Source organism: Chiloscyllium plagiosum, unplaced genomic scaffold (genome assembly GCF_037043375.1).
Source record: "Chiloscyllium plagiosum isolate Xiang-an unplaced genomic scaffold, Cpla_swu_hap1 HiC_scaffold_25, whole genome shotgun sequence".
NCBI lineage: Eukaryota > Metazoa > Chordata > Chondrichthyes > Orectolobiformes > Hemiscylliidae > Chiloscyllium > Chiloscyllium plagiosum.
This window is the reverse complement of record NW_028270163.1, coordinates 12,133,950-12,422,307: the sequence shown is the minus strand read 5'-3', so window position 1 is coordinate 12,422,307 and position 288,358 is coordinate 12,133,950. Positions and strand designations below refer to the sequence as shown.

At 42.5% G+C, this 288,358-nt stretch overlaps 1 protein-coding gene across 2 annotated transcripts; it reads left to right on the top strand.

The window, feature by feature from the left end:
• The first annotated feature begins 119,977 nt into the window (after window positions 1-119,977).
• Window positions 119,978-274,844, top strand: gsg1l2b (gsg1-like 2b). Of its 2 annotated transcripts, XM_043714421.2 has the most exons (6): window positions 119,978-120,697; window positions 122,843-122,890; window positions 142,432-142,584; window positions 259,531-259,642; window positions 265,888-266,174; window positions 266,279-274,844. In XM_043714421.2, exons 1-6 carry the CDS (start codon window positions 120,343-120,345, stop codon window positions 266,284-266,286), a joined length of 963 nt encoding a protein of 320 aa, XP_043570356.2. In that variant the 5' UTR covers window positions 119,978-120,342; the 3' UTR covers window positions 266,287-274,844. The 2 variants fall into 2 exon arrangements, with proteins under 2 accessions (XP_043570356.2, XP_043570355.2); XM_043714420.2 differs by having other exon boundaries at window positions 119,979-120,697; window positions 265,888-274,844.
• The last annotated feature ends 13,514 nt before the right edge of the window (window positions 274,845-288,358 follow it).

The following is a 288,358-nucleotide window of genomic DNA, read 5'->3' as shown; positions in this document are numbered from 1 at the left end:
CTGCTGTATCAATCACATGTCTAAACCCTCTCGGTCAATGACCACGGGCAGCTGCACATGATGCCAGGGTGACCTTTGGCCATTCGCCCACTCCATTTGAAGTCTAGTTTGGGTCACTTCGAGAAGCAAAACCTTCTTCTTGTAACACGCCTATTGCCCGTGGCTGGTCACCTTGAGAACCTAACAACTGTTTGTTCAGCTGGGTGGCTCATTAAACCACTTCAGAGGACACTGAGAATCAAGTGCATTGTCTGCCACTGAAGTCATCCAACAGCCTTCTGGCAGAAAGATCAGAGAACTGGCTGTGTGCTACAGCTGGCAGCCAACACACCACCAGATGTATTGACTGTCGAAATGTCATTTTAATTTTCACATTTCATGATCAATGGCATCTGAGCAAAAAGCTAACTGTTGTAGTCTACCAATGGTGAAGCCAGTTTGCACGAGTAAAGGGAATTGAATTTAAAGGTGTGGTTGACTTAGTAGGAAAGCAGCCATGATGGAATCTGGGAAATATCTTGAAATGCATGGACACGTAGGCTGAAAGTGGGGATGAATTCAGTAGTCACAGAGTTATACAGCATGGAAACAGACCATTCAATCCAAACAGTCCATGCCAAACATAATCCCAAACTAAACCAGTCCCATCTGCCTGCTCCTGGCCCATTTCTCTCCAAACTTTTTCCATTCATGCACTCATCCGTTAAATGGTGTAACTTTGCCTGCATCCATCACTTCCTCAGAAGGTTATTTCCATATGTGAACCGTCCTCTGTGTAAAACATTTGTCCCTCATGTCTTTTTTAAATCTCTCCCTTCACACCTTAAAAAAATGTCCCCAGTCTTGAAATTCCCCCACCCTAGGCTGTTGGATATGAAATGATGGGAGTCTTCCTGAAAGTTAGTGGCTGATGTGAAAGTATAATTTCTGGATGGTTCTATAATTGCAATTGAGACAGGTGGTATTGGACAAAAGATAATTCACCGAAAGTAAAATGCTTAACTTATTTATCCTTTAGTCAATGCATTCATATCCGTACTACAGGAAATTTTATGACAGTGTGTCCACATTCCCAATCAGTGCATTATGCATTTGTGCTGCTCCTTGGTCATTGATATTGTCCAATGTGTACCAGATGGAATACAGAAATTTGCCATCACATGTTCCTTTCAACTTACCAGCGATCCATCCCTACAGAGAAAAAGCTTTATATAAAAGGTAAATCCCATGAAGAGACATGTTTACTCACGTGAGTGTGCATTCCCTATGACTCTACACATGGAAGGCTGCTTTCTCTCCTCTGAAGTTGTTTTAAGTGTTTCCCAAAAATGGACTTTGGAGTCAAAACCAGAGAAAGGTCACTTGGACCAGAAAAAGATCACATGGCCGGGCAATAATCTATTGAGGCGAGGTCTCTGAGAAGTTTATTCCGAAATTAATCCCATTAATTTGCATCAATGTTTGAAGCAAAGCTGAACCATAATTTGATATTCATGGTTCGGTTAAAGCTGAATTACTGTGAGGCCACTGAGCTGTCTTTACAACCTGTGTCATTGAACTCATTAGTCAACCACATTTCTTTATTTGCATACTCAGTGCTTAATGCTAATCCTGATTTTCAAGTTGTCATAAAGTTATACTCCTTTCTATTTTGAAGAAAGAATTTTGAAAAAACTTTCAACTGGTTGGACCTATTGCAAATTGGATGGCAGGTCCATGTGGACTTGTTGTGCCGAAGGGCCGGTTTTCATACTGCAGGGAATCTAATCTAAAAAAAAATGCTTGGCCTGAAAAATGCTCAGTTTTGTCTGATCTCGGAAGTTAAGCAGTCTGAGTTACCTGGACTCTTCATCCTCACACCCTGCTTCCAGTAAAAACGCCATCCTATTCTCCCAATTTCTCTGTCTCCATCATATCTGTTCTGATGATGTCATCTTCCACAGAGGGACCTCAGAGATGTCTGAAATATTCCATAACCCACCACCATGACTGACAGGACTCTCAGGTGCATCTAACCCATTTCCTGTACTTCTGCTTCCACTCGCTTTCTTCCCTCCTACAACAGACGTAGAATCTCCCGATCCTCAATTTCTATCCCAGCAGCATTTGCATCCAAAGGATCATTAGCCCCCATTTCTGCCACCTCCAGACACATAATCCCTTCCCCTCCCTTGGGACCTTATACAGGTTTTTAAAATCATGAGGGGCACGGATAGGAATAATAGACAAAGTCTTTTCCCTGGGGTGAGGGAGTCCAGAACTAGAGGGCATAGGTTTAAGGTGAGAGGGGAAAGATATAAAAGAGACCTAAGGGCAACATTTTCACATAGAGGGTGGTGTATGTATGGAATGAGCTGCCAGAGGAAGTGGTGGAGGCTGGTCCAACTACAACATTTATAAAGCATCCGGGTAGGTATATGAATAGGAAGCATTTAGAGAAATATGGGCCAAGTGCTGGCAAATTAGACTAGATTAGATTATATATCTGGTTGACATGGACGAGTTGGACCGAAGGGTCTGTTTCCATGCTGTACATCTCTAAAACTCTACGACTGCTCCATTTAGTGTACAGATTGTAACAAGGTCAGCCAGGTGGACCTCCTAGAATCTGAGTTTCCCTGAGTGTATCATATTAACAGGTCCCATCAGGGAGCCCTGGCTGACTGATAAGGAGTTTTTGGATTAGTGGTGCTGAAAGAGCACAGCAGTTCAGGCAGCATCCGAGTTTACCTACCTGACTGATAAGGAGTGTCAGAGATTCTGTTCACTCTGAGAGCTGGATCAGTGTCAAGGTTCTCCACATGTAAATAAAGGGTGACTAGGTGATGGGAATCTGCCCTCTGTGGAGTTATTTCACTTGGACACCCTGGAGCATTCATCCTTTACTCCCCTACATCCCCACAGCACCTTCACGTGCAAGCACAGAAGGCATATCACTTGCCCGTTTACTTCCTCCCTCCTTACCTTTCAAGGCCACACATACACCGTCCAGATGAAGCAGTGATTAACCTGCAATTCACACAATCTAGTCTACTGTTTTGGCTGCTCACAATGTGGTCTCCTCAACACTGAGGAGATGATATGCAGACTGGGTGACCACTTTGCAGAACACCCATATTCGGTCTGCAAAAATGACCCCAAGCATCCAGTTATCTGCCACTTGAACACATCACCATGTTCCCTTGGCTAACATCTCTGTCGAGGGCTTGTTGCAGTCTTCCAGCGAGGCTCAGTGCAAGCCAAATCTGCAGCACCTTGCTTTCCCCTTGGGGAGCCTACAGCTTTCAGTTCTTAATATTGAGTTCAATAATTTTAGAGCCTGAATATCATCCTCTGTCTTTTACCTACAACACGTATACACCCCCATCCCTACATCCCAGACCCTGTCACGACATGGGCTGCTTTAATCACTGTCTACCCATTTGTACCTACTCATTGTCTACATTATCAGCTTTTATTCTTCCCTGATTACTATCAACCACTCCTTTGCCTGTCTAATTTCCTGCCTGTTTCTCTGGGCTCTGTCTCCAGCTATCAGCTCACTCCTTCCCCACACTGCCTGTCATCAGCATAAACACCACCTTTTCCTTGCTACTATCAGTTCTGAAGAAGGGTCACTGGGCTCAAAATATTAACTCTGCATTCTCCCCACAGATTTTTCCATACCTACTGAGTTTTTTCCCAGAAATTTCTATTTTTGTTAAGGACTCTCTCCCTCTCTTATGGAAATGGTGTCTGGTTCTGCAAAACCTGATCAGCACAAAGAGGAAACCAATTGGGAACTGAGATCTTTTCAATAACTGCAACATTCTGCGTGACTGGCTGTATCCAAGAAACCAGATGCACAGATTTGGCCTCAGGTTAAAAGTTTATGTCTGAAATAAAATCATGAACTTTAAACTGTGTATCCTTTCATCTTCTTTCGTATTGGACACATTTCCCGTGTGCATGTGTATATGGATGTGTGAGTGTGCATAAAGGCCATATGCTTGGCATTATGTTGGTATTATTTTGCTTGTGTTTGAAAGGGGATGGGATGGCCTAATGGTATGATCACTGGACCATTAATCCTGAGACTCAGGTAATAATCTGGGGACCTGGATCCTGTAACGGCAGATGGTGGAATTTGAATTCAGTGTAAATCTGGACTGAAGAGTCTAATGACAACCAATAATCCATTGTCAATTGTTGGAAAAACACATTTTGTTCACTATGTCCTTTAGGGAAGGACATCGCCATCTTTACTTGCTCTGGCCTACATGTGACCCCAGACCCACAGCAGTGTGGTTGACTCTTAACTGCCCTTTGGGCAGTTAGAGATGGGGAATAAATGCTGTCTTAGACAGTGATGCTCTTAATCTGTGAATTAATAAAAATAGTAACAAATTTGATTCAAGGAAACCTTATTTATTTACTCCTTATTGATAGCAGCAACACGTACTAACTAAATTTTAATTGAAAAAAGTATAGCCACATTTTCAAAATAACAAACATTTGTTTTGACCAATTATGAGCATAGCCAGAGGGGATCCAGCTATATTCCTCAGCTGCAATCCTCTTGCAATAAAGCTCAACATGCCATTTGCCTCCTGAATTCCATTGGTACACCTGAACGCTGAGTTTTTGCAGTCTATGTGTGAGCAATCCCAAGGTTATTTGAACATCAACATCTACACATTTCATGTTTTTAAAAAAAGTCTAGTTTGTTTATTCTTAGGCGAACGTGACATCTGCAGGTGCTGGAGAGTGGAATCAAGAGAGTGGTGCTAGAAAAGCACAGCAGATCAGGCAGCATCCGAGGAGCAGGAAAGTCGACATTTCGGGCAAAAGCCCTTCATCAGGAATGAGGCTGTTCACTCTTAACTAACTTCACACTTACTTACATTATATCCCATTACCCAATCAGTTGAGCAGTCCATATTTCTTCACAGAATCTCTGGCTTACATTTCCATGTGATTTTTTATCATCAGCAAACATAGATACATTACTGTCCCTTCAGTCATAGCATTAAAAATGGGCTGAATTTTTAAGATTTTGTAGCTAAATGTGAGTTGCGATGAGATTTTTGTGGGTTATTTACTGAGAGCTCCAATGAGAATTCTCACTGCACTTTGCCACAGCTCGATGGTGTTCCTCCTGTCTGATTCTAGCCCCATCTTACCATTTGCCATTCCCAGAACAACCAGCAACTCACTAGATACGGGTGAAAAGAAAATTGGCATTCCTTTGTTCCCATTCCATCTTTAAGAGCCTTTGTGCATCCAAACAAGCACCTCGAGTCTGGAGTTGCATTGCATGTATCTTTGTCCTGGACATGGCGGACAGAGGGTATTAGCCTTGTAGCCAATGACCCAGAGATCCTGCTGAATGGATCATGTAGATGTCCTTTGCCCCCAGGACCAGCAGCAGAGCCAATGGGACCAGACCACACTGGCTTGGTTACACTGACTCTATCTCTGCTTGCTGTACCCTCCTTCTATCAAGGTTCCTGCTTTACCTCTCTTGTTATTACCTGCAATGGCTTCTCTGATCGCTCTCGCCCACCTCACTCTGAACAAGAACCCGACATGCTGTCTGTGCTGCTTACTCGTTTGCTAAGGGCACCTTACAACTTGAAGGAGAGATAATAGCTAGGCCATCCACTTTCATCTCCTGAAGCATCAGCCTCTCTGTCAACCCACAATAGGTCAGAAAGACTCAAGAAAAGGCAGTGGCATTCCCAACCTTTGGCTCCTCATGTGGAGATAACCCTAACTCTGACTGTCCCAAGCAGCTAGTTGACTGAGTCCCTGGAATGATATCGGAGGCTGCCCTTAACTTACACTGCCAAGGGAACCAGGGCGATATTGCCAGTAACATAACTGAGGCCTACTGACAATCATGACAACCTTATTTTTTTGTGCATCTGCACACAACAGCAATGTAAGACAGGAGGAATATGGGCCCGGTATATCTGACTGAGGTGCAGAGAACCAAAAACCAGTGTAATGCACAACAGGGATGTTGCAAGCATCCAAATTCATACAGGGTAAGTGAGCACTGAGACAGCAAGTGAACAGCCCAGAGATGCAGCCTGGTCCAGTCAATGAGCTGGGTGCATGTCCCAGAGCCCACGGAGCAGCAGCATTACAATGAGAGATACTGGTGGAGGATCAACATTGATATGCAGAAGTATATTTTAAATGGACCTTTCTTGTTGTGCATCTTTTAATGGAATATATTTTAACTGATTATTTGAAATGCTTCTTCTTTAACTATTTCCAATTGTTTATTTAACATCATAACTTTTAATCTACTGACCCCCATTAACCTTTAATCTCATGCCTATTCAATTAGGTTTGTGCACATTTAAGAATCAATAAAGTAATTAACTTCAAACTTAACATTAAATTCAATCATGTTAGGATCACAATTTCCCAGATCTTCTTACTGTATTATTACTAAACAACCATATTTAATTAAACAATGCTAGACCTAAGTTAGTTGAACTTAAGTTTAATTAAATTTGGAGTTAAAAAGCTAGTCTCCATAAAGAGGAATATGAAACTTGCATCAATTTTTGTAAAACTCCATCTGTTTCACCGATGTCCTTTAGGGAAGAAATTCTGCCATCTTTTATAAGCCAGACAGTACCAGGCCCACAGAAATGTTGTTGACTATTAACTGCCCTCTGAAATGCTTTATCACTAAGTGAGTTAGCCACTCAGATCAAGGCCAATAGGGATACGCATCACTGCAGTGACACCCACATCTCATGGAAGGATAATAAACTAAAAAAGCTCAATTCCTAATCAGTTCCACAATGTCGTGCTCCAAGAAACTGTGCCAAAAATATTCAACAAGCTATCTTTGAGCCCACCCTTGCCAACTTAACTGTCCAAGAACTTATGAGGATTAAAGTCTCTCATAATCATTGCATAAACATTTGTTGGTGTAAGTTGAGAGGGTGTTGCTGGAAAAGCACAGGTGAGGCAGCATCCTAGGAGCAGGAGAATTGACGTTTCAGGCAGGAGCCCTTCATCACTCCTTCCTGATGAAGGGCTTTTGTCCAAAACATCAATTCTCCTGCTATTTGGATGCTGCCTCACCTGCTGTGCTTTTCCAGCACTACACTCTTGACTCTAATCTCCAGCATCTGCAGTCCTCACTTTCACCCATTTGCGGTGTATGTCTTATATGAATTCTTTTTTGCTGATTTGAAAATAAACGGTTAAGTCAGTGTCTTGTGTATGTGCTCATTCAGATTAAATGAAATAAACTTGCAAAAATCTGTAAGCTTCTTGACTGACTTGATAATTCTGCAAGTTAAAATTTGTGGGTAGAGATTTCTGAGGTATTCATATTGGGATGTGGCATTGTCTGAAGGAGAATACGCCTCAGACTTCTTGGCTTATCCAGCTGTCAGATTGCTTGTTTGCTCAGATAAAGGAAGTCATTGATCCGTAATGAAAAGCAACACCTTAAAAGCCGCGGAATATTTAGCAAGAGGTGAAAGGTTGTGAAATAGATTTGGAAACAGGCAGCCAAGCATCACAGCTGTTACTTGCTCCAGTGCAAAGTTAAACTGTTCAAGAAACCTTATGTTTTGCAAAGGTCTGGCAAGATATAAAACTGCAAACAAAGAACATAAACCACATTTGAGGATTATAAGTCAAAATTATCGATACTTTGCTAACTTAAATACTGTGACATTTACTCAGCAACTGCAAACAATAATGACAAAAGCTGCTATGAATTGCTGATGTTTCTCTTCTTTTTAAATTACAAGAAAACCCAGTTAAATGGCTACTTTCCATGTGTGTCCTGGAGAAATGGAATCCATGGCTTCAAACTTGATATTTCTTTGGTCAGACCCAAACTGAAAAGCACAGTCTCTAACGAAACTAAAACAAAAATGGAAACAGAAACGTTTGCTTTCTTGGGAAACAGAAACTACTTGAAAACAGATGAAATGACACACATGCAATCAAGCTCAGATCACCCAGTACTGCAGCTGGAAGAGGAAAGCTTGATCTGAGAGTGAAGAAAATGGAAAGTATGGTTATCACAGTGTTGTCAGCACGTTATATCATGTACAGGGCAATTACTGAAGCTTTTATCGAGATACATAGAGGGTGGTTCACATGTGGAATGAACTTCCTGAGGAAGTAGTGGATGTAAGTACAATTACAACATTTAAAAGATACTTAGCGAAGTATATGAATAGGAAAGGTTTGGGGGGAGATGAGCCAGGAGCAGGCAGGTGGGACCAGTTGGGATTATGTTTGGCATGGACCGATTGGACCAAAGGGTCTGTTTTTGTGCTGTATGACTCTATGACTCGATGATTCTAGAGGAGTTGTGCATTCTTGACTACCTTGCAGAACTCAGGAGAATCTGGAGCAATGCATCTTCTACTGAAGGCCATGCCTATGAACTCACGCTAATTGGGAGTTGTAGCGAGTTTTGAGCAGATTTGTAGCTCAGGTTGAGGTTCTGGATGTTGGTTTGCTCACTGATCTGGAAGGTTCATTTCCAGACATTTTATCACCCTACCAGGTAACATCTTCAGTGGGCCTCCAGGTGAAGCACTGTTGATAATTCCTGCTTTCTATTTATATGTTTGGATTTATTTGGGTTGGTGATGTCATTTCGTGTGGTGACATCATTTGCTGTGGTGATGTAATTTCCGGTTCTTTTTCTCAGGGGGTGGTAGATGTGTTTGTTGGTAGAGTTCCAGTTGGAATGCCATGCTTCTAGGAATTCTCGTGCATGGCTCTGTTTGGTTTGTTCTAGGATAGTGTTGTCCCAGTCAAAGTGATGTGCATACAGATGAGGAAGGACACCACTATGTACACCACTTCGACTAGGACAACACATCCATCCTAGGACAAGCCAAACAGAGACATGCACGAGAATTCCTAGAAGCATGGTATTCCAACCGGAACTCTATCAACAAACTCATCGAGTTGGACCCCATCCATCATCCTCATCTAGTAGGGTGATGAAACGTCTGGAAATGAACCTTCCAGCTCAGTGAGCAAACCTACATCCAGAATTGGGAGTGGTTATCAAATGAGAATTGAGCCGCTAAATCCACGAAGAAAGAAGCAGACATTTTAACTGGGGATTTTCAGAGCACTAAAGGGCAACTAGGTAGCTGAAACTGGTGTCATATATACCACGTGGACGGCTGGGAAAACCCAGTATATCTATCATTATTAAATCTGTGACTAAATGTATAAATCACGTGGTTAGATTTAACGGAGCCCAACAGGCGAGTTGGTGGGTGGGTAGGTCTGCATAATCATAGGGAGAGATTGTATGTTCCAGTCTTACTGGCTGGAAAACTGACCCCACAATGAGTAGGAGACAGGAAATGGGCTGATATGAAGGAACCACTGATTAAGCTCCTAGATTCAATGCAGAAAAGTTCTTGGTACCTCATAAACACTTGAAGCTGCCTGGGTTATGTAGGGACAGATAAATAGACACAAATATTGTAGGAGCATACTGGCAGATCATGAGTATTAAATTAATCACAGGGTGTTTATATATTTGTCATTAAGCAAGTATTTTCCAGGATATTCTGCATCAAAATCCTCAATCATTATTCTCCTGCATTCAGAGTGATGTTTATGCCATACTCAGAAAAAACGACACTGGCCTAGAGCACTTTTCTCAAGGCAGCATATAACAGGATCTTGATCAGATGGGCCAACGGGCTGAGGAGTGGCAGATGGAGTTTAGTTTAGATAAATATGAAATGTTGTATTTTGGTAAGGCAAACTAGGGCAGGACTTACATAGTTAATGGCAGAGCCCTGGGGATTGATGCTGAACAAAGACATCCATGGGTGCAGATGCACAATTCTGGTCACTCTTCGATAGGAAGGATTTTGTTAAACTTGAAAGGGTGCAGAAAAGATTTATAAGGATGTTGCCGGGAGTGGAGGGTTTGAGCTACAGGGAGAGGCTGAATAGGATGGGGCTTTTTTTCCATGGAACATGGGAGGCTGAAGGGTGACCTTATGGAGATTTGTAAAACATTCAGGGGCATGGATAGGTAAATAGCCAAGGTATTTTTCTAAAGTTGGTTGCAGACCTAAATGAGAGGGCATAGGCTTAAGGTGTGAAGGGAAAGATTTGAAATGGACCGGTGGGGTAACGTTTTCATGCAGAGGGTGGCGCGTGTGTGGAATGAGCTGCCAGAGGAAATGGTGGAGGCTGGTACAATTACGACATTTAGAAGGCATCTGGATATGTGTATGAATAGGAAGGGTTGAAACGGATATGGGCTAAATGCTAGCAAATGGGATTAGGTCAGATTGAAATGTCTGGTCAGTGTAGATGAGTTGGACTGAAGGGTCTGTTTCCATGCCATATGACTCAATCAATCAGTCTATAAAAGCTCAGAAGGCTTTACAAAAATACAGAAATTTACAGAAATTTTTGGAAGAGAGGTATTGTACTCAACCTTTGTATCTGTTGATATTTGAATTCCCAATTAATGTTAAATGGCCCACTTCTTTTCCTCAGAAGGCAGTATCTTTCTCAGAAAGTGTCTTCTTTTGTCAGGGTCCAGAACCTGGTGACAGCAGGTGAGTCCGGATCCGAGATTCTGAAACTGGCTTGCGGGGGGCTGAGAACGGCAAACTGGTGTTGGCTGCTAGGTCAGTTGAGGCCAGTGGTGGCTTCGGCGTTCAGGTGGTTTTGGCTCAATATCCTGCCATTGGGGATTCCTTTGGATGGCTTCGGCAACATTTTCCTTCAGGCTAGGCAACGGGATTGGCCCTTGGGGAATCTCCTATGGATTGGGCACCTCCTGGGCTTCTTGCAGCCCAGGATTCCAGTGGCCCGGCGTGGGTGGCCTTCTTTGATGCCAGCTTCCAGCCTGGGATTCCAGCACATCAATATGGTGGCCTTCCAGTGATATTGTCTTTTCCCAAAACCCAGGAGCCGAGAATTGAACTAAGGTCGTCTTAATTTTTTTTAAAATTATCTTATCTATGCATTCTTTTATTAATGCAGGTGCCGTGGTATGGTGACTTAAACACTTTACACTGCTGTTTTTTTGTAAAAAGTACAAGTAACAGTAAATAACTATTCTATTCTATTCACTGCACAAAGGCATCCAGTTTCAATGAGTGAGTGTGCATGAACTTTGGTTAAACTACTAACATGAATAATGATATATCATTAATTTTTAATTAGCTACCTTGTGCTTTTTACCCTCCCTGTACAGCCAGTTTCAATATAGAGGGATTTTTTCTTTAGCAGCAAGTTATAGACAAGGCCATAAAAGAAGACAACAGGTGAGCTAGTATTGATGAAGAGAATATAAAGACATATGATAAGTCACCACATCAGTGATAATCCTTAGTAATTAAATTACGAGGGTAATTACATAAATGCACTGTTGAAGTGTTTCACATTTGTTTCACAGTGGCACAGTGGTTAGCACTGCTGCCTCACAGCGCCAGAGACCCGGGTTCAATTCCCGCCTCAGGCGACTGACTGTGTGGAGTTTGCACATTTGCCCCGTGTCTGTGTGGGTTTCCTCCAGGTGCTCCGGTTTCCTCCCACAGTCCAAAGATGTGCAGGTCAGGTGAATTGGCCATGCTAAATTGCCTGTAGTGTTAGATAAGGGGTAAATGTAGGTGTACGGGTGGGTTGCGCTTCGTCGGGTCGGTGTGGACTTGTTGGGCCGAAGGGCCTGTTTCCACACTGTAAGTAATCTAATCTAAAGAAATCTAAACTCAGTTTGCTTTTAGTGAGATGCAGGAAATTACAGGGAGGCTTTGTGGCTGCTATACTTGTTACCTGTCCCTAGTTATCTACAGTACATTAAGTGTCAACCACATGACACAGAAATAAAGTATCATTAGTGAGGTAGGTAAGGTTTTATGAAAATTCAGAAGCTTTGAGGATGCTTTTTTTGAAGACCACAGACTTATCGAATTGGACTTCATGATCAACCTCAATGAGATTTGAACACAACCTCGAGCATCAGAACTCTAAGCTGTTGTATCGGCACATAGAACGCTACTCTAATTACTATGGTTGTACTGAAGGTTTCTTTGGGGTGACAGAATGCTGAAAGAGATGTACGGCTGATGTTTTTCATCCTGCACTTATCAGAGTAAATACACCCATTTCAAGTGATCTCAGCAACTCAGGCTGCAAGAGAAAAGACCATAAGGACTAAGAATTTTTTCACTCGAGGTTGAGAGGTGGCCTTATAGAAGTTTATAAAATAATGAGAAGTATAGACAGGATTAATGGTAGTTATCATTCCCCTGGGTTTGGGAGATTTCAAGACTAAGAGGCACATTTTTAAGGTGAGAGGAGAGAGATTTTAAAAAGACACGAGGGACAAGTTTTTACTCAGAGTGGTTCGCGTGTGGAATGAATTTCCTGAAGAAGTGGTGGATGTGGATACAATTGCAACATTTAAAAGACATCTGAATAATTACATGAATAGGAACAGTTTGGAGGGGGGGGGATCTGCACCAGGAATAGGCAGGTGGGACTAGTTTAGTTTGGGAGTATGAAGAGCATGGACTGGATGGATCGAAGGGTCTGGTTCCGTGCAGCATGACTCTATGACTCAGAAATAGGCCTACTTTTCAGGAATACGTTTGGGGATCTTAATGTTTAACTTTCAGATTAATTAATTAACACCATATATGTCTTTCATCACTTTGTATTCTTGGTTTGAACAATAACTGAATAATATATTCACTATTGATCCTTGGTGACACCGTTGGCAAGGCAACAGCAGCAAGTGCAAAAATATCTTTTAAAATAATCAAACAATATTTAGCTGTAAAATGTGTTTTATTCGATCTATTGGTGCCAGTTTTAACAAATGAATCTTGTTAATGTATAAGTTGACAATTGCTATAAATACTTTAGCACTAAGTTGCACTTTGAGTTTAATCAGTGATCAGAGCACATATGGTGAGTCAAAATTTCTCTCGGTTTAAGAAGTAGGTTTTGCTCATTTCCACTCAAGAGAACACATAACAAACAGATCTGGAAGCACTGATCATCTTAATCACTAGTATCAAGATTTCAGTCATGCTCAGTTGATGCTGCAAAGGTTTGGAGAGGAGCTGGCCAATGAAGATTCACATGGTCTTCTGCCAGTGAAACCCAGTGCAAAACAACTGAAGCCCAACAACAGATTATTGCCATTTCTATGACATTCTGAGATGTTTACAAAGGGAAGAAAATTGTGCTACTTTGAACAAAGCATATCACAGGATCACAAAAGTTTTACCATGCAGAGGAAGGCCATTCGGCCCATTGTTAAATGACTATCATTACCCAGTGCCAATATCCTTCTTTTGCCCCATGTCCTTGAACAATATTTTTCTCCAAATAACCATCCAATACTCTTTCAAATGCCTCAATTGCACCTGCCAACACCACACCACCCATCAGGGTACCCCAAACACCGACTACTTGCTGTGTAAAATGGTTTCTCTTCACTTCATCCTTGCTTCTTTTGCAGATCACTTTATGTCAGTGGCAGAGCTAAAAGGGAGGCCTCTTTACTTCAGCAATTCCCATTTTGCTATTTCATTCGGGTTCTACTGTTCAAAATTTGTGAGAAGATTTGTAGCTCGGATGCTCGTTGTTGTGGTTCTGTTCACCGAGCTGGGAATTTGTGTTGCAGACGTTTCGTCCCCTGTCTAGGTGACATCCTCAGTGCTTGGGAGCCTCCTGTGAAGCACTTCTGTGATCTTTCCTCCGGCATTTATAGTGGTTTGAATCTGCCACTTCCGGTTGTCTGTTCCAGCTGTCCGTTGCAGTGGTCGGTATATTGGGTCCAGATCGATGTGCTTATTGATTGAATCTGTGGATGAGTGCTATGCCTCTAGGAATTCCCTGGCTGTTCTCCGTTTGGCTTGTCCTATAATAGTAGTGTTGTCCCAGTCAAACTCATATTGCTTGTCATCTGCGTGTGTGGCTACTAAGGATAGTTGGTCATGTCGTTCGTGGCTAGTTGGTGTTCATGGCTGCGGATCGTTAGCTGTCTTCCTGTTTGTCCTAAATAGTATTTTGTGCAGTCCTTGCATGGGATTTTGTACACTACATTGGTTTTGCTCGTGCTGGACATCGGGTCCTTCATTCTGGTGAGTTGTTGTCTGAGAGTGGCTGTTGGTTTGTGTGCTGTTATGAGTCCTAGTGGTCACAGTAGTCTGGCTGTCAGTTTGGAAATGCTCTTAATGTATGGTAGTGTGGCTAGTCCTTTGGGTTCTACTGTATTTTCACACGGGGTGGGACATATTGGATTCCAAGTAGGTTCTTTGCAGTATGAATAGAGCATGGAAGATATGGGGACTCTGGCCCTGAAGAGCAACTTGGGAAATCTCTTCCAAAGGTATTTGTGGATATGAAGCTTGTGTAAACCTGGGATCATTTCCTGAGGATCTACAAAGGTTTAGAGTTTAACTAACTGAATGGCTCAATTTGCTGCTTGACAATTGGCATCTTCCAATCGAATTAAGCCATACCGCTGAACTTTCCAAACAAAATTTTCATTGTACAGGAGGTGATGTTTAGCGGTATTGTCACTAGGCTTTGAATCTGGAAACTTAGGTCATGTTCTGGGAATTGGGGTTCACAACCCATTATAGCAGATGATGGAAATTGAATTTAGTTAAAGATCTGGGATTAAAAATCTAATAATGACCATGAAACAGTTGTCAATTATCAGGAAAAAAACCCATTTGGCTAATTAATATCCTGTGCGGAACGAAACTGTCTGGTCTGGTATACATGTGACTCCAGACCCCCAGCAAGGTAATCGACTCTCAGTCATGGGCAATGAATCATGGCCTAGCCAGTAATATCCTCAACCAATAAATGAATTTTTTAAAAAGTCGACCAACAATGCTTTTAGGGAAAGGAAATTTTGACTGAATGATACTGAAGGAATGACAAAATATCTCCAAGCCAAGATGATGAGAGGCTTGGAGGGTAATTTGCAAATGTAATGATACTCATTGCGCGTGCGAACACACATACACACACACACACACACCAATTGGGCAAGTGCAATAAATTGATGGCTTAATTACCAGCACTCCTGCGGGAGTATGAAATCCCCCTCAATTCAAACTGTGCACTAGATACTAATGATATCATGGCTTTGGACACACTGTTCTTTGAAGATAAGAGCTCACATAAATCCATCTTATATCAGCACAACGATCAGCATTTCAAACATCAACATTGTCAGCCATGGCCAATTCAACATTCAGTGGGCTCCCTGAATTTAGTTCAAACCGATACTGCTGTACAAACAGTACATAACATTTGTTACCCTTATTATTCGGTGATTCTTTGCTGAAAGCATGTGAATGTGTTCTTGATATAAGATGAGAGGGATCAATCTCAAGAAACATTGGAATAAAAGGCAAAATATAAGATCAATAGTCACTATGCATGGTGCACGTTCAGGGCACTATTATTCTGGCTTCTTTAATAACAGTGAGCATATGATTTCAAATGCACTTTGCCTGCCACATATGTGCCAACAGCAAATGGACTGCAGCAGTTCAGGAAGGCAGCTCACCACCACCTTCTCAAGGGCAACTAGGGATGGGTAATAGATGCTGGCCCACATGATGCCCATGCACTATGAGTGAATTTTAAAAAAGCCTTTTGATGTAACAGAAAGATTTTAAATAAAAACACTGTTGGAATCCTTATCCACAACCTTTCCACTTTCAGCTTTGGAAAGTCATAATTTGGACATCTGCATTGCATTGGCAAATGTTAATGCTGTTTGCCCAACAATGGTAGTGCCAAAGTAATGATAGGTCATGGAAATAATGGGCACTTTTTACTTTACCCTTTCATGGGATGTGTGCTTTGTTGGTGAGGCCAGCACTTTTTCTCCATCCTTTATTGCCCTTGAACTGATCTAGGTCATTTCAGAGTCTGGCATGTGCGGGCAAATGTCAGGAACTTAGCAGGGCAGTTCCGGATTGATAGTGAATAGGAGTACCACAGGGTCAGTAGTGAGTTGTTCCGGGAACAGTGCATCGTAAGATGGGGCAGAATTCAGACAGGAGGGATGATAGAGGGGAGTTGAAGATAATTAATAGGATGAGCTTGGTAAGACACAGTGAATGAACCTGGTTAGACTTGAGACAACAATCCCTCAAAAACACACTACTCAAACCAAGCAAATAAAATGTAAGGTTAAATGCTGTGTGTAGAAACGTTCACTGGAACACCCTGTATCAGTTTTACATAAAGTTGATTTCCCCCTGGACAGTGAGAGGTAAGCAGACATCATGGAACTCATGGATTCTGAACTTAGTGACAATTGCTTAGTAACAATGTTTTGACTGGCTCTTGAGTAGGTGACTGTGGCTTGTGTGAGGTGGGTCTGCGCAGCAGAGATCCACTTAGCCTGCCAAAAGCAATCATCAGAAAATCTCTATCTCTAGTGGAGGTAATAGGAAGTCTCCAGTAACTATCTTCCACTCACCTCTGCAAATCCCCTGTGTAAAGTGGAAGGAAACAACTTCAAAAGGTAATGAAAAGACAGGTTCTCAACCGTGAATGAAAATAGCATCGGTGTGCCGACAACAGCTTGGCAAAGAAACGTTCTGGAGCACAAATCTTCAGTATATTGTTGGAATTTCATGGAGTAAATTAAATTGGCTGAAGACTCATATCTCTGATGCTTGGGGCCTCTGAAGGAAGCTGAGATGGATCATTCATTTGACACTTCTGGCTGAAGGTTATTGCAAATGCCTCATTCTTCCCCCATTACTGAGGATGGGGTTATGTGTGGAGCCTCATCCTCCTCCAGCAAGGTGTTTAATTCACAACAACTGACAATGGATCACTTAGCGATGTGTATCATTTTCTGCTTATGCTGTTTGGAACGCATGTAGTTCTATTTGGTAGCTTCACCAGGTTGGCACCTAATGTTTGGATATGCCTGGTGCTGCGCATGGCATGCCCTCCTGCACTTTACTGAACCAGAGCTGATCCCCTGGCTTGATGGTAATGGTTGAGTGGAGAATATGCTGGGCCATAACGTTGCAGATTGTGTTACGGTATAATATTTTTCTGCTGCTGATGGTCCATAGCACCTCGTGGATTTCCAGTCTCGAGTCAGAGCTATGTTCAAACATTTACCCCATTTAGCATGATGATAATGCCATGCAAAAGTCTTCCCAGCGTGAATACAGGAATTTGTCTCCACAAAGACTGCACATTGGTAACTCTTACTTTGTCAATAACAGACAGATACATCAACAGCAGACAGATTGGTAAGGATGAGTTTGTGTTTGTTCTGCCTTCTTGCTAGTTCCCTCACCACCTGCCATGGACCCTATCAGCTATAATTTTTAAGACTCTACCTGTATAATCAGTCATAGTTCCGCTAAGTAATTCTTGGCGATTGACATTGAAGTCTCTCACTCAGAGTATATTCTGTGCCCTTCCCACCCCCCTCCCTCCACCCACTTCCTTAAAGTGGTGTTGGCCATGAAAGAACATTGGTTAATCAGTCAGGAGAAGCTATATACGGTAATCAATAGGGAGTTACCTTCCCCGCGTTTGACCTAAAGCCATGAGGCTTCATGAGGTCCTGTGCCAACACCTCTCCTGGACACGGCAACAGGACATACCCAGGGATGTTGATGGTTATGTCTGGGAGCTGGTCATGTTCACAGAAACATACCTTACAGACAATGTCAGGCTGTTGCTGTGAGACAGCTATCCCAATTTTGGACCAAATCCCAGATGTTAGTAAAGGGAACTTTGTCAGAGTCGTCAGTACTGTGTTTGTCATTTTTATTTCCAGTGCCTTAATCAATTCCAGATGGTCCTCCCAGTTTCATTCCTTTGTTGAGAGTTCCCAGTGGTTGTTACAAACTGAATGGCTTGCGAGTCAACTTCAGAGGGCAGTGAAGAGCCACCACATTTCTGCAGGTTCTGGAGTCACATGTAGGCCAGGTAAGGATTGCAGTTTTTCCTTCACTTAAAGGCAGTAGAGAATAAGGTGGGTTCTTACAACAACTGACAATGGTTTTATCATTAGGCTTTTATTTCAAGACATTTATATGAATTTAAGTTCAAACAATGGGATTTGAACACGGATTTCAGAACATTACCCCGGGTTTACTAATCTGGTGACAGAACCACTAGACCATCGTCTCCATAGTACACTATCCTAGTGAGTCATGACATATCATTACTGTACTGTCATCTCCCTCCTGGACTGCATTTAAGCCTACAGCATCACAGAGAAATTTGTTCAGTCCTGACCTTCTATGAAGTATAATGGGTGAACTAACAAAATAGCCAATATTTTAACAGTGAAGAGAGTTATTTCATCTATTGTCTCTCTGCTGCTATGATAGTTATCCACACAAAAATAAGCAGTTCTCTATCTGCATCACTGTGCATCAATAATTGTTTCTTGAAAACTTAATTCCATGATTGCATTCCAACTCAGGTTTTCCTCACACTGACAAAGATTCTGTAATCCCCTCTGGAGTGCTATGATGTCATTGACTCCTCTTTTAAAACCTACTCTGTTGTGAAGGAGCACCTGGATTCTAAGCTTGTATTTTCTTGAGACAAGACTCCAACTGAAAAGGAAAACTGACCAATCTCAGCTTCTAAGGAAATGTAGACTAAAACAGAGACGGGGAATCAAAACTTCTGGGGAGACTGAAATGGAAAGTGACAAAGCCATCATTTCCCAGTGTTGTAGTGCAAGGTAGTTGAAGATGACAGAGGCTCAATCCAGAAGCTGAGGATTAGCAACGCTGCAGCTGCTAGAGCTGTTCAATGACTTGAAGACAACATTGCTGGATCTATGCCCATCCAGACCACTGTCAGCAGAATTGAGGAGGTGCTGCATGAATGTTATTTTGATAAAAATAATGCATGTGCAACACAGGTTGGTTGAACCCTGCTGTTGGCTGAGAATGAGATTAAATCAGAGAAGAAGAGAAGCTAAACTTTTTCGTGAATAAGACAGAGTTCTGAAGGACTTTGCGTCATGATATTGATAACATATATACAAGATGGACTGCTAGTCTTCGAGTCACAGAGCTGTACAGCATGGAAACAGATTCTTCGGTCCGACTTGTCCATGCCGACTGGATATCCTAAATTAATCTAGTCCCATTTGCCAGCATTTGGCCTATATACCTCTAAACCCCTCCTATTCAGACATGCATCCAATTGCCTTTTTAATGTTGTAATTGTACCAGTGTCCACCACGTCCTCTGGCAGCTCATTCCACACACACACACACCACTATCTATATGAAAAATTTGCCACTTAGGTCTCTTTTAAATCTTTCCCCTCTCACTTTAAACCTACACCATTTAGTTTTGGACTCCTCCACCCCAGGGAAAAGACATTGTCGATTTACCCTATCCATGCCCCTCATGATTTTATAAACTTCTATAAGGTCACCCCTCAGCCTCTCCTTCTCCAGGGAAAACAGCCCCAGCCTATTCAGTCTCTCCCTTTAGCTCAAACCCTCCAACCCGAGCAACACCCTTGTAAATCTTTTTTGAACCTTTCAAATTTCTCAACATCCACCCTATGGCAGGGAGACCAAAACTGCTGAGCTAATTTGTAAGATGTGTCTTACACACAGTTGTATCTGCCACATACTGTGTAATTTATAGCTTATAATCAATCACAATTTGCCTGTTAATTCATGTTTAAATTATACTCTAAAACCCAGAATCAGCACAAAGGGTTAGGGAAGACATTATTTCAAACATTCACCACATGATAAGTTTCAATTCCTCCACCAGTGACATTTAGTAACAGCAGGGTTTACCATCTACACGAAGCAAGCAGAAATTCACCAAGGCTCCCGAGACAACATCTTCCAAATTCATGATCTCTACCAACAGAAAGACAAGGGCAGCAGATAGATGGGAACACTATCCTATACAACTTCCCCTCCAAGCCACTCACAATCCTGTCATGAAAATATATCGTGGATCCTTCAGTGTCACTGGATTAAATTCTTGCAACTCCCTCCCTCATGCCATTAATCTACACCACGTAGACTGCAGCAGTTCAAGAACACAGCCCATAACCACCTTATCAAGGGCAAAGAGGGATGCACAATTAATGCAGGCCCAGCCAGCGATGTCCACCTCCCATGAAGAAATAAAATGTTTGTGTTTGCTTCAGTTGATTCTTGCAATGTAAAGAAATCTTTCATTTAAACAGTGGAATCCCCTGGCCTCATTCTTTCAGTAAATAACTAGGTTTTGGATTTCTCCCTTTCACTTCAAAAAACAAGCTATTAGCCTCAGCTGAGATCATAACAACATCCTTCAGGTGAGAACGATATTCCCTGACACTACTTTCAAGTATTAAAGCACTTTCTTCCTCCGTTAATGTTAGTTGTGACTGCTGTTCGATTATGCTCTATGACTGGCTGCTGCAGACTCACACCATTTTTGCATGTTCCTGAAAATCCCTCCCTAAATCTCCAGCACATATAATGGTATGTGCCCAGCTTGCGCTGCTCAGGCATATTCCATGAGAGCTGTAATTACATTTGTAGATCCGCCCATCGCCAAATTGAAGTTTTCCTCGTTACCCAATGGCTGAGCACAGTAATTTTCCATAAAGGACAAGGGAACACAGCAATTCCCAGACTCTGAATCCAGCTTCAAATGGATGGCTCATAAACGTCTCCACTCTAATTGCCGTTAAGGAGAATAAAACGAATTTTCAAGTCCACACAGAACACACATAAATCTGTGACAGAAAAATGACCTAATTAAAACCAGGCAGCATGTAAAAGGAAAGTAACTACATGGACCTGTAGCAGAGACTACTGACTTTACATTCTTGCTCATGTATCTGAGGCTGGGAGAGGGGGAAGGGTGGTTAGGGTTGGGAAAGTATAACTACATGTGCATTAAATGTCGAAAGAACAAAATTGCATTTTTCACATATGCCCCAAGGGTATGCTTTGGTACATTTTGCATTTTCACATTAAAAGTGATATCTTCTGATTTATTTTTAGCACCTTTCCACTTCACTGTTGAAATACGTTTAACAAGAAAAAGTAACACAAAGTAACATTTGAATTTTTTATGGTCAACTAAACCATTATATCCCAGCATTCATAAATTCCACTGCCAAATTCACCTCCAGCTATCCACCCTTGTATATGTGAGAAACAAAGCTCACTCACTTCAATAATTTCAGTCCGAGACAAGATCTGAATCAGTAGTGTCATTTATTTCACACTTGCAAGTGGGTGTGATGTCCAGTGCCTATAAGGCAGAGGACATACACACCAAATTCAATTCATACACAATATTTATATAATTTGGTTTCTTTTGTTTTACATTACTCCTCCCCTGTTTACATCCTCCACTTCCCTACTCCTGTTTATCTCTTGCCTTATCCGGCCTGGTCTGTGACAAAATGCTTATTTCTGGCCTCACAAGGCCGTTTGACTCCATCCCGCTGCAGGTCATTGTTAGGCATATTCTTTCTTCATCAGTATCTACTCTCTCCATCTGGGCCTCTCCCGAGGCCATTCTGATCCCTATGACCTCTTTAATTAGGGTTTGTTCCTGTGTCTCTGTAAAAATGGGAAACAGATGTTCATACCTACTGTTTGTACAGGTGTGTATCTAGCCTAACTTCATCCCCTCACGACATCTTATCTATTTGCCCATAATATCTACCATTGTTTTGCAATCACGTTTCATGCTGACATACAATTTTAGCTAATACAAAAACAATTATATATTTCCTCCACATAGTTTCCATTCTTGTTGACTCAGCTCCCGGCCGAAACAACCACACACTGGGGTGAGTTCATTTAGTTTTATATAATCAATTATAATTGCAGAAGTAACATTAATTTACCTATATCCCACATATAGCTGTTCTTTCCTACATCAACCAGCTTCTGCTTCAATTGTTCCACCATTCCCTCTTACCTCTTGGAATATTTTTAAACAAATATCCACACTTCTTTTTTAGGTTAGATTAGGTTCCCTACCATGTGGAAATAGGCCCTTCAGCCCAACAAGTCCACACTGACTCTCCAAAGAGTAACCCACCCAGACCCATTTCCCTCTGATGAATGCACCCAATTTAGCATGGCCAATTCACCTGACCGGTACATGTTTGGACTGTGGGAGGAAACCAGAGCACCCGGAGGAAACCCACGCAAACACGGGAAGAATGTGCAAACTCCACACAGACAGTCGCCCGAGGCTGGAGTCGATTCTGGGTCCCTGGTGCTGTGAGGCAGGAGTGCTAACCACTGAGCCACCCTGCCGCCCACTTGTCCCACTTCAACACAAATTGGCAATACATTCTCACTTCAACCCTGTTCAACCTGGAACTCTCCATTCGTTATGGCTCCCTACCTTTCCTCCTTCAATGTGCTGCTCATTTTACAGTTCACATCTCTCCCAAACTCGAGTTAGCCTCCATTTCTCATCCAATCCTAAACTTAGTTAGCATTATTTCAAATTTAAGCTGTCATTCTCAGGAATTATACTCAAGTGTATCTTCTCTCACCCCTATTGCCTTCCTCAATTTAAATGCTTACTCTCCCTAACCCTTAGTGGGCGGCACGGTGGCACAGTGGTTAGCACTGCTGCCTCACAGTTCCAGGGACAGGTTCAATTCCCGCCTCAGGCGACTGACTGTGTGGAGTTTGCATGTTCTCCCCGTGTCTGCATGGGTTTCCTCCGGGTGCTCCGGTTTCCTCCCACAATCCAAAAGATGTGCAGGTCAGGTGAATTGGCCATGCTAAATTGCCTGTAGTGTTAGGTAAGGGGTAAATGTAGGGGTATGGGTGGGTTGCGCTTCGGCGGGGCGGTGTGGACTTGTTGGGCCGAAGGGCCTGTTTCCACACTGTAAGTAATCTAAAAAAAAAATCTAAAAAAAAAATTCTAAAACAAAAATCTAATTTCTTCTCCATTAATATAAATATGAACTCACCCCACAACCTCTCACTTAAGCTGGTATTAATTCTGCCCACTCTTGGCTAACATTGCTGCTCTCCCTACTATTTAATATCGTCTTTCACCAGAATGTACTAGTCCCAGTTTCTGCCCTCTTTCTTCATCTTTTGATAGCCTTTCCCTCCTTCCTTCAGGGTCAACAACTTCTTTCTTACTTTCCTGTACTCCTTCCATCGTCACAACCATCTATTATTATCCTTTCCTTCTCCTTATGATTGTCATTGATTTCCACATTCTCTTTCATAGTCCAGTCATATCATCCAACTCTTTTGACACGATCATCCCATTCCCTGTTCCTTTCCATCTCCCTTAAGCAGCACATTCCCCGGAGTGTAGGAGACTGAGGGGTGATCTTAAAGAAGTCTATAAAACCATGAGAGGTACAGATAAGGTAGATAGCCAACAGCTTTTCCCCATGGGAGGGAAGTCTAAAACTAGAGAGTGGCATGGTGGCTCAGTGGTTAGCACTGCTGCCTCACAGCACCAAGGACTCGGGTTCAATTCTTGGGCCTTGGGCGAGTGTCTGTGTGAAGTTTGCACATTCTCCCTGTGTCTGCGTGGGTTTCCTCCGGGTGCTCCGGTTTCCTCCCACAGTCCAAAGTTGTGCAGGTTAGGTGGATTGGCCATGCTAAATTGCCCATAGTGTTAGGTGCATTAGTCAGAGGGGAAATGGGTCTGCATGGGTTACTCTTTGAAGGGTCGGTGTGGACTTGTTGGGCTGAAGGGCCTTTTTCTACACTGTAGGGAATCTCATCTCTCAATCTAGACGGCATAGGTTTGAGGTGAAAGGGGTGATATACAATACAGTCCAGAGAGGCTGGTTTTTCACACATTGGGTGGGCAGTGTCTGAACTGGGCTGCCAGAGATAGTGGTGAGAGTGAGTACAATTTTCCGCTTAAGAAACAGTTGGACAGGTTACAGGGATAGGAAAGGTATGGAGGAATATGGATCAAACATAGGCAAATGGGTCTAGATTAGTTGTGAAAACTGGGTGGCAGGGGTGAGTTGGGCCAAAGGGCCTCTTTCTGTGCTATAAACCTCTATGACTCCATGACCTACAATGCTTAATTAAATTCCAGCTGTCATATATTGTCAAGAAGGACAACAGTGCTAATGGCAATTGCCGCTCACAGTGTACAGCTTTGGGAATCTATTTCATTTGTAAATGGTCACTAAGAAAATGGGTCCCAAACCAGACCATTTTAATCTGAAAACTTGTTTACACATGGAGCAAAACACTGACAATTGACTTGTAATTGCAAAGTACCTAAAAATGTTTGACACAATTGATACATAAAGTCTATGATATTCACTTGCTTCACTTGCAAAGTCTTTTAGTACATAGAACATTGTGTGAGGAAAGGCATACACACAATTTCAAAGATTGACAAATATAGCTTTGAGGTCAATCTCACTTTACTTTGACTAATGCATAAAAGCAGCCATCAGAAATATACATGAAAGCATTGCATGACGATCGAACATTCTCAAGTTGGACAAACAGAGCAGAAATAGCTTTGCTTCCCTTGGTTTCAAGGGTTCCTCCCTCTTAACATCAGAACATATTGGAGCAAAAGGGACAGCATGTAATGAAGACACTGAGCCATCTATGATAGAACCATCTTTGTTCCACTGAGTTCCATGGATAGTATTAGATAGAATGGCTATCGCAGCTAAGGAGGACATGTGTCCATCTTGAATCTCTGCAAGAAATTGATACATTGCTTTACGTGACCATTTGGATTGCCAGATTATATCCTGGCCTGAGATAGTACTCTGCTTTTGGAATAATGCAGTTTACACATCAAATTATTACTTCAGAAATAGGTAGCTTGCCAAGCATGTCTATACTTGAAGCAAAATGTTGATAATTGACATGTTTTGAGAGAGCTCTGTATTAAACTAGTTATCATGTGCCTGAAAATGTTTGATGTTATTAATAAATAAATCCAAGTATTTTCTCACATTCTTGTCCCTCATTTCAGTATGTGGAATATTGTGCAATTAAACGTCTACACAATCTAGATTCCCTGCAAATATATTTTTGAGGATAAACTCACTTTGACTAATGTGCAAACGCAGATATCAGAATTATGCTTAAAAGCAGTCCACAAAGCAAATTCTCATTCCCTGTAAGTGGGGATCTTTATCAGGAGAGCTTAATCATTCTAAACCAACAGTATAATAACTTCAGTCACTGTCACTACATTTATTGTAAGCTTAAATGTGTCATTACTGGGCCAGTTGTAGGCTAATTGTTTTAGATTAACTGCTATGATTTGGTAATGACTCCATTACCATTCTTCATGTACTGAGGGAAGTTGCACTGTCAAGAGGTGCCTTCGCTGGGATGAAACGTGAAATTGAAGATGGGGCTGTCATCTCAGTAAATGATCCAACTCTGTTATTCTTTATTGCGTGATGATCAGAATGGCAGAAGGTAAAAGAAAGGCTTTCATTTATATAGCAGTTATGATCACTTGACATGTCAAGGTATTTTGCATCAAAGGAAGTAATCACTACTGTAACGTCAGAATCATGAGGCAATCTCTCCCAAAGGGCAAAGTCTTAATGACAAAATAACAAAGGTCAGATAATTAAGCTTTGTGAGGTTGATTGTGCGATAAATATTGGCCAGGACACTGTAGGTAAGTTCCATATTCTTTTTTGAAATAGTGTATGGGATCTTATATCTAATCAAATAGGACCTTGGTGTAACATATCATCTGAAAGGCAGCATTCTGACAATGAAGCACTCCTTTGCTACTGCACCAGAAAGCCAGCTTTGAGGTTTGTGCTCAATCCTGGGGACAGCCAGGAAAAAAGTAACATGGATATAAAAATGTTGCCATGGGTACATGGGGAACAATGATTAAGGTTGATTGAATAACTAAACTGTAAGGCATGATGCTTAGGAGGCAGTGGGAATTATTGAAAGCAATGTTCCATTAGAAATGAAAGCATCTAGAAAAATCCATCTATGGCTCACTAGAGATGGTAAGGATTGAGATAAACCATGCTCAATATAGCCAAGTCATATTATAAGCTTTCAATCAATGCTTTTAAAATTTCCTTCCAAATTTGCTGTATCATAAAATCCCTATATCATATAAGTCTGGAAGTTGGCCACTCAGTCCATCGATTCTATACCAATGCTCTGAAGAGCATCCCAACCCCTTTCCTATCCCTACATTCCCCGTGGCCAATCCACCTGACCTACACATCTTTGGACAGCAGGAGGAAACCAGAGCATCCGGAGGAAACCCATGCAGACACGGGGAGAACATGCAAACTCCACACAGACAGTCGCCCGAGGCCGAAATCGAAAATGGGTCCCTGGTGCTGTGAGGGAGCAGTGCTGATCACTGAGCCACCATGTCATCCTTTACAAATGGTTTCCAATGCATTTACAAGTTTCTTAGAATAAAGTAACCAATATTGCACACACCACTACAGACTTGGTCACAGCATATATTCTATATAACCAATAATACTATATACTATACATACTATATAACTAAGACACAACTTCCCAACTTACATATTGATATTCAATTTCCATTGCAATAAATGATAACATTCTATTGGCATTCTGAATAACTTGCTGTAACTGCATGCTTAACTTTTGTGATTCATACGCAAGGATATTCAAATCCCTTTGCATCTCAGAGCTCTGCAATCTCGCACTGTTGAGATATTGTGCTTCTTTTTTATTCTCCCAGTCAAAAATGGACTATTTTCCATTTTCCCAAAAATACCCCATTTGACAGATTTTTGCTGACTAACATAAACCACCTCTATCCCTTTGTATCACTATGATGTCCACTCCATCATCACTTTCCTACTTATGTGTAGGAATCAATAAATTTAGCTGCAGCACCTTCATCCATGTCATTTGTTTAAATTGTAAAAGTTGAAGTGCGGTGCTTGTTGTCTGTGGTATAGTACTTGTTACATCTGGAACCCAGAGTGTGGAAATTAAACTGGGTAAGAGCAGGGCCATTCTGAGTCCACTTCTTTTGATAGCAAGAGTACTCCTTTGGAGAGCAGAGGTGCCACTGTGGATATGGTACCAGCAGTGGTGGGAGCTAGGAATCCTTTGGAATAGCAGGATGGGGCCACAGAAGTCTTTTGAGATGGTTAATTGTACATAAATGGTGTGTAAGCCCTTTAGAACTGCCTGACTTGTGAAGACCTATCAACATTTGTCAACTAGCATGAACAAGTATTGACCGACAATGTAATGTCAAGAAGTAACAACCTGTTATAATATGTGTACAAGAGTCAAAATGTACAGTTATAAATAAGTGTGTTTTTCTCAATACAATGTAGTCTGCAGCAAATTGAAACAAATGTAATAACTCAGGAAGCCCGAATGGAAAGGACCATCATTTATTGTTGAACACCCAAAATAGAGCCATTACTCATAGCACACATGGGCTAGTCCCAGCCTGGGGCAGAGAGTTCTGAAGACCTAGGTGATGAGCTCCTTTTGAAGTGGTGAGATAGCATTGAAAAGAAATGCACTGAGAATGGTCCCAGGACCACTTTGGTCGAGGTAAGGCAGCCTTTTGAATGGTGTGAAGGCATGCTTATGCACAAAAAATGCATAATGTCGTACGATCCTGGCAAAGTCGTCCAAAAATATGTGAAATTTAAAAACAATGATCAGTATTTCACAGTGCCTGTTCTGATAAAACCACCATGAGATTTGTGCTGCACGGCTGATTTCCCAAACTATCATTTTCACACTGGTATGTCTGTTGCTGGGTAACTCCAATTGTATAATGAATGGAAATAGTGTTTCGTTTTAAAATCAATGTGTTGGGGAACACCGTCACTGCACCACAAGACCCCCAGATATATGTGGGAGGGTTTGAACTTATACCTTTCTGATTTTTTTACAACTAAATTACTCATGTTTGTTGACATATTGGATTAAGCTGTTAAGTGAGATTTGTTCACACAGGAATTTGAGCACTAAGTAAAATGCTTGGCTTCATAAAGGACTGGTTGAAGCATTTTCAACATATTGGGCATTTATTTGCTTTCAATGAATTTTTTTGTCAATAGTGACATTTTCAATTGACTGGAAATCAGGTGTGCTAGCATGTAAAGAAAAGGGGAAAGGAGTAGTATGTGTGCATATGAGTTGGCATTAGGGTTGTACAGGATTATGGTTGGTGGTAAATGGTGTATGAAGAGCCACTGAAGATGGGTACAAGAGCATAGAGGCTGTAAGGAAGGTATAGATTTACATTGGTTGGCACAAGGGAGGCCATTGGGTATGGGGAAAAGTGTATAGAGTGGCATGGATGGAAAATGGAGATTGAGGAGAACAGAAGGTATGTTTTCTATTTGAATCTTTATTTTTAAACTTTGGACACATTGCTAGAGCCATGTGGCAGGTTTTCTACTCAATCTGCTTGGGGAATGGGAAGCCTGTTCAGCTTGTCACAGTTTTCCTGTTCTGACTTCCATTCCAGACTGCCATGCTCCCAGACTAATCAGAAGTGTAGCCAAGTAATTTTCCCCACACATGGCCAGGAAGAAAAATTGGGCCTACAACTCTGTATTAATTTGTATTACTCTTCAAGAAACATTTACTTGAATATATCATCCTTATAAATCCTTATTATCCTTAATATCCTAACCTTACCTTTGGGTTAAAAGTCCTATTTTGAGCCAGAGAATCAAAAGCAATGTCAGGTCAGTTGGAGTAATTCCAATTGGGAGTACGTTCAAAACAATGTGGACACATTCATGTTGAGCAGACCCTCCTCAGTTATCACAATGTTCCACTGAACACAAATTTGGACGTGTTGCCCTGGCATTTAGCTCATTGCGACTTTACTGAATGAAGGATGTGACATGAGTAGGCAATAGGGTGGCAGATGGATGTGCAGAAATGTAAGCTTATCCACTTTGGTAGTAAGAATAGAAAAACAGAATGCCTTTTCTAAAAAAGCTGGGAACAATTTGAATGTTGAAGTTCAGACATACGTGGGCGTATTTATAGCAGGAACACAAAGTTAGCATACAGTTCTAGCAAGCAATTAAAAAAGACAAACAATATATTGATATCTATTGCAAAGAGTATTGGAACACAGGAATAAGGGAATCTTACTATAATGGAATGGAGGTTTGGCAAAATCACATACTTTCTGCAGTTTTGATCTTTATGTCACTGAAATAATATACTTCCCTTGGAAATGGGACATTAATGGTTCATCAGATTGATTCCTGAAATGTTACATGATGAGAAGTCACATAAAGTGAGTCTGTCTCTCAAAAATGTAGAAAAGCTGACCCTGTAGAAGCATTCAATATTCTCGTTGGGTGGGGGTGGGGGGGGGGTGGCGGATTTTGACAAGATATAGACAGTGAGAGACTTGTTCCCCTGGCTGGGGAATCAATCATTTCTTCATTCTGAATGTTCCAAGTCTTCGGAAGGTTCATAAGTGGGTTATGGAGGCTCCATCATTGAATGTTTTCAAGGGTGGGATAAAGAGAATGATGGTCTCTTAAAGAACCAAAGGATTTGGATTGTAGCTTGGAAAAAAGAGTTGATGGATGCAGATCAGGCTCAGAATTCCATATGGGCTACTCCTGCTGTTACTTGCCATATTCTTATATTCAAATGAGATGGACTTTGGTCTCATTTGTCTGACAATTTGTCCAATTCCATGTCATTGTGTAACTTTAAACATTGGTGTCACTGGCAAGGCCAACATTTGTTGTCCATCCCAAACTGCCCTTCGCCTGAATGCTGAGAGTCTGGAGCAGACCCAGATTGGAATGGCAGATTGCCTTCTCTGAAGGATAATAGAGAATCATATGCATTTTAAGACAATCAATGGTGGTTTCATGGTCATGACTATCGAGACAAGGAGTGGAACCTTATCATGCACTGAAAGACATGGGCGATGGTGAGAAAGTTGGAGAATCACATTGAGGAGCTTCCTGACATCAAGGATGAACTGTCCTATTTTCCAATCAAATGGCAAAACAGGATTCTCAATGGTGAGAGGTATTAACATCCTCGTTATGATGCCATTTCATCTCATTGATATGCAGTTTCCCACCATTGGATAGAAACAAGATTGCATCAGTTTCCAGAGTGAATGTCATAGGGGCATCTGGTGACTCCAGCTCACCCCTTACACCTCTGGCCCTCTATTAGTCACCAATGTCTTAGGGCTGTGACAGCCTGCACCCTCCATTCATCAGAACCTCCAGGTCCCTGTTGGCAAAGCGGGGTACCAATTCATCTCTGCCTGATAAGTCTGGGGCAATTGATGGTAACCGTGCAGGGCAGCTGCAGACTGTCAGGACTTGACTGGGTGCATGACAGGCCTTTAAAACTGATGCCAGAACCAGGAATCCTGAGAAGCTTGGCAATTACCAATATCTCTGGCTGCAGCGTGTGCAAGAACATAACAAGTGGGGCACCAAAGAGAAATAATGCGAAATAAAGGGTGAAATGTCCTATTTCACCCTTTATTTCACAGAGGTGAGTATGGGAAGATAGCATGAGAAAGCCCCACTAAACCTTGTGAAGAGAAACCCTTCATGGAACTGACACATAGCCAATGTTTGATAAAATTGAGCCTTTCCTTTCAAATCCAGGTTTGGTGAAATGAAATGAAATTCTAATGGTTTGCATTACGGGATTTGAATGGTATGTCCCCAGAGAATTAAATTAGAACTTGGGGTTGCTAGTCTCATGACAGTGCCATGACATCACAATTTAACTCAATCAGCACAAAACAATAAAGCAAATCAGTTATCCTCTATTGTAATATTTTGAAATTATCAGCTGGTACAAGGGTTAAATGGTAATAACAGCATGGTACAATATAATAAGATTATAACAAGAGTCAGTATTGGACAACAACTCATGCAGGTGTCATGTATCCTTTTAAAGGTGGATGGACAGTGTATATGCAATAATACATAAAGATGTCACATTTGAATGGAACAGATAAGAGAGGGGCAGATAATGGTATTGCTGCCTGTCACTTTAAATCCTCTGTATCATCCTAGAAACAGTGCTGAATGAGGTCATTCAATCAACAGTGCTCTTGTCATCTCTTTGTAAGTGCTACCCAGTCAGTTCCTCCCACTACTTTCACCCCAAATCCATGCACATTTTTCCATTTCACATATCTAATTCCTGTTTGGAGGTCACTATGATTCTGCTTTCGCCAATTTGGCCAACAGTTCATATAAAATCGTCAAAATATTGTTTGTATCATATAGAATATACATATCCTATTTCCCATTCCCTCCCAGTTCTCTAATTAAATGTTTGCTCAATTTTCTATTAAAGGAGGCAATGATTTCTGCCTTAACTACTTGCTGTGACAAAAGAATTCATTGCCACTACATGCTACATTGAAATAAATTTCTCCTGGTGAAAAATTGATTTGAAGATCATGCATCACTGATTCTTCAAATCAAAGAAATTGATTTCCAGTATCTTTTACATCATAGCCTATTTTATTTTATTTGAAAAAATCTGATAAATATCTCCTCCACTATCTTTACACCTTTAGAAATACTTCCTGTATCTCTTTTCAAATCATTTGAATGTCAGTAACCAGGCCCTATTTCTGCATATCATCTGGAAGTGACCTATAGTTTTACAGATGTAGCATTCTTTCTTTTAATAGTTGAGCACTGTGCATGCTGATGAGACCTCCTTATTCTGTAACATGGATGCTGACACTTTGTATCTGCTGACTGGCCCATTGATTGTGTTGGCTGTCAGGTGTGTCTTCACACTGTCAATACTCAGTAAACTGAATGAGTTCCGTTGGTACAAGTATTCCTTTTTAATGTCAAGCCTTGTCAGACTGTTTTGCATTATTGCTGTGAAGGTCATCCATTAATCAAAATGGATGACCATCTAACCTCACTTTCTGGTGGGATCTGTAACTGCCAGGTGTGACCAGCTTCCAAGGGCCAAAGTAAAAGGCTTTACCATTAACTGTTGTTTCTCTCTTGGCGATTATTTAATGAGTTTCTCTGCAGACTGTTTAGTGCTACAGCTGATATCTGATAATATGGGTAGTTCTGAAATGCATAAAGGTTTTAAAGCTATAGATTTCCAGTAATTCTCCTGGATTCACTGGAATTCTGTGCTATTGCATCCATTAGAATTCTCAGCATTGTTACCTTGTGGTATTTAGTAATGTTGTCCAATGTTGTCTAATGTTTCACAATATCAACTATTATGTTGATAGGTGGGTTAGTAGCTTTACAGATGATACAAAGATCAGTGGAGTTGTGGATAGTGCAGAATATCAAAGGATACAGCAGGATATAGATCAGTTGCAGATATGGGCAGAGAAATGGTAAACGGAGTTTAAGCTGGGCAAACATGAGGTGTTGCAATTTGGCAGATCAAATGTCAAGGGAAAGTATTCAGTTAATGGCAGGACCCTCAACAGTGTTGATGTACAGAGGGATCTTGGGGTCCTAGTCCATTATTCCCAGAAAGTGGCCACACAAATTGGTAAAAAAGGAATAAAAGCATGCTTGCCTTTATTGGTTGGGGCATTGAATACAAGAGTCAGGAGGTCATGTTGCAACTTTATAAAAGCTTGGTTAGGCAGCACTGAGCATATTGCATTTAATTCTGGTCACCACATTACAGGAAGGATGTGGGGGCTTTGGAGAGGGTACAGAAGAGGATGTTGTCTGGATTAGAGGATATGCGCTATAAGGAGACACTGGACAAACTAGGGTTGTTTTCTCTCGAGTGGCAGAGGCTGAGGGGAGACCTGATAGAAGTTTATAAAATTATGAGATGCATAGATAGGGTTGACAGTCAGAATCTTTTTCCCGAGAGTTGAAATGTTTAATACGACAGGGCATGCACTTGAGGTGAGACGGAGAAAGTTCAAAGGACCCTTGAAGGACAAGTTTATTTTACACAGAGTGACAGGTGCCTGGGATGTGCTGCTAGACATAGTGGTGGAGGCAGGTACAATAGGGGCATTTAAGGGGATAAGCCCGTGAATAAGCAAGGAATGGAGGGATATGGACAATCGGCAGGCTGAAACGATTAGTTTAACTTGGTGTCATGTTTGGCACAACATTGTGGGCTGAAGGGCCTGTTCCTGTGTTGTACTGTTCTATTTTCTATGTTCTACTACCATCTTATGTTTGATATAGCTTGTTGCCACCAAGTGAGTTTTAAATGAGAAGAGGTTCTTGCCTTAAGCAAGATACATTTTATTTCACAACAACACTCGGGTGAAAGTTAAATGTTGCTACCAAGCCAATTAGGAGACCTGTGGATATTAGTCTTCCATCAACAAAACCCTAAGCAATTCTGTGTTGTCCCGACCAAGTTGGTGTACAATATCATCACAGCATGTGGAAGCTAATGCAGTCACCAACATTAACTCTTTCAGAGCTATTACTTTATACAACACTGGTTTGTGCTGTGATCCAGGAAATTTCATCAAACCTGTTTCAAATTTCCTCCAATTTCCATTCACAAGGTCCAACTCTAACCTTTCCTTCCCTTTCTGTTCTGTTGAAGGGACTCGAAACATAAACACTGTTTCTCTCTCCACAAGTGCTGCCAGACGTGCTGCGATATCTAGCATTCCTTGTATGTGTTTCAGATTTCCAACTTCTGCTGTTCTCTAGTTTCATTATCTTCCCTTCCCTTAATTTTACTACCTCAATGCCCAGATATCAATCAATGTCTACTATTTAAGCCCACTGACTTCCAGCGTTAGTGTGGTTCTTCCATTCCACTTTTTGGAAGATGCTGTATTTCTCCATCACATCTTCCACAGCAGTTCTTCCAATTCCTCTTTTATTTCTCTTCAACTGAGGATTATCCTGCACCATAATTAATCGCCCGTGATCATGTTTGTCCAATTTCCCACGTTTCTGCTTTGGACCTTTCTTCTCCCTTCCAGGTCACCGTTTAAAAATAAGGGCTCTCCCATCTAAAACAGAGATGAGGCAAAATTTCTCAGAGGATTGCATGGTGGCACAGTGGTTAGCACTGCTGCCTCACAGTGCCAGAGACCTGGGTTCAATTCCCGCCTCAGGCAACTGTCTGTGGAGTTTGCACATTCTCCCCGTGTCTGCGTGGGTTTCCTCCGGGTGCTCCGGTTTCCTCCCACAGTCCAAAAAATGTGCAGGTTAGGTGAATTGGCCATGCTAAATTGCCCGTAGGTTAGGTGAAGTGGTAAATATAGGGGAATGGGTCAGGGTGGGTTGCTCTTCGGTGGGTCAGTGTGGACTTGTTGCTCCGAAGGGCCTGTTTCCGCACTGTAAGTAATCTAATCTTTGTCAAAATCTTCCTGAAAAGGTGATGAAAGCAGATATGTTTAAAGCGGAGGTAAGTAGGTTCTTGCTAAGCAAGAGAATGAAAGGTTATTGGAGGTGCTTGGAAATATAGGTTTGAGATTACAATCTGAACAGAGTCATTCAGCACGGAAACAGACCCTTCAGTCCAACCCATTTTCTTATTGAATTGCAAAGCCTTACTGGACTGACTGGCCTACTCCTGGACCTGATTCAGATGGCCATATGTTTGGAGAACATATGGTATCCTGCCCTCACTGTTCAGCTCACCAGCCTTCATAGTCTATAATCATCTGCCTCCATTTACACCCCTCTAAATGCTACCACCATCAAATACTGCTCCTTCAGCATTATAAGATGGTTTTCTTAGTAACATGCTGGCCCACTTCCCAACACTTTCTTCCTTTCCCACAACCTTATTACAATGTCTCACCATTTCTATCATACTCCTTCTTAATGAAACAGGCATTCATTGCTACTTCTATCATTTTACTATCGTTTTCACCATCCATGATACATTGAGGAGGCTGTTAGCACTTTTCTTAAAAGTCACTATTGCAACAAAGATTTGTCAGTTTGACACAATACTTCTGATTATAAATCAAACATGCATTTTATACAACAAGCCTCTTTCCAGTGTCAATGTTGCTCATGACCCACAGGGACTCGTTGACATTAAAAGTGATCCATTTTCTAATATAACATTATAACATAAGTCTGGACTGTGTTTAAATTATATGGACAGATTATAACTTATGCATCTTTTGTCACTGTACTACAACATTTGTTGATGAGATGCCTGTGCACTATCTATATGACTTAGGACTGTAATGAAATATTCCCCACATGCCTCCAACAAAACTCAAGAAACTCAATATCACTGACACCACATCCACCACCTTTAAAATTCACTCCACTCATTACTGATGCACAGTGACAGAATTGTGTATCATCTACAAGATACAGTGCGCTGACTCGCTAAGGCACATCCAACGGCACCTTACAGACCGGTGACGACTACAAACTAGAAGGACAAGAACACCACCACCTGCAAGTTCCCCTCTGAATCACACACCATCCTGACTTGGAAATATATTGCTGTTCTTCGCTGTTACAGAATCATAGAACTGTACAGCATGGAAACAGATCCTTCAGAAACTGGTCCATGCTGACCAGATATCCTAAAGTAATCTAGTCCCATTGCCAGCATTTGGCCCATGTCCCTCTCAACCATTCCTACTTATGTACCTATCCAGATGCCTTTGAAGTTCTGTAATTATACCAGCCTCCACCACATCCTCCAACAGCTCATTCCATACATGCAACACCCTCTGCATGAAAAAGTTGCCCCTTAGGTCCATTTTATATCTTTCCTCTCTCATCTTAAAATATATGCCCTCTAGTTTTGGATTCCCCTACCCTGGGGAAAAGACCTTGGCTATTCACCCTATCCACGCCCCTCATAAACTTTGCATTTACTTTTATGAACCTCTGTAAGGTCGCCCCTCAATCTCCAACGCGCCAGGGAAAATAGCCCCAGTCTATTCAGACTCTCCCTATAGCTCAAATTCTCCAACCCCAAGGCAACATCTTTGTAAAACTTTTCTGCATTCTTTCAAGTTTCACAACATCTTTCCTATAGCAGGCAGACCAGAATGTTGCTGGGTCAAATTTCTGGAACATATTTCCGAACAGTTCTAAGGAGGCTGTGGTTTGAGGTGGCACCTTTCCAGGGCAATTATGGATGGGCCAGAAATGTTGACCTAACCAGTAATGCCTACATCCCATGAATGAATAAGAATGTGTTCTTTCACGAAAAATTTATCCAATTCCCTGGATCCACTGGTCATGCTTAATGACCAGGTTAAGTCCTATACTATCTCACATACTTTAGTAAAAATATTAAAATTAGCTTATCAGTGCTGGGATAGACGGACTTTTTAAATTATCTTGTAACAATCCAACAAAGACCAAATTCCAGTTGGGTGATTGTATTGTGGAACAGCTATTGTGGAAGTAGACTTGGAGGAGGTTTGATGATCTTTATTACAGTAAAGATGTTCCTGAAACCTAAAATTTTGTGAAGATAAATGTTTATAAATTTTTTTGTGAACTGCATGTACTCTTCGACTTACTGTGAGGCCTACAAAATAGAATCTCTTTCAATAGTCTCTTTATCATGTGAACTTTTACATCACCGCTGAAGATTATTATTTACATCTCTAATCATTAACTGTTTAAAAACCGAAAGAACGGGGCAGATGCTGTAAATCAAAATAGAATCAGAATATGAGGAAGGGTCACTCCACCTGAAATGATTTCTCTCCACAAATGCTGCCAGCCCTGCTGAGCTTTTCCAGCAATTTCTTTTTATTAACCATTTACTCTGCACAGGTTTGACCAACAACTTCCGTATTAATTTTTCATCTCACTCCCACTAGACTTGCTTGTCTTCAACCTGTGACTCTATTCCAATCAAGCCTGACACAGCATTAAAGAACAGTCACTGATGGTTGAATTAAGCATTTTGCAGCCTTTCAGACTCAACAATCAGTGTAACAATTTCAGACCATAACCAATACTTTGATAGTTTTGAACAGGAAGTGCAGTCACATCGCTTCTAGACTCAAAGTCATTTCTCTACCTTTTCCATTACCATGCCCCATTCAGCTTGCACCATTATAGGACCATAAGATGTTGGATTAGAAGTAAGCCATTCATCCTCAGACATTCAACGAGAACACAGCTGATCATCCCTTGAATTTCAGCCATGCTACCTTCTACCCACCACACACTTTCTCCCTTGTTTCTTGCTCCATGAAACAATCCTTTCCACCCCCCTTTCCCTTCCTTAAAACCTGTTTTAGCTCCTGTCTAGACTGGAATTACCCAGCGCTTTCTGCTCCTATTTTAAACAATAGATGGAACTGATTTGTGTCATTTGTGTCTGGTGCCTGACTGTGAAAACCACAGATTATCTTGAACTTTCCCACACAGTGCAAGAACAGGAGGCTGAATGTTCACATAGTTCACTCAATGTTTCAAGCACTCTTCTGATGACTGTTATTTTGCTTGCAGCTGTTTTAGTAATAATGGGGGAGGAAAAACTGCTCCACATAAATCTAGCCAACAATATGACATATGAAAACCCCATGTACCATTTTCCACTGTTGTTTTCAATGGTCTTAAATGTCAGATTACACTAAGACATGTTCTTAGCCTGTCCACCTGTCGACATCCCACCACCCCCATCCCTCCTCCTGCTGAAGAAGATTATCTGTACTTGGAAGTTTCACACTGTTCCGCCCTTATATTACTGATACCATGAGGCAGTCCCGGGTCAAAACCAATATTGGCTCGATGGAGGAGAAAGTGCCACAGTGGCTCAGTGGTTAGCGCTACTGCCTCACAGCGCCAGGGACCTGGGCTCAATTCCAGCCTTGGCTGACTGTCTGTGTGGAGTTTGCACATTCTCCCCGTTTCTGCGTGGGTTTCCTCCGGGTAATCCGGTTTCCTCCCACAGTCCAAAGATATGCTGGTTCGGGGGATTGACCATGTTAAACGTAGGGTTACACGGAGAGGATAAGGGTCTGGATTCTGGGGTGTTGGTACCAACTCGACAGGCCGAATGGCCTCTTTCTGCCCTGTAGAGATTTTATGATATTCCTGAAATTCTTTCATTATCCTGGGCACTAAAAGCAACATTGGGAAAAAAAAAGGATTGAAGATGCTGGAAACCAGAGTCGAGATTAGAGTGGTGCTGGAGAAGCACAACAGGTCAGGCAGCATCCGAGGATCAGGAAAATCAACATTTCGGGCAAAAGCCCTTCATCAGGAATAGAGGCAGGAAGCCTGCAGGGTGGAGAGATAAATGAGAGGAGGGTGGGGGTGGGGAGAAAGTGGCATGGAGTACAATAGGTGATTGGGGGTGGGGATGGAGGTGATAGGTCAGAGAGGAGGGTGGAGGAAGGTAGCAAAGAGTACAATGGGTGAATGGAGGTGGGGATGAAGATGATAGGTCAGAGAGGAGGATGGAGTGGATAGGTGGAAAGGAAGATAGGCAGGTAGGACAAGTCATGAGAGCAGTGCAGAGCTGGAAGGCTAGGGCTGGGGTGAGGTGGGGAAGGGGAAATGAGGAAACTGGTGAAATCCACATTGATGCCTTGGGGTTGAAGTGTTCTGAGGTGGAAATTGAGGTGTTCTTCCTCCAGGCATCGGGTGGTGAGGGAATGGCGATGGAGGAGGCCCAGGACTTGCATGTCCTCAGCAGAGTGGGAAGGGGAGTTGAAATGTTGGTCCACAGGGTGGTGTGGTTGATTGGTGTGGGTGTCCCGGAGATGTTCCCTAAAGCGGTCTGCGAGTAGGCATCCAGTCTCCCCAATGAAGAGGAGACTGTATTGGGAGCAACGGATACAATAAATGAAATTGGTGAATGTGCAGGTGAAACTTTGATGGATGTGGAAGGTTCTTTTGGGGCATTGGATGGAGGTGAGGGAGGAGGTGTGGGCGCAGGTTTTGCAATTCCTGCAGTGACAGGGGAGGGTGCCAGGAAGGGAGGGTGGGTTGTTGGGGGGTGTGGATCTGACCAGGTAGTCACGGAGGGAACGGTCTTTGCGGAAGGCAGAAATGGATGGGGAGGGAAATATATCCCTGGTGGTGGGGTCTGTTTGGAGGTGGCGGAAATGTCGTCTGATGATGTGGTTTATGCAAAGGTCGGTAGGGTGGAAGGTGAGCACCAGGGGGGTTCTGTCCTTGTTACGGTTAGAGGGGTGAGGTTTGAGGGCGGAGGGGCAGGATGTGGATGAGATGCATTGGAGGCCATCTTCAACCACGTGGGAAAGGAAATTGTGGTCTCTGAAAGCAACATTGGCTAACTGAATAGCATGCTTGAAAAACTGGCCAACTGAACAGCATGCTGAGAATTGGATCAGGCCAGGCACATATGTAAGCCATTTACTTTGACAGACTATACTGGACAAATGTTGATGGAACGTTGCTGCAAGGTTTCAGGTTGAGCAATAGATCAGAGTTTCAGTGGAACTGTTTTGAGACAGCTTTTCTCCTAAGGCCAGTTCAATCAACAGGAACTTACAATAATCAATATTGTCTTTTGTAACAACCTTCCTGGACTGAAACCCAATTTACATGAAGTAACTAAATTATATTAATTATATTGTTATACCCCCAAACTGCTGTTGTTAAATGACAGTAAGCAACTGAACTTGGGGATGACTTGGAGGACTGTATTTTAAAGATGCAGGTCAAATCAAAGGGGCCTGACACTCCATAGACACCATTGAAGGAGCTGGTGGACTTAAGGAAGTGGAATGGAGGACACACCCCTGTCCACATCAATGGTGCTGAGGTAGCAGTAGTCAAGAGGTTCACGTTCCTAGGAGTAAACATCACCAAGAATCTATCCTGGTCCATCCACGTCGATCCTCCAGTTAAGAAAGCATACCAGCTCTTCTATCTCCTCTGGAAGCTAGGGAAATTCAGTATATCCACAATGATACTTACCAATATTTATAGATGCACCATTGAAAGCATCAGTTTAACACGGCAATTGTTACACCCAAGACTACAAGTACCTACAGACAATTCTGGCCACAGCTCAGTCTATCACGCAAACCAGCCTTCTATTCATTGACTCCATCCATAATTCCTGCTACCTCAGGAAGTATCATCAACGACCCCTCCCCCCTAGTTATACACTCTTCCATCCTGCTGTGAATGCAGAAGATACCAAAGTTTGAAAACACTTATCAACAGATTCAAGAACAGCTTCTTCCCTGCTGTTCTCAGACTTATGAATGGACCTCTCATATATTAGAATTGATTTTGCTCTGCACCTTCTCTGTAGCTGTAATACTGCTTTCTGCTTTCTGTCAATTACCCTGATGTACTTATGTAAGGTATGATTAGTCTGGTTAGCATGCAATACAATACTTTTCGCTGTATCTCGGTACATGTGACAATAATAAACCAAATCACATCAGCACCAAGAAACAGGAACCTTGGGAGGAGGAGGAAGAGCCTCAACATCAATTCAACAAGCTGGAATCAGAGGAGGACAAACTTTTTCATTTACCAACTTCCACTTCCAAAGCAGGCTTTAAAGCAGAGTGAGAACATAGTCATTTAAGAACCAGTAGGTAACTCTGGAAATTGGAGGGAAAGATGGGTTTCATAGAATTGCATATATGGATCATGTTTCAAGGATAATAAACCATGTCTCGTTATTAGTGCAAAACGAGTCCCACTAAGTAAACAAATAAATCACACACTCAAAAACAACACAGAGCATCTTAGTCCTAAACGGCCAACCTCATATCCTTAGACTTGTTACCCCTGGTTCTGGACTCCTCAGTCATCGAGGACAGCCCTCCTGAGTTTATTCTGTCTACTCCTGTTAGAATTGTACAGGTTTTCTAGGAGATCACCCTTTATTCTTCTAACCTCTGATGAATATAGTTCTAACCGACCCATGTGGAGAGACGATGGAAGAGGAAGAAACAGAGGGCTTGGAGGCCTTCATCATGGCGGATAGATGTGTATAGGGATTGGATGTCCACGGTGAAGATGAGGTGCCCCCTCCCCCTCAGGCTTACTTCTTCAATCAGGACTCCCACCCACCCTCCAATCCCTTCTCCTGACTCCACACACCCCATCCACTTGGGCACTCTGTGCTGGTCTGCTACCCATCCTCGATCTCATTACTTCCAACTGCTGCCAGAACATGGACCACCTCAATCTGTCCTCCCCCCTCACCCACTCCAACCTCGCACCTTCACAAAGCGCAGCCCTTCACTCCCTCCCCTCCAACCCCAACAGCACTATCGAACCAGCAGACAAAGAAGGGGGTGCAGTAGTGGTTTGGCATACCAACCTCTACACTGCTGAAGCCAGGCGCCAGCTCATGGACACCTGCTCCTACTGCCTCCTCGACCATGACCTCACGTCCCATCACCAAACCATCATCTCCCAGACCATCATCTCTCAGGGCATGTCCCACCAACAGCCTCCAACCTCATCGTCCGGGAAACCCACACCACCCGGTTCTGCTTCTGACCCAAGATTCACAAACCTGACTGCCCCAGTCAACCCATTGTCTCAGCCAGCTCCTGCCCTACCAAACTTATCTCTGCATACCTTGACACCGTCCTGTCCCCTTGGTCCAGGATCTCCCCACTTACATTCAGAACACTACCCTCACCCTTCACCCCCTCCATGGCTTTTGTTTCCTTGGTGCCCAATGCCTCATCTTCACCAAGGACACATCTATCTGCCGTAACAAAAGCCTCCAACCCCTCTGTTTCTTCCTCCTTCAAACCCACTGATTCCCACAGCTACCTGAACTACACCTCCTCTCACGCAAACTCCTATAAAAATGCTATCCCTTATTCCCAATTCCTCCACCCCCACCACATCTGCTCCCTGGAGGACCAATTCCACCACAGAACACACCAGATGGCTTCCTCTTCAAAGACTGCAATTTCCTCTCCCACATGGTCAATGATGCCCTCCAGTCCATCTCATCCATGTACCACACCTCTGCCCTCGAACTCCACCCCTCCAACCACAAGGAGGACAGAATCCCCCCCGGTCCTCACCTTCCACACCTCCAACCTTCGGATACACCACATCATCCTCCACTATTTCTGCCATTTACAAAAAGACCCCACCATGAGGGATATATTTACCTCCCCACCACAATCAATATTTCATAAAGATCATTTCCTCCACGACTCTCTCAACCCACCCTTCGCTTCCAGCACCTTCCCCTGTTACTGCAAAACCTACACCTGCACGTCCCCCTCACCTCCATCCAAGGCCCCAAAGGATCCTTCCCCATCTGACAGAGATTTACCTGCACTTCCACACACGTCATTTAGTGTATCCATTGCTCCCGATGTGGTCTCCTCTACATTGGGGAGACAGGACTTCTACTTGCGGAATGCTTCAGAGAACATCTCCGGGATGCACGCACGAAACAAACCCACTGACCCGTGGCTGAACACTTTAACTCCCCCTCCCACTCCGCCAAGGACTTGCAGGTCCTGGGCCTCCTTCATTGCCAAACTGTCACCAACCAACGCCTGGAGGAAGAATGCCTCATCTTCCACCTTGGGACCCAACCACATGGGATCAATGCGGATTTCACCAGTTTCCTCATTTCCCCTCCCCCCACACTATCCCAGATCCCACCTTCCAATTCAACCTCGCCCTCTTGACCTGTCCATCTTCCTTCCCACCTATCCGTTCCACCTTCCTCCCCAACTTATCACCTTCACCCCACCTCCATCTACCTATTGCATTCCCAGCTACCTTCCCTGCATGCTAACCTCCCCCTTCCCATTTATCTCCCAGCCCTGGACCCACAAGCCTCATTCCTGATGAAAGGCTTATGCTCGAATTGTCGATTCTCCTGCTCCTCAGATGCTGCCTGACTGGCTGTACTTTTCAGGCACCACACTCTCCAATTTCTCTTCATACATCAGTCCTATCACCTCAGGAATCAGTCTGGTAAACCTTCATTGATAGAGCAACCTTCCTCAGATAAGGAGACCAAAATTGCACAAAATACTCTAGATGTGGTCTCACTAAAGCCTGGTTCAACTGTAATAATACATTGCTGCTCCTGTACTCAAATCCACTCATTTAGACTTCTGTTGAAGTCTCAGAGAAAGTGAGGACTGCAGATGCTGGGGATCAGAGTCAAGAGTGTGGTGCTGGAAAAGCACAGCAGGTCAGGCAGCATCCAAGGAGCAGGAGAATCGACATTTGGGGCATAAATCCTTCATCAGGATGAAGGGCACCACACTCTCGACTTCTGTTGAAGTCTGTGTATTATATTATATTATATTATATGTCAATACAATACACAAATATAGATCGCAATCTGAGATACATTCCCAAATCTGCTGGTGAATGAACTTACTGTAAATAAAAAAATGACAAAAATGTTGCAGCTGTTAGATTAAATTTCAACAGTTAACCTGTTGATTCCAGCAACAAGGAACTCAAACAATGGGCCTCAATAGTGTATCACAGACTTTCTCCTTGTCAGTATTCTTTTGACTTACTTATACTTGTTTCAATCTTGATGTCTGTAGTTTCTTCCTAACTTTGCCTCTATATTGTGAAGGAAACCTATGTAATAATTTGAAACAAGCTAACTTTTAACCTGTTTAAATAAAAGATTGATTGCTGGTCTACCTTAACTTGAATCATTACAAATTAAAAGGGAACTACATGAGTTATATGAGTTTACAGTTCATTGACTAAATGTTGCACTTGTCTAGTGGTTGTGATAAACCTTTCCAGCCAGGATCTTCTTACTGCTCCATACTGATATTTTTATCTCTCACATGGGTATATTAATCTCATAATTTTCTCTGTCCATTTCAGTCTCGGTTGAAAATTCCCAGACACATTTCAATTAAACCAACAATGTGACAAATTCTTCCCACCAGCCTCCACTGGGTTCTAGGGATTCTACTGTATGTCTTCTTCTTGCCTGAAAAACGGTTCCATGCTCCTCTATTTTTTGTTACTCAGACAATTTCATGTCAATGCATCCACTGCCCTTTCTATTCCATTAGTTTCAAATCTGCTGACAAACCCATAAGTGGTACTTCACAAATGCCTGATGGAACACATCAACTGAAGGCTCTTGTGGTGCAGTGGTAGTGTCCCAATCTCTGAGCAATGTTGCCTAGGTTCAAGTGCCACTTGCTTCAAAGACATTCAAAGGCTTCCCTGCATAGATGGATTCGTAACTACCTAGAACACATTCACTTTGTTACCCTAATCCACATTAGTTCAATTTACTTCAGTTTGTCTAACATGATCAATTGTAAAAGCTTTCCCTAATGCAGGTCAAATGAACTGACCTGCACTTGTTGGAAATATCCTTGCACCCTTTCACGAATAAGGATGTAACAGTAGCAGTTTTCCCGTTCTTATGCCTCACACCCATAGAGGGAGGATTGAGAAACTATGACCAGCATTTCTGCAGTATCTACCCTTACTTCTCTGAGCATTCTTGAATCCTGGTAAATTATCAATGTTACCACTGCAAATGTCAGGTCAGACTTCCTGACAATTAATCTGAGAAAAATATCTGACCCAGACTGAGTCCCTGGCCGTGCGATTAGATCCTGTGTGGACCAGCTGGCAGAGGTATTCTCTGACATCTTTAAACGCTCTTTGCTACAATCTGAAGTCCCCAGCTGCTTTAAGACCACCATCATCCCAAAGAAAACCCATGCAACATGCCTTTATGACTATTGCCCAGTGGTTCTGATCTCCAAAATCATGAAGTGCTTCAAAAGGTTGGTCATGGCCCCATCAACTCGAGACTCCCATCCTGCCTTGATCCCCTGCAATTTGCCTACCAGCAAAACAAGTCCACAGCAGATACCATTTCCCTCGGCCCACAGTCATCCCTGGAATATCTGGATAACAAGGACACTACCCAAAGCTCCTACTCATCAATTACAGCTCCATCTTCAACTCTATAATCCCTACCAAACTAATCTCAAAACTCCGAGACCTAAGTCGCTGCTCCACCCGCTGCAACGGGATCCTCAGCTTTCTGACCCTCAGACCTCAATCAGTGAAGATAGATGACTGCACGTCCTCCACGATGACCCTCAACACTGGCACCCCGCAAAGATATGTTCTCAGCCCCCTACGTACTCGCTGTACACCCATGATTGTGGTAAAATTCCAGACAAAAACCACCTGCAGATTTTTTGATGACACCACTGTGGTAGACCGGATATCAAACAACGATGAGTCAGAATACAGGAAGGAGACAGAGGGCTTGGTGTTGTGGTGTAATTATAACAATCTCTCTTTCTCTCTCTCTCTCTCTCTCACACAATGTCGGCAAAACAAAAGAATTGATCATTGACTTCAGAAAGAAAGGAGGAGGACATGCCCCTATCTACACCAACAAAACTGAGGTGGAGAGGGCTGAGAGCATCAAATTCTTAGAAGCAACAATAACCAATCTGTCCTGGACTTTCCACATAGATCTGACAGTCAAGAAGGCACAGTAGTACCTCTTCTTCCTCATGCAGCTTAGGAAATTCAGCAAGTTTATAAGGACCCTAACCAACTTTTACACATGCACCACAGAAAGTATATTATTCAGGTGCATAACAGCCTGGTACGGCAATTACACTGCCTAGGACTGTAAAAAATTACAGAACATTGTACGCACAGCCCAGACCATAATGGAAGCCAACCTCCCATCAATGGACCCCATTTACAGCTCTTGTTGCCATAGTAAAGCTGCCAACATCATCAAAGACCTTCCCACGTCAGTCATGCTTTCTTCCAACCTTTTCCGTCAGGCAGAAGATACAGAAGCTTGAACACGCAAAAACAAATTCAAGAACAGCTTCTTCCTTGCTGTTATTAGACACATGAATGGACCTCTCTAACATCAAATCTAGTGTTAATCTTGCTTTTGTGCAACTCCTGTGCAACCATGACATGTACGCCTCACTCTGTCTAAGCACTCTAGGATCTGTATGTCCTTTTTTGTTATGACCTGCCTGTACTGCTCACAAAACAAAACTTTTCACTGTATTCAGGTACATGTCAGAACAATTAATCAAATCAAGTAGAGGCAGCCTTTCTAATATTTCCTCTGTATAAATTTTAAGCAAATTAACAGTGAGAGTCTCACTGATGATGTTACCCAATCATGGTGATGAAACATCTGAAAACAAACCTTCCAGCTCAGCGAGCTAACATACATACTTAGAATCAAACTGAGCTACAAATCTTCTCAAAAAGTGCTAACATATTAACTATCTTAACCATGTCCTCTTTCACTATGGCTTGAGTAGCAAAGCACTCATCCAACACCTCAGCCCTGCCCCCTGCCTGTATGTACTCGTCTGATGTTTGGTTCCAAATTAACCCCACTATTTCTCTTGCTATCCTTTTCCTATTTATATGTTGATAGTAAACCTTTGTTCTCCATTTTAACATAACTGCCATTCCCTGCCCAGATTCTGTTTTTCTGTCAGTTCGCTTTTCACTCTAAACTTTCTGTTATCAATCCTATTTTCACATGTATCATCATCCTGAAGAGGTCCCACCAAGGATTAGAGCTGAGCTTTGGCCCAGGTAGGAACGGGATGATGAGGTGGGAGGAGGGATATTACCATGGGTATGTCTACTTCTAGTTGCATTTCAAGGAGTCTGTGTTTGTTAGTACAACTGGACTCTTTCAGATCGGAATCTCCAAGACAGGCTTCAGGCATACTGAAGACACCAAAAAGGGTAAATGGCTGACTTTTGTCTTTGAGGATCGGAGACTATCTAGCTACTATTTCCAAAGCCTGCACTGTGTGCTCCTGTTTCTGCACACTCTTCTGCAGACAAGGCTCACAAGTGATATGAACCATTGCATCGATTTGTGATTGGGCTGTATTCCTGCCTTCCTTCACTAACCTTGAGTACACAACACAGGCTCAATGCCTGGCAAGGTAGAGGAGTAATGCAAAGACCAGGGTGTTAATTGGAAGCTTCGTAAACCAACATAGAATCATACTGCACAGAAACAGACCCTTCGGTCCAACCAGGCCAGGGTGAACCTAATCTCAAACTAAACTGGCCCTACCTGCCTCTCCTGACCCATAGCCCTCATTACCTTTCCTATTCATATACTTACCTAAGTGTCGTTTAAACACTGTAACTGTGTCAACAGCCACCACTTCCTCAGGAAGTTCATTCCACACGCGAACCACCCTCTGTTTAAAAACTTCGTCCCTCACGTCTTTATTTTTTAAATCTCTCTCCTCACACCTTAAAATATGCCCCCTAGTCTTGAAATCCCCATCCTAGGGAAAAGACATCTACCATTAACCCTATCTATATCCCTCGTGATTTTATAAACCTCGATGAGGTGACCTCTCAACCTCCTACGTTCCAGTGAAAGAAGTCCCAGCCTACTCAGCCTTTCTTTCTGACTCACACATTCCATACCCAGCAACATCCTGGTAAATCTCTTCCTGACCCTCTCTTGCTTAACAATATCCTTCCTATAACTGGGCGACCAGATCTGGACACAGTGTTCCAGAAGAGGCCTCACCAATGGCCTGTACAACCTCAACATGATGTCCCAAATCCTTTGCTCAAAGGACTGAACAGTGAAGGTAAGCGATCATTTTAAATCAGCACAACATTATCCTCTCAACTCAGAACAATATTCAGGGAAGAGTTCCCAAACACCTCAGCGAAAGAGCAAGATGCTGCCTTCACAACGTCGTGAAGTTAATGCACTCAGCGCCAATTGACCTTTGTTATCAGTGAACCTCAATCCTCAGTTGTCATGGGGTTGCACTTCTTTTGTCTAATATATCACCTCTAAACTTTGCTTCTTTAGAAACCATCTGAAAATTCCTTATGAATTGTCAACTGCCTATATATTTGGTAACAGGCCATGAATCCCCAAAATCTAACATTTTGACCACTAGATTCAATCCAACTCAAAATTCTCTGAGTATGTCAGTGTCAGAAGGATCTTTAAAGTAACTGGATTACATTTAGTATCATTTTTAGTTAGTTTTGGTACTTCTTGCATACAGCTGAATTCAGCAACTCCAGCCTTGCTCTAATGATGTTCAAGACATGCAAGAGCGAATACCATGAAACCCTTGTGTAGAGCTGGCTAGTAAAGGGATTTTTTCTTCTATTCTAAATATTGCTGCTTAACATGAGCAAGAGGTCAACAGATTAATCAGATGGCATTGAACTGGAACTTGGGTCGAGTATGCTCAATAAATCTTCTTGCTGTTCACTCACGTTGAAGATCTCATATTCATCACAAATCTCCAAAGTGATAAATTACCTGGTACTGCAGTGTTTTCATGACACTAATGCTGGCATATTTGCTTTGTGGGTGAAGGTCTTTTGGTAGCATTCCTGATCAGGGTCAGAAACTTCAGGTTTGAGTTCCACGTCTGGACTTAACGGCACAGAACGTATGTCATAATGCAACCAAACTGATTGGAAGGATTTGTAGATTGATAACCAATGCAGCTATAGCCGGCAGTAAGAAATTGATAGGTACCTGGTTAGACAGAACCAGATGGTGACTGCAGCACATTAAAATACTTCATATGCAGGTCCTTGACATGAGCAGGTATCATCCTTGCTCTAAGGGAGTTTTACAGACACACAATATTTACTAAATGGGACGTGAGTCATATCAGGTCATTGCTATTTACAGTTTATAAAGTTTTAACACGCTTGGCCTCAAAACCAATAATTTATCGTTCCATTAAGAAGCACTAGCGGATTATTTGTGTGTTGCAGTTAACTATAATTTGAATCAAAACTAATTACAGTACAACTTATAAATCTCAACTACCTTTGAAGTTTTTCAGAGCAAACTGATCCCATTATGGAAACAGATAAATGAAGGAGATCATTCTTCTCCAAACAAACCACAGGCAGTAGATAGTTTGATAGATTGGTCTGAACAGCAGTGTTTTGTTCAGCTTTACAAATGGAGGCCTTATGGCCTCATTACAATACATGAAGAACATTGTGCCTCAACGTTCATTGAATTATTCTCTGCGACTGCTGAAGGTGACTTCAGTGCCATTTCATTGGGATGTTTCAGAACCCCAGGCAAGGAATCAATCAGGTAGTGATGACAAAATTGGTTTACAGTCGCGATTCCTTCCCATTCTCATGCTTCCTCTCCTGAAAGCAGTGTCTCTTTTTGGAATAGTTTCCTCTGACACCTTAATGAACTGACTATTCTTCTCATGTGAACTTTGATGGTGAAAATCAGCACTATTTTGATCCATGGACTCAGATACCTGCACTTTATGATGGGAATTTGGATCTTGGGCAACTGAGTGGGAATGATATTCAACTATGAGACAGTGAGGCCTGCAGATGCTGGAGATCAGAGTTGAGAGTGTGTTGCTGGAAAAGCACAACAGGTCAGGCAGCATCTGAGGAGCAGGAAAATCAACTTTGCGGGCCAGAGCCATTCATCAGGAATGAGGCTGGGAGCCTCAGGTGTGGAAAGGGAATGATATTCACCTTCATGTCAGCTTTGGGGCCAATTATGTCAAGGCCACTGCCCTGGTCAAGATCAACTGGATAAGGACAGACAACAGATTCAATATAGGAATTGACCAATCGTGTGTCATGCTCAATACATCACTAAATTTTTAAATAAAAAACGGCCTCCATGTAGTGAAATCAGTTGCCTAAACTATTTTGTCTTCACCAGTTAAGAAAATTACAAGTTATTGTAACAGTTACCAGCATTTCTTTTCTCCACTTGTTGAGAATGTTCAAAGCAGGAGCCAGTAGGTTTTTGGATATTGAGGAAATTGGCAGCTACGTGGACAGTGCAGAATGACAGGGCTAACATTACAGTTCATCCACAGTCTTATCAAAATATAGTGCAGGTTTGATGGATTCTATAGCCTATTCACACTGCTGTTTCTCATTTTAGGACTACTTAAAATCTTCTAATTAAAGATAACGTAGTCAATCTCCGAAACAAAAGAAGAGGCATTTTTATTCTGATGTAAGGGACCGCTGAATAAAGGCAAAAATAGCAATACACGAACAAAAACTGCATTGCACTTCAGAACATCACTATGGTACAGTTTCCCACAAATATATTGTTGCGAGCAGGATAATGAATAGTTAGGGTGGAGCATAAAAGTTAAACATTTAATGTTGTCTTTCTAAGTGCTACCCCAATAATGGTGACAACAGAGCTGGGAGAGGAGAAGTTTATTCTCTCAAATCTATGCTCAATTTTCTAAAAGGTCTGATCATGGGAAGAGATGAAAATGGAATTGTAGCTCGAATTACACACGAGATTGTTTAAGATGATAGACAGACAAGCATATTTATAAATTACGTCATCACACTGTATAGGTGGTCACTTGACCAATTGTACCTGATATCATAATCGAGACCATCAAACAATCTCACTACAAAATTCAACACAAGATCGTAATACAAGAAAAAAGAAGCCAAGAGTTTGCTCCTTTGACCCTCACAATCAAAGACTAATATAACTTGCTCACAAGTTAACAGACGAATTACAGTCAATTTATGATAAATTTCACTGTAATCACAGATACAAAGACATATCTCATCCAGTTACTAGATGGTACACTTAGTATTAATGGTTTCAATTTCAACCATCCACATGCAGGCTTCCACCTTCTGTTTTTACAAGGAACTGGCTTTGCTCTGACAGCTACTCCCATCCAGCCCAATATCTTCAGAAAACGACCAGCTCTGGTTAATTGGTTCTTTTCAAACTAACTGAAGCAGTGACAATTGTACCGTTGCACAGATCTCAGAAAGGCACTACACCTTTAGAACAGCTAGGTCACAGTGGAATGTGTGACGGTCGAGTGTAGGAGTTCTTCATCTTACTCTATGTGTATTCCATTAGTTGGCAGTTGATCTGTTAGCAATCAAACAACTATGTGTAATGTAATAGCAATCAAGCTATGCCTATGTTAATCTGTGATATCAAACCAATGAAAGTAATTAGGTGTTCATTAACTTCCAGATTTATGACTCTATTCCCAGCTCTTTATGATATGTGCTGCATTGGCTAAGTTGTAGAAAAACATGTCACAATTCATGCTGGTACTGAATATATGATGGTGACATTGCAAGTCAGTAGCAGTTAGTACTAAAAGCTAGTCACAGCAACTTGGGACTGAAGTTGCAGTTGCAAAGACTTACTTTCCTAACAATCACTCATCATTTTTCTGAGTTCAGAGGCGATGTTATGACAATAACCAAGACTGAAGTCTAAAACAGGAAACAGTGTGAACATCTCAATGTCAAATGGTATTAATGCCACTGAATCGCACATTAATCAACATCCTGGGGTTACTACTAAACAGAAACTGAACTGGATGGACATAGAAATATTATGGCTATACAAGGAAGTCAGAGGCAACAATTCCATGGTGTGCAGCTATTTTCTATCTCCCCAAAGTACATCTACAATCTACAAGTCAGGAGTGTGATGGAAAACTCTCCACTTGCCTGGATGAGTTCAGTTCTGAAAATACTCAAGAAGCTTGACACCATCCTGGACAAAGCAGCCTGCTTGATTGGCACCAATATCAACATGCACTCATTTCACCGGCATAGTGGCAGTAATGTATACCATCTACAAGATGCACTTGCAGTAACTCACCAAGCCTCCTGCACCTTCAAAACCTACAGCCTCTACCATCATGGGGGAACAAGGGCAGGAGATGATGGCTACATCACCACCTGCAAACTCCCTTCCAAGCCACTCATCACACTGACTTGTAAATATAACACTATTCTTTCATTGTTGTTGGGTCAAAATCTTGAAACTCTCTTCTGAACAGCACTGTGGATGCATCTACACCCCAGGGTACGACAATAATTCAAGAGGTTGTTCAGTATCTCCTGTAGGTAATGAGAGACAGGTAATAATTACTGGTCTATCAGTGATACTCACATCCCTGGAACAAATAAAAACAAACTCTCTCATTTAAAAAAAAACAGGCCACAACTGAATCAATTTAAAAAACACAATTTCTATAATTGGGACTTCTAGAAGTTGCTGAAAGAACAGCTCCAAGTTGCTGCGGCAATCTGGCAAATAAATACAGCAAAATAAAAAAAGAATACACTGAAAAAAATAATCTTGATATTAAGGAGATCTGACCTGTGCTCAGAGGTCAGTCCATTCCACCATTTTGTCTTTGCAAAGTCAGCTGCTCCCTCTTTTTAGGTGCAAATGCCACCTACAGGCAGAAACTTGCAACACCAAAAGCAACAAGCTTGAAAGCAGCAAAGCATGAAGACTAACAGAAAAAAAAGAGAAGCCAACAAAGGCAAAGATAATGAAGATTTTGACTTGTGACATAAAAGAGCACAAAATAACACAACAATGGAAAGCAAACATCCAAATATGAAGGAGAACTTCTCAAAAGGGACGGATCTAGTTGTTATGGTCCACATGGTAACGACAAACAGAGAAGTCTAGGAAAGAGGTTCTCCTGAGGGATTACAGGCAGCTCGGAGCTACATTAAAAAGCAGAATCAAACCTTTAGGTTCTTTATCTGAACATGTGCAGCGTTTGTAACATAAGATAGAGAAGTTCTTAATTCTGATACAATAATTGCAGACTTCAACAAGAGCAACAAAACATCCAAGGTGTGTATGAGATGTGTCAAGCATTATGTGGCAAACGTAACCTATGTTCAACACGTGAACACAGGACTAAAATATGCAAGAAATTCAAGTGCTCGAGAAGCATACAATGTAACAGTATGGACCCCAGCAGCATGTGAGGGAGAACCAACCATGCGGCAATGCTGAATTAAGTTTCTAAATTCCCACTAACACTAAGTCCAAAGGTCACTGTAACATGAAAGCTTGCAGGCTTCAATCAGAGAACATGTGCTAGACTTGACCCACCACACAGATGCCATCAGAAAATCAGAAGATTCACTACCACCGAAGTAATGTCCCTAGAAAGGAATGGGCAATATGCCACGGTTGACATGGTGCCAGGTAAAAACAATGACTGCAGATGCTGGAAACCAGATTCTGGATTAGTGGTGCTGGAAGAGCACAGCAGTTCAGGCAGCATCTAAGGAGCAGCGAAATCGACGTTTCGGGCAAAAGCCATGGTGCCAGAGCAAGTGTCATCGTTTTATGCATGCTGCTGGAGATGTACTCTGGAAACTGGAACAATGTGATGCAGTCCACATGTTAAGCTAACTACTTAGGTTTAGTCTGACATCCCTTACAATGTTATTATCCATCTTCAACAACAATGCGGCTCCTCAGGATGGGCACCTGAAAACTATGGACTGAAAATTGTGGACACAGTGGGTCCTTCTATCATAGCACTACCAGCCTGCACCAATCTATGTTTCATCACGACCCACGATGCAACTAATATGTCAACTCCAGAACCAAAGACTAAATTCACAACCTGGCTGGTTCTTACCCTGACTGGTTGAATTCTATTGGCAAATGTAGACGAGATGCAGTGTTACATCTGAAAGATGATGCCCAAACCAACATTGACTGTCCTTGTAAATGTAGCAATCACATTCAGGATAAGCTCAAACTAGAATTGCATTCCGTGGTTCAAATCAAATTTGACAAGATTGCACATCACAACAATTGGTGTTTCGAAGAAAGACAAAACTCTGTGTATGTTTCCCACTGCTGACTCCTTCTTGGAAGAACTTAGTCTCAGATTTTCAGTTGCCAAACATTTTTCTACAAGTAATGCCAATAATGGATAAGGAACCATAGATCTGCCCCCCCAGATTCACAGCAATCATCAACTTTCAGAACATTTTTCAGTTAGCACTGTCTACTCGGACTACCATTTGGATTATCAATTAGTGAATAGTGAAAATATATTGGTCATAACCCAGAGAATCCACCAATTTGTTTCTGTATTGTGGATGATGTCATAGTTCTTGAGAGAAGTAAACACAAGCATGATGTAAACTTCCAACAACTAATGAAAGCAAGAGGAAGCTAAAGTTTAGTTCTCAACTGCAAAATATGTAAAAACAACATGAGCCAAATTAACTTCTTTCGATCAATGGAATATTGCACCCGATCCTACCAAAATAGTAAAAATACAAAATATGTCTTAATCCCAAGACAAAAGTGACACTATAAAGGTGTCTTAGTTTCTTCAAATGTATCCTGTGCAATTAGAATCTTGTGACCAATCATATCTCTGTCTTGGGATTTTCTCCCACAGATACAGCAAGCAAGTGAGAAGAAGATCACCAACACATTTTTTAAGCTCTCAAGTATGCTTTATCCAACAAGTGTGTACTTGAACATTAAGGCAAAGGTATATTATGATCCTTCATGACACACCATATTGGAACTAGATAAATCCCAGAGAGGCCTCGATATATGTCAATTACAGGAAGAGAAGTCAGTTGTATTTGTTCAGAAATCCTTAAGATAGTTCTAGAAAACTACTTAAACTGATTACTTTCTCTCCCTAGATGACAATACTCACACTTGAAAATTATGTCATTGGCTGCTGAGATATCCTCAGGTCATGAGAGGCACAATGTAGATAAAATTCTTTCTTTCATTCTAACTTTCCAGTTGTGGATTTCAGGTTAAGTTTATTCAGGTAGAAATACCATAATGCAGTTTGTCTCGTTTATGAAGCATTGGATCATACACTTCAAGCAGTAGCAATGAGTATGAGGGACCTGAGTTGAATCTTTAAATGCTTATATCCTTCCCATTGTCAAAGATAGAAATGCAGGTCCTTTTAAAGGTCAAATGGAAAGCTTCACAGTTGACTGAGAGCAATTGATGCTCATATATTTTTAAGACCTGGATTCATTCTGGTGGTGGTGAGTGTGCAGTCAGAGGACCTCCTGATGGGCCTGCTCCTGGGCTTGGCTACAGTAACCATTAATAAGAGCAGGGACTAGGCCATGGAGTGGGACAAATTGCCTGCCTGTTTTTTATGGAGGAAGTGAGGACTGCAGATGCTGGAGATCAGAGCTGAAAAATGTGTTGCTGAAAAAGCCCAGCAGGTCAGGCAGCATCCAAGGAGCAGGAGAATCGACGTTTCGGGCATAAGCCCTTCTTCAGGAAACCTGAAGAAGGGCTTATGCCTGAAACGTCGATTCTCCTGCTCCTTGGATCCTGCCTGTTTTTTATGGTTACATCCGTGCCTGCGTGTCCTTGGAAATGGAGAACAACTGGCACCAATGTAGAATTTGGGTCGGTGGGCTAGATGGTATTTTGACTTATTTTCCCAAGTTTCAGGTTTTGATTAACATTGCAATGCTACTAGTGGGTTTTTTTTTTCTAAAGAATAAACTAAATTAAGAAAAAGATTTGAGCTCTTGTCCAGCGTAGGAAGGAGATCCTTCCGAAAAGGGAAAGGGTCCAGAAGGGAAAGGTGGAAACTAAATGTGTGCAAAAATGATGGATTTACAGCAACACTCCTGTAAATCTTTGATTGGGGACGTGATTGGGATCAACTACTTCTCCAACTTCTATTAAGATTAAATTCTGCTTGTGAGGCCGAACTGCATGCTGCAGGGAACTGCAGCACACTTCAATTACCACTCCATATTGTTAGTACAGATGTGAATGCCTATACTCAAAGGAAGATGAGCAGCATAGCTGTGAAAATCATTTGGGGACAGAGTCAAATACGGTGGCTCAGTGGGTGGCACTGCTGCCTCACAGTGTCAGCGACCTGGGTTTGATTCCAGCCTCAGGAGACCATCTGTGTCTGTGAAGATTTCTTCCGGGTGCTCCAGTTCTTCCCATAGTCCAAAGATGTGCAGGTTAGGTCGATTAGCCATGGTAAATTTCTCATAGTGTCCGGGGTATACAGGCTAGGTAGATTAGCAGTGGGAAATGTGGGATTACTAGGGTGGATCTGGGTAGGATGCTCTTCAACGGGACTGTGTGGACTCAATGGGCCAAATAGCCCGCTTCCACACTGTAAGGATTCTCAATAAAGTCATTTAATGGGACTGTGTCCTTTAAACATGGAACTAAAATGTAGAAATATGATAGCTTTTTCAGTTATCCGAAAGGATAGTGGGATTCAGGATAGAATGTGACTTTAGGAAAATTACCATTGTGCTTACAGTTTATACCATAGTGGATTGACTTTTTTTGTGTAAACTTTGAAGACTTTGAAGTGAATTTTAATCTGCCATCATCTCGGAAACTGATGAGTATGGTTATCGTCATTACTTATCCTTTAAGACAACTGAAGGAACTAACAATGTCCATAATCATCAGTTCCCAAGATGATGGCAGATTAAGGTTCGTTTCAAAGTCTTCAAATTTTACACAAAAAAATGTCCAACATGGTCATCACTAGACCCTTAATTCTGGGTTTAAAATTTATAATCTGCTATGATGGGATTCAAGTGCTAATCTCCAGTACACTACCTTGATCTCTGGATTAATGGTCTAGCAAGAAGACCACGAGGAGTCATCAACTCCTCTTCATTCAATCCAAAGTACATGTGACATTGTAAGGTTATGAAAGGCACTACATAAATGTAAGTTTTTCTTTCTGATTTCCATCTCGTGGGAATTCCTGGTTAAGATTTTTCAGGTAGATGTACAAGCCTGGAATTTAGCGTACCTGCTGAGGATGTAAAGGAGGCTGTATGAATGTAAGCTTTTTTCCAGATTTCTAACATGAGCATTGGACAAGTCATCACATTGTGAACGATATTGAAACTGAATACAAATCATTGATATTTTAAAACAATGGTTAAAAGAATCAGCAGTCTGTGACTTGAAATTGTAATGATAACAATGCTGGCTGTGATCCATTTATACTCACTGCAGCTTCTGATGCAAAAAAAAACCAGAAGTGACTCTGTCATTAGATTAGGTTCACTACAGTGTGGAAACAGGCCCTTTGGCCCAACAAGTCCACACTGACTCTCCGAAGAACAACCCACCCAGACCCATTTCCCTACACACATCCCTGACTAATGCACCTAACACTACGAGCAATTTATCATGGCCAATTCACCTGACCTGCACATCTTTGGACTGTGGGAGGAAACCGGAGCACCCGGAGGAAACCCACAGGGAGAACGTGCAAACTCCACACAGACAGTTGCCCGAGGCAGGAATTGAACTTGGGTCCTGGCGCTGTGAGGCAGCAGTGCTAACCACTGAGCCACCGTGCCTTGACAACCACGTTTCAGTTTTGATCTGACAATGGTCACTTACGAGGCATATTCTTGCCTCAACAGCATCAGTACGAGTACGTTGGGATATGTGCTGCATCTGAGAAAATGAATCTTTTCAATCACTGAGCTAAAACAAAAGTTAATTTTCTATTGCTGTCAGTGAGTCCTGAGCTCACAATCATGCCGATGAAGAGGACAGGGACGGCTTGGCATCAAATGAAATTGGTAGCTGGCTGTTGTAACCACAAGAACTACTAAAGAAGATATCACATTGTACATCTGCTCAGTAACGTCAAGTTCCACTTCACTCACTGACCTGTGACTGGCGTCTTAGTTTTATTAAACCCACTGATGCCAGTGAAACTATTTGGGTCTCAGTAGTGTCATCGGCAAATAGTGTCTCACTTCCTCCTGGATACCTTCCCCTCCCTGCAAACAAAAAAAAAGAGTTTTTTTAAGCTTCAGATTTCTATCCTAGATTGTGTCGGCACACTTGTCAGACCCTCTCACAGACTGAACGATGTACCTTTACCAATGCGAGTCGGATCAGCTGTGTCAATTACAGTTCATTCGGAAAGTGTGTTTGCTCTGCAATACCATTGTTCACGTTCAATTTCCAAAGCACGCAGATAGCACTATTTCAGCTAGAGCTCCTCAACAAATAAGCTAAGAAAAAACAAACAGATAAATAAAAGTGTTTGATCCACCTACGCAATCATTTTGTCACAGCGTTAATAGAACCTGTTTTACTCTGATCCTTCTGTTGTGTTACATGTGGGAAGAATTATCAAAGAGCTGAAGGGGAGTTATTTTTTAGCAGTTTGGAAACCAAAAAGGAATCACGAGGGTGGATCCAGAAGTAACATTATGGGGTGCGGACAGAGTGGGCAAATTATCCATCCATCTCCAACAGTGGATATTACCAAGGCATTTGGTCAGGCTTGTTCAGAAACTAAGGAGGCATGGGATGCAGGGGGATTTGCCTGTGTGGATACAGAATTGGCTGGCCATAGAAGACAAAGGATGGTAGTAGATGGAAAGTATTCAGCCTAAAGCTCAGTGACAGTGGTGTTGCGCAGGGGTCTGTTCTGGGACCTCTGCTCAATGTGATTTTTATAAGTGACTTGGATGACAAAGTGGGTTAGTAAGTTTGCAGATGACACAAAGGTCGGTGGAGTTTAAGAGCTGCGAAGTTATGCTGCAGCTCTACAGAGCTGAAAATGTGTTGCTGGAAAAGCGCAGCAGGTCAGGCAGCATCCAAGGAGCAGGAGAATCGACGTTTCGGGCATGAGCCCTTCTTCCTGAAGAAGGGCTCATGCCCAAAACATCGATTCTCCTGCTCCTTGGATGCTGCCTGACCTGCTGCGCTTTTCCAGCAACACATTTTCAGCTCTGATCTCCAGCATCTGCAGTCCTCACTTTCTCCTGCAGCTCGATAGAGCCCTGGTTAGACCACACCTGGAATATCGTGTTCAGTTCTGGTTGTCTCATTAAAGGAAGGATGTGGACTCTTTAGAGAGGATGCTGCCTGGGCTGGAGGGCATGTCTTATGGAGAAAGGTTGAGGGAGCAAAGGCTTTTCGCATTGGAGCAAAGAAGGGTGAGAGGTGACTTGATAGAAGTGTACAAGATGATGCGAGGCATTGACAGCGTGAATAGTCAGAGACTTTTCCCCAGGGCAGAAATGGCTATCACAAGGGGCATAATTTGAAGGTGATTGGAGGAAGGTTTAGGGAAGATGTCAGAAGTAGGTTCTTTACACAGAGAGTGGTGGGGCTGCCAGTGATGGGAGCAGAGTCAGATATATGAGGGACATTTAAGTGACTCTTGGATAGGCACATGGATGATAGTAAAATGTAGGGTATGTAGGTTAATTTGATCTTAGATAAGGATAAAAGGTCAGCACAACATCAAGGGTTGAAGGGCCTGTACTGTGCTGTATATGCTCCACCTTGAATATTTCAATGTGTCATTGACACAGTGGCACAATGGTTCGCACTGTTGCCTCACAGTGCTAGAGACCCAGGTTTGATTCTAGGCTTGGGTGACCAACTGTGTGGATTTCTCCCTGTGTCTGTGTGGGCTTTTGCCAGGTGCTCTGCTTTCCTCCCACATTCCAAAGGTGTGCAGGTTAGATGGAGTGGCCATGCTAAATTACCCCATAAAGTCCTGGAGTATGCAGGCTAGGTAGGTTGACCATGGTAATTATGAACTTATGGGAATATGATGGGATGGTTGGTGCTGAATCATCTCTACCTGTCCTATTGGGATTTTATGATTTCTCTCACGTCCAGTTTTTCACGCCATTCACATCTATCTCTTCCCCCTCCTGCATTTTTCATAACTTCTCGTCTAGAAATACCTCTTTTAGAGGTCATTTCCTTTCGTTGATGCAAATTTACATATTTTTCGGAGACAGTCGGTTTAAATTTAAAAAGAGTTATCTGATCCAATCAGGCTTGTGTAGATTTTCCAATTCACAGAGGCATTAGTGAAGGTGTACTAATCTGGGTTTGTCACCATTCTCATTGAAAATTCATCACAGGCCTGTGACGTACAACATCTGAAAGGCAACCTTTCAGACCAGTTTGTCATGTTCTTCCACAAAAATTGCAAAAGCCAATTTCAGTCACTAAATGAAGACTTGACGCCGATGTTGAAATTGGCACAGGCCTGTTCAAATAGGTGAACCAAAAGATTAGCTTTCACACTGAGACGGGTGATCAACAGTAACTTCATAGCACTCTTATTGTGATTTCATCAATACTAGAATACTAGAATCAATATTAGAAGAAACAGTCGTTGCATAATAATTACTCATCAAGTACACATAAGTGTAATGAAAATAATTTGCTCAATAGAAGGTTTGATTTTCATTGCAGGATTTGTACACTAAAACTGGAAAAGTTTGACAGCATGTCTAGACCAACATACACTTCCCACAGCCAACATGATCAAAGATCCTTCCCACTCCGGTTATACTCTCTTGCACCTTCTTCTATCAGGCAGAAAATACAAGAGTTTGAGCACACACCAACAGACTTAAGAACAGTTGCGTCCCCACTGTTATCAGATTTATGAATGGACCTCTCATACATTAGAGTTGATCTTTCTCTGCATCTTCTCTGTGGCTGTAATACTATATTCTGCATTCTGTTCTATGACCCTGATGTCCTCATGTAAGGTTTATATGATTTATCTGATTAGCCTGCAGTGATACTTTTCACTGTATCTCGATACATGTGACAACAATAAACCAAACATACTATCTGCAGTCACTCAGATGACTCAATCTTGACACGCCATACATGACTTCTTTTCATTCATTCATAGGATGAGGGAGTCACTGACTAGGCCAGCATTTATTGCCCATCTCTTGTTACACAGAGGGCAGTTAAGAGTCAACCACATTGCTGTGGGTCTCAAGTCACGTGTGGGCCAAACCAGGTAAGGGTGGCTGTTTTCTTCCCTAAAGCACATCACTAAACCAGATAGAGTTTCCTGACAACTGATTCTTGGTCATCATTAGACTCTTTAATACCAGATTTTTTTAAAAATTGAATATTACCTGGGTCTCTGGATTAACAGTTCAGCGATAATACCACCACTCCATCACTTCCCCCGATCCAGATGATTGCAGAATTGCCACTCTCAGATTATTCTGTCAGGTAGGACCAAGTCAGCCACTTGTTGCCTGGTGGTAGTGGAGCTTCTCTTGCACATACAATTTAGTTAAAGCCCAGCTTAAACTGGAATCATATATCACAATGATTCCGAGATTACAAACTGCTCCTCTTCATTTTAAATGTGCTTTGTATTTTTAATCATATAGCTAATTATTCCACAACTTGCAATTTCTCTCACAGGCTATTTGTGCTAGTTTACTTATTCATCACCCTTCTGCATTTTGTATGTTTTTTACTAATGCATTTTTGTATTAATAGGTCTGAATTCTTTTATATGGATTAATGCATGAACCATCTATTTCTTTTCTGGGTCAGCACACAGACTATTGGCAACAGTTTTGAAAATCTTACTGAAAAGAGATGCAGCCACTGAAAAATAAGCATTACTGTGTCATATCTATTTCTGTCCTGTGATATTTATTCTGCAAGTTAAGTTAAAACTATTTTATTTTGAAATATCTTTCAAACTCTGCTCAAGTTTGGGATGAAAAATACGACCTCATTGTTGTCCTCTTCGAGTAATTGTATTTAAATAAAAAGATATTACTCCTTTAAATCAAAACTGAGGAAAGGTCAGCAATCTGAAATGTTAACTCTGTTTCCCAGATGCTTCCAGGCTTGCTGAGGACTTGCAGCTTTTTTGGGGGGTGGGGGTGGGGGGGGGGGGGGGGGGGGTATTCAGTTCTCTAGGTACTAAATTATTTTCATTTTGCACGAGTTTGAACTTTTGGCCAGTGTCAATGTACAAGTGTTTATTTTTGTTCAATCTTGGTGTGACAACATCAAAAGAGAGACAACCCAATAATAACTGTCATAAGCAAAAAGGCTTCACGTTTGTTAGAGGGAAGATAATTGGTTATTCCCAATCCACTTGCTGAGGCCAGGTACTTTGAAGTCCTGATGACGTTACATTGATGAGACTGCATCTTTTTGTTACTTGAACATATGGGTTCCGAAAACTGCTGACCCACTGTCTGATTTTACACAGTGGACAAAGTTATTGTTGTATATGGTATTGATTCTGCAAGGAGACTGCATTAAACTTCACCAAATCTGCTGAATTTGTGAAACATTCAAACTGTCTCAATTTGTGAAGTCAGAGATGTTGATGTAGATGTGCTAGTGGTAAATATAATTATATTCATGACTATCAGATTGGAGACTTGGCAAAGTCAGCCTGCCATTACCTGGAAAGAGCCTCCAGGTTGGTCTCCACACAGCCAGCATCTCAGGGCATGACACATGGGGACCAGCTGCATGCATCTGGACTCTGGATCTATACTCAATGGAATTTAGAAGGATGGGGGGGGATCAAACTGAAACTTACAGAATACTGAACCATCTGGACAATGTGGATATTGGGAAGATATTTCCATTGGCAGGAGAGACTAGGACCCGAGGGCACACCCTCAGAGTAAAGGAAGACCCCTTAGAACCGAGAGAAGGAGAAACTTCTTTTAAGAGTGGTGAATCTATGGAATTCATTACCTCAGAAGTCTGTGGAGGCCAGGTCATTGTGTATATTTAAAACAGAGATAGACTGCTTCTTGATTGTGAAGAGGGTCAAGGGTTATGGGGAGAAAGCGTTTGAGAAATTTATCAGTAGTGATTGAATGGTGGAGCAGATTCGATGGGCCGAATGGTCTAATTTGTAGTCTTATGGTCATCCGTCACCCACCAACTTTGGTGTCTACTAATTGCCAACCATTCAGGATCTTTATGGTATCTCCCCAGTTCAATTGTACAGAACTAAAGAAATGTTTTAATCATTGATTGGATGAGGGCATCACTAGCTAGGCCAGTATTTATTGAACTTTCTTAATTACACAAAAGACAGTTAAGAATCAAGTACATTTCTGTGTATCTGGAGACACATTTAGGTCAGACCAGGAAAGCAATTTTCTTCCCTCAAGGATATTAATGCACAGGATGTGTTTTTCTGACAACCAACAATGGATTTGTGGACATCATTAGATTCTTAATTCAAGACTTTTTCATTGAATTCATCTGCCATGTTGGGATTCGTTCCTGGGTCCCAGAACTTTACCTAAATCACTAGACTAACAGTCCAGCGATAAAACTGCCGGGCAGTTTCCTCCCCTTGTGTTTAGAGTAAGAGTTAGGGTTAGGAGCTGGGTTAGGTTTAGTGTTAGGATTAGAATTAGTGTTAGGGCTAATGCTCAGGTTAGGATTAGGGTTTAGGGTGGAGTGGAAACCTTTTGCTGAACAAGATATTCATCTAATACCTACCGCATGTGTCAGCTGCCTGCACAACAAACTGTACATTTATTAAACATGGGAGCGATAGGCACAGGGCAGGCTATTCAGTTCATGATGCATTTTAACGTGTTAAATAAATTAACTCATGCAGTTAATCAAATCCTAATAAGCCAATGATGATTAGAACATTATCATTAATCTGAAAACATTTTCCTGTTATAAAGTATCTGCCAAATGTTTGAATGACGTTACATTGATGAGACTGCATCTTTTTGTTACTTGAACATATGGGTTCCGAAAACTGCTGACCCACTGTCTGATTTTACACAGTGGACAAAGTTATTGTTGTATATGGTATTGATTCTGCAAGGAGACTGCATTAAACTTCACCAAATCTGCTGAATTTGTGAAACATTCAAACTGTCTCAATTTGTGAAGTCAGAGATGTTGATGTAGATGTGCTAGTGGTAAATATAATTATATTCATGACTATCAGATTGGAGACCTGGCAAAGTCAGCCTGCCATTACCTGGAAAGAGCCTCCAGGTTGGTCTCCACACAGCCAGCATCTCAGGGCATGACACATGGGGACCAGCTGCATGCATCTGGACTCTGGATCTATACTCAATGGAATTTAGAAGGATGGGGGGGATCAAACTGAAACTTACAGAATACTGAACCATCTGGACAATGTGGATATTGGGAAGATATTTCCATTGGCAGGAGAGACTAGGACCCGAGGGCACACCCTCAGAGTAAAGGAAGACCCCTTAGAACCGAGAGAAGGAGAAACTTCTTTTAAGAGTGGTGAATCTATGAGGAAGGGCATGTGCCCGAAACGTCGAATCTTCTGTTCCCTAGATGCTGCCTGACCTGCTGTGCTGTTCCAGCAATAAAGTTTCAGCTTTGATCTCCAGCGTCTGCAGACCTCACTTTCTCCTCAAATGTTTGCCCAGTCACTTAAGCTATCTTTGTTCACCAAACTGCTTATATCCTCATCACAACTTTGTTGCTTGCCTGTCTTTGTATAATCAGAATATGTACCTATTGTCTTTCTCCATAATTTTGAAATACTTTTACAATTTTCAAATATTTGTCCAATTTGCTTTCGGAAGTTATTATTAAATTTACTTTCACTCCCCTTTTGAGCAGTGTAATCCATATCATTGCAATTTCTTTGTGTAGAAAAAGTTTTCCCAAACTTACTGTTGGTTCTTTAGTTATTCATTTAACATTTGTTCCTTTCGTTACTAACCCATATAGCCTTGGAAATAATATCTCTTCAGCTATTCTAACAAAACTCTTCATCACCTTGAGCACCTCCTCCATGAATCTTTTGTTCACCTCCTCTTCTGTAAGAAGAATGCCCTATGCTGCAAAACTCACTGGGGCAGAACCCCAGATAGATGGGGTATTGGGGGAACTGTTTTTGGACTGTTGGACCAGAAAGGAAGTTTGAGTAGTGAGGTTCAGTAAAGGGAGCAAATGAGGGGGCCTTTTGTCAGGTGATAAAAGATGGTATATGATTAGATTTTAGATTAGATTACATTACAGCGTGGAAACAGGCCCTTCGGCCCAACAAGTCCACACCGACCTGCCGAAGCACAACCCAGCCATACCCCTACATTTACCCCTTACCTAACACTACGGGCAATTTAGCATGGCCAATTCACCTGACCCGCACATCTTTGGACTGTGGGAGAAACCGGAGCACCTGGAGGAAACCCACGCAGACACGGGGAGAACATGCAAACTCCACACAGACAGTCGCCTGAGGCAGGAATTGAACCCAGGTCCCTGGCGCTGTGAGGCAGCAGTGCTAACCACTGTGCCACTGTGCCACCCATGACTGGGTAAATCCCAAGAAAAAGCTGGCATACAGCAATTTATCCCATCATGAGATGCAGATTCGAAGAATCCTACAGTGTGGAAGCAGGCCATTCAGCCCATTGAGTCCACACCAACTCTCTGAAGATATCCCATCCAGACCCAGACCCTATCCTGTAACCCTGCATTTCCCATGGCAAATCCACCTAGCCTGGACATTTCTGGACACTATGGGCAATTTAACATGACTAATCCACCTAACCTGCACATCAGTGCTAACCTGAATCACCATGCCACCCTGTGTGGGTGTCGCTGGCAAGGTCAGCATTTGGTCAATCCATTTCCTGTTACCCCTGAGTAACCCACTACACCATTTCAAAGGACGGTTAAAAACCAAACACATCGCTTGGTCTCACACATAACCAGTCAAAGATTTACTTCTCAAAAGAATATCAGTTAACTAATGCAGTAGGCTTTTTATTAACCAACATCTATGGGACCAGAAGTGGGCTGGTTGATCAAACATCCCGGTTGACCAAGAGGTCCACATAATTAATGGAAAAACACATACTAAGTAATAGAAACATAATGCAGGGAGTTTACATGTCACTGTTACACTTCATTTACAGCATCATTCATTGTAAAAAATGCAACTTTGCCTTAAATAAAACTTGCCGGCAGAAAGCCTTCTCACACGCATCTTCAACTGACGACTTGGACATTGCGGCATTTGAAGAGAAATTGACTCGAAATTAAATCAGCTGTTGATGTTTCATCTGGTCATTCGATTGCTGAGTATATTTACATTGAGGGAAATACATTTTTACAAAACGATAATAATTGGACTGAATTACACATTAAGCTCTGCAGTTTTGAGGTATATATTTTCTGTCAGTTTATCGAAAATTCATAAGGTGTTGGTTCTAACAAAGTTTGCTGTAGTTTCATGGTTATCATTGGAGTAACTTTTGATTCCAGAATTATAAATTAAACTCAAGCTTGACTTGTTGTCAAGCATACTTGAACTCAGCCTCAAAACGTTAAGCTGGATCTTAGGAGTATTTGCTAATATAACACAAAGCCACCATCTTTCCCTCAACTCATAGCTGTTCCTTCATACCTGTTGAGTAGGGCGGCTGAGGCAGAATATGTAGAAACTTGCAGAAGACAGTTGAAGTAGATGACGTCCTTTATTCATATCTATTTTTCATAGCAGCGACAGCTAAAGACCATGAGAAAGAAATTGGCCTTTAAATATAAAGATCTCGGGGAAAAATTATAACCTTTCTTAATTAACTTGTGAAAGGAGCACGTAATTGATACATTAATATCAAGGTGTGTAAAAACAAGGTGTTTTGTTGGAAGAGGAAGGAGGTCATGTACTAGTTGAATGACTAAAATCTAAATTAGTTTTGAGAAGAGATAGGAATGAGCAGACCAGAGACACAACTTACTGAAAATAGCAGCTCACATTAATGTTTGGAATCATATATCTAGTTCGGATGTTCACTTTAAGTTTTTGTTTCAGAATCCCTACAGTGTGGAATCAGGCCATTCGGCCCATCGAGTCCACACCGATGCTGTAAAGAGCATTCCACCCAGACCCACACTCCCCCTCACCTTATCACTGTGACCCTACATTTCCCATTGCTCATGCAACTAGCCTGCACACCCCTGAACACTATGGGCAATTTAGCATGGCCAATCCACCTAACCTGCACATCTTTGGACAGTGGGATGAAACCGCAGCACTTGGAGGAAACACACGCATACAAGGGGAGAATGTGCAAACTCCACACAGACAGTTGCCGGAGACTGGAATCAAACCTGAGTCCCTGGCGCTGTGAGGCAGCAGTGCTAACCACTGAGCAACCATGAAATAAATGCTGGAGAAAGTGCAAAATAATTCATAAAGGTGATGTCAGTACCTTTCTCCTAAAGAAGAGAAGGCTAAAGAGTGAACTGACACTGATTAAAATTAAATAAGGTTTTAGTAAGGCTAATATCCAGATGTTCCCATTTGTGGCGAGACCACAAAGGATTGCCATCAATAAATTTGATCAAAAATTCAGAAGAAATCTCTTTAAACCAAGTTGTAAGAAGATGAAACTTGCTGCGACAAGCAGGAATAGTGACTATTAGCATAGAAACAGTCAGATGGAGGCAGAGGGAAAAACTGCATGAAGCAGCATTCCACAACCATCAAGGAAGCAAATAGGGACATCATCTATGGTAGATACTGATTGAGGGATGATGTTAACCACGGTCTTGGGGACAACTTTCCTGATCATTTTCAAAACAATGTCAGGGAATCTATCATATGTACCTGACGGGGCAGTCAGGGCCACTGTTTACCAATTATCTGGCAGATAACATCTCTGACAAGGCAGCTCATTGTCAATATTGCACAACAATGAGAAATATGTAAAACAAAGGGCTAATTGTACCTTTAAGGAAAAACAACTGGGATCTATAGACCATTAGGCTTAACATCTGTGGTCAGTAAGTTACTTGAGAAGATTCTAAGAGGTAAGATATACATGTATTTGGAAGGATAGGGTTTGATTAGGAGTAGTCAGCATGGCTTTGTGAGTGGGAGATCATGCCTTACAAATTTATTCGAGCTCTTTGATGAACTGACCAGGCAGGTTGATGAGGGCAGGGCTGTGGTCGTAGTTTATATGGATTTCAGGAAGGCCTTTGATTAGGTTCTACATGGTAGGCTGCTTTGGAAGGTTAGATTGCATGGAATTCAGGGAAGCTGGCAAATTGGGTACACAATTGTTTTGATGGTCAGAAGCAGAAGGTAATAATGGAAGGATGCTTGTCAGACTGGAGGCCTGTGACTAGTGGAGTGCCTCAGGGGTCGGTGCTGGGCCCATTACTGTTTGTTACCTATATCAATGATTTGGATGAAAATGTATAAGGCATGATTAATAAGTTTGCAGATGATACTAAACTAGGCGGTATCATGGACAGTGAACAAGGTTATTAGAAATTGCAGCAGGACCTCGATCAGCTGGGGAAGTGGGCCGAGTAATGGCACATGAAGTTTAATAGATAAGAGTGAGGTCTTGCATTTTGGAAAGTCATATCAAGGTAGGAGTTTCATGGTGAATGGTAGGGCCTTAAGGAGTGTAGTGGAACAGAGGGACCTTGGAGTTCAGGTGCAAGGAGCAACAGATAGACAGGGCAGTGAAGAAGGCTTTTGGCACACTGGCCTTCATCAGTCACGGCACTGAGTATAGAAGTTGGGAAGTTATGTTGCAGTTGTACTCAACATTGGTGAGGCCATATTTGGTGTATTGTGTTTAGTTTTGGTCACCTTGAAATAGGAAGGATGTTATTAAACTGGAAAGAGTGCAGAAAAAAATTTACAAATATGTTGTCTGGACTCAAGGGTCTGAGTTATAGGGAGAGGTTGAACAAGCTAGGACTTTTTTCTTTAGGGTGTAGGAGATTGAGGAAGGATCTTATAAAAGTGTGTAAGATCATGAGAGGCATGGATAAGGTGAATGCACTCCATCTTTTTCCCAGGGTTGGGGAATCAGTTTAAGGTTAAAGGGGAAAGAATAAAAGGGAACCTGAGGGGCAACTTTTTTGCACAAAGGGTGGTATGCATATGGAATGAGTGATGATGTCACTTCCGCCCCCACTATTGGTCACTCCCACAGCCACTTCCGCCCCTCACAATTCCTCATGCATCACACGTGCCATCACTTCTGCCCCTCACATCATCGCTGATGTCACACGCTCAGTGACTTCTGCCACCCCTACTGCCGTGGTCACCACCGCTTCCGCCCCCACCAATGCCACTCACCTGCATTCTGCTGACACACCCCCCACAGGTCCCACTGTCACCATTCCCGGACCCCAGAACCCTGAGGGGAACACCACCCGTGCTCATGACTCCACCCCCATTCCCCCCACCATCACACCCACTCCAGTAATGGGCTCCGCCCCCACTCCCAGCTCCACACCCACACCAGATCCCAGCTCCCAGCCCTGCCGAGTTTTCACCATCCCTCCAGGCCTCCCCCTCACTGAGGACGGACGATCAGTCCTCAGCAAAGGACTCACCTTCATCCCCTCTGTCCACGCATCAACGAATTTAACACACGCCGTGACGTCGAACACTTCTTCCGCCGCCTCCCCCTCCGAGCTTACTTTCACAATCAGGACTCCCACCCACCTTCCGAGGACCCCTTTGCCCACCTCCAACACACTGCATTCACCTGGACACCCTTCGCTGGCCTAATACCTGCCCTCGACCTCTTCATTTCCAACTGCCGCTGGGACATTAACCGCCTCAACCTGTCTACCCCCCTCCCCCACTCCAACCTCTCACCCTCAAAACGCGCAGCCCTCCAATCCCTCTGCTCCAATCCCAAACTCACCATCAAGCCAGCGGATAAAGGGGGCACAGTGGTAGTCTGGCGCACTGACCTCTACATCGCTGAAGCCAAACGCCAACTCGAGGACACCTCTTCCTACCGCCACCTTGACCATGACCCCACCACCAGCAAACCATCATCTCTCAGACCATACAGAACCTCGTCACCTCAGGAGATCTCCCACCCACAGCTTCCAACCTCATAGTCCGGAAACCCCGCACTGCCCGGTTCTACCTCCTTCCCAAGATCCACAAGCCTGACCACCCTGGCCGACCCATTGTCTTAGCATGCTCTTGCCCCACTGAACTCATCTCTATCTACCTCAACACTGTCCTATCCCCCCTAGTCCAGGAACTCCCCACATACGTTCGAGACACCACCCACACCCTCCACCTCCTCCAAGACTTCCGTTTCCCTGGCCCCCAATGCCTCATCTTCACTATGGATATCCAATCCCTCTACACCTCCATCCGCCATGACCAGGGCCTCCAAGCCCTCTTTTTTCTTCTCCAGACGTCCCCAACAGTACCCTTCCACCGACACTCTCATTTATTTGGCTGAACTGGTCCTCACCATTAACAATTTCTCCTTTGAATCCTCCCACTTCCTCCAGACCAAAGGGGTAGCCATGGGCACACATATGGGCCCCAGCTATGCCTGTCTCTTTGTTGGCTACGAAGAGCAGTTGATCTTCCGTAATTACACCGGCACCACTCCCCACCTCTTCCTCCGCTACATTGATGACTGCATTGGCGCCACCTCGTGCTCCCGCGAGGAGGTTGAGCAATTCATCAACTTCACCAACACATTCCACCCTGACCTTAAATTTACCTGGACCATCTCTGACACCTCCCTCCCCTTCCTGGACCTCTCCATCTCCATTAGTGACGACCAACTTGACACTGACATTTTTTATAAACCCACCAACACCCACAGCTACCTGGATTACACCTCTTCCCACCCTACCTCTTGCAAAAATGCCATCCCGTATTCCCAATTCCTCTGCCTCCGCCGTATCTGCTCCCAGGAGGACCAGTTCCACCACAGAACACACCAGATGGCCTCCTTCTTTAGAGACTGCAATTTCCCTTCCCACGTGGTTAAAGATGCCCTCCAACGCATCTCATCCACATCCCACACCTCCGCCCTCAGACCCCACCCCTCCAACCGTAACAAGGGCAGAATGCCCCTGGTGCTCACCTTCCACCCTACTAACCTTCGCAGAAACCAAATCATCCGTCAACATTTCCGCCACCTCCAAAAAGACCCCACCACCAGGGATATATTTCCCTCCCCACTACTTTCCACCTTCCGCAAAGACCGTTCCCTCCGTGACTACCTGGTCAGGTCCACGCCCCCCCCCCTACAACATACCCTCCCATCCTGGCACCTTCCCCTGCCACCGCAGGAACTGTAAAATCTGCACCCACACTTTCCCCGTCACCTCCATCCAAGTCCCTAAAGGAGCCTTCCACATCCATCAAAGTTTTACCTGCACATCCACTAATATCATTCATTGTATCTGTTGCTCCCGATGTGGTCTCCTCTACATTGGGGAGACTGGACGCCTCCTAGCAGAGCGCTTTAGGAAACATCTCCAGGACATCTGCACCAATCAACCACACCGCCCTGTGGCCCAACATTTCAACTCCCCCTCCCACTCTGCCGAGGACCTGGAGGTCCTGGGCCTCCTTCACAGCTGCGCCCTAACCACCAGATGCCTGGAGGAAGAACGCCTCATCTTCCGCCTCGGAACACTTCAACCCCAGGGCATCAATGTGGACTTCATCAGTTTCCTCGTTTCCCCTTCCCCCACCTCACCCCAGTTCCAAACTTCCAGCTCAGCACTGTCCCCATGACTTGTCCTACCTGCCTATCTTCTTTTCCACCTATCCACTCCACCCTCCCCTCGCTCCCGACCTATCACCTGCATCCCCTCCCCCAGTCACCTATTGTACTCTATGCTACTTTCTCCCCACCCCCACCCTCCTCGAGCTTATCTCTCCACTCTTCAGGCTCTCTGCCTTTATTCCTGATGAAGGGCTTTTGCCCGAAACGTCGATTTTACTGTTCCTCAGAGGCTGCCTGAACTGCTGTGCTCTTCCAGCACCACTAATCCAGAATATGGAATGAGTTGCCAATGGAAGTGGCTGAGGTGGGTACATTAACAACATTTCAAAAGCATTTGGAAAACGACATGGAGAGGAAATGATTTGAAGGATATGGGCCAAGTACAGAGAAATAGGGTTAGCATGGATGGACATTTTGGTCAGCGATGACCAGTTTGGGCCAAAGGGCCTCTCTCTGTCCTGTTGGATTCTGTGACTCTCTATGACTCTAATAGCTACAGAGCATGTACGATAGGAGTAAATAGCATTGTGTTCATAAAACTGGAGCCTGAGTTTGCAGGGTCCCTGGTGTTGTGCAATTAACGTTCATAAAACCTCTTAATATTCACAAACAAGAATGTACACCTGATCATACTACAAAGTGAAACAGAATTGTGTGCTCAAAGCTCTGGAGTATGAAAATATTAAATCAATTGTTTTTTTTAGGCAAAGGCTCAATCTCTGAATTGTTATGGTGCAGAAGGAGACCATTTGACCATTGTCTGGCACCGGTTTTATTCCCAAGCAACAATCTCTTACCTTCTCCCCTTACTTTCCTCCATTCCTCCCAGTATTATTGTGTGCAAATGATCATCCACCAAATGAGGATGTTTAGAACTCAGAGAAGCATAACATATTTTAGTCAGCCAGAGGTCATGCTGAGCGTCCTGTAATTTAGAATTATCGCTTTTCATTCTTGATGGGCTGCTTACTGTGGGCCCTTTGTTCTCTGTCCTGAGGATAGCCTCAACTCAGTGCCTCATTTCCTTTTGCAGAATTTTGATCAACCCGTTGGATAATTGAAAGGTTTTCTGTGCTATTTAACTGATTCCAGTTATGTTTGTTTGGTTTTTCAGTGGCTAGGCAGCAACTATCTCCCACCCCTAATAGCCCTGAGAAAAGCAGCTCCAGAATTTTGACTCAGTGATAATGAAGGAACAGTGATACAGTTACCAGTCAGGATGGTGGGTGATGCTATTTCCATGGATCAGCTTCCAGAGCTTGTGTCTCTGGAAGGTGCTGCTGAAGAAACCTTGGTGAATATTCAAAGCCAATTGCCTTATTAGCAAGAGGTCTGGTAGGAAGAACAATACAGTCTTCCTGCAATTATTCAGGACTTTGATGTGATCATACCTGGATTGGTGTGTGCAGCTTTGATCTCAAGAAGGACATACTTGCTTTCGACTGTACAGGGAAGGATCGTTCGGTTGGTTCTCAGAATGAGTGGGTTGTTTTATGAGGACATGTTAAGTAAATTGGTCCTATACACTGTGGAGTTTTTAAAAATTAGAGGTGACCAGGTCAAAGCAAATAGGATTCCCAATGGGCAAAATAGGGCTGACACTGAAAGGTTCTTTCCCTTGAATGGAGAATGTAGAAAATGGGACAGAGTCACAGGATAAGGCAATAATAGACACCTGAAAACAGGAGACATTTCTTTACTCAGAAGGGTGTGGATCTTTGGAATTCTCCACCTCAAATAATCGTGAATGCTCCTTCATTAAATATATTCAAGGTCGAGATGATTAGAATTTTAGTATTTTAGGAAACCAAGTGTGGGGAACAAGGAGAAGGAGTTTCAATGGACTGAGGAAATCATTGTATATTTGTTCCCCCTTCTATTCAGCCTTCCTTCTGCAAAAGAAAGACATCATTTTTTTTATCAACAAGAAGCTGTTTCACTGCGCCAGCTGCCCTCCCTCACTAATGCCCCCTGCTGCTGAAGGGTCCATTACAGTATGATATTGTAGTAATCCTGTTCTACATACAGGAGGAAAAACCCTTAAATTTTTGCCTTTGTTTTGTCACCTATTTTAACGTGTTAAATTATAACAAAAATCTTGTGTTTGCATAGCACCTTTCACAAGCTCAGTACACCCTTATTTTACAGTTGAAGCAATGCTTATTTTTAAAGTAAAGCCATTGACGTAACTATGAAACACTGCAGGCAATTAATGCTTCACAGGCTGACACAAACAGGTTAGCACTGCTGCCTCACAGCGCCAGGGACCCAGGTTCGATTGCACCCATGGGCGACTGTCTGTGAAGAGATTGCATGTTCTCCCTGCGTCTTGATTTGGAGATGCCAATGTTGGACTGGAATGGACAAAGTTAAAAATCATACAACACCAGGTTATAGTCCAACAGGTTTAATTGGAAGCACTAGTTTTCGGAGCATCGCTCCTTCATCAGGTAGTTGTGGAGTATAAAATTGTAAGACACAGAATTTATAGCAAAAGTTTACAGTGTGATGTAACTGAAATTATATATTGAAAAAGACCTGGATGGTTTGTTATGTGTCTCATCTTTTAGAATGAACATGTTGATTTCAGTTCTTTCATATGTAAATCGCAGAACACTTTTAAAGTTACATTCTCAAGTGAACTTTAACAATTGATGTCATGTCAGCCCAGATAATGGATTTAAGATGTGCATTTAAAATGCATTTAACCTCACACCTTAAATGCATTATCTGGGCTGACATGACACTAATTGTTAAAGTTCACTTGAGAATGTAACTTTAAAAAATGTTTTGCAATTTACATTTGCAAGAACTGAAACCAACATGTTCATTCTAAAAGATGAGAGACATAACAAACCATCCAGGTCTTTTTCAATATATAATTTCAGTTACGTCACACTGTAAACTTTTGCTATAAATTCTGTGTCTTAAAATCTTATTCACCACAACCACCTGATGAAGGAGCAGTGCACTGAAAGCTAGTGCTTCCAAATAAACCTGTTGGACTATACCCTGGTGTTGTGTGATTTTTAACTTTGTATTCCCTGTGTTTTTGTGGGCTTCCTCTGGATGCTCTGGTTTCCTCCCACAGTCCAAAGATGTGCATGTTAAGTGGATTGCTAAATTGCCCATAGTGTCTACGAATGTGTAGGTTAAATGAATTAGCCATGGGAAATGTGGGTTACAGGAATCGGTAGGAGTGTGGGTCTGGTTGGGTTGCTTGGTGTGGATTCAATGGGCTAAATGGGCTGCTTCCAAGCTGTAGGGACTCTATGATTCTAGGATTTTATGAAATAAATGACCAGGGGATCATTATTTCTGATTGGACATTTTACAGATAAGTGTTGGCGATGACTCTGGGCAAGTTTGTACACTTAGCCAGGAATTATGTCATAGGAGTTCTTATATACATAACTAAGTGGGGAAAGTAGGTGCTTGCAATTTAGTATCATAACCAGCAAATCTGTCCCCAACTTTTAATTGGCCAACAGCCCTCTTTCAGATCATTGCAGTCAATCTGCTGAATTCAACAAGCCGAAGTTGATAGTGGAAGTGACCTAATACTATCAGGAGGATGGTTAATAAAACTGTACAGTAATGAATGTGAAGACTAGGACAAGGAAGGCACTGGTCCCTCAGTTGGCATGGATGGATATTGATGATGGGGGAGAGAGAGAGGGCAGGAGATACACTGATGGGTTCCAAACAAACATGATTTCTAAAACAATGGAAGAGTAATTTGCAACAACCAGTGGGTTAAATCAGCCCAGACTGTAGCTATTATATACGATTGTCACCAGCAGCTTCTGGCACAGTTTAATAGTTACATGCAGGAACTGGGAATCTGATATTCTGAGTGGCTGGTACTATTTAAAAGCAACCTCCATCCTTAAAAGGGAAGGGTATGTGGGTGCAGCGTTTTTCTTTTTGAAAATTATGAAACAGTGAGTAGCAGTGAGATTTGATGATGGGAGCATAATCCAAACAGATGAATTCAGTGCAGGAAAGATTAAACAATCAAACATGACTTGTCAAGGTGAGTTCATCTTTAATTGCTGTATCCCACCAACTGCACTAGCCCAGACACTGATTAACTCATTATACCCCCATATTCATTATTCACCTGCCAGTAATCTCCACTAATCAGTGGTCCATCAAAACTCATGTGCTTTAGTTAAAAATCACACAACATCAAGTTATAATCCAGCAGGTTTAATTGGAAGCACACTAGCTTTGCTCCTTCATCAGGTGGTAGGAAGCTAGTGTGCTTCCAATTAAACCTGTTGGACTATAACCTGGTGTTGTGTGATTTTTAACTTTGTACACCCCAGTCCAACACCGGCATCTCCAAATCATGTGCTTTACACATTGTGCTGAAAGGTGCGTGATATGGATCTGAAAAGTTAACACTGTTTCTCTCACCACAGATTCTGCCAGACCTGTGAATTATCTCCCGCATTTGTCTGTCTTTATTTCACATTTCCAGTTGCTACATGTTTTCTTCCTGCCTCAGTATTTTGTTTGCATTTTTATTTTGCTGAAAAGAAGTTAATTTGAGGGCAGGAGTAGAGGGCCTGCTTAATAACTAATAGCCCTCATTAATTATTTGTACACAAAGGACACAGGGCAAGTGTAGATCCCTGTGCGAGAAGTCAGAGTTTAAGCTTCACTTGCCCAGGAGGTGTGTCATAGGATATTCAAAAAGACTGATTAAAAATTTAGAAATAGAATAATTTTTTAATTAATTGGTGATTACCTCTCTGGATTCTAGTGATTAATTAAAGAACATGTCTTCGGTGATAAGACAAGAAAATGTTTCTAACCAATCCTGTATGGGCAAATTTCTTTTGTGTTAACAATAAACAGTCCTCTTATGCCAACATTGGTATTCTCAATAGATTTCTTTTTCTGCAATCTACCATGGGTTAAGGAAACTCAATTAAGCGTTCGACTCATTGCCCCGGTGGGTGTATTTTCTTTGAGTGGTCATTGCATACTTTGGTTTCTCTTGATCTGCACACTAGCTTTTCAACAACTTTATTTTTCTGATCAAGTCCCTATCCATAACTTTCATCCTTGACCCAACAATAATATTCATGAATATTGATGCCTAGTATAGTGGGTAACATGCTGCTCCAGGTAGTGCTGTTCCTTCTTTAAAATATTCGTATTATTCCATGGAATGCAGAGCCAGCTTCTTTGACAGGAGAGAGAAGTCATTCTTCTCCCAATCAGTAATGTTGATGATGATAAGCCACATTGGGATTGGATGAGCTGGTAGTTGAACAAGCCTGTATAAAACGCTGTAATTTTCTTCAAAACAGACTTCACTGTCTGAAACCAATCCTCAGTTCCCTATTGAATTACAAATATCTCAGTGAACTTGTTAAAAGCTCAAATCTGAAACTGGCTAGAAGATTCATTTGCAGACTGTGGTCCCTTGTCAGACATGACCACATTAGAGATCCCATGTGTAGCAAACATTACTGCAAGACCCTGCTAACTGTCTCTTCAATGATGGTATGTAGCTGTTTTATCTTAATTCACCAAGGTGAACAGACAACAGTAATAAAGTAAGACCATTTGTCAAACATAAGTAAGTCCATTCCCATTTGTTTCCACAGAGTCTTGGGGAAGGTATTGACAATCTGTGGCTCTTGCCTCTTAGACCTGTAAGTAGCAAAAATTTCAGTCAGCTGTGAGGTCCTCAATCCCCATTGAGATCCCTGACCTCCAAACAGATGGCTGGGTAAGGTCCTGGGAGTGTTGCTGAACAAACACCTTAGAATACAGTATCATAGTTCCTTGAATGTAGAGTCACAGGTAGATAGGATAGTGAAGAAAGCATTTGATATGCTTTTCTTTATTGGTCAGAGCACTGAGTATAGGAGTTCAGAGGTCATGTTGTGGCTGTACAGGACATTGGTTAGGCAACTATTGGAATACTGCATGCAGTTCTGGTTTCACTGCTATAGGAAGGATGTTGTGAAACGTGAAAGGGTTCACAAAAGTTGCCAGAGTTGGAAGGTTTGAGCTATAGGGAGAGGTTGAATGGTGGGTGGGGGGTGGGGGGGTGGGGTGCTATTTTCCCTGGAGCATTGGAGGCTGAGGGTTGACCTTATAGGGTTTTATAAAATCATGTGGGGCTTTGATAGGGTAAATAATCAAGGTCTTTTCCCTGGGTTGATGGTGTCCAAAACTAGATGGCATAGGTTTAAGGTGAGAGGGGAAAAATTGAAAAGAGATCCAAGAGGCAATCTTTTCACATAGAGGCTGGTGCATGTATGAAATGAGCTGCCAGAAGAAATGGTGGAGGCTGGTACAATTACAGCATATAAAATGCATCTTCATTGATATATGAATATGAAGAGTTTTGAGGGATGTGGGCCAAATGCTGGCAAATGAGATTAGATTTATTTAGGATATCTGGATGGCATGGACAAGTTGGACCAAAGGGTCTGTTTCCATGCTGTTTTACTCTATGACTGAGCCTGGACTCTGCACTTGATAATTCCAAGAGGGCCTGTGTATAATGTCTAAGATTCCAAATTGGAGGAAGGTCAATTTTGACATTATTAGGCAAAACTTTCAAAAGTTGATTGGATGTGGATGTTCACAAATAAAAGGATGGCTGGAAAATGTGAAGTCATCAGAAATGAGGTAACAGTATGTTCCTGTTAGGATGAAAGGAAAGGCTGGTACATGTAGAGAAAGCTGGATGATGAGAGAAATTGAGTGTTTGGATAAGAAAAAGGAGGAAGCATGTGTCAGGTATAAACAGGATTGATCGAGTGAATCCTTCGAGTTTAAAGGCAGTAGGGGTAGACTGAAGAGGGAAATCAGGAGGACAAAAAGGGGACATGAGATAGCTTTGGCTAATATGGTTAAGGAGAATCTAAAAGGATATTATAAATACATTAAGGACCAAAGGATAACTAGGAAGAGAATAGGACCACTCAAAGATCAGCAAAGCAGCCTCTGTGTGGAACTGTAGGAGATGGGGGAGATACTAAACAAGTATTTTACATCAGTGTTTACTGTGGAGAAGGGCATGTAGGATACAGAATGTAGAGAAATAGCTGGTGACATCTTGAAAAATGTCCATATTACAGAGAAGGTGATGTTGGATGTCTTAAAACACATAAAGGTAGAAAGATCCCCAGGACCTGATCAGGTGTACCCTAAAACTCGGTAGGAAGCTGGGGAAGTGATTGCTGGGCCCTTTACTGAGATATTTGTATCATCGACAGTCACAGGTGAGGTGCTGGAAGACTGGAGGTTGGCAAACGTGGTGCAACTATTTCAGAAGGGTGGTAAGGACAAGCCAGGGAACTATAGACCAGTGAGCCTGACCTCAGTGGTGGGCAAGCTGTTGGAGGGAATCCTGAGGGACAGGATTGACATGTATTTGGAAAGGCATGGACTGAGTGGGGATAGTCAACATGGCTTTGTGTGTGGGAAACCATGTCTCATGAACTTGATTGAGTTTTTTGAAGATGTAACAAAGAGGATTGACAGAAGAGTGGTGGACATGATCCATATGGACTTCAGTAAGGCGTTTAACAAGGTTCCTCAAGGGAGACTGCTCAGCAAGGTTAGATCACATGGAATGCAGGGAGCACAGGCCATTTGCATACAGAACTGGCTTGAAGGTAGGAGACAGAAAATGGTGGCACAGGGTTCCTTTTCAGACTGAAGGCCTGTGGCCAGTGGTGTGCCACAAGGATTGACAGGGTCCATTGCTTTTCATCATTTATATAAATGATTTGGATGTGGACATAGGAGGTATCATTAGTAAGTTTGCAGATGACACCAAAATTGGAGGTGTAGTGGACAGTGAAGAAGGTTACTTCAGATTACAACAGGATCTGGACCAGATAGGCCAATGGACTGAGGAGTGGCAGATGGAGTTTAAATGTGAGGTACTGCATCTTGGAAAGACAAATCAGAGCAGGACTTAATGGTAAGGTCCTGGAGAACGTTGCTAAACAAAGACACCTTAGAGTACAGGTTCATAGTTCCTTGAAAGTAATGTCACAGGTAGGTAAGATAGTGAAAAAAGCATTTGGTATGCTTTCCTTTATCTGTCAAAATATTGAATACAGCAGTTGTGAAGTCATGTTGGTTGTACAGGACATTGTTTATGCCACTTTTGTGTGCAATTCTGATCTCCCTCCTATCAGAAGGATGTTCTGAAACTTGAAAGAGTTCAGAAAAGATTTATAAGGATGTCGCCAGGATGGAGGGTTTGAGGTATATAGAGGGGCGGAATAGGTTGGGGTTATTTTCCCCTTTGGAAGCTGAGGGGTGACCTTATGGAGATTTATAAAATCATGAGGGGCATGGATAGGGTAAATAGACAAGGTTTTTTTCCCTGGAGTGGGAGAGTCCAGAACTCGAGGGCATAGGTTTAGGGTGAGAGGGGAAAGATATAAAAGAGACCTAAGGGGCAATTTTTTTCATGCAGAGAGTGGTGTGTGTATGGAATGAGCTGCCAGAGGAAGTGGTGGAGGCTGGGACAATTGCAACATTTAAAAAACATCTGGATGGGTATATGAATAGGAAGGGTTTAGAGGGATATGGGCCGGCTGCTGGCAAGTGGGACCAGATTAAGTTTGTATATCTGGTCGGCATGGACAAGTTGGATTGAAGAGTCTATTGCCGTGCTGTGCATCCCTATGACTCCATCACTTCCTACAGTGAAGTTGGAGCAACCAGTCTTTCATCAACTGCCAGTGAGTCATCTGCAATTGTGACATGCTGTTCAAAATGCCACTCAATAACCCACTGGGCCATTGGTCTGGTCATTCTTCAACAAAACACGAGCAACACACTCAACCCTGTTTTTATTTTTGTCATATTTGAATGATCTGTTTTGGATTGCTGGCCAGTCTATCACTGTAAACTGCCTGCACATTTCAATCTCACCAACAAATATCTTGTTCAGTGTAAGGCTGTTATTTTGTCATTTTGGACAGCACAATCACCATTATTTTTTCAGAGTCTGTGTTGTCTCAGAGCCAAACCTGTGACAGAGTCACAATCGCTGTATCTGTGGAGATATTCTTGCCAACTCTTTCTCATCTAACAAGGAGATTAATGGTTTACGGTCTATCTTTGAGTACTTTTGAGCAAAAAATATAGTCTTTAATCTGTCACACACACAAGACTAAAAGAAGTGTTTCTGTATCTGACATCACACACCAGTTTTTGACATCCATCTAGTTGCTCCTGAATGATGACCACTCCTATGCCTGTAACTGTAGCATCTGTGGCTGGATAGTCAGAAAGGATGGATTCTTCTGATGTCCACATGCTTGATCTTCTGAGTGCCATCTCCTGATGCGAGTCCCAACACATTCCTTGTGATTTATTTTAGAAGATATTGCCTCAGCAGTTCAATTGTACCCAACAAGTGAGGCAAATGCTTGCCATACTTAGAAATCTTTGCAGGTCAGCAACAGATCGGAGTGGGAAACTCCTGGGCGGACTTGGCTTTAGACCATCCTTGTCAACAATGTATCCCAACAAGCAAATACACATCCTCATATTTGTTGAGGATGAGCCCTTCAGCCTGTTGACATGTTAGACCTTCATGGACCCTCTGGTCATGCTCCTTGGCCATTTCCCCATTTAGTATCTAATCCATTTCAGCATATATCACCTTCTAAAGCTTGCAGTGAACATAGATCACTGAGAAATCTCTGCAGTTGAGCCAATCCTGGCTGTCTGTCTGTTGAAGTAAACACTCCCAAATGAAGAGATGAATGTTGAAAATAGACTTGTTTGATCATCTAATGGTATGATTAAAAGCTCTACTTTCAGACAATTTGGCTAAACTTTCATGTACTATAGACAACAGTCACTAATGAGTCTTAACTCATCAGAAGCAGCTTTTGTCTTGGAAAAGATATGTCACCCTTCTGTAGGAAGGATGCTGTTAAACTTGAGAATGATTTACAAGGATGTTGCCAGGACTGGAGTGTTTGAGCTACAGGGAGAGGCTGAATAGCTTTTTTTTTAATCCCTTGAAGCATTGGAGAGTGAGGGGTGACCTTTATAGAGGTTTATAAAATCATGAGGGGCAAGGATTGGATGAATAGCTAAGGTCTTTGTCCTTGTGTGACAAAGTCCAAAACTAGGGGGAGGATTTAAAAAGGACATGAGGGATAACTTTTTCAGGCAGAGGGTAGTGTATGTATAGAATGAGCTGCCAGAGGAAGTGATGGAAGCAGGTACAATTACAACAGTTAAAAGACACTTGGATGGGTACATGAACAGAAAGGTTTTAGAGGGAAATAGACCCAACGCTAGTAAATGGAACTAGGTCAGTCTGGGATGTCTGATTGGCCTGGGTGAGTTGGACCGAAGAGTGCTGTATGACTCAATGTAGTATATTACATGATAGCAGTTAGATATGTTAGTTTAGTAAGATAAATATTTATACTGAGACCAAAAGAAGGCTTGCACTCCTACACTCCCACCCTACCACGCCTCCCCTACCCCCAAGCTGACATGACATTGTCAGATTTGGCAGAGTTTATTGTACTTGCCCGTATTAACCCCTTCAGAACCATTCCCTTATACAAAAGCTTTTCTTGCCATTAACATTTTCATTCAGCATTACTGATCCATAGCAACATCACTTAATGGCCATCCTGACATCATGTCAGACGAGTCAAATAAACCTTTGTTTACATAATGAGGACATCAAATGAAATAAAATAATAGAATCAATGTTTTCACTGTGGAGTTTGCTACACACATTACAGCTTTAAATTAAAATTAATTTAATTCACAAGGAAAATAATATGTCAGAGTGTCTGGCATAACACATCTGGGTTCTGGAAAGTGTCCATTAGATCAGCAAACAAGACTGTTTTTGACAAATATCTCTTCATTTGGGAGTGCTTACTTTAGCAGGCAGCCATTCTGGATTGGCTCAACCCCAGAAATTCCTCAGTGGCCTATGTCCAATATCTTGCATGGTACACATGCCTCTCTGTAGCTGGCTAAAATGCAAAGTGAGGTGGAACACGAAGTGCAACTGATCACTGAGGTTTCAGCCAAACTCTCTACATTCCTCAGTGAAATAATATGCAGCTAAAATAATAATGTAAACTAATTCTTCTGTTGAGTGTAATGCCTCACCAGACAGAATCAGTATCTTCAATGTAAAATCACTAGCTATTGAATTATATGTGGCAAACTTTAGTCAAGCTTGCCTTGCAGGATACAGTGTGTGGACATCCTTCCCCACTTGGTATCAGTTGCTCCACCAATACCAATAAGAAGACTTGGCGGGAGCAAACCTACCCACAATATTTTAGAATTACTGGCAACCAACATCATAAGGTTTATGACCATAATTGGGTTTTGGAGCCATTGCTTTATTAAGTGGTGTTGACATACAAGCTTGGGGTCCTTCATTCATGTAGCCTGTGGTGAACTGGGCAAGGCAAATAGAAGGTGCAGGCTGGGGCACCTGAGTTTCAACAAAGCGGTGTGGGCATCAAATCAGTGTGACACAACAACTGGCATTGCAATCAAAGCAGCTGCATTTACTGCCAGCGATCAATGAGTGTTCAATGGTACAAAGATTCACAAATGAGTGCACAAATCTTTAACCCAGTTTTCAAGCACCAGGAGATCACATAATGCATTTTAAAAAGACACTATATAATGTAATTTCTCCTCAAATTTGCACAGAGGATGTTTTTAATTTCAACTAAATGAGAAAGAATCATTATGGTAAATTTCTCATCTGTGGCTTGTATTTGAATCAAACCTACATGAACGCATCTACCGCTGAGAACTACAGGCCTCTACTTATATTGGTTCCAACACCATATCAAGTAAACACTAGATTTAGAAATGCAAAATTGCACACAATTATTCATTTCAGAATTAGAAGATTACGTTCCAATCTCTTCCAGAAAGATTTGATGGCAAAGATTCAGAATTGGGCAGAAAAGAGCATGTTTCATTCCTGATAATTTCACTCTCTGCATAAAGTCCTGTTGGACTATGGAAGGATTCAAGTTGCCTAAAGCATTTGTTCTCCCACACAGTCATCCTTCATCTTGATGAGAAAAAAAATTAATTCTCAACAAGAATATAACTTGCAAACAATTGTGCATTAATCACTCTCAACTAATTCTGATCCCTATTACAATACAATTATTACTTTGCCCTGAATGACTTCTATAATCATAAAATTGTCTTGTTGTTTTGCTTTGCAATAAGCTAGAATGGATGCATTATAGACTTACGGTGAATTTAAGGACTTAATAACTCTCAAGAGGAGACAGATGCTTCTATTTCCATATTTAACACCATTGTGAAAGGCGTAAGTTGTCATTGTGAAATTGAATAGTAAAAATAAATCACAAACTAGACAAGTTGTAGCACCTAAATCAAAATAATTGTTTCAACCATTGCCACTCATTTATTCAGGGGTCGACCAATAAGTTCCAATCCTACCATGGCATCTGGGAAATTTCAATACAAGGGATTTACTGGATCATTAAGAAAGTCCATTAACCTATATTGTCATAAAACCCCACCAGGTTCACTAATGTTCTTTATGAAGGAAAATCTGCCTTCCCTTCCTCATCTGATCTACATTCAACTACAGGCCTACCCAAAGCTATGCAAAGTTCTCCACGTTAAAATTTGATGATTAGGCCGCCAATTGACATTTGCTCCCACAGCAAAGTCAAACAATCATTACCACTGTTCTGGTAATTTTAATTTTCCTGAGTTCCTCCTTCCTTTATATTTCCTAATGTATTTCTGAGTTCGGGATATTACTTGTATCCTTTAAAGTGAAGACCAATGCAAAGTATCGGTTCAATTCAGCTGTCATATTCTAATATTCCGTTATTGATTAGGCATTCTTACTTTCCAGAGGGCTAGTTTTCATTTTGTTAACTTCTTTCTCTTTTTGGAAACTTATAGAAGCTTTTTCCATCTGTTTTTACTTTTCTGGCTTACTTTCTCTCAAATTCTAATTTATCCTTCCTTGTTAATTTTGCAGTTATTCCTTCCTTTTCTTGTATTCAATTCAGTTTTCTGACCTTCATTTGTCTTTATACAATTATTTGCTTTTCCTAAGTTTGATGTTATCTTTAACCTTTCTCTTTACTCATGGATAGTGGATCCATTGGTTGAAATTTTTCTTACTCTTTGGAATGTATTTATTCTGTATATTATGAAATAGCCCATTAAATTTCAGCCACCACATTTCCATTGACTTATCAATAAGAACAGTAATTTAGACAATTCTGCTTTTATGCCTCATAATTGTCCTTAATTTATTTTTAAAAACTGACTCATTCTGCTCACCCTCATATTGAATATAAAATTAACTCATATTACATGACTTTTACCTAGGGGCATACTCATTTTTAGATCATTAATTAATGCTATCTTATCGCATGATACCAGGTCTAGTGTCTGGATTAGTGGTGCTGGAAGAGCACAGCAGTTCAGGCAGCATCCAAGGAGCTTCGAAATCAACGTTTCGGGCAAAAGCCCTTCATCAGGAATAAAGGCAGTGAGCCTGGAGCGTGGAGAGATAAGCTAGAGAAGGGTGGGGGTGGGGAGAAAGTAGCATAGAGTACAATAGGTGAGTGGGGGAGGGGATGAAGGTGATAGGTCAGGGAGGAGACGGTGGAGTGGCTATTTTCTAGTTGGCTCATCCCTCTCTATTGTACTCATATAATTATTATCCAACAGAGCCACTTCACAACCCTTACCTAGTTCTGGTCCTTTCAAAGTATCTCTACTATTCAAGATTCAGGTCTCAATCCATGATAGGCCAAAGGGGGTACTGCAAATGCTGGAGATTAGAGTCAAGATTACAATGGATTATTAGGGTGTGTGGACATGACCAGGTAGTCGCAGAGGGGACAGTCTTTGTGGAAAGTGAATAGGAGTGGGGAAGGAAATATTAAAGATCGCAATTTCCCCTCTCAAGTGGTTGAAGACGCCCTCCAACACATCTCATCCATGTCCTGCACCTCTGCTCTCAAGCCCCACCCCTCCAACCGCAAAAAGGACAGAACACCCCTGGTCCTCACCTTCCACCCTATCAACCTCCACATAAACCGTATTATCTGCCAACATTTCTGCCACCTCCAAACGGACCCCACCACCAGGAATATATTTCCCTCCGCACTCCTATCTGCTTTCTTGGTCAGGTCCACGTCCCCAAACAACCCATCCTCCCATCCTGGCACCTTCCCCTCCCACCGCACAAATTGTAAAATCTGCGCTTACACCTCCTCCCTCACCTCCATCCAAGGCCCCAAAGGAGCCTTCCACATCCATCAAAGTTTCACCTGCACTTCCACACATATCATTTATTGCATCTGTTGCTCCCGATGCAGTCTTCTCTACACTGGGGAGACCGGACGCCTTCTCGCAGAGTGCTTCAGAGAACATCTCCAGGACACCCGCACCAATTAACCCCACTGCCCCGTGTCCAAATATTTCAACTTCCCCTCCCACTCTGCTGAGGACATGCAGGTCCTGGGCCTCCTCCATCACCACTCCCTCACCACCCGATGCCTGAAGGAAGAACGTCTCATCTTCCGCCTCGGAACACTTCAACCCCAGGGCATCAATGTGGACTTCACCAGTTTCCTTATTTCTCCTCCCCCCACCTTACCCCAGTTCCAACCTGCCAGCTCAGCACCATCTTCATGACCTGTCCCACCTGTGAATCTTCCTTCCCACCTATCCATTCTACCCTCCTCTCCAACCTATCACCTCTATCCCCACCTCCATCCACTTATTGCACTCTTAGCTACCTTCTCCCCAGCCCCACCCTCCTTCCATTTATCTCTCCACTCCCGAGGCTCCCAGCCTTATTCCTGATGAAGGGCTTTTGCCCGAAATGTTGCTTCTCCTGCTCCTCAGATGCTGCCTAACCTGTTGTGCTTTCCAGCACCTCTCAATACATGATGTCCCTTTTAGTGGTCACTAGATTAGTCATAGAGGTTTACAGCAGGATATAGGCCAATCAGCCCAACTTGTCCACGCCGCTCAGTTTTCACAATTAATTTAGTCCCACTTGTCTGCATTCTGTACATTTCTTTCCATACCTATCCCATCTATGTACCTATCCAAATGTCTCTTCAATAATAAAATTGTATTCACCTCCACCATTACCTCTGGCAGCCTATTCCAGACACTCACCACCCTCTGTAAGAAAGAACTGTCCCTCTGAACCCTTTTGTATCTCTTCCCACTCACCTTAAACTTCGGCACTCTAGTTTTAGACTCCCCTACCATAGCGAAAAGCAGTGGACTATCGACTTTATCTATGCCTGGCATGATTTCATAGACCTCTATAATGTCACCCCTATACTTGTACTTATGGATTTCTATTTACAATCTCAGTTCATCTAATTTGTTTCAACAGTTTTGTGCTCTCAGGTGCAGGGTCACTAGTTTTATTCTTTTTAATCATTTTGTAACTTTAGTCTTACCTATTGGTATACTATTTAATTTCTACTTTCTACTCCTTCCTGTCATGGTCTGTTTACCATTTAACTGTTAAGGCCTTCCTTTTTGGCCCTGTCTCTACTATTTTATTGACCACTTGTTCCTAAGTTTGATCACTTGATCCCATCAATTAGCTTAAAATTCTCTCTACGCCCTTAGCTATGCAGCTTGCTGCAACATAGTACAGTGCCATTGGTATATATTCCACTCTCTCTAATACTAGTGTCAGTGCTCCAAGCACACTTCTCCCATACCAGTCTTCAGGCCACACATTCGTCTCTCTAATCTGGTTTGCCCTGTGCCAATTTGCACATGACTCAGGTAATAATTCGGAAATTATGATCTTTGGCCCCTACTTCTTCATACTGACTACAACCTCCTTCTTTGGTCTGCCTTTGTCCTTGGTACCTACATAGATCACCCATGAGTTGATCCTCCATCTTCCCAGTGCAAGTTCCTCTCCAACCCTGAGTAGTTATCCTGAACCTTGGTAACAGGCCGGAAACACAACCATCTGAACTCATGCTCTTTTCTGCAGAGAACCATGTCAATCCCACTGACTAAATAGTCCTCTGCTATCACTGCACTCCTTTTTACCTACCCTTTCTTGAATGACTTCCTGCACCATGGTGCCATGACCAATTTGTCCCTCCACTCTACAATTTCCCTCTTGCCTAGTCAAAATGAAAGGACCTCTCACAGATGGAGGACGGGAAAAATTTCTGACTGTAACAGCTGCTCCTTTTTTGAGGTATTTTAGGTGTTGGAGGTGATTTCCTCGAATTCCAGGAGCAGCAATTACTGTTTTATATGCTGTTGCATTGTTTTGGAACTTTAGAGAAAAACAAGTCAAAACAACAGCACTTATAAAAAGGGAGAGGTACAGACATAGGAAGCACATGGTGAGGTCTGTGCAGGAGAGAGAGAGGGAAAGAAACTGACACCACAGTGAACCTGCGCAGTTACTGCCTTTGCAGTTTGAATTTGCTGGACATCGAAGTGCGTCTGGGAAAATCAGCAAACAGTAAAATTCACAACTGATCTTGGAGGAACCTGTTTGGGCGAAGTCACAGCACAGAAACGGATAAGTGAATAGTTTTAAGCTGGAGCAGGGTTTTGTAGAGGAATAAGACGGTGCTATTTTCTGGGTCTGTAGATTGTGAAGGAGCAAAAATGGCCTTTAGTAGAGTGATATGCGCTTCTTGTCAGTTGAGGGAGTTTAAGGAGAGTTTACGGGTTACTGTGGATTATATCTACAATAAATCCTGTTGGTTGTGAATCCGATCAGATCGAATGGATCGGTTGGAGAGACAGAGGCAATGTGGAATTTGCAACAGCAATGGTATGTGATGGATGGCAGTTATAGGAAAAGTCGCAGATACCGTCAGATAGATGGGTTAAATCCAGGAAAGGTAAGAGAGATAGGCAATTACTGCAGGAGTCTTCTGTGGCTATCCCCATTTCAAACATGTATGCTGTTTTGGAAAATGTAGGGGGTGATAGATTCTCAGGGGAACATAGCAGGAACAGCCAAGTTTCTGGTATTGAAAGGAACAAAGGTACAAAGGAACTGCAATATTCAAGTTCAAATCGGGTTGCCATACAAAATGGAGGTGATGACAATTCCTTGAAGTTATGATTTTGGCCTTCTGAGTCACAGCAATCTTGAGACTGGCAAATTCTGGTAGTCTAATCTGCAACCGTAGTACACATCACAGTGTGAAGGAAGTGAATCCTGAGTTGACAATTTAATTCTTGACTACCTTGCCAAAGGTATGGTATCAAGCCTTTGCTGTGGGTGTGAGTGCAATAATTCAATTGCACACCAGATTTGAGTCTTGTTGATGGTGGAGAGTTTCAGTTTAATGTTCTATGTATACAAAGGTTATGGTGAGGTGAGGAACAGAATTATAATGACTGTTACAATTATAGTGATAGATCTTTTAGCACGTGGTTTGATACCACGATATGAGTTTGGGTGTGTGATTGACTGTTTGAGGGGAAGATAAAGTCAAAACATGGCTTCAAGCTTAAGTTTGCAAGTGACACTATTTATTACACATTAATGACAAATACTGTTCTACCTGGCAGTCATAGAAAACCAGGCGCTGATTTTATATGAGGAAAGGACTCATCTATTTTCTTGACATATACATGTGCTCTCAAGAGTGTGTTTTAACTCCACCCACTCTGTGGCATTTATACCCAATGATTTGAAGTTCTGTGACATGTTTGCAAGGTTGCTCTGGGATGTTGAAGCTCTTGCATGGCATTTTAGAGAAAAGGGACATTGTATATTGCTGCAACACCTATAAAGAGCTAGGAATTAATTAACCAGGAGCTAATTGTATGTGGGTCAAGCATTCTAGTGAGGCCAATGAGTACACATGAGTGTCAGGTTTGTTTGCAATGTGGCATTGGTCTAAAGCACCTTCCACTCAGAAAGGATGACCAAAATAAATATGGAAGTGCAGTTAGGAAGGAAAATGCCATTGATAAAGAGAACAGGAAAGAAAGTGAAAAGTTGGCAGAGCACACATCTCCCACAGAAAGGCAGAAATCTAACAACTAAACATGAATGGGAAGCATATAAATTAACTAACAAAGACATGAATTATGTTGTAGAATAATAAAGGCGTATTTTCCATTTTCTACTATGTCTGAACATAAAGAAAATTCCTCAACTGAAAGGTAATTGTAAGCACACCAAAGTTTTATAAAATTTCATAAAATTAAAAGTGCATTATGGTGAAGAAAATCATTCATTCAGTCAATCTATATTTATCTATCCAGTAAGACCCTATAGCTCATGCAAATGCTGTTCTTCAAAGGTTTCAAGTTTTCAGCTTCATTACTATATCTGGAATTTGATTTGTACGTCATTTTTTGTGAGGATAAAAATCATTTGCTGCCAGTCCCAGAAGCATTTATTATTGATTTGAACCTGTCTCCCTTATCCTGTATTCTGTCCATTATCAGCATTGTTCAGTGTGGAATCAGCGCATTCCTATCTATGCACTAATACCTTGCTCATCAACTTTTTCTTATTTCAAAAATACACTTTATTCATAAAATATTTTGATGATCTGTACAATTGGTCATGCCATACATACATAAACATTCCATTTCTTTGCATACAGCAATCGAGTAATCATTCGTATATATAGGTCTGTATGTTTGCTATGTATATATTTAGCTGAGGTGTCAACGGAGCCCACTTACTGCATGGGCCCCCTGTTCTTAGGCAAGCAGACCTTACACGGTGGTCTTTCCCCACCATGCTTTGGCAGCAGCTGCCCCAAGCTTCAGCACGTCCCTCAACACCTAGTCCTGGACCTTGGAATGTGCCAGTCCGCAACACTCAATCGGGGTCAGCTTCTTCAGCTGGAAGATCAACAGGTTTCGGACCGCCCAGAGAGCGTCCTTCACCGAAGTGATGGTCCTCCAGGCACAGTTGATGTTCGTCTCGGTGTGCGAACCGGGGAACAGACCGTAAAGCACGGAGTCCCACGTCACGATGCTGCTTGGGACGAACCTCAACAAACACCACTGCATTCCTCTCCAGACTTCCTTTGCGTAGGCACATTCCAGAAGGAGGTGTGTGACAGTTTTGTCCCCTCTGCAGCCGCTTCGAGGGCAGCATGTGGTGCGGCAGAGAGTCCAGGCGTGCATAAAGGATCTCACAGACAGAGCCCTTCTCACCACCATGTCTTGGTGCTTGTTGGGAAGTTCTGGCGATGAGGCATTCTGCCAAATGACTTTGACAGTCTGCCCAGGGAACCGCTCGATAGGATCCGCCCTCTCCTTTTCCCGAAGGGTCTCAAGGACACTATGTGCTGACCACTTCCTGATGGACTTATTGTCAAAAGTGTTTATCTTCATAAATTTCTTCACAAAGGACAGGTGATACAGAACGGTCCAACTACTTGAAGTGTTCCACGGCAGCGAGGCCAGGCCCATCCTTCGCAACACTGGGACAGGTAGAACCTCAGTACGTAGTGACACTTTGTGTTTGCGTACCGGGGATCCACGCACAGCTTGATGCAGGCACTCACAAAGATGTCCATCAGGGTGAGGGTGGCATTTGGTGTGTTTTTTCCCCCATTGCCCAGAGCTTTGTACAGCGAGTCCCTTCGGACATTGGCCATCTTTGATCTCCATTAAAAAATGGAAGATAGCCTGGGTAACTGTGACAGCACAGGTTCTGGGAATAGGCCAGACCTGTGCCACATATAACAACAATGACAATGTCTCACAACTGATGACCAGGTTTTTACCCATGATGGAGAGCGACCGTAGCTTCCATCTGCCCAGTTTCTGCCTCACTTTGCTGATACGCTCCTCCCAAGACTTGGTGCACGCCCCAGCCCCTCCGAACCAAATACCCAGCACCTTCAGGTGGTCAGTCCTGACGGTGAAGGGGATCGAGGACTGGTCGGCCCAATTCCCGAAGAGCATGGCCTCGCTCTTGCCTCGGTTTACATTGGCTCCCGAGGCCCACTCGAACTGGTCACATATGCACATGAGTCTGTCTGTGCATGGACAACGGATCTGAGCAGAAAACGGTGATGTCATCCATGTACAGGGAGGCCTTAACCTGTAGGCCCCCGCTGCCAGGAATAGTCGCCCCTCTCAGGCTCGGCAAATGGCTCTATGCAGCATGCAAACAAGGCAGGAGAGAGAAGGCAGCCCTGCCTGACTCCAGATCTGACTGGGAAGCTATCTGATTCCCACCCATTGATTGAGACTGCACTAACAATACTGGTGTAGAGCAGTCTGATCCAATTGCAGATTCCCTCCCCAAAGCCCATTTTGGAGAGAACATTTCTCATATATGTGTGTGATATCCTGTCAAAGGCTTTCTCCTGGTCCAGGCTGATCAGGCAGGTGTCCAACCCTCTGTCCTGCATGTAGGCGATCATATCCCTGAGGAATGCGAGACTCTCAGCGATCTTCCTGCCTGGTACAGCACAGGTTTGGTCAGGGTGGATCACTGATCCCACAGCAGACCTGACCTGGTTGGCGATGACCTTTGCAAAGATTTTGTAATCTGCATTTAATAGTGAGATTGGTCTCCAATTTCTGATTTCCTCCCTCTCCCCCTTCCGCTTGTAGATGAGGGTGATGATGCCTTTCCTCATGGATTCACTCATGGTTCCTGCCCGAAGCATACTGACATACACCTCCAGCAGGTCCTGGCCAATCATGTCCCACAGAGCGGAATAGAGCTCGACCGGTAAGCCGTCGCTTCCAGGAGTTTTATTCTTTTCGAAAGACTCGAGGGCCTTGGTCAGCTCGTCCAGAGATAGCGGCTGGTCCAGCATCTCCCATGTTCTGTCGTCTAAGACCTCCGTGATAGAGGACAGGAACGACTGGGAGGCCGTGCTGTCAGTTGGCTTTGAGTCATCCAGTCAGGCATAGAAGGATTTACTGATCATCATGACGTCAGCCTGAGATGACGTTATCCAGCCATCTTCTTCCTTCAGGCTGCTGAGCATGGAGCTCTCTTTGTGCACCTTCTGGAAGAAGAAACGTGAGCATGTCTCATCCTGCTCCACCGAGCGGACCCTGGACTGGAAGATTATCTTGGAGGCCTCCGAGGCAAAGAGCGAGGCTGGCTGGCCCTTCACCTCCTTGAGGTCCTCCATGACATCGACCTCCATCGTCTGCAGCAGGAGCAGGTTCTGCATACTTTCCTGGAGCTGGGACAGTTTTCCCCACCTCTCTCTCGCCTCTTGAACAACTTTGAGGATGAAGAACCTCTTGATGTTCCCTTTTACTGTTTCCCACCAGTCCACTGGAGACTCAAACAGGGGCTTCACGGTTCTCCAACCTGCGTAATCCCTCTTGAGCTCCTCAGTGTTTCCCGAGGTCAACAGCTTGGTGTTCAGCTTCCACATTCCCTTATCAGCCCATTGCTCATCCTGTAGGTGACAGTCGGCCAGCAGGAGGCAGTGGTCAGAGAAGCACACCGGCTTGACGTCGGTGGATCTGATCAAAAACGTTTGGGACACAAACATGTAACCTATCCTTCCTTGCCAAAATCAGAAATCATACGACACCAGGCTATAATCCAACGGGTTTATTTGAAATCACAAGCTTTCGGAGAGCTGCTTCTTTGTCAGGTGATGCTCATGTCACCTGATGAAGGAGCGGTGCTCCAAAAGCTTGTAATTTCAAATAAACCTATTGGACTATAACCAGGTGTCATGAGATTTCTGATTTTGTCCACTCCAGTCCAACACCAGAACATCCACATCATGATTACCTTGCCAAGTTCTGTGACCCGAAACGTCGATTCTCCTGTTCCTTGGATGCTGCCTGACCTGCTGCGCTTTTCCAGCAACACATTTTCAGCTCTGATCTCCAGCATCTGCAGTCCTCACTTTCTCCTGTGACATGATTGCAACGTTGCTCTCGGATGCTGGAACTCTTGCATGTAATCCCTTGTTTAGCAAGGTGGCTCAGTGGTTAGCACTGCTGCCTCACAGTGCCAGGGACCCAGATTCAATTCCAGCCTTGGGTGACTGTCTGTGTGGAGTTTGCATACTCTCCCTGTGTCTACATGGGTTTCCTCCCACAGTCCAAAGATGTGCAGGTTGGTGAATTTGCCATGCTAAATTGCTCATAAAGTATGTTATTAGTTAGGGGTAAATAATAGGGTCGGGGAATGGGTTGGCGTAGACTTGTTGGGCCAAAGGGCCTGTTTCCACATGTAGTAATTATAATTCAAAAAACACTTGTACTTCTGAGTTTATTGTTATGGTTCTCAAGCCTTTTTATATTTGAAACAAAAGGGAATGGTGAGTAATAGTCTGTGATTATGATCTTTTTAAAAATTGACTCACAGGATGTGGGTGTCTCTAGTTCAGCCAGCATTTATTGCTCATCCCTAATTGCCCAGAGGGGCAGTTAGAGTCAACCACACTGCTATGGATCTGGAGTTGTCTGTAAGCCGGATCAGGTAAGGATGGCAGATTTCCTTTCTTAAAGGGCATTAATGAACCTGATGTCTTTTTTTCCCAATATGCAACAATGGCTTCTTAATTCCAGATTTTATTGATCTGCCACAGCAGAATGGGTTCCCAATCATTAATAGAGTTTCTGGATTAATAGTCTGATGATAATATCACTAAGCCATTACCTCCATTGAAGATCATTCTTAATGGTGTGTGAATAAATCGGCTCTGACCAGTATACCACAGTCTGGGTGGTCCTTCAATCATGATCACCCTCTCTTTCTGTTCTGTCTTTCTGTAAATCATACACTGCATGAGGCACCATGTTTACAATTTCTATTTGAATGCTTATCTCGTACCCACCTGATCTGGCTACGAAGCTTTTACTTCTCTGTTCCCATGCGGCCTTTATGTATCTTCTGAAAAATTCCTTCTTTACAATTAGATCTTCCATTCTTTGCTTCTGTGGTGTACCACATACAAAGGTGACACTCCAGTGCATCTGTGAATGTGAGCCCTGGAACATTCGTCCCACATATAGTTGATTCCTGGCTAACCATTTCTATAGCACTTCCAAACAAAATGCAACCACCTGAAGAAGGAGCAGTGCTCCGAAAGCTACTGCCTCCAAATAAACCTGTTGGACTATAACCTGGTGTTGTGTGATTTTCAACAAACAAAATAATAATACATCACTATGCTTCTTTATATTCCTGGGAGGATGTGGTTGTAAAACGGTAATATTACAGGACTACTTACTTAGACTTCCAAGATAATATTCTGAGACATGAGTTAGGAGAAAGTGAGGACTGCAGATGCTGGAGAGTCAGAGTCAAAGAGTGTGGTGCTGGAAAAGCACAGCAGGTTAGACAGCATCTGAGGAGCAGGAGAATCGTCATTTCGGGCATAAGCCATCCCTGATGGCTTGGATGCTGCCTGACCTGCTGTGCTTTTCCAGCACCACACTCTTTGACTGAGACATGAGTTCAAATGCCACCATGGCAGATTGATCAAATTTGAATCCAATGGAAAGCTAACCTAATGGAGACCATGTTAAGGTCATCTCATTTATTAATGTCCTTTAAGAAAAGAAATCTCCATCCTTATCTGACTTGGCCCTCATGTGACTATAAAGCTGCAGCACTGTGGTTAACTCTGAACTGGCCTCTGACAGTTGGGATAGGCAATAAGTGCTGTCTAGCCAGTGAAGTCCATCTCCCATATTCAAGTAAAATAAAACTTAACATCTTGAATAAGCTTTTGACCATGCCCCAATTACTCCTTCTGTGGTTGGGTGTTTAGATTTTGTTTGATAACTGTTCTGTGAACAGCCTTTTATGTTAAAACTATTAACTAAATGTAAATAGCTGGTTACCAATGTCAAGGAAGATATTGCTCATGTCTGATTCTGAGATAACCCTCGCTGGTTTTATTTTTGCGCTCGAGTTTCGATATTTCTGCTTGGATTGTACCGTAGAGTTGTAGAGTGTACAATATGGAAACACTCGACAGTCCAACTTGTCCTTGCCCACCAGATATCCTAAATTAATCTAATTCCATTTGCCAGCATTTGGTCCATATCCCTTGAAACCCTTCCTATTCAAATAGATATCCAGATGCCTTTTAAATGTTGCAATTGTGCCAGACTGCACCACTTCCCCTGGCAGCTCATTCCATCCCACATTCTGTGTATCAATGAAATATATTGGGTCTTTGGATGAATAGATTGGCAGGAGAGAACAATCAAAGATGGAGGATGCTAAATCTCCTTTGCTGTGACCAAAATATTGGTGATCCAATGGAGATCGAGGAATGATCTGATCATTTCTGTTTCCCTTGGTGTGTTTAGTGGGGAGCTGAGGATGATACATTATAATCCTACAGTGATTCCTGTCATTATAGAATCTGAAGTATTACATTGAAATAAACCTCGTTAGTCGTTTCAAATATTCGTGAGCCTCTCAATCAAGCAGGCTTATATAAATCCTCAGCAATGCTTAGTACAGTTTATGGGTTTGGGAGTATAAAAGTAGCATTTTTATGATGCACTGCAGTACTTGCAGCCACAGCTGGCTACATTGTGTAGAAAAGGTCTTGAAATTCTGCTATGTGAATATTAAGATTCTATTGTATCTGAGCAGCTTGGGAAGAATGGGCCATATTCAGGTTGTTATCTACTTTAGACCTTGTCTCATTTTACTGTCGATTTACTTTAATTCCCATTTACCGAATCAGAGTCATACAGCACGGAACCACCCCCTTCGGTCCAACCAGTCCACGCTGAACATAATCCCTAACCAAACTAGTCCCACCTGGCTGCTCCTGGCCCATTTCCCTCCAAACCTTTCCTACTCGTGTACTTATCCAAATTTTACTTATCCTTTAAACGTTGTAATTGTACCCACATCCACCACTTCCTCAGCAAGTTTGTTCCACACGTGAATACCTTCTGCGTATAAAATTTGACCCCCATAACTTTAAAATCTCTCTCCTCTCACCTTGAAAATTTGCCTCCTAGTCTTAGCATCTCCCATCCTAGGTGAAAGACAACTATTGTTAGCTCTATCTATATCTATCATTATTTTGTGACTTCTATATGGTCACCTCTCAACCTCTTAAGCTCCAGTGAAAAAAGTCCCAACCTATTTGACCTTTCTTTCTAACTCAAACCTTCCATACCCGGCAACATCCTGGTAAATCTCTTCCGAACCTCTTCCAGCTTAAAACTATTGTTCCTATAACTGTGCGACATGACGGTTACTTGCATGGGAGAAAGGTGCACAGTTTTGTTTATCCCTTCTTCTATATGTACTGCTTTTCTCTTTATTTTTTTATTTTTTTTTCTGTTTTGAAATTGGCTGCAGATGTTTCCCCAAACCCCTGTTTGTGAAATCTAACTTAAGGATGACCTGCAGCAAACACCTTGGGCTTAAATCTTCACTCATGCATTCAAACTCTTTGAACACATATCCTCATGGACATAGACAGACGCACACATGCACAAAAGAAAGGGAAGAAGCTGTAATTTAAGAATAACTGAGAAATTGAAGGTACAGACATTAATTCACATTAGTTTTATCAGTCCAGAAAGTCAACGTCCAGTGGAGGATCTTTTCCACTGGAATACAGATGCAATGGATTAAAAGCAGGATTTTATGACAACATTCTTTATTGTAGTTGTTAGAGGTGTAACAACATGAGGTTGCTGCATTTTTCAGGAGAACGTGAGCTTTTAATCAAGAAACCAGGTTTTGAAGAATTTTAGACTTCAGGCAAGTTTAGTTCAGCCTGGAGCCTATTTCTCCTTGGAGGGCAAACTGCGGGTAAAGTCAATGTTATCGATAACTAGACTGGACTGATATACACTGCAGTTATGGTGTGCAACTGGTGGAAGACAGTGAATGCTTCAAGATGATGGATACTGATCAAATGGGTTGCTTTGCTCTGGATGTTGTTGAGCGTGATTGGAGCTGCACACATCCTGGCAAGTGGAGAGTATTCCATCACAATCCTGACTTGTGCTTTGCATGTAGTGAGGAGGGTTTGAAGATTGGTTATAGACCACAAAGTACAGAGGAACCTTGATTGTCCAACTGGCATGGGCAAGGACCATTTTGTTTGGATAATCAAATGTTTGGATAATCAAATATTTGGAAAATTGAATGTCCGATAACACAGGTTAGCCAGGCATCGGGACCTTGCCATCTGGTTTGGCTAATCTGAAATTCTGATAATCGAATGCCGGATATTTGAGGTTCCTCTGTACCTGGCTTCTAACGTGCTCTTGTTTCTGGTTAATAGCAACCCCAGGAACAAGATTAGAGTGGTGCTGGAAAAGCACAGCAGGTCAGGCAACATCCGAGGAGCAGGAAAATCGGCGATTCGGGCAAAAGCCTTTCACCAGGAAGGGAGCAGGAAAATGGACGCTTCGGGCAAAAGCCCTTCATCGGCTTTTGACTGAAACATCGATTTTCCTGCTCCTTGGATGTTGCCTGACCTGCTGTGCTTTTCCAGCGCCACTCTAATCTTGACTCTAATCTCCAGCATCTGCAGTACCCACTTCCACCTAGTAACCCCAGGATGTTAATGGTAAGACATTCAGTGAGGGCCATATCCTTGATTGTCAAGGGGGGATAGTTAATGTTCACACAGGAGAGTATGACTGTGTGTCAGGCAGACATAGGGAATCAGAAGCCTTTGCAATTATCCAACATAGAGTCATAGAGATGTACAGAATGGAAACAGACCCTTTGGTCCAACCCGTCCATGCCGACCAGATATCCCAACCCAATCTAGTCCCACCTGCCAGCACCCGGCCCATATCCCTCTAACCCCTTCCTATTCATGTACCCATCCAAATGCCTTTTAAATGTTGCAATTTTACCAGCCTCCACCAATCCCTCTGGCAGCTCATTCCACACACGTACCACCGTCTGTATGAAAAAGTTGCCCCTTAGGTCTCTTTTATATCTTTCCCCTCTCACCCTAAACCTATGCCCTCTAGTTCTGGACTCCCCCACCTCAGGGAAAAGACTTTGCCTATTTACCCTATCCAGGCCCCTCACAATTTTGTAAACCTCTATAAGGTCACCCCTCAGCCTCCGATGCTCCAGGGAAAACAGCCCCAGCCTGTTCAGCCTCTCCCTATAACTCAAGTCCTCCAACCCTGGCAACATCCTTGTAAATCTTTTCTGAACCCTTTCAAGTTTCACAACATCTTTCCGATAGGAAGGAGACCAGAATTGCATGCAATATTCCAACAGTGGCCTGACCAATGTCCTGTACAGCTGCAACATGACCTCCCAACTCCTGTACTCAATACTCTGACCAATAAAGGAAAGCATAACAAATGCCTTCTTCACTATCCTATCTATCTGCGACTCCACTTTCAAGGAGCTATAAACCTGCACTCCAAGGTCTCTTTGTTCAGCAACACTCCCTAGGATCTTACCATTAAGACCTGCTAAGATTTGCTTTTCCAAAATGCAGCACCTCGCATTTATCTGAATTAAACTCCATCTGCCACTTCTGAGCACATTGGCCCATCTGATCAAGATCCTGTTGTAATCTGAGGTAACCTTCTTCGCTGTCCACTACACCACTAATTTTGGTGTCATCTGCAAACTTACTAACTGTACCTCTTATGCTCACATCCAAATCATTTATATAAATGACGAAAAGTAGTGGACCCAGCACCGATCCTTGTGGCACTCCACTGGACACAGGCCTCCAGTCTGAAAAACAACCTTCCACCACCGCCCTCTGTCTTCTACCTTCAAGCCAGTTCTGTATCCAAATGGCTAGTTCTTCCTGTATTCCATGAGTTCTCACCTTGCTCACCAGTCTCCCATGGGGAAACCTGTGAAAAGCCTTACTGAAGTCCACATAGATCTCATCTATCACTCTGCCCTCATCAATCCTCTTTGTTACTTCTTCAAAAAACTCAATCAACTTTGTGAGACATGATTTCCCACACACAAAGCCATGTTGACTATCCCTAATCAGTCCTTGAGATTCCAAATACATGTACATCCTGTCCCTCAGTATTCCCTCCAACAACTTGCCCCCACTACCGATGTCAGGCTCACTCGTCTATAGTTCCCAGGCTTGTCCTTACCACCTTTCTTTAACAGTGGCACCACATTAGCCAACCTCCAGTCTTCTGGCACCTCATCTTTGGCTATCGATGAAACAAATATCTCAGCAAGAGACCCAGCAATCACTTCCCTAGCTGCCCACAGAGTTCTGGGGTACACCTGATCAGGTCCTGGGGATTTATCCACCTTCATGTGTTTCAAGACATCCAGCACTACCTCCTCTGTAATATGGACATTTTTCAAGATGTCACCATCTATTTCCCTACATTCTCTATCTTCCATGTCCTTTTCCACAGTAAATACTGATGCAAAATGCACGTTCAGTATCACACCCATTTTCTACATCTCCCCACAAAGGCCGCGTTGCTGATCTTTGAGGGGCCTTATTGTCTCCCTCGTTACCCTTTTATCCTTAATGTGTTTGTAAAAACCCTTTGGATTCTCATAAATGTTATTTGCTAAAGCTATCTCAAGTCCCTTTGTTGCCCTCCTGATTTCCCTCTTAAGTATACTCCTACTGCCTTTATATTCTAAGGATTCACTCGATCTATCCTGTCTATACCTGACATATAGTTCCTTCTTTTTCTTAACCAAACCCTCAATGTCTTTAGTCATCCAGCATTCCCTATACCTACCAGCCTTTCCTTTCACCCTGACAGGAATATACTTTCTCTGGACTCTCGATATCTCATTTCTAAAGGCTTCCCATTTTCCAGCCGTCCCTTCACCTGCGAACATTTGCCCCCAACCAGCTTTTGAAAGTTCTTGCTTAATACTGTCAAAATTAGCCTTTCTCCGATTTAGAACTTCAACTTTTAGATCTGGTCTATCCCTTTCCATCACTATTTTAAAACGAATAGAATTATGGTGGCTGGCCCCAAAGTGCTCTCCCACTGACACCTCAGTCACCTGCCCTGCCTTATTTCCCAAGGGTAGGTTAAGTTTTGCAACTTCTCTAGTAGGTACATCCACATACTGAATCAGAAAATTGTCATGCACACACTTAACAAATTCCTCTCCATCTAAACCCTTTACACCATGACAGTTCCAGTCTATATTTGGAAAATCAAAATCCCCTCCCATAACTACTCTATTACTCTTACAGATAGCTGAGATCTCCTTACAAGTTTGTTTCTCAATTTCCCTCTGACTATTAGGGGGTCTATAATACAAGCCAAATAAAGTGATCATCCCTTTCTTAATTCTCAATTCCACCCAAATAACTTCCCTGGATGTATTTCTGGGAAGATCCTCCCTCAGTACAGCTGTAATGCTATCTCTTATCAAAAATGCCACTTCCCCTCCTCTCTTGCCTCCTTTCTATCCTTCCTGTAGCATTTGTATCCTGGAACATTAAGCAACACACCATTCTGATTTTTTCGCTGCTGGCCTCAGAAACGGAAAAATTTCGAAATGAACTTGGGCAAAGGGAATACCAGCAACAACCATTATCAGCTTAGAAAAGAGCCCTTTTCCAGGAAGATAGAGTTGGTCTGTAAGTGCAACATAGCCAGCAGCCTAGCTTGAAACTGAGTGCAATAACATGTCAGATTAAGATGGCACATTTAAAGTACACTGCAAAACAAGATTTGGGATTCACATAATGGCGTTACCTGGCTATGGCCAGATTGTAAATAATCACGAGGAATGCATCACATTCATGAACAGCTGTTGCTTTGTAGGAATGCAGATCAATCTTTTTAAATGCATAGAAAGATCCCACAGACCACAAGAAATTAAAATGACACAAAATCTTAAGGCAGTGTCACCTATATAGACCAGAGATCATGAAACATTTTTAGTAAGCTATGACCCTGGGAATGAAGTCACCCTAATTAAATCTCACTCTCAGCTGCAACATTGTGCCCTACATTGGATATCAGTCCTTAAGAAAGATGTCAAGGCTTTGGGGGCAGAGGAGATTTTCACCAATGTTGCCAGGGATGAGGGTCTTCATTAAATCATAGGAATATAACTGAAGCTATGCGGAGTGTCTGGAGCTAAGACCAGTGTTGAAAAGATTGAGAAGGCTTTTTTAAAAAGAGGTTTTGATAGAATTTATAAAGAGAAACAGCTTACACAGGCAGAAGGACACAGATAGATTGTTACACGCAAATAAATCTGAATTTCTTTTACCCATTGAGTTATAACACTCTGAAATGTATTGCCACAAACCAATTGTGGAAGCAGATTCAATTGTGACTTTAAATTGCGGGACGATGAGGAAAGAGAAAAGTAGGACAACTTGAAGAGATCTTTCAAAGAGCAAGTACAGGTATGATGGGCTGAATAGCCTTCATCTATGCTGCAAGATTTGATGATCCCATACTGTGAGTGTCTGGGACACCAACTTCAACTTCACAAAGACTGAGTGTATTTGCAATGGCGCAAACTAAAACAAACTGAATAGTGTTAACAGCAATTAGGCATCTGAGAAACATCTTAAATAGCTAGTTTGTGCCTTAAATAGAAATTGTTATGCTAAAATGTGATGGATTTCAATGAGCCGAGTTGTTTTGATCTTCAGCTTATAGAGCAATGTAGCATTGGCAGCGTAATTTAGGTCAGACTGGTACTGTCGGTAAAGATGCTCAAATGATTCAGGGGAAATGAGTTGGATTGGAAAAGTTCATTTCATGATGCAACAACTGCAATTTATTCCATAATAAAGAAGGAAGGTTTCACTGTAATATATGAGTTTATGAGAAAAGAGAAATAATATTCACGAGAGACTGACTTGTCATTGGGCTGAACTTTGCAATTACTATTATTTTTAGAGTTTCCCTTTCGCAAGACAGCATATTAATAAATTTGCTGTTTGTTTAACATTTTGCACATCTCTCTGAAATTCTTAGGTGTAAAGGTAACATCTGCCACAGGAGTAGCTTCAGATTGCAATCTGGCTAGTTTTAAATGTGATCACAGCAACTAATTTAGACGCCGTGAACATAGTTGTCATCACAAGAACTGCCACACCATGGGCTCCAGTCAACATCATTAGAAGGGTTGCTGCCTTCTGAAAGATTGTGTTGGCACTCAGAAATTGTACTTGATTTTTCTGCTCAGACTGGCATGGGATTGAGTGTGAGAATGTGCCAGATTAAGGTAGTACATGCCAAGTACACTGCGAAACAAGAATAGGGATTGAGATAATGGCTGAACCTAGCCCTGACCAGAATGTAAATAATCGCTGGAATGCATCGTGTTAATGGACAGCTGCTGTTTTGTTGGAATACAGATCATGTTTTTTGTTTAAGTGCAAACCAAGACTCCTCTAACTTCTGTTTCATAACTTGTAATGGGTTTTTTTCCTGCTGTCGGTCAACTTTCATGTTGTACATAATTGATGGAGCAATTGATCATTAGACTACTATTAAAAAAAAACAGAAGAACTGCAGATGCTGGCAATCAGAAACAAAAACAGAAATTGCTGGAAATACTCAGCAGGTCTGGTAGCTTCTATGGAGAGAAATCCAAGTTAATTTTTCCAGTCCAGTGACCCCTCTTCAGATTCTTCTTCACTCAGCTCATTGTGATCGTATGCACCCTCCCTTCCTTATTGCATGCTTAGATGTCATTTTGGTGCCCGTGAACTGGAGAAAGTGAGGATTGCAGATGCTGGAGAGTCAGAGTCAGAAGTGTCGTGTTGGAAAAGCACAGCAGGTTAGGTAGCATCTGAGGAGCAGGAGAGTTGACATTTTGGGCATAAGCCCTTCATCAGGAATGTGGAAGGGGAAGGAGGCTGAGAGATAAATAGGGGTGTGGGGATGGGGCTGGGGGGAAGGTAGGTAGGTAGGAAGGTGATAGGTGGGTGCAGGTGGGGGGTGATTGTGAAAGATTGGTGGGGAGGTTGGAGCGGGTTGGTGGGAAGGAAGTTTGCCCAGGTAGGACAGGTCAAGAGGGCGGTGCCAAGTTAGAGGGTTGGTTTGGAGATAAGGTGGAGAGGAGGGGAGATGAGGAAACTGGTGGAATCGGCATTGATTCCATGTGGTTGGAGGGTCCCAAGGCGGAAGATGGGGTATTCTTCTTCCAGTCGGCGGTTGAGTTGGATTTGATGGTGAAGAAGGCCCAGGACTTGTATTTCCTTGGGGAAGTGGGAGGGAGAGTTGAAGTGTGTCCCAGAGATGTTCCTTGAAATGCTCCGCAATTTGGTGTCCTTTCTCCCCGATGTAGATATCATATCAAGAGCTACGGACACAATTGATGTGGTGGGTGGATGTGAAGGAAAATCTCTGCCGAATGTGAAAAGATGTTTTGGGGACTTGGGTAGAGGTGAGGGAGGAGGTCTGGGTGCAGGTTTTACACCTCGTGCAGCAGCAATTGCAAGTTCCGGGAGGGGAGGGTGGGCTGGTGGAGGGACGTGAAGCTAACAAAGGAGTCGCGGTGGGAATGGTCTCTGGGAATAGTTCCATTAATGTCCTAGGCCATGTGCAAAACACCAATTACACGCAATTCTGCAGAGCATTGATAACAATCTTTCACATTTGCTATTAATCACATTTATCAGCCATCAGTGTTTTCAAATTGGCCACTTCCTCTGGCAGACAGACTGTGTATGGCCTTCCATCACGGTGAACCTCCTGACGTGACTATTGATTTTTATCTCCCGCTCCCGCCTGCCATGTGCACAACCCTCTTTACAACCTTCTGTACTCAAGAATGTAGGGGAAGCAGATTTAAAGGTAATACTGAAAATACAATTGAACTAATACTTGAAGGAAATAAAGTCACAGAGTTGTAGGGAAAGAACCGATCAATGGGACTGATTTGATATCTCTAGCCAAGTCAAACAGATACAATGAAGGAAGTGACTACCTGCTGTGATATATTTTTCTGATATTTTGACAATAACTGAACACTTCTTGTTGTCTGAAAGGGAGATATATTCTTTGGAACGGACAATGTGCACTGCTAAGGTGCCAACACTTTGATTAAGGTCCTCAACAAAATGGAACAGCATATGAAGTGGCTTGGCAACAGAAAGCCTAGGGACTGACTGATTTTCTATTGTGATGGAATGAATGCTTAGTATATTGAATCACCGATGTTTGTCCCTTGAAGATGTTTATATTACTTGTAATCCGGGCTGTGGTAACATTTCTTGATGATTATTTGTTTTCTTCACTCCATGCTGCCATCTGAGATAATATATACTGGGCCTCAAATATTTACAGGAAGACTGGGCAGTGTATGTTCACCAGGGGAGTGGTGGCATCCTCGTATAAGTAGGCATCAACCTCTGAAATGCCCCAAAGTTTGACCAAAAATACCTACTCTACACGGCAAAGGAAGTACAGTGTATAACCTTCCTTCTCCCTTAAAGGAGGTACAGACCAGTGTGGCCAGAAATGCAGCAGAAGACTTGAGTATAAGAACAGGGATATACTTCTAAAGCTCTGGCCAGAGGGTCTGGCCAGACCACATTTGGAATATTGTGTGCAGTTTTGGGCCCCATATCTTAGGAAGGATGTACTGGCCCTGGAGTGTGTTCAGAGGAGGATGATGAGAATGGTCACAGGAATGAAAAGCTTAACATGTGAGGAACGTTTGAGGACTCTGAGTTTATACTCGATTGAGTTCAAAAAGATGAGGGGGAATCTAACTGAACCATACAGAATACTGAATGGCCTTGACAGATTTGATGCTGGGAAGATGTTTCCATTGGTAGAAGAGACTAGGACCCAAGGGCACAGCATTAGAGTAAAGGGAAGGCCTTTTCAAACAGAGATAAGGAGAAACTTCTTCAGCCAGAAACTTCTTCAGTAGTGAATGCATGAAATTCATGGCCACAGATTCTCAGATTCTGTGGAGACTGTGAAGGGCAGGATATCGAATGTAGTTAAGACTGAGATAAATAGATTCTTGAATATCAAGGGGATCAAGAGTTATGGGGAGAAAGCAGGAGAACGGGGTTGAGAAACTTATCAACCACGATTGAATGGTGGAGCTGACTCGATGGGCTGAATGGCCTAATTTCTGCTCCTATGCCTTATGGTCTTATGTCATGATTGGCCATAGCCACTCCTTGGTCTGTTACCGTTCTGTTGGTTGATTGCTGCTTGAGGAACGAAACCGTGTTGGTATGAGGGCTAACTAAAATTTATCGAAGAGGTTGGCAAATGTCTGAGTGTTCAAGATGAACTCGACAAAAAAGCCTGGTATCCCATTGGAAAACAAACACAAATGTAAAATGGCAGATGATCTAGACACCCCATCTCCTCACCTCTCATTCTGCTATGGATAAGTCTGTCAGTGCCAATACAGAGCAGCAGAATACTGACATAAATGTCCCAAGTTCACATTGCTCCACTTTCACAGCATTCAAATTGCCTTTTCTGCCCTTTCATTTGAAGAGACATGATTCCAAATATTACTTTTAAAAAGATTAGGTGGACCAATACTAATACATCTTGATCTTTAAATGAGAACACATTTCTAAGAGAAAAACGTTGTTGCAGAAGCAGCAATGTTGCACCTACAAGGGACTCAATGGAGCCACATAATCTAGAGAACATTCATTGAGAGGTTACATCGTCCAGTTTGTGAGTGAGATTATTCAGAGAAAGGTCAATACCTGCCTGAGAAGCAATAACCAATTACTCTCTTTCTCCCTCTTTCTTTGCAATGCCTGTCAGCAAAGTATGCGAGCTGCAAGTCCACCAGACATATTCTTTACCACTTGCAGAGGATTCTTGGAGAGAATTTGTTGGAATCTACCTCACTGTCTGAAGCAATGGGAATTCAGCCAAATTCAGCTGCTCCAGGAAGTAACCCTAGTGCCAGCAAGTTGTCAGTCTGCACGATAACTTCACAATCAGAACATCGATTGGGGCAATCTGTGACTTATTCTTTTATCATGAGTTTGACTATAAAGTTACCACTCTGCAAATATTCTTTTGTTTCTCCTCAGATTTCTGTTTTTGTGTGTATTCTAGTTATTTATATATACTTGTACCCCTATTTTAGACATGTTATGACACATCTGAAGCAGCTGGAACTTGAAGCAGGAACACACCTACACTGTGCCATAAGACCTCAAGGGTAGATATGTATAACTCCATAATTAAACTGTTTCTCAATTATACTAATATATTTTTGTTTGTTTTTAGTAAGAAACCATTTATTTGTGTTGAATAAAGAAACCTAGCTGATTTGTTCTTAATATGGAACCTGACATATTCTGATACCCATGTAATTGGCCATAATTTACCAACCTGGTTAAATTTAAAATATGTTGTGACCAGTGTAGGAGTGGAAAAGGAGACTGTGCAACACTCTAACCTCTGTCATAACACCCTCTGTCAAAATCTTGGAACTTCAAGCTTTTTGTAAATCTCTGTGGGTGTTACAAGATTAAAACGAAAAAACAGAAATTGCTGGAAAAACTCAGCAGCTCTGGCAGCATCTGTGGAGAGAAAGTACAGCTAACATTTTGGGTCCGGTGACCTTTCTTCAGGCTTCCTGCTGAGTTCTGAGCTGCTGAGTTTTTCCAGCAATTTCTGTTTTTGCTTTAGCTTAAAATTTATTCTTGTTTAGTTTGCTCTGTTGATTTCAGGCAGCTGGAACTTGAAACAGGAACACACCTACACTGTGCCATAAGACCTCAAGGGTAGATATGTATAATTCCATCATTAACTGTTTCTCAGTTATACTAATATATTTTTGTTTGTTTTTAGTAAGAAACCATTTATTTGTGTTGAATAAAGAAACCTAGCTGATTTGTTCTTAATATGGAACCTGACATATTCTGCTTGGGTGGTGGAATTGTGCGCTTTACAATTTGCAACTCTGATTTTTTTTTTTCTCCACTAATCAGTAAATAGTGGCCCTATGCCTGTGCTGCTAAAGCTGGTGTTAAGATGAGGTATCTCATTTGTCCTGGTGGAGCTGCATTACAGAATTGGTATTACATTAACATTGCTTCATCATGCAATTTCAAAACACAGATGAAAGTAGATGAGTTAAAATGATAATAGATGCCCTCTGGCTGTTCATCATAAAACCTCAATTTTAGCCGAAGAGAGACCAGATTAATTTAGATATTTATGGCCACTTTCACTTGTTCAAGTAGGTGTGATTTATTGAGCACACTAATGCACTTTTTTGTTCAGTTTTATGCTTGAACATAGTTCACAATGTCCCTAGAGTCAATCATTTACACACCATTTGTTTTGAATGCCTCAGGGTATATTACAAAATGTTTACTTGCAAAATTTCAATTATATTCCATTAGAAAGTGTGTTTTTGAAGAGACTGTTATGGATAGGAAAAAGTGACAATACAACTGCTTGGTTGAATGCATCCAGTTTATGATTTCCTTCCATATCTCACAAAGGTCACAACCTTCAGGCAGTATCAAGCCTGAGTTAATTTCCTTGCTCATTAGCTTGAACCGAGGCATTAATTGCTTTATTTCAAATATTGAAAGCTGCAGTTATAGCATGTTTACCCTTTTTGAGTCAAAGATTGTGGGATCATGCCCCACTTCAAAGACTTCATCCAATAGCCTAAGCTGACATGATGAGTGCATTGCTAAGAGAGTGCTGCAATGCCAGAGATATCATTTTCTGGCTGAAAGGTTTAAGAAAGGTCTAATCTGCACTGTCAGGAAGATATAAAAGATCCCATGGCAATCACTTGACACTGTCATAGTAACTGCAGTCACCACGATGAAGTCACCATCTTTAACACCATACTATCTTAGTACCCTCTTTTTCTCTACAGCCTATGTAGCACACCATCTTGTAATTGTTCAATCTGGGGTAACATAGTGAAACGTTCTCAATAAATAATGTTAACCTCTCTTGAGCAAAAACAAAAGTGAAGGAACAGTAAACAGATAAATTGTACTTGCTTCTGTTTGTCTTTCCAACACCAACAGGAAATGATGACTTCACCCAATTCAACATTGGTTGGAATTGGATGTTGTTTAAGTCCTGTCTTATTAGTTGAACCCAATGCTGCAGTGCTCTATCATGATGAAGGTGTTCATCTTCAGTAATGTCTCAGAAGACTTCGGCAGCTCACCCAGCTCTTTAGCCTCCATCACATTCCCTTCCTTGCCTTTTAATATAGGTTAATGTGCTTTGAAAATCCCCATAGGAATTGTGTAGGGACAAATACTCACATGACAGTAATTATTGTTAAAAGTATATCTTCTATAACTCTAAATCGCTCATCATTTGTGGTATTTTGTCTCATTTTTCCTCAAAACTGATAGCTGATTGTGACTTAATAATTTAATATGGAAGTCAGACGTTGTTCCAGAATTTTCTATGCTTCTCTTCTGAATGTTAAATCATTTCTAACATAGGTATCATGAAGTGATGATCTGCCTGGTGTTAGTCAAATTAAAAATGTTCCACGGTGTGAAAATTCAATATAAGTTAAATTTCTCAAGAAGTATTTGAAATTAAGTTTTATGAAGTGTTGAAAACATACTTCATGGTTTTAAAATTTCAGATCACTTGGATGCTTATAAAGCATCAGGTATTGCATTGAGATGAAGAATAAGGATGTCCTGTAGTTATATGACTCAGAAGACTCACATTTCACAGGAAATAAAATCTATGTCTGTGTGAAAGAAGAGATGTATTTTAGACAACTTTAATTTAACTTAAAGGGCATGATTTCAAGTGACTTAAAAAATTACGACGTGTCACAGTAGATCAATGACTGCTTGGAGGCATTCTGCTCCTCCCTGGGCATGCACAAGTCAGATTTTCAATTGCTAAAGATGCTAATAATCAGGAGCCTTTACGAGTTTGACTTAATATGGAGTTGAAGGTCAACAGGATAATGGAGGTCCTGGGTGGGAAGGGACTGTGCCTGATGTATGTACTGTGGGAAGCAACTGATCGACAGACAGTTGTAAATGGTCAGATTAGAATTTGAGTATGTAATCTAAGGTGAATGGGAAATGAGAATTTGTGTTTTTTTTGTTAGAATTTAGTCTTAGAGTGTTGAAACGGATACTCCTTATGTATGCATAATTAAACAATCATAACTTCTACTTGAGTCTTCTGGTGATTTAACAAGGTGAGCAACAACAGAACTGAAAGTTTTGTGGGGGTTTCAAGTTACTGTTGGCATGTAAAATCAAGTGTGCAGTGCTTGACTCTCTTGCAAAAGTGTTGCTATTTTTCCCAGCATTAATCCCCTTGCTTGGGACTCAAGAAGCAGAACTGAGAAGTCAGTTCAGATACAATAGGGGATCACAGTTGAACCTGCGAAGTCCGCCTTGTGTTATCCCAGAAGGAGAGAAAATAGACCAAGAGTCAGAGTGACCACGATGGTTCCACTCCAAGTCCAAAGGAGGTAAAGCCTCCTCTCTTATTGTGAGCACTGCCAGCCCTGGATAGATTGAGCAAAATGTAAACCTACACAGAGAGTGGTGGGTGCGTGGAATGCACTGCCAGCAGTGAACGTAGACTCAGATTAGGGATAATTAAGTGACTTTTGGATAGGCACATGGATGATAGTAAAAGGAAGGGTATGTAGGTTAGTTTGATCTTAGAGTTGGATAAAAGAGGCCTGGAAGGATGAATGGGTGGAATCTGTGATTGGAGGGGCAGTTCCTCACACATTCTATCTCCCAAATTCTCTTTCCTCCTCCTAATACATTCCCAAAACATCAGTTACTTCTTTGAACTTACCCCTCTCAGCTCAGTATCTTTTCTCATATCCATCTGAGAAGTATCTTGTGATGAACTTTTGAAAAAAGGTATTATATGAATACAGACAGTTGTTGGTGCTGTCAGGATAATGTTTGCAATTATTAACTAGGTGATTTTCCAGTGACCTAATCCGACTAAGTTTCTTCTCATAACTGCCTTTTATTTCTCTCAGTGAAATAACATTCTTCTATTCTGTTCGCTGTCTTCACACTTTAAAATCAAATCATTGCCTATTTGAAGAGCTTTGGGATAACTGGAGGATGAATCAATTGCATGTGCTTTTTTCTGTCTTTTAGTTCCATCTCTGAGATTTGAAATCATTGTGTTATCTGAAGTAATCATAAGGTTGGTTTAGAGCCCCTGCAAGACTGAGAGATGTATGCCTCCCAGTAACTCTTCCAAATCCATTTTAATTCTCACGCTGAAAGCAAGAATGGGCTGAAAACCTGAACAGCTTTCTTCAGAGAGTCAGTCTGCTCAAATCATTCAGATACTGTCTCAGGCTGCAGGATTATGCACTCTTGGCCAAATTCAAAATTATTCGCATCATCATCTCGTGTATAATACCAATCTCAATGACCAGAAATCATGGTCAATATTTAATCAACTCAGTGCATGATACTGCCAGATTTATTCCAGTTCCAAGGATCATCTCTTTGCATATACTCCACTTATCAGTCAATCCCTTTTCAGTCACAGTAACTGATACTCACCTCAATTTCTAACACCACAAATGGATCTTTTATTGAACCAATGCTGGTAACTGGGTGCAAGGGATCACATGCTCATAGTCATTGTGTCATTTAGGATGGAAGCAGACTGCAAGCGGGCATCAGAGCCGCCCCGCATTTGCCACGGGACTATGCCTACATCGGTAAAACTATAAGAATTCACTTTGTGTTTTAAAAACGGCAGCCGCAGCTTAAACCCACAGAACTCAGCAGCTGCCGGTCCGCCCACGTGACCGGGAGATGGGAGCCAGAGGACAGATCAAGTCCACACTAGGCCAGACACTAACCATGAGTCATAGACCGAAACTCCGGAGCTAATTAATATGGAAACCCATCTCCTAATCAAATCAAGAGACTGAAACACACCCATATTCATCAATACAGAACCATCCTGATACAAAGGACAGGCATCCACCAAACAGGAACGAACAGACTAATACACACCAACACCCCAAGGGAACAAAGGGGGGTGCTAGCCCCCAGCCCTCACAGAGAGAGACAACCGGACCCGTTTACATAATCCAATTAGCACCCTATTGTGTGTGCACTGCAACTCTCCTGGGATGGCAGGAAACCCACCATTTGCACCTACTCCAGCGATGATGGGGAACTATCACCCCATTCATACTCAAAATCCTCACATCCTGACAAAGAAAGGTATATAATGTGTAGCAGCGCGCGGGAACAGCAGAACAGCCGAGATTCGGACCTCGGTTGGTCGCCGCCGGTGTTACTGTATCAATAAACGTTACCGATTGTTGAACCGCACTCTGGGCTCGGACTGATATCATTTCATCCGCGCTAACAATTGGGGGCTCGTCCGGGATAACGACGGCTGTTGGATCCCTGCGACGGCACTGGGTGAGTATCTTTGCTCTTTTACTTCTCGCGTAAAAGTCTCCCAGTGCCCCGCAAGGGACTTCACTGCCGGCCGTTATCTGAACCTGTGAACAGAGGGAGTCTGGCAGTCGTGTAACGGGAGAGTACTCTTTAAAAGTGTGTGTGTGTGTGTGAGTGATCCTTCGCGGGTGGGCGAATGGGGTCGCGGAACACTAGTAAATGTGTGCGTGATTATTATTCTTGTCGTTTATTGTTAATGTGCTACTGTGACTGACGGACTATCCTTGGACCGACGAATTTAGGTACGAGACCCCGACAGATTGACCCCCCCTGTTTAAAAACCGACCAAACAAGCCTTCCTGGTTGACCTCTGCAGTGGGAGTTAGGGGACCCCATTGTACGTTGAGCCCGGTTTTAGCGCCTTCCTTGCGTACGCGGTAGAGGCTGGGAGGTCTATGCGCGCTACAAGAAGGGAAGTCCTCCAAACCAGCCCGAGACGCGGAGCCTCTGGGCCAAGCGACGGTTACGCGCTCTGCCCATTGACTTCGCGGTCCCGAGGTGTTGGCCTCTGCAGGATCAGGCGCGGTTAGGTCTGAGTTCACGCCCCCCCCCCCCCCCCCTTGCACTCGGGCCCCTGGTTCACGCCCAGTGTTTGTGGGGTACACACGGCCACTGAACGTCAGGCGGTGAGAGAGAGACTCACGGAAACCCGGGGTTGCGCGCTCAGGAATCGACATGCGCCCCGTGTGTAACTATCCCCACCCCTGCCCAGGTTGACCCGCGGGGCTAGGGTTCGACTTACAGGGAGTGGGCTCCCCGACTGGGAGATTAATAAGCTAGTGCCAGCGACATCCCTTAGCATGCCTGCTAGCTTTACTTTAGTTTAGCTTCTGTCAAGTTACACCTGCTGCGCCCCTACTATGGGTCAAAGCGCGGCCGAAGACCTAGATTGGGGGCCAGAGGGTGCCCTTAGCCGTTTTATAACCGACGAGAATAAAAAAGTTATTAAGGCTATGCTTCACTCAGGCTGGCGACCCGCTGACCGGCTGGATGTACAGTGCGAGTGGTGGGCCCGCCAGAAGAAAGATAGGTACGAGAAAGCTTGCGTCCTGGTGCTGCAGGCACACGTCAGGCTTGCTGGCAAGGTTCAGCTTTATGTCCAAGACAAGAAGCAGCAGGCCACGGAGCATCTAGAAGCCCAGGCGCTTGCTGCCCGTACGGTTTTACCGACCTTATCCGATGAGCCCAGTGCCCCGCCGTCCCCCACCTGGAGGGGCTCACGGACAATCAGGACCCCCGGGAATCGCGTACGGGCTATGCCCGTGCAGCCCCAGTGAAAGTTGAATATACCCCCGGGGGAGGGGAGAGGGGACGGGCCACGACCCTTGCCCATAATCCCCACCTTAAGATGACCTACGTCTCCCTGACCCTGGGCGACACCATGAAACTTCTGGACAGGCTCCCCGCCCTTAAGCCCTGGCACAATAACGCTGAATTTTAGAAGAGGCTTAGGGAGATGCAGATCTGCCACAACCTTCACAATAGGGACGTGGCCGGCCTGGTCCGGACCAAACTCCTGGAGAACCTGTGGTCCAGGCTCCGGCCTGCACACCAGAATGGGTCCTGGTGCGCTGACCTCAGCAACAGCCATCACGAACAGGAGGTTGCCCTCGCCGACTTCAAGGCTGATGTCAGCGAGGCGCTCAGCCATACATCGGTCGACTGGAACGCCATTGTGGGTATCACTCAGAAACCTGGGGAGGTCGCCCAGGAATATGGGGTCCGCCAGTTTGAGACATTCCGAGCACACAGCGGGGTTCCCGACGCTGATAGGCAGAACCCCGCATTCGTCCAATTATACAAAGACGGCCTGAGCCCCGCACACCAGGCAGTCCTACGGACGGTGCCCTATGTCACCTTTGCGGAGCTTGAGAACTGGGCCATGTCCCTTGACAACCGAGCGGCGCCCGCCGTTGTGGCAGTTTCGATGGATGAACCAGACGTTTGCTTCAGCTCTCTTTCCGACGCCCCTGGGGTCAGGGTCCGAAGGGGGGCCAGCCACCTTCACAGCCGCACTCCTCGCGCCCCCACGACCAGGATCGCCCAAGACAATGAGTCAACAGCGACCCCAGCCCCCACAAACCCCACAAACTCAACAAACCCCGCAGCCCAAGCCCGAAACCCACCGCCCCCGACTGGGATCAACTCAGTTGGGACCAGCTGCTCGAGCTTTTACAGCTGCTTGCCCGACGCAAAGACTGAGTAGCGTCGGCCCCCGTCCGGGAAGCCGACTCCCGTATCTGGGTTTCCGCATCGCTAGGGGGCTGCCGATGCAAGATTTTGATTGATACGGAGGCGTTGGTCTCCCCCACTGACCTCGACCTTCCCTCAACCCACCACTCCATTTCCATTAAAGGGGTTGGGGGGAGCTCGGTTATTGCACGTCGAAGCGAGGCCGTCCTCCTAGAGGTAGACAACATTTTACTCCCCGTGCATTTCTGGGTTTGCCCAAACTCGGAGGGGACGATTATGGGTATCGACCTTCTGGGCGACCTGGGGGCGGTGGTGGACGCGTTACACCGCCGCCTCCTGTGGATATCCCGCAAATATCACAAGAGCGCCCACGAGGGTAGATGGGTGCCCACTAAATCCGTCGCTGCGCTTGCCCCCAGTGTGCCCATTGCCCAGGACTGGGCCAAGGACGGTGCCTTCGGGGCCGTCTGCCAACTAGTCCTGGAGGTGTGGGCCACGAGCAAGCAGGACTGCGGCCTCGTCCGCTCCCCTCCTGAGCGGATACCCGGTCCCATACACGCCCCGCACCGACAATACCGGATTAAACCTGAGGCGCTGCGCGCCACTGAGGCAATTGTTGCCGAGCTCACCCAGCACGGCGTCCTGCGCCCCACGGTGTCGACCACCAACTCCCCTATATGGCCAGTCCGGAAGCCGGATGGGAGCTACAGACTCACCATCGACTACATGGCACTCAATAGGGTCACCCCCAAAGAGCACCCTATCGTAGCCAGCCCAACCACCATCTTCAACAGCCTCGAACCCTCACATCGGATATTTACGGTCCTGGACGTGGCAAATGGCTTTTGGTCCATTCCCCTGCACCATGACTCACAGGACAAGTTTGCCTTCACGCTGCGGGACAGACAGTATACATGGACCCGCCTGCCACAGGGCTTCCACAACAGCCCTAACATTTTCCACAGGGTCATGAGCCAGACCCTGGAGGGGTGCGACTTCTTCCCCTTCTCGAGCACCCTCCTGCAGTATGTAGACAACCTTTTGATCGCGTCCACCACCTGGGTGCCCTGGCCACCGTCCTGCGGACCCTCGGCCGGGCAGGATTCAAAATAAGCCCCATGAAGGCCCAAGTCGGACTGGCTAAAGTCCGGTACCTGGGACACGACATCAGCTAGGGAAGCAAGACCCTACCCCCCGACCGCAAGTCGGCCATTGCCGACATGCCGCGGCCGGACACAGTCAGGGGAATCCGCCGCGTCTTGGGGCTTTTTAACTACTGCCGCTCTTTCATTGCACATTTCGCCATTATCGCCGAACCCATTCAGCGCCTCGTGAAGTGGGGGCAGGCCAGGAGCCGAGAGGGTGGTATGGGGACCCGAACAGGACGACGCTTATTCTAAGTTAAAGTCCCATCTCCTCAGCGCCCCGGCCCTGCGCCTCCCCGACCTATCAAAGCCCTTCCACAACTTATACGGCCTCGAAGGGGGGTTTTACAGCCACCCAAACCTCATGCGACCACATGAGACCAGTGGGTTACTACTCCACAAAGGAGTCCCCGGTCGTGAAGGGCATGCACCGCTGCGTGGCGCCGCATGGGTGCTAACAAGACCCTTCGGTCTAACCAGTCCATGCCAACCAGATTTCCTAAATTAAACTAGTCCCATTTGCCTGAGTTCAGTCCATATCTCTCTAAACCTTTCCTATTTATGTACCTGTCCAAAAGTCTTTTAAATGTTGTAACTGTGCCTGCATCTACCACTTCCTCTGGCAGTTCATTTCACACACAAGTCACCCTCTGTGTGAAAAGGTTGCCCCCTGAGTCTCTTTTAAATTTTTCTCCGTAATAACATACCCTCTAGTTTTGAACTTCCCTGTCCTAGCATAAAGACCTTTGCTATTCACCTTATCTATATCTTTTATGATCTTATAACTCTCCATAAATCAGCTATCAACCTCCCAGCTCCAGTTAAAAAAAAATTCAGCCTTTCGAACCTCTCTTTATAACTCAAACCCTCCAGTCCAAGTAACATCCTTGTTGGTCTTTTCTGCACCTTCTCCAATTTCATAATACTCTTCCTATAGCAGGATGACCAAAACTATACAGTGTTCCAAAAGTGGACTCACCAATGTCCTGTACAGCTGCACCATGACTTCCCAATTCCTATACTCAATGCTCTGAGCAATAAAGGCAAGCATATCAAACACCTTCTTAACCATTCTCTGTGATGAACAATGGACCGTTTATATGGATTGCGTTGTGAAGATGCGATGGACCTGCTCACTCTTTATGTTGGATGCAGATGATATTTCAAAATTGCTGCAAACCACAACCACGGTGTATCTTTAAACTCGGTGTATCCTTGTCTTCCTGGAGGGAATCTTCTTCAAGGCTCCACAAGGGATCCAGTCACTGGATAGGTTATTCTGACAGGATCTAAGTGCAGGAGATCTACTTTGATATTATCAATCACTTCTTGAGGAAAGTAAGAGGAAATGAAATGAAAAGGAGAGCACCCCCATCAATGATGAGGGTGAAGAATATTCAGAGCAGGCAGCTCTGACACAGATCAATATGAGGACTGCTGCCTTTTCTCACCGATATTAATGACCTGGATTTGGCACAGAGTGCCCAATTTCACAAATTTACAGGTTGCGCATGCCTTTACTGTGTATTTGTGTATTGTGTACAGGGCTTTATGAAAGTATTGTGATCTGTAGAAAGGACATAAGCTGATGAAATTGACAAACTGGTGGCAGAGGACATTGAATGCAGAGACATGAAGTGATGTACTTTGGTAGGACTAATGAGGGGAGCCAATATAAAAGTAAGAGTGCAATTCTAAAGCAGCTGCTGGGACAGAGAAGCCTGGAGGTACTGTTCGTGCACACTCTCTGATGTTGGGAAGTTCAGGCTTAAACTGGATATGTCAGCATTAAATTTGATTTTCAAAGCTAATCCTGCAAAATAGTTCCCACAGTCTTAAATCTTTTCTGTTACCCAGGAACACATCTTATTACAATTCTTTCTATTCCTTCAAAATTGCTGTCCAGTCTGACATGTGTTACTATATCAAGTGCCTTTTTGGTAGTCGATGTACACCACATCAACCACATTACCCGTATGCACTTTCTTTATTATTTCAGTAAACAGCTAATCAATTCAACTGAACTTGATTTGCTATGAACAAATCCATGCTTACTTGCCTGAATGAATCCACATTTATCCATGTGACTGTAAACTTTAACTTTGATAGTGAGAAAGTGTTTAGGCAGGATAATTTGTGACAAAGTTTACAAAGTGACTGGCATGTAGTTGCTGAGTTTACTCTTACATATTTTTTGAACAAATGTGTACAATTTGCAACTCTCCCGTGCTCTGGCACTGACCTTGAATTCAAAAATGATCAAATGATTTTGACCAGTGCTTCTGCAGTTTCTTCCCATACCTCATTAAACATTCTCAAGTGCATTCCATCAAGTCCTGGTAATTTGTCAATCTCTAGATCAACCAATCTTTCTAATACCTCCTGCTTATCATCAGTTGGCTGGACCACCTACTCTTTCAATATGACTTTGTCATCTCCCAAGAAGAAGGTGCAACAAATGACTGATTTAATATTTCAGCCAATGCATCTTCCTTGATTTGTAGTTCCCATTGTTCCCTAATCAGCTCCCATTTCCCTCTTGCTTCTCCTTTACTATTTCTATGCCCATAGATGAGTTAGGAATTCTGTTTAATGTTAGCTGTCAGTCTCTTCTCATCTCCTCTCCTTGTCACTCTAATTTCCTTTTCCACTTCCACGCTGAGCATTCCCTATTCAGTTTGTTTCTCACGTGCATTATGAATCCTGACATTTACCACAAGCACCCTTTTACTGCTTCATCTTACTATCTAACTCTTATACCATCTAGGGAGCTCCAATTTTGCTTGTCTCAGCTGTTCATCACCAGTCGAGGAGCTTTGCCTGCTCGATGGCTGACAGGAATTGCAGTTGAAGTGCAGTTGGAAGGACACAGTGTATATCCTTAGTTGTCACGATCCTGAAGGCTTGTTCCTAATCCAGCCATGACACGTCCACAGCTACACTTGGCAGCCCAGCCTGACCAACCTAATCCTTTCCGCCAATCCTTATCCCAATGCCACTAATGAATCCAATAAGGAATCCAGGAGGAATTTCTTTGACTAGCAGTTAAATGGAGGAGGTGCAATGGTACCATTCCTCTACCTGTGGGAGAGATGCTCCAGGCTAAAAGTGGTTGGCCAAAGACTGGGTGTTTGCAACATGAGAAAATGGGTTGTTTATCAGTCCTTAAATCTCACCAATCTGCCTGTTAAAAGGTGGTAAGAGTGGGTCTGTGTCCTAATCAGCCATCCTGCAGTAGGCAATGGCAAGTCACTATTGTAATTTGCCCATAGGTGTGAAACAATCCATTGCAAATCCATGGCCCAGTCTTGGAAGTGAGGATGGTACACAGGGCATATTTAGAATGGAGAACTCATTACCTTTGGGTGGACATGAGACAAATACTTTCGACCCTCTGTTTAAGGAAGGTGGGAAAGTGATACTACAGGACACTACAGACCTGTTAGTCAGTGCGGGGAAAATATTAGAATCAACTATAAATTATGAGATTACTGGATAATTAGGAATTAATTTTCTGATTGAACAGAGTCACCGTGGATGTATGTGAGGGAAATCACATTTGTCAAAGCAGATGGGGAGTGTTTGAGGATGTTACTAGCAGCATCAATAAGGGGTACCGTGAATGTGTTGCATACAAATGTCCATAAAGCTTTTGATAAAGGAGATTTGTAAACCAAATTAAAGTGTATAGGAAATAAAGGTAAAGTCATTGTAATCCTACTGGCTGTTCTTTCATTAAACAGTGAGAGGTGACTAGTGGTGGTTTAATCTGAGGTCACCATACCTCAGGTGAGGGGTGAGGTTGCAAAGCAGAGTCCTGCATGGTAACTTCAGCCAGTGTGGGAATTGAACCCATGCTATTAGTCCCCCTCGACAGCTGCTGAGCCAACTGACCACCATGGAAGGTGCTAGACTGGCATGGATTAATGATCAGTACACAGGCAGAAGTAGAGAGTATGTATTAATAGTCATGATAAAATGGTGAAAAGGAATCATATTGTTTAAAAGACAGGAAAATATGGATAGCTCAGTGGTTAGCACTACTCCCTCACAGTACTCGGGACCAGGGTTTGATTCCAGCCCCAGGCAGCTGGCTGTGTGGAGTCTGCACATTCTCCCTGTGTCTGCGTGGGTTTCCTCTGGATGCTCTGGTTTCTTCCCACAGCCCAAAGATGTGCAGGTTAGATGGATTGGCCATGCTACATTATCTCAAGGTGTCCAGGGATGTGCAGGCGAGATGGATTAGAGATGGAAAATGTAGGGATAGGGTAGAGGGTCTGGTGGATGGGATTTCCTTTGCAGGGTTGGTGTGGATTCGATGGGCTGAATGGCCTGCTCCATGCACTGTGGGGATTCTATGATCGAAGGAAGAACTGATGAGATCATTTCAGCAAAAATGTGATGGCATCATCCAGTCTGGAAAGTAATTTGAAGGGCCCTTGAAAAAGCAATGAAACTAATTGATAACGGTGAAGCAAAATCAATGGTCACTCTCAGGTTGGCAGGTTGTGACTAGTGCAGTAACACAGGAATCCGTGCACGGATGGACTGAATAGCTTGCTCCTGGGTTTCAGAGTTCAGGGAGTGCTGGATAAGTGAGGGAGAATGGCACAAGCGCTGACACAGTGAAGTGCAGCAGTGTGTGGGGGAGATATATGGCGATCATAAACACGGTTGAGCTTATTTCAGGAAGTTCCTTTATGATGCATCTGGCAGGAAACTTTCAAAGCAGGAGAGCTGGTGGATGGGAATTACTGCAGTCGCTGAAATCTGAACTGAGAACAAAATGTGCTGGAGATGACAGCAGGTCGGTCAGCATCCATCCAGATTCTAAAACATTAGCTTGCTTTCCTCTTGTCTTTACTTTCTGGAAAGGTAATCTTCCTTCTTGGTGAATAGCACTACCCAGTGTCCAATCTTCAGCTCGTCATACTGCCGGGTTGTACACGCACTCTCCGCAGATGCAACACTGCACTGAACACACTGTTGATCCCAGCCCCATTCTATTGAAGCAAAGCTTAATATGTGCCAAGCCAAATATGAGGCCCGGTAGCATTATCTATCCAGACCTGCTAATTTCTACACAAATCTTCACCAGCTAAACTCGACCATTGTAAATGTGTTTTATTACTTAAAGTTGGGGGGGGGGGGGGATTTTATTTTGTTGTTGCTGTTGTCCGGAGGATCTGTGTGATTCCCTTTGCATACGGTTTGATTTCATGAGCAGAGGCGATCAGATGGAGGGGACCTGTTGCACAGAGCAGGATTCCAGTCTCTGCAGGGTTCACTTTCACCGTGGGATGAATGGACCACGCGTGGTTGGCTCAGCCCTCCAGAAGATGTGAGCTGGAGAGAGAGAGAGAGAGAGAGCTTTGCTGGAGTTCTGGGAGAATTGCTGCCTCCTATCTGTGAGTCAGTTCCATTGTCCGCGCTCTCTCTCTCTCTAACACACACAGACAAGACAGCATGGACCTGGCAGCGTCCAGACCTCAAGGCGGGCACACAGGAGGACTAGCAAACCAGTTTGGGGCATCTAAAGAGCGCGGTACGGATTGATGCCCGTGCCCTGTCGCTCACTCAAACCTCTCTCCGTCCCTCTCTCTGTCAAAATGGGCATCGACCGAAGGCACAGGGCGTCCCTGGCTCTCACTCTCAACTTTATAGCGCTGGTTTTCTGTGTCACCGCCTTCAGCACCAGCTACTGGTGCGAGGGCACCAGGAAAGTGGTGAAACCTTTTTGCAAAACTAACGTGAAGGAAAAACAGAGCAACTGCATCGAGTACACCAGCCCGGACAGTAACGACAGCAGCGTGGTCCGGTACAGCTGGGAGGCGGGCGATGATAAGTATGTGATTTGCTATTTCCATGCTGGTATTTGGTTCTCTTGTGAAGAAAACATCAGCGGAGAAGGTAAGGAAACCTTTCCACACTTAAGGCTTTTTATTATAGAAATAAAAGCGAAAATCGACTTATCTATGTATGTATACGTTGGATGTATATATATATATATACAGGATGTATGTGTGCCTACATGGTATATGTGTAGATACATTATATGAGTCCCTGCGCTATATATAAACTGTCTATATACATTGTATGTGTGCGTACGTTGTGTAGATGTGTGTATATTATTACCTATGTGTACATTTGTTATTGCAAAATATACACTTTGTACACAGAAAATCTGTTGGTGCACATACACAATTACGAAGCAGTTCTGTACCGTCTTTGCACGTGAAAAACAAACTAATATTGGCATTTTCTACAATTACAAAAAAAGCCCCACTGCTTTTCCTACCTATACAGGACAATATTTCCACACATTTGAGGTCCCAAGGTCTGATACCTTATATATGCGCAAATATTCTTTTTCTCCCTCTATCCATTTGCCTCCCTAACCCCCTCCAAACTATCTATTTACCCATATGACCATGTCCCTCTGCAGACGGGCAGTGAGATGGAAGGAAACGTGTTCACCTTTTGATCCAACACTACTGCAGGAAACCGTACCCGTGCGTAAAGTCAACAATGATTATTCTCTCGTCACCCCTGAAGTATGTCCCTCACCCACCTACACCCCCATAGTTGTCTGCTGGTGTGAAGACGGATTCCTGAGACTGACTGTTTGCATCCAACATATACAGTACATACATCGACGTCCCAGAGACAGGTCTACGAGTCGGCCAGGAAAGCGCGACTTTACCCGGTTTTCCGAACTAGCGAACACGCAAGACAGAGCTCCGAACCCGAAGTGTCTCTAGAAAGTTGTCTCTCTTCTTTCCCCTTGCTATTTTACTCACTGCCTCTCTACATTTCAATTCCCTTTATAAGTGAACACAGGAATGGTTTGCCCGCCCTCACACCATCCACAAGGTAAATAAATGCAGCTGGTCTTTTCTATCACGTTGTGTTGGAGAGAGCCACAGGTGACTGACAATATCGCTCCAACCTCCTAACCAGAGGGGTACAGCCGAGCCCAAAAGCAGAGAAAAAGGCATTGGAAGGGGTGGCTGTTGTCTGAGGGTGTTCAACTTTGTGTGGGTGTGTATGTGTATCTGTGCCTATGTGTGTATTTTTGAGTATGCATCCCTGTCTATATTTGTGCCTGTGTGTGTCTGTGTGTTTGTCTCATGGTGCCTGTATCTATGTGTCTGTAAGGACGTAACGTCCATGAGTGTGTTTGTGTCTGTGGTTTTATCTGTGGGTGTGTGGTTTGCTGTCTGTGTGTTTATGTGTCTGAGTTTGTCTGTTTTTCTCTGTGTCTACGTGCGTTTGTGTGTGCGTGTTTGTGTTTATGTTTTAGGCTGAGTGTCTGTGTGTGTTTTTCTGTCTCTGTGCCTGTGTATGCGTGTGTGAGAGAGAGAGCGAGAGAGAAGGGGTGTACTCGGTATGGACGAGAGGACTGCTCCCCTCTTCAGTCTCTACCTCTCCGGCCGTGTCTTTCAGGGTAATTCAGAGCTGTCACCTCAGCCACGTAGGCAAAAATGGGGTCCTGCAGATTAGAGTCAAGATTAGTGTGATGCTGGAAAAGCACAGCAGGTCAGGCAGCATCCCAGGAGCAGGAAAATCGACATTTCCGGCAAGAGCCCGTCATTAGGACTGAGCACTGTCCCAAGTAGCAACGGGGGGGAAGGGAGTGGGAATCCGACCTGACCTGATCCTGGCTCGATTTAGTCATGGGATGGGGGGAGTGCGAGGGGAACATAACTGAGGCGAAAAGGCACAGCATTTATTTAGAGAGAACGAGCACTTCCCTGCATTCACACACCGGCTGCTTGCACAGTTATTGAGGTGCATGTGGTGGGAGTTGGTGAAATTGCTTTTGCCAGCCTGTTGCTAACTTCTGCTTCTGTTAATAGTGTCGGGTTTAGCTCGCAGTGATATTTGTTTTGATGCAGCAGTGTCTCTGGGATGAGGTTACTGTCCATTACACATCACTGCTGTTGTCTCCTTCCTGTGAGGTGATGTGTTACTAGCTGTAGGAGCCTGTTCCACAGCGCAGCGCTTCAGGTGTCTGTTATTGTTCACTGCTCCCTGTTTCCTGTTGTTTTCCAGGGGAAAAATGCAGAAGTTTTATTCATCTGACACCTCCTGCTGAACGAGGTCAGTTTGAAATGAATCAATTACCTTTTTTTTAACCTGAAGTTACAGTTTTCAATTTCCAGTTGCCACGCTTATTAGCTTTCTAATAATTGTGACCCATTTGCATACTCTCCAGACTCAGAGGTGTCCAATCATTGATTGTAAAATTACAGTAAGGTATTCCTACACTTGCAGACTCTATTAGTCAGGCGGACAAGGGCAACCAGGCAACAAGAGCACAATCATCTTCCATAGGTGGCTCAGTGGTTAATGTTGCTGCCTCACAGCACCAGGGACCCAGGTTTGATTCCACCCTTTAGATGATTGACTGTGTGGAGTTTGCACATTCTCCCTGTGCTCAGGTTTCCTCCCACAGTCGAAAGATGTGCAGGTCAGGTGGATTGGTCATGCTAAATTGCCCATAGTGTCTAGAGATGTGCAGGCTGGGTGGATAAGCAATGGGAAATGCAGGATTACAGGAATAGACTAGGAAGGTGGGATGCTCTTTGGAGGGTCAATGTGGACTCAATGGGCCCAATGGGCTGCTTCCAAATGCTCGGGATTCTATTGAGGTGCATGTGGTGTGTGTTGGTGAAATTGTCAATTCCAACACCACCCCGACATGGACACCTATCACCATCCCTTCGTCTTTGTTGGGTCAAAATCCTGGAAGCTCCTGCCTCAGCTGACCATGGGTGCACCTTCACCAAATGAATAGTGCCAGTGGGTTCAAATAGAATGTCCACTGCCACCTTCTTGAGGGCAAATGGAGAAGGGCACAATAACTACCTGACTTTGACAGGGGTGCCAGCTTTCAAACAAATCCACAGCTCACTGGGAGTGGCACTCAGGGGTGATTCAGGGATACCAGTCACGAATTGGCTCCTCAAGCCCCTCGATGATTTTTTTTTTCCGTACTCCTAAAGTGCTTCCAATTGTCAAAGCTCCAGACTCAGAAAAGTTGCAGACATTTGATGTGTTTGCGAGTTTTGTTTTGTATTCGTTCACGGGATGTGAGCATTGCTGGCCAGGCCAGCATTTATCACCCACCCCTATTTGCCAAGAGGCAAGTTAAGAGTAATCATATTGCTGTAGGTCTGCATTCACATGTAGGCCAAACTGGGCAGGAATGATAGATGTCCATCCCCAAAGGAAGTGAACCAGATGGTTTTATTCTGACAAACAGCAATAGTGTTATGATAATCATTCAACTGTTAATTCCAGATTTTTTTAAAATTCAAATTCCACCTTCTGCCATTGGTGAGATTTGAACCTGGGTCCCAAAACATTATCTAGGGCTCTAGTGATACTACCACTAAGCCATTGCCTCCCCCCACCCAAGGCGGCATTACTTTTGTCTTCATGGACACAGTAATCTGTTCACTTCATGCATTGCCCTAACCATTGCACAGGAAGATGGTAAGTATCTGTAGACTAATACTTAGGCAGCATAATGCTTAATGGGTTACTCTGGGGTAGCACATCTGTGTCTCAGTTATAGAGACTTAGAGTCATAGAGATGTACAGCATGGAGACAGACCCTTTGGTCCAACTCATCCATACTGACCAAGTATCCTAAATTAAACTAGTCCCACTTGGCCCATATCCCTCTAAACCATTCCTATTCATATATCCATCCAGATGCCTTTTAAATGATGTAATTGTTCCAGCCTCCACCACTTCCTCTGGCAGCTCATTCCATATTTGCACCACCCCCTACATGAAAAAAATTGTCCCTTAGCTCCTTTAGTATGTTTTCCCCTCACCCTCAACCTATGCCCTCTCGTTCTGGACTCCCCCACCCCAGGAAAAAACTTTTTCTGTTTATCCTCTCCATGCCCCTCATGATTTTACAAACCTTTATAAGGTCACCCCTCAGCCTCCGACACCCCAGGGAAAACAGCTCCAGCCTATTCAGCCTCTCCCTATAGCTCAAACCCTCCAACTCTAGCAAACATCCTTGTAAACATTTTCTGAAACCTTTCAAGTTTCAAAACATCCTTCAGGTAGAAGAGAGACCAGAATGGCACACAATGTTCCAAAAGTGGCCTAACCAATGTTCTGTTCGGCTGCAATATGACCTCCCAACTCCTGTACTCAATGCTCTCAGAAAGTCATGGAACACTGATCCACTACAGAGACCTGAGTGTTAACTGCAGCCTAACATTTTAGTGCAGTGTTGAGCACAGCAGTTTCCTTCTTTAGGAACGTTCAACTGAGACACAGCCTACCTTCTCAATATGCAAGAGATGCTATGGCAGAAAAGCAAATGAGTTTCTCCTGGTGTCCTGGCCAACATCAGTTATTTTATCATCCCAAGATTAACATTTGTGGAAGCTCATTGTGTGGAAATTGGTCATTATTTTTGCTAGCATTACAAAGATTTCAATAGTCCTTAAGTTTTCAGCTGAGGGGGAGAATATAGAACTTCAGAGTTCCAATCATTTCTTATCCAGTAAGTTTCATTTCAGACAGGAATAAAATATTGTATCCTCCACCATTTCTTAAGGTTTACACTGCCATAACATACAGTGTAAACCTTAAGAAAAATGCTGGCAATGTTCTACTTAAAAAGATGTTGTTGAATGTTTTTGTTGAAAGTGGATAATTTGCTTATGGGAAAAGTGACTGCGGGGAATGATGAGCTGCTGCTTTTATCTTAAAGTAGACCAACAAATGGGTTTGTTAAAAAAAATTGAAAAGGCAGGTCAACAATGATGCTGAGTCACTGCATTTCTCTGCTGTGTTCAGGAAAGACAATGTTTCTTTGACAAAGCTCTTTGAGGCCACAGAGTTCTCATAATCTTCTGTGTGGCTGGGAGAGGTTATAATCAGCAATAGATTCTCTCTATGTGTCATGATTTAGGAAAATCACACTAACTAACACCAGTGTCTCGGACAATACATTTATTTTAACAGATGTCAGATCAGTCTTTAATAGTCTAATTGTTCACTTGTATACTGATAATTTTGCAAATGGTGCAGTATAAATTCAAAGTAGATTTACCCATGTGGGTTGAGACCAGTCACATGATTCATGATTGATGATTCATGTCAGATTGGGATTATTGGTTGCCATCAATGCTTGCAATTCACCTTTTGATGTTCATCTATCCAATTCTTCTTTTGCCCTATTATTTGACGGTTGTGGAAATCCCCACTCTAATCTCTCTCTGCCGAAAGAAAGAAAACATACAATGTGACAAAGATTAGAGGTAAATCAGAAGATCAGGAAAGTTTTAAAAGTCAACAAAGGAGAGAGGCCAAAATGAACATTGAACTCTTGGAGAATGAGGCTGAGGACATAATAATTGCAGAGAGTTGAACAAAATCATTGCATTAGGCTTCAGTGTAGATGATATTTTGTCTTCCAAACATGCTAGATAGTGAAGAGACTAAAGGCAGTGAAAATAAACACAGCACTATATTGGATGGCATGGTGGCACAGTGGTTAGCACTGCTGCCTCACAGTACCAGAGACTCTGGTTTGATTCTGGCCATGGACGATTGTCTTTGTGGAGTTCACAAGTTGTCTGCATGGTTTTCCTCCAGATACTTTGGTTTCCTCCCACAATCCAAAGATGTGCAAGTTCGGCGGATTGGCCAGGTTAAATTGCCCCATAGTATCCAGAGATGTATAGGCTAGGTGGATTAGCCGTGCGAAATGCACGGTTATAGGGATAGGGATAGGGTGGCATCCTCTTAAAAGGGTTGGTGCTGACTGGATAAGCTGAATAGCCTTTTTCGATACTGTAGGGATTCTATGATTGTATTCTACGATTCGAGCATTAAAGGAATGTGTCCAAAGGTTGATAAGCCCCTAGCTCTGACACCTTGCAACATAATACAGTATTACATAATGCATTCTAGCATTAAAGGGTATAGCTACAAAGATAGCTTAATCACTTAGAGACTTGAAATACTGACAGTGTAATATCCTTATTCAAAAATGGAGGGAAAGAAAAAAGGAAAGTATAGTCTGTTAACTTACCATCTGCTGTTAGGAAACTCTTAAAGTCTACTAAAAAAGACGTGATAGCAGAACATTTAGAAACAAATAGTATAATTTAGCAGAGTCAGCATGGGTTCATGAAGAGGAGATCATGCTTGACAAATTTAAGGTTATTTCGGGGGTAACAAGCAGGGTAGATAAAGGAGAATCAATAGATCTACTGTATTTGAATTTCCAAAAGACATGTGATAAGCTACCCACATAAGGCTACTTAATAAGATAAGGACCCATGATGTTGGAGATAGTATATTCACATGGATAGAGGATTGGCTAATTAACAGAAGACAGAGAGTTGGGATAAAGGAGGTATTTTCAGGATGGTGACCTGTAACTAGTGGGGTCCCACAAGGATCAGTGCCGGGGCCACATTCTACAAGAAGTATTGATGATTTGGATACTGGACATGACTGCACTATTGCCAGGTTTGCAGGTGACACAAAAATAGGCGGGAAGACGAGTGGTGAGGATGATACAAAGAGGGATATTGTTTTAAAAAATTCTCAAGGTCAGGTTCGTAGGAGAGTAGTCTGACACAGAACAAACGACCAAGAGGCGAGTCTGCTAGAATATGAGCATTTTATTCCCCGCAGCGTCGCCACAACCAGGTCTCATACTTACAACGGGTCTGGCTTATACTCACTCTACATGTTACCGGAACTGGGAGCCGTCAGTTCTCGTAGAGCGGTTGCCAACAACCCACGCTCGGCGGTTAAACGTAACCCCGGAGCAGACTCCCGGGTCTGGCTTATACTCACTCTACATGTTTTCAGTTCCACTCAGTTCAGTTCAGTTACCGGAACTGGGAGCCGTCAGTTCTCGTAGAGCGGTTGCCAACAACCCACGCTCGGCGGTTAAACGTAACCCCGGAGCAGACTCACCGAACTGGAGACTTTTCCAGCTGATATACTCTTTTCCAGATATAAACATTCATGTGAACAGCAGAGCAAGGCTAAAAAACACATTCCATTCTGGTTACATACAGATAAGAAGATTCACACGGGGAGGTGTGTAATAAGATTCACACGGGACTAAGCGACACCTTCCATTTTCGGTTAGATTCACACATGTATTGGGACACAATTTTAACCCTTTCACCACAGATATAGACTAGTTCAATGAGTAGGTAGAAAGTGGGTAAGTGAATTATAAAGTGGGGGGAAATGTGAGATTATGTACTTTGGAAAAAAAAATAAAAGAGCTGAATATTATTTGAATGGGGGAAGACTGAAGAAAGCTGCAGCTCTGAGGGACTTTGGGGTCTTTGTGCATGAATCACAAATAGCAAGGATCAGCAGGTAATAGGGAAGGCAAATGGAATATTTAATGGAATAGGGAATGGAGTATAAAAATAGGAAGGTCTTTCTGAAACTGTACAGGGCATTGGTCAGACCTCAGCTGGAATGCTGTGAACAGTTCTAGTCTGCTTACCTTAGGAAAGGTATCCTGGCATTGGAGGCAGTCCAGAGAACATTCACTAGGTTGATCCTGGGTTTGGAGGGAGGGTTTTATGATGAAAGTTTGAGTAGGTTGGACCTCTACTCATTAGAATTTAGGAGAATGATAGGTGACCTTACTGAAACACACAAGATTCTTAGGGAACTTGATGGGACAGATACAGAGAGGTAACTTCCCCTTGTGGGAGAGTCTGGCATCAGACGGTGTATACTTGGAGCAAGGAATCACCATTTAAGACAGAGATGAGGAGGAAGTTCTTTCCTCAAGGTGCTGAATCTATGAAATTCTTTCCTGCAGAGGACTGTCAAGTTAAGTACAGGATATATTCAGGGCTGAACTATACAGATTTTTAATCAGGAAGTGAATCAAGAATTATGGGAAAAAGGCTGGAAAATGAGATTGAGGATTATCAGATCAGCCATGGTCTCATGGAATGACAGACCTTCATACTGAGTCAAATGGCCTACCCCTGCTAGTATAGCTCCTTTTGGTCTGAAGCCTTGCTTCTCTTTCTCTCTTTCTTCCTTTAAGTCTACTAATTTGACCAAACTCCTGGTCTCCTCTTTCATGTCATCTTTTTTGGCGCTATATCAGATTTCATACAGTAATGCTCCTGCAAACAGTTTGGATATCTTACACATCCTAGGCTCTATATAGATGCAAACTATTCTTATCAATTAACTATTCTCTTCAGTGTTTTTCTTCATTTCCCATAAAAAGGCAGACCTATAAATTCTTCAGCCCTGACAACTGTAAGCGAGTTACAGTAAAATCAAGCATTGCCTTCCCTTTTCTCCCTTTTTTTGTGCAGTTCAGTCAAGATTTAAATAGTCTTTTACTGAAACATTGATCATCCTTAAGTTACAAACACCTTGTCACAAAGTTGACATTCTTTCCACGCAAGTCCAAAGTTTTTATTTTGTGGATTATATTTGAGTACATACTTTGGACGTTTATGGTTATGTAATTGCAGTACAATATAGTTAACTGTAATAACCTGTGAATGTTATTGGAAGAAGTGATATACACTCGTATGATCTGAGAGGCTAAGATAAAGCAGCTAGTGTAGTGGTTGTTCTCATAAATGTTCTAACAAAAATAGAGTGTTTTATAGTCAGCAACCTTCCAGACGTTTTGAAGTTACTCTAATCCAACAACACAATAATATATGTATAATAATATTTTAAATATAGCTCAAGTTGCAGTTGAGGTGTTGATTTTGAAGAGATTACTGGAAAGTCCCTTTTCCAAAACTGTCACAAAATTGCAATATTTAAACAAGGGATACAAACAAATAAGAAATGTGTGTGTGAGAGACCTGAGCATCGAAGGCCAAGCTAAGAGTCTAAGGACTGCATGTGTTTTTATGCTTCTTGTGAGATGTGGTGATCGCTGGTTGGGCCAGCATTTATTACCCATTCCTAATTGCCCTTGAGAAGATGTTGATGAGTCACCTTCTTGAGCTGCTGTAGTCCACATGCTTTATAACACTCATAGTGCTATGAGGAAGGGACTTCCAGCATTTTGACGAACAACAGTGAAGGAAAAGCAATGTATTTCCAAGTCAGGCTTGGAAGAAAACTTGCAAATGATGGTGTTTCCATGCATCTGTTTCCCTTGTCATTCTAGGTGGTAGAGGTCATGGGTTAGAAGGTGATGTAAGAGGAGCATTCAACGTTGTTGCACTGCAGATCTTAGATGGTACAGATTGCTGCTATTGTGCTGTTGTTGTGATGGAGGGAGTGAATGTCAAGGGTGCCTACCAAATGGGCTGCTTTGTCCTGATTGGCATTAAGCTTCTCATGTTTTGTTGGAGTTGCACTCATCCAGTGACATGCAGACTGTTCTATCACACTCCTGATTTATAGATGGTGGACAGCTTTGTAGAGTTAGAAAGTGAGTTAGTTGCCACCAAATTCCTAGTCTCTGACTTGTTTTTGTAGTCATGGTATCTAAATGGTTGGGTGAGTTCAGTTTCTGGTCAATGGTAAACCCTAGGACATTGAGAGCGGGGAATTCAGCAATACCAATATCATTGAATGTTAAGAGACGGTGGTTAGGATCTTGTTTATTGCTGTTACTAAGGTAAAAATCCAGCTGGCAAAAGGAGGTCAGTCTATCTACTACACAGGTTGAGTCACCAAACCTGGTACAACATAAATCCAACTATTTTTAACCTCCAGACCAGGCATCACCAGATGTAAATTAGTTACAGAGTCATAGAGTCAGAGAGCTGTACAGCATGGAAACAGACCCTTCGGTCCATCTTGTCCATGCCAACTAGATATCCTAACCTAATCTAGTCCCATTTTCCAGCACTTGGCCCATATCCCTCTAAACCCCCTCCTATTCATATACCCATCCAGATGCCTTTTAAATGCTGTAATTGTACCATCCTCCGCCTCTTCCTCTGGTAGCTCATTCCACCACCCTCTGCATGAAAACATTGACCGTTAGGTCTATTTTATATCTTTTCCCTCTCACACTAAACTAAGTCCTCTAGTTCTGGACTCCCCCCCCCACACAGGGAAAAGACTTTGTCTATTTATCCTATCCATGCCCCTCATGATTTTATAAACCTCTATAAGGTCACCCCTCAGCTGCTGAAACTCCAGGAAAAACAGCCCCAGCCTGTTCAGAATCTTCCTGTTGCACAAAACCTCCAACCCTGTCAACACCTTTGTAAATCTTTTCTGAACCCTTTCAAGTTTCACAACATCCTTCTGATAGGAAGGAGGTCAGAATTTCACGCAATATTCTAAAAGTGGCTGAATCAACAAACTGTCCAGCTGCTGCATGACCTTCCAACTCCTGTACTCAATACTCTGACCAATAACGGAAAGCATGCCAAACACCTTCTTCACTGTCCTATCTACCCGCAATTTTACTTTCAAGGAGCTATGAGCCTGCACTCCAATGTCTCTTTGTTCAGCAACACTCCACAGGACTTTACCATGAAGTGTAAAACTCCTGCTCTGATTTGCTTTTGCAAAATGTAGCACCTCGCATTTATCTAAATTAGACTCCATCTGCCACTCCTCAGCCCATTGGCCCATCTGATCAAGATCCTAATGTACGCTGAGGTAACCTTCTCCACTGTCCACGACATCTCCAATCTTGGTGTCATCTGCAAGCGTACTAATTATACCTCCTATGTTCACATCCAAATCATTTTTTATAAATGACAAAAAGTAATGGACCAAGCACCGATCCTTGTGTCACACCACTGGTCACAGGCCTCCAGTCTGAAAAGCAACCCTCCACCACCACCCTCTTTCTTTTACCTTTGAGCCAGTTCTGTATCCAAATGGTCAGTTCTCCCTGTATTCCATGATCTCTAACCTTGCTAACCAATGTCCCATCAGGAACCTTGTCGAACATTTTACTGAAGTCCATATCGATCATGTCCACCACTCTGCCCTCATCAATCCTCTTCATTATTTCTTCAAAAACCGAAATCAAGTTCATGAGACAATATTCCCCACGTACAAAGCCATGTTGGCTATCTCTAATCAGTCGTTGCCTTTCCAAATACAGTGTTACAAAATACTCGTTTAGTATCTCGCTCATCTCCTGCGGCTCCACACATAGGCTGCCTTGCTGATCTTTGAGGGGCCCTATTCTCTCCCTAGTTACCTTTTTGTCATTAATGTATTTGTAAAAAACCTTTGGACTCTCCTTAACTCCAATTGCCAAAGCTATCTCATGTCCCCTTTTTGCCCTCCTGATTTCCCTCTCAAGTCTCCTCCTACTGCTTCACTCGATAAACAGGATTCACTCAATCTATCCTGTTTATACCTGACATATACTTCCTTTTTTTTCTTAACCAAAACCTCAATTCCTCGTGTCACCCAGCATTCACTATACCTACCAGCTTTTCCTTTCACCCTGACAGGAATATACTGTCTCTGGACTCTTATTATCTCATTTCTGAAAGCTTCTCATTTTCCAGCCATCCCTTTACCTGTGAATGTCTGCGCCCAATCAGTTTTTGAAGTTCTTGCCTCGTACTGTCAAAATTAGCCTTCCTCCAATTTAGAACTTGAACTTTTAAATCCGGTTTATCCTTTTCCATCACTATTTCAAAACTAATAGAATTATGGTCGCTGGCTCCAAAGTGCTCCCCCACAGATACCTACCCTGCTTTATTTCCCAAAAGTAGGTCAGGTTTTGCACCTTCTCTAGTAGGTACATCCACATACTGAATCAGAAAATTTCTTGCACACACTTAACAAATTCCTCTCCATCTAAACCTTAACACTATGGAAGTCCCAGTCTGGAAAGTTAAAACCCCCTACCATAACCACCCTATTATTCTTTCAGATAACTGAGACCTCCTTACAAATTTGTCTCTCAATTTCTCTCTGACTATTGGGGATCTATGATACAATCCCAATAAGGTAATCATCCCTTTCTTATTTCTCAGTTCTATCCAAATAACTTCCCTGTGTGCATTCCCAGGAATATCATCCCTAAGTACAGCCATTATGCTATCCCTTATCAAAAATGCCACTCCCCCTCCTCTCTTGCCTCCTTTTCTATCCTTCTGTAGCATTTGTGTCCTGGAACATTAAGCTGCCAGTCCTGTCCATCCCTGAGCCACATCTCTGTAATTGCTATGATATCCCAGTCCCATGCTCTGAACTATGCCCTGAGTTCATCTGCCTTCTCTGTTAGGCCTCTTGCATTGAAATAAATGTAGTTAAATTTGTCAGTCCAACCTTGTTCTCTGCTTTGTCCCTGCCTGCCCTGACTGTTTGACTCACTCACATTTCCAACTGTACCAGTCTCAGACTGATCTCTTTCCTCACTATTTCCCTGAGTCCCAACCTGCCAGCAACCCCCCTTCCCCCCACACCCCAACACACACACCTGACTAGCTTAAATCCTCTCAAACCAACTCTAGCAAATCTCCCTGCCAGTAAATTAGTCCCTATCCAATCTGTCCTTCTTGTACAGGTCACTTCTACCCCAGAAGAGATTCCAATGATCCAGAAGTGTGAAACCTTTTCCCCTGCACCAGCTCCTCAGCCACACATTCATCTCCTCTATCCTCCTATTCCTACTCTCACAACTTGTAGCACCGGGAGGAATCCAGATATTACTACCCTCGAGGACCTCCTTTTTCAATTCTTGCCTAACTTTCCATATTTTCACTTCAGAATCCCATCCTTTTCCTTCTCTATGTCGTTAGCTCCAATGTGTACAATGACCTCCTGCTGGTTCCCCTCCCCTTTGAGAACATTCTGCACCCTCTCTGAGATATCCTCAATCCTGGCACCAGGGGGGCAACACACCATGCTGATTTTTCACTGATGTCCGCAGAAACATCTGTTCGTGCCTCGGACTAGAGAGTTCTCTAACACAATCGATCGCTTGGAAACTGGCATACCCCTCATTACATTAGAGCCAGTCTCGATGTGAAAGTGCATGTTGTCAGAGCAAAACAGACGTGTTGAGTGACTGTAACACACCACGAGCAACTTGTACAATGGATGGAGGAATGTGAGGTGAAGAACACTCCAATAATGGAATACATGAGGTTCAACAAAAAAGGGACTTCATCTAGTCTCACTTATAGTTGACAGTGAATAGAGCAGATTCAGTACGCAAACTGAGAAATAACTATTTTAGAGGAAACTTCTATTCTGATTCTCTGAAATTGCTGCTAAGTGATTGCTGCTTGGTTAAACCACTCGTTTATTTTGGATGACGTACTAGAATCTAACCTATATGGCACAGGTCTCTTGCTTGTTTTGCAAAAATAAAACATAATTTTAAGGGAGATACACTAATATTCCCATTTTAGGTTTTGTGCATCGTGCTATCCTCAAATATGTTTTGACTTTGCTTCAAATATAAACAATCTCACTTGTCTACATAATTCAAATATATTTCTACAAAGCATGAATTCTAACCCAACTGCTAACTTTGTGACAAACTCAATGTGTCTGCCTCTTCTTCCATAAGATCCTCTCCCTATAAAGGCATAAACTGCACCAACAGGCTGAACACCATTTACCTCCTTTGCTGATTTTGACTGAATGTCAGATACTCATCAACAGTGATTGCACTGCAGAATTTGACAACAGTGTAAATGTATTTAACACTATCTCCAACATTATTAATGACTCCAGTTCCATTTACCTTGCTAGTTGTACCACTGAGTCAGTGAAGGTTATAAATACTTGTGCAGATCTTGTTGCATTAATAACAATTCAGGTGACTGAAATCAGAACTTGTTAAATCCTTTCAAACTCACTCCTGTAGCACTCTGATTAATGCTTCATTTGATGGAAGACAGGAGTGGAAGTCAGATGTAACTCGCCTGATTGAGACAGTTTCCACCCCAGTTTTCTTTTTAACAGGTTAGGATGGAGATAAGAGGACCTGCCTTAATCTTCCGAGAGACAGGGGCATTGAGATGTAGCAACTGGGATCCCTTTGTAGAAGAAACTGTGGAAGGACATCCCTGGTAATGATTGGGTAGTTAGTTTAACATCAGCGGTGGGTAAGATTTCAGAAACAATGATCAATGGGTCAAAATGACCAGCAGTTCCTTCTCTGGCCTACTATTTATTAAAATTTTGCAGACCTGTCATTACAGCTACGTTTATCTTGTCTTTTACTTTCGCATAAAGCTAATCGAGTCTTAAGAGAAAAATAAAGTGGAATTGTAAGCATAATTGACTTCTAAAAGAAAAGGAGAAAAGAGAGGCATAATTTTTAATTTTATGGCCTAAGGATTTGCAAATACTTAAATGTTACAAATACTAACTATGTTGGAATATTGCATTCAATTCAGGTCTCCCTGCTTTTGGAAAGAAGTTGTTAAACTTGAAAGGGTGTAGAAAAGATTTACAAGGATGTTGCCAGAGTTGGGGGGTTTGAGATAAATTGATAGGCAGAAGAGGTTGGGGCTATTTTCCCTGGAGCATCGGAGGTTGAGGGGTGATCTTATAGAAGTTTACAAAATCAGAGGGGCATAGATGGGGTGAATAGCCAAGGTCTTTTTCTCAGGGTAGAGGAGCCCACAACTAGAGGGCATAGGTATAAGGTGAGAGGGGAAAGATATAAAAGGGACCTAAGGGGCAACTTTTTCACACAGAAGGTGATATCTGTATGGAATGGGCTGCCAAAGGAAGTGGTGGAGGCTCGTACAATTACAATATTCAAAAGGCATTTGAATGGGTAAGTGAATAGGAAAGGTTTAGGGGGATATGGACCAAATCTGGGCAAATGGAACAAGATTAATTTAGGATATCTGGTCAGCCTGGATGAGTTGGACTGAAAGGTCTGTTTCCATGCTGTACAACCCAATGACTTTATGAGGGGAAACTGCCCTACTCTTCTTTTAACACTGCTGCAGCATATTTAATGGAAAGCTGAGAAACAGAAGGGTCTCTGTTTGTTGCCTCATTCAAAAGACACCTCCTCCAATTGTGCAGAGTGTCACATTGATTATGTATGCTGGATTCAGAGATGAACATGCTATCAGTGAACCATGAATAACATTTATAAGGGGTAGAAATGATCAGATTATCCTGAACAGGGCTGAAGTCCATTACTCTTTCAGACTTATATTCAGACAAATTTTAATCATTTCTGCCATTGACTACATTTGCTGAGAGAGGAAAATAAGAAATACATTCAAATTGCCCCACATAATTCAACTAAAGAAAAACAAAACACAACTTGTTTTAACACAAAATATATGAACTAAATGTTTACAATGATTACTGTACAATGACACAAAGTTTCTGCACACCATTCATTACAGATTGCTGATAGCTGATTGAGTTAAATTAATTAGCCAAGAATTAATTATTCCAATATTAAGATTTGTTGATTCACAAAATATGTTGAGCTTGAGCAATTGTCAATAGACTAAAAAGCAAAAGCAGACAATAGCTTTGAAATAAACTCAAAATGGTCAACAGCTGAGAAAAAGAGATTGTGTTTTGCAGAGAGACTAAAAATTAGGTCATCTCGAAGCATTTATTTATGACAGTGGTGCACGATTCAGGATTATTGTAAAGAAGGTGGAGACCTCATAATAAGCAAAGCACTCTCTCTGTTGAAATGATCTCTCAGTCTTTATTACTTGCTGCATCATCCCTCGCCACATTGTTCTTAACTCACTCCCGTGGAGAATTAAACCCCTCACTGTAATTTGCACCTGTGAGCAAGACCACTCATTGAAGGGAGCCTGCTGAGTCTGATAATCAGTCCTGTTCAAAAACCTAATAATTTAAAACCCAGTCAGTTCTTCACAGATGGAGTTGGTAGAAGATAGTTAATATCTTTTCTCATAATTTCAGCCACATATTGCAAATGTGTGTGAAGCTGGTACAGATTGTGTGAACTGCAATGCCATTTCTCCCTGGGAGACGAGGTATTTTCTCAATCACTCCTAATCAAAATGCTTTCTCTCTATTTTTCCATATTCCTCTATTGTAGAAATCACTTGTTTTCCATGTGTATAGTTTAGCAGCTTCACATTTGACTGTACCGAGCTGCTAATGTTACTGAAGCTGGGTTATTCCAAGGCTCAGTGAATATACAATATTTAAACATATTTACATAACATTACAAAGTGACAAGAAATGAATGACTGAGGGAGCCATGAGCTCCTCTCATCAGTTGAACAGTGGTTGAGATGTTGGTGCAAGTTGGTAAAGCTACAATACAAGGTATAGATGAGTAGCAACCAGCAGTTGAGTCACTATCAGAGAACACAAAATTGTTACATCCTAGATCATGCTCAGTCAAGTCTGCAAGCCCAATATTAAAGCTATATGTGTTTCTAAAGTTCTCAGACATTATTGGTGCATTTATTTGATCACTATCTTGTAAATTAATGAATTCCATTGTATCATGTGACATGAAGGTTGTCATTTACAGCAATTACGATCCCATGTATCAATATCTAATGATAGTAGGTGTGCTGAACTAGAATGTGTAACATCAAATGCTGTATAACTTTTACATTGGACAGATTCAACTGTACTTTGTCTCCTCTGCATGAGTCACTTGCACTAACCAAGAATTCCATTGCAAAGGTGGATAGAGTCACAGTTAAGAAAAAAAATACATTGAAACTCCTCCCAGTGACTCACTGTTTAAGAGCATCTTGTGTCTTGAGGTCAGGTCAGCCACTGGTCTGACTGTCACTGATGGAACTAGACCAGGAAAGGGTCTGGGAGAGTGTGAATGATCAGAATCTGCCGTGGTTCCCAGTTTTCAGAAAATCACTGGCAGCATATTATCAGCCTTTTGCTGAGGTAAACCCATCACCAGTGGCCTTTGAGAATCACACAATGATATGGTGCAGAAGGAGGTCATTTGGCCCATCATTCCCATGATGGCTCTTTGCTCAAGCAATCTTTTTAATTCCATTCTTCTGTTCTTTCCTAATGTTCCTGTGATATATGAGGGTTCTAACCTTTATCTAATTAACTTTAAAACATTACTATTGAATGTGCTTCCATCACTTCAGATAGCACATTCCTGATCCTAAAACTGCATCTTATCATGAAAACGTTTTTTCGTGTTAACTCTGGTTCAAAGGTCAATGGTTTTCAATTCTTTCTGATTCTTGACTTTTAAATTTAGTTCATGATATTGAATGCCTGTACTAAATCTTCTACCAGTCTTCTCTGCTGTCGGGTAAATAAGCCACTTGTTTAGTTTCTCCACGTAACTGAAGTCCCTCAGCCCTGGTGCAACCCAGCATAGTCCCACTGCACTGTCTCTCATCCTTTCCAAAGTATGCTGCTAGAATTGAACTTTTATTTAGGGTTTATGACCCTGGAGTAGAGATTGAGGTGAAAAGTTAAGTGCATTAGGAACAAGGTGTAGAAATGAAAAATAACACTGACAATACCTAGCAACAAAGTGTCCAAAACATAAAGAGAAAGAAAGACTGAACCACTGACAGACAAACTGTGTTGGTTCCTGTCAGAAGCAGATCATTCAGAGCGAAAAGGCCAATAATAACTGCAATCACCAAAATAGTCAGGCTGGAATAAAATGAGTCTTAAGTGGCTTAATGTTAAGAAGAGAAAGGCTCCAGAACAGAAGGCTATGGAAGAGGAGTTTAAGGAACCACTTAAGGAAATAATTGAGCTGTGTTTACGGTTTGTTGACAGTTTTCAGAAAGTTAAAAATCACATGACACCAGGTTATAGTCCAACAGGTTTATTTGGAAACACTAGCTTTAGAAGCGTTGCTTCTTCTTCAGGTGGTTGTGGAGAATAAGATCATAAGACACAGACTTTATGGCCAAATGAGTACTGTGTCACTTGGGTTCATGTCACACGATAGATGATCCCATTACACACGCACACACACATGCTAACACAGACTTTCTCTCAAACACATACAACCCCCACTCACACACCCACACACGCACCCTCTCACAGACATATATCCCATCACACACACATACACTCTTAACCAAGCCTACACGCACACATTTACACACACGCACTCTATCACATGCACTCACACCCACATGCAGTCACACACACTCACTCTCTCTCCTATACGTGCACACATATAAGTTTATGGGGTGAATTTGCTTTTGCAGAATTACATTTTATTTTGCTCAAAAGCTGCATGAATCCATATTAAACTCTGTAAATCCCACTTTAAAAATAGAACCAGTCAAACTCAACACTGGGGCAAAGACAGACCTCACATTTTAATGCATTGTCTGATCTGAGATGGCATCTATTGTTAGAAAAGATAGACCTTTCTTGAGAATGTAACTTAAAAGAAGTTCTGGGATTTACATATCAAAGAACAGAAACTAGCACATCCCATTCTAAAAGATAAAAGACTTAACCTAAAATTGTTTAATGTATCATCACATCTCCATGACACTGTACTCATTTTACAATAAATTCTGTCTTATTATCGTACTCTCCACAACCACCTGATGAAGAAGCAGTGCTTTGAAAGCTAGTGTTTCTAAATAAACCTGTTGAATTATAACCTGGTGTTATGTGATTTTTAACTTTATCCACCCCAGTCCAACACGGGCACCTCCAAGTCAGTTCCAGAAAGAGGAATTTAACTAAACAAACAGAAATCAAATGAGTGAATTGAATAGGATGCTTTAAATTGGGGCAAGGATGACCTTTCACTGGGGAATGAGCTCTATAAAGTTATTCCTGAGATTGAAAAGACTGAATTCTTCTTTCTAATGCTTGCAATCAGAGCATTTCAGATAGTTCTTACACACAGTGCCAAACAGTTTGTATTTTTTTTCTTTCTTTTGAGTGTAATTAACTTTGATTTCATTTATTAAAAGTATATTGACAGTCTGTTGTGAATATATTCAGTGTGTGACTGCAGGGTAAATAAATAGCAAAAATAATATCTATTGTTGAACAAGACACTCACTCTGGAATCTGATTTGTTGAGTACACTCATCATAGCAAAGAATTATCTTGACAGCGAGTGTTGGGGTTAGTTCACGGTGCATGTAATCAAAGACCATCTCTTTTCTGTCTTTATTTAAACATACAGGTATCTGCATCAAAGAGTGTGGTGCTGGAAAAGCACAGCCGAGTAGGCAGCTTCCGAGGAGCAGGACAATTGATGTTTCCAGCATAAGCTCTTCATCAGGAATGAGCTCTTCATCATTCCTGATGAAGGGCTTATGCTTGAAACATCGATTCTCCTCGGATGCTGTGTGACTGGCTGTGCTTTTCCAGCACCACAGTCTTGACTCTGATCTCCAGCATCTGCAGTCCTCACTTTCTTCATACAGATATCTGCACCTTGAGCAGAAAACTAGCTAATTACCGAAGGAACAAGAACCCTGGCCGTTTTTCTGTTCCCTTGCCCAGGCCACTGAATAACATTTCTGTCAGTGGCATAGCTGATAATGATCTAACTCCGTATGCAGTGATCAAACCTGGGATGCCATTGGCTTGTACTCAATTGCCTCAGCTACTCAAATGGATTAATTGGCTGGACTGATCAAGGCAGCTTCTTAATGACATGGAAGCTTCTCACAAACACTTTGCTATCCCCAGTATATACAGGAATGCCCCAAGACACCAATATATTCTCACATGCCAACACTGAACAGCATGTTTTATCTTTTATGAATGAAAATCTATGAATCAAAATTAAAGGAATATATATGACTGAACATTAGCCGTGAGCAATCAGGTTAATACATCATTCAGAATGAATCAGCAAATCTTGGATATCGAAAATTACAAGTAATTCTGATAGAAGCTGGCATTCTATCTTTCTGTCGTATTTGCCTCTGACAAAATTATCAGAGGATCCAGTACTGAGGGGGCAGAATGATGACAATTGCATTGAAAAGCTGAATTAATGAACACAATCAAAGCTGAAGCACTCTGGGTTAAATTATCTAATTCGTTAATGTCAATTCAGCTTCTCAAAACAGCTGACCTCTGGAAATCTGTCCAAAACCAGGTTTTCTGATAATGTCAATGTATTCAATGTTCAGATATCTGTGCCCTCAAAATGCTAAAATGCTGATAGGATTGATTGCGAGCAATAGTTATTTGGTGTTATTTGTAAATGACATTTGACCTGGATCAGATTTGGAAACTGAATGAAAACTAAGGTAATTTCACTTTCTTACTCAATCCTTAACTGTTTACAGTGCGGTCACATTGTTCAAAGCTGATTGGGATCCACTGAAGTAATTTTAACTCAAACTAACATCTTAGTCCATTCTAGGAGCTAGAGAGAGTGGGTGGCTGATCTAGTGCCAAGACATTGAATGGCATTTCTACCGTCAACTTCACCATGAGCTTAAAGCCAAATCTCTATTTGGACTAAAGCTGCAAACCAGCACTGAGCATGAATATGTCCTTCTATCTGGTCCTATTTTCCTTAGTCAATGCATTTCCTCTAAACACAGTTCAAAGTGTGGAAACTAGATATGCTTGACTTACAAAGCTCAGAACCTCACCTTAGTCTATCTATAATGAAAGTTACCTTGTTCCTCTCCAGCCTTTAGCTCAGGATTTAACAGAAACTGATGTGCACATTCAGTTGATTGTTTAACACTTGTTGGCAGGTGAACTGGTATTGTGTATAAGTGCACGTAAATGCTTGAAAATCCCACTGTGTCACTGGAGCAAGTGGACTGCAGCCTGATTACACAATGGAGCTGGTAATACTCTCTCTGATAATAATCACTTACTTTCCAAGTGAAAGGAAAAGTGATAAAATTGGGGTGGAGAGGTGGGTCAGTGGTTAGCATTGCTGCCTGACAGTGTTAGGGGCATGCATTCAATTCTAGCCTCGGGCAAGTGTCTGTGTGGAGTCTGCACATGCTCCTTCTGTCTGCATGGGTTTCCTCCAGATGCGCCAGTTTCCTCCCACAGTCCAAAGATGTACAGGTTAGGTGGATAGGTCATGCGAAATGCAGGGTTACAAGGATAGGGTAAGGGTGTGGGTCTGGGTGGGATGCTTTTTGGAGGGTTGGTGTGGATTGAAAGGCCAAATGGCCTTCCCTCCACACTGTTTGAGTTCTATGACTGATTATTTATGTGTAATCTGCTAATCAAAATAAACAATAATAAGCAACAGACCAGTTTCTAATTTAGTCCAGGGACTGCATCTCCATGTCTCCTTTTGACAAGCTCACTAAAAGCGCTATAATTATTGTTTTAAAAATTGCAAGGAGTAGGTAGCATTCCAAAACAGTCACCTTTTACAAACATTATAGCTTGTGTCCATTTCTGCGTCCAAATCACAATAATGTATTATAATTGGAGTGCACACATGTATTTTTCATTATGTACTAAAATTTTATTTGCAAACCCATGCTGTGGTATATTTGGACCATCACATCTTTTAAGTAGCCAACAATTAGGGTGTAACTCTAGGTAGTCAGTGTCCACGGTCTATAGAGGGGCCCTTGAAAGTAAGGTCAGTCCCACAGTTAACAATTTCTGTGATTGAAAAATAAAAATCAAACTTAACGCCTAGATGGTTATTCTGCTTTGGTTAGAATCTTAAATCATACACAATTAAATATAACTGTTATTCAGATAATACTCAATTTATTTGTTTAATTTATCTTTCCTTCTAGGTGTCCTTTGGCTGTCTATTGTAGCAGAGATTCTTTACATCCTTTTACTGATTGTGGGTCTCAGCCTCATGTGTGTAGAGATCTGTCACTACACAAATGTGATCGATGGCTTGAAACTGAATGCCTTTGCTGCCATCTTCACTGTCCTTTCAGGTAATTACTCCAATATTTAGTATCTATCTCTTGTGAAATGCTGAGTTCCAATTTATCTGTGATCCGAGTCTGAGGGAGTGATGAAGCTTTGCAGAGCTTAAAGCGATATGGTTAAGTGGTTGTACTGAATGTGCTGTTCCTAGGTTTTAGTCTTTAGCAGCGAGTATAACCACTCCACAGACAATTAGATAATGAAGGCCGAATATCAAAGCTAATGGTGTCACTGGGACTAACATGCAATTAACGAGAAAGACAATGGGGGAGACATATAACTGGTTAGTGATTAACACAAGATGGTTAATAGGAACACAGGAACAACAGAGTTAACCAAGATTTATAATCGATATGTCCTTTTAACTGGGCCATTGACAACCTCCATTTAACAGTGTATGAGACAGATAGTTCAATAGCTCACCTGAGGACTTGAGAATATTTTTTGAAATTTGGAATGACAACAGGTCAGAACTTAAAAAGCACTATGGACATTTTAAACTTATATTTCCATGAGTAAGCAGGAAATAACAAATTCTACAATTTTTAAATAGTGCAGTCACTTTGCAAATGACAATGTTATTCGACACAACTGGGTGTCTCTGTCCATTTTATTCCTCAGTATAACTCATCAAAACTGGGTTGGAGGAGTGACTGGTGCCAAAATTTGTGAGAAATATATACCCACAATGGGGAGAACAAAAACCATTGTGTCCTAGATAATGACACTTTCAATGACAGGAGCTATACTGAAATTTTACAACAATCTGCTCAGATAATCTCAGGAGTCCGATATAAATTGTTGGTTGTCACTGCTATGACATTTCAACTCCAACAGTAATGTCATAGAAGCAGAGTTTTAGGATTAATTGATGGTGGAAAAAAAAACCTATAGTATTACTTTTAAACCTGTCAAGACCACTGAGTCAGAAATCTCATTTTAAGGGTCAATATTTGGAAGCTCCTTCACATGGAAGGTAATCAGTAGGTTCATAGGAATGGTCTTTGAATCAATGGAACTGGACTTCTGTTGTATCATACATTAGATGTCCCAGAAGGTCGTCTGGAAGGAGGAGATCAATTGTGAGAGGAACACTTTGCCCTGAACTGGTGTAGTGGCGTCAACTTGTTGCATCTGGGTTGATTGTTGGGACAGTCTGCGGATGTAGTGACTGAAGTGGCAAGCCTAGCATTGGTATTAGAGCATCCTCTCATTATAGTTTGATACCAGAAGTTAAAATCAGCAGCTTCAGGGCAGGCAAATAACCTGTCCTGTTTTAAATATCCACTCTCATGCTTGTGGGGTGGCATGGTGACTCAGTGGTTAGCACTGCTGTCTCACAGCATCAGGGACCCGGGTTCGATTTCAGCCTGGGACGACTGTCCGTGTAGAGTTTACACAGTCTCTCCATGTCTGTGAAAGTTTCCTCCCACAGTACCAAGATGTGTATCTTAAATGGATTGGCCATGTTAAATCGCCAATAGTGCCCAGAGATGTGTGAACTAGAGGTGGGAAATGCAGGGTCTGGGTGGGATTCTCTTCAGAGAGTCAGGATGGACTTGTTGGACCAAATGACCAATTTCCACGCTGTCGGGATTCTTTGAAATTTGGACAACACAATGGCCAAAAAGAAGCTCAGAAGATGCCAACAATGTACGTGGAGTTTAACGTAAACATTTGAAATAAAGGCACTAAAAAATGCTATGTGGTGTATCAGCAGAGTCACTCAAACTGCTACATCACAGCAAGAGAAATTCAGTCCATCATATCTGCACCAGCTCTCCAACCAAGCATTTCACTTTGTGTCATCCTCCTTAATTCTCCCCAAAATCCTGCACATTGTTCCTCTTTTTCAAATGAGTCAATCTTCCTTTTGGACATATGGATTGAGTCTGTCCCGACTATACTCAGGCATTGCATCGCAAACCCTAACCACTTGCCAGATGAGAAATATGGCTTTTACTTCTTTTGCTAATTGCTTTAAATCCATGTGCTCTCCTTCTCTACCCTTTCATGAGCAGAAACAGTTTCTCCGTATCTACTCTGTCCAGACCTGAATGCCACTGTGAAAACTTCTCTCTATCTTTGTATCTCCAAGGAAAAGTGTTAATTTCTCTAATTTGTTTTCCACCAGCAAGGCAGTTAAAAAGAATTTTAGTAGCTGTGTGAACTCTGTGAAAAGTTGATGCAATGTTGACATGAGTGTAAAACAATATTAATATTAGCCATTATCAATTTTGCATATGGATAAGTGAGTCAAGATTTATCAGGCATGACCTGTGGTATGACCTGTTACTCTGTCCAGAGGGGAAGGAGCATCATGACTTGCCCCAGTGTTGTCAGCAGTTTCAATGTGGACATTTAAAGACAGCGGTTCGGTCAAATGCAGATCAAGGGGTATTGGTTACCTGGTGCATCCAGAGAAAATATATTTATAGATCGGGTTGTGATATAAAGTGTTAGGCCTCTTTCTGCCATGTTTAAGGAGCTCAGCAGCCCCTACAGCAGTATATCATTTGACCTTTCTCCGAGATTATTCGGGCTCTGATGGTTGTCTGCCGAGATTTGGCCTCACTACCATCATTTCTTGCCTTTTCTATTTCACTACCATTGTTACTGAATTGTACCCTTAACTCTCCAGTCAGAAGAGCATTCCTTTTGGTCAGTCACAGCCCTTCTGTTTCTGGCTGCTCCCATTTCTAGCCAACACCTTGTCCTTACTGTCTCTACAATACCCTTTCTTCATATAAGCCTTTCCCCTGTTAACCTGTATACCTGGCCCTTGTCATCAATGCATCTTCACTAATCCCCACAACTTACAAGGACTCCGCTTTCTAATTGCATTCGTCTCATTAATTGAGGTTTAATGTTGACAGCTATAATTCTGCCCATAAAATTCTGCAATTTTAAATAAGCAAGCTGTTCCTCAAATTTCACATTCACTTAAGCTCCAACTAAATCATTCCTGCAACCAAAATGCCCTTTCACTGGCTTCAAACACCTTCTGTTTATCGAACCATAGAAAACAGGAGCAGGATTAGGCCATTCGACCCTTTAAGCCTGCTCTGCCCTTCGGTATGATCATCTAACTCTGTTCCATTGTCCCTTTAACCTTTGATCCTTTCAGCTGTAAGAACCTTATAAACTTACACACTACAGAAGCAAACCCTTTGGTCCAATCAGTCCATGCCAGCCATAATCCTAAACTAAACTAGCCCCACCCACCTGCACTTGGCCCATATCCCTCTAAATATTTCTTATTCGTGTACTTATCCAAATGTCTTTTAAACATTGTAGCTGAATTCACACCCGCCACTTCCTCAGGACGTTCATTCCACACACAAATCACTCTCTGTGTAAAAAAATTGCCCCTCATATCTTTTTAAAATCTTTCTCATCTCACCTTAAAAATATGCGCCCAGTCTTGAAATTCCTTCTGGAAAACATTCAATATTTTGACCACAATCAATTCCACAGGCTCGCCACACTCTGACTGAAGAAACCCACTCCTCAACTCCATGTTAGTCATGGCAACAGCATTATAACAAAGTAGCTTCAGATAACATGGAATGCACCTGACAGTTATGTGACCTTCTCCCATTCTCCAGCCAAATCAATAGCTCTGGCCCAAACATTGAGAAGAAGGATACTGTTGCCATTACAGAGATTAAAGAAAGCAAGGTGAAGCCACCATTCATGTTGGGGGCAAACATCATCACACCAAGGGAAGAGTTTACAGCTGGAGATGGCAGCCATAATTATTTTATCCATAGATTGTTGTCTGTTATTTATGAGAAACCAGTATTACTTCAATCTTCACACAAGTTATTCAGTGTGTCATGTTTTCTTACTCGAAACATCTCAGTAATGGTGTGGGCACTAAACCAGCTCCAGTATCCTTTATGGAAAGGAAGCCAGGTTTCTGCCTCCTGAAAACGATGCCGGGAGCATTCAGAGGAAACACGTGCATTAACTATCGAGTGAGGCTGTGAAACTCTCCCACAGCTGAAATGCACATTTAATTTCCCACGAGAAATGAGGAAACATGCGGCAGCGTTAACAGAGTAGAATTGTTTTACTTATTCAGGGATTTTCCGGTAAAATCTGCATGATCTGTCATGACAGGACAAACATTTAATTCAGCCATAATAGGCGACAGTCTGTCGGCCCCACCACACTAATTCCTTCACATTTGATCAATACTCTGACTTCAATTTTTCTCATTTCCTTTGCTACCCAGATTGGAAGCCAGAGTCATAATTCTATCAGTTTTACTTTCAATGTAGCTGAATGGGAGCTTGATCTGAGAGTGTCAGTTACCATTGCAATCCTCAGACAGTAGCACCCTATCAGCCGATCTTGTATACACTGTGCTTAGGTTGGCACGGCAACGTGTTTTGAATTTTAAATCTCGTGAGAAGAGTGTTGATTATTAACAGTGCCATACTTTGTGAGCGCAAATTATTTTGTGCTGTCAGGTAGAATGCTTTCACTCTTGCCTCTGGATCATAAGATCGTGGGTTCAAGCCCATCTGCAGAGCCTGGAGTATATAAACCAGGTTGATGTTCCCAGTGAGAGCCCCCAAGAAATAAATGTAGAAGATTCCATGCTATTTCAAAGCAAAGCAGGGAGTATTATGGTCAAGACCTCCTCCTCAAACAACTTTGGAAAAGCAGAATCCAAGCATGATCAAATTCTTTCATGACGTGTGGATGACACTGGAAAGGCCTGCATTTGTTGCCCGTCCTTTCAATTAGGGGCTGTCTGGACCATTTATATGGACAGATAAAAATCAACGACATTGCTGTGGGTCTGGAGTCACATGTAGACCCAACCAGGTAAGGATGGCAGGTTTCCTCCCCACTAGAAAACAGATGGATTTTCCACAATCATTGATGATCATCCTCATGGTTTGCCAGTTGTGGAGTCAGACCAATAATTGCAGATTTCTCAATGGCCTTCAAATTGAGTTGATTTGATTTAAGAACATAAGACATAGGAGCAGAAATTAGGTCATTCAGCCAATCAAGTCTGCTCCACCATTCTATCATGGCTGCTAGGTTTCTCAACCTCATTCTCCCGCTTTCTCCCCGTAACCCTTGATCCCCTTGATACTCAAAAATCTATTTATCCCAGTCTTAAGTACACCCAATGACTTTCCCTCCACAGCCTCCACAGAATCTGAGAATCTGTGGCCATGAATTCCACAGATTCACCACTCTCTGGCTCAAGAAGTTTCTCCTTATCTCCGTTCTAAAAGGTCTTCCCTTTACTCTATGTCTGTGGCCCTTGAGTCCTGGTCTCTCCGACCAATGGAAAAACCTTCCCAACATCCACTTTCTCCAGGCCATTCAGTATTTTGTATGTTTCAATTAGATCCCCCTCATCCTTCTAAACTCCATCAAGTATAAACCCAGAGTGTAATCCATTTGGTTCAGGTTATTTATCCACCTTCAGACCATTCAGTTTTTATAACATCTTCTCCTTGGTAATGGCCACCGTACTTAGCTCATCCCCCCACTCTCGAATATTTGCGATATTGCCTGTGTCTTCCACTGTGAGGTCCCTCAGCCATTTCCTTGTTTCCCACCATTATCTCTCCAGTATCATTTTCCAGCAATGTCCACTTTTGCCTCTCTTTTGCCCTTTATATGTTTTTCTTTTCTTTATTGGCTAGCTTACCCTCATATTTAATCTTCTCCCTCCTTATTTCTATTTTTGTTGCCCTCAGTTGGTCTTTGTAAGCTTCCCAATTCTCTGGTTTCCCACTGCCCTTTGCCACATTATATGCTTTCTCTTTTGCTTTTATGCTATCCCTGACTTCCCTACTCAGCCACAGTTCCCTCATCCTCCCTGTACCATGCTTCTTTTACCTCGGGATGAATCTCTGCTGTGTCTCCTGAATTACTCCCAGAAACTCCTGCCATTGCTGTTCCACTGTCTTTCCTGTTAGGCTCCTCCCCAGTCAATTCTACCCAGCTCCTCCCTCATGCCTCTCGTAGTCGCCTTTATTCAGCTGTAGTACTGTTACCTCTGATTCTATCTTCTCCCTCTCAAATTGCAGAGTAAATTCAATCATATTATGATCACTGCCTCCTAAGGGTTCCTTCCTTAAGCTACCTTATCAAGTCTGCCTCATTGCACAGCACTAAATCCAGTACTGTCTGTTCCCTAGTGGGCTCCACCACAACCTGCTCCAAAAAGCCATCTCATGGACATTCCACAAAGTCCTTTTCTTGCGAACCACTACCAACCAGATCTTCACAGTCCACCTGCATATTGAAATCTCCCATGATCACTTTAACTTTGCCTTTCCTATACATCTTTTCTATCTCCTGAAGTACCCTGCACCCCACCTCCTGACTACTGTTTGGAGGCCTGTACATAACTCCAACTATGTTTTTTTTTTATCTTTGTGGTTCCTCAATTCTATCCACACAGATTCTATACCATCTGACCCTACTTCATTTCTTACTATTGATTTAACTTTGTTTCTTACTAATAAGGCAACTCCATCCCCTCTGCCCACCTGTCTTTTCAATAGGATATATATCCTTTAAAATCCTTGATTTGATTTATTATTTTCACATGTGCCTGGGTACAGTGAAAAGTTTTGTTTTGCATGTGGTACAGGCAAAGTGCTTAGGGAAATTGGAACAGAGCGAGGAATGCAATGTTACAGTTACAGAGAAGGTGCACAGAAAGTGGGATAAACATTAAATTTAAAATTTGAGAGGCCTATTCAGAAATCTAATAACAGTGGGGAAGACGTTGGTCCTGTTGAATCTTTCTTAAGTGTATACAAACTTTTATATCTTCTACCTGACAGAAGAAGTTGGAAGAGAGTGCAACCGGCGTGGGAGGGGCTTTTGATTATGTTGGTGCTTTTCCAATGCAGCAGGATGTGAATATGGAGTCAATAGGTGGAAGGCTGGTTTGCGTGATGGACAGGGCTGGATTCATGACTCTGGGCTTAAAAATGTGTTGCTGGAAAAGCGCAGCAGGTCAGAGAGCATCAAAGAAGCAGGAGAGTCGACGTTTCGGGCATAAGCCCTTCTTCAGGAATGAGGAGGGTGTGCCCAGCAGGCTAAGATAAAAGGTAGGGAGGAGGGACTTGGGGGGGGGGGTGCATTGGGAATACGATAGGTGGACGGAGGTTAAGGTGAGGGTGGAGAAGGGGTGCCGGCAGAGAGGTCGGGAAGAAGATTGCAGGTCAAGAAGGCGGTGCTGAGTCTGAGGGCTGGGACTGAGAAAAGGTGGGGGGAGGGGAAATGATAAAGCTGGAGAAATCTGCATTCATCCCTTGTGGTTGGAGGGTTCCTAGGCGGAAGATGAGGTGCTCTTCCTTCAGGCATCATGTTGCCATGGTCTGGCGATGAAGGAATCCAAGGACCTGCATGTCCTTGGTGGAGTGGGAGGGGGAGTTAAAGTGTTCAGCCACGGGGCGGTTGGGTTGGTTGGTGCAGGTGTCCCAGAGGTGTTCTCTGAAATGTTCCGCAAGTAGGCGGCCTGTCTCCCCAATATAGAGGAGGCCACATCGGGTGCAGCGGATGCAGTAAATGATGTATGTGGAGGTGCAGGTGAATTTGTGACGGATATGGAAAGATCCCTTGGGGACTTGGAGGGAAGTGTGGGGGGAGGTGTGGGCACAAGTTTTGCATTTCTTGCGGTTGCAGGGGAAGGTGCCGGGAGTGGAGGTTGGGTTGGTGGGGGGTGTGGACCTGATGAGGGAGTTGCGGAGGAAGTGGTCTTTCCGGAACACTGATAGGGGTGGGGAGGGAAATATATCCTTGGTGGTGGGGTCTGTTTGGAGGTGGTGAAAATGACGAAGGATGATACGATGTATCTGGAGGTTGGTGGGGTGGTAGGTGAGGACCAGTGGTGTTCTGTCCTGGTGGTGATTGGGGGGCGGAGTTCAAGGGCGGAGGAGCGGGAAGTGGAGGAGATGCGATGGAGGGCATCATTAACCACGTCTGAGGGGAAATCGCGGTCTTTGAAGAAAGAGGCCATCTGAGTTGTTCGGTATTGGAATTGGTCCTCCTGGGAGCAGATGCGGCGGAGGCGAATGAATTGGGAATATGGGATGGCGTTTTTACAGGGGGCAGGATGGGAGGAGGTGTAATCTAGGTAACTGTGGGAGTCAGTCGGTTTATAGTAAACGTCCGTGTTGAGTCGGTCGTCCGAGGTAGAAATGGAGAGGTCTAGGAATGGGAAGGAAGGAGTCTGAGACGGTCCAGGTAAATTTGAGGTCGGGGTGGTAGGTGTTAGTAAAGTGGATGAACTGTTCAACCTCCTCAAGGGAGCATGAGGTAGCACCAATACAGTCATCGATGTAGCGGAGGAAAAGGTGGAGGTTGGGGCCAGTGAAGCTGCGGAAGATGGACTGTTCCATATATCCAACGAAGAGGCAAGCATAGCTGGGGCCCATGCGGGTCCCCATGGCTACTACTTTGGTTTGGAGGAAGTGGGAGGATTGGAAAGAGAAGTTGTTCAGAGTGAGGATTGGGAAGAGAAGTTGAACCCCACTGGTCCTCACCTACCACCCCACCAACCTCCAGATACATCGTATCATCCTTCGTCATTTCCGCCACCTCCAAACAGACCCCACCACCAGGGATATATGTCCCTCCCCTCCCCTATCAGTGTTCCGGAAAGACCACTCCGTCCACGACTCCCTCGTCAGGTCCATACCCCCCTCCAACCCAACCTCCACTCCCGGCACCTTCCCCTGCAACCGCAAGAAATGCAAAACTTGCGCCCACACCGCCCCCCTCACTTCCCTCCAAGGCCCCAAGGGATCCTTCCATATCCGCCACAAATTCACCTGCACTTCCACACACATCATTTATTGCATCTGCTGCACCCGATGTGGCCTCCTCTATATTGGGGAGACAGGCCGCCTACTTGCAGAACGTTTCAGAGAACACCTCTGGGACATCCGCACCAACCAACCCAACCACCCCATGGCTGAACACTTTAACTCCCCCTCCCACTCTGCCAAGGACATGTAGGTCCTTGGCCTCCTCCATCGCCAGACCATGGCAACACGACGGCTGGAGGAAGAGCGCCTCATCTTCCGCCTAGGAACCCTCCAACCACAAGGGATGAATGCAGATTTCTCCAGCTTTCTCATTGCCCCTCCCCCCACCTTTTCTCAGTCCCAGCCCTCAGACTCAGGACCGCCTTCTTGACCTGCAATCTTCTTCCTGACCTCTCCGCCCCACCCCCTCTCCAGCCTATCACCCTCACCTTAACCTCCTTCCACCTATCGTATTCCCAACGCCCCTCCCCTAAGTCCTTCCTCCCTACCTTTTATCTTAGCTAGCTTGGCACACCCTCCTCATTCCTGAAGAAGGGCTCATGCCCGAAACATCGATTCTCCTGTTCCTTTGATGCTGCCTGACCTGCTGCACTTTTCCAGCAACACATTTTTAAGTTCTGATCTCCAGCATCTGCAGTCCTCACTTTCTCCTAGCGGATTCATGACTCTCTGTAGTTTCTTGCAGTCTCACCAGCTACTGTGATAGGATCCAAATGCACGTCTCTCATTATATCAGGCTGAGAACGCTGGATTACCAGTCCTGTGGCATTACCATGATGCCACCATCTGTCCTTGGGCATTACTATTTGTGGGATTTTGCTTTGCATCAGTTGGCTGCTGCATTTCTCTATAAATTCTGCAAGGGGATACACTCCAATCTATTTCACTGGCTGTCAAGCAATTTGGGACAGCAGAGATGAAGACTGCGGTAGTTTTTTTGTTAAAGAAAGCATTCTCTTCAGATGTGTTATGACACATCTCAACAACCGGTAAGATTTGATTCTTGATCTCTGAGGCCAGAGGTAGCAACACTACCACTGCACTGTCAGAGGACAAAAATCCAATTTGTATATGAACTCAACAACCTTGAAATGGACATTTCTGCAACTCTATAGAAATCCACTGAGCTCTCTAATGTGTCACATAGGATTGCCTGAAGGTTGTTATTTAAATGCGTTAGATGTCAGGGGTGGAATCAATGGGCAGGACCTTGTTTATATTGGTGTGAGCGATGTAAGTGGTGCTGAGATCTGTGGCCATATCGAATGACAATTGCTGAATGTAGGTTTGCTTGCTGAGCTGGAAGGTTCATTTTCAGACGTTTTGTCACCGTACCACGTAACATCTTCAGTGAGTCTCCGGACAAAGCTCCAAATTGAATGACAATTGCAGCAAGGCCCATACCAACGTCAAGATAATTTAGTGCCATCTTTTGTTCTTTTCAGAAGCAGTATGACAGGATTCTTACTAGGCAGCAGCAACTTGCTAATTGATGGTGCTTAGAGCTTGTTAAATACCTTGTGAACATCACAGCTTGCCTCATTAATATCCAGACACCTCCTATACCAGGGCTTGGCTGAGAAAGATGGTCAGATGTAGCCACATGGAGACTGGTCAGGAGGGGACATGGGGAAAGTTGTGGGTTAATGGGATGTGGTTACTGGGAGGGGGATGTGGATGTTTTGTGGTGTACAGTAGGATCGGCTGGAGGCTTGAAGCAGCTGGGGGCTGTGCGCTCACTGTCACCTTCCATCCTGATGGGAATTAAAAGAGCAGAATGTGAAGAAAATGCCCCCATCTGGAGTAGAAATGGAGGTACTGCAAGTGACTCAACCTGTGAGAGAGAGAGGGCTGCAGCGCGCACTGTTCAAAAGGCTTTTAAAGGGGAACAACATAGATCAAAGACCCCTGAATAGGAGAACACTCAGATGGCCTACTCCCTGGCCACCATGCAGCACTGAATCTCTCTTTGTGTAGCACCTCCTTGGCATTGCTGGACAATGCTCTGAACAAGTACCCTTTGAGCATAGAGAGAGCTAACCATTAGGAATGCAGTATGAAGAGGGACAAATGGACCCAATGCATGTGTTTGCAGATGGTGCAGTCAACTTCAGCACAGACCCTTCTTGATCTATTGAGCATGTGTGTGGCCATGGACTGATGTTGGATGGTGTGAAAATGCATTTAGTGCCTACACAGAGACACACACAAACACACACAAGGAAGTTCACTTCTGGAACATTGAAAGACCAAGTGCTATGGACACCAATAAACCTTTCTTCACCCAAGCCACCAGAAGATTTAATTGGCTGGTTCTGCAACTGGGCTGGAGGGTGTCTGTTTGTCTGTGAGAGGTTTGATGGGGTGACCCTGTGGTGTGGGGTTGGAGGGTGTAGAAGCCTAAGTCTAGATGGGCCAGACATGCTGAGAGTTGACTTGCCAATCGAGGGTCTTCTTGCCAGAGATGATTTGACCCTGTTCAGTTTGTGGAGGTGGAGAGCTTGGCTATCTTTCAATTAGATTCCCGACACTATAGAAACAGGCCATTTAGCCCAACAAGTCCACACCGACCCTCCAAAGAGTAACCCACCGAGACCCATTTCCTTCTGATTAATGCATCTAACACTGGGGGAAATTTAGCATGGCCAATTCACCTGACCTGCACATTGTTGGACTGTGGGAGGAAACCAGAGCCTCCAGAGGAAACCCACACAGACACGAGGAACATGTGCAAATTCCACACAGTTGGTCACTGGAAGCAGGAATTGACCCGGGTCCCTGGCGCTGTGAGGCAGCAGTGCTAACCACTGAGCTACCGTGCCACCCATCTCTGCAGTGTCCTGACTGGACACTGCCATGGAACATGTGGGTGGTTCCACCTCTAGCTGGGTACCTCCTGGCACTGCCCTGTCTCCTTGTGATGATGTAGACTGTTTTCTGTTGTCCCCTCATAAATGTGCCTTCAGTCCTTCTGTCCAGCATCTGGGGCAATGGAGTCTCGGCATAGATCCCTCTCTCGTGGACCCTGAGGATCCAAGTCCTAGCACTCTATGGCAGTGCCAACTTATCCATGGAGACAGACAGAACATCCCATTAGTTGTTGCACTGATGCAGATCCTGGATAATATCTCCCAATGTGTCCTCTTTGTCCGTGTGCTGAAGCTGCTCCTCCCTGTGAATTTGGGTGAAGGTCTTAGAAAAAAAAGCAGAGGATTATTATTAAACTGAAAGGCTTCTTGTAGCTCAATTCTCAGGAGTTTGCTTCTCAGGTGAACTCGGAGTTGGAACACCTGAAGGAGATTCCTTCTCCCACTTTCAAGATATCCCTGTTTATTACAGTGGTGACATAATTGTCTCGTAGCTAGCTGGTTCGGTCACTTTTAGATGGTCTCTCTGCCTGCAGAATCTCTTTGAGTCCTTTTCCAAATAAGATGGTGTGTTTGGTCAAGAAGTCTAAAAGTGTTATAGATTTTTATACTTTAGGATCTGAAACAGCCAAGGCCTTGGAGTTTGGATGGGACTCCATCACAATACAATGAATGCTCAATGGGATTTACTTTCTCACACTCACCTAACGTCCATCGAGTCTCTTTTATCTGTGTTGAAATAGAAAGTCGAGTAGACAGTTATGTTATACTGTCTTTTTGCTGATGATCCATCCTGGAACAAAACAACCCCCAGGATCTGATCTGGTGTCGGGATTCTGTTACATAACATTTGCATGCCCATGGATCTTATAAGTAGCTATGAGGTTCCTTCACTCAGATGCACATTTAAACAGGTAGTAACTACCGACTCCACTGTTTATGTTTCAAGTGCAAAGAAAAAAGTCACTTAATATACTGCAGCCATCTTAAAAGCTTTTGTCTTTGCATTTCAAAATATGGCCCTAATTTATTTTAATATTTTCATGCTTGTGCTGAGCATGACTTACTTCATAAATGTAATTTATGTTCACTGTCACATCTCCAACTTTAATTAAAAGATTTCTCCTTTTGTGTGTGTGTATATATATATATAAATGTCTCTGATAACTTGTCATATATCATGAGTGCATCACTTCATGGCATCTTGTCATTTCTTGTTGACTGGGTGTCCATTTGATTCCTGGATGGACTTTATGGATAATTATCTAACTAGGGGTGGCACGGTGACTCAGTGGTTAGCACTGCTGCCTCACAGCACCAGGGACCCTGGTTTGATTCCAACCTCTGTGTGGAGTTTGCACATTCTCCCCATGTCTGCCTGGGTTTGCTCTGGTTTCCTCCCACAGTCCAAAGGTGTGCAGGTCAGGTGAATTGGCCGTGCTAAATTGCCCATACAGTTAGGTGCATTAATCAGTGGTAAATAAGGGGAATGGGTCTGGGTGGGTTACTCTTCAGAGGGTTAGAGTGGACTAGTTGGGCTGAAGGGTCTGTTTCCACACTGTAGAGAATCTAATCTAAGTTCAGTCTGAGCAGGTGGACTTTTCATATCTTTACATCCTTTCCTTGAAGAATAGTAAAAGGTGAATTTGCTAAAATCCCACTCTGTCATTACTGAGGGATGATTGGAGTTGGGTTAACCTGGGGGTCACCACACCTCAGACGAGGGGAGAGTTTGAGAAGGAGAGCCCTTCATGGTAACCTTAGCCAGTTGCAGAAATTGAACCCATGCTGTTAGTCGCAGTATACATTGGCCATCCAGCCAAACTGAGCTGGAGAATATTATGAAGTATTGGAAGGACTCATAGGCTGATTGGTCAGTTCACAGGTGTGAAGAAGAGGGCTCCTCTCTCCCTGAATGCATGCATTAGCTGGAAGTCAACCTAAAATTCAGGTCCAGAGTTGCGGTACTCAGTAGGTTGTTTTAGAAACAGGTTTTGAACCCAACATCTTTCATCTCACAGGATGGAATGCTACCATGAAGCCAAATGGTAACCTCAGATTCATCTGAACAGAATGGTTTGACCAATTCTCAATCTTCGTGATGTTTTACTTTTACCCAATCGAGGATGCTATTGTAACTATTTAATGTTGATGTGGTGGTTTTAGATTTACCATTAGTTTAAAATAAGGACCTTGTTTTAAAGCAGTTCTTACAATTGCCACTGGAATTGCTTGTGAAAGACAGAAATTGACAAAAACACTTAGTTCTTGATTATGAAATTGTGTATTCTACTGCAGCAGCTTGTCAGTTCAAGCAGTGTGTGCACTGATTGAAATACTCACACAACCATCACTATCGTGATCCATTTAACATTCACCCCACCCACTTAAATGCATCTGCAAATGCATCAGAAACTATTCAATGATTGGTGAAGCAAACGTTAATGATCTGAGGCAGAACAATAGGATTTGATTTGGTGTCAGGATTTTGTTACGTAACATATGCATGACTGTGGATTTGACTTTAGTTTCTTTCATAATATTAATGAGTAGCTTCTGAAAAATTAAGTAAGAGACAATCTCTTGGGACTTGAAGGGATCAGCCACATGGATGTGGTTTATTAAAGATTTACTTGTTTACTCCATTCGGTAACAGAAAGGACATTAATATGCACCCATTAACTTTTGGGAGAATTGTGCAAACTTCCTGAAAGGTTATCAGAACACCAGCAGACTTGGAGGAGGAAAGGGATCACGTTTAAAAAAAAAATCGGAAATGAAAAGGGACCATGCGAAAAGACAAGAATGGGTAAAACAAAAGAAAATACAAAGACATTTTATAAGTTTGTTCGGGGGAGGTGGGGGTGGTGGAAGGATAACCAGGGAAAGAGATTATGATGGAGTTGTGTAAGGTGTTTAGCAGGCTTGCCTTCATTGCTCAGACCTTTGAGTACAGCAGTTGGGATGTCATGTTGAGGTTGTACAAAATGTTAGTGAGGCCTCTTCTGGAGTACTGTGTGCAGTTCTGGTCTCCCTGTTATAGGAAAGATATTAATAAGCTGGAGAGGGTTCAGAAGAGATTTACCAGAACGTTGGTGGGAATGGACAGTTTGAGTTATATGGAGAGGCTCGATAGGCTGGGACTTTTTCACTGGAGCATAGGAGGTTGACCTTATAGATCTTTACAAAATCATGAGGGGTATAGATAAGGTCAATGGTGGGCATCATTTCCTTGGGATAGGGAATTTCAAGACTAAGGGGCATAATTTTAAGGTGAGATGAAAAAGATTTTAAAAAAGACATGAGGGGCAATTTATTTTACACAGACAGTGGTTCATGTGTAGAGTGAACTTCCAGAGGAAGTAGTGCTTGTGGGTACAGTTATGTTTAAAAGACAGTTAGAGGCATGAATAGGAAAAATATGAAGGGATATGGGCCAAGCGCAGGCAGGTGTGACCAGTTTAGTTTGGGATAAGGTCGGCAAGGACTGGTTGCTCCGAAAGGTTTGTTACCGTGCTGTATGACTCATGACTCTACGTTAGGGGAGCCACAGTGGAGTACTATGTGCTGTTCTAGTCACCTCGACTTATCTTAAACACTACAGCACTTACCCAGTCCCCTTTCCACTTTGCACCCTAGCATCCCACTCCCTTCTTACTAAGCATCCTTACCCCATGGCAACCCACCCAATTAGCTGGCACCCTGTCTTTCTGGTATCCTACCATGGACATCCTAACACATACTGCCACCCTATCCAGATGGCAACCTGCTTAAAAGCTCCCTAACCTTCTACCCACCAGATATCCTACCCACCAGATATCCTACCCACCAGATGTCCTACCCACCAGATGTCCTACCCTCCTGGCACCCTCACACCTTTATTATCTTACATACTTAGCCAAGTTACAGCTACTTTCAGAACATGGCAGCTGGCTGCTGCGAAAAGGAGCATGGTATGCCTCTCCCGTCTGTTCTGCTCTCTGAGACAACTGTCCGAATGGAAGTGCGGCTCCACATTCCTACGGGATACACTGATTGGAATCTTCTCTCAGAAATGCAGAGCTCCCTCATTTCATAAAATCTGGACCATTCTTCAGAAAACCCAACTCTTGATGTCTAATCTGATGTCAATTCACTCATCTCTCTTGGTAGTTCCCTCTTACTCCACATTTAACATACAGGTTGCTCCATGCTGTCATGCAGCAGGTCAGAATTTGTAATCATGAACGGTGACCAAAGTTTGTTTCCCAGCACCACCTGCAGTATGGTAGAGTAAAAGTGAATATCAAGGTTCCTTTATCATCCTTAAATCCTGCAGACTGACCATATGTCCTCACATATTAACAGAAACTTTTCAATTACAATATCTCAGTCATGGATGGTATAATGGTGAAGTATGTTTCACTGCATGTAACAGCAGGCTACCTGGATTGGCATGCAGTATTCCCTTGTTGAAATAGAGAGGTCAATGCCTTGATACTCTATATGTTGTTATAGGAATTTCTCTCATGCTCAGAACATGAAAGAGCAAATTTGAACTGAGTCTCTGTAGTTGATATATACCTCTGAAGAATTTTATTTGTCATGTGGGTGGGTGGGTGGGCGGAAATGGAGGGTGGTCAGAAATTGAATTGAAGGTGGTACTCATTGCTTCAGTTTTACCAATACAGCATCTGGCTTTAAAATTCCCTGACGCAGTGTATCTGAGTGATATTCTTATCTCCCAATTCCTATGCTCCTTCTAATTCTTTACCAGTTGCACATGATAGGCTTATTTATTGAAACTGAAAGAAAGTTAGTAGAGACTTGTGCACTGTAGCTTGTGGTGTTTTCATCTTGACCCTTACCAGGAGTGAGAAAAAAGCTTGAAGACTGACCTCTGACAGTCAGCTTATCCTCTGGGAAGGAGTCAATAACAGTAAAAGCAGTAAAATGGGTCCTAAGAGCTACAGAAGACTAGAGGAATATGGAACAATGTAGCAGCAGATAGTGACCTATATCTGAGTCGGGAGCTCCAGGTTCGAGTTCAGCTCCAGTACTGGATGGCCATGTATTTATAACACAGCTAGACATGTTCATTTGCAGCCAAACAGGCTGTAATTCTTTCCAAGACATCAATTACTCATGGTAAGGCACAGATAATCTTCAAGGAGAAAATGAGTGCAGATGCTGGAGATCAGAGTCAAGATTAGAGTATGCTGGAAAAGCACAGCAGGTCAGGCAGCGTCCGATGAGCAGGAAAATGGACGTTTTGGGCAAAAGCCCTTCATCAGGATAATCTTCAGACTAGGAGGAAAACTGCTGAGTTACACATTCTGGTCTGACTCATCCTTTATATTTCAGACTGGAGGACCAGTACATTCAAACCCAAGTAATACTGTTTTCTTTTCTTTCCCTCTGGGTGGTCAGCCAATCTTGATGCGAACTGACGCCTCAAATTTATTAATTAGAAGACAAAAAACTTGCATCAAAAGTGACCACAGAACGATCAGATTGTCAATAAAAATGCAGGACATCTGCCATCCTTACATCCACTCTGGTGTTAACATGAGTCAAACTAACGTGATGGGATCTTCATTGCCCTCTGAAGTGGCCTTGAGTTCAAACTGCAAAGCTGCAGTTCAAGATAGACACCTGCACATCCAGGGATGGACAGTAACTGCCTCCATCCCAAGACTTTTTTTTAATGTTATACAAAGCCTAGGAAAATAAATTTGTATCTTGTTACATTTCAAATATTTCCTCAGATTTGAGCATCTACTTTGTCCTATGAGCTGCCACGGATCTTATCTTTCCTACTTGAATTGCTTTCACGTTTATATACTTCAATCTAGAAGAGCAACAATACCTAATCGAAGCTTTCACAAAAGATGACGCACAGCCAGGAGAGCTAACTGCTCTGAAATGATCCTGAGAGTAGTCATACAAGAAAACGTAGGTTCACTGTAAGTGCACTTGGGATATAGGCTTTTAATAAGGTGTAGATTTGCTTGTTTTTTTTTACCACTTTTAGTGTCATGGATATGATAGAGAAAAAATAAAATTACACTGGAAAATTGCAGTTTTCAGAAGAAAGTAACTTTAGGCATTTCTGAATGGGTTTTGAGTATGGATGATATTTTTAGCACCTATTCTGACACTTATTGTAATGCTACCTTTCAAGCTAGAAATACCTATCTCCTGAACAGGCTGCAAATACAAATATAAGGAGCTTGTTCGAAATCCTTTAGAGAGTCCCTTTTCTCTCATAGGGACCTTAACCTCAGATACACCTTGATGATTGTTAACAGCAGAGCTGCAATACTGTGAATTTCAGCTATTTGTTCCCTCCCCATTTGTGCAAAGTATTCTGTACATTGTTTTGCCCATTGTGGGTCCAATGGTCACTCATCAGCAATTTTCATAGCATTATGGAATCATAGAATTCCTACAGTGTGGGAATAGGCCATTCAGCCCAACAAGTCCATACTGACCCTCCAAAGAGTATCACACCCAGACCCAATCCCCTACCTGATTACTCTACATTTTTCCTGATTAATGCACCAATTTTCAATGTCTAATCCATAGAAATTCATCTAAATGAGTGTGCAAAAACCTAAGATACAGAAGGTGCTTGTGATGTAGCGATATGGTATTTCCTGGGCTAGAGAATGTGCATTGAGCATGTATTTCCTGCCAGGTCGCTGACTGTAGTGTTTGCATATCATAGAATCCCTACAGTGCAGATAGAGGCTATTCAGCCCATCAAGTCCATGCCAACCCACCAAAGAGTATCTCACCCAGACTGCAAAACCACCCATTTACCATGCCCAACCCACCTAGCCTACACGTCCCTGGACACTACAGGACAATTTAGCATATTCAATCCATCTAACTTGCATATCTTCAAACTGTGGGAGGAAACTAAAGCACCTGAAGGAAACCCAGACAGACACAGGGAGAATGTGCAAACTCCACAGAGACAGTCACCTGAGGCTGGAATTGAACCCCGGTCCCTAGTAGCAGTGTTAATCACTGAGCCATCCTTTGAGAGCAGTTCTCATTTTTGTCATGATCATGTATTCCAATAGCGAGTTTATAATAAGGGTAAGGGTGACAAATATTGCACATTTCTTATTTTATCCACAATAATTTTTTCCAGTGGAGCATTCGCTACTCCATGCTGAACACAGCAAACATTTGGACAGTTGCAACCTAAGGGGTGTATTTTTAAGATGAGAGGAGAAAGATTTAAAAAGTACATGAGGGCCAACTTTTTTACATGCAGAGTGCTGGTGCGTGGAATGAACTGCCAGAGGAAGTGGTGGATGTGGGTACAGTTACAACATTTAAAAGACATTTGGATAAGTACATGAATAAGTAGTCATGATTTGGAGATGCCGGTGTTGGACTGGGATGTACAAAGTTAAAATTCTCACACAACACCAGATTATAGTCCAACAGGCTTAATTGGAAGCACACTAGCTTTTGGAGCGTCGCTCCTTCATCAGGTGATGAAGGAGCGGCGCTCCGAAAGCTAGTGTGCTTATAATTAAACCTGTTGAATTATAACCTGGTGTTGTGTGAATTTTAACTTTGTACATGAATAAGAAATGTTTGGAGGGATATGGGCCAAGCACAGGCAAGTGGGATCATGGTTGGCGTGGATTAGTTAGAACAAAGGGTCTGTTTCCACGTTGTATGACTCTATGATTCCTCTTATAAAGTACATTTGTGATATATTTTATGTTATATGTGTTTGGTTTGTTATTGTTTGTGAATTCATCATTGGCAAGATATTCCAAGAATGTACTGTTCATGAATATGAGACTTTATTGCAAACCCAACAGCTTTAAACACCACTACTAATTCTCTGCGTATGCAGTGCCTGACTAGGGTCATGCTGCCATCTGCTATTGACATTCACAGACTTGCATGTGTCTGCAAGAGAAAATGTAAAAGAAATTATGTGCCCCCAGAAGGGGTTAGGGAAAGACAGAATGAGCACACAGGTACAATCATAATCATTGCTTTTCATGCTGTCTCACTGCACATTGCAGGAACGTCTTACAATGTGCATGCTCCCTAGACACCGAACAGCTTGAAAAGCAATGAAGTTGCATAAGAATTAAGCAGCTTAGCTTCAGGGCCATATCAAGTCTGACACCAACTGCTGTCAGAAGGTTAGAAGGGACTTTACTTCGGAACAATGGTGCATGCCTTTAACTTCCAATTTTATCTTCACAGTGAATCAGAAATACTGTGAATCTTCACAACAGATTAAAATAATTTCAGAATATAAAGGGCATATCATTTTCAAAGAGAGTCATGCCACTTGATGAAAATTAATATAATTATGCATTCAACACAAAAATGAGTTGATAGCTGTTTATAGATACAGTTGCCCAAGCATTCTGCAATTGGCTGATGGATGCTATCATTACTATCATTACAACGTGAGAATATATCAAGATATAAGCTCCAAACTAGGGAAGAAAAATACAGAGACTATTGGTTTCTGTTTTCCTGCCACTTCACATCTGTATTTTTTGGCACAATGTAATCTAATTTTCTTCCATTAACTCACAGACTGCCAGCAGATTCCGGCAAACGGTTGGCTCCTGGGGCTGACTGGCTTCTGCAATTTACAGCTAATGACCCAAAAAGTGTGAAATACACCTGGATATTACAGTTCAAACTCCACATTGGAGTCCTGAGAGCACCATCCAGGCTATAATGCAGTACTGGGGAGAGCTGTCTTGTTAGAGGTTACCCGATAATGGTTTTCAATAACTTCCCCATCACTGATTTGAGGCTGACTGGCCTATACATTCCCAGTTAATCTTCCCTTTCTTGAATAGTGGTGCAACATTAACAGCTGTCCAGACCTCTGGCATCATTCCTGTCTTCAAAAAGCACTGAAAGGTTGTGACCAATATCCTTACTATTCCTACCTTTACTTCCTTCAGCAACAATAAATGGTTTAAATCTGGACCCTTACCAACGTTTAGTAGACCTTACCTAGGCACTATTCATTAGTTGATAACATCACTCTCCTCTTTAAATGTACCTTTCACATCATCCTCTTAAAAGTACTCAATTCATATTCATGCTGTGTCATCTGGCTGTGTGAGGATTACCTTTTGATGGACCCAAAATGGTTGCATTTCATATGTTTATAAAATGTTGTATGGTATCTGCTATTATTTTTTCATAACCTCTCTTTGACCTTTGTATTATTATTTTTTAATTCCCTCTTCTGCGATCGACAGTCTTTAATGTTAATGGTTATCAATTCATTCTTGAGCCCGAGATATGCCATTAGCTTTGTGTTTCATTTTGTTTTAACCTTTTATCTCCTCTGTTATCCACGATAACTTAGCTTTGGATGCTGTACTTTTTTGCCGGTTAAAGGAATATGTCTACCTTGCGCATGAACTAACTAACCCTTCAAGGCTTTCTACTGCTTAGTTACAGCTCTCCCCTGCAATTACCTTCTCCAGTCAATTTCCTTTCTAAATCACTGAAACTACCACCCACCCTATTGAATATTTTTTACCTTTGAAACTGCCTATTCCCTTTCTGTGATTACTTTAAAATGAATTATGTTGCCATCACTGTTACTGAGGTGATTGATAACTGTCTCAAACTCCAATTGTCATCTTTCATTTTCCAGAACATTTCACAATGGCCTTCTCCTTTGTTATATGGATATATTAATGCTTTGTTTTCTGTATTGGCCCTCCACAGTCCACTAACTTCAGACCATGATATTTGATTGAGAAATTCTCCCTCCCTACACTCTCGACTCTAATCAAAGTCTCCTAATATTTTGGGCTCAATTTTGAAATTTGCTGGTAAATTTGCTAATCTATTCTCTGTTTGAAGATATATTTTAAAATTTCCTAACAATGTACCAGCTTCCTCTTTGCTCTTCAACACAAGCCAAATAGATTCAGTCTTAGACTCACCTAGTAACCCATTTCTATTTAGAATTGTTCAGACATTTCGTCTCCAATCAAGCTGATCTACCCCTTTTCCATATTCCTTCTCTATCATTCCTGAATCGTTGGTTGCCAGGAAAATTAATAATTCATTCCTGGCCTTGTTGGAGCTCTGTTAATGTAGCCTCATTGTAAACCCATGTTACAGTTTGAGTCTATAGCTCACAAACCCGTAGTACCTACACTCAGGAGTTTGTTGTACATATGATTGAACACCTTACACTGACCAGTAGATAAGTTAACACCTTGTGGGGTTGTAGAAATCTCTCTGTGAATGTAGACTCTTTATCCCTCACTTCTTGTGAAAATAGTGCAAATTGAGAAATGTGATATCTTCCCTTTAGGTTGAGTGGTGTACATGTGACTCCTGATCCATAGCAATATGGTTGACTCTTAACTGCCCTCTAGCATGGGCAATAAATGCTGGCCTAGCCAGCAAAGCCCTTAGCCCATGAATGAATATAACAAAGTCCTTACCTTCACTGTTAAGAGATCCCTAATCAACAGTTGGTGGTGGAGGGTGGTCACAATTTTATAGGAGGCGCAAATGCTTTTGAAGTGCAAATAAAGTCCTTTTAAATTACATGATCCAAAGTTAGTGGACTGTAGAGGACTAATACAGAAAATGAAGCATTAGCATATCCTTATAACTATGGAAGTGGCAACTCACTTTCCAGAGCTATTCCCTGACGACATTTCCAGCTAAAGTAGTGGAGAAAAAATTAACTTCTTACTTGTTAAGAACAATCAATGGAATACAGTTGGATCAAAGTTCCAACTTTATGTCTAAAACTGTTCAAGACAGAATAAGTAACTTGGGTACAAAGGAGTTGAAGTCTATCACATATCATCCATGAACAGAGGGAGCTTTAGAGCTATACTATCAGACTCCCAGGGCAATGATGAAACCATATTGTCCTCAGGATTGGGACAAACATCTGAATTTCCTCATTTCTTACCAGAGATTTCTCCAAATGAATGTACTGCAGTTAATCTTATCAAAATAATTTGCAAACCTGAAATATGGTCCACTAGCATTGATCAAGGAAAATACTTTTAGACAAAAAGATGAGTCCTCAACGTGGGATTATGCATCCGTGTTTCTGGACAGACTCACAGGAAAATGCAAGCAAGTTTTAAAAACTTCACAGGTGAAGCTGAAAGAATGTGTAAACAAATTGGCTGAAACTAGAATATTTCAAACAGGAGCCAAAGTGTTTGTTTTATTACCTTTGCAGAGCGAACCACTGAAAGTAATCTTCAGTGGTCCCTGCGAGTTAATTAGGCAAGTTAGTGAAATGAATGATATGATTGATGCTTTCAATCGCATGCGAAAGAATAGGTTATGTGACATAAAGGTATTGAGACGATATCATCGTTGAAATGAAGATAAGCAGAAGCAAAAATATCAGGTGGTCAGAACCATGAAGGATGACAGAGACAATAAGACCGAGGGAGAAGGAGGTTAAGAGAACTCACAAAATTAACCTTGTATTATCCAATTATCCAATACTGATTTAAAAGGGACAGTTAGATATTGTTGTTCTAACACTTACAGGAAGGGCAATAGAAAGACCTAATAAGGTTAGCTATGAGATTCAAAGAAATCAATAGAGTAGGTGTACAATCTTTGTCCAACATGATGTGCATATATGGAAGTCAGCACCAATAAAACAACCTCATTTTTGTCTAAAGCCAGAAAAATAACAAATAAGCTAAGTTCAAAATGGAGATTCAGTACATGTTGGAAAATTATCTAATTGAATCTAACCAAAGCAGCTGAAGTTCATCAGATTCTGCATAGATTACAGAAAATTAAATGTAATAACAAAAACAAAAATACACTGTTCCTTGATTAAAAAACTTATATTCAGAGGGTTGGCAGTGCTTTAGACCTTTCTAATACTGATATATTGAAGAGATACTGGCTTGTGCCATTGACATCAAGGGCAAAGTAATATCTGCTTTTGCCAAACCAGATAGGTTTTATCAATGTCGAATGATGCCGTGTAAGTTTCACAATGTACCAACATTACAAAAACTTATGAACTAAGTTGTCAATACAGTATCTAATTGTATGGTTTACTTAGATGATGTATTGATTAACAGTCATATTTGGAAGAACGTATAGCGCAACTGGAAACATTTTTCAAACAGCTAGTTAGTTGACTCATTAATACATCTTCCCATCAGTGAATTTACAAAAGCATGATAACTGATCTAGGGACACATCATAGGACAAGGACAGCTGTTACCAAGAACACTGAAGGTGAAGGCTCTGATTGAACTCCCTATTCCTAAAACTCAATGGGAAACCATCAGATTCTTGGTGATCAATGGCTTTGATCAAAAGCTTCAGCACAATAGTTAAACCTCTAATGGATTTATTACAAAAAAGGCAAAGGCTATATGGCCAAACGAATGCCAAACTGCTTTTGAAAAACTGAAGGAAATCCCTAATAAATGAACTGGTGATGGCAACTCCTGACTTCACAAGACCTTTAAAGCAACAACTAATGCCAGTATTTGTGGATGACTGCAGTCTTACTGCAACAAGTTTCTATCTGTCACGACCACAAATAAAAACCATACTGATCATAATCCTCTTGCATTTGAAAAGAAATTTAAAAAACAAAATGCTGGTTTATTTCTTTGAAGCTTGCTAATTCAATTTTATAAGATATAATTGCTCATATTGTTGGAAAAGATGGAATGATGCATCAGCGCTAATGTAATAATGATGAAATAATTTGGAGGTAAGAGGTGGCAAGAAATTGTATAAAATCTTATATAAAGAATAAACATAAAGAAATGAATGAATGAATAAATGAATGTAATATTTTTGTGTATTGTTTTATATGTGTCATGTTGCATTGTAATGAAGTAAATTTGAAAATGATATTTATTCCTCCAAGGGTAGAAATGTGTTGGAAAGGGATGTTATTTATGAATCATAGAATCCCTACAGCGTGGAAACAAGCCATTTGGCCCATCCAGTGCAGACTGACTCTCTGAAGAGCATCCCACCAAGACCCAGTCCCCTTCCCTGTAACATGTATTTCTTTTGGCTAATCCAACATAACCTGCACATTTTTGGATTTGTGGTAGGGGGAGACCAGAGCACCCACGTAGATACAGGAAGAATGTGTAAACTCCACTCAGACAGTCACCCAAGAGTGGAATCAAACCCAGGTTCCTGGTGCTGTGAGGCAACAATGCTAACTGCTGAGGCACCATGCCATGGTTGAATAGAATTGGAATATGGCCATGTTTTGACATTACTGGGTTGCAAATAATTTATCAAGTGATTGCTCGTAATTAGAAAGTCGAAAGATCAGAGGACTGCAATATGTTTGCTATCTACGAGAAACAAGTAACTTTGAAAGTATTGTTGCCCAAAGTTGTTACAGAGAGAGATAAGGGTAGAGTTTCATAGTTTTAATTGTACAGTATGCAGATCTGTAGTAACTCTGCACTGCTGTCACCTAGCCTCAAGGTCTGGATTGACATAATGAGTACGCGCCTCAAAGCTGTGGGCAGTTGCTGAAGATGTCTGTCTCTCTCAGTCAGTAATAGTGAGAGCTTGGAGCTGAAAGCAGCACTCTCTTTATCTCTGTCAGTGAAGTAGTTTGGAAAAAAAACCTAATAACATCTAAAATGTCAGGACTCCTAACTATTTCTTACCTGAGATTGAAATTTAATCTGGAGATTTTCAATTATTCTGAGACTGTCAGCAATCAGATCTTGTTGATAGGATTTCAAAGGACCTGAGAAGTCAAACAACTTTAGTTGTCTGAGTTCACCCCTTGATCTAGAGCAGAGTTTATTGTTTTCTTACTCCTCTGTTTTGTTTGATTTGTTCTCACCAGAATTATTCTGCAGAGTCCTGTTGGCCTTTATCCTGTCTGTGTATGAATGTACTTGTGATTGGGATTAAGGGGGGATACAGTTCAATTCAAATGGTAGCTTTGTTGATAACCAGCTTGCCATTGGTTTGAGGAATAAGTTTACTTACAGTATATGTGTTTTTTGAGTTCATTGAAAAGCCTGGTGAAAATCTCTTTTGTTCTATTTAACAGGAATAAAGAGAAACAAAATGACCATAGTTACTGATTAAATAAGACATTTACACTTCTGATATGGCTTGTGAAGGGGTCTTGATTCCTAGCACACCCCTTCTACCTGGGTCATGACAGAGTTACAGCTGGTATTTTACAGATGTTCCAGCATGCATTTCTGTCTTATTTACATTATCATATCACCTTCAGGTGCAGGCATGAAAAAAGGAATAAACCCCCTTCACAAAAGGGGTTAAAAGCTGGGCAGCACAGATCTAAAGCAACTGGTATAAGGATTCGAGGGCGATGACATAACATCTAGAAGATGATGAGGACATGGTAAATATGTGCTGGAGGCAAGAGTCCTTACCCCGCACCTGAAAAGCTAGCGCAGATATGCAGAATTAATCTGGGCAGCTCTTTGTCAACTGCTACAGAAGGATTTAAATTGGTTTCTATGTACTTATGGGTCTAATCCATAGAGCTGTAGTCACCACCATGGATAAGGCAAGGAGATATGTCCTGAATCCACGCTAGCTGGAACAGGCATTGAACCCAGTGCTGTTGGCATTGATCGAATGCTCAGCTACCATCCAGCCAACTGAGTCTGAATTTCCACAACAGCATACACTTTCACATGAATGTTGTAGTCTGAAACACGCGGAGATTGTTGTAAGAGGCTCCAATTTGTTCCCATTACATGACTGGCCGGGAATCTCTCCCATTCTTAGCTTGTTCCATTAGGACACATTGGAAGGCATTATAAATTGATTATCAGCTGTTTGGTCATGTCATGAATGCACTTTCCTTGTCCATCAAGACCCAGAATGGAACTTAGAGTCAAAGAGTCATAGAGGTGTACAGCATGGAAACAGACCCTTCGGTCCAACCTGTCCATGCCGACCAGATATCCCAACCCAATCTAGTCCCACCTGCCAGCACCCGGCCCATACCCCTCCAAACCCTTCCTATTCATATATCTATCCAAATGCCTCTTAAATGTTGCAATTGTACCAGCCTCCAGCACATCCTCTAGCAGCTCATTCCATACACGTACCACCCTCTGCGTGAAAAAAATGCCCTTTAGGTCTCTTTTATATCTTTCCCCTCTCACCCTAAACCTAAGCCCTCTAGTTCTGGACTCCCCGACCCCAAGGAAAAGACTTTGTTTATTTATCCTATCCATGCCCCTCATAATTTTGTAAACCTCTATGAGGTCAAGCCTCAACCTCCGACACTCCAGGGAAAACAGCCCCAGCCTGTTCAGCCTCTCCCTATAGCTCAAATCCTCCAACTCTGACGACACCCTTGTAAATCTTTTCTGAACCCTTTCAAGTTTCACAACATCTTTCTGATAGGAAGGAGATCAGAATTGCACGCAATATTCCAACAATGGGCTGACCAATGTCCTGTACAGCCGCAACATGACATGCCAACTCCTGTACTCAGTACTCTGACCAATAAAGGAAAGCATACCAAACGCCTTCTTCACTATCCTATCTACCTGCAACTCCACTTTCAAGGAGCTATGAACCTGCACTCCAAGGTCTCTTTGTTCAGCAACACTCCCGAGGACCTTACCATTAAGTGTATAAGTCCTGCTAAGATTTGCTTTCCCAAAATGCAGCACCTCGCATCTATCTGAATTAAACTCCATCTGCCACTTCTCAGCCCATTGGTCCATCTGGTCCAGATCCTGTTGTAATCTGAGGTAACCCTCTTCGCTGTCCACTACACCTCCAATTTTGGTGTCATCTGCAAACTTACTAACTGTATCTCTTATACTCACATCCAAATCATTTATGTAAATGACAAAAAGTAGAGGATCCAGCACCAATCCTTGTGGCACAGGCCTTCAGTCTGAAAAACAACCCTCCACCACCACCCTCTGTCTTCTACCTTTGAGCCTGTTCTGTATCCAAATGGCTAGTTCTCCCTGTATTCCATGAGATCTAACCTTGCTAATCAGTCTCCTATGGGGAGCCTTGTCAAATGCCTTACTGAAGTCCATACAGATCACATCTAATGCTCTGCCCTCATCAATCTTCTTTGTTATTTCAAAAAACTCAATCAACTTTGTGAGACATGATTTCCCACAAAGCCATGTTGACTATCCCTAATCAGTCCTTGCCTTTCCAAATGCATGTACATCCTGTCCCTCAGGATTCCCTCCAACAACTTGCCCACCACCCAGGTCAGGTTCACCGGTCTATAGTTCCCTGGCTTGTCTTTACCGCCCTTCTTAAGCAGTGGCACCACTTTTGCCAACCTCCAGTCTTTCGGTACCTCACCTGTGACTATTGATGATACAAATATCTCAGCAAGAGGCCCAGCAATCACTCCTCTAGCTTCCCACCAAGTTCTCAGGTACACCTGATCAGGTCCTGGGGATTTATCCACTTTTAACTGTTTCAAGACATCCAGCACTTCCTCCTCTGTAATCTGGACATTTTGCAAGATGTCACCATCTATTTTCCTACAGTCTATATCTTCCATATCCTTTTCCACAGTAAATACTGATGCAAAATATTCGTTAAGTATCTTACCCATTTTCTGTGGCTCCACACAAAGGTCACCTTGCTGATCTTTGAGGGGCCCTATTCTCTCCCCAGTTCCCGTTTTGTCCTTAGTATATTTATAAAAATCCTTTGGATTCTCCTTAATTTTATTTGCCAATGCTATCTCATGTCCCCTTTTTGCCCTCCTGATTTCCCTCTTAAGTATACTCTTCTAAGGATTCACTCGATCTATCCTGTCTATACCTGACATATGCTTCCTTCTTTTTCTTAACCAAACCCTCAATTTCTTTAGTCATCCAGCATTCCCTATACCTACCAGCCTTCCCTTTTACCCTGACAGGAATATACTTTCTCTGGATTCTTGTTATCTCATTTCTGAAGGCATCCCATTTTCCAGCCGTCCCTTTACCTGCAAACATCTGCCTCCAATCAGCTTATGCAAGTTCTTGCCTAATACCATCAAAATTGGCCTTTCTCCAATTTAGAACTTGAACTTTTAGATCTGGTCTTTCCTTTTCCATCACGATTTTAAAACAAATAGAATTATGGTCGCTGGCCCCAAGGTGCTCCCCCACTGACACCTCAGTCACCTGCTCTGCCTTATTTCCCAAGAGTAGGTCAAGTTTTGCACCTTCTCTAGTAGGTACATCCACATACTGAATCAGAAAATTGTCTTGTACGCACTTAAGAAATTCCTCTCCATCTAAACCTTTAACACTATGACAGTCCCAGTCGACGTTTGGAAAATTAAAATCCCCTACCATAACTACCCTATTATTCTTACAAGTTTGTTTCTCAATTTCTCTCTGACTATTAGGGGGTCTATAATACAATCCCAGTAAGATGATCATCCCTTTCTTATTTCTCAGTTCCACCCAAATAACTTCCCTGGATGTATTTCCGGGAATATCCTCCCTCAGCACAGCTGTAATGCTATCCCTTGTCAAAAATGCCACTCCCCCTCCTCTCTTGCCTCCCTTTCTATCCTTCCTGTAGTATTTGTATCAGGGAACATTAAACTGCCAGTCCTGCCCATCCCTGAGCCATGTTTCTGTAATTGCTATGATATCCCAGTTCCATGTTCCTAACCATGCCCTGAGTTCATCTGCCTTCCCTGTTAGACACCTTGCATTGAAATAAATGCAGTTTAATTTATTCGTCCTACCTTGTCCCTGCCTGCCCTGACTGTTTGATTCACTTCTGTTCTCAGCTGTACCCGTCCCAGATTGATCTCTTTCCTCACTATCTCCCTGGGTCCCCCCCACAACCTTACTAGTTTAAATCCTCCCGAGCAGCTCTAGCGAATCTCCCTGCCTGTATATTTGTCCCCTTCCAATTTAGGTGCAATCTGTCCTTCTTGTACAGGTCACTTCTACCCAAAAAGAGATTCCAGTGATCCAAAAATATGAATCCTTCTCCCATACACCAGCTCCTCAGCCATGCATTCATCTGCTCTATCCTCCTATTCCTGCCCTCACTAGCTCGTAGCACTGGGAGTAATCCATATATTACTACCCTTGAGGACCTCCTTTTTAAATTTCTACCTAACTCTTTGTAATCTTCCGTCAGAATCTCAACCTTTTCCCTTCCAATGTTGTTGGTTCCAATGTGGACAATGACCTCTTGCTGGCCCCTCTCCCCTGTGAGAACATTCTGCACCCTCTGAGACATCCTTGATCCTGGCACCAGGGAAACAACACATCATTCTGCTTTTTCTCTGCTGGCCACAGAAACATCTGTCTGTACCTCAGACTACAGAATCCCCTAACAAAATTGATCTCTTGGAAGCTGACGTACCCCTCGTTGCATTAGAGCCAGTCTCAATACCAGACACTTGGCTGTTTGTGCTACATTCGGTCAGGCAGCATCCAAGGAGCAGGAGAATCGACGTTTCGGGCATGAGCCCTTCTTCAGCAATGAGGAAAGTGTGTCCAGCAGGCTAAGATAAAAGGTAGGGAGGAGGGACTTGGGGGAGGGGCGTTGGAAATGCGATAGGTGGAAGGAGGTCAAGGTGAGGGTGATAGGCCGGAGTGGGGGTTGGGGCGGAGAGGTCAGGAATAAGATTGCAGGTTTGGAAGGCTGTGCTGAGTTCGAGGGATTTGACTGAGACAAGGTGGGGGGAGGGGAAATGAGGAAACTGGAGAAATCTGAGTTCATCCCTTGTGGTTGGAGGGTTCCTAGGCGGAAGATGAGGCACTCTTCCTCCAGCTGTCGTGTTGCTATGGTCTGGTGATGGAGGAGTCCAAGGACCTGCATGTCCTTGGTGGAGTGGGAGGGGGAGTTGAAGTGTTGAGCCACGGGGTGTTGGGTTGGTTGGTCCGGGTGTCCCAGAGGTGTTCTCTGAAATGTTCTGCAAGTAGGCGTCCTGTCTCCCCAATATAGAGGAGGCCACACTGGGTGCAGCGGATGCAGTAAATGATGTGTGTGGAGGTGCAGGTGAATTTGTGGCAGATATGGAAGGATCCCTTGGGGCCTTGAGGGAAGTAAGGGGGGAGGTGTGGGCGCAAGTTTTGCATTTCTTGCGGTTGCAGGGGAAGGTGCCGGGAGTGGAGGTTGGGTTGGTGGGGGGTGTGGACCTGATGAGGGAGTCATGGAGGGGGTGGTCTTTTTGGAACGCTGATAGGGGTGGGGAGGGAAATATATCCTTGGTGGTGAGTCCACCTCCAAACGGACTCCACCACCAGGGATGAACTCAGATTTCTCCAGTTTCCTCATTTCCCCTCCCCCCACCTTGTCTCAGTCAAATCCCTCGAACTCAGCACAGCCTTCCAAACCTGCAATCTTCTTCCTGACCTCTCCGCCCCAACCCCCACTCCGGCCTATCACCCTCACCTTGACCTCCTTCCACCTATCGCATTTCCAACGCCCCTCCCCCAAGTCCCTCCTCCCTACCTTTTATCTTAGCCTGCTGGACACACTTTCCTCATTGCTGAAGAAGGGCTCATGCCCGAAACGTCGATTCTCTTGCTCCTTGGATGCTGCCTGACCTGCTGCGCTTTTCCAGCAACACATTATCAGCTCTGATCTACAGCATCTGCCGCCCTCACTTTCTCCTGTTTGTGCTACATTCCCTTGAGAATCCCTCACATTTTCCAAAACAACATACTTGTTTGAAATGGGTATATACACAAAAGACTCCTGCCCTAGGTGCTGACCTCTCTTCCCCTTCCTGGAGTTAACCCATCTATGTGACTGTATCTGAGACTTTCCACCTTCCTATAACTGCCATCCATCACATACTGTTAATTGTTGCAAATTCCTCATCGCTTCTAACTGTCTCTTCAACCCATCCACTCGCTCTGATAAGATTCGCATCCAACAGCATTTATGACAGATATAATCCGCAGTAACCCTTCAGCTCTCTTTAAACTCCCACATCTGACAAGAAGGACATATCACTGCAAAGGCCATCTTTGCTCCTTCACAATCTACAGACCCAGAAAATAAATTGATCTTATTCCTCTACAAAACACTGCCCCAGGTTAAATTAATAGCTATGGCTTATATTTTAAGTTTAATCAAGAGACTTATCTCCAAAAACATATAATCAAGAAAGAACCCATTGTACCCACTAATACAGCCTTTCTGTTGGACAGACTTAAAACAACAATTAACTTATCTGATTCTGTGTTGTGAACTTCGTCCAAACCAGTTCCTCCAAGATTAGTTGTGAAATTCACTGTTTGTTAATTTTCCCAGATGCACTCCGATGTCCAGTGACATATGGATTCAAAAACAGCAAACTTGAACATAGAGCTCGTGACTGTTGATCCAGGGACACTGCTTCTCCGCCATAAGACCTTCAGGTTTTAATTAGGTTAATTAATTTCAACCCTAATTAACTTTCTCTTTAATAAATTCAAAGGTAATGATATACAGGAACAAAATAAAATTGATAGAGATATAAAACTGTCTTCTATCTCACCATAATTTGTTTTTCACTATTGCAAAGGCAAAGATCTATCTGAATAACTCTCCTCTCATTAATTTCATTCAAACTGGAGTTTTAAAAACAGTGGTGTTTCCATTTGCAGGAAATAATTGTATATAAAGGTATGGTGTTGTTAATCTTTGGTCATGGATCTGTCGTTGTGAAGGTAGACTTGCTGCAAGTTCATAATGCAAGAATCAATTTTAGCTCTGAAATCCTATCTTTTCTAAAATAGCTTATTTTTCAGAAATAGCTGATGGTGTTCGTGCCATTCTGCAACTCCCAGTCTTCCTCATGTAATGCAGATGTGATACACAGGAGAAGGACTTAACATATCTTACACTTGTTGGTTAATTATGCTATTTCTGGGATGTCTACAGAATACAGCTAAATATAATACTGAGAGTGACATAACATCCAAGCTGTCGTGCCATAGCAGCAGATATATAATAATGGTGATGGATTATAAATAGGTGTAAATACTTTAATTTTACATTGAGCAGGAATAAATTGACATCCATGCCTGAGACATCTTATTCAAGGATCCTACATAGCCACTCAATTGTGAATTCTATAAAGAAAAAATTATTACAGTTATCAACAGCTCATCTTTGTTGCTCCACATACCTATCAAAAACAGAAGATCTCGCCATCCTCTCAATGTTTTTTTGTATAACCTTGATGTCTGTCACATTTGCTACATTATAAGTCATTGAAGTTCAAGAATGTTTTGTTAGCTGTAAAGAATTTTGGCCCTACAGAAGGTATAGAAAGCACTCTATAAATGCATGGTTCTCTCTTTTAAAATTATAAGTCAGGTCCTGCATTATCGACAAATAAATTACTTCTTATGTTCATTTAAATTGATTTCAGGAGCCATTAATTCCAAAGGCCCATTAATAGAATTATAGAATCATTGCATCATGCAACACAGAAACAGACCCTTCATTCCAACTTGTCCACACCGACCATTCATTCCAATCTGACCAGCATTTGGCCCATATCCCTCTAAACCCTTCCTATTCATATACCCATCCTGATGCCTTTTAAATGTTGTAATTGTACACATTCCACCACTTCCTCAGGCAGCTCATTCCATACACACACCACCTTCTGGTGAAAATGTTACTCCTCAGATATTTTTTGAAGAGATAACATATAGGCTGACTCTCACCTTAAACCTATGCCCTCTGGTTTTGGACTCTCCCACCCTGGGAAAAAGACCTTGGCTATTCACCCTGTCTGTGCCCCTCATGATTTTAGAAACTTCCATAAGGTCACCCCTCAGCCTCTGGAGACCCATCATTCTGCACTTCTGCACCTTACTTCATCAGGAGCATGGGCACTGAATTATTTTTATGGTATGGTTTAGCAGCCCTCTGAGAATTTTATTTGTTCATTCATGTGATGTGAACATAGCTAAAGGGTCAGCATCATACTTAACCAACCTTGAGATGGTGGATGAACCATTTCTTAAACAGTCCTTGTCAAAGCAGATGCATCCACTCTGCTGTTAGGAAGATGGTTCCCAGTTTTTAACCCAGAGACAGTGAAGGAACAGTAATACAATTCCAAGTCAAAATGGTATTTGACCTGGAGGGGAACTTGCAGATGGTGGTGACCCCTTGTGTCCGCTGCCCTTGTTCCTCTACGTGAGAGAGAGGTTTGGAAGGTGCTCTCAAAGGAGGCATTGTGTAGTGCATCTTGTAGATGTTATACACTGCTGTCACCTTGCATCAGTGTTAAAAAGAGTGAATATTCATGGTAGTGGATGGGGTGCCAATCAAGCAGTCTCCTCTATCCTGGAAGGTTTTTATTGTTTGAGTGTTATTGGAGCTGCACTCATCCAGGCAAGCAGAACACAACCCATCACACTGCTGATTTGTGTCTGATAGAAGCCAGGAGATGAGTCACTCACTACTAAATTTCTGCTTTTGTAATTCAGCTTCTGGTGATTGAATATTGGTGGTTCACCATTCAATAGCATCCAAATCACTATTAATATTGCAGAAGTTAATGCTGTATGTTCAAATCCCACTGTACCAACTACTGGAATTTAAACTAAATTAATAAATCACAAATATAAAGGTAGCTTTGGGGATAGTGACACTGCAATAACCATTGATTATAACACAACCCATCTGGCTCACAAATGTCTTGTAGGGAAGGAACTCTGTTGACCTCACCCATTCTGCTAATTTGATATCTGGTATTTTTGAGATGCACTAGTGAAATGCATTGGGGTGTACAGAACACAGCGTTATAATTTCAGGAGGACAGAAACAGCTCGGTGAAATTGACACACCGATTAAATTTTACCGAGAGAAATGAGACGTGACAAGGTTGTGGTAAAAATGAAGGGACGCAATAGAAATTAAATGGTATTGGTGTCATTTCTTTAGATAGATCCTATGGTCATTATGGCATGGTCTGAGTGCCAGCCTATATGTTATCTCACATAATATATACTGCAAAGGTTGGGTTTTCATTGAAACAGATATTATGAAGTTTATTAACAACCCTAAGTATTTTAATTGCTATAATATCAAAGGTGTATATTTGGATTGAGTTCTGTACTTACAGGTGATACTATTCTACTGTATATAGCATACTGACTGAGCACACAATACACAATTTTGCCCGAAACGTCGATTTTCCTGCTCCTCGGATGCTGCCTGACCTGCTGTGCTTTTCCAGCACCACTCTGACCTAAACACAATACACAATCCCTACTGTACTGAGGGGGTGACTGAAGGTGAAATTGATACAACTACACTGGAATGTAACATGCAACAATGTCATGAAACTGTCTTATAGGTACACTACCTTTGTGGTCTGGTATCTACACAACAACACACCAGACATAATTTCACGAGGGTGCAAAAAACAGGGTGAGCTAGTGTTTTGGATGCCAGAGTCTATGGAAGAACCTGTATAAGCTAAAAGGCATCTAAAGAAGCACATGAGATGCTTGTCTTTATTAATAGAGGCAAAGAGTGCAAATATAACGAAGGGCTTAAGTTGGCATTTTGAGTTCTGTTCTAAATCCACACTTTCAGAAAGTTTGCATGGCTTTGAAGTGGGTACAATAAAAAATGATTACGGGATGAGAGAATTGATTCGTGTGGAGATGCTAGAAAAGTAGTGATTGTTCTTCTTGAGCAGAGAAGGGGAGTGCAAGATTTAAGGTGGTCTTCCAAATCAGCAAGGACTTTGCTGGAGTCAATAAGGAAAAACTGTTTCTGCTGGCTGAAAGGTGAGTTACCACATCGAAAGGATTTAAGATGTCGGGTCTGTTTCTGTGCTGTACATCTCAATGATTCCATGACTATGACTCTACAACTGGCCAAAGACCTAGGGGTGAGATGAGGAAAAATTCTTTACTCAGTTGATCATCTAAATGCATTACCTAAAAGAGTAGTGGCAGCAGATTTAATTGTAGCTTTCAAAAGAAAACTTAATAAATATTGTTAGGGGAGAACATTGCAGAGTTGTGGGGAAAGAACAGAAAGTTGAGCTAATTAGAAAGCTCTGTTGAAGGCTGAGTGACTCTCTTCTCGACCATAAGATATGAAGTGGCAAAATCAAATGGACAAAGCTAAGCAAAACAGATGCTAATGATTCTCAGAATCTCTTTACCTGTGTGAAAAATGTACCTTCAAATGACATTATAGTTTGCCAGGTATTACCCTTACTATGCTGACCATCCCAATATCACTGGATGTACCAGGAGATTCGACAGCCTAGTAGTCTTATTTATCCAGAAATCCAATGAAAATTTTCAGAGGCTTGGGTTTGAATCCTGTCACTACAGACGGTGGATTTGAATTCAATAAAACGTCTGGAAATAAGGTTCGAATGGTGACCAAGAAAGTCATCATCAATTACCTGGAAAAACCTGTATGATTCACTTAATTTCCTTTAGGGAAAGAAACTGCCATCCTTACCTGGTCCACCCACAGCAATGTGATTGACTCTTAACTGTCCTCTGGGCAATAAATGCTGGCTTAGCCATTAATGCCCATGCCCCATGAATTAATTTTTTTAAAATATCAATTGGTTCAAGAAAGTGGTTCATGAGAGATAGAGATGAACATGAAATGCTATGAGGTCATGAAAACTTTTTTTTAAAAAATCTATTCTCAAACAATTCAACATGGAGAGCTGGGGTACTGGGCTTCCCCACAAAGAGTCATTCTAGCCTTCCTGGAACAAGTTGCTTCTCATTGAATTTTTTTTACAAATTCACCAATCGTGCATTTTTAAAACAAAATTGCCCCAGCTACAGTTGCCTGATTTATATTTTTATTTAATTTTAATTTAATTTTGGCTTATGGAATCAATGAACTCTAATTAAACTCACATGAATGTTTGGTCTGTGCAAGACACAATTGTTAACCAATAGCAGAATCTCAAATATTAAATTAAACTTCATCGTTTATGTTAAAAGGAAAAGTGTGTGCTTATCAATGCAAATTTTTTTTACAGCCTCAGTCAGTTGATAAAGATGATACATTATTGCGGGTTCCTCATGTTGCATCATTGAAATGAGTTCTTTCAGATTCTGCCTTTGGAAGACAGCCCACAGGCTGTGAGCAAAAACATCACTTGGAGTCTTTACTTTTGTTCTGAAATTATCAGTAGGTCATCTCAGACCATGTTTGATTAATTTTGTACCCGAGGAGAAAGTGAGGACTGCAAATGCTGGAGATCAGAGCTGAAAATGTGTTGCTGGAAAAGCGCAGCAGGTCAGGCAGCATCCAAGGAACAGGAGAATCGACGTTTCGGGCATAAGTCCTTCTTCAGGAACCCGAAACGTCGATTTTCCTGTTCCTTGGATGCTGCCTGACCTGCTGCGCTTTTCCAGCAACACATTTTCAGCTCTAATTTTGTACCAGGTGAACTTAACTATTGGTTTAATCCAATTGGAGCTTGACTGCTTGCATCCACTGTATTTCAGATCTACGTGATTGCCTTGTTTGTACCTTTTGCTCTCTGAATTTGCACAATTTCCTTTTTTCCAGTTTTTTTGTTGTATTAAGGCTAAAGTAAAGCTGACATACTTCATCTGATTTGATGCTCTTCCAAAAGCAAAAGTTGTTCCAAAAACAAAGTTAGTGACAATTTTCATTGAGTACAATTTTTTAAAAAATGTTACCTGGCCTTAATGAGTCAGTTGCCTTGAGGGTTGCAGATGGCTATTATAACTGTAGCTGACTGAATGACTCAATGAAACAGTCAGCCAGGACAAGGGCTCATTTACAGAGGTTGCAAGTGACGTGTATGAGAAACAAATGCAATCATAAGCCTGTTATCACTTTTACTCAGCCCCCTCCATTGTGGACTTATGCAGCGAGATATCTCATGGCAACAAATGTTATTGCCAGAAATGTTATTTTAGCAAACTGTTTCCTTTGTATTGAAAATAAAAGACTTTGAGGTTCAACAAAAGAGACACAATTTGGACAGATATAGTGTTTGAAACCCAGTGAAGGGTCAGACCGATCATTGAGCTGATTTAAAGCTGGATTCAGCTTAACTAAACAACCACTGAAATATGAGGTATCAATTCAGATCTGATGTTTTCCTGGGGAATCTGATCACGTGATATTTGATTGCCTGGCTTTCAATCACTTCACATAATTATGATGCTTATTTGCATGGCATTTGAAAACATGCCATTCACTCAAACCCGGCAAATATTACCGCATTTGTCCTGATTGAATTCCTCATTACTCCATCACCCACCTCGGAACAAAATATTGAATTTTTTTTCAATTTTGCAGTGAGGTGTGTAGTATAAGTTAAAAATAAAAGAGAGCAGGAAAGGATTGAACGGTTGAGAGGTAACAAATGAACTTTGAATTTTTAGCCAACTTTGAAGCCAGGGATGAACAGCAGAAAACTGAAGGGGTTAACGGAAAAGAGCACAGGGATTTGCACCATTCCTGTCGCCCAAGTGATAGATGTTGTTGGTCACTTTCTCCCTTGCTAAATGAAATGGTGTCCGAAAGCCAGCTGGCTGTGCTATATGCTACACAGGCGAGCATAATGCAAACATAAGTGCCATCAGTGATCAGCCGCCTGACTGGTTTTAAGTCTGGAATACCGCAGCTTCTACTTTCCTCCTAGTTCCTGTAACTCTCATGTCCCTTTGCTAATCACTGTCCAGCCTTTCTCTAGAGCTCTGCATTCGAAATGAGCTGCTGACCTTGACCCCTGTCAGTTCACTCACTTTTTAATTTCACATGTCTGTCTCTTGCAATCTCCCATGGATCAATTTCTCCTGCTCACCTGTTATTTGAGGTGTCTTTCAATCTCTGTGAAAATGTCTCACCCTGTATTGAACTAATTATTTTTTGTATTTTCTGATCTCTTTCCTTACTATTCTTTATATTGATTACCATCTCCTCTTCAGTTGATACTCAAGGCAGACAGTGGGAGTCCCAAGTCAGGGCAGTACACCAAGGCTTGAACACTCATTCAGTAAATAATGCACCTTTCCTTCCTTACTGAAGGGAATATAGGATGAATAACACCCTATTCCTTCTATCCTGATCACAAGGACAGGATCTCTGAATGACCGGAGAGGATCATAGGTGATGCTAAAGGTTTTGGAAACAGAAGAGAACACTTTGCCTTTGTGATGGAGGAATGGCTCCAAACTAAGGCAATAGGTAGACTATTATAATGTCTTGAATCTAACTATTGTCAACACAATGGGCCAAATCTTCCAAAGTCCAGTGAAATCAGGACTTAGTGTTGAAATTGCTGGAAAAGCTCAATACGTTTGGCACCAGTTGTGGAGAGAGAAACAGAGTTAATGTTTCAGGTGCAGTGACTCTTCACAACTGAAGAAGGACTTTGATGAAGGGGGTCACTGGATCTGAAACGATACCTCTGCTTTCTCTCTCCACAGATGGTGCAAACCTGCTGTGTTTCCTTAGCAATTTCTGTTTTTGGTTCTGATTTCCAGTTCTTTTGGGTTTTTTTCGCCCCGCTGTTGTATGACAGGACCCAACCGTGCACACCTGCATTGCAAGTTTCCTGGAAGTTCAGTGAGCTCAGCATCACTGACCTCTCCCTGGCCTGTCCCAACAAACCTGACAACTCTCACTTAACTGACTGCTCCCCTTGAAGCAACTCAACTAATCCCAGCCCTTGACCTGAACAGAAGTAATTGCTCCCTTCCCACCCTCAATACCACAACCCCCAACCGAATGACCTGCTAACTCATCATCACGCCCACCATCTCACTGAAAGACCTCTGAACTTGCAGAATATATGAACTAATGTTGTTAGAAGGTAATGTGTCCTCTCTTCCTTCAGCTTCTCTTACAATTAGTCCTAGAGAGTCTGAATTGGCCTACCCCTTGCTACACACAGGCTCAGAAGTCATGACTAAGAATGAATATCATCAGCATTGTCGCTGGTTGGGAAGAATTGGGCCATTGTACACACACATTTGGGAAGCCCCTGTGGAATTTTCCCATTTTTGTTAAGTGTAGGGGTGAGCTTGTTAGGTGACAACTAATGTTCCACTACCCACCACCAAGAAAGCTCTTCCAACTGCCTGCTAATTAGCTCAGGAAAGAGAGGACAGTTGATTGTGGATGAGTTTCTCAATGAATCAGAGGTGTTGACTCTGGCGATCCGGGAGACCAGGAGCTTCCATTCTGTGACTGACTTTCAGCTTCCGGGTCCCAAAGTTCAGTAGTCTGACTCTAATCCTCAGGGGATCAACCTCCAAACGTAAAGAGCTATTTCCCCTCTGCTTGTGGACGGGGGCTTGTGGGATATTGAGGTGCATGGGAGACAAGGGTAGAGGTGGTTTTCCTAGGGAACATGCTTTGAGGCCCAACCATACTTCTGACTCTTCCCAAATAGAAGCAATTGTAACTCCCAGGCAAAAGTGAGGACTGCAGATGCTGGAAACCAGAGTTTAGATCAGAGTGGTGCTGGAAAAGCACAGCAGGTCAGGCAGCATCCGAGGAGCAGGAAAATCGATGTTTCGGGCAAAAGCCCTTCATCAGGAATAGAGGCAATTGAAACTCCCCACCCACCAAGCTCAGCAAAGGCAGGAAACCTTGGTTGCCCAGTCAGAAACTAACTACCTATTTCACCCACTGGAGAGACACATGATTCGGGAGATAGTGAGTTGAGGCCCTTAAATCAAGGAACCACCTCCTTTTCTTGCCCATCTCTTGAGAGTCCTAATTATTGGTGGTTGAGACGTTCATCCAGAGGTCTCCACAGGTGAGGAAGATGAGAAGAGAGATCATTTCTCTTCCTGGCCAGCTTGCCCTATTATTTCTCCTTCTCACTTCCTCCAAGGAGGGACAGTGGTTAGTACTGCTGCCTCACAGTGCTAGCCATCCGGGTTCGATTCCAGCCTTGGGCGACTGTCTGTGTGGAGTTTGCACATTCTCCCTGTGTCTGCATGGGTTGCCTCTGGGTGCTCCAGTTTCCTCCCATAGACCAAAGATGTGCAGGTTAGGTGAATTGGTCATGCTAAATTGTCCATAATGTTCAGGAGTGTGTAGATTAGGTGTGTTAGTCAGGGGTAAATGTAGAGTAATAGGTTAGAGGAATGGGTCTGGGTGGTTAATCTTCGGAAGGTCGGTGTGGACTTGTTGGGCCAAATGGCCTGTTTCCACACTGTATGATATGTGTTATCATTTGTTCTTGGGGTGTAGTTGTGACCAGCCAGACTATATTGTTAACCCCTGCTTGGAAAGCATTATGTTTCAACCACACAGTATGGGGACTGGAGTCAGACCAGGTACATGTACACGGTTCCTTTCCTTGAAGTGAGTTTTTTACAACAAGCCAATAATGTACATTGTCATTTTCTGATCTGAGGTAACAAGGTTCATTGAATTCATTCTCATTACTGACCATGATGGGATTTCACTTCTTGGACTCTGTTGCTGCCATGAGATTACCTTTTGCTAGACCATTGTGAAGCAGGTTAGCTTTGCCCAATTGGTCATATCTTGTTATAATCAAAGAAACAGAGATCTGAAATAACAATTTTCTAAAAGCAAAATGAACCCGCTGCAATCAAAGTACACGAGTGAATGAAATCACTTTGCTTGTTCCTGATGCAGTGCAAAGCTATTCCGACAAAGCCGGATTGTCCATCTTCTGAAATATAAGCACGTCAAATATCATTATTAGCTTCTGTGTATTTTTAAAATCAAGTTTACATTGTGTCATGGAACAAGAGAAGTGGATCCTTTCTGTATATTAAATGTTGACTAGTTTATTTTGAATCTGGAATCATAATGGGGTGGGGTGGATGGTAGACCGTTTAGTCCTTTCAACAAGCAACCACAGAGATCTTTAGGAATGGGGTTAGATCTGTTAAACAAAGTCATCTTACAAGTGGAAAGCACAATGGAGATAACAAAAACCAGAAAGGAGCTAATCTGGGAAATATGGATTTACTTCTTTTTGAGCAACATTTAAATTTTGTGCATTAAAATTTACAGAATAAGCTTGAATTGCTCAACAAGCCAGACAGATTTCAGTGTCCCTCTCTGCAGATGCTGTTTGACCTTAGGCTTTTTCTATTTGTATTTCATATTCCCAGCGACTACAGCACAAAGCTATTAAAATCTTTTCAACTTGGGCTGTCTTTTTTTTACATCATGTTCCCATCTGGTCATCCCTGACAAAATCCTCTTTGTTTTCCTTACAGTATTTGCGAAATCGGTGTCTAATTCTTCAGAAACAATTCCACGTTTCTTTTCCATGTTTTGTACTTTTCTGATAGACAAGGGAAAGCAGTGTTCAAGGAGCAGGGAGCGATCTCTCCTTGCACCAACATAACTAGGGACAGATTAATGAGCTATTCATCTCAGTTATTACTTTAGATTAAATTCACAGCTGTGCTGCATTTTGGAGTATTTTATGACATGATATGAAATATTGTCACTCATTGTGAATTAATACTTGCTTATGATGAGGACTTCATACAATGTACAAACAGCTAAGTTCCTTTCAGACTTCTTCACAATTATAATAGCAAGGTGAGTTACTGCTAAGAGTTCTCTGCAGCACCTATACATCTGAGATCAGATCTGTTGTGTCTTGTTCACAAGCAGTATGTTAGTATGCTGTGGAGAGATATGCTCATGATTTCATAACTGAATCATAGCACACAATCTAAGAATACAAAGATCTCATACTCCATCCTCCCTCAGATCATCTGAAGCATGACACATTCTGCTGGAAGAGTACTCCTCTGTTCTAACAAAGAAGTTTAATTTTAGATCAGACATGCATGGATCTGAGGACTATACGATTCTGCATCTTAGAGTTTTTGGTAATAAATGTCTGCTGGACTCTTCAATACCATTATATCCTCGCCTAATGTTTTCTATGTTAGAGGAGATAGCAAATGCATTGCTACGGCACTCTGTTGGAGGCGAAATCACATCAAAACCTGTAAAACCAGGCATTATACGATGGGAGTTAAACATAGAAAAGCTGAGGAGGTTTTATGCCCTGAGGGATTTGAGTTAGAAAAAAACCTGTGACAGTACTTAGAGTTGGGGGTATAAGAACCTTAGCATTCACTAAGGAGGCTGAGTCCAATTGTGAGTTGCAATTACCAGGCTTTAAATCCAGAGACCCAGATAATTACTTAGATTACTTACTGTGTGGAAACAGGCCCTTCAGCCCAACAAGTTCACACCGACCCTCCAAAAAGCAACTCACCTAGACCCATTTCCCTACATTTACCCCTTTACCTAACTTTACTACGGGCAATTTAGCATGGCCAATTCACCTAACCTGCACATTTTTGGGAGGAAACCGGAGGAAACCCACACAGACACAGGGAGAATGTGCAAACTCCACACAGACAGTTGCCTGAGGCGGGAATTGAACCCGGGTCACTGGTCCTGTGAGGCAGCAGTGGTAACCACTGTGCCATCATGCTGCCCATTGCTCTGGGGACCCAGGTTTGAATCCCTCAACAGCAAATGGTGGAATTTAAATTCAATAAATTCAAATTTGTTTCCATTTGTTGGAAAAACCCATCTGGTTCACGAGGGAAGGAAACTGCTGTCCTTACCTAGACTGGATTACATGTAACTCCAGGCTCACACCAATATGATTGACCCTTAACTGCTCTCTGGGATGTGCAATAAATGCTGGCCTAGCCAGCAACACCCTCATCCTGAGAATGAATTTTTTAAAAATTGTTTAATACAAGGATGATTAAAGTTGTCGAGAGTACAGTATTTTGAATCGACAAAACGCTCCCTATCAATATAAAAAGAAGGAATGTGTTCAAGCTTTGGGCCTTTTTTTAATTACCTAGGAGCATGGGGAGCCTATAGTTTCATGTTGCTTTCTTCGTGGCAACAGTAAACCAATGAGACCCTATTTGCCAAATAAGTTGGTAAATCTCCAGTTAGTTTCTCCTGTAGCATAAATTGTTGTGATTGTTTGAAATTTGGATTAACCCTGAAGAAAGCAAGACAGGGGGATTTGGCAGCAAGATTGTCTTATCAGTGATAATAATTCTTTCCTTCAACAAGTAGAATTCCTCACCTCCAACTCTCATATTATTCATGTTTATCTTTTTTCCTCCAATAGTGATGTAGTAACAGAGTGTATGTTTCCCACGTAGAAGGATCCACAACAATCCATCCTCACATGTGGAGTTACCCACACCATGTCATATCAACGTGACACTAGATTTTAAACTAGCTGTAAGATTCACAAAAACACAGTAACAATTATGGTCAGTGTCTGAATTTCTTTGGTAGGTGAATTCCTGTGTTTTTTAAAAAGAAGATTGATTGAAACAACAGCACACTGCATCTATATAGAGCCGAGAGTGTGGTGCTGGAAAAGCACAGCATGCGAGGAGCAGGAAAATCGATGTTTCGGGCATAAGCCATTCAGGAATTTCTGATGTAGGGCTTATGCCCGGAATATCAATTCTCCTGCTCCTCAGATGCTGCCTGACCTGCTGTGCTTTTCTAGCGCTACACTCTCAACTCTGATTTCCAGCATCTGCAGTCCTCACTTTCTCCTGTGCATCTGTGTAGTTTATTTCACGGTCATCAGAGGTGCCAATTTGTAATTTTGCAGCCTGATTATAGTTGTTGCTGTGTTTTTCCACATCTTACAACTAGTATAAAAATTAACCTAAAACAAAATGTTGCAGTCTCGCTATTTGTTTCCTCTTGGAAATGAATTTTGGGACAACAGACATTGTCACTTTGGTCATGTTCAGTCAGATTCGACTCTCTCACCTTTCAAACACAAGGATAGCCAAGCTCCAAGGAGTGACTGGCCAAAAACTCTGTTAATATTAGTTTATCTTTTCTAAAGCCCACATGTCACTATACATACTCACTTATAATCTGAGTCAGGATTCATCGTCAGTTTTGAAGGACATTTCTCTGGAACAGTTGGTTAACCTGTGCAGGCTTGGAGGTGTGGTTCACTGCTGATCTAACCCAACCAATAATCTTATTGAGTCAATTAGTTTTCATCGAAGACTATAAAATCACTGCCCCTTTGATTTATACAAGGTGACCTTGTGTAAACTTAAATGAAGACCTCAATTTCTAAATCAATCCTAAATCTGCATCCTTAGGAACAAGGGAGTGACAGGGGTATCCAACACAATTCCCATCATTCTTTTAGACACTTCTCACCATCACTTTACAAACATTCCAAAAACTCAAAAAAAAATGGGAATAAGTAGTTCTATTTCAACGGCTTGGCAAAACGTGCAGGAATGGGTTATTTGCCTAATAGAATCAGTCACCTTCGCTTCAAAGTCAAACAGTTCTGTGACATTACACCAAGCTGTCGCCTTAACCTACAGTGTGACATTAATTAACTCTCTAGTTAAGATTGAAAATTGATTAGCTGCCACACTGTTGTACAGCTCCTGAGATGCTTCAGAACATCAGCAAGTTAATTACTGCTGAAATAAGCCCTTTTTTGACAAAGAAACAACCACCAGGACAATCAGAGGTGGATGGGAAGACAGGAGGAAATGCTTCAAAAACCTAACTAGGAAGAAGAAAGAAAAAAGTTTTAATTATTGTGAAATTAAATGCTCAATCATCACAAAAATTGATTGACAATGCAAAACTTTGATGAGGTCCTAAATGGAGGAACTTCAATGCTACTTGCTTTTGGCTGTCCATCTGATATCTTTGATAAAGATATCAAAAGCTTTGCAAAAAAGATGAAAAGGGTGATTCCGTGTTCCATTTCAAGGATCCTTCCATTTTAAACCTATAAATCATCTGTTACCCTGGGTAATGTTCCAATCATTAAAGAATCCAAAAAGAGGGTGGCTCAGTGGTTACAGTGCCTCATGGTGCTAGGGACCTAGGTTCAATTCCAGCCTCAGGCAACTGTCTATGTGGGGTTTGCACATTCTCCCCCATGTCAGTGGGTTTCCTCCGGGTGCTCCGGTTTTCTCCCATAGTCCAAAGATGTGCAGGTTAGGTGAATTGGCTGTGCTAAATTGCCCATGGTGTTCAATGATGTGTAGTTTAGGTGCACTGGTCAAGGGTAAATATAGGTTAGGGGTGTGGGTTGGTTACTCTTCGGAGGGTTGGTGTGGACCTGTTGGCTGGTGAGCCTATTTCCACACTGTAGGGATTCTATCATCTATGATCTAAGGTCAGATATTCACCAGGGCTAAATTACTCCAAGTTTTGATCACCAGCAAGAGACAATAGTGTCTTCCTTCCAAAACAATCAGAAAGTGCTTGAGAAACTTGAAAGATCTATCAGCATCAACTCCTTCCACTTGACTGAACCCTTAAAATCAAACATAAGGTATGGATCCACTCATGTGCAAGCTGATCCATGTAGAATAACATAAACAGTTGGTCATCAGTCTCCCCACGTCATTTGCATGAAAGTGACCTCTGTTTGTAAGGAGCCTGTTGTGGTCTCTTCTTTGCCACATTGCCAATGAGCTTTGCCCTGGCAACATTATGTGCCAGCCATTTGCGAAATGCTTTTGTTGGAAGGCTAACCTACCTCTTAAAGAGAAGTGAAAAAGAAACAATGGAAGCAATGGAAATATTCGAAGGAATGAACACCAGTCGAGAGGTTCAGAATGAAGTTGATGGGGAGCAAGGAAAGGTGTCATTGGGCCTGCCACTGACTAGGAGACTCTGCTGGACCACTGTAATATGGGAGGAAGAGGAGATGGCCAGGTATTTCAACTCCTGAGGTCTGGACCAAAGGAGCCAGCAACAGTATCACAAGAGATTGAGTGACTTTACACAGCTGGTCAACAATTGCGAAGACATCTTTACATGATGTCTCCTACTCCATCACCAGCCTGAGCTTTCACACTACTCAATGAACCTCACCCCTATCACTCAACCAGCTGCATCCCCTTGGAAGTGAGACACGCAGCTAATATCCAGAAACTCCATGTTATTGTCACGCCGACTCACCCTCTTCACATTGTGTCATGTACATCCAGCAAGTATATCACCCAAACTGCAAAACCACTGCTTTCTGCACTCTCTGTCTCTCACAGGACAAGGTGGCACACAACTGCAGGGTCAATGCAGAACTGGAGGGAGCTAAGGAGGCTAGCTCCTACTGAGCAGAAGGGATGCTTCTCCATACCCTGAGACACTGCAACTGGGCTCGTGGCATCCAACAACATGGGAAACATTGAAGGTGCTGGCTTATTCCAAACTTCTACCCTTTCTCAACTTCCACTTTATCCACATCAGAAAAGTGGTGGTAGTGTGACTATAAATATCTTATTACCCCTCCTGTCTCCCACCTCCCTCACACTAACATATCCACTCTCGGTTACTGCCTCCAGACACCCAAGAACGGCTTCCTGTCCAGAGAAGGAAAGAGCATCAGCGGACTGGGAGATAGTAAGGACTACAGATGTTGGAAGTCTGATTTGACAAAGCTCAGCAGGTCAGGCAGCATCGGAGGAGCAGGAAAGTTGACACTGAAGGGTCAGCACTCTTCATCAGGAACGGGGAGGGGGAAGGGAGCTCAGAAATAAATAGAGGGAGGGGGATGGGGCTAGGGGAAAGATAGGTGGGATGGTGATAGGTGGATGCAGGTAGGGGGTTATTGTGATTGGTCAGTGGGAAGAGTAGAGCAGATAGGCGGGAAAGAAAGGGGGGACCAGGTTAGGTCAGGATGAGGAGGCAGAGAGGAAAGGGAAGGCTGGAAATGGAATGAGATTAGGGGTGGGGAGATTTTCAAGCTGTATCATTTTGGTGGTGAAAATGGCAGAGGAATATGTGTTGGTTTTGGAGATTGGTGGGGTGGAATGTGAGGACCGGAGTATTCTATCCTTCTTTTGGTTGGACAAGGGTGTTTGAGGGCAGAGGTGCGGGAAATGGAGAAGATGCAGTTGAGGGCATTATTAATCATGGGAGAGAGGAAATCATGAAAGTAGGATGTCCCGGAGTGGACTCCTTCAGCAAATGCAGCGGAGTCAGAGGAATTGCTTTTTTGCAGGAGGGTGGGTGAGAAGAGGTGTAGTTGAGGTGGCTGTGGGAGTTGGTGGGTTTGAAATGGATGGCAGTGCTAAGTTAGTTACCAGCGATGGAGACCAAGAGATCCAGGAAGGGGAGGTAGGTGTCAAAAATGCTCCAGCTGAATTTGAGGTCAAGGTGGAAGGTGTCGTGAAATGAATGAACTGTTTGAGCTCCTTGTGGGAGCAGAAGACAGTGTCAACACAGTCATTGATGTAGCGGAGGAAAAGTTGGGGGTTGGTGCCAATGTAGCTGCAGAAGAGGGACTGTTTCACATATGCAATGAAGAGGCAGGCATAGCTCAGATCCATGCAGGCGCCTGTAGCCACTCCTCTGGTTTGTAGCTAGTGGGAATTGTCAAAGGAAAAATTGTTGAGCTTCAGAATCTCCCACCCCTAACCTCATCCCATGTCCAGCCTTCTCTCTCCTCCTCATCTCCTTGACCTGAGCTAACCTGGCCACATTCCTTCTCACCTTCCCACTGACCAATCACAATAACCCCATACCTGCATCCACCTATCACCATCCCACCTACCTTTTCTCCAGCCCCATCCCCATCCATTTATTTATTTCTGATCTCCTTTCCCCCTCTCCAGTTCTGATGAAGGGTCCTGACCTAAAACATCGACTTTCCTGCTCCTCCCTCTGTGTGCCTTTCCAGCTCCACGTTTTATCAACACTGCATCATTGATGGAAGAAGGCCCTTGTTTGATCTAACACTCACAGCCGCCAGTTCCGACACTGGCACTACACTGAAGACTAGCACAGAGCTGGAGCTACAACAGAGTGAATCACCAAACTTGACAGAGCTGCAAGTGCTGTGGTTCAATATGTGCTTAATACAAGCTTATCAATCTTACGCCAAGACTGGTAAACTAAACGTTACTTGAGCACATATTACAGGATTTCTCAGCAGATAGGTCCAATATAAAGCTTCCGTTGCAGGAAAACAAATTGCAACTCCCTACCACTTCATGCTGCATGAAAGACTCTGCAGTGCCTGCTACTCACATGTTCTACATCCTGGTTGTTTGCTCATTAGCATGTTCTGTCTTAAAGTGAGTATCACAATAACAGCAGGCTGAGCTAGAAGGGTACATTTGTTCAATCACTGGAGGATGACATAATAGATAGATATCAAACACGGGGAGGGGGGTGCAATCAGGATAGACAGAGTGCCATACACATTGGGACATTGGTGCATCTCATTCAAAGCCTCGTGTCATTGTGCAGGAGAATAGAGGAGTCGAGCAGAGAATGTGGTGCTGAGCTTGGTCTCTCCACAGACTTTGTTCTATTTCTCAGCATGCTGCATGCCCAGTAGGGCAGTCACTATGTCCCTCCCTATGTGTTCAGGACTGTGTGGACAAATCACCTAATCCCCTAACATTACTGTCAGGATATAAGCATGCGCCATAAAGGCTCTGTATGTGACAGGAATCACAGAACGGTTTGGAAATACTAAGACCCTCCCCAAACACAGCATTTCCTATTTTTCCAGGGATGTGATTGGGAAGGGGATTTGTTCTGAGTTTTACAATATGGGGTTTGTGGAGACCGCTGGCCATTTAAACCATCAGCTGCCTCTACTCAAATCTGACGCATTTACCAAGAAGACTTGTCAAAGAAAGCTGTCAAAAGCGTCAACGAAACTTGTCAAAGTGTGCTGTCAGAATTGTCAAAGCGTGTAGAAGTATTGTCTTTTAAATCTTCAAAAAGATACCTCAAGTGTTAAAAGAAATTGCTCGTTTGTCATTGTCTGTTGACATACATCGACATTTTCCTTTACTGGATTAATGTTCTTAAACTGATTTCATAGCCACAGATTGCCACAGTGGGGTGTCTTCCATTTCACAGTTTGATTGGCAGCTACAAGTGGCTTTTGACTCTTTGATATGGAAATTCCAGTGCGTCACACACTTGGATAAAATGGAAATTACTCTGAGGCTTTATATTTTGGATTGAATGTGAATGTGAATGTGGTGAATAGATTTTTATGAATTCATTGTTTGACGCAGTACACACTTCAAACTTAATTTATGTCTATGTGGGTTCTCAGACTGTCCATTGTAAATATTCGGTGTTTTGGCATGGCAGGTGTAAAAGGAAAGATGTGAGTGGGGCTCAAGGGTTGGCCATGGAAAGAGGGACATAGGTTGGCATAGAATCCCTACAGTGTGGAAAGAGGCCATTCGGCCCATCAAGACTGCACTGATCCACTAAATGGCATCTCACCCAGACCCACCCCCCAACCCAATCCCCATAATCCTGCATTCCCCTTGGCTAATCCCCCTAACCTGCACATCCCTGGACACTACAGGCAATTTGGCATGGCCAATCCATTCTACTTGCACATCTTTGGACTGTGGGAGGAAACAGGAGCACCTGGAGGAAACCCATGCACACATGGGGAGAATGCGCAAACTACACACACACACACACACACACACACACAGTCAATCAAGCTTGAAACTGAACCTGGGTCCCCAACACTAGTGCATACCAGAGCTAACCACTGAACCACCATAATTATTGAGGTAGGGAGAGTGATGAGGTGCAGCTGGCATGGGTTGGCATGGACTGGTCATGGGGAGGAGGTGAGGACATGGGGTTTGCAGCTGGAGGGATGTTTTGTAATTTGTTCTTAGAATTTATTTTTCAGACACAGTGCCAGATCACCAAACTAGGCTCTGTCAATTAACATCCTCCACATCTTCATTACTTCCTTTTTCAATAACCATATGACTGTGCCTCTTATTCTTGATGCATCCCAAACAGGAACCATTTCTCCCTCTCTGGTTTTAAACACATCTACCTAATCTACTCTCGGTCTGCTCTTCAGGGAGAAGCTTCCCTGCTTCTCTAGTCTAATTACAACCCCAGTTCCTTGAACAATTTTTGTGAAACAAATTCACCAAAGAAAAACATCTCCTGAAAATCTCCAGTGTACTTACAGGCAATCAATGGAAGAGCAGTGTTTCATAGATTAACATTTGCTATCAAAGTGCCTGGCTATTTCTGTAATGTGACTGCAGGATTCATCTTGCTGCTTTATGCTTCCTTCTCCATTACTGAACAGTGGAGGCATTGCGAGCCCTTGGAAATAGAATAGAACAGCAATTTATTAGCCTCGTGCATTTTGACAAAAAACAAATCGTGAAAAAGTTTTATAAGTCACCGTACCATGTCACCTGTGTTAATGACAGAAGTCATAGGGAAGGAGTGAAAAGTAAAAGTTACGACAGATCATTTTCAGATCAGGGAGTCGATAAAGATGATGAAGCAGGAAGCCACCATCGAAAAAGACCTCCACATCGACGAGACCTTCATGCCGAAACAACATCGCAAAACTGGGACACCATCACACCATGCCGTGACCCTCCTTCCAAGACAGGCCATTACAACAGGAGACCGCCACCCCAGACTGCAGTATAAGCCATCCACACCAGAATAAGAGCTCAATACCCCATGCCATGTCGTGACTTGTATATCAGGACTGGAAGAGATCGCCACAACGGGCCACTGGAATACCCAGAAGCTGCCACATAAGACATCAAACGTCCAATATTAGCAAGCTTTTGTCACGTTAGCTTGCAGGACTATGTAACCTCAAGCTAACACCATCTCTGCATGTTGGGGATGCAGACAGGGGACCTGGCTACCTGTGTCTATATCATTGACAAAGGTTACACAGGTCGTAGCCCCACCACCTGGTCATGTGGCAGCATGGCACGTCTGCATGTACTAAGCGAGTGCTTGGTGAATGATTTTCTTGTCCCCTACCTTAATACCAATGATCCAGGAATTTAATAGGCACCACAAGCTACCAAAATCTTTCTGAATCCATCAGCTTATGTTCAGCTCTCTACTATCTAGTTCACTTCCTGTAATCTTTCCCTTCAGCCACCAACCTAGTCTTTTATTTAAATCACAAACAATCCACAGCCTCACATTGTTCTATTAATTAAAAAAAACTCTCCCTCCCTCCCTCTGTTTTAATTCTCGTCCATTCAAACCTCCATCCATGGCCCTTCAAGCTCAATTTCTCAACAATTGGAAACTGTGCATTTCTATGTGTGTTCCCTTCACAACAATCTCTATTAAATCACCCGTAATATGTCCTGACAGTAATCACCCCAATTCTTTTCCCACATTTATCATTGTTTCTCTGAATTTAAAAAAATCATAAAAAGACCTCTGTTGTTCACTGATGTAGAGTGGAATGGCAATATAGTCTGTACAACAACAAGCATCCTGATTGTAGGAATGGCAAATTTGTGGATTTTTTTTCCTTCTGGAATGCCTTTCCTCTTGACTACAATGGTGAGATAAATCAGACGGTGATGACCATTCTCTATTGGTGGTCTTGCATCCCACCCAAATCCAATTTCAATCCCAAAGCTGCAGTGCTTCATGAGGAACCTCACAAATGATGTTGGGCTACCAAAAAATCTAAATTTTTAACCTATTCTTTTGCTTCAATTCCAATTATTTTTCTCTAATGCATTCTTCTTATTCATTTCCAAAATGAGATTGTGTTCTGTGCACTAGGAGACATTTGATTTAATTTTAATTCTAGAAAGGGCAGCTTCAAACAAGTGAAAAAGAATTTGCTCATAATCATATAAAACATGTGACCGAACTATATTTTAAACTCTGTGATGGCGGATGTATCATCCTGTTATGCTGATGCTTGGAAAGCAGTTTGATCAATTACTACTTCAGATCTGAAGACAGTTTGACTAAAATATTTAATTACTTTGATTTTTGTTAAATGTTTTATGCAGATATTATTCCATCACAGGCGTATAACTGAAAATTATTAAACACACAGGCATGGCCATCATTTCAAAATATGCAATTACTATGCTGACACAAGGGTAGAGAGCAGAATATATTACCAGAGCAATGGATTTATCTACAATTTCTAACAGTTCAAAGCCCTGTTAGGCTATGAGAGTTCATGGTAACATTCAGCTCCTGCCTCAGGGCTACCCTGGATGAAGTTGAGACATGAGCTTCTCCCCTGACTCCTCCCACACATGGTTTGGATGACTTCTGTTATGACGTTAAGCCAGTGATGCCAATGTTGGACAATTGCTCTGGTTGCTTGCTCTCAAATCTGAAACCAAACACCATGCATTTGCCCAGCATCCCAGAGATTCTCTGAGGCGCCAATTGCTTGCAGTTTGCAAACGGAGGCCAGATGTAATGATGGCATGGACCTTACAAATCAATAAATTTGGCAGAACATAGAGGAGTAGAGGGTATATTGTGAGCATCCTGGTGGACTTTGCATTATACTTTTGGCAACAAACAGTCACTTTTAACTCCTGGTTATGTCTAACCTTTTCATTTTGATGAACAGGGTCATGTCAACCCACCACACACTGGGACCAGTTAGTGGCAAAATGCTCAGTTAGTGACCATGGTATTCAATTCATTATTTTGGATGTATTTTTCTAAGCCAAAAATGTGACCCCTCTTCTGCATTCAAGAATACTCTGTGAGTTTTGTTTTTACTAACCATTGTGTCTGATGACGTATTCCAACATTATTTTCTGTTTTCCTTTTCCAAGCACAATCACAACTTTTGTTTTTGGTACTAGTCCAAAAAAAAATATTTTGTGCTGGTTTCAACTAACCTGGAGATAGAAAACTACAAGTGCTTGTCAATATCCATGCTCTCCTCACCAACAGAGACTAAAATTAAACTGTTTGCAGAGTCCCACCATTTATGACAATGACATTACACATCTATAAAGGAAAAGACCTAAAATGGCAGAATATTAGACCAGGTTTTGTGGTGGTGAAAAGTGATCAGGCAAAGTCAATATGACTTTCTGAAAGGGAAATCGTGTTTAACAAACTTATTAGAGGTTTTTGATAGGTCATAGCTGGGGGAATAAGGGGCAAGCAGGAAACGTAGAGTACCTGGGTTTCAACAGACATGTATATGTTGCCACAAAAGCCACATTGTTATAATTACACAGGATGATGTAGAGGTTAAAAGACTAGCGCAGAGAAGTGATTGGTTAGCTGACAGAAAGTGAAGACTCAGGATAAATTATTCTTTTTGGGGGTTGGTAAGCTAAAAACTAATGAAGTGCACAGGGGTCAGTGTTGGAGCCTCAACTATTTACATTCTATATTAATGATTTGAATGAGAGGACCAAATAAATCATAGATAAATTTGGCAAAGGTACTAAAAGAGGTGGGAAAGTTCTCAAGAGAAGGTGGTGAGTTGGAGGTGGACAGAATTGTAAGTATGATGATTAGATTCCCTACGTGTGGAAACAGGCCCTTCAGCCCAACCAGTCCACACCGACCCTCCGAAGAGTAACTCACCCAGACCCACTTCCCTCTGACTAATGCACCTAGCACTATGGGCAATTTAGCATAGCCAATTCACCTGACCTGCACATCTTTGGACTGTGGAAGGTAACCCACGCAGACACTGGGAGAATGTGCAAACTCCACACAGACAGTCGCATGAGGCTGGAATCAAACCTGGGACCCTGGTGCTATGAGGCAGTAGTGCTTACCACTGAGCCACCATGCTACTCCAAATACAGGGAAAATATTAACTTGGCCACTTTTCCAACACAAGTAGTAAAGCAGTATACTATTGAAGTAGAGAGACAATGTAGAACTCCGTGACAAAGAGGTATCTGAGTCCTGATATTGCTTCATGAAGCAAAAAAGGTTAGCACGTGTCTACAGCACATGATTAGAAAGACCAGTGAATGAGGTGCTCATTGCAAAGTGAGTGAGATAGAAAAATAAAAACTATTTTTTACTGCTGTTGTACAGGACCTCTGTGTTTTGAGTACTGTGTATGGTTTTGTCCTGTTTACTTAAAAACAGAAGATGTATTTGCATTAAAAAACTATTCATGCTGAGATGAAGGTAATATTTTATGAAGAAAGGCTGACCAGGTTGCAGTGGGAATGGGGAATCTATTCCCACAAAGTGTTGACCTTATCATGGGTCAATTAGGGTTTTCAACGGAAAGGCCTACTTTGTAATTTTTCTTTTATTTGCAAAGATATGAGGGAAGATCAATTAAATCTGAGTAATTGACACTGAAGTGAATGAACTGGATCGTGGAGTAGATTCAATGAGATTTAAACAGTCGATTCTGGGAGACAGAGGCATAAGGAAATTGAATAGTAATGGATAGACTTCTCATGTACTGTGAAACAGCAAGAGCAGCACACTGTGGCTGTTTCAGTTGTGTATTTGGTACTTCGATTCACGCAGTGAGCTGCCTGTATAATTCTGATGCTTCATGCAGTGACCAAGATCGAGCGTAGTTGTATTTTTATTTAATGGATGAGCACTTCACCTTCAGAAGAATCCTCCAAATTAAAAGAAAATGCAAATTCTTCAACTGTACAATTTTAGTCAGTCCAAAGTCCTCTAATTTATAACTGGAGCTGTAGAACCTTAAAAGCCTGTGGGTTTCTGAGATTGACCCCTTTAAGAAAATACATAATATTAAATATTTAAATTGGTTTTTATGGGAGCCAGGATTTCAGTGGGAATTGGTGTCCTGCTGGGTAATCAATCAGACAGCTCTATTTTAATTAAACTATTTACAATTTGTTCATAGCCTTTTAGTAGCTACTGCAATATAAACACGGAGCACGTCTGATTATCTTCACAGGTTGTTTGCTGCTTGCTTTGCTCACTGATATTCTGAGATGCACTCCATAGCTCCAGCCAATGTCAACTATTTTTCTGATTGCATCTTATGGGTGATTTCAGTGAAAGGTAGAACATTAAGAAAGGGATGTTCTTGACTCTTAACACCCTCTGAGATGACCCAGTAAACCAGTCAGCTGCCAAGGCAACTATGAACAGGCCATTAAAAAAATGAAATGAGTTCTTTTAACTATCTGTAGGTCATTGGCTTCATGAAATGATTAGTTTTTTAATCTGCGACTGGACATAATGTTTTATAAAATGTTAACAACATCTCAGTACATTGCGTACTGTACTGCACTTTAATTGATAAATATCATACTTAGTTAAAGAGCTATGTAGTGTTAAGGGCTTTAGGGCCCTAAAACAATCTTGTAATGATGTCTCAGAACTGCATCTCACAGGGCATAAATAGTACAGTTTGGGCAAATTTATGTGAGAGTGAAAAGAAAAGCCCGTAGAGAATAGTGTCTTCATAATGTAACAGTAAAAAACTTGTATGTCTCACATTATCATGCATAGTTGTATTGAGTATTAATATGTAGTAAGCAGAATTCTGTAGAAGACTAAGCTTTTAGACAGTATTTGACTTTAACCTTCTCTGTGACCAGTCTGCCATGAACCCAAACTCTTAGATGTGGGCAATAAACCCAAATGCCAAAAGACAGAACAACCCCAAGAAATTATTATTTGACACATGCTTCTAACCAGGAGTGAATTATTTCATTCTGAAATGTTTCCTAATTAAGCAAATGAACACTAATTAAGCATAGCTTCCATTTGCATTACAGCATTTGTGGTGGATATTTTGACAGGAGAGACAATGGTTTTGTGGTAATGTTACTGGATTAATGATCCCAAGCTCCAGGCTAATACCCTCGAGATGTGGATCAGCATCTCACAATGTCAGCTCATTGAATTGAAATGAATCTGGAACATAAAGCTCAGCTCAGATTTGATGGTCATGACAGCTATCACTCGCTGTTACCAAAACCGATCTGGCTCACCAATGCCCTTTAGGAGAGGAAACTACCATCCTTACCTGGTCTGGCCTACATCTGACTCCAGACCCACAGCAATGTGTTGACTCTTAACTGCTGCCTGAAGTAGGACACTGAGTTCAAGGGCAATCAGAAATGAGAAAGAGCTACCAGTGACTTTGATGACCCAGAAGAAACACAAAAACATATTCACAATTAAGTATGAACATTATTTCCTTCACTTTGTTTCCTCATTTCTCTATCAACTTCACCTTGCTATCCTTGATATGAAAAGATTTAACCCTATTGACTGATGCCTTATCCTATTATACTTAAGAGATATTTCTCTAACATCATTTGCAATTTGAAACAAAGTTGTTCCTTTTGCTTCTTTCTTATATTTGCAAGTTTACGAATACTTGATTTTAACTTGGCTTTGAATCAAACAAAAACAAAAACGTGTCCTCCTGCACAGTTCCACCTGACAGTCTGGAGATGAATGAGAAAGGCTTTCAAAGTAAAACAAGGTACATTTGGACAATGAGAATTGCCACCAGTTGCCAATGTGATCTTTGACAATTTTTCATGAACACTGTTGACTGTAATAGCTTGAAAACATTGATGTCTTGAGAGTCATTTTTCAATTGCATACAGTCACAAATTAAAAGGTGTAAAATAAACTGAAAGCTGTGTCATTCTTTGCAATGATGTTTGTTTAAATATGTTTGAAATATCAAAAGCTCCTGTACAAAAATAGAAAACCCTGAATCTCTCCGTTGCCTGAGGTGATTACATTACTGCAACAGCCCAACTTGACAAGGCACGTTCAACCCCCAAGTGGCTGCTGAGATACAAAACTAAGGTGTTCAAAGAAATGAATGCTCTTTCACTGACCACAGAGCCATAGGCCTAGGATCTGGTGCCATCTACTGAAAAGATGGTGAGTGAGAGGTGATGTGTGTCAAGAGGGAGCAATGAGAAAGTTGAAAGATAGAAAGGGGAATTCTGCAAGAGAGAGAGTGAGCAAAGAATGAGAATGGGAGAAGTGAGTAAGGACGAGAGAAAGGCGAAACAGAGAATGCGAGTGAGACTGTGTGGTGGGGGTGGGGGGTGGATTGAGGTGGGGGAGGAAAGGTGAATAATACTGACAAGTTCTACAGTTAAATAATTTTCTGATAGTCCTAATGTAAAGTCACACAGAAAAACGACTACTTATTCTCGGCACTATGGTGTACCAGTATCATGGAACCTCCTACAAAAATCAGGGAGAACGAGAAAATGAAATGAGTCCAAAAATTCCAGCAGAAAGAGGCAAAAGCTCATGGTAGAAACTACAATGCAGCTCAGAAATGAAATGCAGCCCTTGTTTTAAGCATTCATGGAGGAATGGGAAGTTGGGGGGGGGGGGGGGGGGGGGGGACCGCATGGTGGCTCAGTGGTTAGCATTGCTGCCTCACAGTGCCAGGGACTTGGGTCCGATTCCAGCCTCAGGTGACTGTGTGGAATTTGCACATTTTCCCCATGTCTGCGTGGGTGCTCCACTTTCCACACACAATCCAAAGATGTGCAGGTTAGGTGAATTGGCTATGCTAAATTGCCCATAGTGTTCAGGGATGTGTAGGCTAGGTGTGTTAATCGGGGTAAATATAGGGTAGGGGAATGGGTCTGTGTGGGTTACTCTTTGGAGGGTCAGTGTGGATCTGTTGTGCTGAAGGGCCTGTTTCCACACACTAGGAATTCTAATAAAATTGAGTCCTCCACCCTGCTTGAATGAAGCGGCTATCAGATAAAATGCTGAGGAGAAGGTCCAAGACTGGAGTTGAGGAACAGATTAACTGGGATATGGTTGCATTGCAGAATCTAATCCTGATTTTATAAGTAATGTACAAATTGAAGAGCAGAACACAACGGTGGACCATTTGGCCCCTTGAACCTGCTCTGCCATTTGATAAGATCATGGTTGGTCTAACTGTAGCTTGTATTCCATGTTTCCATCTATCCCCCATACTGTTCTTGTCAATCAATAATCTATCTAACGCTGCCTTAAAGGTCTTCAATGACCCTGCCACTCTGCTCTCTGAGGCAGAGAATGCCACAGATATGTGACCTTCTGAAGAAGAAATAACTCCTCATCTCTTTCCTAAATCAGAGACAATGCTTCCTAGTTCTAGTCTCTCCCACAAAGGGAAGCATCGTTTCATCAGGCACTCTGTCACGTTCCCCTCAGGAATCTTATATATTTCAGTAAGATCACTTCTTATTCTTCTAAACTAGCCCAACTCCTCCAGCCTTTCCTCATAAAATGACTCCTTAATCCCAGAAATAACTCCAGTGAGTCATAATGATCTCTGACTGACACCCAATGAATACTTGTGGTTGGGATAGTTTGTAAATATAACTAATATTAACTGATTAAGCATAATTACAACTATTCAGGAGCCAGCGATGATGGGCAACATCTGAACAACGTGGATGTTGGCAAATCAGTTGGGTAAATATGGTGACATCAATAAGATTTGCAACATTGAGTAAAATAGTCCAATTCTCCAATAAAGTTTTGAAAGAGGTGAGTCTCTCACAAGTGAACAGTGAGAGGCCTATTCACATCCATGTGTAAACATTAGCATGCTCTTATTCCCTCCATTCATTTCATTGACATGCAGTTTCCCTTTTTCCCAAGCACTGGTTAGAAACTTAGTGGCAGCAATTGTTGACAAAGTCAGAGTGAGCACCTTCAGCATGGACTACAGTTACTTAACATCTCAAGACACACTCTATGGGGTATTGACCACCAATAGCCTACCACCCGCCACCACCACCTTGTCCACAAAGGTTAGCAATGGACTCCTACCAGCCTCACTGCATCCTCATGGCATATCTCTGGCTCATGTACACTTCAGTGCTGCACTTTGGAGCACAATAGCACTCAGTATTGCAATGCTGCTACCAGGATCACTTTGTGCGAAGGGACACCCACTCAACTCATGGATTCAACCAACGTGCATCTCAAAGCTCCTCTCTTGCTCTCTTAGCACTCATTCACTTTCCATTTACTTGGATGTTCACTCCATCTCTGTTTTGCCTGACCTTGCCTATTTGTGCTTTGTGCCCTCAGCAAGATCTAAAAGACCCATCCATCCTTTTGGCAGTATGACACAGTTCTCTTATGCCAACATTGAAAGTTCCCAATTAATTCTTCTTTTTGGGTTCTGCCATCAGTCTCAAATAGCCAATGAAATCTTTTACTGGCTGTCCCTTGCCATTTGGTTGATAATGGTTTGTTTACAAACCTGTTGTTGGTGAGGGACAAGGCAACTCTAAGAAAAGGTAAGGGAAAGATATGTGTACAGACTCAGACATGAAGAATGCTCATTACAAGCCACATACATATTTTCAACTCTTGCAGGTTATTTGTGTGGCAGCATTCCTTGTAGCATTCCTTTAAATCTTAGGGAATTGGTCCAGCTGGACAATGTCATTTCATCTTTTACACTGTGAATTCCATTGCTTCAGTCATTGTATGTGATCTGACAAGATAATAATTCGTTCCTGTTTCAAGTTAAAAATTAACAAAATATCTATTAATGTAAATATGTTCTGTGATACTCAAAAGAAATGGTTAATCTCTATTAGTAATGCCTATGGTATACTTTTCAGTGGAGGTATATCATCTAAATTGGGGGTATGTTCCAAAAGTGGTGGATCTCTCAAGTTAACCTCATTGTAAGATCATGTATTTGGATTTTAGCTGCTCAAAATATGGCCGATTTCTGCGCATTTTCTGGAAGTGACCTATAGCTTTACAGATGTAATATTCATGATGTAACATTTACAGATGTAACATGATGTAACAGCCATTATGTCATGGCTGGGAATTGCTTGTACTTCTGAGGCTTTATCATTCCACAACGCTGATGCTGATTCCTGGGATATGTGCTTTGGTTTACTCTCTGTGTTGCCTTGTCACACACCTCTTGATGGCTTCCACCCTTTATAAAGTGGATAGTCCTTATTGTTCTTCTGAGATAAGAATGTGCTTCTCTCAGGAACTATTTGTGAGTCCTTCAAGCGTCTTCCACCATTTGAATAGCTGTCTCCAAAGCCAATAGTTCTTGGGCTGTAAGACATCTGACAAGGCTTCATCAATAATTCTAACAAGAATTCTGTCTCTAAGGCCTCTATTTTCAAAAGCCTGTTGTCAATGGCAAATTCTGTTTTCTATTTGGCCCAGGCCTTACAGTGATTTTTTTTGGAAAAAATAGTTCTCTTTCTATTTGGTTTGAATGCTTTTATTCATTCATATTCCTTTAAAACTGTTTTAAATATATAACATTTCAATATTGCAATATTTTCTTTGTCTGCAAACTTCTTAACTTTGTATTATAACTGTGTGAAATTTTTCCAATAAAGTTTTAATCTCAGTTAACTGTCAGAACTGTGTTGTGTTTCCTTTTCCAAGCTTCAAATTGTATTAAATGGCAGCATTCTGTCACTCTAGAGCTTTTATAGCATAACCTTTTTAACAACCTGACTTCTGAGAGCTTACCATCTTCTGCAACAAAAAATAGAGATCTCCTCTCCTCTTCCCCTGGTAAATGAATGCTTTTTTCCACCTTATACACTCCAATATGAAATGCACATTGCTTTATTAAATTTTTAAAGTAAAATGTATTTCCTGTGGCCTGAATAAATCTTCTTGTTGAAATCACAGTTTAAATTCTGAGTGTCCCAGTCTTTGAAAATGCTAAGATACTTCTTCTTCCAAACTTTTATATTTGCCTTTTAGTTCACTTTGACAAATTGAGTTTTTCAACACTGCAGTGTCAACATGCATATTTTTTTCTGGCCTTTACTCTGTCTAATTCAGCCTTGCCTTGTGGAAGTTACTTGTAGTGGGAGCAAGTTTGTTTGAAAGGCATATGCTTCCTTTCCCAGCCTGGTCTTTACAATGTTATTTGAAAGTTTCCCTCCCTTGCCGTCAGGTTCTCTAACTTCACTATGAAAGTTGCACCTAACCTTATTCTCAGTTTCTTCCCAATATGGCTAGCTTTTACACTCTTCCTAGCCCATACTATTTTTTCACCACTTCTTACCATCTCTGAGGTAAAGGTTTTCTTCTTCTGGAGTAATGCTTTCACCCTCTGTTACTCCAACAATTTCTGAGACTGTTAGTTTTCACATTTCCACTGTTGACTGTCTATATTTTCTTAAAGTGGTAATGTTCTTAAAGTCATAAAAGCACTTGTTTTCAAAAATCTCTTTCTTTCTGAGTCAACCAGATCTCTCCATCTTTGTTACCTTAAAATACTTCCACAACAGCGGCCACACTGCTCACCATGTTATTTTAGGCTCTGGTTACCAATTATTGGTTGACATGGTGACAGGGGTGGCATGGTGGCTCAGTGGTTAGCACTGCTGCCTCACAACACCAGGGTCCTGGGTTTAATTCCTGCCTCAGGCGACAATCTGTGTGGAGTTTGCACATTCTCCCCATGTCGGCGTGGGTTTCCTCTGGGCGATCCAGTTTCCTCCCGCAATCCAAAGGTGTGCAGGTCAGGTGAATTGGCCATGCTAAATTGTCCATAGCGTTAGGTAAATATAAAGGAATGGGTCTGGGTGGTTACTGTTTGGATGGTTGGTTTGGGTTGAAGGGCCTGTTTCCATACTGTAGGGAATCCTTACATGTGTTTGGAGTAGCTTTCTGCCAGATATTTGCTTTTTCATTCTAAGTTGGAAAGTGCAGGGCTGGAAAAGCACAGCAGGTCAGGCAGCATCCAAGGAGCAGGAGAATTGACGTTTCGGGCAGAAGCCCCTCATCGGGAAGGTGGAGGGGGCATGGGTGTGGTGAAAAGGGGAGAAGGGGTGGGAGAACTAAGGGCCCATTCAAACTATCTGTGTTAGTGGATAAACTGAAGGGGAATCACTTGTCTTATTTGACAATGTATACTTTACCACATGATAGAGACAGATATAATTAATATTAACGAGTCAGGCAAAATTACAACCAGAACCAGCAGTGACATACCAGTCTCCATTGAGGCCTTATACAAGACCACCTGAAGACCATGTGACATTATCAAATTGGGTAGCACTTAATGAGAACCATTGACTTATACAACACAGTGAACATTCTCTGAATTGCTTCTAATTGTATGCAGTTTTGGTCTCCAATATCTGAGGAAGGGTCTTCTGGCTGTGACAGTTAAGTGCAACATTGGATTAACTAACTGATTCCTGAGCTAGCAGGGTAACCATAGGAAGAGATAGTTCTTAAGGCTAAAGTGATCACAAACTATGGGGGACAAAGTGAGATCAAGGTTCTACGTTGGAGGATCAGATATGATGATATTGAATGGTATAGCAGGCTCAAAGGGCCAAATGGCCCACTCTTGCTCTTGTTTGCAACATTTCTTTATTAACGCAATTACATAATTTCTTATGTGAGGAGATCACATGCACATTATACCATGATGTGGTCTCACTAATGCCCTATACAATTGTCAAAATACTTTGGTACTTTTAGATTTCATCCCCCTTGCAATAAAGAACAATATTCTGTTTCCTTTCTAAATCATTTGCTGTGCCTGCACAGTGAAATTGCAATTCATTTAACAGGACATGCAGATCTCTCTGTGCCAGAGTTCTGCAGCCTCTCTCTATTTAACTAGGGTATTGCTTTTCTCTTCTTCCTGACAAAGTGGACAAGTTTCACACATTTCCACAATATTGTCCATCTGCCAACTTTTTATCTGTTCGCTTCCTTTCATCCTTTGAAGATGCCTATGACATCTTCAGACTTGTTTTCTTACCTAACCTTGTTATTTAGTAAAGTTCTGCTACCTTACATTCATTCTCTTCTTGCGTATCATTCCTATAAATTGTAACCACTTGAAGCCCCTGCACTGATCCCTCAGGGACTCCATTAGTAAGAACTGACCAACCTAAAAGTGTTTGATTTAACCCTGCTGTCTTTTTCCTGTTTGCTAACAAATCCTCTCTCCACACTGATGCATTACCCATTACACCATGAAATATTAGTATGTTGAATGACCTTTGATAGAACCATGCGGCATCGTTTGGCCCATCTTGTCCATGCCAAACCAAAGACACCCAGATGCCCTTTCTAATCCCATCTTCCTGCACACGGCCCAGATCACTGCAGCTTACAGCACCTACGGTGCAGACCCAAGTACTTTTTAAAAGAATTTAGGCTGTGTGCCTCCACTACCAAACTCAGGCAGCGAATTCCAGATACCTACCTCCCTCTGTGTAAAACAGTTTTTCCCTCATGCGCCCCTCTGACGTTTCTGCCACTTTACTTGAATCTATAGCCCCTGGTTTTTGAACTCTCTGCCAAGGGAAACAGGTTCCTCCTATCTATTCTGTCTGTGCCCCTCACAATTTCACATACCTCAATCATGTCAACCCCTTAGCTTTCTCTGTTCTAAGAACAGCCAGCCCAACCTCTCCAATCTCTCCTCGTAGCCTTTGGCAACATTCCAATAAATCTTCTCTCCAGAACAGTTACATCTTTCTTGTAATATGGTGATTAAAACTGCACACAATACTTCAGTTGTGGCCTCACCATATTGTGACAATTTGCCAAATGGCTTTTGTTTGTCCTCCGTCCATCTCTCCAGAGAAAGGTAAAATGGTGCATTCACAATAGGTCTGCCCACGCCATATTCTCTCTGTGATACAAGATTATCTGTTCATGGAGTAGAGCTAACATCAGTAATTTCACCACTTGTGTCAACAGCTCTCAGGATTCCTGCTTTCTCCAGTTTTCATCCAGTCCATCCCTGGAAGTTATACATCAGTTTTGGTTCCAGTCCAATGAGCAGCAGGTTGGAAGATGGAATTAAACAAAGAACTGCAGATGCTAGAAATCTGCAACAAAAGCAAAAATTGCTGGAGAAACTTAACGCGTCTGGCAGCATCTGCAGAGAGGAAAGCAGAGTTAACATTTCTAGTCCAGTGACACTTCTTCAGAACTTTCATTTCAATTTAGGCAGTTCCGTGAAATGCTTTTACTTCCAGATTGCAACAGAAAAAAAATGTCTGGCAAAATTAAAGTGACGGTTTTGGAAACTGCAAAATCCTCAATTTAACCAAATATTTTAAATCTTGGGAAATCCCAGGAGTAATTGTTGTGTACAGTAATTGTTCAAATGTTAATAATAATTTTGATGACAGAGATTGTGCAATGTTGAACTCAATGGGAAGCTGGTTGTATCTTGAGGGGATGGGATAAATAAATTCCCTTGAAAAACATAGACAATTGAAATACTGAAACATTGGGTCAATTATACCACAATGTGGTCTCACTAATGCCCTAAAAATTGTCAAAATACTTTGCTACTTTTATACTCCATTCCCCTTGCAATAAACAATAATATCTGTTTCCTTTCCAAATCGGTTGCTGTGCCTGCACAGTTAGATTGTGATTCAATATAAGAAAAATGTTGTTAAACTTGAAAGGATGCAGAAAAGATTTGCAAGGATGTTGCTGATGTTGCAGGGTTTGAGCCAAAGGGAGATGCTGAATAGGCTGGGCCTGTTTTCCCTGGAGTATCGGAGGCCGAGGGGTGACCTTATAGAAGTTGATAAAATCATGAGGGGCATGGATAGGGTAAATAGTCAAGATCTTTTCCCGTGGGTGGGGAGTCCAGGACTAGAGGTCATAGGTTTAAGGTGACGGGGAAAGATTTAAAAACGGCAACTTTAGCACACCGAGGGTGATGTGCGTATAGAGTAAACTACCAAATGAGAAGTGGTGGAGGCTGGTACAGTTACAATATTTAAAAGATATCTGGATGGGTAAATGAATAGGAAGGGTTTAGGGATATAGGCCAAAGGCTGGCAAAAGGTACTAGGTTAATTTAGGATTTCTGGTTGGCATGGATAAGTTGGACCAAAAGGGTCTGTTTCCGTGCTGTATATCTCTATTACTCTATGACTCTATTGAGATTCAGAGGATTGAGAGCCAGCAGCTCTGAGCCAAGCTGACTGATCTATCCCTGCAGTAAGTTAACACTGTTGGTTCAAACATGATTCATTATCCTGATCAGCTTCTCAAAGAACTATTGCTGGGCAGGAACGGGGATTGTGTTTGTAATGGGCCCTGAGCAATCAGAAACTTGGCTGAAAACTTTACTCAATTCAATGACTGCACTCACCATGGAAATGACTGGGGAGGGTGCTAAATTCAATAAAATTCCAGAAACCAGGCTTGGGATGGCAAGATGTGATTGACCTACACCGATTGACTGCAACCTCATGATAGCTGCTGTTCCAAATGCTTTCAGTGCTAAGCATGCTGCTGAACATGGACCAAGTATTCTAAGTGGCTGGCATCAATTAAAGCCAGCCTACTGTACTGAAAGCTAGCCTCTATCACTTAAAGAGGAGGTGTGTTGTGTCTAGAGCAGGTACTGACAATCCTGTGAGAGTGAGACCTGATCAAGGAAAGATAGAAGAATGGACCAGCCAGCAGTGTGGACTCCAGGCTTCTCTTGATCATTACAGGAGGTCTTGGTACAGAAGGTGAGCAAGAAGAGGAGAGGTCCTCCAGAGACAGGTCATTTGAAGGTGTTCCAGACAGTCATTGCAATGACAGTGTGAGCAGATGACGACCATCATCAATTACTGTGATTTCATCCTAAGGACCTGGGTACACTGCTGCAAGTAATTGAGTGAGCTGCTGAAATGGTCAAATGCCTTTTCAAATGCCATATTTTCTCAACTATACCACTAGCTTTCTCCATTGCACAAGTCACTATAGCCTCATCCCTCATGAACCAACAAGATCTATCAATCAGAGCTCATGTCTAACCATATATCTCACAGTTACACTCAACACTGCTGCAAGGCTCACATCCACATCCCAGAGTTTGATTTGATTTTGATTTTGTTGTCACGTACTCAAGTACAAAAGTACAGGAGTACAATGAAAAATGTATAATGTCAACACACAAGGTCACATCTTAGGTACAAGTACCTAGGTACAGAAATCTTAACAAGTTGGAAGAAAGAACAAAGTTTGCCCACACTGCCAGCTGGTCAACCACATGACAACCATATGGCTCAATCACACTGTGCCACACTTGTACTGATACACTTGGCACTCCTTTGTAGGGTAAAATGGCTCACAATCAGACACAGTGAGAGCTAATCAGAGAGGTCAGATACAGCTGTACACCTCAAACTTCATGGAGGAAGTGATGGTGATCATTAAAGGAATGGTCATTGCTGAGGTTGTTTCCATTAGGGGATTGAAGCCATCGTAAGTGACATCAAAATTATCCATCTTTTCACAGCCCATTTTGCCTTATTCTGGTGAGGTGGTGTAAGCATACCTCTCCGCTTTCCATCCATTCACCACCTTACCCTCTCCTGTTTCAAATATCCAAGCTGTATAACTTAACCTGATGAAGGGCTCCAGCCCGAAACGTCGATTCTCCTGCTGCTCGGATGCTGCCTGACCTCTTCCAGCAACACATTCTCAACTCTGATCTTCAGCATCTGCAGACCTCACTGTCCCCTGTATAACTTAACCTGACAATGCATGGGCAACAATAAAAATGTGATGATTCAGGTACAGTGCAATCATTTTGATTTCTCACTCATAGTCTGCAGTTCAGACCCTGAATCATAAAGGAGAGCAAACAGCTGTATCGCGTGAGACACGTCTCTCAGTTCCCATTGCAGCACAGAAGTCGTGTTGCTGTGTTGTAAGCTCAGGTTTCAGTTTTGCAGGATCAGCTTGCTGCCAAAGTGGCTGTACATTACAGTGTGCAAAGGACCGTGTCACATCACTAGCAATGTGTCCTCGAACATATTACTAGGAGTCCTGCAGCACCATTCTGGAGAGGTGCCAGTGGCTCCAAGGATAATAAACATAATGCCCTCTCCTAAAAAGATAGCATCCATCCTGGCATCATTAGCAGTGCACTGCAGTGTCCTTGCCATTGTAGGTTACTCAGTCAGCCCTGGTCTACTGCCTGTGCTTTCTTTTACCTGAACTTCTCAGGGTTGTCTTCCAAGGACCTCAGGATTAAATTCTCTTTCACGAAGCCAGCAGCTTTTCACCCAATGTGCATAAATAACACTGCAAAAGAACACAATGACAGGCAATAGATATGGAAGAAATGCACTTACCAAGTGCGGGAGGAGGGGGGACGTTGGTGGGGGAGGGGGGCGCTTTGATAGATTTTATATACAATATGGAATGAGTTGATTCATAACACTGATTTGAACTATGGCGGCCTTCATGTTTATATTGTGTTAAGCAGGCCTAGTGGTGGTCAGTGAGAGAGTGATGTGGGAGTGGGACTGTTTGGTGAATGGTGAACTGAGGTCATGGTGTCACAGTTATCCCAGGCTGGTTAAATTGTCCCTATTCTTCCTTCCCTTTCCCCTCATCCTCCTCTCCCTCCTCCCCTCCTCCTCATCTCTTTGTCCTTCTGCTTCCCAGGTGCTGGGCCTATGCCTGATGGGAAGGGGCTGCGCCTTCCGAATGACAGGGTTGTGCAGGATGCTGACTGATGCAAGGCCCCTGCCAGAGCAGTGCGGGATAGCTATTCCATTGCAGCAATGACCCAGCATATTGCAGGAGGCAGGGTGGCTTTCATTATGTACGTGCCAGGTTTATGTGCCCAACTTGTACCCCAACCAGATGAAACACGTGGGCAGAGGATAGCCCTGGTCAGGCAGTTTTGATACATACCATGGGTGGGTGAACTATAGGTCATAGAATCCCAACAGTGTGGAAACAGGCCCTTTGGCCCAACAAGTCCACATCGACCCTCTGAAGAGTAACCCACACAGACACATTCCCATACATTTAACCCCTGACTAATGCACCTAACCTACACATCCTTGAACACTATAGGCAATTTAGCATAGCCAGTTCACCCAACTCGCACAGCTTTGGGCTGTGGGAGGAAACCGGAGCATCCAGAGAGAACCCATGCAGACACGGGGAGAATGTGCAAACTTCACACAGATGGTCACCCGAGGCTGGAATTGAACCCGGGTCCCGGGCACCGTGAGGCAGCAGTGAGCTAACCACTGAGCCACCGTGTTGCCCTAGGGCAAAGGACAATATCTTCTACAGCGGATTGTCAGAGAATGAAGACACTCTGACTGCTGCCTTGATCTGCATGATTCACTGTCTGTACTCACATAGCAACAGGGGAGTGAGAGTTTGGACTCCCTTTGGTTACAGCATTGGAAGAGTTGACATTTAGAACCTAGAGCACAATATGTTTCTCATCAGTAGTACCCTGCCCCATGAGGAAACCTGCTGTGAGAAGCAGGCAGAGAGAGCATGTGGTTCACTTAGATTGCAGGATTACAGTCTCAGGATGGAGGGTAGACGATTTTGGAATGGGATGAGAAAAGATTTTGTCACTCAGAAAGTGGCCAACCTATGGAATTCTCTACCCTGGTAAGCTGTGGATGCTGGGTCACTGAGAATAAATAAGAAAATGATTAAGATTTTTTTAGATATTAAAGGCAACAAGGGGTATGGGAGAAAACAGGAGTATAGAATTGAGATAGAAGATCAACCATGATCAGATTGAAGGGCAGAACAGGGTCAAAGGGCTGAATGGTTCACTCTTACTCCTAGCTTCTAACGGTATGCACGTGTATCATGATGCCATTTTGCACACAAAACTCCTGTAATGCCCAAACATAACACACAGCTGATTAACATTTCATCCTGCCACATTTCCAGAGAATTTACAAGCTGAAAAACCAGTGATTATCTGCTCTCTCCCATGACTATCATCAGGGGTCCCCTACGAACGCGAATACACTTTCAGGGAGGGAATATTTTTAACAATCATAGAATCCCTACAGTGTGGAAACAGACCCTTCAGCCCAACAAGACCACACCAACCGTTCGAAGAATTCCCCTACCCTATTACTCTACTTTTGCCATGACTTATGCACCTAACCTACACATCCCTGAACATTAGGGGCAATTTCCCATGGCCAATTCACCTAACCTGCACATCTTTGGACTGTGGGAGGAAACTGGAGCACCCGGAGGAAACCCACACAGACATGGGGAGAATGTGCAAACTCCACACAGACAGTCGCCCGTGGAGTGGGTCCCTGCACAGACTGTCCCTGACGCTGTGAGGCAGTAGTGCCAACCACTGAGCCACCGTGCCACCCTGGACAGTCTGGGCAGGGACCCACTCCAAGGGCTACTTTAAACGCTGCCATTCTCTGAGGGACCCTCTGCAAATGCTGGAACCATCTACAAGAGCTGACTAACTTCCAAGCATTCTGCCTAATCACCTTCTACTACAGGAAGAAGCTCCACAGGCACTTTACAAAGGCATAATCTGACACAATGTAGAGGAACTCTCCCAGGGACCCTATGTAAATGTACACATACCCAGGAAGACCTCCTGCCATCTGAATGCACTCCTGGGGTTGACTTGTAAAGACTGGTACAGTCCTGCAGGTTTCTTGTCCCACCATCTGAAAAGCATGCCCTGAAGGAAAGCAGCGCTTTTATTACAGGAGATAAAAATAAAACAATATTGAAAAGAACTTGTGTCTAAAACAACAAATACAAAAGAGGCACTAGGGAACGTACAGCTCCTACTGTGAAAATATATCTTACAGAGCCATGGAAATCAGTCCTGGGGATTGCCATCCCCAAGCAGGTGCATGATATAAAGCCATGTTTTGTGTAATTGCATGTTAACATCACCACTTTAATGCAGGCATGTCTACTGGAGAGATACTGAGTTGTTAAGCACAATGCTTAAAACATCACAATTTGGAGGCGTCAGTGTTGGACTGGGGTGTACAAAGTTAAAAATCACACAACACCAGGTTATAGTGCAAAAGGTTATTTGGAAACACTAGCTTTCACCTGAATTGGAAAAGGACCAATATCCTGTTGGAGAGACTTGCTAGTTCCATTTTGGATGCTTTTAAACTCATAGGAGGGGGTGTAGGGTTCCTAAGTCACTGTGGAAAATAGAAAAAAGAATGAATATGGTTCTGAATCAAAAAAGAGCAAATTAGTTAGAAAAGATAGGCAAGAACAAGTTAGGAAATGAGGTAACTCTGAAGAATTAAACAGCATTAATTTCAATGTAAGGGGTCTCACAGGTAAGGGTGATGAACTTAGAGCATGTTTGGGAACATGGGACTGAAGAGTCACAGCATTACAAAATGTGGCTAAGGGATGGACAGGGCTGGCAGCTCAATGTTTTGGGTATGAGATGCTATAGGAAGGATAAAAAGGGAGGCAGGGTAGGAGTGCGAGTAGCGTTTTCGATTAAGGAAAACATTACTGCTTGAGAAGACATTTCTGAGGAATCGTCCAGTGAATCTACATGGGTAGAGCTTGGAAATAAGGAAGGGATGATCGCCTAGATGGGATTATACTATAGGACTCCTAAAAGAGGAAAATTGAGGAGCAAATATGTAGAGAGATCTCAGCTCTGTGTAAGAATAATAGGGTTGTAATAGTCAGGGATTTTCATTTTCTGAACATTGACTGGGACCGCTATAGTATAGATGTATGGATGGTATTGTAAGAGGTAAGAGGACCTTGGCAGATTCTTAAAAAGAATTCCAAGCTGAATAAGCAATGTTTCCGTCCATTGGATATTTTTGAGGTTGATGGGGTGGAATGGATTTGAGGAAGGCTGAGAGTTAATTTGAGATCTTAATCAACTGGGCCAATGGGCTGACAAGTAGCATATGGAGTATGCTTAGGATAAATGTGAGGTATTGCATTTTGGTAAAACAAACAAGAATGGGACTTATATAATTAATACTCGAGCCCTGGGTAGTGTTAAGACACCTAGGGGTTCAGATACATTATTCTTTGAACTTTGTACCATGGTTATACTGGGTGGTAAAGAAGGCATTTATCATGCGTGTCTACATTGCTCAAACCTTTGAGTATAGGCGTTGGGACGTCATGTTGTGGTTGTACAGGACATTGGTGAGGCCTCTTTTGGGGTACTATGTGCAGTACTGTTTGTCCCGCTGTAAGAAGGATATTATTAAATTGGAGAGGGTTCAGAAAGGATTTACCAGGATATTGTTGGGAGTGGAGGGTTTGAGTTATAAGGAGAGGCTGGATAGGCTGGGACTTCTTTCACTGGAGGGTGGGAGGTTGAGGGGTGACCCTGTAGAGGTTTATAAAATCATGAGGGGTATAGATATGGTGAATAGCAGATGTCTTTTCCCCAGGGTGAGGGAGTTCAAAGCTAGAGGGCATATTTTTAAGGTGAGAGGAGAAAAATGTGAAAAGAGCATGAGGGGTTACTTTTTTACACAGAAAGTGGCTCATGTGTGGAAAGACCTCCCAGAGAAAGTGGTGGAAGCAAGTACATTCCAACATTTAAAAGACATTCAGATAAGAACGTGAATAGGAAAGATTTATGGGTGATGGGAGTGATACAGGCCAAACACCAGGAAGTGGGCCTAGTTTGGTTTGGGAATATGGTCAGAATGGACTAATTGGACCAAAGGGTCTGTTTCCATGTTGTAAGACTGGATGACTCTATGTCTCTGGCAGGACAGTCTCCCAGATCCTCATCCGAGGCTCCAGCAAACCGTGTCTGTGAACCAGTATCTTCAAGGTCTCATGCACATATGTGCGTCTTGCCTCTAGATTGCCTTTTACTGATCATCTCTTTTAGAGAAGAGAGTGATGGAGTTGGGAGCATGCTGGTGGGCATGGTTTTGGGTTGTGGTCCATGTGCGGATAACATGAAGGGCTTATGCCCGAAACATCGATTTTCCTGCTCCTTGGATGCTGCCTGACCTGCTGTGCTTTTCCAGCACAACGCTCTTCGACTCTGATCTCCAGCACCTCACATTCTCCCAGGTGCAGATAAGGACTGGCACATGGAGGGTGTTTGTTGGACTTGGGCTTCAGTCATCTCTGGGGAGAGTAATGCCATCTGGATGAAGCTGTGGGAATTGTTTCTGATCACTCTGCCCCACATGTCCCTCGGGCTGTCCCATTCATGTTAAACATCTTGTGCCAGGGCATCTTCCCTACTAATCCCCTTACACACAATACCAGATTGACTCTCCATGCCAGCCATACCTATCCATACCAACACCTTACCCACCCTTACTCTTATTGCTCACCATATCCCTGCCTACGGCCATCTTAGCCAAACTCCCATCCCCAAGCCCTTTCTTTAAGCAAGGTTGTGGAACAGTAATTTCAAAGGCCCACTAATAGCACTGGGGATTTAATGGAGCAATACACTGACAAATTATCCCTCCTGCTGGAGGTAATACCTAGGGCCTGGCTTCAATATACATTTTACAGGTCTATGGAAAACCTGCCTCATGCCGCTCACTGCAGGTGGACTCCAAGTGGTGTTGGTTTGAGAGATGACGTACTGGAGAACAGGGGAATATTTGGGACGCGGTAAGGGTTGTGAAAAATGGTGTTATGTCTGGGAAGGATCATCAAGTGAAGCCCTAGCTAACTCAGCCTAAGGAATTGCTATTAGAGTGAGCAACTGTATCTTGCTGAGTCAGCAACCTAAACAAATGAGAGACATTAAACAAAACACGTATTTTGCTGGAAAGGAGCGAGGGTTTCGAGGGAAACGACATCCTCTCAGGAAACGGTCTAGCAGTAAAACTGAGATGTTGAAATACAAATCTCATTTCTCCAGTTGTGTCTTACCTAAGGCTGAAATGTAACAGAATTGCCATCAAAATCAACAGTTTTTCTATTCACTGAAACTAAAATCGATGGAACAGCAGAGGAAAACATGCTATCAAATTCATGCTTACCAAGCCTTAACACAAATTCTAACTTCTTAAAAGATTATTCTCAGGAGATGCACAGCACTGGTTATTTTGACACATTTTGCCAATCCCTAATTTCTCTATTGGCAGCCCTAGTTCTTGAACTATCCTTTGATACAAATGAGCGCTTTGATGACGCACTGCCGGGACCACACTGCAATGGTTGTGGAGTCATACGCATACCAAATTGGGTAAAGATGGCAGGTTTCTTCGCTATAAGATGTGAATAACCCAATAGGGCTGTTTCTGTAATCTAAAAGTTTCATGTTCAAATGTACTAAGACCAGGTCTTTGCAGACTTTTAACTAATCAAATTTAAATTCACAATCTAGAATGGGCACAGGGAATCAAATTGCATCACTTGCCCGTGCCCATTTTTCTGCAGGTAATCATGAGCACTATTTCCCATCAACATGAATTATGCTGTTGTTGGTTGGACACATCAGCAAGGGATGACCGCGTTGTGCATGTGAGGTGAAAATGGACGGTATGCCAGTATCGTGCACATCGCTTAATGCACCCAGCACCTCCAGAAGGGGAGCTAGGTGCATTGTGATGGAGCAGATGCTGAGAGGTTTGATTGAAGTGAGTCTGACCTGGGAAAAAGTGAGAAATGGCTCAACCGCCAGAAAATGATCTGCAAGGGTTTCGGACACGGCATTCGTGAGGAATTGAAATACTAATCTAATTTTGTGGCAGTATCTCAACCCTAGGCTGAAATGTTATGGAAATTGCAATGAAAATAACGGTTTTCTTTTTCTTTTGTTGGAAAATCACCGGAATAGAAAAAGATACTTGGAGTCAGCTTTATATTTGATTGTAGTATTTTCGTTCACTCGGGGGTCCAGGTTGACATGACAACATTTCCATGATTACATGTATATTGTGGTCCCTACATATCAACATTAAAGGTGGAGGCTCCAGTGTTGTCTCAAGCTCATGCTGATCAGAAATCTGTGCTGCTGTTACTACTGGCCACGTGTGTGTATGTTGGAACTACATACAGCTTGATACTATATCTGTTTGAATACGTGATGTTTGGTTATTAAGTCCAGACGCTCAGAGCCAAAGATGTCACCTCTTGTATATGTCGGTTTCAGCCAGAACCATCTGAGATATCTCCTCATTGGTGTCAGTGTATATAACCAATACGAACTGGGGAAGAACACCCACACAATATCATAGGCAGAGGAATATTGTGGTCTTGATAAATGAAATGTGTTTATTACATGCTACGTTTTAGCTAGTTACATTGCATCTGAGATATATGATGGCCTCTTGTGTGACATGAGGCTCAACTTATGAGTAGGTGCCAAGTGAACAACTGGGGCATTTGAACATTTAATTACCCCTCACAGGAACAATCTTTCACATCCTAATAGGCAGAGGCAATCTTATATTGTCAGTTAACCCTTTCAAGTCCTGACTATCTAATACAGTAATATCCATTTCATCACAAAACCACTTAGCTTTATATTTTGTTAGGCTTCATTGAATTTATTATTCTTATCATTTGCCCAAAAAAATAGAATGAACTCTCCATATCTCCCTAACCTGTGCCAGTATTTGCAGTTGACAATGATTTACTTCAACTTTTGAATTCTCAAGCTATCTATCATTGATAATCTTTTTAAACCCCTTCTCCTATGAAATCCTTTGTGACATCTCTTACAAATCCATTTCTTGTAAAGATGTTCCCTAGCCAACATCAACTATTAGCAGATCAGTTGCTGGTTGGTTTCTGCTATTACCTTCACTCTATTAGTGTTTGATGCTTTTTGAAGTTGTTTTCATGGGTAACAATTTACAGTGAGCAATGGGGCAGGTCATTTTTTTGCTGACCACCAGATCTCTGCACAAATAAGTTTCTTTCACAAAAAGAAATATGCAGCACAACTTGGAGAATGACCAGAGGCACACAGAGCAGGACATGTATCTGTCTGTTCTTAATGATGCTCAGGATGTGTTTGTTTGGTTACTCTCCTCAGCACTCGAGCAGTTGTTTCTCTTTCTGCCTGGCTGATTCTTCTCACCCTTCTCCAAAGCCACATTCCAAAGCAATTGAGTATATTGAGTAGGGTGACACAGTGGCTTAGTGGCTAGCACTGCTGCTTCACAGTACCAGGGACCTGGGTTCAATTCCAGCCCTGGGCAACTGTCTGTGTGGAGTTTGCATGTTCTCCCCGTGTCTATGTGTGTTTCCTCTGGTTGCTCCTGTTTCCTCTCACAGTCTTAAGCTGTGCAGGTTAGGTGGTTTGGCTATGCTAAATTGCCCAAAGTGTTCAGGGATGTGTAGGCTAGGTGCATTGGTCAGGGGTAAATGTACAGTGGTAGAAGAATGGGTTTGGGTGGGTTCCTCTTTGGAGGGTCGGTGTAGACTTGTTGGGCCGAAGGGCCTGTAGGGATTCTATAATTAGTTTCACCTTTCTGGAAGGTCGAAGGCTCACATCTGTTTTACTGACTCCCAAATCATGTCATTTATTCAGGTTTTCAGTCAGCTACCATTGCTTCTTATCTAATATGTCCTTTCCCGTTGCTGTCATTTTTCTTAGTTTATTCTATCTTACATCTGTCGATGCCATGCTTTCTGAATTCTTACATCCATTCCAGTTCACTTTCTTCCATGAATATATTAAATTTCGTGATGGTTTTGTGATGCACATCACTTTCAGTTTGTCACTTACATTCCAAACTTCATGCCTGCTGTTTTTAGTCAACCCAATAGTTCTTGTAATTTGAATTAATGTATTTGTAAATTGACTTCATATATCCTTTAATATCATTACTGGGAGGTCAGCTTTGATGGAAACTTTGATACTACTTGCCCGTACTTATTATCCTGATATACTTCTTAATCAATTTTTGGTTAATACAAAGCTTTGCTGCGTCACTTAGAATCCCTACAGTGTGGAAGCAGGTCATTAGGCCCATCAAGTCAACACCAACCCTAAAGAATATCCCACCTCTCTAGCCCTGCATTCCTGATGGCTAATCAACCTCGCCTGCACATCCTTCGACACAATGGGCAATTTAGCACAGCCAATCCATCAAATCTGCACATCTTTGGACTGTGGGAAGAAATGGGGAGAATGTACAAACTTCATACAAACAGAGTGGAATTGAACTCATGCTGTGAGGCAGCAGTGCTGACCACTGTGCCACCCAACACGTCTTTACACAACAACTATGTTGTATACAGTCTGGAATCACAGATAGGCCAGACCAGGTAAGGATGGGAGGTTTCTCATCAATTTTACTGTTACTAGTGTTTAATCGACAAAGCTTTTGTTGAACTGGTCTTAAAACCAGGATCTCTGATGATTATCCTCTGAAAATGTGCATGGGGATCATGAAGCATGATTAACCCACAGTTTGTTAACTTGATGCATCCCATTCCTTTCCATCCAGCCAATTTGTACATGCTATTGATGGGCTGAAAGTGTCATCAGGAGATGAGAAATTGCACCCCAACATCATGACCATTGCATAAAGCACCTCTGACTGGAATAGATGCTGACATTGTTCAGCTTTGGGAAAAGTACAACAGAACACAACAGGGAAAGTACAGTTTTCAAGGGATATTGCTTCCTAATGTCGTGGGGGGATGCGACCTGATGCTGTAATCCCATCTCCTTCTTTTACACCCCGCCCCCCCAACCTTTCATCCAAAATCTTGTCCAGCCTCTGTTTGACTTTTGTCCATTCCCGAAGTCATGCTGTTTGCCAATTACTTTTTCTGTGAGGAACTGATTTATGCAAAAGCCTTGGAGGTCAACAAAAAAACTCTTTCAGCACCTGCCTCACCATTCACTGTAAACCATTCCACATTAAAATGACTACAGAAAGTATCAAACACTTACAGAATCATAGCAATAGTGGGAACCAGCCAGCAACTAATCTGTTAGTCATCAATCATCCCTTCAAATAGCACTGCCAAAGGGAAGATGGGAAAGCTCCTTCCTGCTGAAGAATGCATGCCCAATTGTATAAATTGAATGGAGGATATTAATTGTCATGTTTATATGACATACCATCAGCATTACATACTGACCGATTTCAGTATCTGTCTGTATATGTGCTTCCAGTGGACCTTCACTGCACACATATTAAGACCTTCACCAATGCGACGTTCAACATAACTTATGCCACAAGTATGTCTATATTTTAAAGCTGACAATATAAAATTGCCTTTGCCCGTCAGGATGTAAAGGACTCTTCCAGTGGGGAGTAATTGAGTGTTAAAAATGCTCTAGTTGTTCACTTGGCACTTACTCTTAAGTTGAGCCTCACGTCACACAAGAGACCATCACGTGTCTCAAATGCAATGTAGATAGCTAAAAGGTGGTATGTAATAAACACATTCTGTTTATCAATACCATTTCTAAGGATACTCCCAATGCTTAAGTAGGGTCTTAAAAAGCCCATTCTTTGTATACGTTCTCGAGATTGTCTGTCCAGAATTAGCCTATGAATTATGAGATCAGTCACATTGCTAGTACTGTATTTTCCATATGTAGTAGTGTCCAAACAGGAATGAACTCTCCTACATTCAAATTTTAAGGTAAGTTACTTATACTACGCCTCCTATCCAACCATCATACCTGCTAGTCCAATAAAATAAATCCAATAGAAACAATGGTGAGACCTCTTCAATTTACTGACTATGGATGGAACATGCAAGAGCTGCTGTTTATGGCACTTTCAGAGCATTCAGTAGATTATGCAAATCAAGTCATGTGCTAAACCCAGACTCTTGTTTTGAGCTGATCAGTATGATGGGACCAATGGGCCTATGCTCATCCAGTGACCTGTTTGGAAGGCTGCCATGGTAACCTCCTTCTATTTCCTTGCTTCAAGACTCCTTTTCATTTCAGTGTTGCTGGGTCACAATCTCCCTCTCTAATGACATTGAGAGTCTACCTTCAGTACATGGACTGCAGCAGTTCTAGAAGCCTCACCACCACTTTCTCAAGGGCAACCAAAGGCTGACAATAAATGCTCAGCCAGTGATACCCATATCCCGTGAATGAATAGAAACAATAAACTGCCAGCTTGGGGTGAAACACGCTTCTGACACTTCCATCACAATGGCAACTTGTTGGATGCACTAATTCCAAGAGTCGGGAAGTCCCAGTTAAAGACTAAATAGGGCATCACCCTTTAACAAGAAGTTTACTTTGGGAGTTCAGTGGCAGAAGTTGGGTGAGGCATGTCACCATCTGCAAAAGTCCCTCACCCCAGGAGCTAATGGCCCCAAAATGCCAGCAACACAGTAGAGAAATCTTGTAAAACTACTGGGACAGTTTGAGTTTCCCAATTATGTACCAATATTATATACCACACGGGCTGAGATTACCATGAAGGACTGTCCTTCTCAACCTCTCTCTGTATGCTCCAGTGGGACTATGACAACTTTCCCTTTACCTATTTACCAATGCACATGATCTGCAATAGAATGTGGGTTGGTCCATTGATTGTGTATTGGATCCTGCAAGTAGCAGCATAAATGTTGCTGGACCTCAGTGTCAACAATTATGTGGACAGTGTGCTGAACTAACTGGAAGTTTTTCTTTTCTCTCTCTCGTTGAGGTGATATTTTGACTTTGAGTCTTACATTCACTGTGTAGGATTATATACTACAAATGATGCACAGAATAACTACCAACAATGGCAGAATAAATGACATGGAGTTAGGGGAATAATTGGATCTCAGGGTTCCCCTGATATTCATTAATCTCTTGAATTCTCATTGCTATGAAATCACTGGACCAGGACAATTGAATTTCTGCTCCAGTTAACTGCCAACCATCCATTATCTTCTATTTATTTAACATTGCCACTCACTGGGGGACTAGCATGAAACTATAAATAAAGCATGGTGAATTAAAGACAGCTCTCAATAATTCCTACAGTTTGCCTGGTTATCCACCGTAACATTGGAGGATGGACTTGAAGGTAATTTGCTCAACAAAATCTGAAAGTAACCCAGAGATTATGTGGCCAAGACAGTAGCTTCAGACTTGCATGAAATGACGCTGTGGAATCATTCGTGTCCACCTGAGAGAGCAGGGAGGACCTTGGTAACTCTAATGTGGGAGTGGATGACTCCCAACAGGCCATCTTCTTCAGGATTTCACTGATGTGTGAACATGGGATCTTTGGAGCAGGACTAGAATCAACAAATCTATAAATGAGTGCACTACTGTTTTTTATTTAACAATGGGATTTGAGTGTCCCTGACTGGGCCAACATTTATTGCCCATATGTAGCTGCCCTTGAGAAAACAGTGGTGTGGTGCCCTCTTGAACCACTGCTAATGGATTGCTGTAGGTAGACCACAATGCTGTTTGGGAGGGAATTCCAGAATTTTGATCCAGCGACTAAAGGACTGGTGATATTTTCCAAGTCAGGATGGTGAATGGCATGGAGGGGAACATGAAAAGTGGTAAACTCCCCCTTCATCTTCAGTCCTGGTATTGGACATGGATTTGGGAGATATCATGTATTTCTGCAGTGCATCTTACAGATAGTACACATCACTGCTACTAAGCATAATTGGTGGAAAGCACAGATGTTTGTGCATGTGGTGCCAATCAAGTGGCTGCTTTGTACTGAATGCTATCAAGCTTCTTCAGTGTTGTTGGAATTGCACTCATCCTGGAAAATGGGGAGTATTCCCTCACACTCATGACTTGTACCTTGTTGATGATGGACAGGATCTGGGGAGGCAGGAGGTGAGATACACACTGCAGGATTCCTGCTCTCTGACCTGCTGTTGTAGCTACTCTATTTATATGACTAGTTCAGTTCAGGTTCTGGTCAATAGATATTGATAGTGGGGGATTCAGTAATGGTAACACCATTGAAAATTAAGGAACGATGCTTCGATTCTTTCTTGTTGGTGACAGTCGTTGCCTGGTACTTGTGTGGCACAAAAGTTTTAGGCCATTTGATAGCCAAGTCTGGATATTGTCCAGGCCTTGCATTTGGGAATGGACTGCTTGAGTATCTGAGTTTAATATCCAATATTGACACAAGTAAGACACGGCTAATAAACCAGTGGCAAGTGGAGATAAACAGTCATTACCTCCATCTTTCTCCAGAGTTTTTAAGGGAATAATGGCGGATGATGACGAGAATTCCCATGAATATTCTATCGCAGGTAACAGCAAGTCATAAATCCTTAAGATCAAAATGGGTGTGATTGTGTGGTCCAGTCCGTGCTCACAGGATGAATGCTCTCTTTGCCTGCTGTCTGGAAGAGTTCCACAGTCCACCCTCAAGCTTTATTGTCAACCACCAGAAGGATCTGCAACCAGCAAAGTTACTCAACAATGTCAGCAGTTGCTAGTGTTTGAAATGGAAAAAAATATCTCTTTGGTACTGTTTTCATGCTAGCACTGAGGCACTCCGTTGGGGCAGAATATAATTTATATTCTTTATGGCAGAACATCCCATTTTAAATCTCAGTTGTTTTTATTGTAAAATATTTTAATTTGTGTACTCCTAGACACTCATCAATTACTAAAATGATATTTACTTTAAATTACATTACATTACAATGTGGAAACAGGCCCTTCGGCCCAACAAGTCCACACCGACCCGCAACCCACCCATACCCCTACCCCTACATTTACCCCTTACCTAACACTACGGGCAATTTAGCATGGCCAATTCACCTAACCTGCACATCTTTGGACTGTGGGAGGAAACCGGAGCACCCGGAGGAAACCCACGCAGACACGGGGAGAACGTGCAAACTCCACACAATCCTGAGGCAGAAATTGAACCCGGGTCTCTGGCGCTGTGAGGCAGCAGTGCTAACCACTGTGCCACCGTGCCACCCACTAAATCTCTGACTGGAGTCCACAGAGTTAACAAGATGAATCGTTAAGGAGAAAGTGAGGTCTGCAGATGCTGGAGATCAGAGCTGGAAATGTGTTGCTGGAAAAGCGCAGCAGGTCAGGCAGCATCCAGGGAACAGGAGAATCGACGTTTCGGGCATAAGCCCCATTCCTGAAGAAGGGCTTATGCCCGAAACGTCGATTCTCCTGTTCCCTGGATGCTGCCTGACCTGCTGCGCTTATGCCCGAAACGTCGATTCTCCTGTTCCCTGGATGCTGCCTGACCTGCTGCGCTATTCCAGCAACACATTTCCAGCCAAGATGAATCGTTATCAAACATTGAGAAGCTGATTCCTGCCAGGGAGAGATTACCTTTGCTGAGCCTCAACTGAGGAGTTAAATAAATCTGAAAAATCCAATACCTTTTTAACTGTTATCATGTTTTTGGAGGGTGTGCAGCTAATGGCTTACACATGAGGTAATGGCATAATTGTAACTAATTTCAACCCTGATGTGTTCCTGATTGGAATTTGCTCGCTGTTACTTTCAACTTTAAGGCAGCCCTTTTTGATTTGAAATAACTTTATATAGCTGTGAAATTCTAAAGTAAGGGCCTCATGGATTTTGGGAATGCTACAGTTGAGAAATTACTTTGTTCAATTTACATTTGTCAGGAGTTTGCATTCCAAGATTATAATGTGATTCTGGGCTGTGAAACAAATCCCAGTTGTGCATGGTCTAAGAATATCATTATAAACCCATTTTGTCAAATCTCACATTGTGTTCCCTTTTCTGACAGTTTACAACAATCTGGAGTTTTGAGGTGCAAACAATGATCTTCTCACTGCTATAAGAAGACACCAGTCCCTATATGTAGAGTCCTGTAGCCAGGCATCAGGAACTGTATTTACCCTTTGTTACAACCCTCATTGATTTTTCATTATTTTAATTTTATTCTTTTGTCAGTTTTAGTTTGGGGCTAAGAACCGGGAACTGTAAGTTAAAGATGACTTTTAGACTGCAGATAACAGATTGTGCTAAAAGAGAAACAGACCAAACAAACTTTTGTTTAATCGCCCGTTTTCTCTGTGTCTGTGTAGGTTTTCTGCTGGGTGTTCCGGTTTCCTCCCATGGTCCAATGATGTGCAGGCTAGGTGGATTGGCCACACTAAACTGCTCCATAATGTCGATGAATGTGCAGGTTAGGAGGATGAACAATGGTAAAATGCAGAGTTATGGGGATGGGGGGAGCTGGGTCTGGGTGGGATGCTCCTCGGAAGGTTGGTGTGGACTCGATGGGCCAGATGGCCTTTTTCCACATTGTAGGGATTCTGTGATTCTTTATCTATGATGTGAGGCCAGGCTTGGAAGTTAATTTCTGGCTGGTTCCTGCTGGAAGGTTTTGCAGAATCTTTATCACCGGGGAAGAGCATTATGTTCATACAGACAGCAGAGGTTGGCTATTAATAAGGTCCATGCCTGGGAACTGGTTCCTGCAAGTCTGGAAAAGATCACATGCTCAATATGATGGTAGAAATCGAAGGGTAATTGGGACCTCATGAAGGAGACAGTCAGTCTGTCAGAGAGTGGACGAAGTTTGATTGGTGTTTCCGTGAAAAATGAATCTGACTACAGCATGAGCATTTGACAGCTCCCTGCCTAACCTCCATGAACAGCTCTTGGAGGTCAGAGAATAAAACAAAACTGAGATATAACTATGATTGACTTTACCTGAGTGAACTTTAATTAGATGTAGGGTTTATTGTCACATATACTCAAGTTCCATAAGGACAGGAGTACAGTGAAAAGTGCACAATGTCACCAACGCATGGCACTGTTTTAGATGTGTTTTAGGTAGAAAAAATAGACAAAATAAAGAAACAAATGTTACATTACATTACAGGTATACATAGTATGTTAGGAAAATAATAAGTAGAGCTAAAAAGATGGACATTGCTGTCTTTCTATAAAGGCTTCCACCTGGTCTGACCGATCTCCATATGTTCCAACTTCGCTCTGGGTCACTAGCCAACCTCACTCCTCTCTGGGCCACTGGCCACCATCACCACTCCTTTCTGGGCCCTTTGCCCAAGCCCACTCCTCTCCAGGCCATTGGCCACCATTCACATTCCTCAGCAGGCCCTTCGGTCATTGCTACACCTCTCTGGGCTCTTTGGCCATCTCCACTCCTCCAGACCCACTGCCCATCCAGAAACCTCCAGATCCCACTGGTCATCCCCACTCCATTCCGGGCCCACTGGCCATCCCCACTCATCTCTGAGCCCTTTGGCCATCTCCGCTCATCTCTGAGCCCTTTGGCCATCCCCACTCCTCTCCGGGCCCCCTGGACATCCCCACTCATCTCTGAGCCCTTTGGCCATCCCCACTCCTCTCCAAGCCTCCTGGACATCCCCACTCCATTCCAGGCCCACTGGCCATCCCCATTCCTCTCTGGGACCCCTGGACATCCCCACTCATCTCTGAGCCCTTTGGCCATCCCCACTCCTCTCCGAGACTCCTGGACATCCCCACTCCTATCCAGACCCACTGGCCATTCCCACTCCTCTCTGGGACCCCTGGCCATCCCCACTCATCTCTGAGCCCTTTGGCCATCCCCACTCCTCTCCTTGCCCACTGACCATTCCCAATCCTGTCCAGGCCCACTGGCCATCCCCACTCCTCTCAAGACCACTGGCCATTCCCACTCCTCTCCAGACCCACTGGTCATCCCCACTCCTCTCCATGCCCACTGACCATTCCCACTCCTGTCCAGGCCCACTGGCCATCCCTACTCCTCTGAAGACCACTGGCCATCCCCACTCCTCTCCAGACCCACTGGCCATCCCCACTCCTCTCCAGGCCCACTGGCCATTCCCACTCCTCTCTAGGCCCTTTGGCCATCCCCACTCCTCGCCAGATCCTTGGGCAGAGGAGGAAAAATGCAGCCGAGAAAAGAAAAACATGGGAGAGATGAAAAGAGACAAAAAGAAAAGGAGCAGGTGGAGCAGGTGAGCTGTGGCTGGAGGGTCCTACATCACTGCCAAAGATGATCCTGATCGACATCTTCAGAAAATCAGCCAAGAAACCACCATCGATGCCTTTGGAATAATGCATCATGAAAAACAATTCAGTAATCTGGCCAATTCTGTTATTTCCTTTTATTTATCCCCTAACTATGTTTGTCTGTCTGTCTTTTTTGCAAATTATAGAATCCCTACAGTGTGGAAACATTTGGCCAAGCAAGTCCATACTGACCAACCCATTCCCCTACATTCATCCATAACTAATGCACCTAACCTACACATCCCTGAACACTATGGGCAATTTAGCATTGCCTATTTGCCGTACCTGCACATCTTTGGATTGTGAGATGAAACTGGAGCAAACCCACACAGACACGGGGAGAATGTGCAAATGCCGCACAGACAGTCGCCTGAGGCTGGAATCAAACCCAGGTCCCTGGCGCTGTGAGGCAGCAGTGCTAACCACTGAGCCACCATGCCACCCTAATGGGGCTGAAATGAGTGTATTTGGATTTTAAAGTATAGAACAATTCGATGACTTTGCTGTTTGACTTTGTTCTATAAAGTTATTGTCATGTTACTAAATTGCTAAGATTTTTGTTTAAGTTACAAACTGGTGTCACGAATTGATTATTCACAACATCCGGAACTGCTATTTCAAACTCTGGATGGGAATCATTGGGGTCAATTTGGAGAATCTTTGAAAGGTTTAGTTTAAGATGTTATGAATACAGGGTAAAAGGCTGATTTGGTCCTGCTGTCTGTCTCTGTGTTCATTTCACCTTATACAAAAATAAACCCCTTTAAGTTCCTCAAGCTCTACCTTATCGGGAGAAAAAAAATCTTCAAACCTTAAAACCCCTCATTACAGCCAGATTTCATGATATGGATTCCTTCACTCTGAGAAGTAATATATTTCACAATGATAAACACAAAATTCATCAAAAAAAATCATTTGAAAAGTAATTAAATATAGGTACTGATGTTATTACAGACTAGTGGGGAAGCCTGTCAGCATGTTGTAATATGATAGGCAGATAAATGAAACTTATTAAGACTGCAATAGGACATGCATAAGTTGAAATATAATTAAGTATAAGAGAAGGAAAGGGCTTTATTTGAAATTGATCACACATAAAACTACTGGATATGATGGCATCTAACGGATGATGATTCTCTACTGTCTAGAATTAGAATTAAATTTATTGCCACATGTACTCAAGTACCCCACACAGAGCCATCTTGACAGAAAGTACAAATCTTCAACACAAAATCAAGAAATTAAAATAAACTTACATTACCTTGCAATGATTCATAGTATGAGTTAGAAAATAAGAAACAAAATCAAACACATAAAGATTACAGATAAACATTACATTGCAGTAGATCAGCGCAGAGGGCTTCCACATATGCTCACAAGCCGCTGACAGCCCACACGGTACCCAATCCAACAACCGTCTCCACTCCGCTCCATGTATCCAGCCCACTCTGCTCCATTTATCCAGCCCACTCCACTCCATGTCTCCAGCCCACTCCACTCCATGTCTCCAGCCCACTCCACTCCATGCCTCCAGCCCACTCCACTCCATGTCTCCAGCCCACTCCACTCCATGCCTCCAGCCCACTCCACTCCATGTCTCCAGCCCATTCCACTCCATGTCTCCAGCCCACTCCGCTCCATGTTTCCAGCCCACTCCATGTATCCAGCCCACTCCATGTCTCCAGGCTGCTCCATGTCTCCAGCCCTCTCCGCTCCATGCCTCCAGCCCACTCCACTCCATGTCTCCAGCCCACTCCGCTCCATGTATCCAGCCCACTCCATGTCTCCAGGCTGCTCCATGTCTCCAGCCCACTCCACTCCATGTCTCCAGCCCACTCTGCTCCATGTCTCCAGCCCACTCTGCTCCATGTTTCCACTCTGCTTCATGTGCCCTGCCCACTCCACTCCATGTCTCCAGCCCACTCTGCTCCATGTTTCCACTTTGCTCCATGTCCCCTGCCCACTCCACTCCATGTCTCCAGCCCACTCTGCTCCATGTTTCCACTTTGCTCCATGTCCCCTGCCCACTCCACTCCATGTCTCCAGCCCACTCTGCTCCATGTCCCCTGCCCACTCCACTCCATGTCTCCAGCCCACTCTGCTCCATGTCCCCTGCCCACTCCACTCCATGTCTCCAGCCCACTCTGCTCCATGTTTCCACTTTGCTCCATGTCCCCTGCCCACTCCACTCCATGTCTCCAGCCCACTCTGCTCCATGTCCCCTGCCCACTCCACTCCATGTCTCCAGCCCACTCTGCTCCATGTCCCCTGCCCACTCCACTCCATGTCTCCAGCCCACTCTGCTCCATGTCTCTCGGCTGCTCCATGTCTCCAGCCCATTCTACTCTGGGATTCCAGTCAACTCTGCTCTATGCCTCCAGTGCATTCTGGTCCGAACCTTCACTCCACTATTATAAAGACTGGAACTTTTTTATTTTTCTGTATTTTGATCATGGATTGAAATGGAAAAAGGATTATCTTTAAAACTAAGAAATAAGATCGGGATTGCTGTACACTTTAAAAGTAACATGTTAGTGCTTATCATAAGCGCTGTTTACACCGTTGCTTGTTCAACCAGTTTATTTGCAGAAGGTGTGTACAAAGTGAGATCTTGGCTGCAACATGTAGCTGATTGGTACATGGACTGGCAATTGGTTGTCAATTTTCTTCTGCCTACCAACAACTGTGTGATTGGATGTCAAGTAGCTGAACATCTTGTAGGTGCAAACAATATGGATGGAAGCTTTTGGACCTCTGGATGGTGTCATTGTATCTGCAGTAAAAAAAACACCCAAAGTATGAAGAATGCCAGTTTAGTTTTGCTCACTAATGCGGTTCGCTGCTCCTCTTAATCAAAAAGTCTGAGACTTTATAAGCTGTGAACCAGTCACTCTGTGCCTCCTGAAAGCAAGTGGAAATACCTAAAGCAGAGTGATCAAGAAGAAACAAGTCCTGCCAAGCCAAAAGCATCATCAGTGAACAGGGGCAATTGAACTGCCTTCCTCGTTTTCCCATAACCCCAAAGATATTTGCATTTGTCTGCAAGTGAGAATAAGGGATGTTTTGTAAGGGGGTTAATGAGTAGAGTTATATGATAACATTTGATAAAGTAGCTAGAACCTTCTTATTTGCAGTGAATAGAAGTTCTTGAAAGTCCAAAAAGCTGGTCCTAAATTGTCTGTCAACCTGGATCTAAAAATTGGGGAATTTTATAGATCTTGTTAAAATCTTTAACTTTTGTGATGATTTCAGGAACAGAGGTGCTTCATTTTTGGGGTGCTACCCCTGTGAGGTGAGACAATACACTTATGGAAGGGGTAGTTGATTCATGATAAAGCCTAAAGACTACAATTCTGCATTTTCAAATGGTGCTGCCCTTCATGTGAGATATTGCTTCATTGTGGTCAATTAAGATGATCTGCCATGACCTGAAGAAGACCACTTACCCTAGTCCACTGACCAACATTCATCTCTTAACAAATGGCCACCTAGGAACTGGCCAAGGAGATGTCTGGGATTTTGATGTATAATATGTTTACACACAGCTTCTTGCATTTCATGAAGAGCTTGTCGTATATGAAGTATTTTGAGATGACATAATAAAGCATGATGCAACAATTCTGTAACAATTTAAGCCTTCTGATGGAATGACTATATTTAAGTCAAACAAGGGTTACCATTCTTCTTATGGACAAATGAAACTTGCTCTAGTTTTGCTGACAAATAGATAATTCTGTGCTAAAATGTCATGGCACAGCAGTGAGAGTCTCCTGCTTTTAGTCCTCATTTTTCAACTTTCTCCACTGGAGTGGAAGCTGGAACATGTGTGACAGTGGAGGTCAGTTGTCTATTAGATTAATTCATCCTTAACTAATTCCAGCTTAAGTACAGGACACCACTGAGTAACCAGAGTCACATCAAACAGTATTTGTCCAACTTGAGATGGAACAGGCACTTAGTAGCTGCTTAAGGTAAAGTTCAGATGACACGTAGTACTGACGTAGTGATAGTCATGGGTTAATTTACAGTTTTACTCAACATTGTACATATAGTCACCATTCTATTGAGTGCTAAGTTACACAAACTGTCATGGTATACATGTTGTATTCCATGTGTGATATAAAAGTATCACAATAAACCAATGTCTGATTTGTAGAATTATCATTTGACAGTACATGTTCAATCTATTGTGATTTAAGTCTGTGTTTGTGATCAAGGTAACGCTGATTTGATTTCTGATGCCTATGGTCCGGATGTTTGCTCCCAGGTCAGGTGCACAGAATCGGAAGCATTCCCAGCTTCTTGGCAATGTACGTTTGTTAGGTGGAAGTCAGGGATGGGGGCTTAGTGCAGCTACATGAGACATCTGACCCCAAAAGAATAGGGAGTGTGAGGAGTGGGGATGTAGGCTGGCAGGGGGCCTGAGGTGGGGATCCAGTGCTGGGTCCAAACTTTTAAAATCAAGAATTCTGGTGTAGCATCCTCAGTGACTTTCTGATGTGTATTTGCCGTATATTTGCCTTGAATCTCATGTGTGGAAGGCTGAACAGCTTTCTGTCAGTTCAGGTATATATCTGACAGCCTCTGTATTTCAGAGCAAAAGTCTTCAAAACTATTTTTGTTCCATTAAATTTGTAAGCAGGGATCTGCACCTATTGAGTGGCATAGAATGTACAGCTGGTGGACTTAAATTTAACTACAAATCCAGAATATGAAGACAATTTTAGTAAATCCAACCATGGAATTATCATCGACTGTCATTAATGTGATAATCTGATTCATTAATGACCTTTAGAGAAAGCTACCTGCTGTTTTTACCTGGTCTGGCCTAATTGTGATTCAAACGCAGAGCAATGTGGTTGATTCTTAACTATTATGTGAAATGGCCAAGCAAGTGACTCAATTCAAGGAGAATTAAGGATGAGCAACACATACTGGCCTTACCAGTGATGCTCATAACCCATGAAATATTCAAAATGTGTTGATTTATATTAATGTCCATTATATACAAATATAATAAATATAGCTGAATATATATTATTCATTTAAATCTATATATAAAAAAATTTCAATGTCATTCCATAGATTTATATCCTTGCATGTAATTTTAAAAATGGAAGTAATTTTGATGATTCTTTGCTGAGATAAAGGCTATTTTAGAAGAAAGGTGTTTCAATAATATTTGCTTGTCTGAAGAGTTTTGCATCCTGAGAGCAGAGCTCCAATATGATCAGTAAGTTGACTTCCAAGTTTTATTGTTTTGTTAATCAGTTTTTTGCCCCTGCTTTTTGCATTTGAATTATGACATTGTCACTTTAAATTTGATTTATTGCCTTCTACATCCTGCCCTATTATTAGCTCGAGTTTTATGCCAAGATAGGGTATCCACTAATTGTTGTCTACTCATTCCCTGAGTCATACACAACATTAGCAGTTCGGGTCAAAGGTCGATGGTGTTCACAGGTTCTGGGGTCTGCCATTCCCTTTCCTTCAACAACCCCACCCACGACAGTATGAAGGTGTGTGACCTTCGATATTAACCAGAGCTGAATCGTAACGAGTAAAGTCAATAGATTCATCCAAATGCACAGGCAGAGTTCACTCGCCGGGGCTTGGTGGTATGGAATTTCTCAGTTAACTGTTTGAGTCCCACAGCCTTTTGCTGCAATAGGTGAGATGGCAAAGAGCTTGGTGTTTCCTGTTTTGATTTGATTTATTGTTGTCACGTGTAGCTAAGTACAGTGAAAAATTTTGTTTTGCAAACAGTAGATGCCGATTATAATGTACAAGGATAAACAGATCACAGGGTGCTTAACAGAGTGAGGCATACAAGGTCAGGGCTGCACAAAGGAAGATCAATTCTCGATTTGAAATTTGAGAGGTCTGTTCAGCAGTCGAAAAACAGCGGGGAAGATGTTGTTTCTGAACCTGTTGGTATGTGTGTTTAGGGTTTTGTACCTTCTGCCTGATGGAAGAGGTCAGAAGTGAGCATAACCAGGGTGGGAGGGGTCCTTGATAGATGTTGGCTGCCTTTCCATGGCAATGAGAACTGAAGATGGACAATGCTTTTCCAGTTCCCAAGGATAACGTTGATCATGCTGGATACGGGAGAGGTTCAAGCACCAGGTCAGATCATTTGTAAATTCTCAGCTTTATGTGCTGTGATAAAAAATTATTGAAAACATAAATAACTAGCAATCATGACCCACAGAAATGAAGATGAAAAGCATGTCTTTTATTTGTATAAGTGTGTGGCTGTGTTGTTTACAACCTGTGAATGAATGAAAAGCAGACAAGTGATAATCTTAGTTTAGCCCCACGTTGCTATGCCTGCTGCTTCATTTAAATGAGGCTGCCACCTTTAATGGGCTGGAATCCCTAAGTGGCGATCCAACTGCAGTGCGCTTGCTTGGAGCGTAGCCAGACGTATAAAGAAAACAGAAATTGCAATACACAGGCACCTGGTGTGCTATCCTGACACTTCCAACATCCTGCTTCCTCCCGCACGTCTACTATCCTTCATCATAAGAACATTTGGCCGAACACAGTACATCCTGTTAGAGATAAATGTAAGTTGTTAAAAGATAAAAGTTTCCATTTACATAGTCACATCTCTCACACCTCAAAATGCTTTGGCTACAAGAAGTCACTTTTGGAAGTGTAGTCACAGTAGAAATGAAGATCAGTGCATCACAGAATGACTACAGGACTGAAGGAGGAATTCTGACATTGTGTCCATTCCAAGAGCAAATCAGCTCATCCCAACTCCTACCTCTTTTCTCATTGTCCTCAACTACAGTGACTAATTAGCCCTCTTTTGAAAACATGGTTGAACCTGCCACACTCTCAAGCAGTGCGTTTGAAATCCCAATGATTTACTGCTGAAAAAAGTATTTCCTAATGTTGCTTTTGGTTCATTAGTGCCCTTTGGTTCTTAATCTTGTTGCCAATGCAAACAGTTTCTCTCTAAATACTCTCTTGAGTTTCAACACCTCTATTATGCATTCACTGGATGTGGGTGTCTCTGGCCAGGGCAGTATTTATTATCCTTCCCAAATTGCACAGAGGGCAGTGAAGTAACACCCACATTGCTGTGGATCAAACTAGTAAATGATGGCAGTTTTCTTTCCGAAAGAACTTAGGTGAACCAGATGGGTTTACCCTGACAATTGGCAATGGATTCATAGTCTTCATGAGACTCTTCACTCTAGATATTTATTGAATTCAGTTCCATCATCTATCATGACAGGGTTTGAACCTGGGTCCCCCCAGAGCATTACCATGGTCTCTGGATTAACATGGAAGGTCAGACAGCATCCAAGGAGCAGGAAAATCGACATTTCGGGCAAAAGCCCTTCATCAGGAATAGATGTATTCTTGATGAAGGGCTTTTGCCCGAAACGTTGATTTTCCTTCTCCTTGGATGCTGCCTGACCTGCTGTGCTTTTCCAGAACCACTCTAATCCAGACTCGGGTTTCCATGCAGTCCTCATTTTTGCCTTTCTGGATTAACAGTTAAGTGATAATATCACCAGGCCATCGCCTCCCCTTCTCTCAAACATTGGCTCTCTATAAGAAACACACCAGCTTTTCTAATCTATTCACCTATAAAAGTTCCTCATCCGTGGAATCATTCTTGTGGGGTTTTTTTCTGCACCCTTTCAAATGCCTTCCTATCCTTCCTAATGTGCAGTTGGCTGGATCGTTGGTTTACAGAGCAATGTGATGCCAACAGCGTGGGTTCAATTCCCGTCACCGGTTTGATGAAGGACTCTCCTTCTCAACCTCTTCTCTTGCCTGAGATCTTCTAACCCTCAGATTAAATCACCACCAGTCTAATGAGAGAGCAGCCCATAAGGTCTATAAGATTATGGCAACACAACAAAAGTGTGCAGTGTCCAGAATTGGACACAATACTCCAATATTTTAGTTGAGGTTGAACACATATTTTATAAAGGCGTTCTAGGTCCCACTCCTCTATGGGCTGGGGTAACCCTTACTAGTCATGAAACGCGCATCAAGTTATTTGCCAGCAGCACATTCCTGACTTCTGAAAGTCACCCCATTCTCCTAGGATTTACATTTTGCAGAGTTGGACAATGTTTGGAGTTCTGGTCACCACATTCTGGTGAAGGCCAAAGGATCAATGGAAGTTGATGAATGTGAGGCCACCAGGGTCAAAGGTCCACTTCCATTCACTGAGACCTCAAATAGAGTCTCTATAGAGATATTAAACCCTCTAATACTTACCCATAATCCATCCCATAGCCCTGTTCATGCACACTGATCCAGAATCCACTATGGACAGAGCTCATGGTCATAGAATAATGCTGGAAAATCTTCACAATTGTCAAGGAATTAAAAAGTAAACTCAATTCTAAATGAAATTATTGTCTCTCTTAGGGGCTCATAAAACTGTCAATCAGACATACGTATGGACAAAGGAACATCCAATTCAGGAGATTTGATTTCCCTCCGTGATATTTGTCATTCAACAATCTATCTACTTCCCTCTATAAAATATTACATTAACTTGTATTCACTGCTATGTCAGAAGAGAATGTCACACGTTCATGACTTGCTGAGAAGAGAAAAAGAATCCTAATTTCTATCTTAAATGTGATATTCCTTTTTAAAGTGTGTCCCTGGTTCTAGCGTGTTTTTGTAAAGAGACATCTCCTCTCAGCAAATTTTCTGTCAGGATATTTCAATAAAATGACCTCTAATTCTTCTACATTTCAATGGATATCAGCCAGCCTGTCTAACATTTCTTCATCATCGCAGGAGTTATTTGATTGTAACACTCTGCCTTACTTCAAATGAAATGTTGGTCTTTTTTAAATAAAGCAACCAAAACTTTATATAATACTCTATATGTAGTTTCAGCAATGTCCCAAACAACTACAACAATGTTTCATTACAATTGTATTCCATTCCTCCTACAAGAAAGACCAACACTTAATTGGTTTCCTAATCACCTGTTATAAGATCATTGTGACTGTCCTTAAAAAAAACACATATTTATCTCAAGTACTTATTAATCTGACAAAATAGACAAACAACTATTTTGAAAAATAAGCTGCTTAAAAAGATTTAATTCTATTAGCTTCTTGTGAAATCGTCAATGAAATAAAATGCACAGTTGTGTAAACAACTCCTGCTGAGCTACACCTACTTGGAGCTCAGCCAAACATTCATTATGGGACTTTATTACACAGCCAATTGAACGGAACTAACTGAGCTCAATTCAATTAATTATATAAAATTGTCTGACCACAAACATCTGATATATTTCTTTTCAAAGGCTGAATTAAATTCTTATCAAAAAATGTCTGGCAACTATTCCATTTCTTTCAAAGCCATTTTAGATATCTGGATTTAAATCCAGAGATTCAAACCATAGTATCAATGGCTGACTCATATTAGATTCACAGTACTGCAGAGTGCAAAGGATGGCTTTATCCAGTAGATAAAGTATTTGAATGCAGGCAATCATGGTCAATTTAGTGATGACTTCCTGCTTCAAAACAGAGAATTATGATGAATCACTGTGTTGAAAACAATCTTAAATCAACCTATACCATTACTTTCTGAGATATCAAGTTGGCAAGAATGTTTTTCACAAGGCTTTCAACTGCATACCAGAATTTCTACAAGATTCATGAATTGGCTTACTTGGCATAGTTCCTACAGCATTTAGGAATCATAACTGCTCAGCATAAATACCAATGATAAGGGAAAATAGTTCTACTTTTCATTTATAAGGGTCAGAGATTTTTTTTTTAGCAGTGTGTCAAAACAGCATTTCCAAGAAATTATGTTACTTAAGCTAAATGATTAGATAAACTCACTGGGGCAATAATTGCTGAAGCAGAGGATTGAAGAAGTATTTGATATGCTTGCTTTTATGGGTCAGTGCACTGAGTATAGGAGTTGGGCGGTCATGTCATGGCTGGACGGGACATTGGTTAGGCCACTTTAGGAATATTGCGTTCAGGTTTGGCCTCCATGCTATAGCAAAGATGTTGTTAAACTTGAAAGGGTGCAGAGAAAATTTACAAGGATGTTGCAGAGATTGGAGGGTTTGAGCAATAGGAAGAGGTTGAATATTTTCCCTTGCTCATTAGAGGCTGAGAGGTGACCCCATAGAGGTGTATGAAATCACGAGGCGCATGGATAGGGTTAAGAGCCAAGATTGTTCTCCCAAGGTAGGAGGGGTCTAAAACTAGAGGACATAGGTTTAAAGTGAGAGGGGAAAGATTTAAAAGAGACCTCAGGGCAACATTTTTATGCAGAGGATGGTGCTTGTATGGAATAAGCTGCCAGAGAAGTGTGGATGCTGGTACAATTAGAACATTTAAAAGGCATCTGGATGGGTACATGAATACAAAGGATTTAGAGGGATATGAGCCAAATGCTGGCAAATGGATCTCGATTAGGTTAGGATATCTGGTCAGCATGGATGAGTTGGACCGGAGGGTGTGTTTCCATGCAGTACATCTCTACAACTCTATAACTTGAGCTGTTATAACCCACAGAGAGAGAGATGGAGAGGAGTCACTAGCAAGTCCAGTTTGGAGAGAACATATCCATAACCAACAAAAGGACAGTTTTGATTTGGCAGTCTCCCAGTCATTAGAGTTGGAAAGAAGTATCAAGATTATTTGCAATCCAAGTGTACAAGGCTGAATTTAAAAAAAAACCCTGAGCTTTTCCTGTAGTTGAGTGAGGAAACATCAGTGAGTTAGCCCGTGTCTGTATGTCTTAGGGAGAGTCACTAATGTCACATATCTGGTTAATATGCAGAAATTTACCAGAATGAAGTTCTTGAGACTTCATTGAGTTGAGTAAGAAATTAAAGAGTGAAGTCAGAGTGTTATCCACTCCTTTGTCTGTCTAACTGCTCTTCTGTCTCTTTGCACTCCATCCTCACCTATTGTTTATTCCTTACCGCCTCCCCCCACACTATCTGTAAATGAGTATCTGTAAAGGATATTTGAAGGAAATCATTTAATATTTATTTTTGTTGTTTAGAAGATCTTTTCAAATTGTCTTATATATTTCATTTTTTCTTTATTTTGTTTAAGAAACTTTATATTATTTTGTTAAAACTACATGAGCACCTTGTTTGTGAACAGACCTGCATTCTAACTAAGTTGACCAACAAAAAAGTAAAACTAATGGTCTATCATTATATAAGCCCTTCCTGAAGAAGAGCTTATGCCTGAAACGTCGATTCTCCTGCTCCTCGGATGCTGCCTGACCTGCTGTGTTTTTTCCAGCATCACATTTTTCAACTAATGGTCCAACAAGCCAGGTTTCATTCTAGAAACTGACTTGTTCAGTATTATTGTCAGCTGGGATCATACCAATGCCCTGCCACCTCTATGATGTGTGCACATATATCAGGATTCCTCTGCTCCTGAACCCCCCTATTTTAAATGTGCACCTTCTGAATTCTCCCACCAAAGTAATGATATAAAACTTGCTTACCTTTCATCTACACTTGCCTGTTCATTCCAAGGTTCTCTTGAAATTGATCACTATCATTCCTGACAGTTCACAATTCTTCCAAGTGTTGTGTTATCCTGCAGTGTTCATGTTATGTCCTCTCCACAATAGTTCAACTCTATTCCCTCATTAAGTTTTGTTCACCATTACTTTTTATTTCCTGTCACTCATCCAGTTTGCTGACCAACTGGCCCTATTATTCAATAGGCTTCAGCTTTGTTGGTAAGGTGAATTTTATCAAATACCTGTCGGAAGTTCATATCCATCACATCACCCGCATTAATCCCAGCAAACCTCTCTTTTACCTCATCAAAGTCTCAATCAGAAACAAAAATAGAAATTGCTGGAAAAGCTCATCAGGTTTGGCAGCATCCATGGAAAGAAATCAGAGTTAATGTTTCAGGTCAAGTGACCTTTCCTCAGAACTGATGGCAGCTAGGAAAATATTGGTTTATATCCAGAAGATAGGGTGAGGGAGGGGGTAAGGAATAAACGATAGGTGGGGATAGAGTGCAAAGAGAGAGAAGAGCAGTTAGACAGACAAAGGAGTGGATAACAATCAGGATAGGAGAGTGAATAGCTGGTAATGGGGATTGTTAGTGACTAACAATGGTGGTGTGTAATAGCAGGCTATGTGATAACAAGACCTGCTGTGTGGGTGTTGGGGTCAGGAGAACTCAAGCCCTAAAGTTATTGAACTCGATATTGAGTCCAGAAAGCTGCAGGGTTCCCATGTGAAAAATGAGATGCTGTTCTTCCAGCTTGCACTGAACTCCACTGGAGCACTACAACATGTCTGAGAAGGTGATGTTGGCTAGAGAACAGGGTCGTGTGTTAAAGTGGCAGGCATATGCCCTTCCTGAAGACGGGCTTATGCCCGAAACGTCAATTCTCCTGTTCCTTTGATGCTGCCTGACCTGCTGCGCTTTTCCAGCAACACATTTTTAAGAAGTGGCAGGTAACAAAGTTCAGGGTCTTTTTAGCAAACAGAATGCAAGTCTCCTGCGAAATGGTCGTCCAGTCTACGCTTTGTTCCCCACATTGTGAGTAGCAAATGCAGTAGACTAGATTGTGTGAGGTGCGGATAAAGCACTGCTTCGCCTAGAAGGTATGTTTGGGCCCTGGATACTGAGGAGGGAGGAAGCAAACAAACCGATGTTACACCTTCTGCGTTTGCAGTGAAAGGTACCATGAGGGTGTGGCCAGGAGTGAGGGGAGGTGGGGGGATGTTGGGAGTGAAAGAAGAGTGGAGCATGGTGAACCAGAGGGAACAGTCCCGCGGAAGGCTGACAAGGTTGGCATCTCACTGGAGATAGTGGAAATCACATCTAATGACCCACTGCCACTCCTAGACATGCCCACCTTGTGGTTAACCTAATCAATCAGATTAGGTTAACCACAATTTACCTTTAATACATTTGTGCGGCTTTTCATTAATTTGGGTAAATTGTCTCTAATAATGTTAATTTTATCTCAGATTTTCTCATGACCGAGGTTAATTTGACTGGTCTGTGTAGATTACTCACATTGTGGAAACAGGCCCTTTGGCCCAACAAGTCCACTCCGAAGAGCAACCCACCCAGACCCATTCCCCTACATTTACCCCTTCACCTAACACTATGGGCAATTTAGCATATCCAATTTACCTAACCTGCACATCTTTGGACTGCACATCTTTGAACTAGAGGACATAGGTTTAGGGTGAGATGGGAAAGATATAAAAGAGACCTAAGGGGCAACTTTTTCACGCAGAGGGTGGTACGTGTATGGAATGAGCTGCCAGAGGATGTGGTGGAGGCTGGTACAATTGCAACATTTAAGAGGCATTTGGATGGGTATATGAATAGGAAGGGTTTGGAGGGATATGGGCCGGGTGCTGGAAGGTGGGACCAGATTGGGATGGGATATCTGGCTGGCATGGACCAAAGGGTCTGTTTCCATGCTGTACATCTCTATGAGAGGAAACCCACACAGACATAGGGAGAATGTGCAAGCTCCACACAGACAGTTGCCCGAGGCGGGAATTGAACGTAGCTCTCTGGTGCTGTGAGGCAGCGGTGCTAACCACTGTGCCACCGTGCCACCCAGTTTATTGCTGGATTTATTCTTACATCCCTTTTGAACAAGGGCTTGACATTTGTTCTCCAGTCCTCTAGTTTTTTTCTACTCTAGACTTCCTTATTCGATTGCACTAGTAGCTCCTCAGGAAATTTCAATTGAAATGAAAATGGTGATGAGATGTGTCAAGGTGGTTATTTAACCTAAAAGATTGATTATGATTGGTTGGGATTTTCATTTCTGAGCCATAGTTAATGGATGATAACAAATGCCAGATTAGTGAGGAAGGGTCCGAGACATTGTGATTCCCATCTTTGCTGTCTTGCTTTGCACACGTGGATTGGGCACCTGGACAAGTTATGGAATTAGATTAGATTACAGTGTGGAAACAGGCCCTTCGGCCCAACAAGTCCACACCGACCCGCCGAAGCGCAACCCACCCATACCCCTACATTTACCCCTTACCTAACACTACGGGCAATTTAGCATGGCCAATTCACCTGACCTGCACATCTTTGGACTGTGGGAGGAAACCGGAGCACCCGGAGGAAACCCAGTCAGACACGGGGAGAACGTGCAAACTCCACACAGTCAGTCGCTTGAGGCGGGAATTGAACCCGGGTCTCCGGTGCTGTGAGGCAGCAGTGCTAACCACTGTGCCACCGTGCCGCCCAACCGTGGTGCAGCTAACTACAAACAGTGCTCTGGTTTAAATCACTGTTGCTGGAGATAACAAATAATGAGACAAAATTGGAGCAGGGAATGAAAAGAAAAATTCTGAAAAGGATGATGTTGGAAAGAGAAAGCTGTATGCAAGAATATATATTCATCAATACACAGGCTATTAGCTGGAAAACCATGCAAAGAGATGAAACATAAAACTAATTGGCAGTATTCTTTGGGAAAATCTGTATCAGTATGTGAAGCTGCTGAGGACTCTTTAAGAATAAGAAAACTGCAGCAAAAAGACTCAATTCCCCAGTCTCCCAAACACTGCTGCATTACCTCCCATGTTCATTGCTGATATGTTCATGAGAAGTGTAGTCGAGCAACCTCCTTGAACTGCTGCAATCCATTTAGTTTGTCTAGAAGCACAGGGGTTTTGACCCGGCAACACTGAGGAAATGGCAATCTATTTCCAAATCAGAATGAAGAGTGGTTTGGAGCTTCAACTTGTGGATTTGCCATATTTTTGAATGTTTTATTAGTTTTGTTTATCTCAGTACAATGCAGAGTCAACGCTCCAAATCCAAACAAATTATTTACAGACTGTAAACATCATAATAATTTAAGAATTTTTACTCGACATGTGGTCTTTCTAGAATTTTCTCTTTGTGTGTAGAGTCAGTTAGATCCTTGTGGGCGATGGTGAGGACTGCAGATGCTGGAGATTAGAGTCAATAGTGTAGTGCTGGAAAAGCACAGCAGGTCAGGCAGCATCTGAGGAGCAGGAGGATTGACATTTCGGGAAAAAACCCTTCATCAGGAATTATTTCCCTGTAACCCCACCTGCAGGCTTTGGCAATCAAGCACAATTATATGTATCAGTGAACAGACTAGCCTAATTAATACAGATAAACTACCACTGAACACTACGTCTCCCCTCTGACAATAAAATAAAGCAAAGTAGGAGAAAACAGAAAAGGAAAAATGGATCTATAAAAAGGGATTGAGGGAGAGGAAGAGTATGAAACAAGAAAAAAGTGGTAAAAGCAGCAAGAGAAAGAAGATACAAGGAAGGGGAGGAAAGAGGAAGGAATTAGTAGAGAGAGAGCGAGACGAAGGGGTGGAGGACAAAGACAGACAAGGAAATGGCAAGGAAGGCAAAAAGGAAAGTAATAAGCTCAAACTTTTTTATTGCTTGCATTTTGATTTCACTGTGATTTCTGGAAGCCAATTGCATCCATCTCAATATGCAGTGATGCCAACTCTGACATACAGTATCAGGAGTTGCATATTAATTTAATAGACATGTGTTCCACAATATAGAATGTTTTTCCCTTGGCACCTCAATGAAATCACACTGATACGCTTCTGAATTGCAAATTAATCAAGCGTGAGACATGAACTTGCTTTTGAGAAGAACTGAGGTATCAAGACGTGAACAGGATCCCAAGTTCAGGATTGATATGATTGATCTCTTACTTGGGCACTTCAAGCTTCCCTTTGGGAATCAAAAATATCGCCAACACTGTCTTAGAGAATCACGACAGTGATGATACTGTTTTGTTAGTTATTTCTGTGAGATGGTAGTTCCAAACAAGAATTGAATGCAAAGTCAATGCTTAGTATCTTACTATTTCTATGTCTGCAGCGACATTGAAGGTACCTGTACAGGTAAGTTTTCAACCTGTCCAACAGATGGTGCTGTTCTAGGACTCAACACCTAAACTGAGCAATAGCTTCTTCCGGTTCATGATTGTGAATTGGAAAAATTAACGCAAGTAAATCATTCACCATACAATATTGGGGACTGTTGTTGCACTAAAAGTAACAGAATTAAAGAATAAGTAATACAGGAGGGAACATGAAAGTAACAAATGTCATTGAACAAGGAGATCTGTTTGTGGTGAAGAAGGGGTTTGGTAAGATGATATGATTTATCATAAGAAAGCTTGTTAAGCCTGATGCCTATTTTCTTGCTGCTAGAAGTTATTTAACTTCTTATATTTACAAGATGTCTATCTAGCACCCTTTGTTCAGATATATCTTTTACTTCATTGATACCTTCACGTCCATAGAAATAGGTCCAACCATGTTCAGCTGCTCCTTCATTGAACCTCCCTCCATCAGGCAATGGCAATTTCCAACTAAACAGAATCCAACCATTGTCATTTGATGGTCAATGACATTATGATCATTGCATCCTCACACTACCAACTCTACCAACACCCTTAAGAGTTGCCATTGACCAGAAACTGAACTTGGTCAGCAATATAAATACTGTGGCTACAAAAGCAAGTCAAAGGCTGGAAATTCTGGTGTTAGTAACTCACCTCCTGGCTCCTTAAAACTACCTACAAGGCGCAAGTCAGGAGTGTGATGTAATAATCCTGCACTAATCCTGTCAGGGTATGTTGCGATAGAGTCATAGAATGCCAACAGTGTGCAAGTTGGTCATTCAGTGCATTGAGCCCACATTGACCTTTTGAAGAGCAGTCCAACTAGACCTACCCCTTTACCCTATAACCCTGTGTTTCCAGTGGCTAATTCACCTTGCCTACACATCTTCTGTTCTGTTGCTGTGGCTGGGTCAAAATCCTGGTATTCCACTCCTTACATCATTCCAGAAATCTCTACATTGCACATACCGGAAAGGCCCAAAGATGACAACCCCCCCCCAGCAGTTTCTCCAGGCCAGTTACGGGTGGGAAATAAACACTGGCCCTGGCTGCAATGCAGTCACAAACTGAAAAATCCATTTGAGACAGATGTTTGAAGATCCAGAGCAAGATCAAAACCTGAGACATTGAAAGGTTAGTCTCTGATCTCCATGCATTAGAACACTGCGAGGAAACTATAAAATGAATAAATACATTAAAGAATTAATTTAGAATGAAACTTGAGACTTGCAAACCTCAAGAAGTATGACACATTCCCATCAATGCAAAACAAACTCAACTGCGCATTCGCCGAAGTATCAGTATCATTTGGGAGATCGGACACAATGTGACTCTAATGCACTAAAACAAGAGATGTGATGACAGTTATAGCAAATAGTCCCACACCACTTGCTGTTTCCATTTGATTTTGCGTTTGATGTTTATCCATCGATATCTCTGAAACACAGATTATCTGTGCCCAGGAACTTTGAAAGAGAAGCGGCCACATTTACAGAGGCAAATACCAACAGATAGAGAACACCCATTAATTTGCCACAATCCATCACAAATCTGACCATGAACATAAAATGGTTTATTTAAACATTTTGAATGCTATTTTTCTGCCAGCATGTTCAGTTTTTTGCAGGGAGGGAGTACACAGCCCTGATAAATCAATTAGACTCTTCATCCTATGCTCATCGTTTTGAGTGCTGCTGGAGAGAGTCATTTTTGTTCTTCAACAGTTTATTCAAAACATTTGTAATTGATCTTTACCCTAACAACTCAAATTCTCCAGTGTCCAAATTCATCAAAGTCTGGAATCCCTTTATTGAAACTCTTGAATCATTAGAAGCATCATTACAGAGTGAAGAGTTGATGAATGATAGGCAGAACAAGTAATTGGTTGTGAATTGTATTGGCCTAAAGATGTGTAACTTTATTTATTTATTTATTATCACATACATTTTGTTACAAAATACAGTGAAAAGTGTCATACAGTGTCGGATCTCCGCACCGTCTTAAAATACAGAAAAATAAACTATATTAAATAGAAAATTCTACGCAAAAGCAGAAAACTAACGACTAAAGCAAAAGTGTTCATGTTTACAGTCTTTCTTGTTAAGTGCTCCACTATGGGCCATAGGCCTGGTGGCCTGGCATGAATCCCCATCGACCCGTCACCGCTGGAAAAACAATCGCCGCTCTTCGACGCCATCTTGCCTCCATCGATGCCTGCTCACCACTGAGTCCTCCCTGAACCAGGCCACTGCTGATGGGTACCGCGCTGACCCAAACCCATCTCCCCGGCAACAACCATGAGTTGGCACATGTCCAACACAGAAGCACTGGGCTCACTTTGAGTCCGCACTGGGCCCACTCATGCCATTGCTGAAACCGAGTTCTTCAATGAGGGGTAAGTTCAAGAAAAAGACAAAAAAAGAAGAAAAGAAATGAAAAGAAAGTGAATGAAGTGATCAAGCTGTGGGATCAGGAGCCATATTACTCCACCATCTTACCAAAAGCCCATGGATACCTCTAATTAATATTGGTCTGTGTCCCACCACCTTTTTTTTAAATTCGGTTGACACAATTGACCTTGCACTTATGCAGGCAGTGCCTCTAATAGTTTGAAATAAGGTATACTCTAAAACATACATTCCCGTTGTCTTTGGAAGTCCCACTGCACTGACTGCAAGGGAATTGCCTTAGAAGTTTAAACTTCTGATGGGCAATTATCCCCATACTCCTCAGAACCATTTCCAACTCTGACTTAGATGTGAAGACTTTCTAGGTTCCCATCTCACTTACTGGATAGTTACCCATGAAATATGGGAAGCATTGAAATTGGTTCCAACTCCTGGGTAGCTATGATACTGAGTGTCCACTGGAATAGGCCCCACCTGATCTTCTGACTACTGTATCAAAATCCTGGCTATCCCCCTGTCTTCATGTGAGTAACCCTTGACCTTCCAACTACCATCCCAACCAGTCCCCAACCCCAACCAGACCCAACTCCTCTCTACCCCCTTCCCCTCGACCTGACACCACTGCATCTATTTTTGCTGACTCGCACAACCCAACTTAATGCTGACTTACCTACCAACCTAACATCTCACACCCTAACTAGCACTATACCCCTTACATCCCTGGCACTCTATCCCTTACTCAGCTGGTACTCATCCCCTTACTTGGTACCCATTCCCTTACTCACCTGGCCCTCTACCCCTTATTCACCTGGCACCCTACCCCTGACTCACCTGGCACTCTACACTTTCAATCACTTGTCATCCTACTCCCTCACACACCTACCATCCTACTCCCCTCATCCAGTAAACACTTAGCTTCTGTCAGTAGATTGTTAAAGAGGCTTTGGGACCTTTGAACTATGTTTACTTACTGGAATACAGCACTAGTGCTGTAAAAGATGTTTGTATTCAATGGAGATTTTCCTTGTTGCTCCCTTCAAGGAATGCTATACTGCATCTTATGTTGGAAATCTGGTCCATAAAAACTAGTAAAGTAAATAGATCGTGTTTTCCCTTAGCTGCATTCTGACCTGTTTGTAAAATCTGGGCATCAGATTTCAATCTTATTTGTTAAGATGTGAGCAAGATATTGATGCTCCCATATTCTCCAATGAATGAAACATTTGCCAGTGAAAGAAAAAGTCTACATATCTGTCCAAAGAGTTTGAATGCAACTGGACACCATGTGAGGTGTAATCAGGAGTATTGTCCATAGAATGGAGTTATGAATTGGTCAACGCTTTGTTAACTAAGTCCAGATGGGCAACAATAGGGGCCTGGTGTTGGTTGAGGTGAAAATTAGTCAGTGTTTCTTTTGTTTGGTGGTTATTTTGTGCCGCTCTTGGGGAAACTTTGCAAGTGTGGTTTGTGAGGTCAGGACTGCAATATATTCTTGTTGTCATGGTGAGCTGGCTATTGCTGCTTCAAGGTCAATGGACTGGATTTTCAATTCAGTATCATAATCTCATTGTCCAGATATTTACTGGGTCTTGACCCAGACCCCCTGCCTACATGGGTCACATGGCAGTATCTTTAAATGCAGATCCCTAGTTAGCAGGACCTGACTCTGGAGTGCAATTCTGAAAGGCAGTTGGCAGCCATGGATAGCCATCGTCTTGCTCAATCAAGGCAGTAGGAGTGAGAGGGTCAGCTGTCCCAAAACATGGACAAGCGGCCAAATGATCATCATAGTGGTGGCGAATTCGATCTTTTTTCCACAAAAATTTGCTCAGGACAAATATTGCACAACAGATCCTTGCATTTTGCCTAAATATGACTCTGGTGGAGGAATGTGGTGTTAATGAACTCCAACTACTCCATGCAATTACCCAAATGACTAGTTATTTCTTTTTAGTATTACAATCAATGATAAAACAAACTTCCCAGGTTCTTAAAATTAATTTAAAATAACATATTTACTGTAAACAGACCTGATTCTCCCTCTTTTTAACATCTAAACTATAATCTGGAACAATGGGTGGCACGGTGGCTCAGTGGTTAGCACTGCTGCCTCACAGCGCCAAGGACCCAGGTTCAATTCCCACCTTGAGCAACTGTCTGTGTGGAGTTTGCACATTCTCCCCGTGTCTGTGTGGGTTTCCTCTGGGTGCTCCAGTTTCCTCCCACAGTCCAAAGATGTGCAGGTCAGGTGAATTGACCATGCTAAATTGCCCGTAGTGTTAGGTAAAGGAGTAAATGTAGAGGAATGGGTCTGGGTGGGTTGCTCTTCGGAGGATCGGTGTGGACTTATTGGGCCGAAGGGCTTGTTTCAACACTGTAGGGAATCTAATCTATTTCCCATTAATCTTACAGGTACACTCCCATAATAAAGAACAGGACAATTCTGCAGATATTTTTTCTTAAGCAAAAGAGTTAAAACAACACCTGTGAGCCAAAGGCCTGGAAATAAATAATAAAATGCGATAATTTCTCATGCCCGCTGAATTACTGACAGCTGTAGACTGATGATAAATGTTCAAAGCTGATTCTAACAATTGAGTTGTTGTGAGTTAATCACAGCCCACAACTTCAGGTTCTATCAGGTATAGAAAATAAAAGCTTTTTGGTAACATATTCCTGGGGCATTTTCTCAATAACAGAATTTCAGGGGAGAGATTGTAGCTGTGGGATGTCACCTTTTCTCACTGATTGCTGGGTCCGCAAAACAGAATTCCAGTGTGAGAGAACATTGTCCGCTTAAAGCCATGCTTTATTTTAGTAATTGTTGGAATTAGTTAATGTTTCTTAACTTTGTGAACTTTTAGTTTGCATAGTTACTCCAAAGTCAGCTAATTTCCACTAAAAACACGTGTGGCATACGGCACATTGTAAAATTTTGGCTTCAAGTTCCAGGAAAAGTCATGGCACAACACTTACCAATCTGAAAACTATCTGAACAGCACAAAATTTTCCAGTATTTCCCAGAAAGTCTCTTAATATAAATATGCATTCCCAACAACCTAACAACGTTGTCGTGGATCAGAGTTAGAGCATAAGACGTAGGAGCAGATGTAGGCCATTCACCCCAGCATTCACTTAAATAATGGCTGATCTCATAATCCTTAACTCACTTTCCTGCCTTTGACCCATAACCCTTGATTCCCTTACTGATTAAAAATCTGTCGATCTCAGGCTTGAGTATACTTAACAACGCAGCTTCAACAGCCCTCTGTGGTAAACAATTCCATACATTCATTATTCCTGACAGAGGGAATTCCTCCTTATCTCTGCACTAAAGGTGCAATCCATTAATCTGAGATTATGCCTCTGGTTCTCCACTTTCACACATGGGGACACCCTTTCCATATCTACCCTGACAATTCCCTGATGAATCACAGGTTACAATAAGGTCACCTCTTATTCTTCTAAATTCCAATGAATACAGGGCCAACCTACTCAACCTCTCCTCATATAACAGTCCCTCCATACCTATTAGCAACCTTCTCTGCTTCCCCTTTATTTATTCTGCTTGTTACTTCCTTAACTCAGCTTGATCATATTGTGTTTTTCTAAATGCTCTGCTGTTACATCCTTTAAAATAGGCTCGAACATTTCCCAACGTTTGATCTTACCACCCTGTAATTTGGAAGCCTCTTTCTGGCCCTCAACAGCCTGTGAGTAAACACCCCCAAGGCACTTACTGAGCAGCTAATTGCAGTTAATCACCCAACTCTAGCTGCTCTTTGAAAATAGCAAGATGCCCTGGAGCATCAAAACACGGGAACCCTGTTACGGAATGTGATTCTCAAAATACACCTCCACCAGCCCTTTCCAATTAAAAATCAATCCCAGGATGATAACTTGGATATGTTGCATAAGAATCAAACCCTAGTCACTTTTAAGACAAGCAGAGGATAAGTGTTTGAATGAGCTCTTTGTTAATATGGAGACAGTTGGGAGAAATTTTATATATATATATTTATATATATATATATATATACTGAACACGATCTATAAACACACTCCTTCGAAACTATACACCGATGTATGCAGCCAGAAATAAGCGGATCCATATTTGCATGCACACACACATAGGGTTGATATGCATCACACACTCAAATAAAGCCTCATACATACATGCAGGTACTTTTGCACACTCCTGTATATTGTAATGGGCAGACACACGGGTAATGGATGCACTTACAGCACCAACCAATTTACTGATGTCAGGTGGTGACCATCTCTCCCATGAATGAAACAAACATTTCTCACACAATGATTTCTCAGAAACCATGTCAGATAATAAAGTTGAACCCATCAGTATTAAGTACTTCACAGTCAGAGCCTTCACCTGTATTAAAGGTTGCTCCTATGTGTAAAGCATCCAGATAGTAACCTGACTTCATTTCCATGGAAACCATTCTGCTAAGTGCTTAATCATAGGGGTGATTTTCAGCTAAGTGCATCTTCACTTATTTCCCATCTACGCACACATTGAACTTGTGATTCCAATCTCTTTCATCCGACTTCTAATTTTAAGACTTGAAGAATTACCATGAATTTACTTGCCCAGCCCCCTCCCCCTCACCCCCCAATCACGGGAGGCTGCCAAAGTGATAGATCTGACCATCGCTAAGTACAAACCATATTAAAGACTAACCTCGTTCAGCCAAAACCTTGGGCTCCCAATCAGAGAGGGCAGGAACAGAAGAATTCACAGGAGCTGGTCCTGTTTCTAACTTGGGCTCCCAGCTCCACCACAGAGCCCCTGGCCCAAGCGCAACAAGGTTTGCATCTCAGTTACTGTGTCCCATCTTCTAGGCTCACATCCCTTGGGCTTTGGAAGTGAGAAAGAGCTTGTTACGCATTGAAACCGAATGCAAAGAAATGGGGAAGGGAAAATCAACAAAAAATAACTGACAGGAAAGGAAAATCATGATGAAGGAAAAGGAATATGATCATATATTTACTTTTTAGTTGAAGTGGTGTTTACATCAATTCCATAGAATGAACATCACCGCAAAAAAACTACACAATATAAAGCCAGTATACAGTAACTTGAAAGTGTATGCATTTACTAAAATGGATTTCAATGTCACAGTGAGTGACCTGAGAACTGATGAATCCCAGGGAGACTACCATTTCCCTGAAGTTGCTGACAGCTGAGGTTTCACTGCTTGAAAAAAAAACTTGCATTTCTACAACAATAGACACAGGAAGTGTCACAAGCATTCAGTGGGTTAGACAGGTCTTGTGGAGAGGGAAATAAATAATTTTTACTTGCGATAAAAGTGGGAGAGACCCAAGAGGCCTGGTCACATGCAGTAAAGCCAGTGTTTGCTCATGTGTTACCCACTCCAATTTTCCTATCAGACCAACAGATCTACGTCAGATGCCATATCACTTGCCCTTCACTCCTCCTTAGAACATCTTGACACCAAGAACAGCTAGGTAAGAATCCTACTCATTGACTACAGTTCAGCCCTCAACACTATTATCCCCTCGAGACTGATTACTAAACTTAGTGATCTCAGACTAAGCCCCACTCTCTGCAACTGGATCCTCAGTTTTCTGGCCCACAGGCCACAATCAGTGAAGATTGGGGACGATATTTCATCCTCACTAACATTCAACACTGGAGTCCCAGAGGGGTGCATACTCAGCCCCCTACTGTATTCACTGTATACCCATGACTGCATTGCCAAATACCAGACTAATGCCATTTACAGGTTCACTGATGACACCGCCATAGTCGGTCGAATCTCAGATGGCGATGAAACAGACTACAGATGGGAGATGGAAGACCTGGAAAAATGGTGCACTGAGAACAAGCTAGCTCTCAATGACGGCAAAATCAAGGAACTCATTGTTGACTTTTGGCCGGATGTCTCATGCCCCCCTACACTTGAACAGCACAAAGGTGGAACAAGTGGAGAGTGTCAAGCTTCTGGGACTCTTTGACTCTTCATGTGGATGCACTGGTTACAAAGGCCCAACAATGTCTCTTCTTCCTCAGACAGCTGAGGAAATTTGGCATGACAGCAAATACCCTTGCCAACTTTTATAGGTGTGCCATCGAGAGCATTCTGTCTGGATGTATCACTACCTGGTATGGCAACTGTACCATTCAAGATCGGAGACGGTTACAGAGAGTGGTGAACTCGGCCGAGACAATCACAAAGGCCAAACTCCCATCTATAGAATCCATCTACCAGGGCCGCTGTCAAGGAAAGGCCACCAGCATTCTTAAAGATTCATCCCACCCTGGCAATGATTTCCTACAACCTCTACCATTGGGGAGAAGGTACAGAAGCCTGAACACACACACCAACCGGTTTTGTAACAGTTTCTGCCCTACTGTTGTTAGAATACTCAGTGGTCTCACAAACCCTTAACATTCGCCTGTACCTGTGTTTTTGTTTTTGCTGCTGTTTACCTGTTATTTACTATCTATGCTACTTAACTCTGTGATCTGCCTGTATTGCTCGCAAGACAAAGCTTTTCACTGTGCCTCAGTACACGTGACAATAAATTCAATTCAATTCCATTCAATGTGCTATCACCTTAAGTAATTATTGACTTTTGGCTCTAGGAAGTTGCTGGTCCAGAAGTAAGGGACAGACAAGAGAGCAATTCAGATGATGGGATCAAGGTCAGAAATCTCAGGGCCTAGTGCGGCTCTGGCCTGGGCCTCTTGACCCCATACCTTCCTTAGCAAAACAGCCCTGCTCCTGTCTTGAGCACTGAACCCCACAAACACAATGGCCCTTAGAACCCTGGGCTTCAGTTCTTAGGCACTGTCCTGTCCTGGCTGAAAGGAGTAATGGAGGGGACTAGGAGAGAGAATTGGACGTCTGGAGGTTGTGGGTAGGATCTAATTCCCAACCCTAGAGAGGCCTCTGATCCTAAAGTGAGGTTTATACAGGGGGGAGGCTCAGATGAGAGGTTTGAGGGAATGAGGTTCAAGCAGTCCTGTGATTACACTTGTCTCATTCTTTCTAAAATCTTTTTATCTATTGTTAGATATAGATCTTAGCACTTAGGATAAGGGGAGAAAGCAGGAGTTGGATGATCAGCCACGACTGAATAAAATGGTGGAGCAGTCTTTTAGGTCACATCCTGTCTGTGCACTCATAGCCATCCCACAATTCCATGCAAGGGAATCAATGGGTTCCGGAAATCACTGCAAAATACAAAGCTCACAGGCCAGAGCAACTCGCCTACTTCTAATAGCCTACTCCTGCTCCTTTTTTTTTACATTTCTATGTAAAGACATACCGTCCTTGCTGTAGTTTTTGAATATCCTGAGGCCCTGGAATTAGGCCTCTTGTCTCCTGGAGTCGATTGGCTGCCCACACTGTACTTCAGTAAAACACAGGTATTGGACCCAGTTTTCCAATGCTTTTTGGAATGCTTGCCCATATACATCTGGAAACCCACTCACAAACCCAGGTTAAGATTATTCTCGGGCCAATAAGCTTTCATCGAAACTAGAAGGAGTTGGAGACAATATTCTCGGATTTGTTGCTCCTTCGGCTAGATTATTCAAGCAGAATTTGACTGAAGCTAGCTGGAAGGAACTGCTATTTAATTTCTGTCAGAGGTTCAACTCGCAGGTTAGGAGATTGGCATCAACCTTGGCTCAAACACCAAAAAGCAGGTTTCTGTTGATTTCTGTCAGAGAAACATTCAGAGATTGTTTTGGGCTTTTAATGTAATACCACCCAATGCAAACACAGACCTGAATATATGACACACTGATTAGCTAAGGTACTTCCAACGCCAAATACAAAATAATCATTTCATCCCTAGCCTAGGAGAATTCATTTCGACTTAGAATAAGCTGCTCCATTGGCATTTTTATCAAGTGAGTGTCTGCTGCGTTTGCTTGTCTGTCCCAAACATTGCGCATCAAAAACATAATTGTGTCACCAAGGACTATCTGATCAAAACTGCAGCTCCACTTGAACTATCTGCTATCAATGTGCACTATTGCCATTAAGAAGTACAGAGATATTTATTCTGAACGTTTTTCAAAGTGATGAGGGCTGACCTCCTGACCATCTGGGCTGCTGACCAGCCTGGTATGAAGTGCCTGATGAAAAATGTCAACTGATGTCTTTGGAACAGAGCAATTTGGTGCATTAATAGGGCTGGTAATTTAGCACCAGGTAATGCATGGATGGAATTCAGACAATCTCATTACTAACCCCGGGTGACTGTCCACAGGCATAAATCCATGCAGCTCTCACTATTAACCCTGGGAGGTCAGACATGACCTGAATTCAGTTCACTACCTGCATTAATCCCAGGGACTCTACTTGGATTGAGCCCAGGCTTACTATTACGTTTTCTAATGATTGCTGATAGATTGCGTTCAATCATACGTATTACAATTGATAGTTTTCCGTTTTAAACCTTGAGAGTCATACACAATGTAAGAGATTATTTTTTCATTCACTTGTAGGATGTGGGTATTGCTGGCTGGGCCAGCATTTACTGCCTGTTCTCAGTTGTCCTTGAGAAGGTGGTCATGAGCTGTCTTCTTTATCCATAACAGTCCATGTGTTGTAGTTTGAACTGATATGCTGTTAGGGAGGAAATTCTGGGATTTGACCCAGCAACACTGAAGGAATATTTCCAAGTCAGGATGGAGAGTGGCTTGGAGGGGAACTTGCTGATGGTCCTGTTCCAATGTATCTGCTGCCCTTGTCCTTCTGGATGGAAGTAATCTTGGGCTTGGAAGATGCTGTCCAAGGATTGATTTGCTGCATCTTGGACGTATTGCACACTGCAGCTGGAGGGAGTAGATGCTTATGGATGAGATTAGATCCCCTACAGTGTGGAAACAGGCCTTTTAGCCCAACCAGTCCCCACTGACCCTCCGAAGAGCAACGCACCCAGACCCATTTTCCTCTGACTAGTGTACCGAACACTATGGGCAACTTAACATGGCCAATTCACCTGACCTGCACATCTTTGGACTGTCGGAGGAAACTGGAGCACTCGGAGGAAACCCCCCAGACAAGGGGAGAATGTGCAAACTCCACACAGACAGTTGCCCGAGGTTGGAATCGAACATGGAACCCTGGTGCTGTGAGGCAGCAGTGCTAACCACTGAGCCACCGTGCCGCCCATTGTGGTAGCACTCAAGTGGGCTGCTTTGTCTTGAATGATGTCAAACTCCTTTGAGTGTTGTCGGATTGCACCTGTCCATGTAAGTGTGGAGTCTTCTATAACACTTTTGACTGGTGTCTTGTAGATGGTGGACAGGTTTTGGGGAGTCAGGAGGTGAGTTACTTGCTGCAGGATCCCCAGCATCTGACCTGCTTTCATAGCTAGCCACTATACTTAGTAAAACAAAATCTCTTTTATGGAGCAACTTTCACAAGGCCTGGACATCATAAAGCACCGTGCTGACAATTCAATATGTTTTAAGAGTAGAGGAGTGCAATTGTATATTAAAAAGAACAGCAGGTTCTTAGCAGAGGTAGGAATGCAGGTACTTGAACAAACAGCTCGGCCAACCACCCAACCCAAACTTTAGGTCCGCTACATGGATGACATCTTTGTCATCACTAAATGAAACAAATTAGAAGAAACCTTCAAGACCATCAATAATATAGGAAAACAACCACATATGGACCAAATATTGAACTACAGACGCAATCATCCTAACACCCACAAACAAAGTTGCATTGGAACATTATTTCAATAAGCCATCACACACTGCAGCACAGAGGAACAATGAAGAGCAGAGGAAAATCATCTATACAGTGCATTCAAAAAGAACAGATACCCAATGAACACAGTCCACCGATTTCTCAGCAACAAACCCAAACAAGCAGACACAATATGACCAGAAACCCTAGCCACTCTCCCCTACATCCCAGAAATGACTGCCAATCTGCTCAGACCTCTTGGCATCATGGTAGCCCACAAACCCACCAACACACTAAAGCAGCAAGGAGAAAGTGAGTTCTGCACATGCTGGAGGTTAGAGTTAAGAGTGTGGTGCTGGAAAAGCACAGCAGGTCTGGCAGCAGGCTTTTGCGTGAAACGTCGATTTTCCTGCTCCTCGGATGCTGCTGACCTGCTGTGCTTTTCCAGCACCACACTCTCGACACTAAAACAACAGCGAATGAACTTGAAAGACCTTATATAGACAAAAAGCAAAACTAATGTCATTTACAAAATACTTTGCAAGAACTGTAACAAACACTACATTAGACAAACAGGCTGAAAACAAGCCACCAGGATACATGAACATCAACTAGCCACAAAAAGACATGACCAACTCTCACTAGTATCTTTACCTACTGATGAAGGACACCACTTCAATTGGGACAACACATCTATCCTGGGACAAGCCAAACAGAGACACGGAATTCCTAGAAGCATGGCATTCCAACTGGAACTCTATCAACAAACACATTGACTTGGATCCTATTTATCACACCCTGAGAAAAAAAACAAGAAATGGCATCACCAACCCAAGGAAACCTAAACACACAAATAGAAAGTGAGCCATACCACCAGTGCTTCATCCGGAGGCTCATTGATGATGTTACCTAGTATTGTGACAAAATGTCTGAAAATGAATCTTCCAGCTCAATGAGCAAACTTACATCCAGAACCTCAACCTGAGCTACAAATCTTCTCAAAACTCGCTAAGTATAAGCCAATTTGTGCAAAGGATATCAAATAGGTTAGATTAGATTATATTACAGTGTGGAAACAGGCCCTTCGGCCCAACAAGTCCACACCGACCCGCCGAAGCGAAACCCACCCATACCCCTACATTTACCCCTTACCTAACACTATGGGCAATTTAGTATGGCCAATTCACCTGGCCCTGCACATCTTTGGACTGTGGAAGGAAACCAGAGCACCCGGAGGAAACCCACGCAGACACGGGGAGGACGTGCAAACTCCACACAGTCAGTCGCCTGAGGCGGGAATTGAACCCGGGTCTCTGGCGCTGTGAGGCAGCAGTGCTAACCACTGTGCCACCGTGATGGCCCGAAAAGCCCTTGCTGTTAGCGATTTAGGCAAATGTATAAATGGGGACTCAGACATTAGGCAGAACTCCTCTCCTCTGAAACAGGATGATATGAAACCTCTCAAGAAGAATTAACATCTTACCCGAAAGATAGTGCTCCAGCAGTACTCTATCACGTTTTAGCCTAGATTATGGTGCTCAAGTGCCTGGAGTGGGACTATAAACTAATAATGTTTGACCTCTACATGAAAGTGCTACTAACTGAGCTACAGCAACCACCAGTCTGAGAAATAACACAGCGAATAATGTCAAATGTTAATGCAGTTGAGATTATCTACAGTGGTTCCAACTTTATGATAAAGCCTCCCTAAATTGGACAGAAACTTCTCTCATCCACAAATGTGTAGTTAAATGCTGAAAATGAAGCTTCTTGGCTGATTTGCCCTACTCCTTTACAAACTTCACGACAGCAATACCTCAATTAGGCTTTTCATAATCACATGACACTGTGAGGTTGGAGCACTTCCTCACTAGATGAACTTGAGAAGTTAGGACTTGTTCATTCAAGGATAACTGACTGTGGACTGATAAATTAAATCTTAGTTATTACCAAGTGAATTTTAAGTTGGGAAATTTGGGGTGTCCATCTCTCTTTAAATTTCAGATTTTCAAGGTATTCTGGTTTACAACCTTCGATCAGTTTGGTGGCCTTCCAGTGAAACTCAATAAAAGCAAGTAAATATTATGCTTTCCTCGCCATGTGACCTTTGTGAGTTTAGAACCCCATTCCAAATATGACAGGGAGTCATGTTGATATGTTGTTGAGCACCTTCTGAGGATGATACAGTCAGGTTCTTTGTGTTGAATGACCCATTCCATTTGGTGGAAGCATTTTGGATTGGGAAGGGCATTGACTGTTTGAATTAACAGTCTGAATGTTTCTTTCGTTCCCTTTGGAGATGGGGAGAAGCTCAAATCCATAAAAGAATTCAGGTGAACCTCAGATAACATCATCTGCAGACTTTAATGTCCAGTTCTAAAATGTAAAAGAAAAGTGCAAGTGCAGAATGTAATGAGAGTTTGACTGTGGTGGTAGGCTTTTTCGGTAAGTAAATAGTATTTTACTTCCAACTGGAAGTATAAACATAACTGTCTTTTAGTATCTTATTTACACAGTCCTTTAGTACTGTAGCATTTCCTCCCTGATGCGTGGCAATGTCAGTCTGGGTTAATTAGATTGTGTTCTGTATCTGAAGTGAGATTGAAAATCTATAACCTCAGAGGCGCGAGGGCTATCCCTGAGCCACAACTGACACTATATATGTTGCTTTTAGCATGGCAATGTGATCAAAGGAGCTTCCCAGAGGCACAGTGTAAAAATTAACATAGCAGGGACAGGATTTTCTCCAAATGGAAAAGATTATAGCAATTGAGAAGGAACCTAGCTTGAGGAAGGTTTTTCAACACAATCACAAATGAGTTTTGTATAGTCTAGATTTATGAGTAGCTGCTCCATTCTTGTGTATTTTTATGTTTCATCCAAAACATTTGAGAGCTTCTATTATTCAATTGTGATTTAACCTTTTCCACAGCAACAGATCATGCCCTCTCAGGGAACAGTCAGGCAGCTTGAACATATTTATTTTCCTGTCAGAAATCTTCATTCCCCTGTCTTGTATCTTTGTCTCTCTTTTTCTATCTCTTCACAAGCTATCAGTTGCCTCTTGCTTTCTGTCTCTGAAGACAGCTCTCAGTATTAGTTCTGAGAGACTGCATTAGAAGTGAGCTCCGATAAGCTCACCGCTCCTCTGAGGTTTATGCATGAACTGATATCTGACATCAGTCAAGTGCAACATTGGACAATCAGATGGATTCAGGCACCTCTCCCATACAAACCCAGACAAGCTGATGGGAACTTAATCTGGACATCTGCAAGCATAAACAGGTCAAACACGCATAGCGCAATCTAGGCAGCATCAGCATTAACTCAGAGGCACCATAAATGAATTGAATCTTGGCATCCATCAGTAATAATACTGGGAGATCACACATGCATTGGATTTATTTAGTTCTCAATATTATGAGATCACATTTGGATTGAATCCAGGCATCTGCCAACATTAACAGTGGGATAACACATATGCAGACTGCATTCACACAGTCATCTAACTCTGTGAAGTAACAGATGATTGAAATTCAGACAGTCCTGCCGGTAAGACATTTGTTTCTGAGAAGATTTGGATGCACCTGCTATAGACAGAAAATACTCTACTGTAATATTAAAGCTAGATGAACACCATGCCTTACTATATTTTGAAGTTCAAAATTTACAGTATATTTTACAACTGGACACAAAAGGTTGCACCCTAATTTGTTTTGTGAATTTAAACCACTCCCCTCACTCAAGAGTGAACGAGGACAAGAGTCCCGACTGGGAAGGATCAATGTCCTTTCCTGAACTCAATCTAAAAGAGGGTTATCAAAATGAATAGGTCATTTGGGAAAAAAAAAACAGACATTGACTGCCTCAAAGTCTCAAGAGATCGAACAACAATCTGCAAAGTTGAAATCAACATAAATGCCACCTTCCTTTTACAGAAAGGAGTTTGTATTTGCACAAGTCACAAAATGATTGGCACTTTTGTTGTTTGCTTTTATAATCAGCGAGAAGCTGATTGCAGATTAAGTCTTACCAAAATCCATCAAATTAGCTGCAAGTATTCCATACACTTAAGATAGTTAACAACAGTAACCTGAAAGGAGGATATTGCACGATGGAGAAAGATTGTCATACTCTCCCACCCCAAACTTGTTCCCATTAAAGTTTGCTTGAGAGCCAACCTCATAAAAGTTTAACTGAAGGAGCCTTCATAGCTTGTTGAGAGTTCTTTAATTTACAAAAACCTTACATCAGCTTCAAAGCATCGATGTTATTTGAGAAACCTGATCCGCTGCATGAAAGCAGAAGACTATAGGTCAATGACTGGTTTAACCATTGTATCAAGATGCCATGTTTACCTGTAATCAATCTGTGCATTCATGAGTGTACATCTGGGAATAAGTATGTGAGCTGTCACATTTTAACTTTACAGTAAGTCTATGAGAATAAATAGCATTAATGTCCTTTCAAGAAGGAAATTGCCATCCTTACCTGGTCGGGCCTACGTGTGGCTTCAGACCCACAGCAATGTGGTTGACTCTCAACTGCCGTCAGGACAATTAGGGATGGGCAATAAATGCTGGCCCAGCTAGCGATGCCCTCATCCTGTGAATGGATAAATAAAAATTGTTTTCAATTCACAAAAGTTTGCTACTGACAATTTAATTCACTTGGTAAGAACACACAACAGTCTAAATGTACTGATCATGGGGAAGTGTGGGGAATGCATAAATTCTATCCATTGACATAAAAATAATTAGTACCAATTGTGTTTTGGTGTTGCTGACCACACAATATTCTTATGATTTGGTGTTGCAGGTCTCTTGGGAATGGTTGCCCACATGATGTATACGACTGTGTTTCAAATGACCGTCAACCTTGGCCCCGAAGACTGGCGGCCGCAGACCTGGGATTATGGGTGGTCTTACTGGTAAGTGACATTGTCCAAACTGTACAAAAGATTCCAACTAAAATCCATCTTCAGCACCATGGTGTGTGGCTGACAGTCAGCTGTTATATTGCATAACAGATATGACACAAAAACAAGCCATATGACCCGAATAGTTCATGCTTGTTTTTTCCATGCTTCACACAAGCCTCCACTACTCCTTTGAACTGAGTAATCTTCCTTTCTCATTTGTGTCTATCTGGCTTTCCCTTAAATGTATCTACACCATTAATCTCAACTATTATTTATTGTCACGAGTTTCACATTCTAATCACTCTCTGTGCTAAGTGGAGCATTTTCATGTTGTACATTGCGCAAGTAAATTCCATTATTCCATTCATTAATAATGTGGATATCTTAACACATGGAAAATGCATTGAAAACAATAAATGCTTCTCAGTCTGTCTTGAATACTATGCATGTTTTGAGATCAAAAGTCCCATGACAGCTTCAGAAGAGTATACAATTCCAATATTTCAAAGAGATCCGTACAAATGCTCATTGTTTCAGTGACTTATAAATGAAAGAAAGTGATAACTCTCAGTAAGATTGATGGGAGTCAGGGAGGAGTTAATGGGAGAAGGTATTGAGTCTGGAACAGAGTGTGTCAGCTGACTAGGGAACAAAAAAACACAAGAGATAGGAGCCTAAGTAGAACATTTAGCCCATCAAACCTGCTCCACAATTCAAAATAATCATGCCTGATATTAGACTTCAACTCCTCTTTATGCTCAATTCATTCCTCTCTGCCCATCGTGTGTCATGCCATTTAGATTCAATCCTAATATGCATTCCATCTTTCAACTGTTCTAAAAATTGACTCCTAATTGTATACACCCTGCCTGTTACTGAGCATTTTTACTCATTACATACCCATAGTAGTTATTGCTTAATATTTCATGAGACCATAGATATGTGAACAGGTGTAATCTATATCAACCACTGGGCCTGCTCTGCCATTCCGAGATCATCCTGGTCTTCATGGCTATAACCGCATTTTATTGTCCATTTCCCAAGACCCATGGACCCTCTTACCTATTATTTACCATGCCTATTATGCCCCCTCAGCCAACATCGAAGTCCATATAGATCACATCACTCTGCCCTCATCAATTTTCTTTGCTACTTCCTCAAAAAAATTCAATCAAGTTTGTGAGACATGATTTTCCATGCACAAAACCATGTTGACTATCCCTAATCAGTCTTTGCCTTTCCAAATACATGTACATCCTGCCCCTCAGGATTCCCTCCAACAACTTGCCCACCACTGACCTCAGGCTCACCTGTCTATAGTTCCCTGGCTTGTTCTTACCATCTTTCTTAAACTGTGGCACCATGCTAGCCAACCTCCAGTCTTCCAGCACCTCACCTGGGACTATCAATGATACAAGTCTCTCAGTAAGAGGCCCAGCAATCACTTCCCTAACTTCCCACAGAGTTCTAGGCTACACCTGATCAAGTCGTGGGGATTTATCCACTTTTATCCAGCACTTCCTCCTCTGTAATATGGACATTTTTCAAGATGTCATCTACGTCCCTACATTCTATATCTTCCATCTTCTTTTTCACAGTAAATACTGATGCAAATACTCGTTTCGTATCTCCCCCATCTCTTGCGGCTCCACACAAAGGCCGCTTTGCTAATCTTTGAGAGGCCCTATTTTCTCCCTCATTACCCTTTTGTCCTTAATGTATTTGTAAAAACCCTTTGGATTCTCCTTAACTGTGTTTGACAAAGCTATCACATGTCCCCTTTTTGCCATCCTGATTTCCCTCTTAAGTATATTCCTACTGCCTTTGTACTCTTCTCAGGATTCACTCGATCTATCCTGTCTATACCTTACATATGCTTCCTTCTTTTCCTTAACCAAACCCTCAATTTCTTTAGTCATCCAGCATTCCCTATACGTACCAACCTTTCCTTTCACCCTGATAGAAACATACTTTCTCTGGACTCTCGTTATCTCATTTCTAAAGGCTTCCCATTTTCCAGCCATCCCTTTATCTGCGAACATGCCCCCAATCAACTTTTGAAAGTTCTTGTCTAATACCGTCAAAATTGGCCTTTTTCCAATTTAGAACTTCAACTTTTAGATCCGGTCTATCCTTTTCCATCATTATTTTAAATCTAATAGAATTATGGTCGCTGGCCCCAAAGTGCTTCCCCACTGACACCTCAGTCACCTGCCCTGCCTTATTTCCCCAGAGTAGGTCAAGTTTTGCACCTTCTCTAGTAGGTACATCCACATACTGAATCAGAAAATTTTCTTATACACACTTAACAAATTCCTCTCCACCTAAACCCTTAACACTACGGCAGTCCCAGTCTATGTTTGGAAAGTTAAAATCCCCTACCATAACCACCCTATTATTCTTACAGATAACAGATCTCCTTACAAATTTGTTTCCTAATTTCCCTCTGACTATTAGGGGTCTATAATACAATCCCAGTAAGGTGATCATCCCTTTCTTATTTCTTAGATCCATCCAAATAACTTCCCTGGATGTATTTCTGGGAATATCCTCCCTCAGCGCAGCTGTAATGCTATCCCTTATCAAAACCGTCACTCCCCCTCCTCTGTTGCCTCCCTTTCTGTCCTTCCTGTAGCATTTATAACCGGATCCTGTCATGTCAGTCCTGCCCATCCCTGAGCCATGTTTCTGTAATTGCTATGATTTCCCAGTCTCATGTCCCTAACCATGCCCCGAGTTCATCTGCTTTCCCTGCTAGTCCCTTTGCATTGAAATAAATGCAGTTTAATTAATCAGTGCTACCTTGTTCTCTGCTTTGTCCCTGCCTGCCCTGACTGTTTGACTTGCCTTTGTTCTCTACTGTACCAGTCTCAGATTGACCTCATTCCTCACTATCTCCCTGGGTCCCACCCCCCCACCTTACTAGTTTAAATCCTCCCAAGCAGCTCTAGCAAATTTCCCTGCCAGTATATTAGTTCCCTTCCAAGTTAGGTGCAATCTGTCCTTCTTGTACAGATCACTTCTACCCCAAAAGAGATTCCAATGATCCAAAAATGTGAATCCTTCTCCCATACACCAGCTCCTCAGCCATGCATTCATCTACTCTATCCTCCTATACCTGCCCTCACTAGCTCGTAGCACCGGAAATAATCCAGATATTACTACACTTGAGGACCTCCTTTTTAAATTCCTGCCTAACTTTCTGTAACCTCCCTTCAGAATTTCAACCTTTTCCCTTCATATGTCATTGGTACCAATGTGTACAATGACCTCCTGCCGGGCCCTCTCCCCCTTGAGAACATTCTTCACCCTCTCTGAGACATCCTTGAACCTGGCACCAGGGAGGCAACACACTATTCTGATTTCTCGCTGCTGGCCACAGAAACGTAAATGTGTACCTTGCACTTGAGATTCCCCTTACACAATCAATCGCTTGGAACCCAACATACCTCACATTGCATTAGAGCCAGCCTCAATACCAGAAACTTGGCTGTTCATGCTACATTCCCCTGAGAATCCATCATCCCATACATTTTCCAAACCAGCATACTTTTTTGAAACGGGGATAGCCACTGAAGACTCCTGCACTAGCTGTCTTCCTCTCTTACCTTTCCTGGAGTTAACCCATCTATGTGACTGTATCTGTGACTTTCTCCCCTTCCTATAACTGGCATCAATCACATCCCCTTGCCCTTGTGAATTCCTCATTGCCTCTAACTGCCTCTCTAACTGATCCATTTGATCTGATAGGATTGGCAACCAACAGCATTTATTGCAGATATAATCCTCAGTAACACGTAAACTCTCACTAAACTCCCACATCCGACAAGAAAGGCATATTACTCTACAAAATGCCATTTTTGCTTCTTTCAATCTACAGACCCAGAAAATGGCACTGTCTTATTCCTTTACAAAACACTGCTCCAGGTTAACTTAATACTTATGGCTTATATTTTAAGTTTAATCAGGAGACATAGCTCAATAAAACATATAATTAAGAAAGAACCCACTCTACTCACTACTACAGACATATTGTAAGGCCACACTTAAAATCTAATTATCTGTTTTTGTGCTATGACCTCTCCCCAAACATCCGAGATCAGTTGTGAATATTGATGTGTTTTTCAGTTTTCCCAGATGCACTCCAATATCCAATGATACATGAATTCAACAGCAAAGGCAGTAACTGTGCAGGTTCAGTGCTGTGTCAATTAGCAATGTGGGTTCCTTTCCCTCTCTCTCTCCTGCACTGACTTTTAAAAGTGTTGTTGTTTTGACTTTTCTTTTCTCCAAAGTTCCAAAACAATGCAACAGCATGTAAAACAATAATTGCTGCTCCTGGAATTCAAGGAAATCACCTCCAACACCTAAAATACCTCAAAAAAGGAGCAGCAGTTACAGTCAGAAATTTTTCCCATCCTCCATCTTGGATTACCCATCTAAGAGAGTAATTGCCAATTATTGAAGTGAAGGGATCTCAAAAACTCAGAATACATCAGTGTGTACTGGTGACAACATGCAAGCAGGGAAGTAAGCAACAGGACAATGCAAGAGAATAACAGAAGTAGCTCCTCATTCTCAAACAAGGGCAATGAATTAGTTAGGAGGAGAAAGTGAGGTCTGCAGATGCTGGAGATCAAAGCTGAAACTTTATTGCTGGAACAGCACAGCAGGCCAGGCAGGATCCAGGGAACAGAAGATTCGACGTTTCGGGCACATGCCCTTCTTCAGGATTAGTTAGGCTACATTCATTTAATTTATTTGGTTTCCCATTTAGACATGCTGTCAAAATGTTTATGATTTCAAACCAGTACAGGTAGTATTTTACTTTGACCAAGTGGTACACAGATATGAATGGATCTTTTGCTAATGGATATTAACCTCTCTGGTGCTTCTGGAGAGTCAGTTTTTATCCACTTGTGGGATGTGGACATTGCTAGCTGGTTAGCATTTCTTGTTTGTCCCTCGTTGCCCTTGAGAAGGTGGCGTTGAGCTGTCTTCTTGAACTGCTGCTGTCCACCTGCTGTGGGTTGGCCCACAATGCCCTTAGGGAGGGAATTCCAGGCTTTTGACCCAGTGACACTGAAAGAACAGCGACATATTTCCAAATCAAGATGGTAAGTGGCTTGGAGGGGAGCTTGGGTGACACAATAGCTCAGTGGTTAGCACGGGTGAGTGTGTGAAGTTTGCATATTCTCCTCATGTCTCCATGGGTTTCCTCCCATAGTCCAAGGATGTGCAGGTCAGGTGAATTAGCCATGCTAAACTGCCCAAGGTGTTCAGAGATGTGTAGGATAAGTGGTCAGGGGTAAATGTAGAGTAAAAGGGTTGGGGAATGGGTCTGGGCAGGTTACCCTCCAGAGGGTCAGTATGGGCCTGTTTTCACATTCTAGGGATTCTATAAAAAAAGGCCAAGTCTAATTCTAATAAACTGCAAGGTACCTTTGCTTAGTACCCCAAAACTATTTGAATGTGAGCAAGGGTTGTTACACCATTTCCCAGGGATACTAATGCATTGACTAAGTAACCACTGTTAGTGGCTGACAGGTAACTCAAGTAGTGGAATGGTGGCTCAGTGGTTAGCACTGCTACCTCACAGCACCTGGGTCCCAGGTTCAATTCCAGCCTTGGGTGACTGTCTGTGTGGAGTTTGCACATTCTCCCTGTGTCTGTGTGGGTTTGCTCCAGTTTCCTCCCACAGTCTGAAGATGTGCAGGTCAGGTGAATTGGCCATGCTAAATTGCCCATAGTGTTAGATGCATTAGTCAGAGGGAAATGGGCCTGGGAGGGTTGGTTGGGCCGAAGGGCCTGTTTCCATGCTGGTGGTGGTGTTTCCATATATTTGCTGCCTTTGTCCTTCTAGATGGAAGTGGTCTTGGATTTAGAAGGTAACTTCTGAGAATCTTTGGTGATTTTCTGCAGTATCAGGTCAGAAGTCACACGACACCAGCTAATAGTCCAACAAGTTTATTTGAAATCACAAGCTATCAGACAAATGAAAAAGCAAACCTGTTGGACGATAACCTGGTGTCATCTGACTTCTGACTTTATCCACCCCAGTCCAACACCTGCACCTCCACACCTTGTAGATAGTACACACTACTGAAGTGAAGGCACTGAAAACGTTAAGTCTAATTGTTCTCTCTTCCTTCTAAACATCTGCAGGTAACCCATTCTTTTTTCCTTGTGACTTTCCTTAAGTGTTAAACCTCTATTTTAATTCATTAACTTTTAAGACATATATTTTCCCTCAGTCTCGCTTGGGGATCCTTCACATGCTGTATGGCTGCTTCAGTGACAACAATAAACACATACACAAAGACCATCCTAGAGTTCAAGCACAAAAGGAAGAACTTGGAAAGAAGTTTAAAAACGAAATCCAAATTGATTGAGCATGAAGTGCCAGCAGACCGAGTCTGGGACAGATACATTAGCTCGGTGCCCAGCTCAACAGAGGAGTTCCTCGATCTCTCCAGCAATGGCCGCAAGATGTCCAGTGGCTCGGTCTTCGCAGATCTCAATGACATCCTGGATGCACAGGGTGAGGAGTACTGCTGAGATTCCTGGGACATTGTGCCAGATCGGTTCTAGATATCACCTGTATGTTCCAGACCATTCTCTCTTACTCTTTCCTTTTCTGCGCAGGTTTATGATGTCACACATCAGGCATTATCATGGCAGAACGCAGCGAGTATTTCTGTTACACTCTGCTTCTCTAACCAACTGTTATATTACACTGCAGTTGGCAAAGAGCTCCGGCACTGGAAGGAGATGGGCTCATCTAATCGCTGGTTATTGCAGATCCTGCTGAGTTCATTGTTGCTGCATGGTGTAAGAGAGAATCCCCATTGTCTGAAAGATGTATTTCACAAACCACCAACACATGTTAAGCAGTGTTGTCCTATTGGTCCTAATCACTGGACTGTTCTTGGGGGATCACTGCTGTGTGCAATCACCTCTATGCAGGCAGTGCTAATATTTACCTGTGGGACAGTGGATAGATTATGTGAATGACTCTCTCTGTCTCTCTCCCTCTCTCACAAATACACACACACACACAAGAGTGTTAGTCACTCGTCTTCCATCACTGCAAACTGGATTATAATTCATCTCAGGCTGTGCAATCAATGTCTCCTTTGTTTGCTATGTATAAGAGTCATGTGTAAAATGGAGTTGGTCAGAACTAAAGCACAAAACAGGGCTAATCTCGCATGAGGACAGGAGCCTCCGGAGCCAACAGTTGGAAAATCTAGCCCTCAATTTCAATCGAACTCAGAGAGGCCACAGAATGGGACCTGCTGCTGAAGGTACAGCTTTTCTGAGGCTGTGATTGGCATGTTTTTTGTACTGATTCAGAGTGAAGAACTTTACCCCATTAGAAACAACCTGAGCATAGGCTACCTGAGTTGAAAATAATGTTTCATTCCTCACTATAAACATTATCCCCCCTTATGAGAACCAAAATTCAGAGAGTGAAAGGTCTCAAGTACAACTGTTTGAGTGAAATTGTGGTGACAAAAATGTGACCAGATCACAAAATTTATTCGATAGCTCAAAACTATTACACATATCCAGTTCAGATTTTATATTCCATCCTCCAGATTTCATAATCTCCCCTTTTCCTTTGTTCCTTCAGGCTGTGGTTTTCTGCTTTTTTTAAATTGGGACATCAAACAGGTTGATATGGTGTGAAAATGAACAGGATCAGCTACATCAATGCCATCATCTTCCTTCCTCTTTTAACTTACCCCATCTTGTATGAGGTTGCCATAATGCTGGGCAATCACTCTTCGCTTTGGAACTAATATTGTTGCTGGGAAACTCACTTCAAATGTCAATGTTAACTTTAGTGCATTAAAAAATATTAATTTACAGAAAATCTTCAACTTGCTGAAAAATTATTTCCTGTCCTTTCCTACCCATATCCATGTAATGCTAATAGTGCCCTTGCTGCAGTCCACTCATTGTGAGTTTGTTCATGATTAGAATGGTGCTGGAAAAGCATAGCAGGTCAGGCAGCATCCTACGAGGAGGAAAATCGACATTTCGGGCAAAAGCCCTTCATCAGGAATTCCCTACACATATCCAGGCTGCAGACCAGCACCAATATACAATGACTTGGATTCTTCAATGGCAACCAATTCAGACCTGGGCTAGGGCTTGAACCCAGGCTGAAGACAGGAGAGTGACTCACTGACTGACTCAAACTCCCTACTGTTACGATCATCACCCCATTGGTTACATGCACTGGAAGGGAAGTTCCTGCTCTGAAGCAAAGGTTATGTATGAGCAAGTGGACAGCAACAAGTGCCCCGTCAGTGTTATACGGATGGGAAAAGGACAGGAAATAATTTTTCAACAAGTTGAAGATTTACTGGAAATGGAACCATTTTTAACATATTAAAGTTAACATTGGCATTTGAAGTGTGTTCCCCAGCCACGATATTAGTCAGTTACAAAGCTGAAGATCAATGAAAACTGTAATCAGTTATTCATGTGGTGTGTCTGCTAGAAAGAGCAAAGAGGCCAATATTGCCTGAGGATTACACCAGAGGCTGTTTCTGAAATCATGAAGGGGCAGACCATTCATTACTAATTCACTCAGAATTCCAGTTCATGATCAAAGCTCTCAAATGTTGCCCATTTGTGATAGGATTTTGCTTCCTTCTTTCTGCCAAACATTCCGCTTGAGTATCTTCCCTTGCTTCCGTGTTGCAATTTTGTACTTTTTTCTGATCTGAGCCCAGCTGCTTCATTAATGTCCTTTAGGGAAGGGAATCTGCCATCTTTACCTGGCCTGGTCTGCACGTAACTCCAGACCCACAGCAAATCTAGGTTCATACTCAACTGCCCTGTTGGCAGCGAGGAAAGGGCATCAAATGCCAGCCCAACCCGTGACATCCACAATCCATGGGCAAATAATACTAAAAGGTTAGACCCGGATAACACTCTGCCCACACCATAATAAAATTAACGTGGGCAGAGTGTGTGGGACATTTGCTGAGTAGTCTGCTTAAAAGGCAGAAAAGAAGGGAGGCAAACTGTTTCAGCAGTGTCCTCTGAAACTACCCTCACTTTGTTCTTAGCTGCCAGCCTCCAAACTTCAGTGCCCACCCTCCATTGCCCACCTCTTACTCTGGCTCCTGCAGGTGCCTACAGCCAGAACGGAACCCTCTCACCTTCTTACAGAGTCACACCGCCTCCTGCTGGACTCTGTCTTTGCCAAGACTTTGGCTGGCAGGAACTGCTTGGTCCTTGCACTGAAGGGAGGAGCTCCCACTGTGGGGTAGTATACCTCCCTCACCTTCCCTCTGTGTGTTGTGTCTGCCAGGAGACTTTTCTTACATCAACATTCCGGAGCCAACTAGAGATCAGGCCGTTTTTAACCTGGTAATGTGTAATTAGTTGGGACTAATTAATAATAAAAGTGGCAGTAGGTAACAGTGATCATAAAATGATTGAATTTCATTTTCAGTTTGAGTGAGATAAGAATGAATCTAAACCTATGTATTCAACTCAGATAAGGACAGTTATGAGGAAATGAAGACAGACCTATCAAACATGAACTGGGAAGATACGTTAAGGGACAGCTGAGTAAAGATACAGTGGCAAATATTAAAGAGGATATTTCAGAGTACTCCCCAAAGACACATTCAAGTGAGAACGATTCTAGCAGAGGGGTACACATACATAGGAGGTATAGTTAGTAAGTTTGCAGATGGCACCAAAATTGGAGGTGGAATGGACAGCAAAGAAGGTTATGTCAGATTACAATGGGATTTTGATCAAATGGGCCAATGGGCTGAGAAAGTAGCAGTTGGAGTTTAAGTTAGATAAATGAGAGGTGCTACATTTTGGAACGACAAATCAGAGCAGGACTTATACACTTAATGGTAAGGTCCTGGGGAGTGTTGCGGATTAGGGAGGTGCAGGTTCATAGTTCCTTGAAAGTGGAGTCATCGGTAGATAGGATAGCGAAGAAGGCATTTGGTATGCTTTCCTTTATTGGTCAGGGTATTGAGTACAGGAGTTGGGAGGTCATGTTGCGGCTGTACAGGACATTGGTTAGGCCACTTCTGGAATATTGTGTGTAATTTTGGTCTCCTTCCTATCGGATGTGGTGAAACTTGAACAGGTTCAGAAAAGATTTACAAGGATGTAGCCAGGGTAGGAGGATTTGAGCTACAGAGTGAGGCTGAATAAGCTGGGGCTATTTTCCCTGGAGCGTCGGAGGCTGAGGGGTGACGTTATAAAGGTGTATAAAATCATGAGGGTCATGGATAGGATAAATAGACAAAGTATTTCCTCTGGGATGGGGGAGTCCAGAACTAGAGGGCACCGGTTTAAGATGAGAGAGCAAAAATTTAAAAGGGACCTAATGGGCAACTTAATCACACAGAGGGTGGTGTGTGTATGGAATGAGCTACCAGAGTAAGTGGTGGAGGCTGGTACAATTACAACATTTAAAAGGCATCTGGATGGGTATACGATTAGGAAGCATTTAGAGGGATATGGGCCAAGTGCTGGCAAATGGGACTAGATTTATTTAGGACGTCTGGTCGGCATGGAGGAGTTGGACTGAAGGGTCTCTTTCCATGCTGTACATATTTATGACTCTATGACATACCCCTGAGGAAGTTAAAGTTAGCATTAACTTGATAAAATGTACAATTTGGCAAATGTTAGTGGAAGGTCACAACATTGGGCAAAATAGAAGACCATAAGATGTAGGATCAGAACTAGGCCATTGAGTGGAATTTAGGGCACAAAGTGATCAGTCATTACATCATTGAAAGGTGCAGCAGTCCTGAGGGGCCAAATGGCCTACATGAGCTCCTGACTCATATGTTCACATTATTGTTGACCCCAGAACTTCTAACTTCCGCTGCCACTTTTGTCAGGTCATGAGGTGAGATGGTATATTTTGCGATGTGCCCACAGGAGAGCAGCAGAGCTTCAATCTGAGACAATCTGGAGAACATCATGCAGGAAGGCCTCACTACACTGTGGCACCCAATGTTGCCTAGTCTGTGACATCTCTCTGACCTGTTTTGTGGTGATAACAGGCAATTGCGAACAAGGTGTGCACAGAAGGCGGCAGCAGGTTCCTGTCAGATGGCCTGACTGATTATACTGGCTTGTGAGAATGCAAGTTTGTTCAGGTGCCATTTAAATGATGCCAGAACTTGTGACCCACACTATTGTGACCCAGGCTTCTTTATAACTAACTCGCTGACCATCATGTGATTGTGGCTAGCCTTTCCCGCTGGGAATGGAAATCTCGCTCATTCCCAGAACTGCTGGGGGTTCCATGCCACTGGGACCAAATCCCGTCTCTGGAGTGAGAAAGGAAGTTGATTGTGCCAGTGAACCAAGCTAGCTGGTCCAGCTAGACCAAAATTGCATTTATTCTCCATGTAGCCCTCCTCAAGGCTTCACACAACTAATCCTACCAGCATAATTCTCTATTCCCTTCTGACTTTACGATTGTGAAGTCACCCTTTAAATACATTAAAGTGATCCACTTCAATCACTCCCTGTGGTAGCGAGTTCCACATTCTCATCATTTTGTGAGTAAAGAACTTCATAAAGAAGTCTCCATTTGACTTTTTTTCTCTGACAATCGTTAATTGATGGCCTTTTATTTTAGCCTTTGTTCACAAGTGGAAACACTCTCCCTCTAGCCGCTGGACCAAAACCTTTTATCGTTTTAAAGACCGCCACTTGTTTCTGAAGCAGAGTCAGACCAGACTCAAAACACCAACGTCTCTCTCCACAGATGCTGCCAGACCTGCCACATTTCTCCAACATTCTCTGTGTTTGTTTATACTCGGTCTCTCCTCAACCTACAAGCTTAAAAATAAATAAGATCTGTCATGGGTTAAAGTCATAAAGTTGTACAGCACAGAAACAGACCCTTCGGTCCAACCCGTCCATGCCGACCAGATGTCCAAAATTAATCTGGGTCCATTTGCCAGCATTTGGCCCATATCCCATTTCTGTTTGCATCTTTTCAAACATCTTTTCAGCACCACTTTTTTGTAACAGGCAAACTAACTCTGTATGCAGTACTTCAAGTGTAGCCTCACCAAGTTTCAGTCCAACTTCAGCTTAATTTCTGTAATTCTCAATTCTATTTTCCTAACTGGGTTTTTTTTTTCCTACAGTGCGTTAACTTAATAATTGATGGCGAAATATCCTCCCGCCTTGAGAAATAAGTTTGATATTTGTGGAATGTTGATTTTCTCCATTACAAAAAATGTATACATATTTTTAAAAAGGTCTTTAATTTGTTGATTAAACATTGGCTTCTACCCCATATCTACGTCACAATTATTGATTTCACACTCTGTGAATTTAGATTCAAATTAGGAGATTTTTTAAATAAAAAAACCAAAAGAATAAACTGGTCATAAACAGGTCCAGGCAGTGGGCCATGGAGGGGGTCGTAATGGCCGATTGCCTACCCCCTTTCGTGGTTACATTCGAGCCCGGGCGTCCCTGGAGAAGGAGCACACACTGCCTACCAACCCTCTCGAGCTGTTCAGGGAGAGGTGGGCACCGTGGGGAGTGGAGTGTATTATTTCCCTCTCCAACTCTATTTTGATTTAATCCCTGTCCTCCCCTTCACTTTTTTTGATCACGCAGCATTGCCCTCTGTTGAGAAGGGCACTGCTTGTCACTGGCTACTGGAGTGTTTCCTTTCTTCCTGGTGGTGGAAACTGAATAAAGCGTTATACACCTGTTGTTTTTCCCTGTATCTCACACCTGCACACACACAACAGGGGAAAAAAAGAAAAGGATAAAAAACAAAAACTGAAAGAACTGTGGATGCTGTAAATCAAAAGGAAAGACAAAAATTGCTGGAAAAACTCAATAAGAATGGCAGCATCTTCCTCAGTGCTCTGAGGAAAGGTCACTCAACCCAAAACGTTGACTCTGATTTCTCTCCACAGTTGCCGCCAGACCTGCTGACCTTTTCCAGCAATTTCTGACTTTGTTTCAGTCAATTTTACTTGCTGGTTTGCTGTCTATGAGAATGCTTCAATGTGATTTGCTGATTACTCCACTTCGATGCTTAGAGATTCCTCTTGACTTGGGTATCAGATTCAAATCCATGTCTTGAAAAGAGAAATCCACATCATTGTGGAATATTGTAGTCAGCTTACTTTGAAGTCAGCTTTGCTTTCCTGTTCATGCTATCTAGCCTGTCATAACTGCTTCTCTCTCTCCAGCTGCCAAAATGCTGGTTAGAGGGGAAGCTGCATGCCTTAGTGGCATTTGTTAGGTTTCTAATGCCAAACCCATCGAGAAATGCTTAATAGAGAATAGTCCAACAACGATGCAAACATTTCATAACACTTCACTTTCCTGATAATGCAATTACTTGTCAAGATGTTTGTTGTGTTAATTTGTTTATTATGTATATCACCAAAGAATACAATGCAACATTGGAGTTTGGGAGTCATGACATTTTTCACCCAGAAGCATGACTTATACCATGAGTTAGATGCAGTATAGAGTGCCCGGCCAGTGTCTAAAGCGTAATCTCCACAGAACAGGAGTTTACTGCACCAGCATGACTTTTCCATTTGTCATGCTTCCCGTATTTGTGGCCTTTCTGAGTGAGACCAAGCTTGTACAAATTGTGCCAAATATTGTGGAATTACAACAATTTCAATTGGATAGTCTAGTCTAATTTCACTTGACATTGTCAACAAACCTTAGTTGCAGAGAAAGGAAACTTTTGCCTAATAGTGCCTGTTCTACATTTGCAAACCACATTTTGGAGGTGTGATGAAAATTTGGTTGAGAGGGAATAATTCTAACCTCTCGACTGTACTGTTACATAGCGCAGGGCACCTCACACAGCTTGAGGCACACTGGTCATTTTGCTCACACAGACAGTAAATTGAACAGGATGACTGGAAAATGGCTATGCATACAAAGTCTGTTTACAGCCCAATCCTCATGGGCCTGACTAGCAGAACATGGCCTGTTTGGATAACTGACAGGACTTTGTATTCTCTTCCCTTTTGTTTGAATCATGGAATTGAGTCACAATGTCTGCTCAATGGTGCTGGATAGCCAACGTGCCAAGTGTGGGCATGTCCACCATGCAACCTGACCATTTTCCATTTGCCCATTGGGGGTGATGTCTCCTGAAAGAGCTCAATGGAAATCGGAAACACCTTGGACAAACGGACATTCACTCTTGGATCTCAAAACTATGAGGCGGTGTGACATACTGTACATATGCAAAACTTTAGCTCCATCAGAATATTTGTTAAAATGCATTGTTTTGTGCTACTCTAGATAGTTTTGTACCTTTAACAGCTTGAACGTTTCCAAGGAAGAATAGAGCAAATGATATTTTTTGTGATAACTTGTTAGAATAGTAAAGAATTATGTATGATCAGTATTAAGTACTGAACGGTGTAATTCTCCCCTCTGCTGCTAATTGTAGTGTTTCTCAACTGTTTGTTTCTAATGAAGCCAAACAGTTAAGTCTGTGTTAGCCTTTGTTAAGACAGTTCCAATCCTGACCAAAAGCTAATTTTCCTGTGTGTTCCAAAATATGTAAGTCCCAATATAGTGCGAAATCATTGAAACATTTGAGCTGTTCTATTAATTGGGATTTGAATGAAACAGCTCTCTGTTGGAATCATCCACAAATCCGTGCAAAAGCAGGCCCTTCATGATCCTCTTGGGTGTGGGACATCACTGAAAAGGAAGTCCTGCTTTAGATACTACACTTCCATTTACAATGGAATACTTGAGCCTTACCTGGGATTTTTAAAAAATGTTTTAGTCCAACAACGTAAAGTATTGTTGGCTTATTTTCTAGTCCTTACGCAGCTTTTACTTCTGAACTTAGATCAGACATGTTGCCAAAGTTCAAGGTATCACTTAATTATAACTGAAGGGCTATCTGACAGTGTGTCATGAGATTTTGCAGTCGACTAGATAAGACTGGAATCTTGCTATCCGAGGCTGAATACTTTGCATCTGAACTGACAGGTTTTCGTTAAGAAAGAGATGTGCACCCAGTGAAAAATGCTGCTACCCAATCTAAGTTTTCCTACTAGATCTTACTTGTATCCTGTCAGTTTACAACAGGAGGTTGACACAAGACCTCTAAGAGATTATGAAAATCTCCCTTTTTATTTAATAATCCTAGGAACCCTCAACAATCCTACAGCCTTCAAACATATTCCCATTCAGTTACAATTCTCTATAGTTATATACCCAAGGTATAAATCAATGATCCAAAATAATCTCAGTCATAGTAATGGCTTTTATGCTTTAATGCATAACAGGGCTTAAGATGTAATAGCTTTGTGGTTTCTCATATGTTAGACAGTTCCCACTGTACTGAAATGTGATTGTTCAATCCTTTTTCAACTTGCATTGCTCCATCTTGTGCATAGTTTTAAAGTTGCAGGAGTTCATCATGAGCAGAAATGGGGAAGATATTTTTGTCAACGCTTGAGCTCCTGAGCACACAGTGTCTGAGGTGTGCACATATCTATTTACGTGTGCTTACTGAGTATTGACCTTAGATAATTTCACGATGGTAGTGGAGGGCAGATTTCCTCTCATCACTGTGTGTTTGTGAGATTCAATGAGCAGAATATTAAGCAGGGCTCACCCATGTGTCCAGAGATTGCAGGTTCAAACTCCAGTCCTTAAGTTTGAGCCGTCAGGTAGATTGGACGACGCTGTGCCATTGTGAGAGATTGTAGCACTGGGTGAGGAGCAACCTTTGAGAGAGATATTAAATCAAGGTGCTTCTCAAGTGCAGCACGGTGGCTCAGTGGTTCAATCCTAGCCCTGGGCGACTGTCTGTGTGCAGTTTGCATATTCTCCCCGTGTTTGCGTGGGTTTCCTCCCACAGTTCAAAGATGTGCAGATTGACCATGCTAAATTGCCCATAGTGTCTAGGGATGTGCAGGCTAAATGGATTAGCCATGGGAAATGCATGGAAAGGATAGGGGTCTGGGTCTGGTTGGGATGCTCTTTGGAGGGTCAGTCTGGATTTGTTGGGCTGCTTCCACACTACAGGGATCCTAAGTGAACAGAAAGTGTCAAAGGGCACTATCTATCAATGTGTCCTGATCAATAATTATCCCTCCACTTTCAGTCACTAAAACTGATTGTGGTCCTCCTCAAACCATGTCTTAAATAGGTGCCCACCCCCAGTAGCTATAAAGTTCAGGGGAATCCGTCCATAATCCCAATGAGAACAGCATTCTGTAGTTAGAGGTGGAAGTGCTGCGTCAGAGTCGTGTCAGTGCTGTAGCCCCAGCAGTACCACTAGAAGAAATAATAACAGCAGGCATTTCCACCATATTGGGGAGTTCAAGTAATTCTGGGCTACGTGTTCAACAGGGCCAGGGAGGAGGAGTCAAGAGAACTCCTAGAGGATAGAAGAGAAGGACTAATGCAAGGATGTTGTTTTGGGGGACGGGGAAAGACCACCAATGGCCCAATGGCTTCACAAAGACCTCCTCCTTCCCTTCACCTCAGCCAATTCTCGCTACAAAACAGAAGCTGCCAACAGGAAGAGGCCTTCCCTCCTTATCCCTGCAGAAGTGGATTGAGGCTCTGGATGGGTAATGACCCATTTATAGGGCCTCAAGAGAACCGCACTAGGGGCTTGCTCATTCCCCCTTTAATGGCAGTGGGGCAGGAGTGAGGGAGTAAGGGGCCAGATATTAAGCCACTTTCCCCATGTCTTCAAGCCCAGCAACTGGGGGAGCATACAACTGAGACCCCACCGAGCTGTTTGTGGGAGCATTCAGTATTCAAATTGGTTGCCCTGTTTCCTATGTTAGGATGACTGCATTTCAGAAAGTATTTTGGCTGCATGGCATTTTTTTAAAAATATCCTATCCATGAAAGGTGTGACATTCTTTCAGAGGAATTGTCAATCTGTTGAACCAGCTTAGGCATTAGCAGGAAGTTATGGCTCAGTGTACAATGTCACTTTACAATGTGGCTAACACACAGTGAACAGATAAAGTGTCCCCCTTGGACAGAACAGATCAATGACTCCTTGCTCAGATCAGGTTGAATAAATCTCTCCCTTGTTTTCTAGAATTAGGTTATTTTTGCCCTTTCCCTCTTCCCTGGCAGGAGCTAGTGGCCCAGACAAGTGCATCATATCAATGTTATGAGCCATGGTCTTGTGATTATTTTCCACCCTCTATTTTGAAACACAATGATTATTTGAATTGATACAAAAACTGCACCACCACATTGTTTTGGGAATTTGAACAGCATCGTAGATATTTATGGGCATAAATAATTATATGTACTTTCTAAATATTAATTATGGTTTATAATATTGTAAATGATTAATTTTCAGTGAGACAGGTCACTGTACTGCATATTGATCAAACATCCATGTGGAACAGTTTCAATGTTTTTATGTACAACTGTATATTTTTAAGCAATGATCCGTAAGGTTAATAAAGCGTTTTTTCTAAAGTAATTTGTTGTACCCTAACTACATTTCCTACAACATCCCTTTAGATTCCTTCTAGGACCATGTTGGAGATGTTTGGAATATCTTTGAATTCGCCATTCATGCTCCATTTCATTGCGGACTAATGGAGGCCATGGACAGAGTAACCAATTGACTTTACTTGGATTACAGTCTTCCACATAGTACCTTTGACTGCAAATGCAATGTTGTACAGATACATTATATCCATTCTATCATATACCTGAATTAAGAGGGATCCCAGTCCCTTAGCCTTCACCTTTGTATGATCACTCACAGCACACCATGCAGATCAACGCTAATATCCTGACAGCTGCCATATTACCTTCATTCTTTGGCAGTCCACAATGTCGGCTGTATTTATGCCACCATAATAAGTCAAGGAGTGGCTATCTGGGGACAAGATTACCTGTAGCCATGTCTGTGATATGAAGCCCAGGCGTAAATCAGAAAGAAAAGCAGAAATTGCTGGAAAAGCTCAGCAGGTCTGGCAGCATCTGTGAGTTAACATTTCGAGTCCGGGAACTGGAGACGTTCTGAGGAAGAGTCACTGGACCCAAAATGTTAATTCTGATTTCTCATCCCAGGTGAGGCAAACCTACGGTACTTATAACCACTATCCCAATTCCCCATTCGTCCACAGTCCAACACCTGACCATCCATCTCTGGCTGACCGTTATATGAACTGCTTGACCACAACACAAAAATAAAATCCCCCAGTGACCAAGGATTCCAAGCCAAATTTCTGAAATTAAATCATACCAAATTGCACGCTAATTTTACTTGGATATTCCCCTAGTACATGTCTTCTGCATGCCCTGGTGTTTTGATGTGCTTCTACTTTCCAAGATAAGAAAGTCCTCATCTCTGTTTTAAATAGGTGACCCTTTATTCTGAGATTATGACCTCTGTTCCTAGACTCTCCCACAAGGCAAAGCATCCTCTCTACATCTATCCTCTCAACCTCAGTAGGAATCTTATATGTTTCAGTAAGGTCTCCTTACATTCTTTTATATTCCAATACGTACAGGCCCAATCGACTCCATCTCTCTTCAGTAGAAAATCCCTCCCATGCTGGTATCAGCCTGGTGAACCTTCTCTGGACTGCCTCCAATGTCAGTATTTTTTTCTCTATAAGGGGACCAAAAATGTTCACACTTTTCCAGATGAGGTCTAAATAGTGCCTTATACAGTTTTAGCAAGACTGCCCTCTTTTCATTCTTCATTCCCTCTGGTACAAAGGTCAATATTCCAATTATGTTCCTGATTACCTGCTGAACTGATCTGTCAGCTCTTTGTGATTTATGCATGAGGATTTCCAAATCACTCTGTGCTGCAGCTTTCTGAAGTCTTTCTCCATGAAAATGATGCGAAGCACCTTTATTCTCCTCGCCAAACTGCATAACGTCACGTTTTCCCACATTATATTCTAACTGCCAGGTTTTTACCTACACATTTAACCTGTTTATGTCCTTCTGCACTAAGACTCTTAATGTCAAACTAACCGCATGCCTTCCTGCCTATGTTTGGCTACAGTACATTCACTTTCCTTATCCAAGTTATTAGTTATATTGTATATAATAACGTGAAAGAGTTCAGAAAAGATTTACAAGGTTGTACCAGGATTGGAGGATTTGAGCTATAGAGAGGGCTGAATTGGCTGGGGCTGTTTTCCCTGGAGCATCGGAGGCTGAGGGGTGACCTCATAGCGGTTTATAAAATTATGAGGGGCATGGATAGGATAAATCGACAAAGTATTTTCCCTGGGGTGGGGGAGTCCAGAACTAGAGGATATAGGTTTAGGGTGAGAGGGGAAAGATATGAAAGAGACCTAAGGGGCAATGTTTTCACGCAGAGGATGGTACGTGTATGGAATGAGCTGCCAGAGGAAGTGGTGGAGGCTGGTACAATTGCAACATTTAAAAGGCATTTGGATGGGTATATGAATAGGAAGGGTTTGGAGGGATATGGGCCGGGTGCTGGCAGGTGGGATTAGATTGGGTTGGGATATCTGGTCGGCATGGACGGGTTGGATCGAAGGGTCTGTTTCCATACTGTACATGTCTATGACTCTCTGACTCTAATTGTGGCCCCACCACTGATCCTTGTGACAGTCTTCTATTCACTGATTGCAATCCTGAAACTGCTGCTTTTTTCCAAATTCTGACTTCTATTAGTTAATCAATCTTCAGTCCATACCACCCTCAATATCATGGGCTTTCATTAACTTGTCTAATGTGTGGTACCATATCGGGCACCTTTTGGAAATCCAAATGTTTTACATGCACTGCTTCCCCTTGCTGCCTTTTCAAAGAATTCAAACAATTTTTTCAGGCATGGTTTCCCTTTCATGAAGCCATGTTGACTCTGCTTGATCATATTGTGTACTTCGCAATGCCTTGCTATTACATACATTAGAATGGGCTCGAACGTTTCCCAAATAGCAGCTGTGAAGCTAAATGGTCTATAGCTACCTGTTTATTGTCTCCTTCCCTATTGAATTAAAATTGTTACATTGGCAGTTTTACAAATCTCTGCGACTCTTCCAGAATCTAAGAATTCTTGGAAGAATGCTACACGTACACACATTCCTCTGGAGTTCCTTTGAACATCCTAGGATACATCCCTTCATGTCCAGGTGGCATACTGAGCCTACATTACAACATAGGAATATAGCAACAGGAGGAGACCATTCAGCCCCTTGAGCCTGTTCAACCCTTCAATGAGATCATGGCTGTCCTGTGGCCGAGCTTCAAGTACCTGCTTTTGGCCCACATCCCTTAATATCTTCTCCTAAAAATTCATCTCAGACTTAGAATTCCTACATTGTGGAAACAGGTCATTTGGCCCAACACGTTCACATCAACTCTTCAAACACCATCCCACACAGACTCACATCTTCTTTCCTATCCCCGTAACCCTGCATTTCCCATGGCTAATCCACCAAACTCAAACATCCTTGGCACAATGGGAATTTAGAATGGCCAATCCACCTATCCTGCACATCTTGGGACTGTGGGAGGAAACTGTCACAGACATAGGGAGAATGTGCAAACTCCACACAGTTACCCAAGGGTGGAATTAAACTTGGGTCTCTGGCATATGAGGCAGCAGTGATCATAGAATAGAATCCCTACAGTGTGAACAGGCCCTTCGGCCCAACAAGTCCACACCGACCCTCCAAAGAGTATCCCACCCAGACCCATTCCCCTACATTTATCACTAACTAACACATTCCTGGACACTATGGGCAATTTAGCATGGCCAATTCACTTGACCTGTATATCTTTGGACTGTGGGAGGAGACCGGAGCACCTGGAGGAAACCCACGCAGACACTGGGAGAATGTGCCAACTTCAAATAAACAGTTGCCCGAGGGTGGAATTAAACTTGGGTCTCTGGCATATGAGGCAGCAGCGATCATAGAATAGAATCCCTACAGTATGTAAACAGGCCCTTCAAGTCCACACCGATCCCCTGAAGAGTATCCCACCCAGACCTATTCCCCTACATTTACCACTAACTGACACATTCCTGGACACTATGGGCAATTTAGCATGGCCAATTCACTTGACTGTATATCTGTGGACTGTGGGAGGAGACCGGAGCACCTGGAGGAAACCCACACAGACACTGGGAGAATGTGCCAACTCTAAATAAACAGTCACCTGAGGCTGGAATTGAACCCAGGTCCATGATACTGTGAGGCAGCAGTGCTAACCACTGACCCACCATGACACTCATACTGAACCAGCATTTACTGGCATTTGTGTAAGAAAGTTCCAAACCTCTACCACCCTAGTGGAAATAGTTTATCTCCATTGTCGTTTCCTGTTAATATCTTGAAGGCTTCATTCAGACTACACCGCAACCTTCCAAATGCTAGAGGAATCAGACCTAATTTGTATAATCTCTCCTCATAACTCTTGAACTCCAGGTATTATTCTAGTAAACCTAGCTTACAGTCCCACCAAGTCCTATATATCCTTCCTCACAGTACTACATGTCTAACCAGGGTTTTTTCTAACTGCAGCATAACTTCTGCATCATTGTCGTCTCATCTCCAATCCAATAAGTAATTTCATTAGCTTTCTTGATTATTTTCTGCAACTTTTCATGGCATTTTATAGATCTATGCACCTGAACCCCAAGTCTCTTTGGACATCCATTGTATTTAACTTCATATGATTGAGAAAACACCCTGATTGTTCCTTTGTCGATCCAACAATGGGTAACAGTTCAAAGAACAAAGCGCAAGAACAGACTCTTTGGTCCACTAAAACTGCACTAACACTTGAGACCTTTTTAAACTAACTACCTTTTGCCTCTATGCAGTCCGTGCCCCTCTATTCACTGCTTATTAGATTACTTCGCCTACAGTATGCAAACAGGCCCTTCGGCCCAACAAGTCCACACCGACCCTCCGAAGAGTATCCCACCTAGACCTATTCCCCTATATTCACCTCTGACTAATGTACCTAACACTACGGGCAATTTAGCATGGCCAGTTCACCTGACCTGCACAGCTTTGGACTGTGGGAGGAAACCGGAGCACCCGGAGGAAACCCACGCAGACACGGGGAGAACGTGCAATATCCACATAGGCAGTCGCTCAAGGTGGGAATTGAATCCGGGTCCCTGGTGCTGTGAGGCAGCAGTGCTAACCACTGAGCCACCGTGTCACCCCAGATGTATTCATACATCTGTCAAGGTGCCTCTTAAATGGTGCCTTCATAGTTCCCTTCATCACCTCCTCAGGCAGAACATTCCAGACACTTAATACCCTCTTCGTAAAAAGCTTGTCTCTCACATCTCATTTAAATTTGTCCCCTTTTACCTTAAACCTATGCCCCCTAGTGAGTGATATTTTTACCCTGGGAATAAAAACTCCAACTCCCATTCTATCCATGCCTCTTATAAATGTGTAAACTTTTATCAGGTCAGCCCTCAGCCTCTGACTTACAAGTGAAAACAAACCAAGTTCTTCAAATTTCTCTTCATTACTAATATCCTCCAAACCAGGCAACATTCAGGTAAATTGTTTGTGCAACCTCTCCAAAACCTCCACACCCTTCTGGTACTGTGGTCACCAGAACTGTACACAATATTCCAAGTGTGGCGGCACTCAGTGGTTAGCACTGCTGCCTCACAGCATCAGGTATCTGGGTTCAATTCCTGCCTTGGGCAACTGTCTGTGTGGAGTTTGCACATTCTCCCCGTGTCTGCATGGGTTGCTCCGATTTCCTCCCACAGTCCAAAGATGTACAGGTTAGGTGAACTGGCCATGCTAAATTGCCCGAAGTGTTAGGTGCATTAGTCAGGGATAAATATAGGGAATGGGGATTGCTCTCCAGAGGGTCGGTGTGGACTTGTTGGGCCGAAGGGCCTGTTTCCACACTGTAGGGAATCTAATAATAAAGTTCTATACAGCTACAACTCATAACCTCACACTTATTTACATTGAACTCCATCTGCCATAGTTTTGCACATTCATTTAGTCTATCAATATCTCATCATAATTTTATACTATCATCTATATTGATTACAGTGCTGCCTAAAGCTGTGTCAAAAGCACATTTGGATATATGACTTTCTATGCTATTATCCAAGGCGTTAATAAATAATGTGGAAAAGTGAGGTCCTAACACAGATCCTTGTGGAGCACTACTGGTCACATCCTGTCAATATACCGGTATTTTCTGTCGCCTGCCACTCAATTAATTTCCCAGCCATATCAGTAATTCCCTCAATTCCATGGGCTTCTACTTTAGTGAACAGTCTGTTATGTGGGACTTTATCAACTGCCTTCTGGAAGTCCAGATAAACAACATCCATAGTCATTCCCCTACCCACTACCTTAGTCACCTCTTCCAAAAATTCACTGAGCTTTGGCAAGCATGACCCACTTGTCATGTATCTATGTCGACTCTCCCTGATTAACTGAACATTTTCAAGGTGTTCAGTTTCTCTATTGTTAATTATAGACCCCAACAAGTTCCCCACCACAGATGTTAGGCTAACTGGCCTGTATTCCCTGGATTTCTTCTTTCACCCATCTTAAAAAGCTAAGTGACCTGCATTTTTCCAATCGAGAGGGACAACTTCTATATCTAGGGAAGTCTGAAGGATTATAGTTTGGTTTGTCTACGATGAGCTCCCCTGTTTCTTTATTTCCTTTAACACCCTTGGATAGCAACTATCAGGTCTCAGGGATTTGTTATTCTTTAATTTCATTAATTTCCTTATTATTGATGTTTTATTTATGTAAATTTTATTTCCTGATCCACCATTGATTTCATCAAGACTTCCTTTATTTCTACTGTAAAAACTGAGGCAAAGTAACTATTCAGTGTGTCTGCCATCTCCTCATAGTCATTGACAATATCCCCACTTTTCGTCTTTTGTGAGCCAACATTGCTCCTGAGCACCCACTTTCCCTTTATGTAACTATTGTGATGATACTGCCTCTTTAACAAGGTTATGTTGTCCTTTTTTTTTCAAGAGGGGTTATAAAGGCAGAGGTTCTGATATGTCTGAAAATACCCACTTTAAACAGTGGCAGAGCAGTAGTAAGTTCTCCCATGTCAGGTTTTTTCCAGTTTGGTCTATTTTAGCAAGCAGTCAAAAACTGCTGGGACCTAGAGAAGCAGCTAAATTGAAAAGAGGCTTCAAATTTTAACAGAGGCCTTGCTTGAACTTTCTCTCTGAATCCTCTCCTGCCTGTAAGAACCTGTGTTTGAATTTACCTTTTGCCAAGGGATGTGTTTATGAGATGTTGCAGGGATTGGAACAGTTACGTTAAGTTGTGATATTGTGTCAGTTAGGTTATCAAATAAGTTAAGTCATTCTAAATTCTGCTTTCTTTTGTTTGTGTTTCATCCATAGCGTTTAAATAAATTCTGTTTTATTTAAAGATGAGTGTATTGACCGGCTGCATCACTCCTGGAATATCCACAATGCATCTGCCTAAAAACAATAACAAGTTAGGGTCTGGGCTGCTGTTACAACATGGGCTATTTACAATTCCTTTCTCTTACACCTGTCCTTTACCTCCCAATCCGATAAAAATAAAAACCCTGATTAAGATTTACAAAAAAAAATGTTTCTAAACCAGTCAGCTTTGTCGATTCTCCTTTGTAGATTTTCATCTGTATTTCCCTGGGCCGCCTTCTGCTGTACAGCTTTCTCATGCACAGGTACCTTGCAGAGAGCCATTCAGCTAGAGGTCTATGCTTGTTGGTGCCTTTTGCTGTTCTCCCGCTAACTGTTCAAAATGTGCAGTTTTATATCCCAAAACATTGGTTCATTTCATTGGTTTGATGTCATTCCAAAATTCAAATTCGATTGGTTTTTGGTATCTGGGGCATGATTTAAACTGAGTAGCCCAATTTGATTTTTTTTATTCCATGGCAATGTAACCCCAGCTTTTTTTTCAACCAAGTGTTACATTTTTAAATTGGTCAGCACACTCTGTGCTTTCGGTCAATCCTTGCCAGCTTCCTCTCTCTCATAAAGGTACAGTACACACCTACACCCTCATAACAGCTACCTTCTTAAAATGATTTGATGGAGTCTGGCAATTCACTCGTGGGACGTGGGCATCGTTGGGCTGGGCCAACATATATTACCCATCTCTATTTGCCCTTGAGGGGGTGGTGGTGAGCTGCCTTCTTGAACTGCTGCAGTCCACCTCCTGTGAGTTGACCCATAATGCTGTTAGGATGTGATTTCAGGATTTTGACCCAACGACACTGAAGGAATGGCAATATATTTCCAAGTTAGGATGGTGAGTGGCTTAGAGGGGAACTTGAAGGTGGTGGTGTTCCATGTATCTGCTGCCCTTGTCCTTCTAGGTGGGAGTGGCCATGAGTTTGAAAAGTGATATCTGAGGATCTTTGGTGAAATTCTGCAGTGTATCCTCTACATAGTAAACACTGCTGCTTCTGAGCATCAGCGGTGGAAGAAATGGATGCTGCTAAAGTGGTACCAATCAAGCATGCTGTTTTATCCTGGATGGAATCAAGCTTCTTGAGTGTTGTTGGTGTAGGGAAAATTCCATCACACTCCTGACTTGTATCTTGTAAATGATGGAAAGACTTGGGGAGTCAGTTGGTGAGTTGCTCCTTACATTATTCCTAGCCTCTGACCTGTTCTGGCAGCTACTGTAAGTATGCAACAAATCCATTTCAGTTTGTGGTCAACGGAAAGTCCCAGGATGTTGACAGTAGGAGATTCAATGATGGTAATACCATTGAATGTCAAGGGCAGTGGTTAGATTCTCTTATTGGTGATGGTCAGTGTCTGCAATTTGTGTGCTGTGAATATTACTTACCACTTGTCAGCCAAAGCTTGGATATTATCCATATGTTTTTGCATTTGAACATGGGGATTTTCAGTATCTGAGGAGTCACAAATGGTGCTGAACATTGTGCAGTTATCAGCAAACATCCCATTTCTGACCTTATGATGGAGGGAAGGTCACTGATGGAGCAGCTGAAGATAGTTGGGCCTAGGATACTATCCTGAGGATCTCTTGCAGGCTTATCCTGGAGCTGAGATGGCTGACATCTGACCACAGCTTAAAAATGTGTTGCTGGAAAAGCGCAGCAGGTCAGGCAGCATCAAAGGAGAAGGAGAATCGACATTTCGGGCATAAGCCCTTCTTCAGGCTTATGCCCGAAACGTCGATTCTCCTTCCCCTTTGATGCTGCCTGACCTGCTGCGCTTTTCCAGCAACACATTTTTAAGCTCTGATCCCCAGCATCTGAAGTCCTCACTTTTTCCCTCCTGACATCTGACCACCACAACCATCTTTCTATGTGCCAGGTATGATTTCAACAAGTTAGAGAATTTGCCCCCCGATACCTATTGATTCCAGTTTTGCTAGGGCTCCTTGATGCTATACTTGGTCAAATGCAGCCTTGATGTCAAGGGCTGTCTCTCTCACCTCGCCTCTGGAATTCAGCCCTGTTGTCCATGTTTGAACCAAGGCTGTAATGAGGTCAGGAGCAGAATCCAAACTGGGCGTTACTGAGCAGGTTATTGCTGAGCAGGTGCTGTTTGATAGCACTGTTGATGACACCCTCCATCACTTTACTGATAATTCCTTTCATAATTCCTTTTCATAACTCTTAAAGTTGCTTTGTGGCCCTTTGCTGGTATTTGTGTCTTTCCCACTCAGCGGGATCTGTGCTGATTTTTTTTTTCATTTTTGTAAGCCCTTTCTTTTAGTTTTGTGCTGTCACCTTTACCTCTTTAGTTGTCCGTGACTGTTTTCTCAGTGAAGTGGAGCTCTTCCCTCTTAGGGATATAAATTGCTTTTGTATTGTGTTTACTGCTTCTTTAAACATCCTCTACTCCTCTTCAATTGTTTTACCCACCAGCAGATTTTTCCCAGTACACTATTTACAATTCACTCTGTCTCGACTCATTAAAACTAGACTTATCTAAATCTAAAATGGCTAGTACATGCTTTTCTCTTTCAAAAACTACATTAAACTCAATCATGTTATGATCACTACTCAATAAACGTTCACTTGCAATTACATTACTAAATAAATCCAACTAATTTATGAATCCAATATTGCTTGTTCCCTTGTTGCTTCAAGGTCTCTCCTGTTAGCCTTATTCTTTCATCCCACTTGTTTCCTTGGGACCTTTTCTCTTGTGGTAGACATTGTACTTAATTCCCCTTTTGCCCCTTGATTATTCATTGTTTTTCTAATACTGTTAGGGTCTTCTACCGTTTAGACTGAAGCAAAGTATTTATTTGCCTCTTCTGCCATTCCTGCTTCCCTGTTATTATTTCCTGAGCCTTGCTCTTGAAGGGGCCTTACATTCACTTTGGCAGCTCTCTCCTTTTTAATATATTTAAATTACCTCCTTCTGCCCATCTTCCAATACTTGCAAGGTTATCTCATAGTTAAACTTCTCCCTCTTTATTACTATTTTGGTTATTTTGTGGAGTTTTTTAAAAACGTTCCTAAACTTTTGGTTCCCATGAATCTTTGCCACATTCCCGCCTCAGGCGACTGACTGTGTGGAGTTTGCACGTTCTCCCCGTGTCTGCGTGGGTTTCCTCCGGGTGCTCCGGTTTCCTCCCACAGTCCAAAGATGTGCAGGTCAGGTGAATTGGCCATGCTAAATTGCCCGTAGTGTTAGATAAGGGGTAAATGTAGGGGTATGGGTGGGTTGCGCTTCGGCGGGGCGGTGTGGACTTGTTGGGCCGAAGGGCCTGTTTCCACACTGTAAGTAATCTAATCTAATCTAATCTAATCTAATTATATATTTTTTGTTTTAATCTGATGCTACACTTAACTTCACAAGTTGACCATGGTTGGCTTACCCCCTTCCCTGAATTTGTTTTGCTCACTGGGATACACTTTTGCTGTGAGTCATTGTTAGAACTTAAAGTTAGACAGCCAGGTCAAATCAGCCTCCCTCTAACTATATTTGCAACACTGTAAAATTAAAACCTTCAAAACCTTTAAAATTGACCCCAATGGTTACTTACCAGATGTTTTGAATAACCAATCCCAAACATTGACGGTATTGATTCCAGATTTCAGTTATTTCAGTTAAACAAAAGACTTAGCAATTTATTAACAATACAGTAACTTTAGCAGAGCAAAACTGAACAACAAAGCAATCTAATTAATGTCTATGATTTAAATGTAATAACCTTTGTTATCAGTCCCATTCAAACAAATGTTAGACAGACAAACAAACACAGCTAAGGGCTAATGTAAAACATATAATGAAGGTGGCTGAAAAATGTGTTGCTGGAAAAGCGCAGCAGGTCAGGCAAGGAGCAGGAGAATCAACGTTTCGGGCGCAAGCCCTTCTTCAGGAAAGGTGGGCAGATTATCCACTTGAGAAGTTTTCACACTGCATTGTTCCACAGGAACAGATCATTGTTTCCTCACTGATTTTCTGAAGACAGTGAACAATGCAATCTTTTCCAGTTCAATTTTATGAAGATTCAATAGTACTTATAACTTAGATTCTACTTTCAGAACCTCGAATATTCAGTGCTAGGTGGTTAGGTAGAGAGCTTTCAAGTCTTCATGCTGTACTATCAACATTCCTTCTGACCCAATCACAGCCCAAACACTATTCAAACCTTGGCCTCTCTCTGTTAGACTAACCTTCTCTCCATGAGGTCTTAGCCTCTGTTCAGCAGTTGGCATCGGCTTGAGCACAGGGTCTCTCCTAGA

Excerpts from the sequence above, each read along its gene's own strand:
- gsg1l2b (XM_043714420.2), top strand. The coding sequence starts at position 120,343 with ATGCCCGTGCCCTGTCGCTCACTCAAACCTCTCTCCGTCCCTCTCTCT. Across the intron at positions 120,698-122,842 it reads AGAAAACATCAGCGGAGAAG|GGGAAAAATGCAGAAGTTTT; the intron begins GTAAGGAAACCT and ends GTTGTTTTCCAG. Across the intron at positions 142,585-259,530 it reads CATCTTCACTGTCCTTTCAG|GTCTCTTGGGAATGGTTGCC; the intron begins GTAATTACTCCA and ends TTGGTGTTGCAG.